This window comes from Hyla sarda, chromosome 4 (genome assembly GCF_029499605.1).
Source record: "Hyla sarda isolate aHylSar1 chromosome 4, aHylSar1.hap1, whole genome shotgun sequence".
NCBI classification, from domain to species: Eukaryota; Metazoa; Chordata; class Amphibia; order Anura; family Hylidae; genus Hyla; species Hyla sarda.
The window spans coordinates 301,028,742-301,317,099 of record NC_079192.1 but is presented as its reverse complement, the minus strand read 5'-3'; the positions used below and the strand labels follow the sequence as shown (position 1 = coordinate 301,317,099).

General features: G+C 42.5%; 2 long non-coding RNA genes across 5 annotated transcripts; one reads left to right on the top strand and one right to left on the bottom strand.

Moving 5' to 3' along the window:
• Positions 1–58,681: 58,681 nt before the first annotated feature.
• On the bottom strand, positions 58,682–233,966 carry LOC130369438 (uncharacterized). Of its 4 annotated transcripts, none has more exons than XR_008892751.1 (6): positions 128,181–128,253; positions 125,147–125,205; positions 86,634–86,814; positions 68,420–68,485; positions 67,442–67,558; positions 58,682–58,788 (listed from the first exon to the last, which is right to left on the bottom strand). It is a non-coding gene; the product is annotated as an uncharacterized LOC130369438 (long non-coding RNA). The 4 variants fall into 4 exon arrangements; XR_008892750.1 differs by lacking the exon at positions 128,181–128,253 and adding an exon at positions 127,855–127,935; XR_008892752.1 differs by lacking the exon at positions 86,634–86,814 and having other exon boundaries at positions 128,181–128,250.
• On the top strand, positions 233,376–235,874 carry LOC130369437 (uncharacterized). The gene is made up of 4 exons (XR_008892749.1): positions 233,376–233,524; positions 234,432–234,474; positions 235,553–235,653; positions 235,822–235,874. It is a non-coding gene; the product is annotated as an uncharacterized LOC130369437 (long non-coding RNA).
• Positions 235,875–288,358: the final 52,484 nt, after the last annotated feature.

Sequence of the window (288,358 nt, the reverse complement as noted above, 5' to 3'; positions counted from 1 at the left end):
ACACAGATAATGGTAATAGAGGTGGGGGGATATCCAAAAAAGCAGTGGCTTATATTAGGAAACTTGCTGGGAAGCCAAATATGTATCTCTCCCTATGTTCCCTATAAATCCCTATAGTGTAGTGCAAGACTCCCTATTCTATATGCACCCTAGCTGTGTGGCACGTAACTGGGGCACTCGCCCTAGAAAGGGCGACCCCCGTGCCTCAGGAACCTGCTTCCTACTCTGTACTGTCCCTGATTATTACACAGTGATACAGTAATAGGGTGCAATGAATGAAAGTGCAGAGTGCTGTTCAGTGCAATAAACCTGACTGCAGCGTGTCTCCTACGCAGCGTTTCGTCTTTGGCTCATCAGGGAGACTTCAGCAGCATTGGCAGTCATAGCATAATAGCAGCAGGATGGCAGTGGCAACTTACCTTACCAGCATGCGATCTTTAAATATCCTCCTGGCGTCCATTACCTGTGCGCGCCAACACGCCACAGGCAGGGGGAGGGGGCATACGCTCTCACTGGGATTCCTGGCCGGGACTGACGTCACTTCCGGTTGCGGCCGTAACTTACTGCACCGCCCTCGGAGCGTGTCATAGGGTAATTCCCGGACCATGGATCCCGCCCCCTCTCTCCAGCATTCGGCGTGTCACGCCCAAAGGGGAGGAATCGATAGTAACCATAGGGACTAACAGCGCGTCCCTGACTGAGATTAACTCCTCACAAACCTCTCCGTTAGCTGCGTTTAACACCACAAGGTATATAAGTTACTAGTAATATAATACAGCACAGAAATCAAATTACAACTTGTCCTCAGCTAATAAGCAAGCAGTTAGCATCTAGAATGTTATATTAGTAAAGATATCAATATCCTAAAGGAATGTAGTCAAACATACCCCGGGTCACCCTACCTAAGGGTAATCATTGGTGGCTGGTACAACACAGTACCGCCCATAGGTACCCTCTAAAGATGCTGGCGGTGGCCCAAAGTATAGAAAAGATTGAATACAATTTTCATTCTTATTCCGGGATAATAGTCCCCAGTACTACCATATCAAAATTAAATTACTGAAATTGATAGATCACAGTAGTTATAGATACCAAAGTCTAAATGAAGCATATGAAATTCTGGGACTCATTCAAGCCCCCTGGTGCCAAAGAATTCAGGCGATGAATCCATCTGCATTCAATTTGTAGCAATTTCTTATCCCAATCACCTCCACGGGGGCCTCTTTCCACACTTTGAATGCCTATGAATCTTAAATTTTTGGGGTCACCGTTGTGCATTTGGAGAACATGTCGGGCCAAGGACGTGTCCCTCTGGTTAAGAATATCATTATAGTGGTCTCTTACTCTCCGCCTAAACTCACGGCGTGTCTTGCCCACATAGTCCATGGGACACGTACATTGTGCCAAATAGATGACTCCCATACTTTTACAGTTAATGAAGTCACGGATTTCAAAGCTCCTTCCGTTATTCGAACATACAAAGTTTTTACATTTCTTAATGGATGGACATGCTAAGCACGAACCACATTGAAATGTGCCGCTAGGTCTGCGGTCCAGCCATGTTGTGGGACCCCTCTTTGGTGGCAGATGACTATGTACGACCAGATCCCTGATACTGGGACCTTTTCTGTATGTAATAAGTGGTCTGCTACTCAGGATTGGTTTAATATCCTCGTCCGCTAGCAGTATGTTCCAGTATTTTTCTAGGATATTTCTGATCTGCCCATGCATAGTATCAAAGGTGCCAATCATGCGAATGGTGTTTTGTTCCTCTACCTTGTCCTCCACATCATTCTTTTTTGGGATTAGGAGATCCCTCCTATCCCGGGAGATAGCCCCATCAAAGGCCACCCTTAATACGTCATCCGGGTATCCTCTTTCATGGAACCGGCACCTGAGGTCCCGAGCCTGACTCAGGAACTCTCTGGTCCCCGAGCAGTTTCTTCGCAACCTCAGGTACTGGCCCCTTGGTATACCCTTTTTGAGGGCCACTGGGTGCGAGCTATCCCACCTCAATAATCCATTAGTAGATGTTGGTTTTCTATAAATGGATGTCTCAATGTTGTTGAGAGGTCCTTTTTCGATCAGTACGTCCAAAAAGGCCAACTTGTCCGGATTCCACTCACAAGTGAACCTAAGATCCAGGTCATTACAATTGAGGACCCCCACAAACTCCTGGAATTGTTCTCCCGTTCCTGCCCATAAGATGAATATGTCATCTATATACCTCAGCCACATGGTCAGATGTTTGTGCCATGGGCTGAGGCCTTCCTCAAAGACCACCCTTTCCTCCCACCAGCCCAGGAGCAAGTTGGCATACGTGGGGGCACAAGGGCTCCCCATCGCGGTGCCCCATAGCTGGTGGAGGAAGCGGCCATTGTAGAGGAAGTAATTATGCATAAGGCAGAATTCCAGGAGTTCCATCGTGAGTTCGTTGTGGGGACCAAGATTCAGGTCCCTACTGGCCAGGAAGAATCTTGCTGCCCGTAAGCCCAAATCATGCCTGATTGAGCTAAATAGAGCCTCCACATCGATGGATGCAAAAATCATATTGTCATCCATCGAGATCCCATCCAATTTCAAGAGTAAGTCTGACGTGTCTCTAATGTAGGATGGCAACGTGAAAACAAAGGGGCGCAGGATCTCATCAAGATAGATTCCTACGTTCTGTGATAAGCTCCCCACCCCAGAGACAATTGGTCTTCCCTTTAGGGGATTGACCCCTTTGTGAATTTTGGGGAGTGAATAGAAAGTAGGGATCACCGGATGTGGAGGGACCAGAAATGATGCTTCATTTTCATCAACTAGTTCATTTTCAAGTGCTCTAGAAATGATACTTTGAAGTTTATGGGAGAAAACTAGGGTGGGATCTCGTTCTAATGCTTTATAGGTGGTCTTGTCATTAAGGATAGCCAGACACATGTTTTCATATTGAGCCCGATCCATCACCACCACATTATTTCCTTTATCCGATGGTTTTATTACAATCTCAGAATTTTGTGATAGTTCCTTTAGGGCCTTCCTTTCTTTAGGAGACAAGTTGTACCAAGCTTCTCCATTTCCCTGTCTAGCCTCCAATTCCCTAAGTTCCTTACTAACCAAGGATTCAAATATCTCAATATTTAGGCAGTCAGTGACCGGGGACACCTTGGTACTTTTATTTTTAAGGGATGTAAACGGTCCTTTGCTTTTATCCCTTAATCCCTCCCTCTCTAGGGAATCTAGTGTCCTAAAGGTCTCCATATCAGATGGTACCAAATTCCTCTCCTGGCATATTTCTTTTTCTTGCCTGGAAAAAAATTTTTTCCATTTGATTTTCCTCACAAAGAGGGAAAGATCCTTTACCCATGAGAAAGAGTCATATTTCGTAGTCGGCACAAAAGAAAGGCCTTTTCTTAGAACCTCCATTTGTCCGTCCGAGAGGATAGTGGTCGATAGATTTATGACCTCTGTTGTACTCCACCCCTTCCCCCCTGATTCCTCTCTCTCAGATCGTAGTCTCTGGGGGGAGGGGCATTGGCCAAAAAACCAAGCTCTCCTCGACCTCTTCCTCTAGGGCGTCTCCCTCTGCCTCTCGATCTACCACGGTAGGGGCGATATTCCCCTCTCCTCTCGTGACCTGATTCTCTGTCCGTATCAGATCCCTCTACCTCTGAAGAGGAAATATCCACCTCCTTTTCTCTAACTTCCTTATTAAGAAATGAGTATGCCCTCCTTTCTTTAAACTCCTGCAGGTCCCTTCGGAACTGCTGGTGTTTTCTTTCCTTCAGCGTATATTGGAATCTTTCAATAGAGCCTTGTAGCAATGTTTCCTTTTTAACAAACTGTGGATCTGTTTTAAATTTGAGGGCTTGCTCACGCAACTCCTCCAATTTTTTAGCTTTGATTTCCCATGTCAATTTCTCTTCTTCTAACAATAATTTCATAAACCTCATGTCGCCTCCTGTTCCCATTTCTCTATCAAGCTCGTGCTGCGGATACGTTCCGCTGGGGCGACAGCTATCCTTAACCCCTTGGGTACGATACTGTTCTTTAAATAGTTCTCAAGGGATTGGATCTCCCACCAGGACACTATGTAATCTTTGTATGCCTTGGTAAGTTCTCTAAACAATCCCTTGATATTAGTACTTATTGGTTTCTGGCTGTATTCTTGTTCAGAAAAAACCTCTCTAACTTCCGAAACCCAACTATCAATATTGAGAGTGTTTGTGAGGAAACTCGCCATTAAAGCGCTACAATACTCCGAATTAGATAAAAAAACTAGACACAATGACTCATAGTCTATGAGATAATGGCATTAGAAGCCTGTGTAAGAGCCCCACTGTTTCATAAATCAAATCCTAAAGTCCTGGGGTACCAATTTAAAATATAACTTTTAATAATACTTGATAAAATGTATAAACACAAGTAATTAATTATAAACACCTCTAAAGTGCATAGATCACCATAATAGATAAAGTAAAGTGAAAAAATCCACACAAACAATAATATATTGCACGTAGTCCGATATTGCACTTGCACTTTCCTATACCCATAAGCTCATAGTCAATCATGAATTGTCAGTCAATCAATCTAGACATGATTCTAAATATTCAAGCAATATGGTGCATAGACCAGGAGTAAATTGCACAATTGCCCAACAAAAATTACACAGATAATGGTAATAGAGGTGGGGGGATATCCAAAAAAGCAGTGGCTTATATTAGGAAACTTGCTGGGAAGCCAAATATGTATCTCTCCCTATGTTCCCTATAAATCCCTATAGTGTAGTGCAAGACTCCCTATTCTATATGCACCCTAGCTGTGTGGCACGTAACTGGGGCACTCGCCCTAGAAAGGGCGACCCCCGTGCCTCAGGAACCTGCTTCCTACTCTGTACTGTCCCTGATTATTACACAGTGATACAGTAATAGGGTGCAATGAATGAAAGTGCAGAGTGCTGTTCAGTGCAATAAACCTGACTGCAGCGTGTCTCCTACGCAGTGTTTCGTCTTTGGCTCATCAGGGAGACTTCAGCAGCATTGGCAGTCATAGCATAATAGCAGCAGGATGGCAGTGGCAACTTACCTTACCAGCATGCGATCTTTAAATATCCTCCTGGTATGATACTTTGCTGCTGAAGAAAGGACTGAGACAGTCCTGAAACGTGTCCAGCGTCCCCTCAATACCTATTGAGACCACCAGTATATTTGCCCTGCTTAAGTCAATAGCAGTCCGATACCGGACAATAAACTGTCAATCACCCGACACCCGGTGAAGGAGACATCCGCGCCTCGCTGCCATGAGGAGAAGATTATTTACCATAGAGGATGGACTAAGACTCTCCCACCCAGATCCCTCTCTATATATATGTTTATGGTGGTCTCTATATTCTTATTTTATATTTTTTATAATTTTTTACAAGTATATTTTTATATTTTATATACTGTACTATACATATGCTATAGTTCTTAATAGTTGGTGCTGCGCCTACACAAGGGCCCTGTGAGACGCAGTTGCTGCTATTTACATTTTATCTAATATTCAATTGTCACATTATATACAATCAATAAATTTAAATATTACTTGAAACACAACCTGTCCAGTTGTCTTAAACCCTGAGCCCTAATATATATATTTCTACAGATAATTTACAAATCTGTTTAACTTTCTGGCACCAGTTGATAAAAAATAAAAAATAAAGTTTTTCACCGGAGAGTACCCCTTTAACTATTTCTAGCTGATCATCACAATTATTGGAGTATGTTCTGCTATCTGGCCACTACAGATCCTAAAATAAAACTGGAAATTTGATCACTATGGGTACAGTAATCTTTTCTAATGAGCTTTACACAAGGCACCACAGCAAAGATCTACACAGTAGCACTATTTTACATGGTAAGTAGAATAAAAATAAAAAAACTTCTGACCGCATGTCATAAAAGGGGAGCAGGATGTGGGCGTACAGGTACGCACTCCATCCCCAACAGGTTACAGGGGTTATCCAGTGAAAACTATCTTATCCCCTATCCACAGATAGGTGATAAGTAGCTGATCACGGGGGGCTGACCAGTTGGACCCCCTGCAATCTCCGGAACGAGACCCCAGCTCTCAGTGAGGAGCATGTGTGGTAGATGGAACATGCTTTTTTCATTTCTATAGGAGCACTAAAGACTACAGTACTTGGGCATCTCCAGCCCTCTCGGAGCATGTGCTGTCTACAAATAGGAGACTCAATTTGTAGCCATTCTCCATTAAGGCTTATTGATTTGGATTATAAATTGGGACTTTCTCTCTGTTTTTTCGGAATGTCCTAATGGAGTATTTGGAAATGGAGTATCCATAAATCCTTTTATCTCAATCTTATTGCGGAAGACAAACACAATAATTTAGCACAGCTGCATCTCTAAATTTCAAAATCATACATGTAAAGTCCCAGTATATCAACCAAAGGATATAACAAGGAATAGCTTGAAAAGTTTTCATAAATTTATTTCTTTGAATCAGGATGCAGATATTATTACTTTGCTTTTTGGACCCTTGCCAGAAATGGAAACACTGTGAAAAGGCTGCTATTATTTCATATATTTCCGATTAGATGTAAATATACAATAGGAAAATCGTTAGCTATCACATTAACATATTTGTTTGGGTAAGAGCAATTGGGGTGTGACAAACATTGCTAAGATTCCGTAACTCACAAAAGTCTTTAACAGAACAGTAATAGCAAGTATGCTATATAGTAATAAACAATTTTTCAGCAGATTAGCGGCTGTACTTATGGATGTGGCTAAATTTCTGAATGACACAAACCTTAAACTGGTTATTAGACACAAAGAATATTGCTTTGCCAGCGTTTTGTTAAAGGCAATCATATAGTTTAATTCACAGAGAAAAACATCTCTAAAGTAGACCTATCCATGACATAGGAAGGTACAGTATGCGTTGGGCTTCATTCACATTACAATTAGGCCAATGTTCGAAGGATATGTAAAATACCAGCAGATAGGTATGTCAACCCAGGCTGGGTTCACATCACGTTTTTACCAATACGGGATCGCATACGGCTGGGGGGAGCTAAAACATTGTGCTCCTGTATCCCTGCTGTATGCCGCTCATATGTAATTAATTTCAAAGAGCCGGCCAGAGTGAGACGCTGACTCCGGCCGGCTCATTTTTGCCCCGTATGCGGTTTTCCACCGCACCTCAAACCGTGGTCGACTACGATTTTAGGTGCGGTGGAAAAACTGCATATGGGGAAAAATTTCACTCCGGCCGGCTCATTGAAATGAATTACATACGGGTGGCATACAGCAGGGATACGGGAACTCAAGGTTTTAGTCCCCCCCCACCCCCCAGCAGGATGCGGTTCCGTATTGGTAAAAACTTGATGTGAACACAGCCTTATATGGCAGGGCAGCCATGGCAAGCCCATTCACTTTGCTAGATCAAACATAACTATACTTTTACTTTGCAGGACTCAAAAGTACAGTAGCCCAGTGTAAGAAATGCCCAGTAAAATATTACTCTACGGCAGTGTATAGTGAGTGGGCATGTTTTCTAGTAAACCTTTGAATGTTTGAGAATACTATATAACGCCACGTAAAAATGTAAAAGAATTATTAGTTCATTCACTTTTATTGTACTTCTGTTTTAGTGTCAAAAGATATATTTATTGAGACAAAAGTAACAGTACACCAGGAACTTGTACTTCTGTTTTAGATGATTGTTTTTATTTTAAAATCTCAAACTAGTCCTGAAAAATTGCTTAAATGTGTATTCTCAACATTTTATTTATCCCTGTTCACATGATAAGGAATAGCAAGCTGATCAATGGGGGTCCAACTGCCAGCACTTTGTGATCCCAAGAAAGGTCGAGAATTGTCCCCATGATTGAATGGAGCACTTGCTGCATTTTTTAAAATATCTGCCTTGGATGCCAAGAGAGCTTCACCCACTGGCATCATGTATTATTATTTTTTTTTTTAAACACAAGCTACAAAATAGACAAATGTAACCCAACATGTTTTCATCCATTTACCGTGATATCTTTTTTACATTGTAGATTAAAAACGGCTTTTTACCATCTACTTTAAAAATAAGCTGCTACGCTATTTGCATAACTTAGTTTGAATGTTTATCTTTAATACTTAATGTTTATATTACTAAGAGCATATGGGGATTATCTGGTATATATTTGACCATTTATGTCCTTTTCTGGAATAGATATCAAAGGCAGTAATTTCATTGCCAGAAGTAATCACAAAATTTCACAATGACTGAGAAGCCGAGGTGTTAAGGTTTTGGGCAGATGGATAGGTCTTGCAGGCTGCAACAGGATAATCCGCTGTGATTGATGAGCTCAACTAGTCACATGACAGAAACATTCGTCAGGCAATGGGTCATTTGACCAGAAAAGCACAGGCTCATGACATCATTTTGCTGCATGAAGTCTAGAACTGTAAATTCCAGAAGATATAAAAAAAATGTTGGGTGCTCCTTACATTGCATATGTTATAACTTACCATTTGATTTATGTTTCTGCATTATTTTAAAATGCAGATCAGAATAAAAATAAAAAATAAAATAAGAAGTGCTCTATTATATAACTGGATTGTCTAATGAATACATTGCAATGTTATCCATTGTAAATTATGGCAGTAGCCTTCTGCTCACCCAAATAGGCACCTCCATGTTCAGACAGTGCAAAACGGCACTTCAATGTAACAAAAACAGAGGAGCAAAGTCCAGCGCAGAAACCATACAGTACAATATTGATATGATTCCTGTAAACGCAAAAACACAACATGTAATAAAGTAATGCTCTGAGAAGCGGCTAGATTGCTTTATAATTACTTAAAGATTTCAGCTGTTGTCTTGGCTTTCCATGCCCTTTCACACCTCCCTTTTCTAAGATGGTACATCTTAGCAAGAGGAAAGATTAAAAGAATTACATTTGTTTAGTCTTGAGAAGAGATGTTTAACCCCTTAAGGACTCAGGGTCTACCTGTACGTCCTAAGTCTGCTGGCGTTCTATAACGCGGGGCCACAGCTTGACCCCACGTCATAGCAGGTCAGGCCAATGGCCGGGGCCTGTGGCTAATAGCGCGCAGCACTGATCGCGGTAATGCGTGCTATTAACCCTTTAGACACGATGTTCAAAGTTGATCGCCGTATCTAAAGTGAAACTAAACTAATGCCAGTTAGCTCAGGGGGCTGATCGGGACCGCGGCATCCCGAACAGCTGTAGGACATGAGGCAGGTTCCTTTACCAGCCTCCTGGTGTCCGATCGCCAAATGACTGCTCAGTGCCTGAGATCCAGGCATGAGCAGTCAAGCGGCAGAATCATCGATCAATGGTTTCCTATGAGAAACCATTGATCAATCTAAAAGATCAGTGTGTGCAGTGTTATAGCCCCTTACGGGAACTATAACATTGCAAAAAAAAAAGTGTAAAATAAAAAGTTAATAAAGATCATTTAACCCCTTCCCTAATAAAATTTTGAATTATCCCCCTTATTAATAAACATATGTGGCATCGCCGCGAGCAGAAATGTCCAAATTATAAAAATATATCATTAATTAAACCGCACGGTTAATGGCGTACACTAGAGATGAGCGAATCGAAGTTGACGAACCTGAATTTGTTACGAATTTCATAAAAAGTTCAATTTGCAATGAATACGAATATCGCAGCGATTCTATTGCGCGAATCGCTTCATTAAACTCCATTTTACAGCGTTCCAGGCTATTGGAGACCTAAGATGGCGGATCCACATGTGAGTACATGGGGCAGGGGATTATGGGAGAGCGGGAAATAGGGGCGGGAATGAAGGTAGGTGGGCTGACCCTGAATCACATGTGAGATGCAGCCTATCAGGGTTCACTGACCCCTGTGATGTCACAGCCCCTATATAATCGGCGGTCATCTTGCCTCTCTTCATTTAATCTATGCACTCAGATGGAGAGGACGGGACTGTGTGTGTGTGAATAGCTCAGACCAGAGCATTACACTGCAACTGCCAGTCACATCAGCATTAGGGAAAGGCAGGAGTGCAGAGTGCTGTGCTGTTACACTGAGAAGGATCATTGATTGCTAAACCTCCTATTCACGTTATTGAGCATTGCAGCAGAGAGGGGCAGATAGCTGTCAGCTGCCTCATACAGATCTCCAAGCTGCCTGAACTTTCTGAAGCATCTTATCTCCTCATTTTTCAGCATAATTAAGTTTATTTTTATTTGCTCCACAAATCTTCTGCTGCTCAGAATTGTGTGACAGAGTGCAATTTAGGGTTTAATCCCTGGTTTTTTTTTTGTTTTTGTGGTGCTGCACTGTTGGGTCCTGCTGCTGTTCAGAAATACGTGATTGTTCAGTGGACTGTAGTGCATTTGTACCATTTTGTACCTGTTTGTATCTGTCAAGGGCTGGCTACATACTGTTTTTTTTATATAGTTTTTCCTGTGTATAGTTACGCATATACAACTGCCCTCATCAGTGCATACCGCATAGGTACATCCAAGAATTGTACCATTAAGCACCTGTTAAGCTGTCAAGGTGCTCCATACCGTCAAAGTCCAAACAATAGTATCCACCGGCTGGTGTTTTACAAAAATACAGAGTTTTTTCTGCGTATAGTTAGGCATATTACTGCCCTCATCAGTGCATACCGCATAGGTACATCCAAGTATTGTACCATTTAGTACCTGTTAAGCTGTCAAGGTGCTCCATACCGTCAAAGTCCAAACAATAGTATCCACCTGCTGGTGGAGGTCGCGGTGCTGGTAATTGCCGATACCGATAATGCCCAAAATCGTGATTATCGGCCGATAATATCGGCCATACCGATAATCGGTCGATCGGTACATCCAAGAATTGTACCATTAAGCACCTGTTAAGCTGTCAAGGTGCTCCATACCGTCAAAGTCCAAACAATAGTATCCACCGGCTGGTATTTTACAAAAATACAGAGTTTTTTCTGCGTATAGTTAGGCATATTACTGCCCTCATCAGTGCAGACCGCATAGGTACATCCAAGTATTGTACCATTTAGTACCTGTTAAGCTGTCAAGGTGCTCCAAACCGTCAAAGTCGAAACAATAGTATCCACCTGCTGGTGTTATACAAAAATACAGATTTTTTTCTGCTAATAGTTGGGCATGTTACTGCCCTCATCAGTGCATACCGCATAGGTACATCCAAGTATTGTACCATCTAGTACCTGTTAATCTGTCAAGGGCCTACATACTGTGAAAGGACAGCCGTAAGTAATCACCTGCTGCTGTTCTAGACAACTACTGTTTAACCCCTTAAGGACTCCGGGTTTTTCCATTTTTGCACTTTCGTTTTTTCCTCCTTACCTTTTAAAAATCCTAACCCTTTAAATTTTCCACCTAAAAATCCATATTATGGCTTATTTTTTGCGTCACCAATTCTACTTTGCAGTGACATCAGTCATTTTACCCAAAAATTCACGACGAAATGGAAAAAAAATCATTGTGTGACAAAATCGAAGAAAAAACGCCATTTTGTAATTTTGGGGGCTTCCGTTTCTACGCAGTGCATATTTTGGTAAAAATTATACCTTATCATTATTCTGTAGGTCCATATGCTTAAAATGATACCCTACTTATATAGCTTTGATTTTGTCATACTTCTGGAAAAAATCATAACTACATGCAGGAAAATTTATACGTTTAAAAATGTCCTCTTCTGACCCCTATAACTTTTTTATTTTTCCATATACAGGGTGGTTTGAGGGCTCATTTTTTTGTGCTGTGATCTGAAGTTTTTATTGGTATGATGTTTGTTTTGATCGGACTTTTTGATCATTTTTTATGAATTTTTTAATGGTATAAAAAGTGACCAAAATACGCTTTTTTGGACTTTGGAATTTTTTTGCGCTTACGCCATTGACCGTGCGGTTTAATTAACAATTATATTTTTATAGTTCGGACATTTACGCACGTGGCGATACCACATATGTTTATTTTAATTTTTATTTACACTGTTTTATTTTTTTATGGGAAAAGGGGGGTGATTCAAACTTTTATTAGGGAAGGGATTAAATTACCTTTATTAACACTTTTTTTTTACTTTTTTTTTTTTGCAGTGTTATAGGTCCCATAGGGACCTTTAACACTGCACACACTGATCTCTCATCCTGATTACAGGCGTGTATTAACACGCCTGTGATCAGTGTTATTGGCGCTTGACTGCTCCTGTCTGGATCTCAGGCACGGAGCAGTCATTTGTCGATCGGACACCGAGGAGGCAGGTAAGGGACCTCCCGGTGTCCTGCATGCTGTTCAGTCCCGAACAGCCCGACTGACTAGCCCGGATACTTTCACTTTCGCTTTAGAAGTGACGGTCAGCTTTGACCACCGCTTCTAAAGGGTTAATACCGCACATTGCCGCAATCGGCGATGCGTAGTATTAGCCGCGGGTCCCGGCCGTTGATGAGCGCCGGGACCGACGCGATGTGATGCGGGGTCACAGCGCGACCCCGCTTCATATCGCGGGAGCCGGCTCAGGACGTAAATATACGTCCTGCGTCGTTAAGGGGTTAAAGAGTAGTGTAGCATATTGTAATACCCTCATAAACGCACTAAGTATGTCAGGCAGAGAAGTGCCAGGATGTGCACAGAGGAGTTTCAGAGGCCTAAATACTTCAGGCAGAGTTGGCAGCAGACTTGGGGCGAGTGGCAGCAGGAGTCGCAGCGAGAGGCCTGAGCTCCCGTTATCAGCCAGTCGTGGATTGGTTAACACGCTCATCCACATCATCACAAGTGACATCTGACACCCCCAGTCAACAGTTGGTGGGTTCTTCAGACACAACCCTCAGTTGGCATGGCCCGGGAGCAGTCCGTGTCCTCCCATTGCCTTTGTCCTATGCTGTTCCCTCTCCAAAAGAAGTATCTTATGCTGTGGGTTCAGCTCCACTATTTACTGAGGACGATCTAATAGAGGACGGTCAGCAGCTACTGGACAGCCAAGAAGGGGAGGAGACATGCGCCGCTTGCTCCGTTAGGCGGCCAAGTAGTGATGCGGAGAGTGATGTGGGAGGCGGTGTTGCAAGTGTTCAGGGTCCTGAAGCAGACACTGTTGGGGAACCTGAGGAGGACATCAGTAACGTGCACACAACTGTTGATGATGATGAAGCCGATCGCAATTGGGAGCCGGGTGCAGAAGGGGCTTCATCATCATCAGGAGAAGAGAGTTGCAGGTTGCCTTTGAGGCAGCAAGGCGGTAGCACGGTTGGCAGTCAGCGTGGTGGCAGGAGTGGAAATTCAGGAGCCAAACGTGCCCGGGGGAGACCACCTGCTTCGCGGCAGCCTATCTTTCCAGGAGGTAGTGGAACAGGGGTTCCTGGAGACGGCGCCAGTAGCAGTCAATTAGTGTGAACTGCGGTTGGGAAAATCAGCTACTCGGCAGTGTGGAAGTTTTTCATAAGGCATCCGGAGGAGGTTCCCATAGCCACATGAAAGATCTGTCGGCAGAAGGTGAAGCGTGGCCAGGGTCCCAATGTCAGCACCACGGCCCTGCGTCAACACATGCTTCACCACCATAAAGCTGCATGGGAGAACCGTGGCTCCGATGTAGTGGTCCAGCCTGGTGCATCACCCAGTGGCCATCCGCTCCCTCCTTCATCCAGCCAAGGCTCCACCACATCACCCGAAGGGAGCTGTGTGTCAAACCCTCCTTCTGTCACTCCTGCTTCTCCCGCTTTTAGTCAGCCACTCTGCCAACAATCCATCAGCGAAGCCATGTCCAAGAGACAACAGTATGCACCCACTCATCCAACGGCGCAGAAGTTGAATGTGCTCCTGTCCAAGTTGCTAGTGTTGCAGTCCCTCCCTTTTCAAGTGGTGGACTCTGCACCTTTCCGAGAATTGATGGCTTGTGCCGAGCCGAGGTGGAGAATCCCAAGCCGTCATTTCTTTGCAAAGAAAGCAATACCAGCCCTGCATAAGTTTGTACAAGAGAAGGTGGGCCAGTCCTTGAGCCTGTTGGTGTGCTCAAAAGTGCACGGCAGCGCCGACGTGTGGAGCTGTAACTACGGGCAGGGACAATACTTTTCTTTTACGGCTCACTGGGTAAATGTGGCTCCTGCACAGCCACAACAGAAACTTGGACAGGTCACACTGCTTCCTCCTCCATGCTCTCGCTCCCAGGCAGTTGGTCCTGTTACAGTGTGCGACGCCGCCTCCTCATCCTCCACCGTGTTCTCGGCCTCCACTGCACGTCCAAATCTTGGTGGCCCTTCATAGTACCATGTGTGTAGGGCACGGCGGTGTCAAGCTGTTCTTAACATGGTTTGCCTTGGCGAACGGAGTCACACAGGGGAGGAACTGCTAAAGTTCATTCGTAAAGAAATCCAAGTATGGCTTGCTCCACGAAATCTGGAAATGGGAACCATGGTGACCGACAACGGGAAGAACATTGTGTCCGCGCTGTGACAAGGAAGTGTGAAACATGCGCCCTGCATGGCACACGTGTTGAATCTGGTTGTCACAGCACGTCCTCAAGTCTTCACCCCATTTGCAAAACATCCTGAAAATGGCAAGGAAACTGTGCATGCACTTCAGCCACTCGTACACCGCCAAGCAAACCTTCCTTGAGATGCAGCGTCAGAACGGTATCCCACAACATAGTCTTATTTGTGACGTTGCCACATGTAGGAATTCCACCCTCAATATGTTGGACAGACTATATGAACAAAGAAAAGCCATCACGATTTCTTGATGATCCAAGCAGATAGGGGGACTCCCCTGTGTAACTTCAATGTGAACCAGTGGCAGCTCATACGTGACACCTGCCGTTTGCTGAGGCCCTTTGAGGAAGCCACATTATTTGTGAGTCGCCTGGATTATGCCATAAACGACGTAATTCCACACCTACATTTCCTACAATAAATGATTGAAACCATGGCTGGTCATGACAATGGAGATGTTGCGCCTACATCTCAAGGCTACATGAGCCCTGTGGGGGCTGAACTGGAGGAGGAGGATGATGAGGGGCAGAGCGAAGCACAGTTTAGGTTGGATGAGAAGGCCGGTGTTTCTAGTCTTCGTACAGGAGAGGAGGAGCAGCCAGAGGAGCTGGAGGGTTATGAGGAAGTTGAGACAGAGGACCCAGACACACCGTGGCAGTATGCAGTGGAGATGGAGGCAGGTAGTCCCTCCGAGTCACTGGCGCAAATGGCACGATGCATGCTCAGTTGCTTGCGTAGTGACCCCCAAATTGTCAAAATTCGTCAACGGGATGACTTCTGGATCTCCACCTTATTAGACCCTCGCTACCGTCCCAAAATGGGGGCCTTTTTTACACCCACTGAGAGGGAGGACAAACTGACCTATTACAGAGAGATTCTACGTAGTCAGTTGGCTGATGCCTAACGGCCACATGGTCCATCCACTCGCAGGTCTGACTTCGGGGGGGTCCTCTGCGCTCACCTTCCACTGCCATGGCTGCTGGGGAGGGGAGGGGTGGCAGGAGCAGTACCAGCTCAATCAGCAGCAGTCGCTGATGAGTAGCTTTCTTCACCTGAATAGTGAAGCAACTCATCAGCTGCAGGTAGACATGGAGCAGGACCTGAACCAGCAGGTGGTGGCATACCTTGACATGGCCATGCCAACAACCATTGAAGATCCGCTGGACTTCTGGGCAGCCAAACTTCATTTATGGCCACAACTAGCAGAGTTTGCCCGGGAAAAGCTGTCCTGCCCGGCCAGTAGTGTGCCATCAGAACGGGTGTTTAGTGCGGCCGGGGCCATAGTCACCCCAAGGCGAACTCGTCTGTCCACCAAAAATGTGGAGAGACTGACGTTTGTCAAGATGAATCAGGGATGGATCAGCCAGGATTTCCAGCCACCAATGCCAGATGCCTCAGAGTAGATTGACCATGCTGCTACACCAACATTTTCCAATTATGGTTGGTTATGAAACCCTCTTGGGTTATCAATTAGGGTTATGAAACCCTCTTTGGTACTGCAATTGCCTGCTCCTGGCTCATCCTGTGTCTTTCAGGAACTACTTGCCTCACTGATGCTTCTGGCCTTGGGCCTTTAATTTTTTGATGTTTAGCAGTAGCTAAATATATGCTTAATGCAAATGTCAACATTGATCTTTAAATGTAAGGTGTTATGAAACCCTCTTGGGTACTGCAAATGCCTGCTCCATACTCATTCTGTGTCTTTCAGGAACTACTTGCCTCCCTGATGCCTCAGGCCTTGGGCCTTCAATTTTTGGATGTTTAGCAGTAGCTAAATACATGCTTAATGCAAATTTCAACATTGATCTTTAAATGTAAGGGGTTGGTTATGAAACCCGATTGGGTACTGCGAATGACTGCTCCTGACTCCTTCTGTGTCTTTCAGGAAATAATTGCCTCCCTGATGCCTAAATTTTTGGAAGTTTAGCAGTAGCTAATACATGCTTAATGCTAATTTCAACAATGATCTTTAAATTCTTGGCGCTCTGATAGGGCCTTCTCCTACCCCGCCGGGGCCGATCCGAGGACCTCACTAAACCATCCAATCGGTAGTAGAGACATGTGGTGTGTACAAAGGGCAGGGACTTAATGAACCCAAGCTTATGACCGGCGCTTAGTTGTGATTCTTCTTTTCTGGCAAATAATTGCAATCCCTGATCCCTATCGCGAACGAGGTTCAGCAGGTTACCCGCACCTGTCGGTGAAAGATAGACACGCGCTGGTCCGTTCAGTGTAGCGCGCGTGCTGCCCCGGACATCTGAGGGCATAACACACCTGTTATTGCTCGATCTCGCGAGTGATCGTGCAATGTAACGTGTTATTAAAGCCTCTTGGTTACTGCTGATGCCTACTCCTGACTGCTCCTGTGTCTTTCAGGAACTACTTGACTTGATGATGCTTCTGGGCTTGGGCCTTTAATTTTAGGATTTTTGAAATACATACATACATGCTTAATTTAAATTTCAACATATATGGTGCAATGTATGGGGTTATTAAACACTCTTGGGTAGTGTTTTTTTCAAATTTTCTGATAATTATCACAGTAATAAACTTGAATTTTCCACAATAATAACCATTACACCATTGAACGATTGTTGTGTGTGTTTTTTAAGTAACATTTTCAAAAAAATATGCAGAGCGATGAACTCTGCTTCTTTATTTCATAAAAAATTATTTTATAGAAGAATGTCTTTTGGTGGTCCACCTTCCTGCATTATAGAGTCTTCTGGACTCTTGGATATGCGCTTGTTCTTAAACAAAGGTACAAAAACCAAAAATGGCTGGTCAGGGCTATGGAGACGTTGCGCCTACATCTTAAGGCCACATGAGCCCTGTTGGTGTTTGTGAGATTAAGTCCTTTGTACCCACACGGCGGGGTCCGGGACACAAATTTTGATTTCAATTTCAAATAAAAAAATCACACATTTCAATGGTCTCCTCATGCTGCAGCCAACTCCAGGCTGCGTCATTCTAGTAATATATAGAGCGTACTCGCTGTCCTAAATTTTGGTCAAAAATGTTTGTCTTTTTTATTAGGGATTGTGAAGCTTTGGTGCGTACTCATGCATCAGCCAACTGCAGCCTGTGTCATTCAGGCAATATATGGTTTACTGATGGCGCTGCTGGGCCTGGGTCTGGGAATTTCAAATTTTCTCATAGGTAGCACCCGCTATCCATAAGTATTCTTAATAAATTTCTTCATTGTTGTGTTTTCTTTGAGGGATTGTGAAGCCCTAGTGTGTACTCATGCATCAGCCAACTCCAGGCTGTGTCATTCAAGCAACATATAGGTAGCACCCGCTGTCCTAAATATTCTTAAAATTATTTTTAAAATGGTTGTTTTTTCGTTGGGATTCTGAAGCCCTGGTGTGTACTCAATGCTGCTTTCTGCTACACTCTGTCAGCCCGTTGGTCCTGCGACAGTGTGCTACTCTGCCTCCACATCCTCCACATCCTCCACTGTGCCTTAAGCCTCCACTGCCCGGACAAGTCTCAGTGGCCCTTCAGCATACCATGTGTGCAGGTCACGGCGGTGTCACTCTATTCTTCACATGGTTTGCCTTGGCGAGAAGTCTTGGAAACAATGGCCGGTCAGGTCAATGGAGACACTTTGCCTTAATCTCACGGCCACATGAGCCCTGTGGGGGCTTGTTGGATTTGGTCCTTCGTACCCACACGCTGGGGTCCGGGACACGCAAAGGTTGTTTTAAATTTCTATTCAAAAAATGATGGCGCTGCTGGGCCTGGGTCTGAGAATTTCAAATTTTCTCATGGGTAGCACCCGCTATCCAAAATCTTTTTCAAAAAATTCTAAAATTGTGGTGTTTTTTGGGAGGGATTGTGAAGCCCTGGTGTGAACTCGTGCATCAGCCAACTCCAGGCTGTGTCATTCAGGCAATATATGGGTTACTGATGCCGCTGTGGGGCCTGGGTCTGGGAATTTCAAATTTTCTCATAGGTAGCACTCATTATCCAAAATCTTTTTCAAAAATTTCTAAAATTGTGGTGTTTTTTGGGAGGGATTGTGAAGCCCTGGTGTGTACTCATGCATCAGCCAACTCCAGGCTGTGTCATTCAGGCAATATATGGGTTACTGATGCCGCTGTGGGGCCTGGGTCTGGTAATTTCAAATTTTCTCATGGGTAGCACCCGCTATCCAAAATCTTTTTCAAAAATTTCTAAAATTGTGGTTTTTTTGGGGGGGGATTGTGAAGCCCTGGTGTGAACTCGTGCATCAGCCAACTCCAGGCTGTATCATTCAGGCAATATATGGGTTACTGATGGCACTGTTGGGCCTGGGTCTGGGAATTTCAAATTTTCTCATAGGTAGCACCCGCTATCCAAAATCTTCAGTTTAAATTTCTTAATTCATCTTTTAATCTTAGGGATTGTGAAGGCCTAGTGCCTAATCATGCTGCTGGCAACTCCGGGATGTGAATTCGGGTAGAAAAACAGACATGGTGCACATCTACAATCTTGCATAATGATCTGATTGCTTCTCAGCATAATATCAAAAACTAACAGGTAGTTAGTATACATTTTTGATCAAAAAGTACAAGCCCACTCGCCACATCAAGGCCACCTATTTAGAGTGGGTCCCTAACGTCCCTAGCATAAAATGGCGCAGCACCGAGCGGCGACCACCACCGCCGCGACACCAATGCCCACAGGGGGGAACGACCCACCGGCAGAGCGGCCCCAATGCCACTCAAACCAGTCTATGTGCCGCACCTCCCCGCAGACACGGCGCCACGGCAGTAACGGACACCGCACAGCACCACACCAGTGTGAACAAGGTGTAATGGCTCACTTACCATGCTCTCCCAGTCAGACTGGGAGGCTGCTAGGAAAGAAATGACCCATGTGTAGCTAACTACTACTTATATAGGGTTGGGCTGAGGGGGTGGGGAAGAGTGCAGACAACATGTTCAAACAAAAAAAAAAGAGGGGATAGAAATCACAGTGTGAATTCGGGTAGAAAAACAGACATGGTGCACATCTACAATCTTGCATAATGATCTGATTGCTTCTCAGCATAATATCAAAAACTAACAGGTAGTTAGTATACATTTTTTATCAAAAAGTACAAGCCCACTTGCCACGTCAAGGCCACCTATTTAGAGTGGGTCCCTAACGTCCCTAGCATAAAATGGCGCAGCACCGAGCGGCGACCACCACCGCCGCGACACCAATGCCCACAGGGGGGAACGACCCACCGGCAGAGCGGCCCCAATGCCACTCAAACCAGTCTATGTGCCGCACCTCCCCGCAGACACGGCGCCACTGCAGTAACGGACACCGCACAGCACCACACCAGTGTGAACAAGGTGTAATGGCTCACTTACCATGCTCTCCCAGTCAGACTGGGAGGCTGCTAGGAAAGAAATGACCCATGTGTAGCTAACTACTACTTATATAGGGTTGGGCTGAGGGGGTGGGGAAGAGTGCAGACAACATGTTCAAACAAGCGGCGGTGGTGGTCGCCGCTCGGTGCTGCGCCATTTTATGCTAGGGACGTTAGGGACCCACTCTAAATAGGTGGCCTTGACGTGGCGAGTGGGCTTGTACTTTTTGATCAAAAATGTATACTAACAACGTGTTAGTTTTTGATATTATGCTGAGAAGCAATCAGATCATTATACAAGATTGTAGATGTGCACCATGTCTGTTTTTCTACCCGAATTCACACTGTGACTTCTATCCCCTCTTTTTTTTTGTTTGAACATGTTGTCTGCACTCTTCCCCACCCCCTCAGCCCAACCCTATATAAGTAGTAGTTAGCTACACATAGGTCATTTCTTTCCTAACAGCCTCCCAGTCTGACTGGGAGAGCATGGTAAGTGAGCCATTACACCCTGTTCACACTGGTGTGGTGCTGTGCGGTGTCCGTTGCTGCCGTGGCGCCGTGTCTGCGGGGGGGGGTGCGGCCCATAGACTGGTTTGAGTGGCATTGGGGCCGCTCTGCTGGTGGGTCATTCCCCCCTGTGGGCATTGGTGTCGCGGCGGTGGTGGTCGCCGCTCGGTGCTGCGCCATTTTATGCTAGGGACGTTAGGGACCCACTCTAAATAGGTGGCCTTGACGTGGCGAGTGGGCTTGTACTTTTTGATCAAAAATGTATACTAATAACCTGTTAGTTTTTGATATTATGCTGAGAAGCAATCAGATCATTATACAAGATTGTAGATGTGCACCATGTCTGTTTTTCTACCCGAATTCCAACTCCGGGATGTGCCATTCATCCACTATATGGTCTCCTCATGCTGCCAACACCTCCATGCTGTGTCATTCAGCCACTATATGGTCTCCTCATGCTCCCAACACCTCCACGCTGTGTCATTCAGCCACTATATGTTGTCCTCATGCTTCAGCTTCATCCAAGCTGTGTCATTCATCCATTATATGGTGTCCTCATGCTGCCAACACCTCCACACTGTGTCATTCGGCCACTTTATGGTGTCCTCATGCTGCCAACACCTCCATTCTGTGTCATTCAGCCACTATATGGTGTCCTCATGCTTCAGCCTCATCCAAGCTGTGTCATTCAGCCACTATATGGTGTCCTCATGCTGCCAACACCTCCACACTGTGCCATTCAGCCATTATATGGTCTCCTCATGCAGCCAACACCTCCCCACTGTGTCATTCAGCCACTATATGGTGTCCTCATGCTTCAGCTTCATCCAAGCTGTGTCATTCAGCCACTGTATGGTGTCCTCATGCTGCCAACACCTCCACACTGTGCTATTCAGCCACTATATGGTGTCCTCATGCTGCCAACACCTCCATGCTGTGCCATTCAGCCACTATATGGTGTCCTCATGCTGCCAACACCTCCATGCTGTGCCATTCAGCCACTATATGGTGTCCTCATGCTGCCAACACCTCCATTCTGTGTCATTCAGCCACTATATGGTGTCCTGATGCTTCAGCTTCATCCAAGCTGTGTCATTCAGCCACTATATGGTGTCCTCATGCTGCCAACAACTCCACGCTGTGTCATTCAGTCACTATAAGGTCTCCTGACACTGATGCCACCACTAAGCTCTGTCATTGTGCTGCTGTACGGCAGTGATTCTAAAAGCGATGCCGGTAATCTGCATGTTATTCTGAATAACAGTATTATTTCACTAATCCAGCACACTCCATATGCGTTTTAGAACACAGCAAAGTGTTCTATACCCCTATAGAGGCTTTATGTAGGCTAGAAATAGCCTTTTTTAATATAGATTCACCGCAAAAAAATTAGGATCAAAACAAACTTTTTGGGAAAATTCGGTGAATCGGCCAAATCAAATTTTTGAAAAGTTCGCTCATCTCTAGCGTACACCTAAAAAATTCTAAAGTCCAAAATAGCGTATTTTTGGTCACATTTTATATCATGAAAAAATTTATAAAAAAGCGATCAATAAATCAGATCAATACAAAAATGATACCACTAAAAAACTTTAGATCATGGTGCAAATAATTAGCCCTCATACCGCCCCATACATGGAAAAAAGTTATAGGAGTCAGAAGATGACAATTTTAAACATAAATTTTCCTGCATGTAGTTATGATTTTTTTCAGAAGAACGACAAAATCAAACCTACAGAAAAATGTACTGTGTAGAAACGGAAGCCCCCAAAAGTTACAAAATTGCATTTTTTTATTCAATTTTGTTGCACAATGATTTTTTTCCGTTTCGCCGTAGATTTTTTGGTGAAATGACTGATGTAATTACAAAGTAGAATTGGTGGCACAAAAATAAGCCATCATATGTATTTATGTGCGAAATTGAAAGAATTATGATTTTTTAAAGGTAAGGAGAAAAAAAAATGAAAGTGCAAAAATGGGAAAACCCTGAGTGCTTCACCCCTTAAGTATACTAAAGATAAATCCAAAAAGAAATGCATTTCCTGTGATCTCCTGACCACAGTGCTCTCTGCTGACCTCTGCTGTCCATTTTAGAAACTATCCAGAAAATGAGAAAATCCCCATAGCAAACATATGCTTCTCTGGACAGTTCCTACAATGGACAGCAGAGGTCAGCAGAGAGCACTGTGGTCAGGATATCACAGGAAATGCATTTCTTTTTGGATTTCTCTTTGGTATACAGCCCCTAAAAAGTACTGGAAGGATTAAGATTTTTTTAATAGAAGTGATTTACAAATCTGTTTAACTTTCTGGCACCAGTTAATTTAAAAAAAAAAAAAGTTTTATTTTATTTTTAAGTTTTCGTTTTTTCCTCCTCGCCTTCAAAAAATCATAACTCTTTTATATTTTCATCCAAAGACTACTATGAGGGCTTGTTTTTTGCGCAGCCAGTTGTCCATTGTAATGCCATCACTCACTTGTATGGCACAAACAAAAAAATACTATATGTCTGGGGAAATTAAAAAGAAAACCGCAATTTTGCAAACTTTGGAAGGTTTCGCTTTCACGCCATACAATTTACGGTAAAAATGACATGTGTTCTTTATTCTTTGGGTCAAAACTATTAAAATGATACCCATGATAACATACTTTTCTATTACTGTTGCGCTTAAAAAAAATTGCAAACTTTTTAACCAAATTAGTATGTTTAAAATCCCCCTATTTTGAAGATCTATAACTTTTTCATTTTTCTGTATAAGCAGCGTTATGAGGTCAAATTTTTTGCGCCATGATCTGTACTTTTTATTGATACCATATTTGTTTATATAAACTTTTAATAAATTTTTTATAAAAAAAATATTTGGAATAAAACGTTATAAAAAAGCAGCTATTTTGAACTTTTTTTTTTTACTCTCACGCCGTTCACCGTACGGTATAATTAACATTTAATTTTAATAATTCAGATATTTATGCAGGCAGTTATATCAAATATTTATATAAAATATTTTTTTTACACTTTTTGGGGGTGAAATAGGGAAAATGGGACAATTTACGTTTTTATTGGGGGAGGGAGTTTTTCAATTTTTTTTTACTTTTTATCTTTACTTTTTTTTACTTTTATTTTTACACTATAATCGTTCCCATAGGAGACTATTTATAGCAATCATTTGATTGCTAATACTGTTCAGTGCTATGCATAGGACATGACACTGATTAGTATTATTTGTCATCTTCTGCTCTGGTCTGCTCAATCTCAGACCAGAGCAGAAGACCAGTGGATGGCAGTGGAGGCCGGTCCGGCATTGTTAAGGGGTTAAGGGGTTAACGGAGGATATGATTAACGTATATAAATGTCTCATACAAACAACATGGAGAAAAACTGTTCCAGGTAAAACCCCCTCAAAGGACAAACGGGCACTCCCTCTGTCTGGAGAAGAAAAGGTTTAGTCTCAAGGGGCGACATGCCTTCTTTACCATAAGAACTGTGAATTTATGGAACAGTCTACCTCAGGAACTGGTCACAGCAGGAACAGTTGAAAGCTTAAAAACAGGGTTAGATACATTCTTAGAACAGAATAACATGTTGATGTGTTCAATACTTATTTTATCCATTACTAGCTGAGTACCCGGCGTTGCCCAGTTTTTCCTTCCTAATCCTTGTTGGGGAGGAAAAAAAACAAAGGAGGAAGCTTTTGACTTCATATCCCATCCTTATATATTGTTGTCATATCCCAACCCCATATCCCGACCTCCTATCCCAACCTCCTATCCCGACTTCCTATCCCGTCCTCCTATCCCATCCTCCTATCCTGTCCTATCCCTTCCTATCCCGCTACCTATCCTATGTTTGTTGTTGACATAAGTAACATGTTAATATATTTAGCCATTTGGACGTGATGTTGGAACATACACACATACATACATACATACATACACACGTTGAGTTTTATATATATATATATATATATATATATATATATATATATATATATACACACACTGTATATATATATATATATATATATATATATATGCATATATAATTGCATATATATATATATATGCAATTATTATTTTCTTCCTCTGTTCCTTCTAGTATGGATTGCTGCTGTATTGCCTACACCAACGTAATATAGTAGATTCAGTGCGGACTATATGTAAGAAGTGTTTAACAGGGGATGATCCAACTGAATTTTACTGTACAAATATAGTTATTTTTCATCATAATGGATCACAGCATCTCTGGGCTGTTTTATGAGGAGTACAATTTACTCTTATGGCTCCTGTATATTGATGTTGAATCAAGAGGCTGACATTGAGCAAGGTGCATGGTTTTATATTATTTTTACATCTAGTACATTTTCAAAGTGGTGACACAGATTAATGATAACCAAATAAATAGAAAATCTCCAATGCAGCTTCATGACCTCTGAAAATAAAATGCTGTCATGTTATCTTTTGCATTAAATAAGGGCAGGGTCATTACATTGAACGCTTTGGTATACAGGATCTCTTCACCAATGGTTCATGAAGCAGCAGCCTCTTCCACTCAACAACATTTTTATTGTGTTTATTTTGTACTTTGTATAATTTTTTTCTTGGTTTTTCTTCTATTCCATGAACTTACATCCCTTATTGACTCTCAAATTTAGCATGTTGATGTTATTACTGGATACACGAGCGAGATAACGCTTCCACAAATGCCAGAAACACCAACAAAAGACTTGTCTAATTATTTTCATTGTGGTCTGCCGCACTAGCTATTTATCACATGAAATTCTTTTATATTAGTATGTGGTAGAGACCTCAAGAAAAGTGTCGATGTTCAACTAATTAGAAATTTTTTTTTCATTTGCCTTTTGTTGTTTTTTCATTACTATTATAAAAATCTACAGAAAAGATCTATGCTTAGTGCTGCCTACTTCATTACTGATGGCCTAAGTTCGTATCCAGCCAGGATAAAGTCTGCAGGGTAAGTTTTTTCCATTTTTTCCTGGCTTAAAAGTGTTCAAAAATTGTGTCTTCCCTGGAAAACAAAAACTAGTCATTTACTGATTTATTTATTTTTTGTTTATTTTGATGGGATTCATTATGTTTAGTACATATGTGGCCCATTGCTTTGCAATATATTTGATAGTGATTGGGTTTGTCACCTGCAATTCTGTAGAAGATCTATTGGCAAGTATTAAGACTACTGTGCAGCATGTGAGAAAAAAGTTTAACCTTTGAACTCCAATGCAAAAGAGTCTGGATGTTTACAGAATTAATGTACTATTTTAAGACTTTAAGCTATACCAGTAAAAGGAACATGCTGCAACCTTACTTTCATATCTTTTGATTACGAGTTTAAATGTAAAGAAGAACATGTCATAGGATGGGCCAATCCTATTCAATCTAGGATATTTTCTAGATTTATATACATGTAACAACACAAGGAAGTTCAGTTCACCACCATATATAGGTACTGTATATTGTTTCCAGAGATTAAAGGGATACTCTGGATAGCAAAAATGATTCAAATTATTTCTCTTAAAGGAGTACTCTGGAGCAGACTACTCCTGCTCCGTTCTGCCCGGGCTGAGCGCCACTACAACTGATTGGTCCTGCAGTCCATCTTCTTCATACTTCCGTGTGAATGAAGAGTCACATGGCGCTCAGCAATGTTCTGCCTCGGCCCATAATAGGCTGAGTGCCATGTGACGCTTCGTTCACACGGAAGTATGAAGAAGATGGACCGGAGGACCGATCAGCTGTAGTGGCGCTCCGCGGGAACCCGGGAAGGTGAGAGATGGTTTATTTTCATTTTTTTTGCAGCCCGGGCAGAACGGAGCAGGAGTACTCTGCACCAGAGTACTCCTTTAATGTTCAGATCAACTGTATTGTAATATACACTTATTACCTGTATTGGACCATTTTCCTTTTTGAAATATGCTGCGACAGAATAGAAGTGAAGAAAAACTTGCCATCCTCTGTCCACTTCTTGTCCTCTCCCCCTCCCCCCCAACAGAGATGGAGATTATGTGACACTTTGTCCTGGCTCTCAGCGTGCTTGTGTTGTAATCCACACCCTTCTCAGATATCCTACCAGCAAGTCATGCCCCCTTTCTTATATTGTCCAACTAAAACATCCCCCTGTCTATCAGAGTTCATAAAAGCCCTCCTTTCTGAAGTTATACTAGCATGTAGTTTTAATAGGGTGTTCAAAGGGAAGGAACAGAGATAAAATGGACCAGGGGACAGAGGAGAAAGGTGAATCAGAGAGCAATGACTGGTGCCAGAAACAAGCCAAAGGGATTATTTCAGTACATTCAGCAAATTATTTTTTTTAGGCCCTTGGATAGCCCCTTTTAGTCAATTAAAGGTAGTTGTAGCAAGACCAACTCCGGATTAAGAATTCATAGTGAAAACAGGTATTATCCCCTGCTTCATAAAAAAAAAAAAAAAGTATCAGTCTTTAACTACCAGCAATGGTGACACTATTCACATTGTATACTCCATCAGTTGTGGGTCTTTTCCATATAGACTACAGTTCTCCCAAAGATGGTGGTCTCACCACATGAAAGGGATTGGGTACAATGCCTGCACACTAGGGAGGCTATATTGGATTCTTGAACACTGTATTTTTTATGAATGTACAACTGGTTGCACAAAAAATAAACTTCCACATGGCTCTATGAATGGAAAAATAAAAGAGCTTTATCTCTTAAAATACAAGGAAGTAAAAATGAATTGGGCTTTATTCTGAAGGCCAAAAATGGGGCATGTTCTTAAAGAAAATATGTCAGCCTGTTCACAAATACTAAACCCAATACACTGGGTTATAGTGTGGGTGAACAGGATTCTAGGTGTCACTCACTTACTTATTTTGGTCCGCTGGTTGCCAAGATATTTGTTGTAAAGTTCCGGTATTTCATCCATGACCAGTGCTTTGCAGGTGCTCCCCCCGCTGGCTGGCCATCTCTGCCTCCCGGAGTGAACATCCTAAGCCCGCCCCCGCTATTAGCATATTCATTATCTTCAACTCCACGCACTAGTGATGTGTAGTCACTTGTCACGTGAGTGAAGTGCTCTGTCTGCAGAGTGCATTCACCGGAAGATTTACTAACAGCTATCACATCCTTATGACATGAGAGCTCAGTGTAAGGAGAGTGCTCTGCTGTTTGAAATCTTCTGGCGCATGCGCTCTGCAGACAGAGCGCTGCACTCATGTGACCTGTGACTCAATGTCACTAGGACTTAGAGTTGAAGATAATGAATATGCTAGTGGGGGCTAATTGGGTTTAGTGTGGGTGAACAAGCTGACAGTTTTTCTTTAAGGGGTCAAAACATAATTTTATATTTTTATGTTTATCCTGAAGATTATATATAGGGTAATCTTATATCGGAAATACATAGACAATTTGTCCTATACACATTAGATGGAACTGAATTTTTTTTTCAGGTATAACATGAACATGCTTTATGTAAAAACTAGGGAGAACAGATCATGTTTTATTCGAATATTTATCTTAAAGGGGATAAGATGTCCGATCACAGGGGTCCCGCCGCTGGGGACCTCCACGATCTCGGCTGCGGCACCCCAGACATCAGCTCTTGTGATGTCACGTTCACGCCCCGCTCGGGATCTCCCTGCTGCACCCAGTGTTCGGCAGTGTTTAGGGCACCAGGTTCAGTGCCGGAGTGCCAGATGCTCGTGACTTAACCCCTTAAGGACCAAGGACGTACTGGTACGTCCTTGGTCCTGCTCCCGTGATATAATGCGGTGTTACACGGTAACCCCGCATCATATCACGGTGGGCCTGGCGTCATAGTGAAGCCGGGACCCGCCGCTAATAGCATGCAGCGCCAATTGCGGCGCCGCGCGCTATTAACCCTTTAGCCGCGCGCTCAGAGCTGAGCCGTGCGGCTAAAAGCGAAAGCTGCCGGTTAGCTCAGTGGGCTGTTCGGGATAGCCGCGGCGAAATCGCGGCATCCCGAACAGCTTACAGGACAGCGGGAGGGCCCCTACCTGCCTCCTCGCTGTCCGATCGGCGAATGACTGCTCAGTGCCTGAGATCCAGGCATGAGCAATCATGCGGCAGAATCATCGATCACTGGTTTCCTATGAGAAACCAGTGATCAATGATAAAGATCAGTGTGTGCAGTGTTATAGGTCCCTATGGGAGCTATAACACTGCAAAAAAAAAGTGGAATAAAAAGTGAATGAATATCATTTAACCCCTCCCATATTAAAAGTTTGAATCACCCCCCTTTTCCCATTAAAAAAAACACAGTGTAAATAAAAATAAAAATAAACATATATGGTATCACCGCGTGTGGAAATGTCCGAATTATAAAAATATATCATTAATTAAACCGCTCGGTCAATGGCGTGCGCGCAAAAAAATTCCAAAGTCCAAAATAGTGCATTTTTGGTCACTTTTAATATGATTTAAAAATGAATAAAAAGTGATCAATAAGTCCTATCAATGCAAAAATGTTACCGTTAAAAACTTCAGATCACGGCACAAAAAATGAGCCCTCATACCGCCCCATACACGGAAAAATAAAAAAGTTATAGGGGTCAGAAGATAACAATTTTAAACGTATTAATTTTCCTGCATGTAGTTATGATTTTTTCCAGAAGTACGACAAAATCAAACCTATATAAGTAGGGTATCATTTTAATCGTATGGACCTACAGAATAAAGATAAGGTGTCATTTTTACCGAAAAATGTACTACGTAGAAACGGAAGCCCCCAAAAGTTACAAAACGGCATTTTTTTATTTTAATTTTGTCGCACAATGATTTTTTTTTCGGTTTCACCATAGATTTTTGGGCAAAATGACTGATGTCATTACAAAGCAGAATTGGTGGCACAAAAATAAGCAATCATATGGATTTTTAGGTGCAAAATTGAAAGAGTTATGATTTTTTAAAGGCAAGGAGCAAAAAACGAAAATGCAAAAACGGAAAAAACCCCGGTCCTTAAGGGGTTAATGGTCACGCCCCCTCAATAAAAGTCTATGGGAGGGGTCATGACGGCTCTGCGACCAACGCTCTTAATGAATGCCGGGTGCAGCAGGGAGATCCCAGGGGTCCACAGCAGCGTGACCCCCAGGATCAGACATCTTATCCCCTATCTTTGGATAGGGGATAGGATGTCTAGGGGTGGAGTACCCCTTTAGGGTATCATTTAAGAAAAACATAGGATACATTTAGTCATTTTATAGTCATACACATATATACACATACACACAGTAGCCCTCTTATCCTTCCTTTACCAATAGGTTTCTGGCAGAAGCCAACAAGGAACAAGCAAATAAACAAAAAATACTTTATCCTCTCCATGTTTTACTTAAATTGCCTATTGTATTATTCATGTTAGATTTAAAGGATCTTAGCATAAAGATCAAAAGTAGTACTTCATTTGAGGCAAGTGACCATTATGTCTTTACATAGCATCTATGAAACAGATAATGGCGTCTTATTGAGTATTAGGGTAATGCTTGTGTGCTATAATAAATATGATCTAAAAGAACAAGAGTAACACTAGTATATCAATGTAGGCAAACTATATATATTTTTTTTCAGTGGGAGTGATATACAAATGTTCTAAATTTTTATAGCATTCATGAATATAAGTGGTTCAGATCCCAGCAATTTGTGAAGACAGACCACGAAAAGATATATCTCATGCACAGCTACAATACAATGGGATTTGAATAATAAAATCATCACATGCTTTTGAAAGCTCAATTTAGGTTGGTTATAATCATACATTGCTGGGATCTATTCTTCTACTGCGAGTCTAGCCAAGAAGGTCAGCCACTCCCTCTACCGAACATAAAAATAAGTTGTGCTTGCTGCCATCTGTGTGCATGGTATTGTAAGCAATAGACTTGGTTTCCAAAAATGTACAACCTATTTTATAGACCATGAATTTATCCAGATTTTTTGGAAGAAAAAACTCAAAAAAATATATAGAATTGTTCAGCACAACATCTGTTACCAAGTGTCATGACTCACCCCTGTCTTCTCCTGGTCACCACTCTCTTCCTAGGTCCAGACAGTCTGTGGGTTCCATGACTGCACCCAGCTCTTGACCTCTTAGGCTAAGTTTCCACTTTTTTTTTTTTTTTTTTTTTCTAGCAGTTTTTTTTATAACTGCCACTGCAATTTTTGAGCAAAGGTAAGAAGTGGATCCATAAGGGAAGAGAAGTATAAGTCCTTTCTTTCTATTTCCCATTTCTTTTGAATATACTTCTGGCTTTGGCTTTGGCTCAAAAACTGCTAAGTGGAAACTTAGCCTTAAAGGGACATTGTGCTGTAGATGCCCCTGGCTTCAGCCAATGCCAACATGCCCCAGTCTTTTGAAGAACTATTTTTACAATACTCTGGGCCTGAGCAATAAGAGCCATTCTGTTCCAGTTATTGGCAAAGTTTTATTGTTCCTGCTTCTTCTGTAACTGGGGAGGTGCTGGTATATTTGACCATATTTACTGGCCTGCTGCCTTTGTTTGGCTTGTTTGCCATAACACGTGCACTGACTACAATTACGGCTGGCTAGCTTGGCCCCACATTTTGATGCTGACTCTTGTCATACTAATTGTAGGCCCCAAAAATTAATCCCTATGTTTAATATGTGTAATAGCATCATGTCGGCCATTTTATGTATAATCTAAGTAGGCCACAATTCTGAAGTTTCATCTCTACAAAAAGTGCCAGCCTGAGAGAATGCTTCTTATCTCTTTAGATAGTCTCCACTCTGTGTTGGCACAAATGTGGCATGCAGGGTACGCTTCCACACACCTTATGGTTCTGTCCCAATATAGCACACTATTGGAACATTACAGGAGCTATTTTGTATGCATGTTCCATGGTCCCCACAAGCCGTCCTACTCTTTTAAGACTTACACAGCTTGCCTCGGGAACAGCAAGCGCTGTATTATATTATCTGCATTCTTGCAAAAATAGCCATAGCAAGTCACTGGAAGAAGACGACAACCCCTATGCTAGATGCTCTTATCAACAAACTAAGACATATGCTTATGAGAAAATCATAGCTCATGGGTCTTGTAAATGGAAAAAAAAAAGGACATATAGACTAAACATTGCATCTTTACCCTTATGCCGCACCTCCGTCCCGCTCCTATACTCCAAGCATTCTTACAGTATTAGCCCTTTCATGACTCACGACTATACCAGACAACTCTATTTATATTACATGTCGGTAATGCTCACACTTAAACCCACCATTCTTTTCTCTAAGTACGTTGGACCTACCTTCGCTTGTTTGCTCTGAACACATATGGCTCTGACATTGTTCTTTTTCTGTTGTCGTTATGTACGCCCCCTGCCTGTTATCACCACAGCTCCCTGTGCACCTGTCTCCTTTACCTGTTCAGGTAAAGGAGACAGGTGCTCTGAATAAAGAAAATTGTTCGTCTCTGCAAGTTACCGGGTGAGTGCGTTTTCCATTTCGTCTGCTTTCAGTATATCCTTAGATAATTTCCCCATTCATGGAGTCATGTGATTTGTAGTTGGTTAGAAGGGGGCAGGGAGTGTATTTAGCATGCCATACTGATATGTCTATGATTAGATATTGCCCATCTTGATATCATGAGGTTCCTCTGAATAGAGTGATATGTAACCTTTTTCTTATATGATATTCCTAACCTAGTAGCTTTTTTTTTATTGTAACAAGTTACTCACTACTCACATGTATTGTTCTACTTATATGTAGTCAATTAACAAGCTTGTAATGTTTACTAATATATCTAATTGATATTCATTTGCATATATCATTGTGTTTGTTACTCATTTATGTTTATAACCTTATAACCCATAAATCTGCATACTTTTATAATATCTGTGTATTATTTGTATATTGCAAAACTACATCCTTAAGTGTTACTGTCATCCCGTCATAAAAAGAACTTGTTGATATCTGAGGAAATATTCAGACTCAGATGTGAATTGTATTGATTGGCTCTGTCTACAATTCACCAGGTCATAATTTTGATATTTTTAATTTAATTTTTATGACCATAATTCATAATTGAGTTATTACCGCAGGACACTCTCTATCTCCACTTTGATTGTTAATGGTGACAACATGGGGATATTGTCCACACCTCCTTTTTGGGATTCAAGGTGTAGAACACATAATTCTTCAGACTACATACTATAGTTTAGCCTTAAATCAAATGGTAGTCCACTATACCTATTGGCTTCCAGACATCCAGCATCCCAAAAACACCATAATCTCAGGCAGAATCAGAACCCCACATGTGTCCCACTTTAAGCCTCAGTAGAATTATATGTTGGTATAGAACAGTAGTCTCCCTATTGTAGCACTCTAGATGATGCAAAGCTACAACTCATTGACATGCTGAGAGATGTAGTTTGCAACATTTGGTGGGCCACAGTTTGGAGACCACTGGTATAGATGCCATTTAGTACATTTATGACCAAGGACATGTAATCTGGCAATAGTAAGAACCAATAATTGCTTTTGCTCTATGTGCCATCATTTATACAGATCTCTATCACTCTTTTTTTCTTTCTCTTTGACAATACATGGGTGGACAGTTTTCTATGCATTATCCCTTTTTTGGTTCTTTAAAATCAATAAACTATTCAGTACAGCCCGACAGATGACATGGAGAAAAATTGACCAACTTTTTTTTAATGATAAATAATTTTCCTCTAAATGTATCTGTATGTTTAATATGTCATTTACTGTCACTACACATATCAGATTCTATCAAATCGGTGGGAAAATCCTCTTGGATATGACATTGTGTGTAAAATACATGTTGGTTGTACTTTAAGAAAGTAAAAGGATATTACATTGCCACGCTTGTAGCCTCACTGATACATTGGAGACTACCGGAAAGACCCCCTGTTTGAGCCAAGATAGAAGAACACGCAACATCTCCCTTCTCCTTAGGGGATATGTTACACATACCCGTATGGAAGGTAGATCCCCCAAAAATAAATAACCCAATAGTTAGAGCATCAATGAGAGCATGGACAGAAAATGTGAAGATTAAAAAACCAACTCAAATAGATTCAAACCCCCTAAATTTACCAATAACATTTGTACAAGCAGCAATGATCAACATAAATTTGGGTAGTTGGATAAGTGCAGGAATTATTTTGGTGAGACAATTATATGACGAAGGAGAATTGATGGATTTTGCCTCCATACAAAAGAAGTATAGTGTCCCAAATAGAGATTTTTATAAGTTCCTTAGGGTGAGACACTTTTTGGCCTCTCTTGAACTAAAAATTGGTAAAATAGATGTAACAACAACATTACAATCTACATTTAAGAAGAAGGGTCTAAGACACGTATATTTAGCCTACACACAATTAGATAAATGCTCTAAATCTTACCCGTTAAGATTATGGGTAGAGATGAGCGAGCTTGCAGTAAATTCGATTCGTCACAAACTTCTCGGCTTGGCGATTGCTGACTTTTCCTGCATAAATTAGTTTAGCTTTCCGGTGCTCCGGTGGGCTGGAAAAGGTGAATACAGTCCTAGGAAAGAGTCTCCTAGGACTGTATCCACCTTTTCAAGTCCACGGGAGCACCTGAAAGCTGAACTAATTTATGCAGGAAAAGCCATCAACTGCCGAGCCGAGAAGTTCGTGACGAATCGAATTTACTGTAAGTTCGCTCATCTCTAATTATGGGAAAGAGACTTAGAGGTTTCAATATCAATAGAAGAATGGGAGGAAGTCTTTAAGATAATAAGGAAAGCTTTACAATGCTCAACACATATTGAGACAGCCTATAAAATCATATTAAGATGGTCCCTCACACCGGAGAAGATTTCCTGGGCTTATCCAAATATGGATGCTACATGCTGGAGAGGATGCCGGAAAAAAGGAACCATAAAACATATATTTTGGAGTTGTCCTTTAATACAGTCTTTCTGGGAGGAATGTAGAATATTAAAAGTGGAGGTTCTAAAGATTAAAATAAATTGGTCACCACAATTGATGCTATTGTTTTTGGGGGTAGGGCAAATCTCTGAGAGGGGCAAAGATCTTTTCTGCATCATTAATATTATTGCAAAGTTAGAGATTGCCAAATTATGGAAGACAAATAAAAGTCCAGACATTAGGGTAGTTATAGGGAAACTAAACCTAACTTACGCATATGAATATATTACAGCTAGAGGGTCAGGCTCTATGAGAAAGTTCAACCATAGATGGATAGATTGGTTAGAATGCCCATACAGTACAGAGATGGGAGAAAGATACTAAAGCATTTAAGTTAAATTAAAAACTAGAGTTAAATAGACAGAGGTTAATTATAAAGGGACTTTTTTATGTTGTTTTTGCGTTGGTAGGTTATGTCACAGAGTATACACATGTAATTGGGGTGCTCTTTTCCTATTTTTTCTTTTTTTTCTTTTTCTTGTTTAATTATTGAAAAAAAAAGCAAATGAAAGATTAATGAAAAAAAAAAAAAGAAAAGTGTGAGACTTAAGGGTTAGAAATGGGGATTGAATGAGAGAATAGAGAGGAGCAAAAAAAAAAAAAAAAACATTTACTATGGAGTCAAAATCCAATCCTAAACAATATTTCTCAGAGAGAGATCATCAGATAACATATTCACTGTGTTAATAAATTATAGACTGTCAGATCTATTTACTTTCCGAAGACTAAGTATCTCAACTCCAAAGGGGGAACTGAACATTCACATAGCTTTTCCCACTCTAAATCTAATGTATGCTAATATGATTTGCACATCTGTTTACTATAGACCCATATAACAAGTTATTTCATGTTCCATTGGACTGGTGCATATCTAATGTGGTGATAATAATAATAAAGGTGTCAACAAGTGACGCAGGGAACTATAGGTTAGTTTAACCTCCAATGAGTATAAATTGTTTAAGGGCTTTTAAAGAGATTCTACTGTATATTGGAGTATCTCAATGCAAATAAATATATGACTCCATATCAGAATGGGATCGGTCCTGTTGTACTAACCTATTCAGCTTTTATGAGGACGTGAACTCAAGACTGGACCAATAGGAAACAGGGGGTGGTTATTAATGGTACATATTCTGATTGGGTGACTGTTTATAATGGGGTACCACATGGGTCATTTTTGGGTCCTATTCTATTTAATATATTTATTAATGACCTTGTCGAGGGGTTGAATAGTAAAGTAGCAATATTTGCAGATGATTCTAAACTCTGTAAAGTGGTAAACACAATAGAGATGCACTGTTACAAATAGATCTGGAGCTGGAGAGGGTTCAAAGACGGGCAACCAGAGAAATACGGGGAATGGGGAAACTACAGTACCCACAAAGATTATCAGAATTAGAGTTATTTAGTTAGAAAAAAAGATGGCTAAGGGGTAACATAATAACTGAGTGACTATATCAGGGGTCAGAGATCTCTTCAATGATCTTTTTATACCCAGGACTCTATCTATAACAAGAGGGCATCTTCTATGTCTAGAAGAAAGAAGGTTTCTACACCAGCACAGACGGGGGTTCTTTACTGTAAGATCAGCAATAAAACTCAATAAAAGAGTTCAAAAAGGGCCTGGATGCATTTCTAGAGAAAAATAATGTTACAGGTTATAGTCTCGATATATTCTAGACTCTGGAAGAGGGACTTTGATCCAGGGATTTATTTTGATAAAATTTGCCAGACTTGAAATCAGTCCCCTAAAAATATATAAGGAGTATTGTCTCTTTTTTTTTAAACTAATTTTGGATCAAAACTTTAGGGTAATAGGCTGAATACTATAGTATGATAGGCTGAACTGGATGGACATACGTCTTTTTCCAGCCTTACTAAGTATGTAACTAATACATCATTGTTCCAAACTCCACTTGTTGTCACTATTGAGCACTTGCAAATGCGATTAAATCATTAGTTGTCTCTATATTGTAATGATGTCTTAGACAGATCACTTTCCATTATACTCATTGATTGGTGAATTAACAATCATCAATTCTTAATGTAACATTTCCACCTAACCAGCTGCAACACATACAGCCACACTGGTGCTTAGACATTCTATTTCATATGCAGTAAGGGATTTACTTCTCTATACACAGATCATCATAATTATTTAACCCCACACATAAAGATGACCACTCATTGGTCATGTATGGCTTTAAAACTGCACTTTAATAATAAACTTGGACATTGCAGTGTCCATGACTCCAATACTAGGCAGGTAAAAAAAAATCACTGAATGTATAGAGGGTACAGAGTGGACAGCACACATATTTACTGTTTTCACACACTTTCTGTGTACAATACACCTTTGGCCCTCAGGGCACTGTATAGGGAGAGCTGGTTACCTTTGTTGGATTGTCTCCCAGACTATCTGTCACCTGTATTGCCTTTATTGGATTGTCTCGCAGACTGCCTGTCACCTGGATTGCCTTTGTTGGATTATCTCCCAGACTACCTGTCACCTGGATTACCTTTATTGGATTATCTCACAGACTACCTGTACCTGGATTGCCTTTATTGGATTATCTCACAGACTATCTGTCACCTGTATTGTCTTTACTGACCCTTCCCCCTGTAATGTCCTTCCTATAAAAGAAGACACTTGTTCCACAATAAACAGTTCTTCTTGACCCTTCAAACGTAGCCTAGTCTCGTTCTTGAAAGGGGATTATTTGGGAATATTACTGTTACGCCAAGCGCTCCGGGTCCCTGCTCCTCCCCGGAGCGCTCGCGGCCTTCTTCTGTCTGCAACGCCCCGGTCAGACCCGCTGACCGGGAGCGCTGCACTGTTACTGCCGGCCTGGATGCGATCCGCGTAGCGGGACGTGCCCGCCCGCGGGTCGCATCCCAATCGTCTCACCTGTCCCGTTCCCCTGCTGTCATGTCCCGGCGCGCGTGGCCCCGCTCTCTAGGGCACGCGCGCGTCGGCTCTCTGAAATTTAAAGGGCCAGTGCACCACTAATTGGTGCCTGGCCCAATCAGTTGTAAATCACTCCCATTCCATATAAAAACCCACTTCCCCTTCCTGTCTTTGCCGGATCTTGTTGCCTTGTGCCCTGAGAAAGCGTTATAGTGTGTTCCCAAGCCTGTGTACCCAGACCGTCTGATGTTGCCCCTGACTGCGAACCTCGCTGCCGGCCCTGACCTTTTTGCTACGTCTGACCTTCCCTCCGTCTAGTCCTTGTGTACTGCGCCTGTCTCAGCTGTCAGTGAGGTTAAGTCGCTATCGGGTGGAACGACCTGGGAGTTACCTGCCGCTGCAAGTCTATCCTGCTTTGCGGTGGGCTCTGGTGAAAACCAGTAACCTCTTAGACTCCGTTCCCCTGGTACGGCCCATGCCATCACCTCACTGACACAGAGGATCCACCTCCAGTGTCCTCTCCGCATACCAGTCCGGATCCTGACAATTACTCTTTTTACAACTAAACCTGACTCTCTCTCTGGATATCGTGAATAGGATTATACCAGCTTTACTTTGAAACAGCAGCTTGCAGGGAAAAGGACATCATCAACGGCTGATACCCTCTCTCTACCTGGGTAGCCGTTACATCCACAATTAGATTTTCTGAGCTCAGGAGCCTTTTTCCCCTTAACCATGTGTAAAACTTCCATTGTCTTTACCCGTTAACGTCCACAGTACTGACGTCCTGGTACTTAAGGGTAGGGTGTACCTGTACGCCTGTGGGAATTCTGAATTATTTCAGCAGGCATCCCGGTCCAGGCATGTGGATGGGACCGGACTGGGATGCCTGCTGAAATCATTCAGCAGGCACCCTATGCAAACCCCTGGGGACCCCCCCCCCCCCCCTCCATGTCGGCGATCGCCGCAAATTGCGGCAATTCCGGGTCAATCGGGTCCACGGTGACCTGGAAAAAAAGGGTGAAAGGTGCCGTCAGAGACCTATCACTCTTTAGCAGCAGGAGTGAGGTGGCACTGGTGCCGTTACCAGCCGACGAATCAGGACTCCTACTGTCGAGGTGTCCCTAATGGCACCTGCTCCCCCTATTCCGGAAAGAGAGAGCGGGTGTCGGGAGTCAGTCCCTGTAGTGGGGGCCCCCGATCCCCAGAATTGGTGGCGGGATCGTGGCCCCAGGAGTGAGTCAGCGGCAGCAGGCAGGAAGAAGGATCCTGGAGCAGCAGCAGGAGGTAAAGCTGGCCTCCTGCTGTTGCTTAACAACAACCCCCAGCATGCACAAAAGGACATGCTGGGAGTTGTTGTTATGCAACAGCAGAAGGCACAACTACAACTCCCAGCATGCCCTTGTGGTAGTTTGTGCATGCTGAGGGTTGTAGTTATGCAACAGCTGGAGGCACAGTTTTTCTATGAAAAAGTGTGCCTCCAGCAGTTGCATAACTACAACCCCCAGCATGCACAAATAGCCAAAGGGCATGCTGGGGGTTGTAGTAGTGTGCCTTCAACTGTTGCATAACTACAAGTCCCAGCATGTCCTTCGACTGTCAGTACATGCTAAGAGTTGTAGTTTTGCGCAACAGCTGAAGGCACACTGGTTGCGAAACACAGAATTTGTTACCTAACTCAGTGTTTCACAACCAGTGTGCCTCCCAGCATGCACTGAAAGGCCGTACATGCTGGGAGTTGTAGTTTTGCAACAGCTGGTTACGAAACAGCCTCCAGCTGTTGCATAACTACAACCCCCAGCATGCACGGACAGTCAAAGGGCATGCTGGAAGTTGTAATAGTTTGCTTCCAGCTATTGCATAAGTACAAGTTCCAGCATGCCCTTCAGTTGTCACTGCATGCTGAGAGTTGTAGTTTTTTCACAGCTGAAGGCACACTAGTTGCGAAACACTGGGAGTTTGTTACCTAACTCAGTGTTTAGCAACCAGTGTGCCTCCAGCTGTTGCAAACTACAGCTCACAGCATGCAATGATAGACCATACATGATGGGAGTTGTAGTTTTGCAACAGCTGGAGGCACACTGGTTGTGAAACACTGAGTTAAGTAACAAACTCTGTGTTTTGCAGCCAGTGTGCCTCTAGCTGTTGCATAACTACAACCCTCAGCATGCACAGACAGCCAAAGAGCATGCTGGGAGTTATAGTTTTGCAACAGCTAGAGGTTTGTACAGGGTGCATTCACACGGGCAGGGGGTTTAAAGTGAGTTTCTTCTGCAAGTTTAAGATGCAGCTAATTTTCCGCTGCAGCTCAAACTCCCAGCGGGAAATTCGCTGTGAACCCCCACCTGTGTGAATGTACCCTAAAAACACTACACTACACTACACAAAATAAAAAGTAAAACACTACATATACACATACCCCTACACAGTACCCCCCCCCCCCCCACTCCCCAATAAAAATGAAAAACGTCTGGTACGGCACTGTTTCCAAAACGGATCCTCCAGCTGTTGCAAAACAACAACTCCCAGTATTGCCAGACAGCCATTGGCATTGACTGTTCATGTATGCTGGGAGTTTTGCAACAGTTGGAGGCACCCTGTTTGGGAAACACTGCCTTAGGGTAATTTTGGTATCGGGTCCATCTCTATGCAAATCCCTAATTTAGGCATAAAATGCACATGGCGCTCTCGCACTACGGAGTTCTGTCGTATTTCAAGACAACGGTTTAGGGCCACATATGGGGTATTTCCATACTCAGGAGAAATTGCCTAACACATTTTGGTGAGCTTTTTCACCCTTTACCCCTTTTGAAAAAGTAAAGTTGGGGTCCACTTCAACATGCTATTGTAAAAAAAAAAATTTTTTTTACACTAACATGCTGGTGTTGCCCCATACTTTTCATTTTCACAAGAGGTAAAAGGAAAAAGACCCCCAAAATTTGTAACACAATTTCTCCTGAATACAGAAATACCCCATACGTGGACGTAAAATGCTCTGTGGGCACACAAAAAGGCTCAGGAGAGAGCCATGTACATTTGAGGCAATTTGCACAGGGGTGGCTGATTGGTTCTGACATAAACAAAAAAAAAACTCCCACATGTGACCCCATTTTGGAAACTACACCCCTCACAGAACGTTACAAGGGGTATAGTGAGCCTTTACACCCCACAGGTGTTTGATGAATTTTCTTTAAAGTTGGACGTGAAAATTAATTTTTTTTATTTTTTCACAAAAATGCTGGTGTTACCCCAAATTTTTCATTTTCACAAGGGGTGAGAGGAAAATAGTGCCCCCAAATTTGTACCACCATTTCTTCTGAGTATATAAATACCCCATGTGTTGACGTAAAGTGCTCTGCTGGCGCACTACAGGGCTCAGAAGAAAATGGACGCCATTGGGCTTTTGGAGAATGAATTTGGCTGAAATTGAAGGCCATGTGCGTTTACAAAGATCCAAGTGTGCCAGAACAGTGGACCCCCCCAAATGTGACCCCATTTTGGAAACTACAGCCCTCAAGGAATGTAACAAGGGGTGCAGTGAGCATTAGAGATGTAGCATGTTCACGTTCGCATCGCCGGGCGAACATATGTGAAGTTCGATTCGCCCCCTATACTTTAACATTGCGGTAAACTTTCACCCTGTGAGTCAGTGTCAGAAGACACATTACAGCAAATCAGCAGCAGTCCTTCCCTTCCAGACCCTCCTACCTCCTGCACGGATGCCATTTTACCTTCATTCAGCATGCTGCAGGCTTAGAAAGTGGAGGGACAGAGAAGCTGCTCCTGCTGTAATAGGGAAAGCGATAGCTAGGATTCTTCTAGGTGGTGTATTCAGGGTCCACTTTACTCCTAAAGCACATCTAACATCTGCTTTAAGGACAGCAAATATCAGTCCGTGTGTCTGCAACAGCTGGAGGCACCCTGGTTGGGAGGGAACCGCTGGTTAAAAGGGGTACTCCAGTGTACAACTTAAGTTCCTTCAAGCAACTAACTACAATATTAAAAGGGCCTTAAGTTCAGTCCGCGTGTCTTGCAACAGCTGGAGGCACCCTGGTTGGGAGGGAACTGCTGGTTAAAAGGGATTCTCCGGTGTAAAACTTAATTTCCTTCAAACAACTAACTACAGTATTAAAAGGGCTATAAGTTCAGTCTGTGTGTCTTGCAACTGCTGGAGGCACCCTTGTTGGGGACCTCTGCTTAAAAGGGGAACTCCGCTGGCAACCTTTTTTGCTCATTGTCATACTAGTGCAAATCACATTTGGTGGGACAGTTGTTCAAATAAATAAAAAAAATACATTTTTTGGCTGTGAAATAAAACCAGTGCTGCCTAAAGGGGGGCTCTAACTATGTGCTGCCTAATATGGGGGAATGTATGTGCTGCCTAAAGGGGGGCACTAACTATGTGCTGCCTAATATGGGGGAATCTATGTGCTGCCTAAAGGGGGGCTCTAACTATGTGCTGCCTAATATGGGGGAATCTATGTGTTGCCTAAAGGGGGGATCTGAATATGTGCTGCCTAAAGGGGGCTCTAACTATCTGCTGCCTAAAGGCTCTATGTGCTGCCTAAAGGGAGGCTCTAACTATGTGCTGCCTAACATGGGGGAATCTATGTGCTCCCTAAAGGGGGGCTCTATGTGTTGCCTAAAGGGGGGATCTAAATATGTGCTGCCTAAAGGGGGCTCTAACTATGTGCTGCCTAAAGGGAGGCTCTATATGCTGCCTAAAGGGAGGCTCTAACTATGTGCTGCCTAACATGGGGAATCTATGTGCTGCCTAAAGGGGGGATCTAACTACGTGATGCCTAAAGGGGGGATCTAACTATGTGCTGCCTAAAGGGGGCTCTATGTGCTGTCTAAAGGGAGGCTCTAACTATGTGCTGCCTAATATGGGGGAATCTATGTGCTGCCTAAAGGGGGGCTCTATGTGCTACCTAAAGGGGGGCTCTAACTATGTGCGGCCTAACATGGGGAATCTATGTGCTGCCTAAAGGGGGATCTAACTATGTGATGGCTAAAGGGGGGATCTAACTATGTGCTGCCTAAAGGGGGCTCTATTTGCTGTCTAAAGGGAGGCTCTAACTATGTGCTGCCTAATATGGGGGAATCTATGTGCTGCCTAAAGGGGGCTCTATGTGCTACCTAAAGGGGGGCTCTAACTATGTGCTGCCTAACATGGGGAATCTATGTGCTGCCTAAAGGGGGGATCTAACTATGTGATGGCTAAAGGGGGGATCTAACTATGTGCTGCCTAAAGGGAGGCTCTACCTATGTGCTGCCTAAAGGGGGGCTCTAACTATGTGCTGCCTAATATGGGGGAATCTATGTGCTGCCTAAAGGGGGATCTATCTATGTGATGCCTAAAGGGGGGCTCTATGTGCTGCCTAAAGGGTGGCTAAAGCACGTTATTCCAAAGAATTTAGGAATAATAGGTGATTTATGCCCTTTAAGGATTAAAACCAGACTCTGCATCAACTATGTAATTTTCCATGGGAGTTTTGCCATGGATCCCCCTCCGGCACGCCACAGTCCAGGTATTAGTCCCCTTGAAACAACTTTTAAATCACTATTGTGGCCAGAAAGAGTCCCTGTGGGTTTTAAAATCCGCCTGCCCATTGAAGTCAATGGCGGTTCGCCCGGTTCGCGAACATTTACGGAAGTTCGATGCGCCATTCTCGAACCAAAAATTTTATGTTTGCAACATCACTAGTGAGCATTTACACCTCACTGGTGTCATATTTTTTTAACAGTGGTCTATTATAGTGAAAACATTTTTTTTTTTCATTTATGCAGCCCACTGTTCCAAAGGTCTGTCGAACGCCAGTGGGGTGTAAATGCTCACTGCATCCCTTATTACATTTCATGAGGGGTGCAGTTTCCGAAATAGGGTCACATTAGGGGGGGCCCATTGTTCTGGTAGCATGGGGGCTTTGTAAATGCACATGGCCCCCAACTTCCATTCCAAACAAATTCTCTCTCCAAAAGCCCAATGGCGCCCCTTCTCTTCTGAGAATTGTAGTTTGCTCGCACTTTACATCCACATATGGGGTATTTCCATACTCAGAAGAAATGGGGTTAAAAATTTTGGGAGGCTTATTCTCCAATTACCCCTTGTGAAAATGAAACATCTGGGGTAACACCTGCATTTTAGTGAAAAAAAATCAAATTTTTCATTTTCATGTCCAAATGTTGTGGAAATTTGTCAAACACCTGTGGGTTGCAAAGGCTCACTGTACCACTTGTTACGTTCATTGAGGAGTGGTGTTTCCCATATAGTGTGCCATGTGTTTTTTTTTTTTTTTCTGGCACTATAGGGGTTTCCTAAATGTGATATGCCCTCAAAAAACAATGTCAGCTAAATTTGCCTTCAAAAAGTCAAATGTGGCTCCCTCTCTTCAGAGCATTGTAGTGCACCCGCAGGGCACTTTGCGTCCACACATGGGGTATTTCCAAACTCAGAAGAAATGGGGTTATAAATTTTGGGGGGCATTTTCTCCTATTACCTCTTGTAAAAATGGTAAATTTTGGGGGAAAAAACAACATTTTAGGGAAAAAAAATTAATTTACACATTTGACTTTAACAAAAAGTCGCCAAACACCTGTGGGGTGTTAAGGCTCACTGTACCCCTTTTTACATTCCATGAGGGGTGTAGTTTTCAAAATATTATGTCATGTGTTTTTTTTTTTTTTTGCTGTTATGGCACCATACGGGCTTCCTAAATGTGACATGCCCCCCAAAAAAACATTTCAGCAAACTTTGCTTTTAAAAAGCCAAATGTGGCTCCCTCTCTTCTGAGCATTGTAGTGCGCCAGCAAAGCAGTTTACGTCCACACATGGTGTATTTCCATACTCAGAATAAATGGGGTTACAAATTTTGTGGGGTACTTTCTCCTATTACCTCTTGCAAAGATGATACATTTGGGGGGAAAAAACAGCATTTTAGTGAAAAAAAATTTCATTTTCACATCCGACTTTACCGAAAAGTCATGAAACACCTGTGGGGTGTAAAGGCTTACTGTACTCCTTGTCATGTGTTTTTCTTTTTCTTTTTTTTTTTTTTTTTGCTGTTATGGCACCTTAGGGGCTTCCTAAATGGGACATGCCCCCCAAAAACCATTTTTCCAAAATCCCATTGTCGCTCCTTCGCTTCTGAGCCTTCTAGTGCACTCACAGAGCACTTCAAATCCACATATGAGGTATTCCCTTACGCAAGAGAAATTGGGTTGCACATTTTGGGGGCATTTCTCCTTTTACACCTTATAAAAAAATTCAAAACCTGGGTCTACAAGAAATAGGTTAGTGTAAAAAATTTAGATTTTGAATTTTCTCCTTTACTTTTATTCTATTATAATTATTTATTATTTATGCTGATCCTGTGAAACACCTAAAGGATTAACAAATTTCATTGTCATTTAGGGGTGCAGTTTTTATAATCGGGTCATTTATGGGGTATTTCTAATATGAAGGCCCCTCAAATCCACTTCAAAACTGATCTCTTCCCTGAAATATTCCGATTTTCAAAATTTTGTGAAATGTTGGAAAATTGCTGCTGAAAGCCCTCTAATGTTTTCCAGAAGTCAAAACAATATGCAAACATAAAGTAGACATATTGTATATGTGAATCAATATATAATATATTTGCTAATTTCCTTACAAGCAGAGAGCTTCAAAGTTAGAAAAACCCTAAATTTTTTCATGACATTTTTGACTTTTTTTACCAAGAAATGATGCAAGTATCGATTAAAATTTACCACTATGTTAAAGTAGAATATGTCACGAAAAAACTATCTTGGAATCAAATTCATAAGTAAAAGCATCCCAGAGTTATTAATGCTTAACCCCTTAAGGACTCAGCCTATTTTGGCCTTAAGGACTCAGACAATTTAATTTTTACGTTTTCATTTTTTCCTCCTCGCCTTCTAAAAATCATAACTCTTTTATATTTTCATCCACAGACTAGTATGAGGGCTTGTTTTTTGCGCGACCAGTTGTCCTTTGTAATGACATCACTCATTATATCATAAAATGTATGGCGCAACCAAAAAACACTATTTTTGTGGGGAAATTAAAACGAAAAACGCAATTTTGCTAATTTTGGAAGGTTTTGTTTTCACGCCGTACAATTTATGGTAAAAATGACATGTGTTCTTTATTCTGAGGGTCAATACGATTAAAATGATACCCATTATTATATATTTTTTATATTATTGTTACGCTTAAAAAAAATCACAAACTTTTTAACCAAATTAGTACGTTTATAATCCCTTTATTTTGATGACCTCTAACTTTTTTATTTTTCCGTATAAGTGGCGGTATGGGGGCTCATTTTTTGCGCCATGATCTTTAATTTTTATTTGATACCACATTTGTTTATAAAAAACTTTTAATACATTTTTTATAATTTTTTTTAATAAAATGTATTAAAAAAAAGTAGGAATTTTGGACTTTTTTTTTTTCGTTCACGCCGTTCACCGTACGGGATCATTAACATTTTATTTTAATAGTTCGGACATTTACGCATGCGGCGATACCAAATATGTCTATAAAAAATGTTTTTTACGCTTTTTGGGCGTAAAATTGGAAAAAACGGACGTTTTACTTTTTTATTGGGGGAGGGGATTTTTCACTTTTTTTTTTACTTTTACTTTCACATTTATTTACATTTTTTTTTACACTTGAATAGTCCATGATTGCTAATACTGATCTGTTCTATGTAAAGGACATAGAACAGATCAGTATTAACGGTCATCTCCTGCTCTGGTCTGCTCGATCACAGACCAGAGCAGGAGACGCCGGGAGCCGGACGGAGGAAAGAGAGGGGACCTCCATCCGGCGTTCTGAATGATCGGATCCCCGCAGCAGCGCTGCGGGCGATCCGATCGTTCATTTAAATCGCAAACTGCCGCAGATGCCGGGATCTGTATTGATCCCGGCACCTGAGGGGTTAATGGCGGACGCCCGCGAGATCGCGGGCGTCGGCCATTGCCGGCGGGTCCCTGGCTGCGATCAGCAGCCGGGATCAGCCGCACATGACACGGGCATCGCTCTGATGCCCGCGGTTATGCACAGGACGTAAATGTACGTCCTGGTGCGTTAAGTACCACCGCACCAGGACGTACATTTACGTCCTGCGTCCTTAAGGGGTTAAAGTGACAGTGGTCAGATGTTCAAAAAATGCTCTGGTCCTTAAGGTAAAAATGGGCTTGGTACTTAAGGGGTTAAAGTGTTTCCAAATCCCCCTCCAGCTCCCACCATGATGGCTATGAATGACCCCTTACATGCTGCTGCCCCTCCACAACTAAACTGCCCTTTCCATGGTCTCATATTTGGACAGTGTCCACAAATCTATACCATTGGAGTTTAAATGAACTCCATCGGATTCAAGAATGGGCCACAACTTTATTGACCTTCACCCAAGCCTGATTTGAACTGTTGACCAGCCTGGCCATACGTCATACTAGCAACACCACAATGTTAGTCCAGATGACAAAAATACTCTGGCTTTGCCAACTGCTGCTGCCGGTGGAGATTTCTCTCAGCAACTCCCCCTCTGCCATCCAAGAAGGATAATCAACAGGACAGGGGAGGGTGGAGGGTCTATCCTGGTCGATCTCAGGACTCAGGCAGGTGGACAGGAGTGCTGCCTGGTCACCCACTGTTTCCTCATCACTGTTGCAGCCACATTACCACAGGAAGCTACTAGCTCCAAATCGCCAGACATCACAGAAACCCAGGTTCCAACTTTCTTCCCTGCACACTCCAAACTGACTCCTCGCTGTGGCCTCATTCCCTTTATGCCCTTTTGCTCCACCCCTACTCTTCTTATTTCTGCCTGAGCGTAACATTTTACCTCCCAAACACTACCTCTCTTCTCCTCATGCAGCCACTGTCATGTGCCCCTTTCGTTCCCATGTTAACCACTCCAGAGGCTGAGAGAGTGTAAATCAGGCTCAGTTCATGCATACCTAACTAGTCATGATCAGGGGTATGCAATACCTCCAGGCCGCCACGCCTCTCTCCTTCACTTAAGTGCTTTGCCCACTGTGTGAATGACACGCAGGTCCTCAGCGCATGCTGGTAGGCACAGGGAGTGAGCACTCACTCGGACATTCTGCAGCGCGCTGTAGAACAGATTGGCACCGCATGTGCTGAGGATCTGTATGTCAATAAGAAAGCGGGCCAAGCACTGAAGTAAAGGAGATTGTTGATGATTTCGGACAAGATTGTTTTTAGCATTTTAAAGGCAGTGATAAGGCAGCCAAAGGTATGGCTGTATTACACAACAAAACTGCTTCGACATGTTGGGCATAGTTTTAGGGGCAAATTCCTAGTGACAGTTGCCCTTTAGTAACTGTGTATGAAAAAAAAAACTACAGTTTTTAAAAAATATATATAAAAAAACCTCCAGTATAGAAAAAAAATTAAATCACTCCCCTTTTCCAATTTTCCAAATAAAATAAAGTAAATATAAGGTAAACATTTGGTTTAATCGCATGTGGAAATGTACAAACTATTACAAAATGTTAATGAAACTGTACGGTGAATGGTCTAAACATAAAAATAAAAAATGCCAGAATTGTTGATTTTTGGTCATTTTATAACTGTATCAAACAAAAATAAATAAAAAAAAAAGATTATAGGGTTAATATATAGGGGTCAGAATTTGGCAATTTATGTACACTTATTTTTGCAAAAAAATAAAAGGAAACATTTTCTAAAAGTAGTGAAATAAATTAACCCCTAAAGAACACAGATCATTTTCACCTTAAGGACACAGGCCTTTTTTGCAAATCTGACCACTGTCACTTTAAGCATTAACCCCTTAAGGACTCAGGGTTTTTCAGTTTTTGCACTTTCGTTTTTTCCTCCTTACCTTTTAAAAATCATAACCCTTTCAATTTTCCACCTAAAAATCCATATTATGGCTTATTGTTTGCATCACCAATTCTACTTTGCAGTGACATTAGTAATTTTACCCAAAAATTCACGGCAAAACGGAAAAAAAATTCATTGTGCGACAAAATCGAAGAAAAAACGCAATTTTTTAACTTTTGGGGGCTTCCGTTTCTACGCAGTGCATATTTCGGTAAAAATGACACCTTATCATTATTCAGTAGGTCCATACGGTTAAAATTGATACCCTACTTATATAGGTTTGATTTTGTCGTAAAATCATAACTACATGCAGGAAAATGTATACGTTTCGAAAAGGTCATCTTCTGACCCCTATAACTTTTTTTTATTTTTCCACATACAGGGAGGTATGAGGACTCATTTTTTGCGCCGTGATCTGAAGTTTTTATCGGTATGATTTTTGTTTTGATCGGACTTTTTAATCACTTTTTATTCATTTTTTAATGGTATAAAAAGTGACCAAAAATACACTTTTTTGGTCTTTGGAATGTTTTTGCGCGTACACCATTGACCGTGCGGTTTAATTAATGACATATTTTTATAGTTCGGACATTTACGCACGCTGCGATACCACATATGTTTAATTTTTTATTTACACTGTTTTATTTTTTTATGGGAAAAGGGGGGTGATTCAAACTTTTATTGGGGAAGGGGTTAAATCACATTTATTAACACTTTTTTTTTACTTTTTTTTGCAGTGTTATAGGTCCCATAGGGACCTATAACACTGCACACACTGATCTTTTACACAGATCACAGGCGTGTATTAACACGCCTGTGATCAGTGTTATCGGCGCTTGACTGCTCCTGTCTGGATCTTAGGCACAGAGCAGTCATTCATCGATCGGACACCGAGGAGGCAGGTAAGGGCCCTCCCGGTGTCCTGTAAGCTGTTCGGGATGCCGCGATTTCACAGCAGCGGTCCCGAACAGCCCGACTGAGCAGCTGGAATACTTTCACTTTCACTTTAGAAGCGGCGGTCAGCTTTGACCGCCACTTCTAAAAGGTTAATACCGCACATTGCCACGATCGGCGATGTGGGATATTAGCCGCGGGTCCTGGCCGTTGATGAGCGCCGGGACCGACGCGATGTGATGTGGGGTCGCAGCTTCATATCGCGGGAGCCGGCGCAGGATGTAAATATACGTTCTGCGTCGTTAAGGGGTTAATAACTCTGGGATGCTTTTACTTTTCATTCTGATTCCGAGACTGTTTTTTCGGGACATATTCTACTTTATGTTAGTGGTAAAATTTAATCGATACTTGCATCATTTCTTGGTGAAAAATTCAAAATTTTATGAAAAATTTTAACATTTTGCATTTTTCCAACTTTGAAACTCTCTGCTTATAAGGAAAATGGACATCCCAAATAAATTATATATTGATTCACATATAAAATATGTCTTCTTTATGTTTGCATCATAAAGTTGACATGTTATTACTTTTGGACGGAATCAGAGGGCTTCAAAGTATAGCAGCAATTTTCCAATTCTTCACAAAATTTTCAAAATCTGAATTTTTCAGGGACCAGTTCAGTTTTGAAGTGGATTTGAGGGTCCTTCATATTAGAAATACCCCACAAATGACCCCATTATAAAAACTGCACCCCTCAAAGTATTCAAAATGACATTCAGTAAGTGTATTAACCCTTTAGGTGTTTCACAGGAATAGCAGCAAATTGAAGGAGAAAATTCAAAATTTTCATTTTTTATACTCGCATGTTCTTGTAGACCCAGTTTTTGAATTTTTATAAGAGGTAAAGGAGAAAATCTTCCTAAAATTTGTAAACCAATTACTCTCGAGTAAGGAAATACCTCATATGTGTATGTCAAGTGTTCGGCGGGCGCAGTAAAGGGCTCAGAAGGGAAGGAGCGACAATGGAATTTTGGAGAGTGAGTTTTTCTGAAATGGTTTTTGGTGGACATGTCACATTTGGGAAGCCCCAATGGTGCCAGAACAGCATGAAAACCCCCACAGGGCATACTATTTTGGAAACTACAACCCTTAGGGAACGTAACAAGGGGTACAGTGAGCCTTAACACCCCACAGGTGTTTGACGACTTTTCGTTAAAGTTGGACTTGTAAATAATTTTTGTTTTTCAATAAAATGCATTTTTTTCCCTAAATTTTACATTTTTACAAGGAGTAATAGGAGAAAATGTCCCCAAAATGTATAATGCAATCCCTTCTAAGTATGGAAATACCCCATGTGTGGACGTCAAGTGCACTGCGGGAGCACTACAATGCTCAGAAGAGAAGGAGTCACATTTAGCTTTTGGAAAGCAAATTTTGCTGAAATGGTTTTTGGGGGCATGTCACATTTAGGAAGCCCCAATGGTGCCAGAGCAGCAAAAAAAAAAACACATGGCATACTATTTTGGAAACTACTCCCCTCAAGGAACGTAACAAGGGGTACAGTGAGCCTTACCCCACAGGTGTTTGACGACTTTTAGTTAAAGTTGGATGTGTAAATGAAATTTTTTTTCACTAAAATGCATTTTTTTCCCCAAATGTTACATTTATACAAGGGGTAATAGCCCCCCAAAATTTGTAACCCCATTTCTTCTGAGTATGTAAATACCCCATGTGTGGACGTCAAGTGCTCTGCTGGCGAAATACAATGCTCAGAAGAGAAGGAGAGCCATTGAGATTATGGAGAGAGAATTTAGTTGTGTATTTACAAAGCCCCCCGTGGTGCCAGAACAGTGGACCCCCCACATGTGACCCCATTTTGGAAACTACACCCCTCACAGAATTAAATAAGGGGTGCAGTGAGTATTTACACCCCAATGGTGTTTGACAGATCTTTGGAACAGTGGGCTGTGCAAATGAAAAATGCAATTTTTCATTTTCACGGACCACTGTTCCAAAAATCTGTCAGACACCTGTGGGGGGGGGGGGGTAAATGCTCACTGCACCCCTTATTACATTCCGTGAGGTGTAGTTTCCAAAATGGGGTCACATGTGTGGGGGGGGGGGGGTCCATTGTTCTGGCACCATTGGGGCTTTGTAAACACACATGGCCTTCAATTCCGGACAAATTTTCTCTTCAAAATCCCAATGGAGCTCCTTCTCTTTTGATCATTGTAGTTCGCCCGCAGAGCACTTTACATCCACATATGGGGTATTTCCATACTCAGAAGAAATGGGGTTACAAATTTTGGGGGGCATTTTCCTAGTTTCCCTTGTGAAAATGAAAAATTTAGGGTAACACCAGCATTTTAGTAAAAAAAAAATGTTTTTTTCATTTTTCCCATCACCATTTAACGAAAATTCGGCAAACACCTGTGGGGTGTTAAAGCTCACTATACCCCTTGTCACGTTCCGTGTGAGGTGTAGTTTCCAAAATGGGGTCACATGTGGGTATTTATTTTGTTGCTGTTATGTCAGAACCGCTGTAAAATCAGCCACCCCTGTGCAAATCACTATTTTAGGCCTAAAATGTACATAGTGCACTCTCACTCCTGTTCCTTGTTGTGTGCCCGCAGAGCATTTTACGCCCACATATGGGGTATTTCTGTACTCAGGAGAAATTGCGTTACAAATTTTGGGGATCTTTTTTCCTTTTACCTCTTGTGAAAATAAAAAGTATGGGGCAACACCAGCATGTTAGTGTAAAAATTTTTTTATTTTTTACTCTAACCGGCTGATGTAGACCCCAACTTTTCCTTTTCATAAGGGGTAAAAGGTGAAAAAGCCCCCCAAAATTTGTAGTGCAATTTCTCCTGAGAACGGAAATACTGCATATGTGGCCCTAAACTGTTTCCTTGAAATACAACAGGGCTCCGAAGGGAGAGAGCGCCATGCACATTTGAGGAACAAAAAAGGGATTGCATAGGAGTGGACATAGGGGTATTCTACGCCAGTGATTCCCAAACAGGGTGCCTCCAGCTGTTGCTAAACTCCCAGCATGCCTGGACAGTCAGTGGCTGTCCAGAAATGCTGGGAGTTGTTGTTTTGCAACAGCTGGAGGCTCCGTTTTGGAAACACTGCCGTACTATGTTTTTTATTTTTATCGGGTGGGGGGGCAGTGTAAGGGGGTGTATATGTAGTGTTTTACCCTTTATTATGTGTTAGTGTAGTGTTTTTAGGGTACATTCGGACTGGCACAGGTTTACAGTGAGTTTCCCGCTATGAGTTTGCGCTGCGGCAGAAAAACTACTTTTGCAACAGCTGGGGGCACACTGGTTGGAAAGACTTCAGTTAGGTTCGGTTACCTAACTCAGTATTTTCCAACCAGGGTGCCTCCAGCTGTTGCAAAACTACAACTCCCAGCATGTACTGATCACCGAAGTGCATGCTGGTATATGTTGGAGGTACGCAACTACATCTCCCAGCATGGTGAGACAGCTGTTTGCTGTTTGGGCATGCTATGATTTGCAGTTTTGCAACATCTGGAGGGCTACAGTTTACAGATCACTGAAAAGTCATCTCAAAACTGCAACCCTCTAAATCTTGAAAACCTACAAATCCCAGCATGCCCAAACAGCTGTCTGGACATGCTGGGAGTTGTAGTTTTGCAACATCTGGGGGGGGGGGTAAAGTTTAGAGAGCACTGTATAGTGGTCTCCAAAGTTTAGTCCCCCCCTCAGATGTTGCTAGGCAACTACTCACCGACTTCCGTAGTCTTCACCAGGGAGCCACGAGGGAGCCTCACGTCATCGCCGCCCGCCGCAGCCGATAAGGTTAGGGACCGTCGCTGCGGATCACGCTACAGTTCCCCCATTCTGTCCGGAGTACCGTTAGTGGGCAGGATGGGGGAACTGAATTTTAACCCCCCGCCCCCGATCTGCTATTGGTCGTCGATTCTTGACGACCAATAGCAGGGATAGGAGGGGTGGCACCTCTGCCACCTAACACCTAACCCTTCAGGGGGACCGGGGGTGTCTTGGACACCCCCGATCCCCCAGATTTTCCAGGTCACTGGGTCACCGGACACCGGTATGACCCGGATCTGCCGAAAATCGTCGGTCTGAAGGACCCCCCTGGGCATATGCACGGGATGCCTGCTGATAGATATCAGCAGTCATCCCGGTCTGGTCCCGTACCGGCTAGCGGCGGGAACCGGAATTCCCACGGGTGTATCCATACTCCCTACGTCCTTAAAGGGGTACTCCGGTGCTTACACATCTTATCCCCTAACCAAAGGATAGGGGATACCATGCCTGATCGTGGGAGTCCCGCAGCTAAGGATGCCCGCGATCATGCACGCGGCACCCCTTTTGTAATCAGTCCCTGGAGCGTGTTCGCTCAGGGACTGATTACCGTCGACCGCAAGGTCGGCGGCGTGTGACGTCACGCCTCCGCCCCCGTATGACGTCACGCTCCGCCCCTTAATGCAAGCCTACGGGAGGGGGCGTGATAGCTATCACGCCCCCTCTCGTAGGCTTGCATTGAGGGGCGGAGCGTGATGTCACATGGGGGTGGGGGCGTGACGTCACACGCCGCCGGCTCTGCGGTCGACCGTAATCAGACCCGGAGCGAATACGCTCCGGGGACTGATTACAAACGGGGTGCCACGTGCATGATCGCGGGCGTCCCCAGCTGCGGGACTCCCGCGACCAGGCATCGTATCCCCTATACTTTGGATAGGGGATAAGATATGTAAGCACCGAAGTACCCCTTTAAGGTCTCGGGATGCAGGGCATATGCATACGCCCTGCATCCTGAAGATGTTATAACCTATATAAATTGGGTATTGTTGTTAACATATTGACCTACAGAAAAAAATTGACATTTAATTTTTACACTGCGCAAAAACAATCCCCATCCCATTATTTTTTTGTCATAGATTTTGTGGTAAAATAAGTGATGTCATGACAAAGTACAATAGCATTTGCATAAAACAATCCCTAATAAGACCCTGTAGGTGGGATATTGAAAGAGTGAGGCTGAGTTCAAACTGCAAAATCTCTGGACAGAATTTATGCCGGAGATCCCACAGACATCAATAAGACTGCACGGATTGCATTGCCATCCCTATTGTCGGCAATGCATTTCTGAGCAGATCTTTTGGCAGATCTGCTCAGAAATGCATTGATGTCTTTGGCAATGTTGTCTGTGTGTTCCTAGTGCCACCGCCTATGTGAATTTGGTCTTATTCAAATTAAAAGGCGAGGAGAAAAAATGAAAATGGGAAAATAAAAAAATGCTGTATCTTTAAGGGGTGAAACTAGACTCATGTCCCTTTATATTAAACAAAAAAATATTCTATATAAATATCTCAAGTCTGTGAAGAAACTGATTTTGTACATTCTGTATGTATATCTTTTAAATTGTTTCAATGGCCTCTTTATTTAGGATGTATTTTAGTGGAGCTTTAAGTATAGTGATTAGTTACACATTCAGATAGCATTTTGTTGTTACTTGTTTGTGTGGAAGAATCAGCAATCAAAGTTTTTAATGAAATCCATTACTAAAATTGTATCTAATTTTCTCTTTTTTTCTTTCAAGTGATATATTTCCAATCATAGTCTTGCATTTCCAGGAACTATATATTATAAGTGTATGGATGTTGTCTAGACACTCTGAAAATTCATACAATATTGACTATGGTGATTACCATGGCTACAAAGGCTTGATATGCAAACACAGAATTCAAATGATCTTAGACTAAACATCCCAACCAAAAATAAAGATAGCCTTAATAATTATGTTACTGGACCTACAATTATAAGCCAGTGACACATTTGTATCATGATAATGAAAGGTTGCATTCCTTAAATCTGTAATATATGACAGCAGAATGCTAAGAAATATATAGTTATAAAATCGCTGATTATTTATATAAATTATCATTGAAAGTAGTATTCCTCTAGATGATATATACAGTCAATCCTATAAACACAATCTTAAACTTTTCGTGCTCTTATCTACAGATGCTAAAAATGAGTAAAAGTTAACTTATAGTGCTTTGCAAGGAGTAGGCACATCTCCCTTTGACAGATGTCTGTACTCCCTTGTGTAGTTTCCATGGTGCCTTATGGTATTAGCATAGGGTGCTGTGGGTACTATAGCAAGGGCAGTAATCTAGGGATTTTATTTATTAATTTTTTTAAAGAGCGGGATTCCACTATTTTCCATACCCGGGCAGATATAAAACTAAGCAGCAGCAGCCTAGTAATACCAGGGTGGTAAGGCCCATTTTTATTGGCCCTCCCCAGCCTAATAATGCCAGCCTGCTACCTCCCAGTCCTGGACTATATTATTTTGATGCTTTGATCCTGATGGTACCTGGCTCTTCCTGGTGCCAATTGGTACTAGGTTAAAAATGGAGGATTAGCAGTAACTATTTTATGAGCTAACACCAAGCCCAGATTTAGATGTTGAAGCTCTCAAGATGACTTCCACTACTAGGTTTAACCCCTTCAGGACGGAGCCCATTTTGGCCTTAAGGACCGGAGCGTTTTTTGCACATCTGACCACTGTCACTTTAATCATTAATAACTCTGGAATGCTTTTAGTTATCATTCTGATTCCGAGATTGTTTTTTCGTGACATATTCTACTTTAACATAGTGGTAAATTTTTGTCGATACTTGCATCCTTTCTTGGTGAAAAATCCGTAAATTTGATGAAAAATTTGAAAATTTAGCATTTTTCTAACTTTGAAGCTTTCTGCTTGTAAGGAAAATGGATATTACGAATACATTTTTTTTTGGTTCACATATACAATATGTCTACTTTATGTTTGCATCATAAAATTGACGTGTTTTTACTTTTGGAAGACACCAGAGGGCTTCAACGGTCAGCAGCAATTTTCCGATTTTTCACAAAATTTTCAAACTCAGTATTTTTCAGGGACCAGTTCAGGTTTGAAGTGGATTTGAAGGGTCTTCATATTAGAAATACCCCATAAATGACCCCATTATGAAAACTACACCCCCCAAAGTATTCAAAATGACATTCAGTAAGTGTTTTAACCCTTTAGGTGTTTCACACGAATAGCAGCAAAGTGAAGGAGAAAATTCACAATCTTCATTTTTTACACTCACATGTTCTTGTAGACCCAATTTTAGAATTTTTACAAGGGGTAAAAGGACAAAATTTTTACTTGTATTTGTAGCCCAATTTCTCTCGAGTAAGCACATACCTCATATGTCTATGTAAAATGTTCGGCGGGCGCAGTAGAGGGCTCAGAAGGGAAGGAGCGACAAGGGGATTTTGGAGAGTACGTTTTTCTGAAATGGTTTTTGGGGGGCATGTTACCTTTAGGAAGCCCTTATGGTGCCAGAACAGCAAAAAAAACCCACATGGCATACCATTTTGGAAACTAGACCCCTCAGGGAATGTAACATGGGATAAAGTGAACCTTAATACCCCACAGGTGTTTCACGACTTTTGCAAATGTAAAAAAAAAAAAAAAATTTTACCTAAAATGCTTGTTTTCCCAAAAAATTTTTATTTTTAAAAAGGGTAATAGCAGAAAATACCCCTAAAAATTTGAAGCCCAATTTCTCCCGATTCAGAAAACACCCCATATGGGGGTGAAAAGTGCTCTGCTGGCGCACTACAGGTCTCAGAAGAGAAGGAGTCACATTTGGCTTTTTGAAAGCGAATTTTGCTCTGGGGGCATGCCGCATTTAGGAAGCCCCTATGGTGCCAGGATAGCAAAAAAACCCCCACATGGCATACCATTTTGGAAACTAGACCCCTCGGGGAACGTAACAAGGGGTTAAGTGAACCTTTATACCCCACAGGTGTTTCACGACTTTTGCATATGTAAAAATTTTTTTTTTTTTTTTACCTAAAATGCTTGTTTTCCCCAAAATTTTACATTTTTAAAAAGGGTAAAAGCAGAAAATACCCCCCAAAATTTGTAACACAATTTCTCCCGAGTACGGCGATACCCCATATGTGACCCTAAACTGTTGCCTTGAAATACGACAGGGCTCCAAAGTGAGAGCGCCATGCGCATTTGAGGCCTAAATTAGGGATTGCATAGGGGTGGACATAGGGGTATTCTACGCCAGTGATTCCCAAACAGGGTGCCTCCAGCTGTTGCAAAACTCCCAGCATGCTTGGACAGTCAACGGCTGTCCGACAATACTGGGAGTTGTTTTGCAACAGCTGGAGGCTCCGTTCTGGAAACAGTGGCGTACCAGACGTTTTTCATTTTTATTGGGGAGGGGAGGGGGGCTGTGTAGGGGTATGTGTATATGTAGTGTTTTTTACTTTTTATTTTATTTTTTGTGGTAGTGTAGTGTAGTGTTTTTAGGGTACAGTCGCACGGGCGGGGGTTCACAGTAGTTTCTCGCTGGCAATTTGAGCTGCAGCAGAAAGTTTGCGGCAGCTCAAATTTGCAGCCAGATACTTACTGTAATCCTCCGCCCATGTGAGTGTACCCTGTACGTTCACATTGGGGGGGGGACATCCAGCTGTTGCATAACTACAACTCCCAGCATGCCCGTTGGCTGTCGGTGACTGCTGAGAGTTGTAGTTTTGCAACAACTGTAGGTACACTGGTTATGTATCACTGAGTTTGTGACCTAACTCAGTGTTTCACAACCAGTGTGCCTCCAGCTGTTGCAAAACTACAACTCCCAGCATGTACGGTGCATGGTGTAAGGTGACTGCTGAGAGTTGTAGTTTGCAACAGCTGGAGGCACACCGGTCGTGAAACACTGAGTTAGGTAAAAAAAAACTCTTGAGTTTCACAACCAGTGTGCCTTCAGCTGTTGCAAAACTACAACTCTCAGCAGTCACCGACAGCCAACGGGCATGCTGGGAGTTGTAGTTATGCAACCAGCAGATGCACCACTACAACTCCCAGCATGCACTTTAGCTGTTTGTGCAAGCTGGGAGTTGTAGTTATACAACAGCTGAAGGTACACTTTTCCATAGAAATAATGTGCCTCCAGCTGTTGCAAAACCATAAGTCCCAGCATGCCCATAAGGGAATGCTGGGAGTTGTGGTGGTCTGCCTCCTGCTGTTGCATAACTACAGCTCCCAGCATGCCCTTTTTGCATGCTGGGAGCTGTTGCTAAGCAACAGCAGGAGGCTGTAACTCACCTCCTGCTGTTGCTTCATCGCTGGACTGTCCCTCGCCGCCGCAGCTGCTCCTGGGGCCCCGATCCCAACAGGGGCGCCGGGGATCGGGGTCCCCAGCACCGGGGGTCGTCTTCCCGCACCCGCTCACGCCCTCCGGAAGAGGGGCGGAGCGGGTGCGGGAGTGACACCCGCAGCAGGCGCCCTGATTGGTCGGCCGGTAATCCGGCCGACGAATCAGGGCGATCGTGAGGTGGCACCAGTGCCACCTCACCCCTGCAGGCTCTGGCTGTTCGGGGCCGTCAGAGACGGCCCCGAACAGCCAGTAATTCCGGGTCACCGGGTCACCGGAGACCCGATTGACCCGGAATCGCCGCAGATCGCTGGACTGAATTGTCCAGCGATCTGCGGCGATCGCCGACATGGGGGGGCATAATGACCCCCCTGGGCGATATGCCGGGATGCCTGCTGAACGATTTCAGCAGGCATCCGGCTCCGGTCCCCAACCGGCTAGCGGTGGGGGCCGGAATTCCCACGGGCGTATGGATACGCCCTCGGTCCTTAAGGACTCGGGATGCAGGGCGTATCCATACGCCCTATGTCCTGAAGAGGTTAAGAAAACTTTATTGAAATACTACGTGGCCAGGCCCCAAACATTTTCTTTCTTTATTTCTGGGTCCAACATAGTCTGATTATGGGTCTTGATCCTGGACTTCTTCCTTAAAAAAAAAAAAGTTTCAATGCCATTGACTTGTATTTTTTTACTTTTGTTTTGTCTCTTGCTAAACATTAATTAAAATAAAAAATAAAAATTAAGGATCGGATCACAGTGCCAGATTTTTATTCTCATTAAAGTCAATGGGTAGCAAAATATGCATCTGATATTGCTACCCATTGACTTCAATAGGAAAAGCATTTACGCAGCAGGAAATATGCAGCAAAATACAGCATGTGTGTCCCTACCCTAAAAGAAAAGAAAGTAGTAGTCCTAAAGCCTAGCTTTCATTTGAACATTCCCTAACCATTGTACAAGAAATGATGTGGGTAGCATGTACGCCCTTAGTACTTAACTCCTTGGGGACCGAGCCCATTATAACCCTAAGGACGGGAGCATTTTTTGCAATTCTGACCACTGTCAATTTAAGCATTAATAACTCTGGGATGCTTTTACTTTTCATTCTGATTCCGAGATTGTTTATTCGTGACATATTCTACTTTATGTTAGTGGTAAATTTTTGTTGATACTTGCATCATTTCTTGGTGAAAAATTCCAAAATTTGATGAAAAAATTTAAAATTTAGCATTTTTCTAACTTTGAAGCTCTCTGCTTGTAAGGAAAACAGACATTCCAAATGAATTATATATTGATTTACAAATACAATATGTCTACTTTATGTTGGCATCGTAAAGTTGACATGTTTTACTTTTGGAAGACATCAGAGGGCTTAAAAGTTCAGAAGAAATGTTCTAATTTTTCACAAAATTTTCAAAATCGGAATTTTTCAGGGACCAGATCAGTTTTGAAGTGGATTTGAAGGGCCTTCATATTAGAAATACCCCATAAATTACCACATTATAAAAACTGCACCCCTCAAAGTATTCAAAATGACATTCAGTAAGTTTGTTAACCCTTTAGGTGTTTCACAGGAATAGCAGGAAAGTGAAGGAGAAAATTCCAAATCTTCCTTTTTTACACTCGCATGTTCTTGTAGACCCAGTTTTTGAAAATTTACAAGGGGTAATAGGAGAAAAAGCCCCCCAAAATGTGTAACCCAATTTCTCTCGAGTATGGAAATACCTCATATGTGTATGTCAAGTGTTCGGCGGGGTACAAGAGAGAAAAAAAAGAAAAAAACGGTGCGCACCTCGTGCAGGTAAATAGGGTAACTTTGTGTGTTGATAGTAATAAATGGGCCAGCAGGATGGTCCCTTACCTTACGGTGTTATGCTCAGAGCATAACATCTGTAGTCACTTTGAGTTTGGAGAGGGAGGTCGCAGCATCCAGGTTCCTCTGGGCTCTAAGTAGCGGAGTCCAGTGCATCAATAGAGAAATGTAACGGATCATCCGATTACGAGAAAAAGTGTTCGGCGGGCGCAGTAGGGGGCTCAGAAGGGAAGGAGCGACAATGGGATTTTGGAGAGTGAATTTTGCTGAAATGGTTTTTGGGGGCATGTCACATTTAGGAAGCCCCTATGGTGCCAGAACAGCAAAAAAAAAACACATGGCATACTATTTTGGAAACTACACCCCTCAAGGCACATAACAAGGGGTCAGGTGAGCCTTTACACCCCACAGGTGTTTGACGACTTTTTGTTAAATTCTGAAGTGTAAATGAAAAAAAATAATTTCACTATAGTGCAGTTTTTTTTCCCAAATTTTCCATTTCTACAAAGGGTAATGGGAGAAAAATCCCCCCAAAATGTAACGCAATTTCTCCCGAGTACGGAAATATCCTATATGTGGCCCTAAACTGTTGCCTTGAAATACGACAGGGCTCTGAAGTGAGAGAGCTCCATGCGCATTTGAGGCCTGAATAAGAAATTTGCAATAGTGGTGGACCCGGTTACAAGGATGGGGCTTGTCTCCACCAAAACCCTACAGCAGTGTTTCCCAAACAGGGGGCCTCCAGCTGTTGCAAGACTCCCAGCCTGCCAGGATAGTCTATGGCTGTCCAGCAACACTGGGAGTTGTGGTTTTGCAACAGCTGAAGGCGCCGTTTAGGAAACACTGCCGTATAAGACGTTTTTAATTTTTATTGGGGGGGGGGGGGTCGGGCGACGTGTAAGGGGGTATATATGTAGTGTTTTACTTTTTATTATTTGTTAGTGTAGTGTTTTTAGGGTACATTCACACAGGCAGGGGTTCACAGTAAGTTTCCTTGAAGGAAACCCACTGTAAACCTGCCCGTGTGAATGTACCCTGTACATTCACATGGGGGGGGGGGGGGGGGGGGCGCCCCAAACCTTCAGCTGTGGCAAAATGACAACTTCCAGAATGCACTGACAGACCGTACATGCTGGGAGTTGTAGTTGTGCAACAGCTGTAGGCACACTGGTGGGGAACCACTGAGTTAGAAAACAGACTCTAGCTCAGTGATTCCGACCCATGTGCCTCCAGCTGTTGCAAGACTACAACTCCCAGCATGTACGGTCTGTCAGTGCACTCTGGGAGTTGTAGTTTTGCTGGAGGCACACGGGTTGGAATCACTGAGTTAGGAAACAGACTCTAGCTCAGTTTTTCCCAACCAGTGTGCCTACAGCTGTTGCAAAACTACAATTCCCAGCACGGCCAGGCAGTCAGGGATGCTGGGCGTGTAGTTCTGCAATATCTGGCCCTTCAGATGTTGCAGAACTACAACTCCCAGCATGCCTGGACAGTCTGGCCATGCTAGGAGTTGTAGTTATTCAACAACTGGGGAAGAATAGTGGCCTCCAAACTGTAGACCTCCAGATGTTGCAAAACTACAACTCCAAGCATGCCCAGACTATCCAGGCATGCTGGGAGTTGTAGTTCTGCAACATCTGAAGGGCCAGATATTGCAGAACTACACGCCCAGTATCACTGACTGTCTGGGCATACTGAAAGTTGTAGTTTTGCAAGATCTGGAGGACCACAGTTTAGAGACCACTACACAGTGGTCTCCAAACTGTGACCCTCCAGATGTTGCAAAACTACATCTCCCAGCATGCCCAGACAGCCTTTGGCTGTCTGGGCATGCTGGGAGTTGTAGTTTTGCAACTTTTAGAAGGCCACAGGGAAGATCACTTATCGCGATCTTCACTGCAGCCTTCTCAGCCGCACTTTCCGGCCGCCGCTCCTCCTGCTTGCGCTGCTGCTCCGGGATGCTGCCTCCGCCGCCTCCAAAGGTCCGGGTAAGCCGGGCTATGTACCCCCCTCTCCGCCCGTGTTCCCCCGCTCTGTACCGACTTCCGATCGGTGGCCAGAGCGAGGGAAATGAACTCTAACCCCCCCGCCCCCCTCCTGCCATTGGTGGTCAGCCTGACTGACCAATGGCAGGGGATAGGAGGGGGTGGCAACACTGCCACCTCGCTCCTATCCTTTAGGTGGGGTCGGAGCTGGCTCTGACAGCTCCGATCAGTCTTATTTTCCGGGAGATCGGGTCACCAGTGAGCCGATTTGCCCGGATCGCAGCAAATCGCAGGTCGAAGCAAATCGCAAATCGAAGGGCGTATGCATACGCCCTTCGTCCCCAAGGAGTTAAAGGGGTATTCCAGGAAAAAAACGTTTTTTTATATATATATCAACTGGCTCCAGAAATTTAAACAGATTTGTAAATTGCTTCTATTAAAAAATATTAATCCTTTCAATAATTATCAGCTGCTGAAGTTAAGTTGTTGTTTTCTGTCTGGCAACAGTGCTCTCTGCTGACATCTCTGCTTGTCTTGGGAACTGCACAGAGCAGAAGAGGTTTGCTATGGGGATTTGCTTCTAAACTGGGCAGTTCCCGAGACAGGTGTCATCAGAGAGCACTTAGACAGAAAAGAACAACTCAACTTCATCAGCTCATAAGTACTGAAAGGATTAAGATTTTTTAATAGAAGTAATTTACAAATCTGTTTTACTTTCTAGAGCCAGTTGATATATATATATATATATATATATATATATATATATATATATATATATACATATATATATATATATTTATATATATATATATATATATATATATATATATATATATAGGCAGAAAAAAATGGTTGCAGCACTCAAATATAGTGAAAAAAGTAGTGGTAGCTTTAATCCATCAAAAGTTACAGATGCAACGTTTCTGCTGCCAGTGCAGCCTTTTTCAAGCATACAGAGTGACTGAACAATCCAGTATATATGTTGTATTCAATTAGAAAACAATTACAATAAATATCAAAAAGCAATTAAGAAAACATACAAAATAGTGAATCATCAAAAAGTGCAAATATAATAAAGTGCAATCCATAAGGACAACAATTAAGTCGTCAGTATACTACAGTGGTTAAAATCTCTGTGCGCATTAAAAACACATGGTAATAACCATAAAAACGCTTGATAAGGCAAATATACATATTCATATCACCTGGAGGGCTGCCTGCACCAGCATCTAAAGATTAGGAGTGCTGCTCTCCACTATACCTTTTACCTATATATATATATATATATATATATATCTCCAAATGGCGGAGGACAGCACAGCCACTAAAGGTCTTGAGACAGTAGTCCGGGTGCAATAGGCAAGAAACGTGGTCCCAGTCGCAGACCACATCCATAAATTCCAGCAATAAGTCCAGCAGCACTCACGGGATCAAGTAAAAAGTTTTTTTTACTTGATCCCGTGAGTGCTGCTGGACTTATTGCTGGAATTTATATATATATATATATATATATATATATATATATATATATATATATATGGATAACCCCTTTAAGTACCGGGACGCAAGGGCGTACCTGTACGCCCTTCATCCCCAACAGGTTAAAGAGTTAAAAGGATATGTTTTCTCTTAATCTGTCACTAGTATCCCAAATATCTATTATACATTTTCCAACCATTTGAAACAAATGAGCTGTGTGTCTAAATATGTCATGCTTACAAATCCTAAAATTTCTTCATAAAGCCAAAATTTGGTGTTCATTTGGCAAACTTTACATTTTGGAATTAATTGAATTACTTGGTGTTTTTAATACACATTATAGTCATTTGAATTTTTGCATCTTGTCTTCTCTAGGAGATATTCTATTTCATAGTAAACAGTTTGAAAGTTCAAGCCATTGACACCTGTCCAAGTGGTAGTGTCATTTTTATTAATGCTTTATTTTGTGCTGAATTTACTGATGTGACCAAAACTTAAAATGATTAGTGCTGGAAGAACTAACTTTCGTTTTTTTGCTCATCCCCTTCTAAAAATCAATTTTGCAACTACAGACCCATATGAAGACTTGTTTTTCTGCGCCACTAATTGTACTTTGTAATGACATCAATCATTTCACCACAAAATCTATGGTGAAACCCCCCAAAAAATCTTTGTGGGGCAAAAAAAAAAGGCATTTTGTAACTTTTTCGGTAAACATAACACTTTATCATTATTCTGTAGGTCCATAATGGTTAAAATGATACCTAACTTATATAGGTTTGATTTTGTTTTACTTCTGTAAAAAAAAAGGATAACTGTTTGAATGAATATTAGTACGTTTAAAAATGTCCTCTTCTGACCCCCATAACTTTTTTATTTTTCGGCATACAGGGTGGAATGAGGGCTTATTTTTGTGCCATGATCTGAAGATTTTAACAGTGCCATTTTTGTTTTGATGGGACTTTTTGATCGCCTTTTATACATTTTATTAGGGTAAACAAAGTGACCAAAAATATGGAATTTTGGACTTTGGAATGTTTTTTTATGTGTATGCCATTGACCTTGCAGTTTAATTAACATTATATTTTTATAGTTTGAACATTTACGAAAGAAGCGGTACCACATATGTTTATGTTTATTTTTATTTTCATTTTTTAAATGGGAAAAGGGTGGTGATTCAAACTTTTATTAAGGAAAGGGTTAAATCACATTTATCAACTTTTTTTAACACTATTTTCTAGTCCCCTTAGGGAACTATTACATGCAATCTTGTGATTGCATACAGTGTTCAATGCTATGCCATAGCATAGCATTGATCAGTGTTATCAGTGCTCTGCTGCTACAGCCTGTTGAGCAGGCATGGAGCAGCAGATAACTGATTGGGCGACAAGGAGGCAGGTAAGTACCCTCACCGCAGCAGGCCCAAACAGCCAGCTGAGCTAACCGGCAGGTGTTTTCTCCTGTTTTAGATGCCGTGATCAACTTTTATCTAAAGGATTTATACCGGACATCAACCCAATCGCCGATGTCCAGTATTAGCTGGGGGTCCTGGTTGCTGATAGCAACCGGGACCCACCAGGTATGAAGTGCCCTCAGCTCCTGAGTGCCTTCATGTATCGGGAGTCGGCAATGGACTTAAATATACATCCATTGTTGTTAAGGGGTTAATATATCTAGTTTGATATAAATGTACAGATACTTATGCCGTATATTAGTGTTTCTCAACTATGAAATTCACATAACCTCAATAGGTCATGTTTTCAGCATTTCCTTAGTTCTATACTGGTGATGTAGTATATCCAGTGTATCTACAAATTTGATTTCTTTATACCGATATTTGTGGGAGGTATATCCATTGGATGATTCAAGGAGTTTTTTATTTAATTTTTTAGAGATGAGGAACGTGCTATCTATCACCCAAATGTTAGAAAAAGTGCAAGAAAGTCACACTAAAAAACCTTGCACGAGGATATGGTCCATCGCAAGCCCTTCTCCAAAAGAAGAGAGGCCCCACAACAAACCTACTCTTTCCCCTTAGGCTGGAAGGCACCTGCAAGGGTCCGCGTTCGATTTCCCTTTTCACCTAAGCTACTAAGGGACCACAAGTGCTCCCGGCATCAACCTAGGTGTTAACCAAGGTGTCAGCCAAGGAGCTATATACTGATGGCATCTTAGCCGAAGCCATGATGCCCGGGGTTGCAGGGAGGTGAGTTACCAGAAGGCAACACACACACACCTCCCCTAGACCACTAGCAGGGTTGGCCAGAAGGGCTACTGTACCCTGACCATCCTATTGAAGATAGACACAACAAACGTTGGACAATGAAAAAAGGACAATGAGGCAGTGAGTTACTTCCCGGGCATTCAAGGAGTTTTCTTACAAAGATAACAATTTTTTTTTGTTTTTTAAACTCTTTGGGGGTCTTTTATCAAAGCCCAATTTGGCCTATAAAGTCATGGCGCACAGCATTTGTCGCTTTTATGATGTGACTTTTATGGGGAAAAAATAAATGCCCCCTTTATTTGTAGATGAAGGGGGGAAGTGAATAATACAGAAACATCCAGTACAAAACAAAAAAAGAGAATAAATTGCATCTTGCATATGAATCAGTGGGGAGGGATAGTTTCAGAACACAAAGGAACTAGTTTCCTTGAGTAAGATGGGAGAGTAGCTCACATATGTTTCATGGGGTAGTTTTTTGAGGGGAACTGTACGAGAAACCACAAAAACAATCAAATTTAGCATGACAATTTATGTGTTATAAACAACAAATTTGTAGGGGAAAGTTTGGTTTTTGTGACATTTTTTATGTTAGTATATAAGGATTAGAAATGAGAATCTTTTGATTCTTTCCTCACCAGATTACATACCATTTTTTTCATTGATGAGACTGTGATTTTTTTATGTCTTGAGCTGTATTTTTTTTAATTAGTTTTAAGTCTTAAGTTTTAAATATATATTATATTATGTTTCAAGGAATTGTACAGGATCAGAAAAAAACATGATTTCTTCCAAAACAGTTTTTTTTCCAAAAATGGCACCATCCCTGTCCTCAGGTTGAGTAAAGTATTGTAGGACAGCCCCGTTTACTTTTGTATAATTGATCTGCAGCACCAGACATAACACTTCGACAGGAGTGGTGCTGCTTCTGGAAGAAACCAGCTATGTTTTTTCTAATCCTACAAATAAGATTTAATTTATATATTTAAAAATAAGATTTTCATATTTTCTTAATGGTTTAGTGTTTACCTTTCTATCTCAATGCATTATAGGAAACTAAGTTTTTGGCCTACATATTGTTAGACTCTGATGGCATGGGGAGCAATAGTACAGTTTTGTACAAAAAGGCACTTTTTCATTTTAGCTTTTTATACCCTAGTTTCTAGCAACATTCTCCATCTAGCCGACATGCTTCACATCCTTCTATGTCAAGTGAATGTTTGGTGTTTGCATAGTATTAAATGTATTATTGCTTTACTTTATAGCAAGAACCACATTAAAATTGTTTATGAAATGGCTTGAAGAGCAAACTGTGGAAATGACAGTAGTGACTTGAAATTGAAGTCATTTCCAGTTGTCGATGTTTCCCCTCAGTATTGTTGAAAAGTAAAATAGGAGAGAGATGATGAACTGCCATTGACCATAAAACAATATGAAGAGGATCATTAACCGGCAAAACCAAACCAAACTGCTGGAGGAAAGTATATAGACCCTTAATTCCCAATGCAAACAACTGTCGGCTGAAAATCAGATTCTCTCCTTGGCTGTACTTATTGGCATTAGATCCTATTTCATTCTCTGCACACCTATAAAATCCTTTATAGGACAAATATCCCACAACACAGACAGAGACTTCAGAAATACCTATTTTTTCCCAGACAGGAAAATCTATAAAACTCAATGAAGTCAGAAGAAAAGTTTAAACACTGCAACCCTGGAAGCATAAAGCTTGTGAGGGCAGCTAATGCAGAGAGACAATTGAATAGGGGAATCAGTAAGAAACTGACAGAATATTTATTACCTGGAGCCAGCAAATGGAGTCTTCTTATCTCAGGGAGACCCGGCTTTGGAATCCTGCATAGCTTTTGAATTTAACTGTTGTCTACAGACAACCTGCTTTTCCTCTTTCAAAAACATCCTTTTCACCATAGTAAAAGTACATTTGAAACACTGTTTTAAAAAACAATTTTTTAAACTACCTTCAAACATGATTTATTTAGCAATTGCAATCTGAATTTTATTTCAGATTAAACATTAGGGACACCTGGTTTGAGGTGGTTTAGTCCAATTTAACTTAAAATATAAACTATTATTAAGATATTGAACACCTAAACATGTCTAAGAGATTTCCCATGATGTCTAAGGCTGTTTACATTCCAGACTTTGGATAAACTCTCTTTTTCCTTTAACTTCTCAGTAGACAATTATTTAAAAAATTCCTTAAGGAAATTTCTAATTATTACTATTCTATTTTTATTTTATTTTTTAAGATGGAAGGCTTTAAATTCAGATTTCAATTATATTTTACTAAGAGAAAAGGAACTGTTAACAAAATGGATCTATTTTTTTGATTCTTCTGATGATAAGGATCAGCAATTATATGAAGGATAGCCTTAAACCTATCTCTATCTTATATGAAGGATAACCTTATGCCTATCCCATACATGCTTAAACTCCTTCACTGTATTTCCAGCTACCACTTCTGCAGGAAGACTATTCCATGCATCCACTACTCTCTCAGTAAAGTAATACTTCCTGATATAACTGCAGAAACCTTTGTCCCTCTAATTTAAAGCTATGTGCTCTTTTTTTCTTCTTTTAAATATACTCTCCTCCTTTATCATGTTAATTCACTTTGTTTATAAATGTTTCTAGCATATCCCCTCTGCCTTGTCTTATGGATAGGGATTCACTTAGTCAAGGGGACTTGATGTTGCCAGTACATTTAGATGTAGCAGAGATGAAATTATCACACAATTTTTCTTCTCCACAGTAATACCTTCAAGAATAGCAGAGTAGTATGATGATCAGATGTGCAAAATGTCAAGATTAGCTCCCCTTCATCCTTAGAAACATGCAAAAGAAGACAGGGAAATATGGGATTTAGAGCCTATAGGATCACAGCCTTTATGAGCATTGATGTACAGCACATACTCTCTTTTTTGTACCATACCTGATATATTCTTCACACACTATAGACTTTTGCAACATAGTATTAAAGGAGCTGTATGTGAACATATGGGCTCACATTACTAAAACTCTCTAATTTTTAGCCAACCTAAACTAGACAGTCTAACAATGTGCCACATTTGTCACAGTGGCTCATACTCCTATATTAATATAGAACATAATTCCTTAGTTGGCTTAAACTGGCTTCAAACTTGTTGCATGGGGTTGCATCTTAAGCCATGTTCATTTGCCGAAACAATGTCCCTTGACAGACAGACACAGCATTTTAAACCAGTTATTGTAGTGAAAATGGTGTCAGAATCCAAAAGTAAATCTGAACCAAGGTCTAATTTTTTTTTTCACCAATACAGTGCCACTTTTGTCCATGGGCTGTATGTAATATCTCAGCTTTAGTCAAGTGAATGGAAGTTAGCTGATATACCTGATAAAATCCATGAAAAAGAGTGGCATTATTAATGAAAAACAGGTTTTAAATGTTCTACTATGCATGCCATAAAAGCATACAAGATATATAAGGAGCATGTAAAAAAAAGCATTTTAAATGTTCCCATTACAAGTCATAAAACCATTTTGACCTTTTAATTTTAATATAATTATATCCATTTCTGGCTTTTTTTTTAAAACACAGAGAAATATATATTGAGATATCAGTTATTACACTACACAAATTGTCCATGAAAGCCTTTTTCCGGCCTTCTCTCTATTTGAGAAAAGAAAAAATGAAAATCGTTGGTCTACCATTAGACACTTCAAAAAGCTATGAGAGTTCTGTGGGAGTAATTGTATCTTAATCCAACTATACTGAGGTCATTAGGAGATCAAGGGTTTCACTATTTCCAGCATCTAACAAGGAACAGGCTTTTGGTGGGGAGCTAACCATGGTACTGAATTGAAACTACTCCACATATTCTCATTCTAAAAGCAGAATCATTAAATGGAAATCCGCTAAAAGCACACTTATTACAAGTCGACATTTACAACATGACATGAACTAAATAACAACATATTCTATGACTAATTTCCCAATGGTTTATTTGGCTATATTGCATGGCTCTCTTCACATCATGTCCTTGACTCAAATTGTAACAATAAATAGTATGCATTTTTGCAGGGTTCCCTTGAATTAGTTGATAAAAGAAATGCTAACATGTTGTAATATACTTACAAGTTGGGTCCCGCTATATTGTCTTCTTCTTTCAGCCATCTGCCTTTTAAAGTGTCCTGTTAAAATGTATAAGAGTCTGTTTGTAAGGGGTCCAATCAATAGACCCCTGTGATCTCCAGGAGGGGGACCTGTTTCTATCTGCTAAGAGCTCCAGCCCATACATTTAGAGATGAGCTAGTCTCAACAGGACGGCCTGCTTAGCTAATCACCGGCTAAGGCAGGACACCGCTGTGGCTGGTCATTGACTGAGTAGCCTTTCACTGACGATACCAGATTGTCTCAGAAGGTGGAGGCCGATGCACTCAGTGGGGAGAGACAAAGCACAGTTCTGGAGACCATGTGGGATCCCAGCAGTCGGTCCCCATGTGATCAGATATTCCATACCCTATGAATAAGGAATGTCAGTAAGTGATCCTGGACACTAAGCCAATCAGGGCTTTTGCTCAGTGCTATATTCAAGTGCATGTCATTTCTGTGATCTTTAAGCTCTTTTTCAGGACTTGTTGTGTTTGGTTTTCTGACTACTGTACCATGTACCAGTTATTACCTCACCTGCTGACCTTGTTTATACATGCTCTCCTGGTTTTATCTTCTGACTACATACCTGTTGACTCCTTATTTTCTCTGTATGTGCTCTCCTGGATTCTGACCCTAGCTTTTCAATCACTCTACCACCTGCAGAGTTTCCTTTGTTTGTTTGTGGCCATTTGATTTGAGTTTTAACATCACATTCTTCAAAAACAATGTGGGTCCCTGGCTGCCAAGTCCATCCGGCTAGCAGTGGGCTATGGTGAATTCTCAGGGGTAGCCTTAGATCCTGTCAACCAGAGATGTAGTTACTTTAAGTTCTGTTGGCTGTCTATTGACCCAAACTCTTTATCATGTCATTACACATAAGCCTGCCAAATGTATGCCAAAATAAAATGCATGCATATTTATGCACATTTTTGGCGAACATTGTATAAACTATCAGGAAGATTTATGTGTGTAAAACCTGTGTAGAGGAAGAGTGGAGAAGTTGTCCATAGCAACCAATCAGATTACTTCTTTCAGTATTCAGGGGCATTTAAAAACAATTGAAATAAACAATCCTATTGCTTAGTATGGGCAACTGCCTACTATGTCTCTATACAGGTTTTGAAAAATCTCCCCTAGGGTCTGTATACCACAGTTTAAAGATGATAAAATGCCTCTGGTGCATAAACTGTACATTAGAGATGAGCGAATCGAAGCTGACAAATCCAAATTCATTACGAATTTCATAAAAAGAATCCATTCACAAAAATTGTGAATATTGCGGCAATTCTATTACCGCTTCATTAAACTCCATTCAGTGCGGTCCAGGCTCCAGGGCATCTAAAATGGCTGATCCACATGTGAGGACATGGGGCAAGGAATCCTGGAAGGCGGGAAGGCAAGGCGGGAAGGTGGGTAGGAGGGATGACCCTGAATCACATGCAGGATGCAGCCTATCAGCAGCCAGTCACCCCTGTGATATCACAGCGCTATAAAATCAGCAGCCATATTGCGGCCAGTCACTTCATTCATTACACTGCAGAGAGAAAGGACGGACAGCTTGTGTGTGTGTATGTGTTTCACAGAAAAGCTTTTTAACCCCTTAAGGACCAGGCCATTTTACACCTTAGGACCAGAGCGTTTTTTGCACATCTGACCACTGTCACTTTAAACATTAATAACTCTGGAATGCTTTAAGTTATCATTCTGATTCCGAGATAGTTTTTTCGTGACATATTCTACTTTAACATAGTGGTAAAATTTTGTGGTAACTTGCATCCTTTCTTGGTGAAAAATCCCAAAAATTGATGAAAAATGTGAAAATTTTGCATTTTTCTAACTTTGAAGCTTTTGATATTCCAAATAAAAAAAATTTTGATTCACATATACAATATGTCTACTTTATGTTTGCATCATAAAATTGACGTGTTTTTACTTTTGGAAGACACCAGAGGGCTTCAAAGTTCAGCAACAATTTTCCAATTTTTCACAAAATTTTCAAACTCACTATTTTTCAGGGACCAGTTCAGGTTTGACATGGATTTGAAGGGTCTTCATCTTAGAAATACCCCACAAATGACCCCATTATAAAAACTGCACCCCCAAAGTATTCAAAAGGACATTCAGTCAGCGTTTTAACCCTTTAGGTGTTTCACAGGAATATCAGCAAAGTGAAGGAGAAAATTCACAATCTTCATTTTTTACACTCGCATGTTCTTGTAGACCCAATTTTTGAATTTTTACAAGGGGTAAAAGGAGAAAATTTATACTTATATTTGTAGCCCAATTTCTCTTGAGTAAGCAAATACCTCACGTACGTTTTTCTGAAATGATTTTTGGGGGGCATTTTGCATTTAGGAAGCCCCTATGGTGCCAGAACAGCAAAAAAAAAACACATGCCATACCATTTTGAAAACTAGACCCCTTGAGGAACGAAGCAAGGAATTAAGCGAGCCTTAATACCCCACAGGTGTTTCACGACTTTTGCATATGTAAAAAAAAATAAAAAATTTTCACTAAAATGTGTGTTTCCCCCCAATTTTCACATTTTTGCAAGGGTTAATAGCAGAAAATACCCCCCAAAATTTGTAAGCCCATCTCTTCTGAGCTGGAGTTACCCCATAAGTTGACCTGAAGTGCACTACGGGCGAACTACAATGCTCAGAAGAGAAGGAGTCATATTTTGCTTTTTGAGAGCAAATTTTGCTCGGGGGGCATGTCGCATTTAGGAAGCCCCTTTGGTGCCAGAACAGCAAAAAAAAACACATGGCATACCATTTTGGAAACTAGACCCCTTGAGGAACGTAACAAGGAATAAAGTGAGCCTTAATACCCCACAGGGGTTTCACGACTTTTGCATATGTAAAAAATATATATATATTTTTCACTAAAATGTGTGTTTCCCCTCAAATTTCACATTTTTGCAAGGGTTAATAGCAGAAGAAACCCCCAAAATTTGTAACCCCATCTCTTCTGAGTATGGAAATACCCCATGTGTGGACGTCAAGTGCTCTGCTGGCGCACTACAATGCTCAGAAGAGAAGGAGCGCCATTGAGCTTTTGGGAAAAAAAATTGTTTGGAAGGGAAGTCAGGGGCCATGTGCGTTTACAAAGCCCCCCGTGGTGCCAAAACAGTGGACCCCCCACATGGGAACCTATTTTGGAAACTACACCCCTCACAGAATTTAATAAGGGGCGCAGTGAGTATTTACACCCCACTGGCGTTTGACAGAACTTTGGAACAGTGGGCTGGGCAAATTAAAAATAAAATTTTTCATTTTCACAGACAACTGTTCCAAAAATCTGTCAGACACCTGTGGGGCTTAAATGCTCACTGTACCCCTTATTATATTACGTGAGGGGTGTAGTTTCCAAAATGGGATCACATGTGGGTATTTATTTTTTTGCGTTTATGTCAGATCCGCTGTAAAATCAGCCACCCCTGTGCAAAGCACCAATTTAGGCCTCAAATGTACATAGTGCGCTCTCACTCCTGAGCCCACAGAGCATTTTACACCCACATATGGGGTATTTCTGTACTCAGGAGAAATTGCGTTACAAATTTTGGGGGTCTTTTTTTCCTTTTAACGCTTGTGAAAATAAAAAGTATAAGGCAACACCAGCATGTTAGTGTAAAATGTTTAACTTTTTTACACTAACAAGCTGGTGTAGCCCCAACTTTTCCTTTTCATAATGGGTAAAAGGAGAAAAAGCCCCCCAAAATTTGTAGTGCAATTTCTCCAGAGTACGGAGATACCCCATATGTGGCCCTAAACTGTTTCCTTGAAATACGACAGGGCTCCGAAGTGAGAGAGCACCATGCGCATTTGAGGACTAAATTAGGGATTGCATAGGGGTGGACATAGGGGTATTCTACGCCAATGATTCCCAAACTGGGTGCCTCCAGCTGTTGCTAAATTCCCAGCATGCCTGGACAGTCAGTGGCTGTCCGGAAATGCTGGGAGTTGGTGTTTTGCAACAGCTGGAGGCTCCGTTTTGGAAACACTGCCATACAATACGGTTTTCATTTTTATTGGGGGGGACAGTGTAAGGGGCTGTATATGTAGTGTTTTACTCTTTATTATGTGTTAGTGTAGTGTTTTTAGGGTACATTTGCACTGTCGTGTTACGGTGAGTTTCTCGCTAGGAGTTTGAGCTGTGGCGAAAAATTTGCCGCAGACCAAACTTGAAGCAGGAAACTTACTGTAAACCTGCCTGTGTGAATGTACCCTGTACGTTCACATGGGGGGGGCAAACCTCCAGCTGTTTCAAAACTACAACTCCCAGCATGTACTGACATACCGTGCATGCTGGGAGTTGTACTTTTGCAACAGCTGGAGACACACTGGTTGGAAAACCATCAGATAGGTTCTGTTACCTAACTCAGTATTTCTAACCAGTGTGCCTCCAGCTGTTGCAAAACTACAACTCCCAGCATGTACTGTTCGCCGAAGGGCATGCTGGGAGATGTAGTTATGCAATAGCTGGAGGTATGCAACTACAATGCTGGGATTTGCAGTTTTGGAGGGCTACAGTTTTAGAGAACACTGCAAAGTGATCTCCAAACTGTGGTCCTCCAGCTGTTGCAAAACTACAATTCCCAGCATGCCCTGACAGCAAACAGTTGTTTGAGCATGCTAGGAGTTGTAGTTTTGCAAGATCTGGAGGCCTACAGTTTAGGGTCCACTGGGCATGCTGGGAGTTGTAGTTTTGCAACATCTGGAGGGCTACAGTTAGAGACCACTGTATAATGGTCTCAAACTGTACCCTCCAGATGTTGCTAGGCAACTCACCGGCTTCCGTCGGATCCTGCCGCACGTCATCGCTGCCCGCCGATCTCCTTCACCCGTAGCCTCCGTCGCCCGCCCGGATTGGTAAGTGGATCTTCGGCACCGGTCCCCTTCGTTTCCCCGTCCTGCCCCGCCTATTGTGGGAGGGCAGGACAGGGAAAATGAAAGTAAACCCCCCCGCCCCCGATCTGCTATTGGTGGTCGCGTCTAGACCACCAATAGCAGGGATAGGAGGGGTGGCACCCCTGCCACCTCACTCCTATCGCTTCAGGGGGATCCTAGGTGTCTTAGACACCCGCGATCCCCCTTACATTCCGGGTCACCGGGTCACTATAGACCCGGAATGACCCGGAATCGCGCAAATCGCAAGTGTGAATTCACTTGCGATTTGCCGCGATCGCCGACATGCGGGGGTCTGATGACCCCCCTGGGCATTTGCACGGGATGCCTGCTGAATGATTTCAGCAGGCATCCCGGTCCGATCCCCGCCCGGCGCACGGCGGGGACCAGAACCGCCCATGACGTAACTGTACGTCCTTGGTCCTTAAGACCCAGGGTGTCGGGACGTACCGTTACGTCATGGGTCCTGTAGGGGTTAAAGCAGTGTTTCACCTCCTAGTCACATCAGCGTTCTAGTGTACAGAGAGCAGTGCTTTTTTTCACTGAAAAGGATTTTTACTGCAGCCATTAACCTCCCAGTCAATTTCTACAGCACTGTATTATAGAGAGGGGCAGAGAGCTCTGTGTTGCCTCATACATTTCAACAAGCTGCCTCAACTTCATAAACCTTAGCAGAGGAGGCAGAAAAAAAATTTCTGCGCAATTCTGTGTCTTTGTTCCACAAAAAATCATCTGTTGGTTATACTACTGTAGTATGTAGACGGTATAATACCCAGCAGTCCATTCATAATAGTCTTTGACAGTGTGCAATTTTGGGTTAAGTACACAGCTTTTGTGTGCTCCAGCACTGCTGTGTACTGCTGGTGTTGTGCAAAAATAAGTTTTTTTTTAAGCGTACTGTAGCATAGACATGTGCAATTCGTTTCGTAACGAACACGGAACGAAGCTAATTTTCCAGTTTTCGGATGTTCGTTACAAAAAGAATGCACGAAAAAAAAAATTACAAAATCACGAAAAAGCATACGAATACGAATATACAGTTAACGAATGCATTCGTTAACTAACGCATAACGAATATGCATGTTAACCAACAATGAATGCATTCGTTATCAGTATACAGAATGTCGGGGCCATGCATCAACTGCTATCCGGCAGCGCATAATGTTTAACCCCTTAAGGACCAAGGACGTACCGGTACGTCCTTGGTCCTGCTCTCCTGATATAACGCGGGTTTACACGGTAACCCCGCATCATATCACGGCGGGCCCGGCGTCATAGTGAAGCCGGGACCCGCCGCTAATAGCGCGCAGTGCCGATCGCGGCGCCGCACGCTATTAACCCTTTAGCTGCGCGCTCAGAGCTGAGCCCAAAACCCAAAGTGAAAGCTGCCGGTTAACCCAGTGGGCTGTTCGGGATAGCCGTGGTGAAATCGCGGCATCCCGAACAGCTTACAGGACAGCGGGAGGGCCCCTACCTGCCTCCTCGCTGTCCGATCGCCGAATGACTGCTCAGTGCCTGAGATCCAGGCATGAGCAGTCATGCGGCAGAATCATCGATCACTGGTTTCCTATGAGAAACCAGTGATCAATGATGAAGATCAGTGTGTGCAGTGTTATAGGTCCCTATGGGACCTATAACACTGCAAAAAAAAGTGAAAAAAAATAGTGAATAAAGATCATTTAACTCCTCCCCTATAAAAATTTGAATCACCCCCCTTTTCCCATAAAAAAAAAACACAGTGTAAATAAAAATAAAAATAAACATATATGGTATCACCGAGTGTGGAAATGTCCGAATTATAAAAATATATCATTAATTAAACCGCTCGGTCAATGGCGTGCCCGCAAAAAAATTCCAAAGTCCAAAAAAGTGCATTTTTGGTCACTTAATAAGTCCTATCAATGCAAAAATGGTACCGTTAAAAACTTCAGATCACGGCGCAAAAAATGAGCCCTCATACCGCCCCATACATGGAAAAATAAAAAAGTTATAGGGGTCAAAAGATGACAATTTTAAACGTATTAATTTTCCTGCATGTAGTTATGGTTTTTTCCAGAAGTCCGACAAAATCAAAATCAAAGTCCGACAAAATCTACAGAATAAAGATAAGGTGTCATTTTTACCGAAAAATGTACTACGTAGAAACGGAAGCCCCCAAAAGTTACATAACGGCGTTTTTTTTTTTCAATTTTGTTGCACAATAATTTTTTTTTCCGTTTCACCATAGATTTTTGGACAAAATGACTGATGTCATTACAAAGTAGAATTGGTGGCGCAAAAAATAAGCCATCATATGGATTTTTAGGTACAAAATTGAAAGAGTTATGATTTTTTAAAGGCAAGGAGCAAAAAACGAAAATGCAAAAACGGAAAAACCAGTTGAAGCAGTTGAAGCAGCATGGGCAGGTTTACTCCCCTTTCCGCGCTGCTCCGGGCCTTCCTCCGGTGGGTCCTGGGCTGGTCCGGGGCCTTCATACGGGTCTCCCTCTGACGTCGTCATGACGCCGTCGCACACGCCGTCCTGTCATCCATTAGGAACGTTGTGAGGCAGCGACGTGATGACATCACTACGGAGGCCCAGTAAGGCCTTGCGGCAGACAACGGAGGACCGGAGAAGACCAGGAGAGCCCAGCAGAGCCCAGCGGAGTACCGAAGAGGACTAGGAGAGCCCAGCGGAGGCTCGGGGACACCATCGGGAGCAGCGGGGACAGGTGAGTAGGACTTTACTTTTTTACATTGCACGAATCCCTCAACATACAAATTACCATTGTATGTTGAGGGATCACTAGACATGTGCAGAACCAAAAATCAGAATTAACGAATGCATTCATTGTTTTTAACGAATGTATCCGTTTTTAAACGAATGCATCCGAAAACGAAAAAAAATTTTGTGGATGCATCCGAAAACTGAACATGAGGAATGCACAGCATCCCGAATATTCACAGAACCGAAAAAAATTTAATAACAAAAACGAACATAATGAAAAAAACTAAATTTTTGGTTCGGCACATGTCTACTGTAGCACATTTTTCTGCCCTCATGTGCATACCACATACCTTCATCTAAGTAGTGTACTATTTTGTAGCATATAAGCTGTTAAGGGCCTAGATACTGTGAAAGTGCTGGCAAAAGTAATCACCAGCTGGTGTTTTACTCAAACGTTTTTTTAAGCATACTGTAGTGCATTTTTCTGCCCTCATAAGTGCATACCACATACCTGAATCTAAGTAGTGTACTTTTGTACCTGTTAATCTGTCAAGGGCCTAAATACTGTGAAAGGCCAAGCAAAAGTACTCACCGGCTGTTGTTGTACTCAAATACTTTAAGCGTACTGTAGCACATTTTATGCCCTCATAAGTGCATACCACATACGTACATCAAAGTAGTGTACAATTTTGTACATGTTAAAGGGGTACTCCGGTGGAAAACTTTTTTTTTTTTTAATCAAATGGTGCTAGAAAGTTAAATAGATTTGTATATGACTGCTATTAAAAAATCTTAACCTCTTAAGGACCCTTGACGTACACGTACGTCATGACACCCTGGTACTTAAGGACCCATGACGTACACGTACGTCATGGAGAATTCCGGCCCCCGCCGCGCACCAGGCGGGGATCGGACCGGGATGCCTGCTGAAATCATTCAGCAGGCATCCCGTGCAAACGCCCAGGGGGGTCATCAGACCCCCTCATGTCGGCAATCGTGGCAAATCGCAAGTGAATTCACACTTGCGATTTGCGCGATTCTGGGTCATTACAGGTCTATGGTGACCCGGAATATAAGGGGGCTTGCGGTTGTCTAAGACACCTACGATCCCCCTGAAGGGATAGGAGTGAGGTGGCAGGGGTGCCACCCCTCCTATCACTGCTATTGGTCACCAGAAGCGGCGATCAATAGCAGATCGGGGGCAGGAGGGTTAACTTTCATTTTCACCGTCCTGCCCAACCACAATAGGCGGGGCAGAACGGGGAAACAACGGGGACCGGCACCAAAGATCCACTTACCCATCCGGGCAGGTGACGGAGGCTGCGGGCAATGGAGATCGGCGGGCGGCGATGTCGTGCGGCTGGATCATACGGAAGCCGGTGAGTTGCTTAGCAACATCTGAAGGGTACAGTTTGAGACCACTATACAGTGGTCTCTAACTGTAGCCCTCCAGATGTTGCAAAACTACAACTTCCAGCATGCCCAGACAGCTGTGTGGGCATGCTAGAATATGTAGTTTTGCAACAGCTGGAGGGCTACAGTTAGAGACCATTATACAGTGGTCTCTAAACTGTATCTATCCAGATCCAGATCTTGCAAAACTACAACTCCTAGCATGCCCAAACAGCTGTTTGCTGTCTGGGCACGCTGTGATTCGTAGTTTTGCAACAGCTGGAGGACCACAGTTTGGAGATCACTTTGCAGTGTTCTCTAAAACTGTAGCCCTCCAGATGTTGCAAAACTGCAAATCCCAGCATGCCCAAACAGCTGTCTCGGCATGCTAGGAGTTGTAGTTGCGTACCTCCAGCTATTGCATAACTACATCTCCCAGCATGCCCTTCGGCAATCAGTACATGCTGGGAGTTGCAGTTTTGCAACAGCTGGAGGGACACTGGTTGGAAAATACTGAGTTAGGTAACAGAACCTAACTGAAGGTTTTCCAACCAGTGTGCCTCCAGCTGTTACAAAAGTACAACTCCCAGCATGCACGGTCTGTCAGTACATGCTGGGAGTTGTAGTTTTGAAACAGCTGGAGGTTTCCCCCCCCTGTGAACTTACAGGGTACATTCACACAGGCCGGTTTACAGTAAGTTTCCTGCTTCAAATTTTCCGCCGCAGCACAAACTCCTAGCGGGAAACTCACCATAACACGCCAGTGTGAATGTACCCTAAAAACACTACACTACACTAACACATAATAAAGAGTAAAACACTACATATACACCCCCTTACACTGTTCCCCCCAATAAAAAGGAAAAATGTATTGTATGGCAGTGTTTCCAAAACGGAGCCTCCAGCTGTTGCAAAACAACAACTCCCAGCATTTCCAGTCACTGACTGTCCAGGCATGCTGGGAATTTAGCAACAGCTGGAGGCACCCTGTTTGGGAATCACTGGCGTAGAATACCCCTATGTCTACCCCTATGCAATCCCTAATTTAGTCCTCAAATGCGCATGGAGCTCTCTAACTTCGGAGCCCTGTCGTATTTCAAGGAAATAGTTTAGGGCCACATATGGGGTATTTCCGTACTCGGGAGAAATTGCACTACAAATTTTGGGGGGCTTTTTCTCCTTTTACCTCTTATGAAAAGGAAAAGTTGGGGGCTACACCAGCTTGATAAATATTTTTACACTGACATGCTGGCGTTGCCCCATACTTTTTATTTTCACAAGCGTTAAAAGGAAAAAAAGACCCTCAAAATTTGTAACGCAATTTCTCCTGAGTACGGAAATACCTCATATGTGGGCGTAAAATGCACTGCGGGTGCACAACAAGGCTCAGGAGTGAGAGCGCACTATGTGCATTTGAGACCTAAATTGGTGATTTGCACAGGGGTGGCTGATTTTACAGCGGTTCTGACATAAACGCAAAAAAAGAAATACCCACATGTGACCCCATTTTGGAAACTACACCCCTCATGTAATGTAATAAGGGGTACCGTGAGCATTTATGCCCCACAGGTGTCTGACAGATTTTTGGGACAGTGGTCCGTGAAAATGAAAAATGTAATTTTTCATTTGCACAGCCCACTGTTCCAAAGATCTGTCAAATGCCAGTGGGTGTAAATACTCACTGTACCCCTTATTAAATTCTGTGAGGGGTGTAGTTTCCAAAATGGGGTCACATGTGGGGGGGTCCACTGTTCTGGCACCACGGGGGGCTTTGTAAACGCACATGGCCCCTGACTTCCATTCCAAAATTTTTTTTTTCCCAAAAGCTCAATGGTGCTCCTCCTCTTCTGAGCATTGTAGTGTGCCAGCAGAGCACTTGACGTCCACACATGGGGTATTTCCATTCTCAGAAGAGATGGGGTTACAAATTTTGGGGCGCATTTTGTCCCATTACCCCTTCTAAAAATTTAAAATTTGAGGGAAAACTAGCATTTTAGTGAAAAATAAAATCTTTTACACATCCAACTTTACCGAAAGTCGTCAAGCACCTATGGGTACCCCTTGTTATGTGCCTTGAGGGGTGTAGTTTCAAAAATAGTATGCCATGTGGGGTTTTTTTTTTTTTTGCTGTCCTGGCACCAAAGTGGCTTCCTAAATGGGACATGCCCCCCAAAAACCATTTCAGCAAAATTTGCTTTTCAAAAGCCAAATGTGACTCCTTCTCTTTTGAGCATTGTAGTTCACCCGCAAAGCATTTTACGTCCTTACATGGGGTATTTCCATACTCAGAAGAGATGGGGTTACACATTTTGGGGGGCATTTTGTCCTATTATCCCTTGTTACGTGCCTTGAGGGGTGTAGTTTCCAAAATAGTATGCCATGTGGTTTTTTTGTTGTTGTTGTTGTTGTTCTGGCACCATAGGGGCTTCCTAAATGTGACATGCCCCCCAAAAACCATTTCAGAAAAACTCACTCTCCAAAATTCCACTGTCGCTCCTTCCCTTCTGAGCCCTCTACTGCGCCCGACAAACACTTGACATACACATATGAGGTATTTTCTTACTCGAGAGAGATTGGGTTACACATTTTAGAAAGATTTATCTCCTTTTACCCCTTGTAAAAATTCAATAACTGGGTCTACAAGAACATGCCAGTGTAAAAAATGAAGATTTTAAATTTTCTCCTTCAATTTGCTGCTATTCCTGTGAAACACCTAAAGGGTTAACAAACCTTTTAAATGTCATTTTGAATACTTTGAGAGGTGCAGTTTTTATAATGGGGTCATTTGTGGGGTATTTCTAATATGAAGGCCCTTCTAATCCACTTCAAAACAGAACTGGTCCCTGAAAAATTTTGATTTTGAAAATTTTGTTAAAAATTTGAAAATTGCTGTTATACTTTGAAGCTTCTGATGTCTTCCAAAAGTAAAAACATGTCAACTTTATGATGCAAACATAAAGTAGACATATTGTACATGTGAATCAATATATAATTTATTTGGAATATTCATTTTCCTTATAAGCAGAGAGCTTCAAAGTAAAAAAAAAAAATGCCACATTTTCAATTTTTTCATCAAATTTTGGAATTTTTCACCAAGAAATTATGCAAGTATCGACAACATTTTACCACTAACATAAAGTAGAATATGTCACGAAAAAGCAATCTCGGAATCAGAATGAAAAATGAAAGCATCCCAGAGTTATTAATGCTTAAAGTGACAGTGGTCAGATGTGCAAAAAATGGCCGGCTCCTACAGTGAAAATTGGCCTTAAGGGGTTAATCCTTCCAGTACAGTGCTGCTGAATACTACAGAGGAAATAGTTTTCTTTTTGAAACACAGAGCTCTCTGCTGAATCACGAGTACAGTGCTCTCTGCTGACATCTCTGTCCATTTTAAGAACTGTCCAGATTAGGAGAAAATCTCCATAGCAAACATATGCTGTTGTTTTACTGCAATACGTTTTTTTAAGCATACTGTAGCGCATTTTTCTGCCCTCATAAGTGCATACCACGTACGTCCATCTAACTAGTGTACTATTTTGTACCTGTTAATCTGTCAAGGGCCTAGATACTTTTAGTTTTCTAGTAATCTGACAGGAGAGGAGGAGCAGAACCAGCCAGAGGAGCTAGAGGGTTACGAGGAAGGCAAAACAGAGGACCCAGACACACCGTGGCAGTATGCAGTGGAGATGGAGGCAGGGAGTCCCTCCGAGTCACTTGCACAAATGACACGATGCATGCTCACTTGCTTACGTGGTGACAGCAGAATTGTCACCATTCGGCAGCAGAATGAGTTCTGGTTCTTCACTTTATTGGACCCTCGCTCTCGGCACAAAATGGGGGCCTTTTTCACACCCACTGAGAGGGAAGACAAACTGACCTACTACAGAGACATCATACATCGTCAGTTGGCTGATGCCTATCGGCGCCGTCGTACATCCTCTCGCAGGTCTGACTCGGGCAGCACTCTGCACTCACCTTCCACTGCCATGGCTGCTGTACCAGCTCCATCAGCAGCAGCCTGAGTCAGGATTTCCACCCACCAATCCCTCAGGCTGTCTCATTCAGCCACTATATCGTCTCTTCTCATGCTTCAACCAACTCCAGGTTGTGCCATTTAGCCACTATATGTTCTCCTCATGCTTCAGCCAATTCCAGACTGTGCCGTTCAGCCACTATATGGTCTCCTGATGCTTCAGCCACCTCCAGGCTGTGCCATTCAGCCACTATATGGTTTCCTCATGCTTCAGCCACCTTCAGGCTGTGCCATTCAGACACTATATTGTCTCCTCACTCTTCACCACCTCCAGGCTGTGCCATTCAGCCACTATATGGTCTCCTCATGCTTCAGCCAACTCCAGGCTGTGCCATTCAGTTACTATATGGTCTCCTCATGCTTCATTAACCTCCAGGCTGTGCCATTCAGACACTATATGTTCTACTTATGCTGCCGCCAACTCCAGGTTGTGCAATTTAGCCACTATATGGTCTCCTCATCCTTCAGCCACCTCCAGGCTGTGCCATTCAGACACTATATGGTCTCCTCATGCTTGGGCCCAAGACAATAAAACTTGTCAGTGTAATCTTAAATTTCAATTTCAAAATCTTCAATTTAAAAATTCATCTTTTAATCTTAGGGATTGTAAAGCCCTATTGTCTACTCATGCTGCCGCCAGTTTCAGGCTGTGCCATTCAGACACTATATGGTTTATTGATGCTGCTGGGCCTGGGACATTACCTAAAAATATTTTATGGTAGCACTAGCTACCATAAATCTTCAATTTCAATTTTAAAATCTTTTAATCTTAGGAATTGTGAAGCCCTATTATCTACTCATGCTGTCGCCAACTCCAGGCTGTGTCATTGTGCCACCATATGGTCTCCTTATGCTGTTGGCACCTTAAATTAAACTTTTAACATTTTCATATATCTAAAATCTTCAATTAAAATTTTCAAAAATATCTTTAATCTTCTCTATTTTGAGGCCCTATGGTATTTTCAGGCTGTTGCCACCTCCAGACTGGGTCGTTCTGTCACTATATGATCTCCTCGTGCTGCTGCCAATTCCAGGCTGTCATTCTGCCAGATTATGGTCTCCTCATGCTGCTGCCACCTTTAAGCTCTGTCATTGTGCCGCCATGTGACTCCTTGTTAGATTGGGGTTTGTGGACATAAAGTATTAGTTCAAAGTAAAAACCAGGATGTTAAACTTTGGAATCTAATATAAATCTTAAATTTAAAGAAATTGATATAATGTTTTCAAGACTGAGGCCCTATGGTCGTCTACGTCATATTACCTTTGGAATTATCACAAGAATGCAATGAAACAGCTTGGAGTGATAACAATGAACCATTACTGATTAAATGAAACATTTGCATTTTCATAGTCAGGGGGCGCTGAGAGGCAGGGGCTGGATTAGGTGCTATCTTGCCTGGTGGAGGACTGCCAGCTCGATGCTCACCAGAATGGGTACTGACATTTTTTTAATAAATTCAAATTAAATTAAATAAAAATTACATAAAAAATCTCTTTATTCTCTTCAATTTTGACACCATATGATCTCCCTGCTGCCACATTAACGCTCTGCAGCAGGGATTCTAATAGCAATGCCTGTAATCTGCATGTCATACTGAATAACAGTATTATTTCACTAACACAGCAAACTCCCTATCTGTGTTAGGACAAGGCAAAGTGCTCTACACCCCTATTGAGGGTCTCTTTAGGCCAGAAATAGCCGTTTTTAATAGCTATTCACTGCAAATAAATGCAGGCCGAAACAAATTTTTGGGCACATCGGCCTAATTGAATTTTTCAAAAGTTTGCTCATCTCTACTGTACATCACTGACATAATAAGAACAGAAGCTTGACAGATTGAAAAAGTTGAAAAAAAGATGTACTAAAATATACAAACATATCCCATAGAAAAAGGAAAACAATGATCACAATGGAGCTAACATTCTGTTCATGCACAGAGATTCCATTGCTTTCCTTCAGTAAGATTTTCTCAGTCTTCAGCATTCTTCTTACAGGCAAAAACTAATACAATTTTCCCACCTACTACAGACCAGTAGAAACTAAACGTTTTTAATTCATTAACATCTTGTCCAGTGTGTATCTACTACTTTAAAATGTTAAGAACAAAATGACTTTATTTCATTAGAGCTTCTCTTTTGCAGTTCTTTCAATTTGTTATTTCCATTCGTAAAGTGTTAGCTACAAAACGATTAACTATTTTCCCCGGCATGCATTCTGCATATATTGTTTTACTTTTCCATCAACATAGCCATAAAGGTTTGTTTTTTGGTGGGGCAAGTTAAACCTTTTTTTTTATTTTTTTAATTTTTTTACAGATGTTGCAATTCCAAATGTGTATTTTTTATTTTATGTTTTATGTAGAAAAAAATTTGGAATGTAAAGGGATTTTTTTAAATTAACATTTTAAAATTATAATATCTATATAATTTTTACTTTTTATTAGTCCATAAGGGGACGTTGAGAAGCAATCAAAAGATTGCTGATAAAATACACTGCACTAGTACTGTAGAGTAGTATATTGTGCCTCTCAGCATAATGATGACAGGCAATGTCAGGCACAGATGAATACTCAAACACCCTTTGAAAGGCCCCCGACTGCCATGGAAAGCCATCACACATGCAATCATGTTGCGGGGAGGCCGATGTGTTCAATGGTAAACACAGACTCATGTGCATGTAAGGGGTTACTCTACGAGTAGCAAAGGTTTCTCTGCTCCTGGAAGTTACAGCGGGAGCCTGGCTATCAGCAGGTGTTCCCATGTTCCCTGCACAGGTGATCTGTACCACTGTATTCTAGTCCCACTGTGAAAACACAGTGAGCTTGAATGAAGCTCCATTAATGACCATCATAACATTTTTTATTGTTGGTTATTAGGGGGTTAAATATGAATGAATAAATCACAAATCTTGAAGCAAAGAGGAATGGTAGAAAAAGCCGACTTTTTCTACCATTCCTCTTTGCTTCAAGATTTGTGATTTACCACTTACAGTCAGAGCACCACCAACACTTCGGGGAACACTCCTACACGTCCCATAGTCCAGTAACGTGAGAATATCAGCAGCAGTGCCGGACATTACACTCTTCTTTTGAACATGAATGAATAAATGTTTACTTATATATTGATCTATAGTAACTGAGAAGGTTATATTATTGGATTATAATAATTAAATGTGTTTTTTATTTCAGATCTCCCTCTACAGTTTTGTTCCTCTATAACAAAGGTTTTTATTGTTTTTCATTAAGAAAATTGGAAATGTGATGGCCCCATTATAAATCAAATGAATCTCTCAAGATTGGTTTGGATACATTTGAAAACAAGTCAAATTTGTCATGTCGAGAGAGAAAATACTGCAAAAAGTTGTAATAACAAAGTAAGCCGACTTTTAAAGTCTTTCATGCAAATGTACTGGGCACACTTATGGCAAGTCATGAGTTTTGACTTAGAAATAACTCCAGTAAAAGCCTTCTAAAAAAATTGAAAAGGAAATGTTGTTGTCTCCTTTATACAAGACAGGCAGTGATTTTCAGTAATTCTAGTTACTCAGACAGCATTTCTTTTATTCTTCAGACTCTTTTATAAACAGCTGGAAGCAGTTTATAGACTGAGCATGTTACAAGACATTTCCAATATATCTATTGGCAGAAAAAGAATGGTATTTTCTTTTCAAGGTTGGTTCACAATAGTATTGTCCTAATACATGTTTATTTAAAAAAAAGAACAAATCAATTAACAGATCTGATTGATTTCAATTAGAATTTAATTGATGACAAAATGCACATTGCGGTATTCATTTACCTCTGTATTGTAAGAATGTTTGTTTATGTGGCTAATGAGACAATTAAGAGCAAATGTAGACAATTTCTGGTTCTGCTACAGTCAGTTGAATGATGGATCACATTGGTTTTGATCTTAGTCATTAGTTTCTCAATCCAAGACTCACATCAGCAATATTCTCCATTCCCTCAGGTGCCCATTGCTTTTTGATGTCAAGAATGAAGCATTCAGATAAAAAAAAGAAAAGAAACATAATTGAAAACTGATGGACTGTCACGATGCCGGCTGGCAGGTAGTGGATCCTCTGTGCCAGAGAGGGATTGGCGTGGACCGTGCTAGTGGACCGGTTCTAAGCCACTACTGGTTTTCACCAGAGCCCGCCGCAAAGCGGGATGGTCTTGCTGCGGCGGTAGTGACCAGGTCGTATCCACTAGCAACGGCTCACCTCTCTGGCTGCTGAAGATAGGCGCGGTACAAGGGAGTAGGCAAAAGCAAGGTCGGACGTAGCAGAAGGTCGGGGCAGGCAGCAAGGATCGTAGTCAGGGGCAACGGCAGAAGGTCTGGAAACACAGGCAAGGAACACACAAGGAACGCTTTCACTGGCACTAAGGCAACAAGATCCGGCAAGGGAGTGCAGGGGAAGTGAGGTGATATAGGGAAGTGCACAGGTGAACACACTAATTGGAACCACTGCGCCAATCAGCGGCGCAGTGGCCCTTTAAATCGCAGAGACCCGGCGCGCGCGCGCCCTAGGGAGCGGGGCCGCGCGCGCCGGGACAGAACAGACGGAGAGCGAGTCAGGTAGGGGAGCCGGGGTGCGCATCGCGAGCGGGCGCTACCCGCATCGCGAATCGCATCCCGGCTGGCAGCGGAATCGCAGCGCCCCGGGTCAGAGGACGTGACCGGAGCGCTGCCGCGGGGAGAGTGAAGCGAGCGCTCCGGGGAGGAGCGGGGACCCGGAGCGCTCGGCGTAACAGTACCCCCCCCCTTGGGTCTCCCCCTCTTCTTAGAGCCTGAGAACCTGAGGAGCAGACTTTTGTCTAGGATGTTGTCCTCAGGTTCCCAGGATCTCTCTTCAGGACCACAACCCTCCCAGTCCACTAAAAAAAAATTTTTCCCTCTGACCTTTTTGGCAGCTAAAATTTCTTTGACCGAGAAGATGTCCGAGGAGCCGGAAACAGGAGTGGGAGGAACAGATTTGGGAGAAAAACGGTTGAGGATGAGTGGTTTGAGAAGAGAGACGTGAAAGGCATTAGGGATACGAAGAGAGGGAGGAAGAAGAAGTTTATAAGAGACAGGATTAATTTGACACAAAATTTTGAAAGGACCAAGATAGCGTGGTCCCAACTTGTAGCTAGGGACACGGAAGCGGACATATTTAGCGGAGAGCCATACCTTGTCTCCAGGGGAAAAAACGGGGGGAGCTCTTCTTTTCTTATCCGCGAACTTCTTCATGCGTGATGAAGCCTGTAAGAGAGAATTTTGGGTCTCTCTCCATATGATGGAAAGGTCACGAGAAATTTCATCCACAGCGGGCAGACCAGAGGGCAAGGGAGTAGGGAGGGGGGGAAGAGGGTGACGGCCGTACACCACGAAAAATGGGGATTTGGAGGAAGACTCAGAGACCCTGAAGTTATACGAGAATTCGGCCCATGGGAGGAGATCTGCCCAGTCATCCTGGCGGGAGGAAACAAAATGTCGCAAATAATCACCCAAGATCTGGTTAATCCTTTCTACTTGTCCATTGGACTGGGGATGATATGCAGAAGAAAAATTTAATTTAATCTTGAGTTGTTTACAGAGAGCCCTCCAGAATTTAGACACGAATTGGACGCCTCTATCCGAGACAATCTGCGTGGGCAACCCGTGAAGACGAAAAATGTGTACAAAAAATTGTTTAGCCAACTGAGGCGCAGAAGGAAGACCAGGAAGAGGGATGAAATGTGCCATTTTGGAGAATCGATCAACGACCACCCAAATAACAGTGTTGCCACGGGAAGGGGGTAAATCAGTAATAAAATCCATACCAATCAGAGACCAAGGCTGTTCGGGGACAGGCAGAGGATGAAGAAAACCAGCGGGCTTCTGGCGAGGAGTCTTATCCCGGGCACAGATAGTGCAGGCTCGCACAAAGTCCACAACATCCGTCTCCAGAGTCGGCCACCAATAGAAGCGGGAGATGAGTTGCACAGATTTCTTGATACCCGCATGACCTGCGAGATGGGAGGAGTGACCCCATTTGAGGATTCCGAGGCGTTGGCGAGGAGAAACAAAGGTCTTTCCTGGAGGAGTCTGCCTGATGGAGGCAGGAGAAGTGGAGATCAGGCAGTCAGGTGGAATGATGTGTTGCGGAGAGAGTTCAACTTCTGAGGCATCCGAGGAACGAGAGAGAGCATCGGCCCTAATGTTCTTATCGGCAGGACGAAAGTGAATCTCAAAATTAAATCGGGCAAAGAACAGAGACCACCGGGCCTGGCGAGGATTCAGCCGTTGGGCAGACTGGAGGTAGGAGAGGTTCTTGTGGTCGGTGTAGATAATAACAGGAGAACTTGATCCCTCCAGCAGATGCCTCCATTCCTCAAGTGCTAATTTAATGGCTAGAAGCTCTCGATCCCCGATGGAGTAGTTCCTCTCCGCTGGAGAGAAGGTCCTAGAGAAAAAACCACAAGTGACAGCATGCCCGGAAGAATTTTTTTGTAGAAGAACAGCTCCAGCTCCCACTGAGGAGGCATCAACCTCCAATAGGAAGGGTTTGGAAGGGTCAGGTCTGGAGAGGACGGGAGCCGAAGAAAAGGCAGACTTGAGTCGTTTAAAGGCGTCTTCTGCTTGAGGAGGCCAGGACTTGGGATCAGCATTTTTTTTGGTTAAAGCCACGATAGGAGCCACAATGGTAGAAAAATGTGGAATAAATTGCCTGTAATAATTGGCGAACCCCAAAAAGCGTTGGATAGCACGGAGTCCGGAGGGGCGTGGCCAATCTAAGACGGCAGAGAGTTTGTCTGGATCCATCTGTAGTCCCTGGCCAGAGACCAAATATCCTAGAAAAGGAAGAGATTGGCATTCAAACAGACATTTCTCAATTTTGGCATAGAGTTGGTTGTCACGAAGTCTCTGAAGAACCATACGGACATGCTGGCGGTGTTCTTCTAGATTGGCAGAAAAAATTAGGATATCGTCCAGATATACAACAACACAGGAATATAACAGATCACGAAAAATTTCATTGACAAAGTCTTGGAAGACGGCAGGGGCGTTGCACAGTCCAAAGGGCATGACCAGATACTCAAAGTGTCCATCTCTGGTGTTAAATGCCGTTTTCCACTCGTCCCCCTCTCTGATGCGGATGAGGTTATAGGCGCCTCTTAAGTCCAATTTAGTGAAGATGTGGGCACCTTGGAGGCGATCAAAGAGTTCAGAGATGAGGGGTAAGGGGTAGCGGTTCTTAACCGTGATTTTATTAAGACCGCGGTAGTCAATGCAAGGACGTAGGGAGCCATCTTTTTTGGACACAAAGAAAAATCCGGCTCCGGCAGGAGAGGAGGATTTACGGATAAAGCCCTTTTTTAGATTCTCCTGGACGTATTCGGACATGGCAAGAGTCTCTGGGGCAGAGAGAGGATAAATTCTGCCCCGGGGTGGAGTAGTGCCCGGGAGGAGGTCGATAGGGCAATCATAAGGCCTGTGAGGAGGTAGAGTCTCAGCTTGTTTTTTGCAGAAAACATCCGCGAAGTCCATATAGGCCTTAGGGAGACCGGTTACTGGAGGAACCACAGAGTTACGGCAAGGGTTACTGGGAACCGGTTTTAGACAGTTCTTGGAACAAGAGGACCCCCAACTCTTGATCTCCCCAGTGGACCAATCCAGGGTAGGGGAATGAAGTTGAAGCCAGGGAAGTCCAAGGAGAATTTCCGAGGTGCAATTGGGGAGGACCAAAAGTTCAATCCTCTCATGATGAGATCCGATGCTCATAAGAAGGGGCTCCGTGCGGAAACGTATGGTACAGTCCAATCTTTCATTATTTACACAATTGATGTAGAGGGGTCTGGCGAGACTGGTCACCGGGATGTTGAACCTGTTGACGAGAGAGGCCAAAATAAAATTTCCTGCAGATCCAGAGTCCAAGAAGGCCACTGTAGAGAAGGAGAAGGCAGAGGCAGACATCCGCACAGGCACAGTAAGACGTGGAGAAGCAGAGTAGACATCAAGGACTGTCTCACTTTTGTGCGGAGTCAGCGTACGTCTTTCCAGGCGGGGAGGACGGATAGGACAATCTCTCAGGAAGTGTTCGGTACTAGCACAGTACAGGCAGAGGTTCTCCATACGGCGTCGTGTCCTCTCTTGAGGTGTCAGGCGAGACCGGTCGACCTGCATAGCCTCCACGGCGGAAGGCACAGGAACAGATTGCAGGGGACCAGAGGAGAGAGGAGCCGAGGAGAAGAAACGCCTCGTGCGAACAGAGTCCATATCTTGGCGGAGTTCCTGACGCCTTTCGGAAAAACGCATGTCAATGCGAGTGGCTAGGTGAATAAGTTCATGTAGATTAGCAGGAATTTCTCGTGCGGCCAGAACATCTTTAATGTTGCTGGATAGGCCTTTTTTGAAGGTCGCGCAGAGGGCCTCATTATTCCAGGACAATTCTGAAGCAAGAGTACGGAATTGTACGGCATACTCGCCAACGGAAGAATTACCCTGGACCAGGTTCAACAGGGCAGTCTCAGCAGAAGAGGCTCGGGCAGGTTCCTCAAAGACACTTCGGATTTCCGAGAAGAAGGAGTGTACAGAGGCAGTGACGGGGTCATTGCGGTCCCAGAGCGGTGTGGCCCATGACAGGGCTTTTCCGGACAGAAGGCTGACTACGAAAGCCACCTTAGACCTTTCAGTGGGAAACAGGTCCGACATCATCTCCAGATGCAGGGAACATTGGGAAAGAAAGCCACGGCAAAACTTAGAGTCCCCATCAAATTTATCCGGCAAGGATAAGCGTATCCCAGGAGCGGCCACTCGCTGCGGAGGAGGTGCAGGAGCTGGCGGAGGAGATGACTGCTGAAGCTGTGGTAGTAACTGTTGTAGCATAACGGTCAGTTGAGACAGCTGTTGGCCTTGTTGCGCTATCTGTTGTGACTGCTGGGCGACCACCGTGGTGAGGTCAGCGACAACTGGCAGAGGAACTTCAGCGGGAACCATGGCCGGATCTACTGTCACGATGCCGGCTGGCAGGTAGTGGATCCTCTGTGCCAGAGAGGGATTGGCGTGGACCGTGCTAGTGGACCGGTTCTAAGCCACTACTGGTTTTCACCAGAGCCCGCCGCAAAGCGGGATGGTCTTGCTGCGGCGGTAGTGACCAGGTCGTATCCACTAGCAACGGCTCACCTCTCTGGCTGCTGAAGATAGGCGCGGTACAAGGGAGTAGGCAAAAGCAAGGTCGGACGTAGCAGAAGGTCGGGGCAGGCAGCAAGGATCGTAGTCAGGGGCAACGGCAGAAGGTCTGGAAACACAGGCAAGGAACACACAAGGAACGCTTTCACTGGCACTAAGGCAACAAGATCCGGCAAGGGAGTGCAGGGGAAGTGAGGTGATATAGGGAAGTGCACAGGTGAACACACTAATTGGAACCACTGCGCCAATCAGCGGCGCAGTGGCCCTTTAAATCGCAGAGACCCGGCGCGCGCGCGCCCTAGGGAGCGGGGCCGCGCGCGCCGGGACAGAACAGACGGAGAGCGAGTCAGGTAGGGGAGCCGGGGTGCGCATCGCGAGCGGGCGCTACCCGCATCGCGAATCGCATCCCGGCTGGCAGCGGAATCGCAGCGCCCCGGGTCAGAGGACGTGACCGGAGCGCTGCCGCGGGGAGAGTGAAGCGAGCGCTCCGGGGAGGAGCGGGGACCCGGAGCGCTCGGCGTAACATGGACCCATTACAAATCTATAACAGTAATCTCTAAAGTGGGCAATATTCCCCCTGGGGGCCACTGGAAAAATCCAGAGAGACAGTAGTAGCCTTGGGTGCAATTGGGGGGCATTGGATAAAAATAAGAGAGAGATGAAGCATAACAGAAAAAATAGGAAGCTTTTTGATATAAATGTGAAAAAAGGTTGCACATCCATGTCTTGTACAAAGATCCTGTGATTCTCCCATGTTTATAAAACAAAGACGTTGTTTATGTATGTTTTGATCAAAATGTGCAAGCCTGTGTGCTACATCGTGCCCACCTGCGTTGAGCGGGTCCCTAACCTACCTAACTTAAAATGACATAGTGTCAGGCGGCGATCATCATGGCCGTAACACCTGTGTCCATAGGGAGAATGGCCCAGTGGCCTAGCAGCCCCATTACCCATTACCATTACCTGCTCTTCCCCGATACCTGTGGCGCGGTGAGAAGGTTTGCACATTTTGATCAAAGTGTACACTAACAACCTCTTAGTTATATAAAAATACTAAGAAGCACAGGATTGTACATGGATGTTTTTCTACATTTAGGAACATTTTTGAAAAGCTCTTTTAATATGTTTCATCTGTTGTGTAACATAGAGGATAAAGTAGCAACTATTACTTTATTTTACAAATAAACACAAAGGTCTTAACAAGCAAGTGTTGGGAAAACCATACAAAACTGTGTACAGACAATAATTTTCTTTTTTCTTTTTTTTTATGTAATTCCCCCCCCCCCCCCCTTAGTCACTACCCCCTACCTACTAGCAGCCAGGTCGACTCCTCCCATTTCCTCCATTCATTTTCTACCCTTAGCCTGTTCTTTTTCCCTCTATAGTAAATTTCCTCATATCTTCTCATGCTCTATTGCATTCTGCCATTCACGACACGATGGACCCTCTGGGGCAAACCACCTCCTAAGGATTAGTGTTTTTGCCATTCCAAACATTTTTAAGATCACCATATTCTTAACCTGCTCCTTTAAACCAATCCCCCGAATAGCTGTTCTGATATCAAACTTTATTTCCACTCCCAGTCTTTCTTCTACACTTTTAAAAACCTCAGCCCAGAATTTGTTTAATATAGGCAAGCCCATACCATATGCATCAAGTCTGCCCCCTCCATTTGACATTTTGGACATTTAGAATCTTCTCTCTTCCCTATCCTATGTAGGAATATAGGTGTATATGGTACCCTATGTGCCAGTTTTATCAACGAGATTCTATGATTCACGTTTAAGGATGAGCATGCAATATTAGAGAAAACCTCCTCCCACTCTTCTCCTCCTACCAGTCCCAATTTTGAGACCACTTTTCCCTACTTTTAGGGCCTGATTTTTCCATTAAAGCTTTTACCAATCCCTTATATATCCTGCCCAACACCTTTATATTAGTGGTCCGTAACCCAAATATATAGTCCATTAATGTATGTCCTTCTGTTACCCATCTGGGATTATTTTTTTCCTTCTCAATTTCGCTCTTCGTTTGTATATATAGGAAGTGATTCTTCTGACTTATGTTATATTCCCTTCTTAATGTGCTCCAATCTTTTATCTTATTCTCTACCACTAAATCCTTAACTGTAAGTATTCCCTTCTTTTTGCCAATCCCCATATTCTTTTAATTTCACCATTTCTGTAAAATATTTGTTATCCCACAATAGTGTATATTGTATACTCCCTTTAATCCCCAATAAACGTCTTGCAAATCCCCAAACTTTATTAAACATAACACTCACCGGGGTTCTCCAGCGTTCCTTATACTTACACCTACCACCCTCAATTAATTCTACTATAGAACCACTCTTACTACCCATTTTAGAGAAGATTTTTAATACTTCCTCTTCCTTAACCATATATTCAATCTGTGCCTCTGCATAATACAGTTGCAAGTTTGGAATTCCAAAACCTCCATTTATCATTTAAGTACTCAAAAATGTGTGTCCCTTCCCACAAAAACCCATCAATCTCACTCTGTATTTTTTTTAAGTGTTGCTCACCTAACCATACTGGTGCAGCTCTTATAACATGCAAAACCATAGGAAAGATAATCATTTTAATCTGAGAATTCTTACCGCCATATTCATGCGCAGTTTTTTCCATATTTGAACTTCAGCTCTTATCTTCTGTTTTAATAGTCCCACATTCAGCTGAGCAAATTCTTCACTTTTACTAGATATTTTGATCCCCATGTACTCCAGTGCCTGCTTTTCTTGTAGAACATGTATCTCTCCTACACTGCCCTGATATTCTCCTGACAGCATCAATAACCCAGATTTTTTCCAGTTAATCTGAAAACCAGAGTATTTACTGAACTCCTGAATCATTTCAATTATATTAGGTAGGTTTCTACTTGGGTCCCTCACAAACAATACCACATCATCAGCATAGAGCAGTATTTTCTCATCTTTTCCCTCGACGCTGAACCCCCGAAACCGCCCGGAACCTCTTATAAGCCACGCAAAAGGTCCGATGAAGAGGGAGAAAAGGAGAGGGGACAGGGGGCAGCCCTGCCTTGTTCCTCGCTGTAACCTAACCTCCTCCTGGGAAATCACATTATTTACATTAATCTTGGCTCTAGGGTGTCTGAATAGGGCCCTCAGTCCCTTTAGAAAATAGTCTCCAAGGAACATATGTTCTACAATCTTAAAAAGGAACCCCCACTCCACCCTGTCAAATGCCTTTTGCGCATCTAAAGACAAGATGGAGCGGGGTCCTTCCTCCTCCCTAACCTGCATGTTTTGAAACACTCTTTTAATGTTATTATAAATGTTACTTCCCTTCATAAACCCCTTCTGTTCCCTTCCAAACAGTTTATTAATCACCAGCTGTAAAAGCCTAGCCCACATTTTTGCTAATATTTTTCTGATCTGTATTTAATAAAGATATGGGCCTAAAATCATCCATAGCTCCATTCTCTCGACCTTTCTTAAGAATTAGTACAATAATGGCTTCAGCCATTGTTGGGGAAACCATCCCCCTACTCAAGGATTCATTACAAACCTCTAAAAGGTAAGACAACAATGGATCACTAAAACACTTATAGATATCAAAAACTAAGCCATCCGACCCAGGGGCGGAAATATGTGTAAAAGATTTCAGGGCCGCTTCCACTTCTCCCATGCTAATTTTTTCTCCCATTTTACTTCTATCTTCCTCACCAATTCTAGGGAAATTAATCCCCTCCAAGAATTTATCAATTTCCTCATCCGTCTTCATACATTCCCTCGTATAAAGATCCTGGTAAAGCTGAGTTGCTACACGAGTTATTGCCCCCTGTTCAGCATACTCCCTTCCTTCCTTATCTTTTACACCTTCTATCCTAATTTTCTTCTTCTGATTAACAATACTCATAAATGCTTTATTCCGTTTACCTGTCTCCGTATACTGACCTTGTTTCCTAAAAAAAAATAGCATGCTGAACCTTCTGCAACATTATTTTGCGGAGCTCTATCTGCGCCTGATCAACTTGAGACCAGTTCTCTTCAGTGGGGTCTTTCTCATAGTTCTTTTGAGCTTCATTTATTTTAGCCAGTGCTCCCCTTTCTTTCTCTTTGCACTTATTTTTAAACCTGGCGATATTTCTGATAAGAATACCCCTAAGAAAAGCTTTTAGTGTATCTCATACTGTTAAAATATCCGCAGAGCCCTTGTTAATCTCCCAAAACTCTTTAAGTTCAGAACTAACCCCTTTAGTCACCTCTTCTTTTTTTAACCAATGTGGATTTATATACATACTCCTTGTTGTTCCTTGCTTCTCTTTCTCCTTTTTAATATCACATACCAACATTGCATGGTCAGATATGCATCCAGGTTCGTACCTGACACTATTTATTACCTCTCTGGCTGATCCACTAATCAAGACATGATCAATTCTCGATGCAGTTTTATGTGTGGCATTATAACAAGAATATTTCCATTTGTATGGGTGTAAACTTCTCCACGCATCCTCCCATCCCACCTCATGACACCACTTGTACAAAAGAGTCTTATTACTCCCCAGGTTTCTGCCCTGCCAATCCATTTCCTTATCCATAACACAATTCATATCCCCCATGACCCATAAATCTATAAATTCTTTCCCTTTCTAAAATTCCAATAGCACTTCAAAAACATTTATAGAAAAAGGAGGGGGAAATATACATATTCAAGAATAGTTAACGTACCCTCCCATCTAACATTGAGGAAGACAAACCTTCCTCTTGAGTCAGTCTGGATTAACAGTATTTGAACATTTAATGCCCTATGCACCAACACAGTCACCCCAGATGAATAGTCTGAAAACATAGAGTGGAAAGCTGCCTTTGCCCATCCTCTACCAACAATAGACACAGAGTCGCTAGTCAGGTGGGTCTCGATCAAGCATACAATCACTGGAAGATATTTCTTTATTCTGTCAAATATGGCCTGTTTATTCCTATTTTTTTATCCTCTCACATTCCATATCACAATTTTATTACTCTTCTCCATCATCTATTCTCTGAATCTCTAGGTTCTTCTTCTGTGGTGACCAGACAATATTTAAAATCTAATTTCAATTGTTATGTGACAACCAGTTATCAATAGCGTAAGTGAAAGAAATATTTTTAAAAAGTTCATTCATTTTTATACAATTTTTGATCTTTACAAAATACAGAGAACATACAAAGCTAATTGTATTATTGTTGTTTCAATAAAACGCCAATTTATATGTCCATATTTGTTTGTGTTTTCTAGTGCAAATTATGTGAGTAAGAAACAGTATGTCTGGCACTGCATATATTCAGCCTAACTTGGCGTATAAGAGACAGCTAATGGTAAACGCTGGAAGTTCATGAGAAACAGGTGGTACTCACTTCTATATTTCACAAAGCGCCTCCAACAATGGATACAAGGAGAAGTATTAGGAAAGTACTACCACTCTTCAGGTAATATTTCTTTGCTCTTTATTCAAGTGAAAAACACAGAACAAGGACAAGCAGATGGACGAGCAGCGGGCGTCAGCGCCGGGAAATCTCCTTAGAACCGGTGTGACAGCTGTTTCGTAGTGCAAGACTACTTCATCAGACCAATCCCCATGGCAGCGTCAGTGCCGGTTATACACCTGTCATAGCTGACGTCACCAGGTGAGTGTTACAAGAAAAAGTGCTGGTGACTTTTAAAAAGGGTTAAAAACAATCCAATCCAATCCAATCCACAATCCATATTATACATACATGTAAATACAGTAGACTCTACAGGAATACTCCTAAATCTAACTTATTATTGAGGCCTAGGTTACCCTGAACCTCCAAGCGCAGAATCCACCTGGCTTCGGTGCGCAACAAGATTTTCTTCCTGTCTGTGCCTGCTTATAAGGGGATGCGTTGAATGCCAAAGAATTTCATGGCTCCTGGATTACCTTTGGGAAATTCATTGAATTGCTGTATCACCCTAGGTGAGCCTTTCTCTGATCTCAAGGAATACTTGTGCTCTCTGAACCGAACATGTATGAGACGTATGGTACTACCCACATAATAGCGGCCACATTCACATGTCAATGTGTATATGACATGATTGGTTCGACAGCACTTGAAATCCCTGATTTTTACATAGTGACCGCCAATGTTATAACCCGTCCCTGGTAAAAGGTGATTGCACCAGTTGCAACCTTTACATTTATAGTTGCCTGTTGGGGCTGTACTGCTGAGCCAGTCAGGCTTCTCTGTACGGAATCAGCTCCGTGTTATCACATCACCAATGTTGGGGACACGTTTAAACGCAATTAAGGGTCTTTTTTGGGTGAATTGCCCTAAGATGGGGTCCTTCTGTATAAGGTACCAGTTTTTCTGGATAGAATTTCTAATATGGTTTGACAGGGAGCTATGCTGAAATGCAAAGCAGAAGCGTTGATTATCAATATTTTTCCTACTTTTATTTTGTTCTATGTTAGTAGATTGCTTTAACAAGTGATTTCTGTCCATTCTATTGGCTTTATTTAATACTTTATATAGGGTCTGTTCGGAATACCCTCTATCTAACAAACGTTCAAATAAATCGCCAGCTTGTAGTTCAAAGCTGTGTTGAGTACTATTTATTCTTTTTAGTCCTAAGAACTGACTATTAGGGACTGATGTTTTAGCATAGGACGGGTGGTAGCTGTCATGGTGCAGGAGGAAGTTGCCTGCTGTCAGTTTTCGATATCCTTCTGTATGTATCACTCCGCCCTGCACCCTGACCATCATGTCTAGAAATTCCAACTCATTTGGACCAATTTTATAATTACACTTTAAATTCAAATCATTAGCATTATTTAAATAATCAATGAACTCTGTGAACTCTGCATCCGATCCTGTCCATACCATTAACACATCATCAACGAATCTGACGTAATTTTGGTTTCAAAAACTTGTTTTTTGTAGAATTTTTTTTTACTTTTGTTCTAATGCGGCTACGTAAATATTCGCTAGGGAACAAGCCACAGGTGTCCCCTTAGCTACGCCGCTCTTTTGACTATACCATACATCATTAAATTGAAAAAAATGATTTGACAGGATCAGATGCAGAATGTCACAGACAAACAAAATGAATGCTTGACTTTTTTCAGTTTTTTTGTAGTAAATCACATATGCAATCTATGGCAACTTGTTGAATAATACTTGTAAAGAGGCTCTCTATACCTAAAGATACCAGCATACATCCCTCATGCCAATTTATATCTCTTACGATGGTGAGAAATTAATTTGTATCCCGTACCAGTGTTGAAATTTCTTTTGGGAGTGGGCGCAATAACCAATCCGCATATTGTGATATGGGTTCTGTTGTGGACCCCACCCCAGAGACTATGGGTCGTCCGGGTGGGGTCTCCAGTACCTTATGTACCTTGGGTACAAAATACTAGCACAGATGGCTGGGATTTTTAGAAAATAATTTTATTGCTGTGTTATGCATAATAGTACCCATCTCTACATGCTTTCTGAGGAGGGATTGTAGTTTTGAGGATAATTTGGGAATGGGATTTTCTTTTAGAGTTTGATAATTATTTGTGTCTGATGATTGACGTAGGGCTTCTTGGAGGTAATATTGTTCCGTCATCAGAACAACATTGCCTCCTTTGTCAGATTTTTTTATGACTACCCTTTCAGGGATTTAAGCCATTCTAATGCTTGTTTCTCTTTTGGTGTGAAATTGGGGCTGTCTATTGGGTACCTCAGTGCTTTAATATCTTCTAGAACATTATAATAAAATAAGTCTAAATTATTCCCTGGGGCTACCTGCAGGTAGATTTTAATCCCCCTGTAAAAAAATCATCATCATTGGATATATCTTTTTGAGTCATTACACTTGTATCTCCGCCCAATAATTCTACTAATGTAGATAAGCAATCTCTATCAGTGTCACTGGGGTCTATCAGAGGACTAAACCCCAGTGGGCTGATAGTATCAGGTATTTCACCTTCTGTTTTATTATGTTCAGACTGCTTATTAAAGAAAAATTTCTTTAAATTTAATTTTCGGATTCCTTTAAATAAGTCAATTTCAAAATCAACTTGGTCAAATTCTTTCGTTGGGCAGAAATTAAGTCCCTTCATCAGTACAGATTGAACTGCTTCATCAAGTTTGATGTCTGTAAGGTTGATTATGGTGGGAGTCCTGTCGTTGCTACTGGTAACCAAAGTCCCATCCTGACTTTTTTCCTTTTCCCTACTGCCCCTCTGCTGGTATCTGCTTTTATTCTTATGTCCTCGTCTTGTTTTGTTTCTGACGGAGGCATTTTCTCCTCCTGTATAGACATTGCATTTTTTGTTGCCGCGTTTTTTATTGCTGTTGCATTTTTTCTTATGTTGGCATCTTCTGAACCACTTGATTCAGATTCTGTGGTCCAGAAATCACTCGTTTTTTTTCTTATTAACAGCATTCTTGTTTTTTTAGTCTGTACTTTCTTGTTTTCCGATTTCGAGTGTCATCATTGGTTTTCTTACTAGCTTTTCTCACAAAAACATTTCCTTCGTCGAAGTCAGCTTTGTCTCTTCAAAACTTATCTAGTTTTTGTTCTTTTATTTCTCGTTGTAGACTTAGTAACTTATGATCGAGCTTCTTCAGAAAATTTTGTCTCTGAATTTCAGATCTAGTTCTGAGTTCAACTTTAGATTGCCCCAGTGACTCTAGTGTATTCCACTTAATTACGTGCAAGTATAAGGGTTAACCTATTCATTGAATACTCCAAATGAATCTGTTCCCAGAGAAAGGCTCACCTAGGGTGATACAGCATTTCAATGAATTTCACAAAGGTAATCCAGGAGCCATGAAATTCTTTGGCATTCAACGCATCCCCTTTCAAGCAGGCACAGACAGGAAGAAAATCTTGTTGTGCACGGAAGCCAGGTGGATCCTGCGCTTGGAGGCTCATGGGAACCTAGGCCTCAATGATAAGTTAGATTTAGGAATATTCCTTTAGAGTCTACTGCATTGGAATGTTTTTAACCCTTTTTAAAAGTCACCAGCACTTTTTCTTGTAACACACCCACCTGGTGACATCAGATACGACAGGTGTATAACCGGAACTGACACCGCCAGGGAGAGTGGTCTGATGAAGAAGTCTTGCACTATGAAACAGCTGTCACACCGGTTCTAAGGAGATTTTCCGATGCTGCCGCCCGCTGCTCGTCCATCTGCACCATGCACCTTGTTCTGTGTTTTTCACTTGAATAAAGAGCAAAGAAATATTACCTAATACTTCTGCAAAATTACATCCCATATTTTTCAGAGAAAAAATATGCATTTTTTTGGCAAGAGAAAATATTACAAAAAAATGTAATAATCCACAGTCCAGGTGAACCAGATTGCTCTGAGTACTTCCTTACTGATTGGGAAAAGCACTAATATAACCCTCTGCCCCATCATTAAGAGAACTAGACAGCGATTTACTGGCGGGGGTGCTGAATATTTTTTTAATCTGAAAAGGATGCAGTTAGTCAAATACGTTTCAGAAACTCTGGCCTATAGCATACATGGGAGTATGTGAGATAATGGATCTGATAAAGCTGCCCAGGTTCATACAATACAATAATCCATGATGATAAACTGAACAAAGCCTCATGTGGCTATTTTACAGTGAATGGAAAAAACACATTCCATGGATTTTTCTATCTTCTGATGTGTTGTAAAATATTGTCACTTCACAAAAACACAAAAGCACAGCGTTATCATAGATTATTAATTATTAAATGTAGTGATTTTTCCTTGTTATCACCTTACATAGGAAATATGTTAGATGTCTATATGACGTACAGTATTTTCAACTTACTGATCATATGTATCATTACTGTGGATCAGAAACATAACTGCAGAGCCAATATATATTTATTCATATTTAATAAGATGTGACATAATATATTAATGAGCTAGACGGTTAATAGATATCCTAGAAATCCTGATGTAAGATCAAAGTAAAGAGTATTCTTAAATGGAAATAATGACTGATTATGTAAAATAAAAAACACGGCAGCATTTTTTTTTTATAGTTTTATACCAGATAACACAGAGCACTAAATGCCAAAATAAAACAAAATAAAAAAATAATTTGATATGAAAAGTAAGAAAAAGAATGAGTGGGCACTATTAACGCTGCATGTCAGTAGTTCAGTTCCATATCGCAGGGGGAGTAACAAAGGTTAACTCTGAGCGCCCCTGCTAACCTTTGTGATTTCGCCTGCGATATGGAACTCAACTACTGAAATGCCACTTTAATGGTGAGGGCTCGCTCATTCTTATTCTTACTTTTCATATTTTATGCTGGTCTCTCATTGGAGCGGAGCACCCTGTCATGGTTTGCAATATTTTTAGCTACGGCCACTGTGCTAACTGGATGTAACCTTCTTAACATTTGCTGTACTAGTATTCCCTGTGCCCTCAGCTGTTCTAAATATGTTCAAAAATATAATTTGATCCACTAAAAAATCATTGTCCATCACCCATACATCTCCCTGTGTAATAGGGAGGAGCAGCAAATGGCTGATTACTGCAATGGGCTACATGAGCGATCCAGAGATTATTCCTGTTTCCATAGTGCTCAAGCCCTATGGAAACAAGCTCTGACCTACAACCCCATTGTAAATGGCTCTGACCCCATTGTAAATGTGTGTATGGTATTTTCATCTGCTTTATCTACATACCTTTACTGATTTATATTGTTATTGTTTAATTTCACCTATGATATTATCTGACATGTGATTCCATTATCTTACATTTTACATTACTCATCCATCGTCATTGCAATAATTTCACACATAAACCATTCTTCTTCAATCTGACATAAACTCTTTATCATTCCACCCACTATTGATATTTTATTCATTAATATTTTATTTATTTTATCTAATGTGTGTTTAGGAATTCTTTTGACCATTGGGCACAACATTCTCTATAGAATGCTGTACACCTTATTCCTGTGTTTCACAGAGTATATTGCTTTCTACAGAGCGCTGTTTGCATTGTGTTCCTGCCCTCCATATGATGTCCTTCTAGTTGCAGGAATGTGGAACGTCATACCCAAACACTTACATTTAGCTTTTTTCTTTAATACAGTCCATCTTATTTTCTCTTCCCAGTTCACTCTAGGTCTATTTTCTTCATTTCCTATTTCTTCATTTCTCAAAGCTTGCTTCTCCTTTCTTCCAGATGATGCAATTCTGGTTGGTGAACCAAAAGTTACCACCATGTGTACTGCTCAGTCCTTTAAATACAGTATGTAACCAATACAGTCAGTTCTGCACCATAAAGACTATAGATTGCACTTCCATCTTCCACTATTATTCTCCCACTTGTTCTCCTAAGCAATCTAGTAAGTATACATTTCCTTTAGTTTGCTCCATTCTAGTGCCTATTGGAAGGGGCATTGCTGTGATCCTAAGACCTCAGGTGCAGAGACCTTCTGTGTTGCATCTTGCTCAATAAAGCTACATTTGGGTATGGCATACAGACAGAATGGTAAAGACACATATACCATTGTGTCCATGCCAGGTCCTACATTGAGTCTACAAGTAACTATGTTCAGTCCATAAACTTAGAGTAGTCACTAGTAGACCAGGATCAATCCATTTGAGTCAATGGGCTTGTCTGGAACTCATTGAAGCATACATAGACATACTTTTTTGACAGAAATAATTTGCAAAAAATGTGATGTCACCGAACCCTTGTTTTGTTTTACTGACAATCTCATTCTATGTGAGCGCTGCAGCCAGGGCTGGACTGGCCATAGTACATACCTGGCAAATGCCCGGTGGGCCAGGCCATCCGTCTGCTATGAACTCAGGAGCCATGGACTGACAGCTGCGCTCACTGCTTTAAGAGCAGTATGGCCATGCATAAGGAAGGCTGTTGGCCTTAGCAGTGTGCGATGTACTGTGAAGGCACGTTTCTTTAACCCCTTAAGGATGCTGCCAGTTTTTACTTTAAAGGGGTTTCCCAGGATTGGAATAATGCTGCTTCTTTTTTGCAAAAACAACACCCCTCCTGTCCACAGGTTGTATCTAATATTGCAGCTCGGTTCTAATTTTTAGTTGATACATGCAGGGTTTTTATCTGAAAAACGCTACAATACTGAAGAAACTGGAACATTTCTGGCTTTAAAAAAAATGTTTTTAATATTTATGGTGTTCACAGTGCAGTAAAAATGATGTGACATTTATTCTGTGTCAGTACGGCTATGGTATATGTGACCCGTCTCAGTGGGTCATAACTAAGGGTAACAGTAGTCAAAACAAGGGATTAGTAAGCTTACAGTGTATCTCTCAAATAGGACATTTTCAGAAAAGCTTGCACATTTGAAATATGTATATCCTTTTTTATTGAATTTTCAAGCATTATCATTACATCAGTGCAGAATAAATAAGAATATAAACAAGAATATGATGGGCCCAAACGCGTTGGATATTCTTGTCTTTCTGCACTGATGTAATGATTAAAGTCTAGTGTATGTACCCAAAAGCTGACATCAGCCAACCACCTTTGTGGTACAGAACTTGCTGGGTGTTATATGGTTGCCTTGGCAACTATACTGCCCAGCTTTAGCTTTGTCTCTTTGAATCAAACTGTGTAGACTGGGCGGAAGAGCAGCCTTTGATACTTTAACAAATCTCATGTCATCTACATTTTGCTAACTCTATATTACAAAAATAATTACTCAGAAAAATCAAAGAGAGGTAAAAATGTAAAGTTTATTATAATGTATGTGTACTAACCTCCCATGACTCACAAAGAGCGTACAGTAACACTGAGGACAGAAAAAAATCCAGTGGAGGAAACCTGTAGGGAAAAATGGCTGCTGTATTGCCATTCCTCTGGACATACTAAAAGAGGTTAAAGGAGTACTTTGGCACTTTTTTTTTTAAATTAACCCTCCGTGCCCGGGCTGCAAAATGAAACAAAATAAACTTTAACTCACCTGCCTACGTTCCCCCGTTGCTCCGATGTCAGTGTCCCGTTCTCCAGTCCCTGTCTTCTTCCACTTCCTGCGGGTTGGTGAGTCACTGAGAGCTGCGTGACTCACCGACCTGCAGGAAGCGGAAGAAGACAGGGACTGGGGAATGGGACACTGACATCAGAGCAACGGGGGAACATAGGCAGGTGAGTTAAAGTTTGTTTCATTTTGCAGCCCAGGCATGGAGGGTTAATAAAAAAAAGCACCATAGTACTTCTTTATTTCTATAATAATGTATGTGTGTGTGGAGGGGAATTTTCTTTGTAGGTTTGGCACCTTGATTTGTACGTACTGATAACAGTATTTCTAAGTTATGAAGACAAAATAAAAAATATTGACATATTAATTATGGGAATGTACATTGAGTTATCAAGCACAGGAAACTGCAACAAATACCTATTTGAATGCTACACTTACCAGTTAAGTGTATAAATCTGTTTCTCCTGGTTCCTACTTTGAGTCTATGTAGCAATAATCCTTCTTCTATCTTACTCTAGGTGTACTTATCCTTTATCTTGTGTAGAGGAACAAAGAATGTCGCTCTCACCAGTCCAGTGTAAAATTTCTTTGTTGAAGACTAGTCAGCGGGTGTACAGATCACATAGCGGGAGTGTCTCCAGGGGATGGATGGTATCTGTTTCGTATGCTAAGCACACTTTGTCTGCCAACGCTCAAAATTGGGCGTGGGGGAGGAGACTATATCAACACCTGCACGGGTGGGGCTTACAACATGTGGTACAAAGTGAACAAACAAATAATAAAATGTTACAAAAATAAACTCAAATAATTTCTATCATTGAGTTCTATAGGACCCAAGGCTTCTAATTTAATTATCCACCTTACCTCGCATTGCAAGAGTTGGATTTCATGGTCTACTCCATTCTTAAGAGAGTTAATGTTTTGCAGACCAGCAAACTTTAAACAACTGCAATCTCCATTGTGAAATTCGTTAATGTGGGCAATAAGTCGTGGGGCATCATGTCCAGAACGGACGGAATAAAAATGTTCCCGTATACGGGTAAAAAGGTGTCTAATGGTTTTGCCCACGTAAAAGAATCCACAAGGACAAATGATGACATACACTAAGTAAGTAGATCGACAGGTTATAAATTGGTTAATGACGTAAATATACCCTCCGTGTTTGACTGTTCGAGACTTGATATTTTGTGGACAGAATTTACAGTGACCACATGCGAAGTTCCCTCTGGGGGTGCTCTTCTCTAACCATATGGAGTGTTTATTGACATCTATAGTAGGTAACGCTAGAGCATCGCCCAGAGTGGTACCTCGGCGATGGGTTTTCTGACAGCTACAGCTCTCGATCAGATTCAAGTATGTACCAGAACCTGCAAATTGCTGAAGATATCCTAGAGTTAAGGTTGGAATTAGCAAAAGAGAAACAAAATCTAGTGTGGTATCAGTATTCAATTTATGAATGGTAAGTTTGGGTTGAAGTAATTTTTCACTGGGGACCAGCTCACTATGTGCAAAGGCATCATCAATAACATCTGGATAATTCCTGGCTAGAAGTCTACTTTTGAATACTTGGCACTGTAAAAGAAAGGAATCTCTACTGCTATTTATTTGTTTTAGTCTCAGAAATTGGGATTGGGGTATACTCTTTTTTGTATGTGTTGGGTGTTATGGTATACTCTTTTTTGTAATGTGTTTTTAGCACTCGGTTTACGGAAACCTTGGGTGGTGATAGAGTTGTTCTTAATTTTTATGAGGACATTTAAGAATTCTAGCTGTTGCTCTCCAAAGGGAGTAACTTGGAAACATGACTAGCTGCGCAGAACGTCATTAACCTCACGGATGTTACCCTTAGCAACAACTTTTTTACTCTGCTGTCTAAAGGTTTGAACTTTGGTTTATGTGATTCTTTTGACTATGCTTAGTTTGAAATTGATTTCTATAAAGGACTACATAAAATTAACCCCAGAAATATTTATTTAACCTCTTGGAGACTCAGGGCGTACCTGTACGTCCTGTGTCCCACTCATATTGGGCACGCGGTGACCCCACATCATATTGGGTTGGTCCCGGCATCTAATGGTAGCAGGGACCCGGGCTAATAGCATGCATCACCAATCGCGGTGATGCGCGCTATTAAGCCTTTAGACGCGGCGTTCCAAGTTGATCACCACGTCTAAACTGTAAAAAACAGCATTCCCGGCAGCTCAGTCGGGCTGAGCAGGACCATCGCAGTAAAAACCGCAATGTCCCGATTAGCTACGACGTGAGTGGAGGGTCCGTTACCTGCCTCCGGTGCGTCCGATTGGTGAATGATTACTCCAAGCCTGAGATCCTGGCTTGAGCAATCAACCGCCGATAACACTTATCAATGCAATGCTATGGCTTTACATTGAACAGTGCTGGCATTCAATGTTCTGCATGTTGTAGCCCCCTATAGGGACTATAACATTGCAAAAAAAAAAAAAAAAGTGTAAAAAAAAAAAGAGTTAATAAATGTGATTTAACCCCTTCTATAATAAAAGTTCAAATCACCCCCTTTTTCTATTTAAAAAGAAACCCATGTAAATAAAAATAAATATAAACATATGTGGTATTGCAGTGTGTGTAAATGGCCAAACTATAAAAATATATAGTTAATTAAACCGCACGGTCAATTGCTTATGCTCCAAAAAATTCCAAATTCCAAAAAAGCTTATTTTTTAAAACTTTTAATACTATAAAAAAATTAATTAAAAGCGCTCAAAAAGTCTGATCAAAACAAAAATGGAACTGATAAAAATTTAACCCCTTAAGGACCAGCACAAGTAAACCTGTACGCCCCTGAAAGACCAGGCCTGTTTTTTCAAATAGGAGATGTCTGTCTTTATTAGAGAATAACTCTGGTAATGTTTTGCCAATCACGATAATTCTGACATTGTTTTTTTGTCACAAGTTGTCCTTCATGTACATAGTAAAAGTAAGCCGATATCATTTGTAGTTTTTTTTTTATTATGATTTTTTGCTATTTTAACACTTATATATTTATACTTACTGACCAAATAGCTTATGAAACTTATACTTTCAGATGTCTACTTTATTTTGACAGCATTTTTTGTTTGTTTTTAATTTACATTTTAAATTACGTAGAAGCCTAACAATTTAACTTGAAATTTAGAAAATTTGAAAAGTACATCTTTTTCTTATGTGCTATGCAAGGTTTGCAGAAATTTGAAGGTGGTAGAACATAGGAACACCCTCCCCAAATGACCCCATTTTAAAAACTAGACCCTTCAAGGTATTCGCTAAGGGGTACTGTGAGTATTTTAACACCATAGTTTTTCGGTAGGAATTATTACAAAGTCAGTGTTAAAAATTCGAAATTTGCATTTTTTCATACATGCATCATTTGTAGGACATATTTTTTTGTACATCACTTTTGATATTGAAAGAAATGCACCCTATATTTTATTAAGCTGCTCGGCTCGTGTTTGGAAATACCCCCGCTTAGGCCATATTTGGTTCCTTGGCCGCGTGGTAGGACCCAGAACGAGAGGAGCACCATTTGGCTTTCAGGGCATCATTTTAGGCCGAATGGATTGTAGGCCGCACTTCATGCCTGCAAAGGGTTTTAGCTGCCAGAACCATACAGAACCCTGACAAGTGACCCCATTTTGGAAACTACACCCCCTAAAGTATTCATCTAGACCAAAAGTGAGTACTTTGAGTCCTTTTGTGTGGCTGGAATGGATACAAAGTCAGTGGAAAAATTTAAAATGTCTTTTTTTTTTTTCACAAATGCATTATTTGAGGGACATATTTTTTATTACATTGCATCTGAAAAGTAGAAAATGCGCCCCATATTTTATTACGCTGTTTGTCCCGTGTTCGGTAATACCCCTGCTTAGACCATATTTGGTTGCATGGCCACATGGTAGGACCCAAAAGGAGAGGAGCACCATTTGGCTTTCAGGATATCATTATACAAATTATAGGCCGTACTTCAACTTGCAAAGAATTCTAGCTGTCAGAACAATACCGCACCCCCAGATGTGACCACATTTTCGAAACTACACCCCCTAAAGTATTCACCTAGGGCAAAAGTGAGCACATTGAGCCCTTATTGTGTGGCTAGAATTATTTCAAAGTCAGTGGAAAAAATTGAAATTAGCTTTTTTTCCCAAAAATTCTTTATTTGTGGAACATAATTTTGGTAAATCGCTTTTGAAATGGAGGAAATGCGCCCCATATTTTATCACGCTGTTCCTCCCGGACTGGGCAGTACCCCTACTTAGGCCATATCTGGTTGCCTGACCGCCTGGTAGGACCAAGAAGGAGAGGAGCCCCCTTTGGCTTTCAGGGCATCATTATATGAATAGTCCCCATTCATACTGCATTTCTGCAGTATAGGTGTCCGTTGTCATGTCAAAAAAGGGATGCCAATGTATACTGTAGCAGTCTCATTCAGAAATGAATGGAGCTGCTACAGTATACATCAGCATCACTCTTTTTGACGTGATGCTGACGGATACCTCTAACACTGCAGAAACGCAGTATGAACGGGACGCAGTGTAGGGGCACAGAGCACATCCACGGCTTATTTCACACTGTGGATGCCTCGCCAGCAGTCACAAGGGGCGAGATCACTGCTGCTGCTGGGTAGCTCAGTGTATCCGCTTATGACTGCCGGCGGAAAATCCGCCGCTATGAGTAGACACACAAAGCTACCCAGCCGCAGCAGGGAGCTCATTATCGTGACTGTTGGCGGACATCCGCAGCATGTAATATACTGCGGATGTGCGCCACATGATCCTACGCATTATACATTTTTATTTTTGATTATATTTATTTAATAAATGTATTTTTATTATTTTTTTTACACTTTTTTTCACATTTTTTTTTTACATTTATTGTCTTTACACTTTCTTTTTTACACTTTTATTTATTTTATATTTTTTAAAACTTTTTTAATGCTTTGGAATACTTAGTATTCCAAAGCATTGCAGTTATATGCTGTCTGCCAGTTTTACACTAGCAGGCAGCATATCAGGACGTGCCTCAGGCACGTCCTGTCAGGCAATAACCGGGGCAGACCTGGGGGTCCTAGTAAAGACCCTTGGCTTCCCAGGTAAGCAGCAGCACCCCGCGATAGTTGCGGGGTGCTACAGGAGAGAGACAGAGGTAGCCCCCTCCCTCTGTCAAAACTCCTTACAGCTGGTGGTCGCTTCCGACCGCGGCTGTAAGGGTTAAACTGCCGGGACCAAAGTTTTCTTCTGTCCAGGCAGTAACGCAGAACCCCGCCCGCCGGGGATTACACACAGCACCCCGCGATCGCGCTGCGGGGTGCTGCAGGGGTGACAGAGGGAGCTCACTCCCTCTGTCATAACACAGCCAGCGGTCACTTCCGACCGTGGCTGTAAGGGTTAAAATGCCTGGACTGAAGTTTTCTTTGGTCCCGGCATTGCGGCAGGGTCCCGGCTGTGTGTTACAGCCGAGTCCCTGCCGCAATCTCATGGGTGCACTGTGCAGCACCCACGAGAGCCATGGACTAGTATACACGTCCCAATGGCTGAACGTGCATTCAGCCTGGACGTGTATACACGTCCATGGTATTTAAGGTGTTAAGATCATGGCACAAAAAATGAGCCCTCATACCGCCCCATAGGCGGAAAAATAAAAAAGTTTTAGCGGTCAGAAGAGACAATTTTAAACATATACATTTTCCTGCATTTAGTTATGATTTTTTTCAGAGGTACGACAAAATCAAACCTAAATAAGTAGGGTATCCTTTTAAACATATGAACCTACAGAATAAAGATAAGGCATCACTTTTACTGAAAAATGTATTGCATAGAAACCGAAGCCCCCAAATCTAGAAAATGGCGTTTTACGGCAATTTCTTTGCACAATTTTTTTTTTGTTTGTTTTTACGATAGATTTTTATGTAAAATGACTGATTTCATTATAAAGTAGAAAGTAGAATAGGTGGGGCAAAAAATTAACCATCATTTGGGTCTGTAGGTGCTAAATTGAAAGGGTTATGATTTTTAAAAGGTGAGGAGGAAAAAACGAAAGTGCAGAAAAGGAAAAACCCTGAGTCCCCAAGGGGTTAAACATCCTGACAGGAGAGATGTTATTCTAAGAGAGTGGGAAGTGCCCGTGGAGATAGGTCCTTTAGGTTTTAGCCCAGTCAGCACTTTTTCCAGCCAAGAAAATTTCTGTATTGAGACTTTAGCCACACTTGCTTCCGATATGCCCGCCAATTCTGCAACCGGTGACATAAGTTTAGGTCCTTTCAAAGGTGGGAAAAAATTCAGGTTCTCTCCTCCGGTCATCCCTGGCAGCTTTTTTGATCTTTTCAGGGAGGCCGTGAGTAGAGAGGTAAAGTCCCTGGTTTACCCTGTTACCCATAGTAATCTATCTCCTGGTGAAGAATGTGCTTCAGAGGCGACATGCAGATCAGAGGCGTCGCTATTAAAATCCCTCTAAATATCCAAATCCCCTAAGAGTTTCCCAGGGTTATTAATAAATCATCAATTCCCATCCGAGCCAAAGCTCAGATGGGACTAATTCACAATACTAGGGATCCCCTCTAAAATATAACTTTTATTTGTTATTGTTAAAACACTTTAGATACCCTTGGTGCTCATATATACAGATATTGTAATAAAAACCCCACCGGGTCCAGAACCTGAGCGAGGTGGTTATTATACCCATTCTCAATTAGTGGGATTTTGCAATCCTAAATGGCTAGTTTATAGATATAATACCCTCATTTTTCAACAGAGGCCCTATGGATTGCAATGCATCCCTATTTGAGGTCTGTCCCTGTGCCGTTAAAATGCAACATACATGTACCCCCCCGACATTTCGCTGGATATAACCAGGTTTGTCAAGGGTCGGGGTAACACTAGCGAGACAGACTCATTTCCTGCTTTAAATAACCTCCGTTTGTAGGTGCGGTCTAACTACGATACCAATCGATATTAACTTCCTGCGTTCATAATCCCTCCCCCTTTCTCCCGTTTATTCTAGTTGGTCAGTTAATATGTCAATCATATTATGTCCTCCTTCACTATTGGTACACACAGTGAAACTTCCTCCTATTCGTTACTCAGGTTTGTTTATTATGGTCACGTGTGCGTGACATCATCACGTACTGCATGAAATATCCTCCTACATTTATCTCCATTGGTTGTGAGCCCTCCCGGTTCTTCCTATTCCGTGCGTCACGGCCTACGTTATTACCAATGTTAGTATTATTGGTCCGCTTTGTTTACATCTATCACGTGTCCTGGTCATGCCCACCTGTTCTATGACCTCCTGCTCCATTCTCGGAATCTCCTCCCTATTACTACGATCACATGCCCACAGGGAAACTTAAGCTCTTCTTCATTATACAGACATCTGTCCTTATGGTATTTTAATCAATTCTTTATTGTATACATCCAATTATGTTGGATGTAATTAGTTATAGGATGTATTCAATCGATTCCGTGTCATATGGGTCTATGGAGACCTGGTGACCCGGGATATAAGGGGGATTGCGGTTGTCTAGGACACCCACAATCCCCCTGAAGGCATAGAAGTGAGGCGGCAGAGGTGTCACCCCTCCTATCCCTGCTATTGCTCTGCTATTGATCGTCAGAGGCGATGACCAATAGCAGATCGGGGGCGGGGGGGTTAATTTTCATTTTCCCTGTCCTGCACACCCACAATAGGCGGGGAAGAATGGGGTAATGAAGGGGACTGAGCGCCGACGTCCACTTACCGATCCGGAGGCTGCGGCGACGTAGATCGGCGGGCGGCGTGACGTGCGTCAGAAGAGGACGGCTCCCGGGATTCTATGGAAGCCAGTAAGTTGATCTGGAGGGCTACAGTCTGAGACTGTGGTCTCTAAACTCTAGCCCTCCAGATGTTGCAAAACTACAACTCCCAGCATGCCCAGACAGCTGTTTGGGCATGCTGGAATATGTAGTTTTGCAACAGCTGGAGGGCTGCAGTTTGAGACCACTATACAGTGGTCTCTAAACTATATCTCTCCAGATCTTGCAAAACTACAACTCCTAGCATGCCCACGTAGCTGTTTGCTGTCTGGACCTGCTGGGATTTGTAGTTTTGCAACATCTGGAGGGTCACAGTTTGGAGATCACAGTGCAGTGGTCTCTATCTGTAGCCCTCCAGTTGTTGCAAAACTGCAAATCCCAGCATGCCCAGACAGCAAACAGCTGTCTCGGCATGCTGGGAGTTGTAGTTGCGTACCTCCAGCTGTTGCATAACTACATCTCCCAGCATGCCCTTCGGTGATTGGTACATGCTGGGAGTTGCAGTTTTGCAACAGCTGGAGGCACACTGGTTGGAAAATGCTGAGTTAGGTAACAGAACCTAACTGAAGGTTTTCCAACTAGTGTGCCTCCAGCTGTTGCAAAAGTACAACTCCCAGCATGCACGGTCTGTCAGTGCATGCTGGGAGTTGTAGTTTTGAAACAGCTGGAGGTTTCCCCCCCCCCCTCCCATGTGAATGTACAGGGTACATTCACTCGGACAGGTTTACAGTAAATTTCCTGCTTCAAGTTTGGGCTAAGGCAAATTTTTCGCCGCAGCGCAAACTCCTAGCGGTGAAACTCACCGTAACCCGACAGTGCGAAAGTACCCTAAAAACACTACACTACACTAACACATAATAAAGGGTAAAACACAACATATACACCCCTGTACACTGCCCCCCCCAATAAAAATTAAAAACGTCAGTGTTTCCAAAAGGGAGCCTCCAGCTGCTGCAAAACAACAACTCCCAGCATTTCTGGACAGCCACTGACTGTCCAGGCATGCTGGGAGTTTAGCAACAGCTGGAGGCACCCTGTTTGAGAATCACTGGCGTATAATACCCCTATGTCCACCCCTATGCAATCCCTAATTTAGTCCCCAAATGTGCATGGCGCTCTCTCACTTCAGAGCCCTGTCGTATTTCAAGGAAACAGTTTAGGGTCACATATGGGGTATTACCGTACTCAGGAGAAATTGCACTACAAATTTTGGGGGCTTTTTCTCCTTTTACCCCTTATGAAAAGGAAAAGTTGGGGGCTACACCAGCCTGTTAGTGTAAAACAAAAAAAACATTTACACTAACATGCTGGTGTTGCCCCATACTTTTTATTTTCACAAGCGGTAAAAGGAAAAAAAGACCCCCAAAATCTCTAACGCAATTTCTCCTGAGTACGGAAATACCCCATATGTAAGAGTAAAGTGCTCTGCGGGCACACAATAAGGATCAGGAGTTAGAGCGCACCATGTACATTTGAGGCCTAAATTGGTGATTTGCACAGGGGTGGCTGATTTTACAGCGGTTCTAACGGCGGTTCTAAACGCAAAAATACCCACATGTGACCCCATTTTGGAAACTACACCCCTCACGGAACGTGACAAGGGGTATAATAAGCCTTAACATTCCACAGGTGTTTGACAAATTTTCATTAAAGTTGGATGGGAAAATGAAAAAAAAAATGTTTTTCACTAAAATGCTGGTGTTACCCTAAATTTTTCATTTTCACAAGGGAAAATAGGAAAAAAGCCCCCAAAATTTGTAACCCCATCTCTTCTGAGTAAGAACATACCCCATAAGTGAATGTAAAGTGCTCTGCGGGCGAACTACAATGCTCAGAAGAGAAGGAGCGCCATTGGGATTTTGAAGAGAAAATTTGTCCGGAATTGAAGGCCATGTGTGTTTACAAAGCCCCCATAGTGCCAGAACAATGGACCCCCGACATATGTGACCCCATTTTGGAAACTACACCCCTCATGTAATGTAATAATGGGTACAGTGAGAATTTACGCCCCACAGGTGTCTGACAGATTTTTGGAACAGTGGTCCATAAAAATGAAAAATTTAATTTTTCATTTGCACAGCCCACTGTACCAAAGATCTGTCAAACACCAGTGGGGTGTAAGTACTCACTGCACCCCTTATTGGTGCACTCATTGCACCCCCTCATGCCTGAGGAAGGAGGCGATCCTGTAAGCCCTCCGAAACGCGTCGCAATAAATCCTATCCTACTCATCCACGGGCTTTTTGGCCATTTTGTCATACTCTCCTGGAAGGGGATGATGTGAAAGGTAACTCTACCTACACATCTCCCCTAGTGAAGTAAGTTCATCTCAGTGATAATCTACTACAATATGGTTTGACTGTCATCATGTTTTGAACTGTCTCCGAGCGCTGGTTTTTCTATTTGTCTTTTTCCTATACACGGACCACGGTATTGTGATTCCGGCTCACCCTGCGCCCTCCCTAAGGGATGTCTATATGACGGAGATCGTTTCAGTGTATAAGCGACAAGAGGACTCTAGGTGTTAGTGGGGGATCACTGCCTTGTGACCTCCCACATACACCGGGTGAGTACATACCTCTTCTACTTCCAATTGCTTTTGGGATTCGAGCGCCGCCTTTTTCAGTTTTACCTATTATATTTTATTAAATTCTGTGAGGGGTGTAGTTTCCAAAATGGGGTCACATGTGGGGGGGTCCACTGTTCTGGCACCACGGGGGGCTTTGTAAACGCACATGGCCCCTGACTATCATTCCAAAGGAATTCTCTTTCCAAAAGATCAATGGCGCTCCTCCTCTTCTGAGCATTGTAGTTCGCCAGCAGAGCACTTAGAAACGGGGTTACAAATTTTGGGGGTCATTTTCTCCTATTACCCCTTGTAAAATATAAAATTTAGGGAAGAAACTGAATTTTAGTAAAAAAAAATGTTTTTTTATTTACACATCGAACTTTAACAAAGGTCGTCAAACACTTGTGGGTAGTTAAGGCTCACTGTATGCCTTGTTATGTTCCTTGAGGGGTGTTGTTTCCAAAATAGTATGCCATGTGGGTATTTTTTGCTGTTCTGGCACCACAGGGGTTTCCTAAATGCGACATGCCCCCAAAAAAACATTTCAGCAAAAGTTGCTTTCAAAAAGCCAAATGTGGCTCCTTCTCTTCTGAGCATTGTAGATTGCCATCAGAGCATTTTACGTCCTAACATGGGGTATTTCCATACTCAGAAGAGATGGGGTTACAAAATTTGGGGGGGCATTTTCTCCCATTACCCTTTGTAAAAATGGTAAATTTGGGGAAAAACTGCACATTAGTGAAAAAAATGTATTTCCATTTACACATCCGATTTTAATGAAAAGTTGTCAAACATCTGTGGGGTGTTAAGGCTAACTGGACCCCTTGTTATGTGCCTTTAGGGGTGTTGTTTCCAAAATGGTATGCCATGTGGGGATTTCTGCTATTCTGGCACCATAGTGGCTTTCTACATGTGACATGCCCCCAAAAACCATTTCAGAAAAATTCACTCTCCAAAATCCCATTGTTGCTTCTTCTCTTCTGAGCCCTCTACTGCGCCCGCCAAACACTTGACATACACATATGAGGTATTTCCTTACTCAAGAGAAATTGGGTTAAACATTTTGGGGGCTTTTTCTCCTATCACCACTTGTAAAAATAAAAAAACTGGGTCTACAAGAACATGCGAGTGTAAAAAATGAAGATTTTGAATTTTCTCCTTCACTTTGCTGCTATTCCTGTGAAACACCTAAAGGGTAAACACACTTACTGAATGTCATCTTGGATACTTTGAGGAGTGCAGTTTTTATAATTGGGTCATTTGTAGGGTATTTCTAATATGAAGGCCCTTCAAATCCACTTCAAAACTGAACTGGTCCCTGAAAAATTCCGATTTTGAAAATGTTGTGGAAAATTGGAAAATTGCTGCTGAACTTTGAAGCCCTCTGATGTCTTCCAAAAGTAAAAACATGTAAACTTCATGATGCAGTCATAAAGTAGACATATTGTATATGTGAATCAATGTATAATTTATTTGGAATATCCATTTTCCTTATAAGCAGAGAGCTTCAAAGTAAAAAAAAAAATGCTACATTTTCAATTTTTTCATAAAATTTTGGAATTTTTCACCAAGAAATGATAAAATCAACAAAATTTTACCACTAACATAAAGTATAATATGTCACGAAAAAACAATCTCAGAATCAGAATGAAAGGTAAAAGCATCCCAGAGTTATTAATGCTTGAAGTGACCGTGGTCAGATGTTCAAAAAATGGCCGGGTCCTTAAGGTATATTTGAGCTGGGTCCTTAAGGGGTTAAGGGGTTAAAGGGGTACTCCGGTGAAAAACTTTTTTTTTTTTAATCAACTGGTGCCAGAAAGTTAAACAGATTTGTAAATTACTTCTATTAAAAATCTTAATCCTTCTTGTACTTATTAGCTGCTGAATACTACAGCGGAAATTCTTTTCTTTTTGAAACACAGAGCTGTCTGTTGACATCATGAGCACAGTGCTCTCTGCTGACATCTCTGTCCATTTTAGGAACTGTCCAGAACAGCATATGTTTGCTATAGAGATTTCCTTTTACTCTGTACAGTTCCTATAATGGACAGAGATGTTAGCAGAGAGCACTGTGCTCATGATGTCAGCAGACAGCTCTGTGTTTCAAACGGAAAATAATTTCCACTGTAGTATTCAGCAGCTAATAAGTACAGAAAGGATTAAGATTTTTTAATAGAAGTAACCAGTTGATTTAAAAAAAAAAAGTTTTTCACCGGAGTACTCCTTTAAGGTGAAAATGAGCTGAGTCCCTGAGGGGCTAAAAAAAAAAAAGGAAATATTTGGCTGCCTAGTGTAAAATGGCCGAGACTTTAAGCTCCTGAACTGGTCTGAGGAAAGGCAATTGTTTTATATACACTGAGGAAGGGAGACAAAACTCTAGAAATGTATTATTGTTTCGTACATTTTATTATTTTATTATTTGTTTGTCAATAAATTTGACAGAAAAAATTCTTGAGGGATTTAAAGAAGAATCATTTGTGCAGTGTCTCTTTTTGCTACTTCTGTATAGGCCTCAGAAGAAGCCATTACTGGCCTGACCTAGGTTGTACAGCATGTTTCACAAGCTATATTATACATGTTTGAGATAAAATATTTTTACATTTTAATTAGCACACCTTTGTATCTTCTTTTGCGAGCACATGGAATAAAGTATTTTCTTTATATTGATAAAAAAAAATGTATTCTCCGCTTATTCTAGCCTTAGGAAGCAAATGGGCAGTCATATTCAGTGACTGACAGCTATCTCTGTGTAGATATTCATAGAGAAAACAACTGTCAGTTATTGAATGAGACCACCCACTGGGCTTCTAGTCTAATCATAGAAAAATCATGATTTTCAATCATTACACATTATGTAGAAAACTATATTACAACCTGATCAGCTACTATTGCAACAACTAATGCAACAAAACTAAAAAATTCCATATTACCAGTCAACGATAAAATGACATGACATACCTAACAATAGGAGTGGTAATAAGTAGATTTAAAGTGTTACTGTCATAAAAAAAAACTACTTTTGACTTGACAGCTCAGACATACAAAAAGTTATTAATCCCACTGTAAGCTAGGGAAGTTGGCAACATTGTACTCCACTCCGTAGCTGGCCAGGAGATCTGACCTTTTCTCTGCATAGACTTTAGTACAGAGAAAAGGTCGGATCTGACAGCCAGCCAGGGAGTGCTGGGCAATGCCACCTGCTTTCCGGCTTCTATCTAACCATTGCAGTACGTCTCAGGAGTGAGAACCAGCGTGAACAGCAATATTTGACATAATGAAACTTTTTTTCATGACAGTACTGCTTTAAGTATATACAGAAAACAGGCTGTGAATAGTTATAAAGTACATTCAACTTTTTTTTGCTGTATTTGAATAGTGCCCATTTGGAGGCAAAGCTAGCCATGTTGGTTTATCTGCTATTATAGGTTACATACAGTTGTGTTCACTAAGGCTGGCTTCACACCACGATTTGACCTTACGATGCATAGATACGATTTTGGAAGCTCAAATGGCCTGAAATTGTATATGTGCAGGGACAGGTAGTGACAGATACGGAGCCAATAACTATTATGGGGCTGCGGACCCCATCGTAGTCTGCTAGTGACTACGATCTGGTTCTTTTCTCAGCATGTCAGATTTTTTACTTGGACTGAAAATCGTGGTCTGCCACGATTTTCAGTCCAAGTCAAAATCTGACATGCTGAGAAAATGACCAGATCGTAGTCACTAGCAGACTACCATCGGGTCCGCAGCCCCATAATAGTTAATGGCTCCGTATCTGTCAGTACCTGTTCCTGCACAGATACATGATGTGAAGCCAGCCTAAAAGATATTATTATAATTATTCAAAATTAATATTTGTTTGTTGTTTTCCACATAAATTATTATGAACTTGTATTGTTGTTCTGAATGTATACCTCTCCAAACCAATGTGATCAAACAACAGTTCCAGCACAATTATACAACTCCATGAAATAAAATGAAGTTCTGGTCGTTTGAAAAAATTATGTGGCAATATACTTTAATTAAAAAAAGTGATTTTAAAACAGTTTAAAATCACTTTTAAATTCGGCCACTAGGGGTCGCCCTCCTAGTGGCCGAATGCATTCGGCAGTGACGTCACTAATGAATTTCGACTCGCAACGAGTCGGAATTCATTCACTGCGGTGCTCGCTCTGATTGACAGGCGGGAGCGAGCGCTTTGAAGGAAGAGGACGCGCGCAGACTCCCTGGCCTCGCACACCGGCCCCGTCTCCCGGCGACAGGTGTGACTGTTCTCAATGCTTATGCTTTTGCGAGGGGAGAGGTGGGTTAGTGGGTTGAGCGGCGCAGCGGGGCCAGGGGGGTTGCGGGCTATACAGTATGCCTCCATTTGTTTCCCCACTACAACTCCCAGCATGCCCTGACAGCCAATAGATGTCAGGGCAAGCTGGGAGTTGTAGTGGGGAAACAGCTGGAGGGACACTGAATAGGTGAACTAAGGGGGTGGGGAGGGAGTTGAGCGGTGCGACGGGGCCGGGGGCAGGGCGGGGGTTGCGGGCTGACCAGCAGGGAGCAGGATGTGCGGCCATCACGGTGTTCACCTATACAGTATGCCTCCAGTTGTTTCCCGACTACAACTCCCAGCATGCCCTGACAGCCAATAGATGTCAGGGCAAGCTGGGAGTTGTAGTGGGGAAACAGCTGGAGGCAGCCTGTATAGGTGAAATACGGGTGGAAGTGTCGGCCCCAGCAGGCATCAGTGACGTGGTGTCTGCTGGGGAAGTCTGCCTAGTAGTGAGCACACTACCAGGCAGACAAAAAGGCATTTATGATATGTAAAAAAAAAATTAAAGGCAGGGAGGGGGTTAGGGATAGATGGGTAATAGGCAGGGACAGAAAAAAAAAGTGATGGTGGGAGCTACCCTTTAACCTCGCAGTCACTTTCTTCAGCATTGTATTACAGAGAGGGTAAGATAGCTGTCTGTTGCCTCATACATTTCAACAAGCTGCCTCAACTTCTTAAACCTTAGAAGAGGAGGCAGGGATAATTTTTCAACGCAATTCTGTGTCTTTGTTCCACAACAAATCATCTGCTGGTTATACTAGTCTGTAGACGGTATAATATCCAGCAGTCCATTCCTAATAGTCTTTGACAGAGTACAAGTACACAGCTTTTTTGTGCTGCAGCACTGTTGTGTACTGCTGGTGTTGTGCAAAAATAAAAAATTTTTAAGCATGCTGTACCACATTCTTCTGCCCTCATAAGTGCATACCACATACGTACATCTAAGTAGTGTACTATTTTGTACCTGTTAATCTGTCAAGGGCCTAGATACTGTGAAAGTCCAGGCAAAAGTAATCACCGGCTAGTGTTTTAATAAAATATGTTTTTTTAAGCGTACTTTACCAAATTCTTCTGCCCTCATAAGTGCATACCTGTGACATCTTGCGCTCCGGCGGCACATTACAGCTGTGAGCGCACTGCCCCCCTCCTTCTCTGGCCGGTGGGGCTGGGATTCGCACTGCTGGACGCGCCCGCATGCGTGCCAGAGCTCTCAGATTTAAAGGACTAGGTGCGCCCGTAATTATATTTACACCTGCACATTCATTAGAAGTTTCTGCACCTCCCCTCACTCTCTGCCGGATCTTTGTTTGCCTTAGCGCCTTAGAGAAAGCAGTTTTTAGTGTTCCTTGCCGTGTACCAGTCCTTGCATTCCGTGACCTGACCGTGTTCCTAGCCGCCTGCCAATTGACCTTCTGCTTCCCTACTGACTACGCTCCTGTGCCGGCTGACCTCTTGCCAGCCTGACTATGTCCTGTCTATTTTTTCTGTGCCACGCTTCACCTCAGCCGCCTGTGTGGTCGAGCCAAGGGTAGCAACCTGGGTGCCGCCTGCCACAGGAAGTCCATCCCGCTTTGCAGCAGGCTTTTATGAAAACCAGCTGCACCATAGACTCTGTTCCTGGCACGGCCCGCGTCATCTGCCTCACAGGACCAGTGGATCTACTACATCTCCTGCTCCAGACCACCGTGGCATTATGGATCTACTACCTCCTGGGTACCTGTCATCTGCGGTGGGTCTATCAATACCACATACCTACATCTAAGTAGTGTACAATTTTGGACCTGTTAATATATCAAGGGCCTAGATACTGTGAAAGTCTGGGGAAAAGTAATCACCAGCTGGTGTTTTACAAAAATACGTATTTTTAAGTGTACTGTAGCGCATCTTTCTGCCCTCATAAGTGCATACCACATACCTACATCTCTAAGTAGTGTACTACTTTTTACCTGTTAATCTGTCAAGGGCCTATATACTGTGAAAGTCCAAGAAAAAGTACTAACCGGCTGGTGTTTTACTAAAATAAGTTTTTTTTAAGTGTACTGTACTGCATGTTTCTGCCCTCATAAGTGCATACCTGATACCACATACCTACATCTAAGTTGTGTACTATTTTGGACCTGTTAATTTGTCAAGGGCCTACATACTGTGAAAGTCCAGGCAAAAGTACTCGCCGGCTGGTGTTGTACTCAGATTACGGGCTCTCTCATTGTGCTGCTATGGATACTGCAAAACATAATTAAGGTGCTGGTCCCCAGTTTAAGAAATTCCTCTGAATTAGGGTCACTTTCAGGACTCCTAATGCTGCTGCTGCCACCTCCAGGCTGTCTCATTGAACCACTTTATGGTATCCTCATGCTTCAGCCAACTCCAGGTTGTGCCATTCAGCCACTATATAGTCTCTTCATGATTCAGCCACTTCCAGGCTGTGTCATTCATCCAATATATGGTTTACAGATGCTTCAGCCACCTCCAGGCTGTGCCATTAAATCAATATATGCTTTACAGATGCCTCAGCCACTTCCAGATTGTGCCATTCATCCAATATATGTTTAACTAATGCTTTAGCCACCTCCAGGCTATGGCACATTCATCCAATATATGGTATAATGATGCTTCAGCCAGCTCCAGTCTGTGTCATTCAGCAACTTCATGCTTTAGTGATGCTGCTGGGCCTAGGAAATTACCTGTATATGTTTATGGTAGCATTAGGTATTATACATCTTCAATAGAAATTTCAAAATTCATCTTTTATTCTTAGAGATTGTGAGGCCCTATTGTCTCCTCATCTGCCGCCAACCCCAGGCTGTGCCATTCAGCCACTATATGGTCTCCTTATGATTCAGCCACCTCTAGGCTATGTCATTCAGCCAATATATGGTTTACTTATGCTGCTGGGCCTGGGCCTAAAAAAATGTATGGTAGCACTAGCTACCATAAATCTTTAATTTACATTTCAAAATTCTGCTTTTAATCTTAGGGATTGTGAAGCCCTAGTGTCTACTCATGCTGTTGTCAGCTCTAGGCTGTGTCATTTAGCAACTATATGGTTTAGTGATGCTGCTGGGCCTGGGACATTACCTTAAAAGGTATATGGTAGCACTAGCTACCATACATCTTCAATTTAAATTTCAAAATTAATCTTTTAATCTTAGGGATGGTGAGGCCCTATTGTCTCCTCCTTCTGCCAACTCCAGGCTTTGTCATTCAGCCACTTTATGGTCTCCTCATGCTTCAGCCACAATCAAGCTGTGTCATTCAGCCACTATATGGTCTCCTCATACTTCAGCCATATCCAAGCTGTGCCATTAGGCCATTGTATGTCTCCTCATGCTGCCAACACCTCCACGCTGTGTCATTCAGTCACTATATGGTCTCCTTATGCTTCAGCCAACTCCAGGCTGTGTCATTCAGTCACTATATGGTCTCCTCATGCTTCAGCCACCTCCAGGCTGTGTCATTCAGCCAATATATGGTTTACTGATGCTACTGGGCCTGGGCTTAAACATTTTTATGGCAGCACTAGCTACCAAAAATCTTACATTTAAGGTTCAAAATGAATCTTTTAATCTTAGGATTGTGAAGCCCTAGTGTCTACTCATGCTGCTGCCAGCTCCAGGCTGTGTCATTCAGCAACTATATTGTCTCCTCATGCTGCCAACACCTCCAAGCTGTGTCATTCAGCCACTATATTATCTCCTCATGCTTAGCCACATCCAAGCTGTTTCATTCAGCCACTATATGGTCTCCACATGCTGCCAACACCTCTGCACTATGTCATTTAGCCACTATATGGTCTCCATTTTGCTTCAGCCACATTCAAGCTGTGTCATTCAGCCACTATATTGTCTCCTGATGCTGCCAATACCTCCAGCTGTGTCATTCAGCCACTATATGGTGTCCTTATGCTGAAAACACCTCCACGCTGTGTCATTCAGCTACTATATGGTCACCATATGCTGCCAACATCTCCATACTGTGTCATTTAGTCACTATATGGTATCCTGATGCTGCCAACACCTCCATGCTGTGTCATTAAGCCACTATATGGTCTCATCATGCTGCCAACACCTCCATGCTGTGTCATTAAGCCACTATATGGTCTCATCATGCTGCCAACACCTCCATGCTGTGTCATTCAGCCACTATATGGTCTCCTCATACCGATGCCACTTGCATGCTCTGTCATTGTGCCGCTCTGCGGCAGTGATTCTAAAAGTGATGCCTGTTATCTGCATGTCATACTAAATAACATTATTATTTCACTACCCCAGCACACTCCATATGCGTGTTAGAACAAAGCAAAGTGTACTACACCCCTATTGAGGCTCTCTGTAGTCCAGAAATAGACGTTTTTAATATACAGTAGATTCGTCGCAAATAAATTTGGATCGAGACAAATTTTGGGGAAAATACGGTGAATCGACTAAATCGAATTTTTCAAAAGTTCCCTCATCTCTAATTATGATAATCTGGAGCATATTTTAATAGTGTGCAGGGGGAAAAGCTACAAACACCTTAACATATTTATTGACTAGTACCATGCATCAAACAGACAGATAACTTCATGGATATGAAAAACCTTAACCAGTGGTGGAGTTGGATGCCTCCCAGGCAGATAATGAGTGTTTCCTGCCAATTCTGCATCTATCAATGAAGTCCTCAACACATAAATATAGTAAAAACCCATTTTGTTTTCTGAGTGTCCTGAGAGCTTTAATTCCAATGAGTACTCATGTAGGTGTGTTTGATAGAGAAAAAAAAATGTCATTCCCATTTTTATGTACCCTATTAGGGGATTCTAATAAGTTAGCAAATGAAGGTTTTTAGTTCACGGCCATCAACTATTGGCGAGAAAGCATCAACAAAAAAGGGAACATGAGTACATTTTTCCTATTGAAGTATTGTAGGAATATTGATATGGGGCTGTGTTTTAAATACCTATACAGCCAATGGCAGGGAAAGTTATTGTACAGGAGCAACTATGCTTAACTAGTACTGCTGCTCCTTTATAATGGGAATTGGTGAGGGTCCCAGCACCTCACCATTGTTTAACAAGTCATTGTGCAAGTGATATGCCATAATTTACTATAATAGTAAAACCTCTATAATTTAGAAAAAACTATTTTGAAGTTGATCAGGGTTTTTTTGTTGTTTTGTTTAGTTTTTTTACACCTGTGTTCTTGATTTTGCTTTAAACCAAGAAAGCAACCAATCATCATAAAAAAGAACTTTGCCATTAGTGATGGAAATTTAGCTGTTTTCAGCACCTGTGCTGATCTGGGCCACACTGAAATCCTGGACTGGTGAGGAAGGGGATGAAAAACCCATTACCAACTCGCCTTTCATCCCATAAAAATTCAGGCCTTAAAACAGAACTTACCAAAGTCTTTTGCATGTTTTGCCAAGGATTTTAACTATTTCTGAACTTCCCATATCTTACCAAGCTTTCTCTGGGTGACATATGCACTTACTGAAACCTGGTAGCTACATATGACAGGTACCTTGGAGAAATATAGTGATCCCTGAACACCGTTTCTGTTGCTTCCCCATAGCATGTAACCTACAAAAAAAAGTTAGTCAATTTTGCTATAAGCAAATATAAAAGCATCCTATTGTTTAGTGTCTACAGCTATACAGATAAAGAATTTCCAAACATATCAATGGCAAACCATGTAGTCTAATCTGCATCTTAGTCACTTCAATATGTCCCTACTTTAAGATAGCATACATAACATTTAGACATGGGATGAATACTTTCACTTCCATAAAATAAATCAAACTACACTAAACTTAGACTCTGGAATAAAGGCACTAACACTTTATTTTGAAGACTATTAAGATGGTTATAAATGTATTTACCGTGTTTCTCCGAAAATGGGACCGGGTCTTATATAAATTTTAGCCCCAAAAAACACACTAGGGCTAATTTTCAGGGTAGGGCTTATTTATCTATGGAATGCACATTGAACAATATGGCGGTTCCACGGTATTTACCCCCCCCCCCATTATCATCATGTGATATGCGCGAGCTGCGCATATCACATGATGATAATGGGGGGGGGTGTAAATGCCCCCCAACGTCCCTAACCCCCCCACCCCCGCCGGTTTATCAGCCCAGTGCTGCACCCCACAATCCCCACATCGGGGTACTGATCATTTGTCACCCGCGAGCGCAGCTTCTCTCCCCCCCCCCTGCCAAATAATTATCAGCCGCTGCGCTGTATCTATTCCTGTGCCCGGGCTGCAAATATTAAAAAGCAATCTTTAACTTACCTTCGTCCTCCGTTCCCCCGTTGCTAAGGCACCGGCCTCATGGTCCCTTCGCTGTTCTTGCTGCTTCCTGGTGTTGTGACGTCTCAGAGCCTTCAGCCTATCACAGGCCGCAGCGATGTCCCGCCTCGGCCGATGATAGGCTGAGCCGACTGTCATGTAAGAAGCCGGCCGGCGACCGAGAACAACGGAGGACAGCGAGGCTGGTTCCTTAGCAACGGGGGAATGGAGGACGAAGGTAAGTTAAAGATTGCTTTTTAATATTTGCAGCCCGGGCATTGTTCAACCTGCGGACCTCCAGATGTTGCAAACATTTGCAACATCCAGAGGTCTGCAGGTTGGAGACCACTGGTCTAGGTCTTATTATCGGGGTAGGGCTTATATTGCAGCCCACCCCAATAATCCAGCTAGGGCCTATTTTTAGGGTAGGTACTATTTTCGGGGAAATACAGTAATTCTCTAAACAAATTTTGATAGATTTTTTTTTTACATAGTTTTTTCAGTGTGGCAGGTTTCCATAGTACATCTATCATGGCAACCACCTTCAGAGGGCCTTGGGCTGCCATGACATCTGATTGGCTCTCAGTGATTGTGTCATAGGGAAGCTATTAAGACCCCAAACAGTCCATTGATATCACCTCTAACTATTGAGATACCACTCAACAAAAATAGTAGCACCTAGATGGTTACAGTATTTATCGGCGTATAACACGCACTTTTTAGGCTAAAATTTTTAGCCTAAAGTCTGTGTGCGTGTTATACGCTGATACACCCCCAGGAAAGGCAGGGGGAGAGAGGCCGTCGCTGCCCGCTTCTCTCCCCCTGCCTTTCCTGGGGTCTAGAGCGCTGCTGTCGGCCCTTTCCACCCCCTGGTTATCGGCGCCGCTGCCCGTTCTGTCCCCCTGACTATCGGTGCCGGCGCCGATAGCCAGGGGAAGAGAAGGGGCAGCGGCACCCATTGCCGGCGCCGCTGCCCCGTTGCCTCCCCCCATCCCCGGTGGCATAATTACCTGAGTCCGGTCCGCGCTGCTCCAGGCCTCCGTCGTGCGTCCCCGGCGTCATTGCTATGCACTGAACGGCGCGGCGCATGACGTCAGAGCGCCGCGCCGTGCATAGCAGCAACGCTGGGGACGCACGATGGAGGCCTGGAGCAGCGCGGACCGGACTCAGGTAATTATGCCACCGGGGATGGGGGGAGGCAACGGGGCAGCGGCGCCGGCAATGGGTGCCGCTGCCCCTTCTCTCCCCCTGGCTGTCGGCGCCGCTTCTCTCCCCCTGGCTATCGGCGCCGGCACCGATAATCAGGGGGACAGAACGGGCAGCGGCGCCGATAACCAGGGGGTGAAAAGGGCCGACAGCAGCGCTCTAGACCCCAGGAAAGGCAGGGGGAGAGAAGCGGGCAGCGACGGCCTCTCTCCCTCTGCCTTTCCTGGGGGTATATCGGGGTATACACGCGCACACATGCACCCTCATTTTTTCATGGATATTTGGGTAAAAAACTTTTTTTACCCAAATATCCTTGGTAAAATGAGGGTGCGTGTTATAGGCCGGTGCGTGGTATACCCCGATAAATACGGTAAATACCTGGCATTAGAAATTGCTCTGATGCTGGTTACTAACTGCTGCAGTCAGCTGTAACCCAGGTAGTGAAAAAAAGAAATAACATATATGATAATGATCAATTATTGAGAAAGCATGTGCAGTGTATACATAAGAAAAGGAACAAAACAGCAAAGCCAGTTACATGTGTTGGATTCCTTTACTTGTGGTACGGCTGCAATTTAATGAATGTGGTGAGTGGTCTTTGCCTTTTGATATGTAAATTCTGTATATCCTGTCTCAATAATTAGTCATTATCTTATATTTGTTTTTTTACTACTTGGGTATTTGCAGGTTCACATGTATATTATGTCTTAAATTAATTTCCCTGTTCATTTACACTCAAAACCTGTCCAGAGGAATAGTTGAATAGTTGCTGAGTTGCCCATAGCAACCAATCAGATTCCGTCTTTCATTCCTGAAAAGGCCTCTGAAAAATGAAAGAAGCTATCTGATTGGTTGCTATGGGCAACTCAGCAACTTTCCCTCTGGACAGGTTTTGATAAATCTCCCCCTATCTGTTTCTTTTCCCCTATCACTGTACCAATTTTTATTTCTATAAAATTTGTAAATTAGTCTTATTAGTCTTATTAGGGGTTATCCAAAGACATAAAAAAATGTTTAATGTGTCTGGAGGCACAACAAGAATTAAAAAATAAGTCATACCTGCCCTGTTCTGCAGTAACTGCCCTTCTGACACTTTCTTATCCCCACAACTTTCAGGTTCCTGTGACAAGTTGTCCTCACTAGTCACAGCATTATCCCGCTTGAGTGGGCAGTTCCTGCTTAAACAACTCATCACAGGAATCAGGAACAGCAGCTGAGGGGGATGGGAGCAGTAGAATATTTTTTACACGTCCCTAACATGTGTAAAAAAGTCCTTACACATCCATGTTTCATCATGTCATTGTCATATACGGGTTTAACTACCCCCTAGGCATGCAAACATGTTTCTTGAGAAAGATCACTGTTCTTTAGTTTTAAAAACTAAGTGCTGTAAGATTTTTTTGCTTTATCTATCTATTGTCTATCTATCTTATGGCTATCCGGCAGTGAACTGGGGTCCCTTAAAGGGGTACTCTGCCCCATAGACATCCAAAGGATAGGGGATAAGATGTCTTTTTGCGGGGGTCCTGCCACTGGGAACCCCCTGCGATCTCTCCTGCATCACCCCCCGTCATCTGGAACACAGAGCAAGCTTCGCTACATGCCTAATAACTGGCGGTGCAGGGACCAGAGGATTGTGACATCACAGCCCTGCCCCCTCGTGACACCCTTTGGATAGGGGATAAGATGGCTAGGGGTGGAGTACGCCTTTGAGCTTCTCAACTTTTTATTATATTATAATATTTGTAATTTTGCAAATCAATTCATTAGAAACTCTTAGTGGCAAGTGACTAACTCCAAAATCAATCCCGATCTGTCTGCCTGTCCAGCTGTCTGTCTAATCTGATTAATCCGTCAATTCAATCTGAATAAATTGCCCATAACAATACATTATTTAAGTGGAATTGACATAACCATATAAAGGCAGATTTGGCAGATTTTATTTATTTATTTTTTTAATTAAACAATGTCTTTTTTTTTTTCTTTTCTGTAAACAAGCCTAACCGGTTTTCCTTGGTATTAAAATCATTGAATAATTCAATTTCCTGTTAAGTGAAAATTGCACCTAATCTTTCTTTCCTGCGCAGAACAATGAATACAAATAATCCTGGATTATAGAAATATAATTAGAAATTGCTAATTTAGCCAGCACTTTGGTGTAAGCCTCCACGGCATGTCAGTAGAGATGAAGCACGATTTCAGAGGGAATGCTGCGGAGATGTTCTGTGGTAGTACGGGCAGCTGGAGCCTGTCCAGGAGGAAGTGAAAGCATGTAAAGCAGTTCATTAAGAGCTCGGCAAAAATACTGACAGGATTAGCCAGGCAACAAGAGAAATCATGCAGACAATTTATTTCTCACAACATCTCACCTGTTGATTAGCGTACAACTGAATCAGAATACTACCGAGATATTCAAAGAATCTTCCCCATCTTTGACACTCATCAACCCCCTCTTATCCTCCAGAACGTTATTCATTTTGTATGGCTCACCCATGTTCGCATAATACCGTATAGAAGCCCCTAAGAATAGACCTGCTGTGTTTATTGATAAACGTGTCCATAAAATTTCACTTCAGACATGGCTATAAGAACAGCGCTAATGTGTCCTAACCAGTGATCTTATATTGGTTACAAGATTTTTGCTGCCAAGGAATGTTGCAGTGAAATTTAGGGATGTCATGTTTTTTAAATAATGCTGGACACCATATGAACTTGAAAAATACACGTCCTTCTCATGTGTCCGAAACATGTAAACTGTCTCCTGTGTCGTCTCTTCATACACCAATATAGACCTGACTGTGAACAATACAATGCCGATGACAACTGAGGGTTATTTTTTCTTTGTTATTTGTGTGCTTAAATTTGGTCCCATGTCCCACAAGGTCCTATTTACTGGGTGTTTGAAACTTGTTTTATTTTATTTATTTATTTTTTAATTCAAGAATTCCTCATAGAATTTGCATTTAAAGGGCAACTCTCATTAAAACTATTTTTTGCTATTGCACTCCTTATGGTAAATAAGAAATATTTCTAACATAGTTTGTTTAAAAAACAAAATTAAGTTTTCTTATTTGTGCTTAAAAAAGCTCAAGAGCACATTTTCCCCCATCTTATACACAGACCGAAGTCCAAACACAGAAAGTGCAGCCTGGAGTGCTGAGGGGGGGGGGGGGGTGTCCAGCCTCATCCAATCATAGCTCCTTTCACACTTAACTGCCATATGCTGTTGGTTGGACACCCCCCCCTCAGCACTCCAGGTTGCACTTGCTGTGTTTGGGCTTCGGTCCAAAGTCTGTGTATGAGATGGGGGAAAATGTGCTCTTGAGCTTTTTTAAGCACAAATAAGACATAGAAAACCATTTTTTTTTTTAAACAAAGTATATTAGAAATATTTTTTATTTACCTTAAGGAGTGCAATAGCAAAAATGATTTTTAATGAGAGTACACATTTAAGTAATTACCCGAGCCTTGCTGTACAGGTTTTATCTGTAGATCAAGCAGTAGTATTTCCTGACATTCTAAGGGGTTATGTGATAAAAATATTTTTCTAGAATCCTCAGTCTGCCTAATAAAACAATAAAAACTTTAACTCACCTTCCTCCTCTCCCTCATAGTCTCCAATATCCAGACACCTTGTCTCTGCTGAAAGTCTGCTTCCTGGAGCTTGCCAGAGTTGTAGACGTGACAACACAGCACCGCTCAGCCAATCAGTGGCACAGTGGTGTCCTGCCTCAGCCAGTGATTGGCGAGTGGCACTTTTAGTTCCGTAACAGCAGATGCTATGCTCTGCAGCTTCAAGGAAACCAGTGTCCTGTCCATAGACAGATATCCATAATACTGGAGTTGCTAAAGAGCAGAGGAAGGTAAATTAGAGTCTTTAATATTTAATTTGCCAGGCTGGGCACATTACTAGAAAAAAGTTTTTTACCGGACAACCCCTTTAAGTATAGACCCATCACATCTCCATCTGGATATAATAAGGCACATGAATGTATTCTGATTGATGTAACTGTATGGCGGGAGTTATGTTTTCTAAAATGTCATAATCTATGCTAATAAAAAAAATTCTGGCCTATTGTCACTTTGCTGACACCAGTTTGGGACCTGATGGAATTGGATGTTGTACATATGTACATATTTTGCCCATGTCTCTGGGAGAGACACACTAATCTACAAAAATACAACTAAGCATTAGTGTTGCTCGCGAATATTTGCAATTCGAATTTTATTCGCGAATATCGCATATTCGCAAATTCGCGAATATTCGCGAATATAGCACTATATATTCGTAATTATGAATATTAGTTTTTTTTTTTTTTTTTTTTTTTCACAGTACACATCACAGTGATCATCCCTCTCTGCTTCCAGCGTGTGTGGTGTAAAGAAGGCTCCAATACTACTGTGTGATACTGGTGTGCGAATTTTCGCATATACGAAAATTTGCATATGCTAATTTTCGCATTTGCGAATTTTCGCTTATGCTAATTTTTGTATATGCTAATTTCTGCATATGTAAATATTCGCATACGCGAATTTCCGCATATGCGAAAATAAAACGAGAATATTACGAATATGCGAATATTCGTGAATATATTAAGAATATTCGGCCATATATTCGCGCATATTCGCAAATTCGAATATGGCCTATGCCGCTCAACACTACTAAGCATTGGACTTTTAATCTATTTCCTTTGAATAACTATTTTGCGCAATCTATGCATGTCTTTTCTTCATTTTTTGTGCAAGCAAGTACTGAATGTGTACCTATTAAAGCCTTATATTTTAAAGGTTTTGCCTTGTCCAAAATAACCTAGACCTCTCCATAGAGGTGTTGCTCATGCATGTTACCTGGTTGATGCTACAGAGTACAGAGTGTTTTTGTAAAAACCCTTGGCACCTTGTCTGCCTTAGTGATGCTAGAGATAGCAGGAATGCAATGTAGAAAAAATCCCGGATTCATAGGGCACAAACCACTTAGCACAATAAAGCATGGTGTTGAAGGGTAGTTTCACACCAAACAGTATTTATAAATAATAACCATTAGTGGCCATACAACATAACGTGTTTCTGGGCATAAAATGCCCCTTCTTCATATGTGTAAAAATGGCAATGAATACAAACAGGAAGTCCAAGTCTTTTAAAATCTCAAGGGGTGGCACCCAAATGACATCAGGCTGAGATTGGCTTGTAAAAACACAATAAACAAACAGCATTGATAGGTCCATTTCAAAAGAAAAAACACTAAAATGAATATACTTCAGCAATCACATGAATGTATAACTTGCACATTTCAATATGCCCCCATTATGGTGTGTACCTGTTTGCCAATGTGATGGTCACTATGCTTGCTCTGGCAGTTCTATACAGTATGTTAAGGCATGCTTGAAAGAGCAGAGATTTTGATGACAAAGTTGCTAATGGGCTAATGTAACAACAGTTCTGATGTTTCATTAGAGGAATAAGAAAAAAAAGTTTCTACTGTGTAACATACTTGAATCAATACATTGCATCATAAAGTCCATTCTGTGTGAAGCCCTATGCGTGGAAAGCTTTTTCCCATAGCTGCAATATTACAATTGCATAATAATATTAACTACACTGTTTTGATCAGTTTACCTAAAATACTACATACTTAAAGGAGTACTGCAGTGTTAGACACTTATCCCGTATCCGCAGGATAGAGGATAAGTGTCTGATCACGGGGGTCCAACCGCTGAGACCCCCCAATGATCTCCCGTACGGGGACCTGGCATTGCCGTTGCTCTGCACGGCTAATACGCATGTCGTCGACCTCACTGAGGTCGACGACACCACCCCCCATACAGCTCTATGGAAGAGGCAGGCATGCACGAACACTGCATCTCCGCCTCTCCCATAGAGATACATGGAAGGGCAGATCCAGTGTTCAGACCCCGCACGATCAGAGACGGAACCCCTATCCTGCAGATAGGGGATAAGTTATATACCACTGCAGATCTCCTTTATAGGGAACCTATCACCTATCTAATGCTGTCAAAACCATTCACAACATGAAACAGGTGCCGTGAGTCATGGAACACTTAAATTTACACAAAAAGTATTTGTCCTTACAAAGAAATCATAGTTTCAAAAACACGCCAGAAAACAACTTAGTAGTCAGGGGGCAGTCTCTGACCCTGCTGGCTTTGGGTGATGCATCTCTCTCTATACATAGATAGGCAGAGACGTCACTTAAATTAGGCTTAAAGGGGTACTCCACTGGAAAACATTTTTTTTTTAATCAACTGGTGGCAGAAAGTTAAACAGATTTGTAAATTACTTGTATTAAAAAATCGTAATCCTTCCAGTACTTATCAGCTGCTATATGATCCACAGGAAGTTCTTTTCCTTTTGAATTTCCTTTCTGTCTGACCACAGTGCTCTCTGCTGACACCTCTGTCCATTTTAGTAACTGTCCAGAGCAGGAGCAAATCCCCATATAAAACATATCCTTCTCTGGACAGTTCCTGACATGGACAGAGGTGTCAGCAGAGAGCACTGTGGTCAGGCAGAAAGAAAAGAACTTCCTGTGGACCATAACGACAGCTGATACATACTGGAAGGATTAAGATTTTTTAATAGAAGTAATTTACAAATCTGTTTAACTTTCTGCCACCAATTGATAAAAAAAAAAAAAAAAAATATATATATATATATATATATATATATATATATATATATATATTCCAGTGGAGTACCCCTTAAACTATGATTTCTCTGAAACACTTGTGCATTTCACTGCATATCATAATGTTCCGTGACCCTGTTCACTGCTGCTGTTTCATGCTGCCCATGGTTTGGGCAACATAAAACAGGTGACCAGTTCTCTTTCAGTTCATACTAAGGTAAAGGTTCCATTCTATTTTAAAGTAGAAGAACAGAAGTTTTGCCACATACCGTTTCTGTAGTCGTAGTTATCTTCTCCTTTGACCCACTGAAAACTAAGTACATCTAATGACACTGTTCCACTTTTATCTGTTCGTTCCCTGTTCCAATCTCACTTACTAACATAAAACGTCTATATAATAGAGGTTGTTATATTGTTTGTAGCCAGCGAGACAGGACAAGCCAGTAAAACTTCTCCGTTACAGAGAACACATGTAGATAGCATCTTGCATCTGACTTTAGTGGAATGGTCAAAAATTGAGGCCAGGCACTTCCAATATTTCAGTCTGATTGTGTCCCTGAGCTTTTACCATTCATCCTTTCCACGGTCACTCAGACAGCAGAAAGTACAGAAAAAAAATGCAAACAGATGAGGTTTCAGCACAGTCCTGGTACTATAAATAAACCCAGAGTATTGGGCTGCAAATAGCACACAGGTACAGATAGGAAAGCAGCAGGAGCTGAGCATCTGGTATACTAAGGAGCTGAATTTAAACCTTTGCTATTGGAAACATCGGATCCCATGCACAGACGGCTGACCGTACAGGAATTATCTTTTTGTGGTGGCACTGACACAAATGTTTACTCAGTGCTGAACACACATATGTATCTTCACTCTGCTGCAATTTTTTTGTATACACGGATGCGCACGGGGTGTGTGGCTGAGGTACCTAATTGACTTTTAAACCACAGCTGACATTGAACAAAGTGACTATTTACAGCCACATGATTGCAGTCACAGATCTGATGATGAGTGGATTCCCAGGGTGAATAGCAGGAAGGCTTGAGATCACTTCAAAAGCTGAAGAACCATGCAGTGTAATGGTATAACATCCTAAAGCTGCGCGTGGCTGTTGGGTGAAGAAACATCACCTCATAATGAACCTCTTCGTCACTGCACATAGTACCTTGGCTCCATGGCCATATATTGTGAGAAAGTCATACATGTGTACATGCAATGTCATGTACACAAAGTTTTGTGTTTGCAAAAAGTCTAACGTGTGCATTTAAAAAAAAAAAATATTATTATTATCATTATTATTATTAGAGAAAATCTAATTTCCTGAAATTTGTTTCAGGAGAATTTGTTGAAATCAACCATAGGTTTTGCTTCAGATTTAATATGTGATGCATATAGAAGCAGGGACTCCAGTTAAAAGATAGTAGCCACTGCTTAGTATACTGGGCAACAAAACTACGTTCCTTACCACTAGAGTTGAGCGTGCCGAGTCCCCCACTGGCAGTACTTTCGAACTGAGCCGAGCCTGGCAATGTTGCTGGATCTGAGCTGTGCCTGCAGCTAGACAGCTGCGAGCACAGCTCATGCTTTAACTACTTGCTGGGAAGAGCTCAGCCCAGCAAGCAGTTAGGGCTACTGAAATTAAAACAACTTTTGACAAGTCAATGAGACATGTTAAAAGTGGTTTTGATCGCAGTGGGTGTCAGTCCTGAGACCTACTGCGATCGTTAATTACAGGCCTGGGAAGCGGGCGGCATAGCACTGAGGCCGGCAGAGAGATCTACTGGCCGGAGAGCTCAGTGCAATGCCATCCGCTTCCCCAGTCTGCATTTAAGGATTGCTTTAATTCGCTGGGCTGGGTGCTCTGCATGCAGTGTATGCCTTCTTGTTCAGTGTCCAGGAGCAGGAACTTCTGCCTTTCTCAAGGCTATTTACCAGAAACCAATCCCAGATCTCTAGGGATTGTTTTATTTGTCATTGAACATGGTTCTAAAATCACTATGTACATATCACATCCACTTCTGCACTGTGATCTGAGAATGCAAAACATTGCAGACTGAGTCCAAGTCTAAAAAAGTAGGATGTGAGATTTACACTGGTAAGTCATTCTGATTATTTTTATATCGGGGCACTTGGATGTTTTTAAGCATTTATCGATCAGCCAGATATAAAATGTACTGCATTCACTGCACCTTAGTTTTTGGAATTTTTTATGCACCACCTATCTGTCTAAAGATTAAACATACTACACACACAGTCACATATACCATGCACTGTTTATGCTACACATACTGTATACACATGCACAATAAAACACATCCACACAAACATACACAATATATACATGTAGCAGCTTAAAGGTAATGCATAAGGGCTCCCACTAGGCCACCCTATTCTCTGGTATATGGCAATAATTCTCTTGAGGCACACATTGTAAAGAGTCCGGTAGGTTGCCATGTGGGGTACCCTAGTGTTGTGGTGCGGTTATCAAGAAATCTTGAACAAGTATATCTGGAGCAAGATAAGAGTAAGCAGTGCAGACCAAAAAAGACCTAAGGTGCAAGGAAGAAGTAGAGGCAATTAAATGCAGAATGAACATACACAATACGTCGTGACCAGTCATCAAATGACTATTATTAGGGGTAAAATATTTTACACACAGTCTTAGCCACTATTTAAGATGCTTAATCACATTATTAAATGTTTGTAACCCATGGACAGCCAAATAAACAAATAAATGCATAGAAAGAAGAACAAATCAGAAAACCTGATTTATTTTTTTATCATATCGTGGCAATTATAGGCACAGTAAGATAGACACATTCAAACTTATCCGGAATTGCTAAGTCAATTCTTGTTTTTGCAGCTGTTTGCAATTACATAGTGTAAAATGACAACTGATTTGAACAACGGAAAAGTCATTTAACTCATATAAATGAGCAAATAGACTTATCTGTGTAATGTGTTAATAACCATTCATGCACATGTGATTTAACGCACAAAATAAAAAGGATTTCTATTTTATTTCTATAGTAATAAAGAAAAAGCCTTAAAGAGTACCTGTGGCCTCCTCTAACATTGACTTTTCAAAGCCTCCTGGAAGCTTAGGGTGCCTTGGTTCTTATGGGTGTTTTTATTTGATTAATTCCCCTATCCATTCCTGAGATATGAAGGTTTTTGTACCCCCTCTGACTGTCGGTGGATCTGTCAGATAGGCGTAAACTTTATTACAATACCCTGTGCAGATGCTGCAGTGAGGGGCAGTGATTTACATAAGGGTCATGCTGGAGCCATCTATGTGAGTCTCAGGGAGCAGGATGATATGTAATGTATGTCCTGCAAGTGTAGGGAATAATAAGGGTAATAGTACCTACACAATTATTTTCTCTTTAGATCCCCCGTGTTGTTTCAACCCCCAAGAGGCAGCCCAGCTCACAGCAGATCCCGGCTAACAATCCCATAGCGAAAATGATTTGCAGGTCCTGTCAGTGTGTATAGCAGAAGTAGGAGCCATGCACTGGCATGTTCACAACATTGGCTACCCAGTAGAGCCCTGCAATGGGACCCAGAAGCAGGTGGTCACAGAACATAAAGTGGGTCCCACAAAATCCTGTTCAGTCCCAAAAACCTCTGAAATGCTACAGGGGGCTGATGAAATGGCACAGGGGGGTGATGAAATGACACAAAGAGGCGATGAAATGGCATCAGGGATTACTATCTTTAAAAGTTGTGACAAAATGTTTGTGGGAACAGGTAGTAATGGAGTGGACACTCATGTTGCGGGAGCGGACGGGAGTGAAACACATACCTTGCAGAAAACCAGTGGGTGAGAGCAGGATTAAGAAAACAAATCCTCTACTCCATGCTGACAGGACCTTTACTTTATAAATCATTCTCCACAGGTGAAGTGGGGCACGTGCAGCCAGGGAGTTAAAACAATGTGGGGGATCTGAAGAGAAAAGGATTGTGCAAGGTTTTATTACCCTCATCATCCCCTACACTTGCAGGATGGTATAAGATCACATACATGTCATGTCATTCTGTTGCCTGTTACTCACACAGCCGGCTCCAGCACAACCCTTCTGTAAATCACTGCGCCTCACTGCAGCATCATTGTAGGATACTCCTATCTGACGGATTCACTGACAGTCAGAGAAGGTACACAAACCCTTGTGTCTCAGAAATGGGGGAGAGAGGACAAATTCATAAAATGAGAACACACTTAGACATAGGGCACCCTTAGCTTTTAGGGGGTATTAAAAAGTCATAATGATTTGGGAAGCTCACATGTCCTTTAATAGGTGGCCTTGACGTGGTGAGTGGGCTTGTACTTTTTGATCAAAATGTACACTAACAACCTGTTAGTATTTGAATTTATGCTGAAAAGCAAGTAGATCAAAATACTAATTGTGGATGTGCAACCATGTCTGTTTTCTCTACTTTACATTGTGTTTTCTATCCCCCTCTTTTTTTTTTTTTTTTTACTTGGTCTACACTCTACCCCTCCCCCTCAGCCCAGCCCTATGTAAATTAGCAAGAAGCTGCACAGGGTCCCTTCCTTTCTGGCAGCCTCCCAGTCTGACTGGGAGCACATGGTAAGTGAGCTTTTACACCTTGTTCACACTGGTGTGGTGCTGTGCAGCGTCTGTTGCTGCCGTGTCACCGTGTCTATGGGGAGGCGTGGTCCTGGGAATGGTCTGAGTGGCATTGGGGCTGCTCTGCCAGTGGATCGTTCCCCCTGTGGGCACTGGTGTTGCGGCGGTGGTGGTTGCCGCCCAGTGCTACGCCATTTTATGCTAGGGATGTTAGGGACCCACTCTAAATAGGTGGCCTTGACGTGGCGAGTGGTCTTGTACTTTTTTTTATCAAAATGTATACTAACAACCTGTTAGTTTTTGAATTTATGCTGAGAAGCAATTAGATCAAAATACAAATGGTGGATGTGCGACCATGTCTGATTTCTCTACTTGCATTCCATTTTCATTTTATTGGTTAAGTATAAGAAATACACCTGAAAACATTGTTGTAGTGTGCTTTTGTAGCCAAGAATTGTAAGACAAAACTGCTCATTGTCCTACTATAAAATATATAGGCGGTTTATCACTTCTGTTATGTAGGAAATTAAAAGTTAAAAGTAATTAAAAGCTTTGTGCAAAGATTTGTGACATTTTCTCACCAGTTTTATGATCCCAACTCCAAAGCATTGATGAATCCCCTCCCCCCCATAGGTTTTGGTTGCATGGTGGAAGGAATCTGTAAATTCTTTACCACTAGTTATCATAACTCTTCTCTAATTTATAACCAAAATGCAAAACTTTTTGCACATGAAGAACTTACCCATAAGCACTAATAAAAGAATTTATAGATATTTTCTGTCACTTTTACAGTTTTTCTGGATTTAAAAAGTGGCCATTTGTTTGTAGTTTGTTATTCAGATGCATTTTCTGGGAGAATTTAGCTTTTGGCTGATTTCTACAATTACAAATTTGATGCATCATCTACTTATTTTGTCTACATGAAAGCTTGCAAAATGCTTCTTTACTAAATGTTTTACTGGGTTGAGCTGCTTGAAATAATGTTAGAAGGAAACGGAGAACTGATATATCTTCACAAAGGCAATAGTGTTCAAGGTGGAATTCCCTTATGAATTAGCCTTATGACCTAGTTATTAATATTTCACTTCAGAACAATTACCTTATGACACCTAACCACCAACTTTGTGTATTTGCTCTTCATTTTTTTTCTAAACACTTAAAATAACCATATTGACACACTTTTTTCCCTCAGATTTTGCCAGGATTTTCTCTGATGACATAATAGTTACCTTTGTCATCAATTTACACCTACTTCATCAGTAATGTAATGAATGAGGTAACATGTTTCTCATCAGTCAAGTTAAAACCAGTCATTGTCCCATCAACTCATGTACATCATTAATTTTTACTATTATGGCCAGAGAGGGAATATGATGCATGTGTCCCAGAGTCTCCACCACCTGAGGAGGCTAGGGGGCCTCCACAACCTACTCTCCTCTGCTCAAGTCAAGTCCTGTTGTTACAAGGGATTTTAGTCTTTAATTTTAGCCTTCAGCCTAATGGGTCCTTTTTAGTGCGGACATGAAGTCATAATGCCTCTGTGCCTGCCCAGGTGGAGCTGAAGATATCCCAGGATACTGATATGGGGAAAAAGATAGCTACAATATATCCCATAAGTGAGTCCTCCCCTCACATTTTTGGCCACAACCTTGGTCACAAAACCTTGGCCACAAAAATTAGTACACCCCTAAGTATAAATGTCCAAACTGGGCCCATTTCAACATTTTGCTGTACCAGTGTCATGTGACTGGTTAGTGTTACAAGGTCTCAGGTGTGAATGAGAGGTATCTTAAATTTGGTGTTATTATTTTCACACTCTCTAATACTAGTCACTGGAGGTTCCACATGGCATCTTCTGACAAAGAACACTCTGAGGATCTGAAAAAATGAGAATGGACTATGCTATCCAAAGATTGCCTAGACCCTGAAACTAAGTTGCAGCACAGTGGCCAAGACCATACAGTGGTTTCACAGCACAAGCCACACTCAGAACAGGCCTCGCTAGGGTTGACCAAAGAAGTTGAGTACATATGCTCAGCATCATATTCAGAGGTTGTCTTTGGAAAAAAAAACGTATGAATATTGCCAGCATTGCCGCAGAGGTTAAGGGGTGGATGTAGCACTTCAGTGCATAGACCATATGCCGCACACTTCACCAAATTCATCCCAGAAGAAAGCTTGTAAACAGTTTGATGAAGACAAGCAGTCCATGGATGTGGAATACTGGAACCAAGTCCTGTGATCCGATGAGACCAAGATAAAACCTTTTTGGTTCATATGACTGTGGTGGCTACAGCTAAGCATAGTGGTAGGAATGTCATGGTTTAAGTCTGCATAAGTGCTGCTGGCACTGAAGATACACACTGAGTGAACCATGAATGCCAACATGTGCTGTGACATACTGAAGCAGAGCATGATCCCCTCCCTTTGGGGACTGGGTCATAGAGCAATATTCAAACATGATGACGACCCCAAACACACCTCCAAGACAATCACTACCTTGCTAAAAAAGTTGAAGGTAAAGGTGACATACTGGCCGAGAATGCCTTGAGACCATAACCCTGTAAATATAAGATCAGTAGTATGTGGCAATGTTATTGGAGAACCATGTGTGGCACCATTTTTGAGGCACTATGTGTGGAGCTATTTTTGTGACCCATACATATTACATTATTTCTAGGGTCAGGTGGGATCTAGGTGGATTAAACATTTTTAAGTGGAAAGATTTATTTTTGATTTTTTTTGCCCAGGGCCCTCCAAAAAACAAAAATCCTCACCGAACCATTTATAAAACAACATACACTGCTCAAAAAAATAAAGGAAACACTTAAACAACACAATGTAACTCCAAGTCACACTTCTGTGAAATCACACTGTCCACTCAGGAAACAACACTGATTGACAATCAATTTCACATGCTGTTGTGCAAATGGAACAGACAACAGATGGAAATTATTGTCAATTAGCAAGACACCCCCAATAAAGGAGTGGTTCTGCAGGTGGTGATCACAGACCACTTCTCAGTTCCTATGCTTCCTGGCTGATGTTTTGGTCACTTTTGAATGCTGGCGGTGCTTTCACTCTAGTGGTAGCATGGAGTCTACAACCCACACAAGTGGCTCAGGTAGTGCAGCTCATCCAGGATGGCACATCAATGCAAGCTGTGGCAAGAAGGTTTGATGTGTCTATTAGCATAGTGTCCAGAGCATGGAGGCGCTACCTGGCGACAGTCCAGTACATCAGGAGACGTGGAGGAGGCCGTAGGAGGGCAACAACCCATCAGCAAGACTGCTACCTCCTCCTTTTTGCAAGGAAGAGCAGGAGGAGCACTGCCAGAGCCCTGCAAAATTACCTCCAGCATTGTCCTCTCAAACGGTCAGAATGTGTCCTCTCAAACGGTCAGAATGTGTCCTCTCAAACAGTCGGAAACAGACGTGAGGGTGGTATGAGGGCTCGACCTCTATATGTGGGGGTTGTGCTTACAGCCCAACAACATGCAGGACGTTTGGCATTTGCCAGAGAACACCAAGGTTGGCAAATTCGCCACTGGCGCCCTGTGCTCTTCACATGTTAAAGCAGGTTCACACTGAGCATGTGACAGATGTGACAAATAGTGTTGAATGCGAATATTAGAAATGTAAATTTTTATAGTGAATATCGGCATTTCACGATTTTGCGAATATTTAGACTATAGTGCTATATATTCTTAATTCTTCCAGTCAGAGGACACTGATTCCGCCCTTCAATTAGGTGAAAGGTATAATCACGCATGTTCACTATGCGAATTTCATGCACATTTTCACATGGAAAAAATGAACATAGCGAATATGCGAAGTTCGCGAACATAGGACAAATATTCATCCAGATATTTGCGAAATATCGCAAATTCAAATATGGCCCCTGCCACTCATCACTAGAGTTGAGCTCGAATATTTGAAATGCAAATTTTTACCGTGAATATCGTCACTTCGCCGTTTCGCGAATATTTATAATATAGTGATTTTTAATGCAAATTTTTATGCAAATATAGGCACTTCCAGACTGGACACTGATCCCTCCCTTCTTTCAGGTGAGATATAATTGCGCATATGCACTATGTGAATTTCATTACGAATTTTCGCATGGAAAAAAGAAAAAGAATGAACATAACGAATAAGCGAATTTCGCGAACATAGGATGAATATTCATCCATATATTCGTGAAATATCGCAAATTCGAATATGGCCCCTGCTCCTCATCACTACTCATCAATAGTGACAGAGTCTGGAGATACCGCAGAGAAAGTTCTGCTGCCTGCAACATCCTCCAGCATGACCGGTTTGGCGGTGGGTCAGTAATGGTGTGGGGTGGCATTTCTTTGGGGGGCTGCTCAGCTCTCTATGTGCTTGCCAGAGGTAGCCTGACTGCCATTAGGTACCGAGATGAGATCCTCAGACCCCTTGTGAGACCATATGCTGGTGCGGTTGGTCCTGGGTTCCTCCTAATGCAAGACAATGCTAGCCCTCATGTGGCTGGAGTGTGTCAGCAGTTCCTGCAAGAGGAAGGCATTGATGCTATGGACTGACCCGCCCGTTCAACTATGTAAAGAAAAAAGTATTTCTTAAGATTAGTTCATCCATTCAGATCTAGGATGTGTTATCTTAGTGTTTCCTTTATTTTTTTGAATAGTGTATATGCTGTAAATATGTGATAGGTTAAAGTCAAATCTCTTTTACTTTTAGCTCAGGAGCAGAGGGAGTCTGTAACCTCCATTCAACAATTCAAAGGCAAATTCACAGGAAATCTCTAATGGTTAAACCAGCACCTATTACACATTTATTGCATATCTTTGTTCATGCCATAAATGTACTGTATATGATAGGATATTCCCTTATATACAATGACAATAAACATTTCCAAAAACAGCACCACAACTTCATAATATGTGGTATTGCAATTTAGCTTCATTCAATGCAATTGAGCTAAACAACTAGAAACAAAAAAAAAGTTATTGCAATGTTTTTGGATAAAAGTAACCGTGTTTTTGTATCTCTGGACAAACCCTTGAAGTTATTACTTTTGTTATGTGTTATATTGATTGTTGTGTTTTGAATTATTATCCTGTGTCACTAGAGGGTGCTGCCGACTGGAGGTTTGTATAGAAATCTCGGTAGTTGGTATGTTATTTCCCATATATTTATACCTGTTGGTTTTATGTGTACTCCACCATTTTGATGACCAATAAAAGAAGATATACTGGTGTTGTGCATCAGTTACAGCTTCAATTCATGAATAAACTCAGTACATAATAAATTGACAACTGGGAAGGTGTTTGTAGGAGTAATAATATTCACCGAGTTCAGTTGGATTAAAGAAAATATTAATCTCAAGTTACCACACTACTCAGTTTATACAATACTACACCTATAAAATGGCCGCCATCGATCAAATGTAGGCATTTAACGTCTCCAACCCATCTTCATTGAATTCATACACTGAAAGGCTCATGTTTTACAGGGAAGCGAATAAAGTGTCTAATGCAGTTCAAAAACAAGTTGTGCTGCTGAGTGTCATAGGCCCCAGGGCATCTGATATTGTACACTGTCTGGTGCCCCCTGCTAAACCTACTGACTCTTCTTGAGGGTTTCATTACACTGTTAAAAAATCAGATCCTCTAAGGTTCTTCCATGTCAATAACAGGAATCGGCTTCCAGATGAAAGATTTGCGGTTTACATTGCTGTGCTGCGCAAAAACTGCAATTTTAGCAACAGCTTAAAGTCACTATTAAGAGATAGACTTGTGTGTGGTGTCAAAAATGAAGCACTTCAGAGGAAGTTATTAGCCAAGAAGAACTTAACCTTCACTACAACTGAAGAGGAGGCAGCAGTATACGAGGCTGCATCTTTTCACTGGAGAGAAATTCAAACATTTTCTAGTAAAGTACACACTCCAAATGTAAATCTACTGCAGTACGGTTTTTATTGCAAAGTCTCAACAAAGCAATGTGTTGAACCTTGTAAAAAAAAATATGTTAAAAAAACGTTTTATATGTTGTACATCTTGGCAAAACTTTAACCTTCATAATATACTTCACAAGATATTTTTTTTCCTTTTTATAGAAATCACGGCTTATAAAATCATAGCTTTGTCCAAGCTGAAGCACAGGTATGGGCACAGTCCTGTAAGTGAGAATGGGCTAGCAGTCCTCTGTACTCTCTCCTGTCACATAGTACTCCTCTGTGATCTCTCCTGTCTGATAGCACTCCTCTGTGCTCTCTCCTGTCTGACATTACTCCTCTGTGCTCTCTCCTGTCACATAGTACTCCTCTGTTCTCTCTCCTGTCTGATAGCACTCCTCTGGGTTCTCTCCTGTCTGATAGGACTCCTTTGTGCTCTCTCCTGTCTGATAGGACTCCTCTGTGCTCTCTCCTGTCGGATAGCACTCCTCTGTGCTCTCTCCTGTCTGATAGTACTCCTCTGTGCTCTCTCCTGTCTGATAGCACTCATCTGTGCTCTCTCCTGTCTGATAGTACTCCTCTGTGCTCTTTTCTGTCTGATAGTACTCCTTATTTCCTGTCTGATAGCACTCCTCTGTGCTCTCTTCTGTCTGATAGTACTCCTCTGTGCTCTCTCCTGTCACATAGTACTCCTCTGTTCTCTCTCCTGTCTGATAGAACTGCTCTGTGTTCTCTCCTGTCTGATAGGACTCCTTTGTGCTCTCTCCTGTCTGATAGGACTCCTCTGTGCTCCCTTCTGTCTGATAGCACTCCTCTGTGCTCTCTCCTGTCTGATAGCACTCCTCTGTGCTCTCTCCTGTCTGATAGCACTCCTCTGTGCTTTCTCCTGTCTGATAGTACTCCTATGTGCTCTCTTCTGTCTGATAGTACTCCTTTGTTCTCTCTCCAGTCAGATAGTATGCCTCTATGTTCTCTCCTGTCTGATAGTACTCCTTTGTGCTCTCACCTGTCTGATAGGACTCATATGTGTTCTCTCCTGTCTGATAGTACTCCTCTGTGCTCTCTCCTGTCTGATAGTACTCCTCTGTGCTCTCTCCTGTCTGATAGCACTCCTCTGTGCTCTCTCCTGTCACATAGTACTCCTCTGTTCTTTCTCCTGTCTGATAGTACTCCTTTGTACTCTCTCCTGTCTGATAGCACTCCTCTGTGCTCTCTCCTGTCTGATAGTATTCCTCTGTGATCTTTCCTGTCTGATAGCACTTCTCTGTGCTCTCTCCTGTTTTATAGTACTCCTTTGTGCTCTCACCTGTCTGATAGGATTCCTATGTGCTCTCTCCTGTCTGATAGTACTCCTGTGTGCTCTCCCCTGTCTGATAGTACTCCTCTGTGCTCTCTCCTGTCTGATAGCACTCCTTTGTGTTCTTTCCTGTCTGATAGCACTCCTTTGTGCTCTCTCCTGTCTAATAGTACTCACCTGGGATCTCTCGTGTCTGATAGGACTCCTTGGTGCTCTCTCTTGTCTGATAGCACTCCTCTTGCTCTATCCTGTCTTATAGAACTCCTCTGTGCTCTCTCCTGTCTGATAGTACTTCTCCGTGTTCTCCCCTGTGTGATAGGACTCCTATGTGCTCTCTTCTGTCTGATAGCACTCCTCTGTGCTCTCTCCTGTCTGGTAACAGTCCCCTGTGCTCTCTCCTGTCTGATAGGACTCCTCTGTGCTCTCTCCTTTCCTATCAGACAGAGCACAGAGGAGTCCTATCAGACAGGAGAGAGCACAGAGGAGTACTATCAGACAGGAGAGAGCACAGAGGAGTCCCATCAGACAGGAGAGAGCACAGAGTAGTACTATCAGGCAGGAGAGAGCACAGAGTATTATCAGACAGGAGAGAGCACAGAGGAGTGCTAGCCCACCCTTACTTCTGGACTTTGTCCATGTCTGTTCTTCAGCTTGGACAAAGCCATGGTTTTATAAGCCATGATGCTTTACACTATAATTTAAGCTAGGAACTGGCATAAATTATAGTACACATAAATGTGGCAGGCTGCAGTTGCCCCATCCCCTTTGCCATGAAGCCTTTTGTATAAAGAGGCCAAAAGTTCACAAATATTTTATTATCTTGATGAAATATTTTATTATCTTCTTTTGTTCTTATTTTCAAATGAACTGTAGACAGAACAATACTAGCAAGATTGCACATCTTGTTTCAGTCTCTGTGTTGTATAAATAGTACATTACCTTCTATTCTATAGGTCAGTACGATTATGGCAATCGCGAATATGTTTTTTTTTTCTCTTTGGAAAATGTTATTGTTTTATGGGGAAAACAGATGGCAAATGGACTATTATCATAAAACGGCGCAGTATGAAAAACTTGCAGTAACAATGAATAGAAATACAAGAAAAATGAACATGTATTTATAGCACTGTGCAGTATAAAATCCATTTGTACATAGCATGGTGGTAAAAATACACTGTGACATTGAAAAAAATACAAGAATGGTGTGTACAGTAAACTGTAAGCAGGTTAAAATACAAAGCACACAATACTTTTCCACAGAAGAACACTTAATAAAAGGAGGAGAACTTATCTAAGTAAGAAAGTGCCTTGGTGTTCAGAGGTGTCACAAATTGAACTTGATTGCCGAAAAGATTGGCCATGTTCACATAGTGCAAAATGTGTGGAATGTCCGTGCTAGGACTGCTCAGAAATGAGCCGCCTCATTGACTCCGGAATGTGAACATGTGAACAGTGCAGCCGATTCCTATTGAAATAAATGGGAATGTCTGTGCGGAATATTCCGGCAGAATTTCCCACAGACATTTCACCGTGTGAAGATATACATAGTCAGGCAGAAAAAAGGGGGTAGGAGAAAAAGTGTGATAGTGAGGGTTCAATTTCAATCCCAGGAAAAGGGCACAATCAAAGTGAAGGGTTAAAGGGGTACTCCGCCCCTAGACTTCTTATCCCATATCCAAAGGATAGGGGTATGGCCATGACGTCACGAGCCTCCGGCACTGCACCCGATGCTCTAAACGAACTCCAGGATAGATGTATAGGGGTGGAATACCCTTTTAATATTCCTAAAGTGTTCTTGTCATTACAGAAAACCTTTGACATGTCATAAAGACTTGTGAAAAGCTTTGAGGTACGAGTGTTTATGTGGATTGTAGAACAAATTGTATGTAGGGAAGGTGAGAATCAGATGAAGATGTACCATATTTTTCGCTCCATAAGACGCACTTTTTCTCCCCCAAAAGTGGGTAGGAAATGTCTGTGCGTCTTATGGGGCGAATGTGTGTGCCGAAGTGCAGGCTGCAGAGGGAAGGCTGCAAAGCTTATCTGCTCCTGGGTCTGTACGGCGAAGTGTTCCACTTCCCCGTTCTATGATTCACGCCACTGCAACTGTCCCGTTCTTCCATCCCCTTTACTGCCACTGTCCCGTTCTCCTGTCCACATAATGGAGTCTTATGGAGGAGCATGTGACACAAATGTCACTCCACTGCGCCCAACGTAATGCTACGGAGGAAGCAGAGTGACGTGTGTGTCCTGCTAGCCACAAGGGGGGTCCTGCTGGCCACAAGGGGGTCCTGCTGTTTACAAGGGGGGACCGGCTGGCCACAAGGGGGTCATGCTGGCCACAAGGGGGGTTCTGCTGGCCACAAAGGGGATCCTGCTTTTTACAAGGGGGTTCTGCTGGCTACAAGGGGGGTCCTGCTGGCCACAAGGGGGGTTTGGTTCATAATTTTTTTTTCTTGTTCTGCTCCTCTAAAACCTAGGTGCGTCTTATGGTCAGGTGCGTCTAATGGAGCGAAAAATATGGTACATAAGACAGTCATTGGTGGTAGACCCTCTGATAGTAGTATGATGTAATATACTGGTCAAACATCCATTATCTATGCAATTGTCAATTAATGTTTTTATTGCATTTAAACATAAAGTGAGTGATTTTAATTTATAAACAATGGTGTCTTTGCTAATAATATGTCAGTAAAAATATTAAATTCATAGAAGTTAGGGTTTCAGGGTATGAAATTAATCCCTTAAGGACGCAGGATTTTTACGTTTTTGCATTTTCATTTTTTCCTCATCACCTTCTAAAAATCATAACGCTTTCAATTTTGCACATAAAATTTCATATGATGGCTTATTTTTTGCACCACCAATTCTACTTTGCAGTGACATTAGTCATTTTACCCAAAAATCCACGGTGAAACAAAAAAAAAAATTCATTGTGCGACAAAATTGAAGAAAAAATTTAGGGAAGGGGTTAAATGACCTTTGTTAACTTTTTTTTTCCACTTTTTTTTTGCAATGTTATAGCTCCCATAGGGACCTATAGCACTGCACACACTGATCTCTTATGCTGATCCCTGCAAAGCCATAACTTTGCATGGATCATTGAGATAGGGTCTCAATTGCTCAAGCCTGTTGCTCAGGCTTTGAGCAATCAAACCCAGATCGGATGCCGCGGAGACAGGTAAGGGGACCTCCGCTTGCCTCCTAGCTAATCGGGACATCGCGATTTTATCGCGATGTCCCGATCAGCCCGACTGAGCTGCCGAGAAGCGCTTACTTTCACTTTCAGATGCAGCGGTCAACTTTGATCGCCACGTCTGGAGGGTTAATAGCGCGCGGCACAATCGGTGCGCTATTAGCCCAGGGTCCAGGCTATGAATAGCAGCCGGGACCGACCCGGTGTGATGCGGGGTCAGGGTGTAGGGTGTACAGGTACGTCCTACGTCCTTAAGAGGTTAAGCAAATCCTGGATTCCTAAAAATTTGCATGTTCAGGAGGAAGCAAAGAAAGAAAAGGCAGAAAACTGTCTCCCAAATATGTAACCGATACACACCTAGATGTGTCGGCAGAAGGTGAAGCGTGGCCAGGGTCCCAATATTGGCATCCCCGCCCTGTGTCAAAATATGCAGCGTCACCATAAAGCAGCCTAGGAGTAACGTGGCTCCGATGTGGTGGTCCAGCCTGCTGCATCATCCAGTAGCACACCGCTCCCTGTTTCAGCCAGCCAAGGCTCCACCACCTCAGCCGAAGGGAGCTGTGTGTCATGCCAATCTTCTGTCGCTCCAAATGCTCCTGCTCCTCCTACTTCGAGTCAGTCATTCCGCCAACAATATATAGCGAAGCCATGTCCAAGAGACAACAATGTGTGCCCACTCATCCAACGGCACAGAAGCTGAATGTGCTCCTGTCCAAGTTGCTGGTGTTGCAGTCCCTCCCTTTTCAAGTGGTAGATTCTGCACCTTTCAGAGAACTGATGGCTTGTGCCGAGCCGAGCTGGAGAGTCCCAAGCTGTCATTTCTTTGAGAAGAAGGCAGTACTAGCCCTGCACAATTTTGTGGAACAGAAGGTGGTCCAGTCCTTGAGCCTGTCGGTGTGTACCAAAGTGCATGGCAGAGCTGACATGTAGAGCTGTAACAACAGTCAGGGACAATACATGTCCTTTACACTGCACCCAACAACAGCAACTTGGACAGGTCATGCCACTTCTGCTCTCACGCTCTCAGGCCATTGGTCTTGTGACAGTGTGTGATGCCGTCTCCTCATCCTCCACAGTGTCCTCAGCCTCCACTGCACTGACAATTCTCAGTGCCCCTCCAGCTTACCATGTGTGCAGTGCATGGCGGTGTCACGCTGTTCTTCACATGGTTTGCCTTGGCATACGGAGTCAAACAGGGGAAGAACTGCTAAAAGTAATTCATCAAGAAATCGAATCATGGCTTACTCCTAGAAAACTGGAAATGGGAACCATGGTGACCGACAACATGAAGAACATCTTGTCTGTGCTGCAACAAGGAAGCCTGAGACATGCGCCCTGCATGGCACACTTGTTCAATCTGGTTGTCAAGCGGTTCCTGAAGTATTCCCCCCATCTGCAAGACATCCTAACAATGGGAAGGAAATTTTGCACGCACTTCAGCCACTCGTACACCGCAAAGCACACCCTCCTTGAGCTGCAGTGTCAGAACGGCATCCCCCAACATAGTCACCGCTCCTCACAGCTGCCCTGGATGTCACTCCATCTTTGTTACTGCGTCCTCGTGGTGTCCCCGAGGCTACGGACTTCTTCTTCCCCAGGATCCACGCTCTCCGTCGCCGGCATCACGTCGCCGGCATCACGTCGCTACGCACGGCCATGCAGGGGATCCCGACACGGAGCAGACACCGAGGAGGCAGGAAAGGTCCCTCCCGGTGTCCTGTAAGCTGTTCGGGACGCCACAATTTCACCGCGGCAGTCCTGAACAGCCCGACTGAGTAGCCAGGTTAGTGTCACTTTCCTTTCAGAAGCGGAGGTCAGCTTTGATTGCCGCGTCTGAAGGGTTACTACAGGGCATCACCATGATCGGGGATGTCCTGTATTAGCTGTGGGTCCCGGCCGTTGATGGCTGCAGGGACCGCCGCGATAGGTGTGTGTATTCGCCGTATAAGACACACCAACTTCCCTCCCCCCAGTTTTGGTGAACAAAAAGTGCGTCTTATACAGCGAAAAATACGGTACTCGCCCTAAAAGGAGCAGCCCCACACTGGAAACTCTCCCTATTTCCCCCTACAAACAGTGCCATTTCCCAGGGTTTTTAGGTGGAACTAAGGAGAGGTTCCTGTGGGGGTCCACCCTTTTTAGGGTGAGTAAAACTTGCCAAGAGGAAATTAATAGGGCGAGAGTAGGGCCTTACAGGGGAAGTTTTTACCCCCACCTGATACAATGGACAACACTTTGTTCCCTTTCACCTTTTCGAGGAAAGTGTTACTCGTCTTAAAAAGGGTGGCCCCACACAGGAACCAATCCCTATTTCCACCTAAAAACCCTGAGAAATGGCAGTGTTTGTAAATGGAAATAGGGAGAAGTTCTTGTGTGGGGTTACCCTTTTTAGGGCGAGTAGCACTTGCCAAGAAGGGAATTAATAATGCGAGAGTAGGGCCTTACAGGGGAGGTGTTTACCCCTACTGATACAATGGATTATACGTTGTTCCCTCCCACCTTTTAGAGGTCTTTGCATCACATCAATACTTGGTGGCACATGGTGTTTTTTTCACACCTTTCCTTTGGTTTGATTTAAAAAAAATAATTGGGGCGATTTATTTTATCCTAAGCATATTATTTAAAGTTAAGTTTTACTTAATGCATAGCCTCAATACTTACTTGTGCACACTAACACTTTTACAAAAGAGACTGTCTTCTTCTGCCTACCTGCCTCACCTACTATTCTGATCGTGCCACCCTCCTGATGACACATATCTGATGCCAAGTTCTCTTTTTTTCACCCACCTTCGTCACCGGGTACAAGTATTGCCACCCACCGCACCACTGTCACCGGTTCACTGCCACCTCCTGGCTGTCTCATTCTGCTACCATCTTTTCTCCTCATGAAGCCGCAAACTCCAGGCTGTGTCATTCAGCCACTGTATGCTGCCGCCAACTCCAGGCTGTGTCATTCAGCCACTAAATGTTCTCCTCATGATGCCGCCATCACCACGCTGTGTCATTTAGCCACTATATGGTCTCATCATGCTGCCGCCAACTCCAGGCTGTGTCATTCAGCCACTATATGTTCTCCTAATGCATCTGCCACCTTCAGGCTGTGTCATTCAGCCACTATATGGTCTCCTCATGCTGTCTCAAACTCCAGTCTGTGTCATTCAGCCACTATATGTTCTCCTAATGCATCTGCCACCTTCAGGCTGTGTCATTCAGCCACTATATGGTCTCCTCATGCTGTCGCAAACTCCAGGCTGTGTCATTCAGCCACTATATGCTGCCGCCAACTCCAGGCTGTGTCATTCAGCCACTAAGTAGTCTCCTCATGCTGCCACCAACTCCAGGCTGTGTCATGCAGCCACTATATGCTGCCGCCAACTCCACGCTGTGTCATTCAGCCACTATATGTTCTCTCCATGCTGACGCCACCTCCAGGCTGTGTCCTTCAGCCACTATATGTTCTCCTCATGCTGCCGCCACCTCCAGGCTGTGTCATTCAGCCACTATATGTTCTCCTCATGCGGCTGCAAACTCCAGGCTGTGTCATTCAGCCACTGTATGCTGTCGCCACCTCCAGGCTGTGTCATTCAGCCACTGTATGCTGCCGCCAACTCCAGGCTGTGTCATTCAGCCGCAATGTTGTCTCCTCATGCTGCCGACAACTCTATGATGTGTCATTCAGGCACTATATGGTCTCCTCATGCTGCCGCCACCTCCACACGTTGTCATTAAGCCACTATATGGTCTCATCATGCTGCAGTAGCTACCAAAAATCTTCATTCAAAATATTAAAATGAATCTTTTAATCTATGGAAATGTGAGGTCCTATGGTCACCTCATGCGGCTGCCACCTCCAGGCTGTGTCATTGTGCCACTATATGGTCTCCTCATGCTGTTGGCACCTTAGATTAAACTTTAAAAATGTTCATGTATCTAAAATCTTCAATTTAAATGTTACAAAATATCTTTAATCTTTTCTAATGTGAGGCCCTATGGTCTCGTGTGGCTGCTGCCACCTCTAGGCTCTGTCATTGTGCCGCCATGTGACTCCTTGTTAGATTGTGTTTTGAAGTCTTACAGTATTAGTTCAAAGTAAATGCCGGGACATTAAACTTGGAAATCTAATATAAATCTTAAATTTAAAAAAATTGATGTAATCTTTTCAAGACTGAGGCCTTATGGTCGTAGACGTCATATATTACCTGTGGAAATATCACAAGAATCCAATGAAACAGCTTGGAGCGATAACAATGAACCATAACTGATTAAATTAAACATTCACACTTTCACAGTCGGGGGGGGGGGGGGGGCTGCGAGGCAGGGGCTGAAACAGGTGGCATCTCACCTGGCGGAGTATGGGTACTCAAAAAATTAAAATAGATCGAATTAAATTAAATAAAAATTACATTAAAAATCTCTTTATTCTCTTCAATTTTGATGCCATATGGTCTCCCTGCTGCAACATCCAGACACTCTGCGGCAGTGATTCTAATAGCAATGCCTGTAATCTGCAAGTCATACTGAATAACAGTTTTATTTCACTAACAAAGCACACTCCTTATGCGTGTTAGGACAAGGCAAAGTGTTCGACACCCCTATTAAGGCTTTATGGTCGCCTCATGCTTTCGCCACCTCCACGCTGTGTCATTCAGCCACTATATGTTCTCCTCATGCTGCCGCCACCTCCATGCTGTGTCATTCAGCCACTATATATTCTCCTCACTGCCACAAACTCCAGGCTGTTTCATTCAGCTACTATATGCTGCCGCAAACTCCAGGCTGTGTCATTCAGCCACTATGTGGTCTCTTCATGCTGCTGCCACCTCCACGCTGTGTCATTCAGCCACTATATGGTCTCCTCATGCTTCTGCCACCTCCAGGCTGTGTCATTCAGCCAGTATATGGTCTCCTCATACTGATGCCACCTCCAGGCTCTGTCATTGTGCCACTCTGCGACAGTGATTCTAATAGCAATGCCTCAGAACTGCATGTCATACTTAATAACAGTATTATTTCACTAACCCAGCACACATCCTATGCATGTTACAGCAAGGCAAAGTGTTCTACACCCCTATTGAGGCTCTCAGGCTAGAAATAGACATTTTTTATAGTGATTTGCCGCAAATAAATTCGGACCGAACCAAATTTTGGGGGAAAATTTGCTGAATCGAATTTTTCAAATATTCACTCATCTCTAATAATAATAATAATAATATTAATAATAGGATAAAAAGTAAGCCAGGCAATAGCAGCTACTTGATAATATAAAAAGAGGTTTGGAAGGCCAAAACATCCTTCTTGTCTGAGACCACATAAAGTGGACTTGGAGACCTTGGGATATGCACGCAACAAATGAAAGAGGAAAGTTTACAATGTGTAATACATATTTAATTGCATATTTAAGCCTTTTCTTCTGCTGATATATGTGTTTATTGCCATATTTGTTGTTGTATTTCTCAGCAACTCATTCCCACCACCTCTTTTCAGCAAAGGGAATACTTTGCTGAGATACATACCAGTAAGGTATCAAAGGGCCAGGCTTTATTTTTGATTAAATTGAGATTTCATGAAAAAATATTTGGAACATTGCTTTGTAATAAAAGCAGGATTATGAGGTAAAGGTTCATTAGAATCTAAGAAACATGATAGGAGAATTTGACTGTAGAATTTCTCCCACCGATCAATAGATTTCTGTATGGGTGACCTACCGTCAACTAATACCAACACAATGTTAAAGTGCAATACAAAACCTTGTGGTGAACCACAAAATCTGAACCTGCTATGTTTTTTTTAGATGCCTCAGTAGAAGACTGGATTCATCAATAGGCCTGGGTGTAAGTGGCAAAACTGAACATGTTATTCCTTTCCTGTTCAATTCACACCTACTTTCTTGTGGTGGAAAAAGGTCAATATAAAGAATAACCCAGTACATGTGTAATTGAGAGGTGATATAATGCAATCCAGTGTGTGGATGAACAGTAGTTATCTATGCTGGTGTATGCAGAATTAACACATCTCTGCCTATGAAAACAAATTTACAGTATATATATATACACAAAATAATAATAATAGCTGCTTGCTTACAATAAATAAAACTTTAACAAGAGGAGACCACGGCACCAGGTGAACTTGCAAATAAAAGCCTTCTTTATTACAGCATAGCAGGTCAGGGAGGAACAGAATCGTGAAGCCGACGAGCGCTAGTTTCGCGTGCAGTGACGCTTTGTCAAGACATGCTGGAAGCGGACGGAACCACGTCTATATCTTCCCAATGACCAATCAGAACAACACATTTCACAATTAATTTCACATGGTGTATATACATATAAAGACCTTATAAATAGGAATCAGAATAATAGAACAGAAAACAGAACAAATTATAACCCATAAATCACAAAATAAATAAAAAACAAACATCAGAGAAATTAAGCTAGATCATTCCGATCATTCAGACTAGAGATGAGCGAACTTACAGTAAATTTGATTCGTCATGAAATTCTCGGCTCGGCAGTTGATGACTTTTCCTGCGTAAATTAGTTCAGCCTTCAGGTGCTCCGGTGGGCTGGAAAAGGTGGATACATTCCTAGGAAAGAGTCTCCTAGGACTGTATCCACCTTTTCCAGCCCACCGGAGCACCGGAAAGATGAACTAATTTATGTAGGAAAAGTCATCAACTGCCGAGCCGAGAAGTTCGTGACGTATCAAATTTACTGTAAGTTCGCTCATCTCTAATTCAGACCAAGATCACCGGTTGCTCCGGTCCGAATGATCCATTTGGCTTCTGCATGCAGCAATCTCATGTGACGATCTAATTACAATAAATAAAGTCACTGCAACGCTCCAGTTCTGGTATATGTGTGTGTGTGTAGGAGTCCAGAACCTCATCTCACAGGTGTGTGAACACTATCAGAGAGCAGCAGACTGAAGCTACTTTGAAGCAGATCTGTTCATCTGTACTATGTTGGATACTAATACACTGCACCAAAAAAAGACTAACTTTGGGACTGAATATGGGTGAATTTGGGATGAAAAAGCTAATAAGTGTATGTTTATCTTAACACCTTAAGGACTCAGCCCATTTTCACCTTAAAGACTCAAACAATTTTTGTTTTTGCACTTTTCTTTTTTCCTCCACACCTTCTAAAAAAATCACAACACGTTCAATTTTGCACCTACAGACCCATATAAGGGCTTGTTTTTTGCATCATCAATTGTACTTTGTAATCACATTACTTATTTTATAACATACTCTGCAGCGAAACATAAACCCAAAAATTTTGGGGGGTGAAATAAAAAAAAAACGCCATTTTGCTAATTTTAAGGGCTTCCATTTCTACGCAGTGCACTTTTCAGTAAAAAATGACACAATATATTTGTTCTGTAGGTCAATATGGTTACAAGGATACCCAATTTATGTAGGTTTTATTTATTTTACTACTCAAAAATAATTATAACTATATGCACCAAAATTATCATGTTTAAAATTGTCATCTTCTGACCCCTATAACTTTTTTATTTTCCACGTGCAAGGCTATATGAGGGCTCATTTTTTGCGCTGTAGTCTGTAGTTTTTTTCAGTACAATTTTTGTTTTGAGGGGACTTTTTGATCTCTTTTTATTAATATTTTCATGGTATATGAAGTGATCAAAAATGAACAATTTTGGACTTTGGTATTTTTTCACATGTACGCCATAGACCATGTGGTTTAGCGACCCTTATATTTTAATAATTTGGACATTTACACACTCAGCGGTAACAACTAGAGATGAGCGAACTTACAGTAAATTCGATTCGTCACAAACTTCTCAACTCGGCAGTTGATGGCTTACCCTGCATAAATTAGTTCAACTTTCAGGTGCTCCGATGGGCTGGAAAAGGTGGATACAGTCCTAGGAGAATCTTTCCTAGGACTGTATCCACCTTTTCCAGCCCACCGGAGCACCTAAAAGCTGAACTCATTTATGCAGGATAAGTAATCAACTGCCGAGCCGAGAAGTTTGTGACGAATCAAATTTACTGTAAGTTCGCTCATCTCTAGTAACAACATATTATTTTTTTATTACAATATTTTATTTAAAAAATAGGAAAGGGGATTCAAACTTTTATTAGGGGGAGGGGGCTTACTCACATTTATTCTCTTTTTTTTAACACTTTTTACTTTTTAGGTTATAACATGCAGTCTTTTGATTGCATACACTGATCAATGCTATGCCATAGCACAGCATTGATCAGTGTTATCGGCGCTCTGCTGCTCCAGCCTGCTGAGCAGGATTGGAGCAGTAGATCGCCAATCAGACGATGAGGAGGCAGGTGAGGACCCTCCTGTTGTCCAGTAATCTGATCGAGACATCGCGATTCTGTTGCGATAGTCCCGATCAGTTACGCTGAGCTCCCGGGATAGTTTTACTTTCACTTTAGACACTGCGATTAACTTTGATTGAGGTGTCTAAAAGGTTAATGGGTGCTCGCCATTAAACCTGGGTCATGGCTGCTTATAGCAGTCGGGACCCACAGGGTTTCAAGCGTTCTCCGCTCATGAGAATGCTTTAAACCCTGGTAACGGGACTCAGGACGTTCAGGTACGTTCATTAAAATCCATTTGCAGCTCCCTAGGTATGACGCGTGCTCAGCAGGTGAGTGCGCATCATACCCGGTGGGTCCCAGTTGCTATAGGCAACCAGGACCCACGGCTAATGCCGGACATCACCAATCGGGCTGATGTCCGACATTAATCCTTTAGACATGGCGATCAACCTTGATTGCTGCGTCTAAAACGAAAGTCAACATTGACGGTTAGCTCAGTGGTGCTTGCGAACAGCTTGCAGGATGCGATGAGGATCCCTACCTGCCTCCGTGCTGTCCAATCACAGAATTACTGCTCCATGCCTGAGATCCAGGCAGGAGCAGTCGAGCGCTGAAAACACTGATCAATGCCATTCTATTGCATGGTAGGGATGAGTTAGATAATGAGTGTGTGCAATGTTATAGTCCTCTATGGGGGCTATAACACTGCAAAACAAAAGTGAAAATAAAGTGTTAATAAATGTGATTTAACCCTTTCCTAATAAAAGTTTGAATCACCCCCCTTTTTCCATAAAAAAATAAATAAATGTATTTAACTAAAAATAAACATATGTGGTATTGTCACATGTGTAAATGTCCGAACTATAAAAACATATTGTTAATTAAACCACACGGTCAATAGTGTATACGTAAAAAAATTCAAAACTCCAAAATAGCGTGTTTTTGTTCACTTTTTATACCACAAAATAATTAACACAAACATAAAAAAGTGATCAAAAAGACTGATCAAAACAAAAATGGTACCGATAAAAACTTCAGATCATGGCACAAAAAAATTAGCCCTAATGCTACCCCTAATACAGAAAAATAAAGAAGTTATAGGGGTCAGAAGAGGAAATTTTTCAACACAGTAATTTTGGTGCATGTAGTTATATATATATATATATATATATTTTTTGGAGTAAAATAAAATCAAACCTATATAAATTGGATATCCTTGCAACTGTATGGACCTACAGAATAAATGTAAGGTGCAATTTTTACTGAAAACTGCACTGCCATGTTAAAGGAACCTTATACGGTTTTAATACGGTTTTTCACCTGGACAAAAAACTGTGGTAGACTACGGTTTTGCAAGTAACGTAAAGAAAAATAGGAATTGCAGGCACCTGACTAGCACACCTTGGCAAAAACTGACACGTGCATGTGAGAATCCATAGTAGATATCGGTTCAATAAAGCTGAATACAATGGTTGTGCAAAGGAACAGTAGACTGAAAATATATGTAAAAGAAAAAAGCATAGTCCAGCAACTCACCGCAAAGTAATGAATAAGCGTTGTAGGGCCGCCATGGTAAGCTGGGATTTTGCGGGAAGCTCAGAGGCTAAGTAGCCTCTGAGCTTCCCGCAACATCCCAGCTTACCATGGCGGCCCGACAATGCTGATTCATTACTTCACGGTGAGTTGCTGGACTATGCTTTCTTCTTTTACATATATAAACTACGGTTTTGGGTAGAGGAAAAAAAATTGACAAAACTGTACAAGATCCAAAAATTACACAACCGGATGTATTGTTTGGCGTACAGTTTTCAATGGAGAGTCAATGGATATGGTTTTCAATACGGTTCTATACGGTTTTAAAATTGAAAATGTATATGGGAACTGTATTGCAAAAACATGGTGTAAATGCAGCTTTTTTACTGCATGCTGAATGTGAAACTTATTGCTGTATTATTACAATGAGCCCAAGACTACTAAACTGTGTCTGAGTCAGTTTTGTCCTGTTCTACATATAGTGGAGGATGCAAGCAAAACATTGCTAGTGGCAACAGCGTTCAAGTTTTAAAGTTATCAAAATGCAAAAAAGTGGTCAAAATCCTGGGTGAAAGAAGCTGCAGCACTACACTATCTTACAGATGTATTAGTAACCTTTTCTTCATGTTTCCTCAAGTGCTCTCCATTAAATCTACAGGGAGACGTCTTTCAATCACAGGACTCCTACTCACGATTACCAGCACAAAATACCATGCAACTCAGCAATCAGAATGCCGTTCTGACACAGGAAAGACTAACAGCATTAAACATTTACCTTCACCATCTCTAGAGCTAGAGACAGTGGGAGGTATTTATCAAAGGATTTATGTGTTTTTTTTTTCATGTAACTTTGGCGCAATACTTTGGCGCAGTGTATTTTTGCAACAAAAATTTGCCGCATCTTCTCCACTGTCATTTTTACAACTTTCTCAAAATCACACGGTCCTGTGTGTGATTTCAACTTTAGTCAGTAATTCATTTTTTTTGTGCAAATCCCCGTCAAGAAATTTTGCACATGGAAAGCACACTTACCAATGTCAGAAAATGTAAAGGCGTCAAAATGCATTAAAAAAATTTTTTTTCGAAAGCAGTGACGCCTCCAAAAAAAGGTAAGCAAAGGTACAGGAAAGGTAAGCACTAAAGCAGTGGTCTCCAACCTGCGGACCTCCAGATGTTGCAAAACTACAACTCCCAGCATGCCCGGACAGCCAACGGCTGTCCGGGCATGCTGGGAGTTGTAGTTTTGCAACATCTGGAGGTCCGCAGGTTGAAGACCACTGCACTGAAGTAACAAAAAAAAAAAAAAACTACCCAAGTTCAAAATAAAATCCATTTCACATGGTGGCTATAAACCCCACAAAAGAAAATAACTCATGTCGCTTGCTGATATACTGCAGGAGGGACTCCGAAATGGCTGCTCTACAGGGTAAAATACGCGTCCTCTGTGGTGGTAAGTTCTGTGTAAAAGGCGCTGTGAACAGCTGATTTCAACATTTGAGCCAAAATTACTAACAACTTGCACCAAATGATAAATTTGGCGCATGTCCACGAAAACCAATGTGAAAAAAAAAAGGGTAAAAAGAAACGGTCAACAGGCAAAATTGATAAATACCCCCCAGTATCCTCAAATCAAGTAGCCTTTTTCTGCTGACAGGGTCCCTTTAAGTTTGCCTCTTATTTTCCAGCATGTACTAGCATGACACCCAGGTAACCCCAACAAATTCAAGCAGTTGCACTCATAAATGAACTTACTAGGCAAATAGCTTATAGGGAAGAGAGCAAAATGGATTAGAGAAGGTATTAGAGGCTAATATATGAAAATATATATTAGATTATAAGCGCTCAAGCCAGCCGCAATAAAAATGAGAAAATAAGGTACACAGAAATAGAGAACAAACAGAGAATAAAAAAAAATTGTTGCATTGAAAGCAGAAAACAGCTAGCTGAGAGGGGGAAGGAAGAAGGATCGGCCTGTGCCGAGGTAAACAAATTCCCGGCCAATTATCCCAGCAGAATCTCTGCACAGAAGAACAGGTCGGCCAAATAAAACCGATTAAAAAGGAACACTATTTAACAAGCCCTAGGTAATAGCGAGCGGATGTATGAGAGCAGCCTGAAAGATCGCTGCTTCCCTGCTTGCGCCCCTTCCTAGTCTTTATTGATAAGCTCAGCGCCTCCCGCAAAATAAACTTGAAACTCAAGGCTTGATCTCTGTGATTGGTTTGTTTTAAGTACAAGAGAGCACTATGGGAGCAGGCCACCTCTAGATGACCTGTTAATAGGAGTCATGGGTAGGGTAGCTGGCTCTACAGACAATTCATTTCCCTTTTCTTTAGTTGCACTCATTTTTCACCTATTACTCTAAGGGGTGAAGATCCCTGCGGGTCATTCAGTTTTTGGCTCCCTGGGTGATAAGGGGGAAGAGAACGCTTTGTCTTACGTATCCTCACTCAGCCAAGTGGAAATTTCATTACACAGCAGAGAATGGCACAAGACACAAATCTTCTGTGTCAGAGAATCATGTGTATACTGACACACAAGGAAGGTTTCTTAATGTATAGGGATTACTCTTTTGGCTTGCATGTCACATAGCAGGTGCACTTTATATGTGAATGTCACAAAGGAGCAGCCTCATTTATCAATATTTCAAATGTGGACAGTTCTGTACGGGAGAGCTTTTAGAGGGTTCTTCATTGTCACTGTCCTTGGTTTAGTCTCCTTCAAGTTAACTGTTTGTGAACTAAGAAAATACATGAAGTGCTATATTCATATTGTTGCTGCTTTCCTGACAGCTTATAGCAAAGGGATTCCAAAAACTTGACATTTTATAAGAGGTGCTCATCCTCAATGACATAATGGCAAATATCTCCAGAACTGAAAGGCTTATTGACTTGATGTGTTGCATTTGCATGTCAATGTTTATTAGGCATTCATTGCCATAGGCCTCTGTGAACAGTGATCTTGGCAGTATCCCCATTAAATAGTAGATAAGATGATTAGAGGAAATCTTAGCAGCATTTAAATGACACTTAAAATGTCCCATCCCTAACAAATATCATTGATATACCTTCATTTAGTTCATGATATGTGTTACTTATCACTAATGAAGATGTTCACATTGTAGCATTGCTATGTCCTCAAGGATTGTGCATTAAAATGGCTTCAGTAATTTATGCAATTTTTGAATAGGCTTTTTTAGGAAAGTTTATGTAACAATTTGTTGTTGTAAATGTGGTGAAATGCTATTCATGGATGATTCTGAACGTGCAGAAACAACTGAACCAGTCTCAAATGAATACATTGATTTCCTTGTCTACCTATTGTTGTACACATGTAGTCTATTAGGACTTGTGAGGGAAAATGACAATGGATGACATCATGCAAGAACACTGTATAGACAACATAGAACCCTTTCCTCACGTCTATCCAGGAAACCCCATTTAGATAAGCCATTTTCTTTGCAACAATGTTTAACACTAATTGAACACCATGAAATGGACAAAAAAATAATACACACCATAATTCTAACAGTATCTATGCAAAAAAAAAACACTTTCCTGTGTAATTCTAATTGTTCTTAGCATGTATCTTAACTTTCTGTATGTCTGCACTAGTGTGACCATGTGACCATCAAGCAGCTGTATTTCCCAGGAGTGCATTATAGTTTGTCTCTTTGTTACACCACCTCACTAGTTATCAGAGATTACTTCCCCTGTCTTACTCCACTGATCTGCACGGAAAGTAGTCCCTCAAAACATAGTTCCAGACATCTCACTAATACATAATGCTATGGGATCTAAGTTTTCTTCTCCTATGTCCCCACCAACTTATCCTTCTTAAAGGGGGACTACGGTGGAAAGCAATTTTTTGGTATATCAACTGGCTCCAGAAAGGTAGATTTGTAAATGACTTCTATTTAAAATCTTAAGCCTTCCAATAGTTATAAGCTGCTGCATACTGAAGAGAAAGTTGAGTTGTCCTTTTCTGACTGGCCACAGTGCTCTCCACTGACACCTATGTCTGTGCCAGGAACTGTCCAGAGTAGAAGCAATACTAGGGGAAAGAAGTGTGCGTGTGTGTGTGTGGGGGGGGGGGGTAGAGGGGTCTCAACCAAAAGGGTAAACTGGGGTGCTACCTACAGTGAAAAAACATTTTGCATAGCAAGAGAAAGAAGGAAACACTGTATTCCAGTGCACACCCAAAGATATTTAACAATTAATAATCTTTATTGTACAAAAACACAAACATCATATATTGATGTAGATAAGGACATTAAAACATTTAAAAAGACCCATGAAGGGACCCAGCACAGAATAGAAGCAAATCTCCATAGCAAACTTCTCCTGCTCCAGAGAGCACTGTGGTCAGACTGAAAAGAACTACTCAACTTCCTCTAGAACACGTACACCTACAGCAGCTAATAAGTACTGAAAGGATTAAGATTTTTTAATAGAAGTCATTTATAAATCTGTTTAACTTTCTGGCACCAGTTGATTTAATTTTTTTCCCCCCACCGGAGTACCCCTTTAACTATTGCTTGTGCTGTATATACTTCCTGTATGCACTTCTATACACCTGTACCACAAACAGAACTACACATAGATACATTCTTCCTCTGTCCCTTTTCTGTCTCTCTTAGAGAAAGAGTGACATTTCTATGATTTTCTATTGAAATAATAAAGGAGATACCGTATTTATCGGCGTATAACACGCACTTTTTAGGCTAAAATTTTTAGCCTAAAGTCTGTGTGCGTGTTATACGCCGATGCACCCCCAGGAAAGGCAGGGGGAGAGAGGCCGTCGCTGCCCGCTTCTCTCCCCCTGCCTTTCCTGGGGTCTAGAGAGCTGCTGTCGGCCCTTCTCACCCCCTGGTTATCGGCGCCGCTGCCCGTTCTGTCCCCCTGACTATCGGTGCCGGCGCTGATAGCTAGGGGGAGAGAAGCGGCGCCGACAGCCAGGGGGAGAGAAGGGGCAGCGGCACCCATTGCCGGCGCCGCTGCCCCGTTGCCTCCCCCCATCCCCGGTGGCATAATTACCTGAGTCGGGTCCGCGCTGCTCCAGGCCTCCGTCGTGCGTCCCCGGCGTCATTGCTATGCGCTGATCGGCGCGGCGCATGACGTCAGAGCGCCGCGCCGTGCATAGGGGGTGAAAAGGGCCGACAGCAGCGCTCTAGACCCCAGGAAAGGCAGGGGGAGAGAAGCGGGCAGCGACGGCCTCTCTCCCCCTACCATTCCTGGGGGTATATCGGGGTATACACGCGCACACAGGCACCCTCATTTTATCATGGATATTTGGGTAAAAAACTTTTTTTACCCAAATATCCTTGGTAAAATGAGGTTGTGTGTTATAGGCCAGTGCGTGGTATACCCCGATAAATACGGTAATTCAAATTGAATCCCTGGAGAGGTGCATATAATACTTAATGATATAAAGTTAAAATCGTCACCAAATAATAGTGCTCAAATAACCCAAAATAATAAATATAAATGTTCTGGTAGTGATATGGATCTTACTCCAGATACAGTATCAAGCATACAGGGTGCCGCTCTCAACGCGTTTCTGCCAATAGTAATATGGCGTCATCAGGAGAGACAAAGGACAAAGCTTGAAATATCTTAATTAAATTGTGGTACTAAGAGAACCCTATAGATAAACAGATATGACTTAAAGATCACGGCAAAGACTGTCTGTATCAGGCCACTGTGCCGTGGATATTTTCCAGAAAACAGTTCCAGTCTGCCGATATCCGTGATCCCAGGACGGTGCGCTATAACCCGCAATGGCGGGGAGCCTTGTAGTAGTTGTCGGCTAATAATGCGCTTCCGTAGCCGGCAGCTACTGCAAGGCTCCCCGCCATTGCGGGTTATAGCGCACCGTCCTGGGATCACGGATACCGGCAGACTGGAACTGTTTTCTGGAAAATATCCACGGCACAGTGGCCTGATACAGACAGTCTTTGCCGTGATCTTTAAGTCATATCTGTTTATCTATATGGTGCTCTTAGTACCACAATTTAATTAAGGTATTTCAAGCTTTGTCCTTTGTCTCTCCTGATGACGCCATATTACTATTGGCAGAAACGCGTTGAGAGCGGCACCCTGTATGCTTGATACTGTATCTGGAGTAAGATCCATATCACTACCAGAACATTTATATTTATTATTTTGGGTTATTTGAGCACTATTATTTGGTGACGATTTTAACTTTATATCATTAAAAGTTAAGTATTATATGCACCTCCCCTGGGATTCAATTTGAATTATCCCCTTTATTATTTTATATATTGCTGGGAGTTTACTCTTTTGCCCCTTGCAGGCATTGCATTCTAATAGCAAGCTCTATGATGTGATTTTCTATTGATTTGGTCCTCAATTTGACATCTATTACTTCTTTTACAATGGCACATGCGGTCCTTAGCCTCTGTTCATGTCATATTTAGAGTCTACTTTTATGCCAAACCTTAGTGCTTGATATATCCAATGGAAGACGAAATAGTGTTCTTTAATATACGGGTATATGTTGGTATAGCTTTTTTATAATATTAAATTTTTTTGTAGCCTACAATAAAAAAAAAAGTATAAAGAAAGGTACACTTCTTTTAACAATTGGCACCAACATAGCCCTTTGTGTGCCTATGCAGTGAGATATATCTCAGCCTTTGGCAGGAGGTATACATATTGGGATTCTCTTGATGTGTACCTTCAACTACTTTTTTTGTAGGTTTATTTTTGTTTGTTTTTTGTTGATAATTCTGTCACACTGAAGTCAGTTTTGGAGCAGGTGATGTTTACATATCACTGATTACATCGCAATTGTGTAATTGTTGAAAAACATAACATAAAAGTGCCTGAGGAATCCAATACTTTATGATGTCCTTCATAATTAACTGCCATAGGGGAAGCAATACAGACTGTACAGGTGCAAGGGAGTGGTCCTAGCTCCGAAGAAGTGTCAGGAGCTGTCCAATGTCCTGAAATAATCAGCCTACAAGACAGCTATGTGACTTCAGAGACACTACTATGCCAGCAGGAAGGGAGGGCTGACTGCAACTCCCCTTTAGATACACACACTGCTGCTGGTCCATAGGAAAAGCAAGCAATTACTCAGCCTGCAGGCATTTGTCATGTTTGTAGAAAACAGAAAAATAAGATTTCACTTGTTTTCCTATGCTACAGTGCATTTAAATTCAGTTCACTTATAAAAGAGTCAGCAAATACAACCTTTTCACCTTTCACTGGGCAGCACATTTTAGTAAGCGTCCTACTTTATGACATATTTATAAATATGGATGAAATCATTTCGCTATATTAAAGGATTTTTATAGTTAACCCTCCCTTGTTTGGGCACGAGCTGTTTAAAGGTTGCCTTTTTAGTAAACCATTTATATTAGCTGTTTTGCTGACACATTCATGAAAGGTAATAGATTTTCTAGCCTGGCTGACAATAGAGACAACATGAAGCTGATGATATGACTTGATTTCCGCCCAGATTCATTACCATATAATGCTGACTGACACTTTAATACTGCATGGAAATCTAAGTTGGGGATTGTCTTATGTGCAGAATTTAAGATTTTAATAACTCTTTAGGGTGCTCAATTGTTTATACTTATTCTTAAAATTTTCTGACCTCCCTCAGGACATTGAGGCAGTTCAATTGGAATTAAAAGAAAAATATAACCAGTTATGTATTTGACAATTTTTTGTCCTTTGGGGCATATTACACATAAAAAAGGACAAGTTACAATTTTGCTTTCAATGTACTGTGTGGGTCTGCTACAAATCCCACTAAATGGGGGACATTTATCATTAGGTGTCTATTGCAGACACAGATTTACCCCTTTAAACTACCTGTCAAATTTACACTCTTGCTCAAAAATTACAAAAGTTGCGCATTACCTTTGATACATTTTGCACAAATATAGAAACACCCCCTCGCTCTACCATGCACTCCTTCTCTACCGTACACTTCACAGAGTTGCACTTCACAGAGCTGTGGCGTTTTCCCATGGTACACTGCTCACATAGCTGGAAGTGCCAGAGCAGCAATGTGTGCGGTACAAAACTATACACAATAAAATCATAAATCTTTATAAAGTACACAGAATGTCTGGGTTTAAAAAATATGTAATTTTGCTAAACAATCTGTCCCTTTACCTCTATATCAGTTTTACCAACCAGAATGCCTAAAAGTGTTGCAAAACTTGGCATGCTGGGAGTTGCAGTATTGCAACAGCTGGAGGCACCCTGGTTTGTAAACACTGCGTACATGTACCAGAGCTGAGTGTTTGATCATGTACATGTAGCAGAAATTAGTGTGCGGCACTAATATAACCACACACTCAGCTCTGCTGCATACACATGATCACGCTCTCAGCTCTGCTGCATACACCCAATCACACACTCAGCTCTACTGCATACACATAGTCAAACACTCATCTCTGCTGCATACACACAATCACACACTCATCTCTGCTGCATACACACAATCCCACACTCAGCTCTGCTGCATACACACAATCCCACACTCAGCTCTGCTGCATACACACAATCCCACACTCAGCTCTGCTGCATATACACAATCACACACTCAGCTCTGCTGCATACACACAGTCACACACTCAGCTCTGCTGCACACACTCAATCACACACTCAGCTCTGCTGCATACACACAATCACACACTTAGGTCTGCTGCATACACATAGTCACACACTCAGCTCTGCTGCATACACGCAATCACACACTCAGCTCTGCTGCATACACACAATCCCACACTCAGCTCTGCTGCATACACACAATCACACACTCACCTCTGCTGTATACACACAATCACACACTCAGCTCTGCTGCATACACACAATCCCACACTCAGCTCTGCTGCATACACACAATACCAGACTCAGCTCTGCTGCATACACACAATTACACACTCAGCTCTGCTGCATACACACAATCACACACTGAGCTCTGGTGCATACACACAATCACACATTCAGCTCTACTGCATACACATAGTCAAACACTCATCTCTGCTGCATACACACAATCACACACTCATCTCTGCTGCATACACACAATCCCACACTCAGCTCTGCTGCATACACACAATCCCACACTCAGCTCTGCTGCATACACACAATCCCACACTCAGCTCTGCTGCATATACACAATCACACACTCAGCTCTGCTGCATACACACAGTCACACACTCAGCTCTGCTGCACACACTCAATCACACACTCAGCTCTGCTGCATACACACAATCACACACTTAGGTCTGCTGCATACACATAGTCACACACTCAGCTCTGCTGCATACACGCAATCACACACTCAGCTCTGCTGCATACACACAATCCCACACTCAGCTCTGCTGCATACACACAATCACACACTCACCTCTGCTGTATACACACAATCACACACTCAGCTCTGCTGCATACACACAATCCCACACTCAGCTCTGCTGCATACACACAATACCAGACTCAGCTCTGCTGCATACACACAATTACACACTCAGCTCTGCTGCATACACACAATCACACACTGAGCTCTGGTGCATACACACAATCACACATTCAGCTCTGCTGCATGAACACAATCACACACTCAGCTCTGCTGCATACACACAATCATACACTCAGCTCTGCTGCATACACACAATTCCACTCTCAGCTCTGCGGCATACATACAATCACACACTCAGCTCTGCTGCATACACACTCAGCTCACATATACATAGACCTAACAGCTAATTCCTTCTTCCTCCCTGCACATACAGTGGTATTCTTAGCTGTATGGTCACCATGGTTACATTACACAGGTGCAATTTCCTGCACCCATCAAGAACAGCAGTTTAAATTTTACACAGTTCTACAGATCTTCAGTCTGTATAGACCAGAGTCTAATCTAAATATGTATTACATATTGCTGGACTTGCTGGACTTATTCTTATAACATTTTAAATGTCCTCCTTGATGGTGCAATAAAATCAGGACTTGCGCAAAATTTGTGTGTGTAAAATATGCAGTTGATAAATTGATGTCCACCACATAATCAGCTCTACCGTACACCACTTGTAAAATTCTATCAAAAATTGTGCAAAAAAGACATGCAAAAAACTGAATTGCGCAAGAAAGATTGCGCAATATAGACAGTGAAAACTGTGTATATATAATGATAAATTCCCCCCAAAGTTCTGTAGGAGCTGTAAAGTTTCATTTTATTGCACCTAAAATTATGTGACTAAATAGGGTGACTGAATAGTTGAAAACTGTAACAAAGTCTTCCCACCATACAAAGCATTTTGCCATTACTTGTGGTTTATTGAATCAGATTGCCAGATCCTTTACCAGTTCTTATTATAGAGTATGTGTAAAAAACATACCGCATCATTGCCCATGCACATGGGTGATCTCCTTTTGCCTGCTTGTTCACTAACTTGAGTAGGCTGAAAGCACACAGTCTTTATGATAGTAGTGTCAGATACATATAAAAAGAGAAGAAGAGATCATCATGTAGGTGTCTGTGTATACTTGTATGGGTGACTTCAGGGACAGATTATCAGTGGATCCCTCTGCAAATTTTTTTGGTTAAGACCTCTATCTCATCTTCAAATCCAGACGACCATTGATCCCCCATTGCAGCAAAATATAGAAGAGGTGGCCACATATGTGCATGACCCTCTGCTTCTAATACGGTAAATAAAGAGACAGTAAAGACAAGAATGTCTTCTTTAGACTTCCAAACACAGTCAGATGCATTGTCTTCCTGTCTTCATGGATCAATTAAGTCACCAAATTGTTATCAGCGAAGGGTGAAAAGTCATAGAAGCCCAAACAGTTTACCATGGTTGTAATTGCCCTGGGTAAACTTTTGTTCTAATAAATATTATAAAAGATCGGGTCATTAAAACCTTTTTCTTTGCACAGAGCTGTAAAATGGTACCTATAGACATGTATCGAGCCTTATTGCACCTTGTGATCTGCTCCATAATTGTGGCATGTTCCATCTGACACCATATAACAGTTAATCTCTGCTCTAGACCTTGCTTGTAGGAGACAATGGGTGAGATTTATCAAAACCTGTCCAGAGGAAAAGATGCTGAGTTGCCCATAGCAACCAATCAGATTGCTTCTTTCATTTTTTAAAAGTTCTCTAAAAAAAAGGATAGAAGCAATCTGATTGGTTGCTATGGGCAAGTCAGCAATTTTTCCTCTGGACAGGTTTTGAAAAAATCTCCCCCAATAACTTCATTTGAGGGCACTGTATAGAGTAGGGGTACTCAACTGGTGGACCGCGGTCCAGATTCGGATCGCGGCTGCCAGCAATGCGGACTACCCGCCGACTTCCTCCTCTTTCACTTTTATAGGCTTCCCAGGTGGCCATCCATTTGCCCAGAGACAATATTTTCAACAAAACAAATTCGTCTCAGGCCGCTCTCAACAACTCCCCCCGCTTGAGTAATGCCCCCCCTTTTGCTGGTCCTACAGCCCCAAGTTAATTGAACAGGGGAAGGGACGCTGTCGCTTTAAAACGTCCGCACGTATGCACGCATGACGTCACGGATGTGTCCCTGCCCCGGCTGCTAAGCAGAAGGAGATCCCACCGCCGCCGAGAACTGCAGCTTCTACAAGGTGCGGACACTATAGAGGTGGGGAAGGGTTGGTTTCGGCTTGGGATGAAATGTGTTTTGGAGGGCAGAGGGGTGGGGGCACTTTGGGAGTGTGGAGAATGATGCGGGTGGGGGTGGCTGTAGGAGTATGGAGGATGACGGGGGCATAGGAGTGTGGAGGATGAGGACGGTTGTAGGAGTGTGGAGGATGATGTGGGGGGGGCTGAAGGAGTGTGGAAGATAATGGGGGGCTATAGGAGTGTGGAGGATGGTGGGGCTGTAGGAGTGGGGAGGATGATGGGGGGCTGCAGGAGTGTGGAGGATGACGGGGGGCTGTAGGAGTGTGGAGGATGGGGGGGGCTGTAGGAGTGTGCAGAATGGGGGGGCATTAGGAGTGTGGAGAATGGGGGGCTGTAGCAGTGTGGAGGATGGGGCCCCCCATCCTCCACACTCCTACAGCCCCCCATTCTCCACACTCCTAATGACCCCCCATCCTCCCCACTGCTACAGCCCCCATCCTCCACACTCCTACATGCCCCCCTCAACCTCCACACTGCTACAGCCCCCCATCCTACACACTGCTACAGCCCCCCCATCATCCTCCACACTCCTACAGCACCCCCATCATCCTTCAAACTCCTACAGCCCCCCATCCTTCACACACCTACAGCCCCCCATTCTCCACACTCCTACAGTCCCCCATCCCCCACACTCCTGCAGCCCACCCGTCCTCCACACACCTACAGTCCCCCATCCTCCACACTCCTACACCCCCCCCATCCTCCACACTCCTACAGCCCCCCTCCCCCCAATCCTTCACACTGCTGCTAATTTCCCAGGTGAACAGTCGTTCTCTCACCTGTGACCCTCAACTTGTTACAGAACTACAACTCCCATCATGACTGTATGTCTGTGCATGATGGGATTGTAGTTTGCAGAAGCTGAAGAGTAATAGTTGCACAGTTTGTGGTAGCACAGTGACATTATGTATTCTGGGGGCACAGCGGCATTGTGTATTCTGGGGGCACAGCAGCATCGTGTATTCCGGGGGCATAGTGGCATTGTGTATTCCGGAGCATAGCTGCAGCAGCATTGTGTATTCTGGGGCACAGCGGTATCGTGTATTTTGGGGCACAGCGGCATTGTGTATTCTGGGGCACAGGGGCATCGTGTATTCTGGGAGCACAGCGGCATTGTGTATTATTTTCAGGGGTACAGTCTCTGGCATTATTCAGAAAATACAGGTAACTGTAGATTTACATGCTCCAGACTCCAGTCATTTTGCCTATTTCCTTCATGGCACTGCGGCCACTAGGTGTGAACCAGGCCTCAGTGCTGTGCTTGGACCTTTACCAGTGGCAGACCTGAATAAGTGGACCCTCACTAAAAATAGTTGAGTACCCCTGGTATGGAGTATTACACACCATCAGTTCCTTTAGCTCTGCCTGTATTATAAGAAGATTAATGAACACATGTAAAGTTTTATAATTTGAGTGCTGTTATTTTTTTTCCCCATAATTGTATTGGAACATTGTGAAGACTGAATCAATTGTCTGCTGTTTAGCGCAGCCATATATTGAGCTCCATTGTACCTGGTTGCCCTACCAAGGCCTTTTTTCATCAGTATGATAAACATTGTCAATGCTACATGACAGAACTTCAGAGCAGTCTTGCTGTCATAAACCACAAGGGTCACTTGTGACACTGATCAGCGGTGACACTCGACTGTAAATCTATGGCTCTGATCACTCTACTACTTGAGTATTACAAATCTTGTCTGCATTATTAGACATAACTAAATTCGTTTTGTGTTGTTTTTCATACTTGTTGTGACATATATTTCCCATTCTGACTTCTCTAATGTAAATGATGAAAGGTTGTATCCATCTTTTCCCTTTTCAGCAATCAAGGATCAATTATATATATGTAGAACAAACTGTTTAAGAAATATAATTATGTCAGTCTGAGAAACAGGCATCAAGCTACATCCGTTTTACATTAACATTTTGGCAGCATAAAAATAGGGGTTTAGAATACATGAATGACAAGGGTTAAAATAAGAAAGTGTGTGCAATCTGCACGAGAGTCTGAAAATAACCTGTGATATTATGCCGCAATTTTCAAAATGCAATTCAAATCAAACATTCAAGTGAGTAAGTCCTGTAATGTAAAATGGATAAGTGGATGAGAGTTATGTGCACAAAGAAAGGGTGATTTAGAACTGGCAAATGTCGATGGAGTCATAATCATAAGGCATACCTGTGAGAGTGGGAAATTAGTATTCCTCATCTGCCAGTTTTAGGCTGGGTTCATATAGGGTGATATTGGAGCAGTTGGCAATAAAAAAAAAAAATATATATATATATATATATGAGGCCACCTCCCCGTGGGGGATGGGGGACACGTTTTGATCAAAAAGTGCGCTAAGAGCCTCAATTTTCTGACCAATGTGTGCTGCTGCAATCCTCTTTTTTGTATACTCTGTAAATGCCATGGCAGTGTGCACCCGTATATTAGGCTGTTGTGCTGGCTATCTTTCTTTTTTCTTGTATGTACAATTCAGGGGGAAATGGCACCCTCTTTAGCTGTGCACCCCTCCCCCTTTTTCACAGGTGGAGTTTTAAATGGATCCAGCATGTCACCCAGTCAGAGGCTATATGCCCAGCAGAGGTGAGTGGATAGTTGAGCGTTAGGCTCAGAATTTGTGCTAGGGTCCCATCCTAAATGAGGCCATCTCCCCGTGGTGGATGGGGGACACATTTTGATCAAAAAGTGCGCTAAGAGCCTACATTTTTTGACCAATGTGTGCTGCTGCAATCCTCTTTTTTTGTATACTCTCTCTCTCTCTCTCTCTCTCTCTCTCTCTCTCTCTCTCTCTCTCTCTCTCTATATATATATATATATATATATATAAAACAAAATGTATGCTGCGAAATAGATTTTTTTAAGAAAAAGTTGTTAGCCCTATTGCTGTAGGGATATGTGTCGTAGGGATTTGTAGTCCAGAGCCCATATTGTGCTATTGGTCCATAAGCAGAAAAAAACATCACATTACTTATGTGATGCCTTTCACATATTGAACCTGTCAAGATCTAACAGAAACAACCAAGTGCACCTATGCACAAATTAAATCTAAATCTAAAATCTAAAAGTACACTGCTCAAAAAAATAAAGGGAACACTTAAACAGCACAATGTAACTCCAATCACACTTCAGTGAAATCACACTGTCCACTCAGGAAGCAACACTGATTGACAATCAATTTCACATGCTGTTGTACAAATGGAACAGACAACAGGTGGAAATTATAGTCAATTAGCAACACGTCCCAAATAAAGGAGTGGTTCTGCGGGTGGTGACCACAGACCACTTCTCAGTTCCTATGCTTCCTGGCTGATGTTTTGGTCTCTTTTGAATGATGGTGGTGCTTTCACTCTAGTGGTAGCATGAGACAGAGTGTGCAACCAAGTGGCTCAGGCAGTGCAGCTCATCCACAATGGCACATCAATGCGACCTGTGGCAAGAAGGTTCACTGTGTCTGTCAGCGTAGTGTGCAGAGCATGGAGGCGCTACCAGGAGACAGGCCAGTACATCAGGAGACATGGAGGAGGCTGTAGAAGGGCAACAACCCAGCAGCAGGACCGCTACCTCTGCCTTTGTGCAAGTAGTAGCAGGAGGAGCACTGCCAGAGCCCTGCAAAATGACCTCCAGCAGGCCACAAATGTGATGTGTCCACTCAAACGGTCAGAAACAGACTCCATGAGGGTGGTATAAGGGCCCGACGTCCACAGGTGGCGGTTGTGCTTACAGCCCAACTCTGTGCAGGACGTTTGACATTTGCCAGAGAACACCAAGATTGGCAAATTCACCACTGGCGCCCTGTGCTCTTCACAGATGAAAGCAGGTTCACACTGAGCACATGTGACAGATGGGTCAGAGTCTGGAGACACCATGGAAAACGTTCTGCTGCCTGCAACATCCTCCAGCATGACTGGTTTGGCGGTGGGTCAGTAATGGTGTGGGGTGGTGTTTCTTTGGGGGGCCACACAGCCCTCCATGTGCTTGCCAGAGGTAGCCTGACTGCCATTAGATACCGAGATGAAGATGAGATCCTCAGACCTCTTGTGAGATCATATGCTGGTGCGGTTGGCCCTGGGTTCCTCCTAATGCAAGACAATGCTAGACCTCATGTAGCTGGAGTGTGTCAGCAGTTCCTGCAAGAGGAAGGCATTGATGCTATGGACTGGTCCGCCCGTTCCCCAGACCTGAATCCGATTGAGCACATCTGGGACATCATGTCTCGCTCCATCCACCAACGCCCCGTTGCACCACAGACTGTCCAGGAGTTGGCAGATGCTTTAGTCTAGGTCTGGGATGATATCCCTCAGGAGACCTTCCGCCGTCTCATCAGGAGCATGCCCAGGCATTGCAGAGAGGTCATACGGGAACGTGGAGGCCACACAAACTACTGAGCCTCATTTCCACTTGTTTTAAGGACATTACATCAAAGTTGGATCAGCCTGTAGTGTGGTTTTCCACTTTGATTTTGAGTGTGACTCCATATCCAGACCTCCGTGGGTTGGTAAATTTGATTTCCATTGATAATTTTTGTGTGATTTTGTTGTCAGCACATTCAGCTACATGTAAAGACAAAAGCATTTCATACAATTAGTTAATTCATTCAGATCTAGGATGTGTTATCTTAGTGTTCCCTTTATTTTTTTGAGCAGTGTATATGTTATATATAACAGGTAGACAGGTCTTAGCAAGAAATGGGCATGGTTTTTCATAAAAGGGGGATATGGCTTAAATGTGCCAAAATATTTAACAAAAACTAAGCCAAATTAAAGATGGTGCAAGCTAAAACAATACAACCTAAATAACTCACAAATAGAGACCTGCCCATCCATAGATGCATAGGTTACTCCCCTGCAGTCATCTTAAAGGGGTATTCCAGGATTTTTTTTTTATTTGACAGTGCTACAGAGGCTGTAAAATTAGTGTACTTCATACACTTCATTATATAGTGTCTGTACCTGTGTTTCATGGCTGGTTTTGCAATTCTTATGTGATCTTTGCCCCAATGTTTATTTTTAGCAGCATACAAAATGAGTGTTTTCTCAGGTTTTCAGTTTGCAGTGCGGCCTGAGACATTACCTCACTAGGAGCCTGTTGAAAGGAGCCTGTCTGCTTCAATGGGTGAAACGACTACTGGGTATGAGGGAGATCATTATTCCCTGGGGCTGCAGGAAATTGTAGTTTCATGAACAGCATGCATAGTTTAGTTATTCTGCAAAGGGTGAGGTGACTGATATGTGGGAGGGATAAATGACCTTACACACAAGGAATATTGGGACTGATAGTTGGAGGAAGAGAACTCCAACAGGAAATAGACACTTCACGGAAAGAAAGGAGCAGTGTTATGGTGGACTCACAACATAGCCATTTAGCCCCAAGAAAAGCACAGATCCTTCCTAAGCATGTCTATTACTGTCTGGCAGGTAAGTACTAAAGTCACCTTATGGTGGATTTCCCCTTTAAGGGTGTGTTCACATATGCGTATTTTCTGCTGCAGTTCTGCAGCAGATTTGCCTCAGCAGATTTTGCTGCCCATTGCAGTCAATGGACAGCAAAATCTGCAACAAAAATATGCACATGTGAACACACCCTAAGAGTATATTTATATGCCGCAGCTTGTACATGTATTTCTGACAAGTTGTTCAAATGAATGGAGCAATTGAAGACATTTTTTGCAACAAATCTGTTGCATGTGAATAAAGCCTTGGTGTCCCTAATTCCACAATTTTTTTTTAAGCTCAGTCCCAAATGGACAGTGAAATACAGACAAGGGGAAGCTGCTAGTTGCTTTAAAGATTGACTTCCTTAATTGACAATTTTGCACAAATAGTACATCAACCCTTGGGAACTTTGTTTCGTGTATTAACCCTTAGGAAAAGTCTCCAGCACTGTTTTAATATAAAAAAAAAAAAAATGAAAACCATAATGTGGGGATTGAGTTAGCATATATTTGCATTTAATAGCATAACACATTGCTCTAAAATACTGCAAGAACATGTTGCAACTGCAGTATGTGACCCTAGCCTTAATTTATGAGCTAAGTCCTTGTTACAATATCCTTGTTACAATAACCAGCAGGGTGGGTGATAATATATTGCCTGCTGATGCTAGTTGTTATTGGCTGTGAAATATTGAGATGTAGACTAAATTGGGCGTGCCTGTGTTAATATTTCCCTACCCCGTTCCATTCTGTATAGCTTCCAATTCTAAATACCATTAATCAATTTTTGTAAATTAAGGAACATTTTAGTTCTAAATGACAGAAAAGCTGCCGAACAGTTTTCATCATTAATAGGGGAGGGCAGTGTATTGAAAGGTCTGGAACATATCCAGCTTCTGTTCATAAACAATTACAATATCAATTTGACTGAAAATAAAAAAGTTCATTAGAGTAATTAGGGAATGTTTCCAGAATGGACAGAAAAGGTTGTGTAAAAAGGAACAGTTGTACCGTGCAGTTGTATTAGAAGGGGTTTTGGTGCCTAACCTAGAGTATAGCAATGCAAAACATATAACTGGTAGTTATATGAAACATAAAAAAGCCATAGAGATGAGCAAAGGTTTGGTTTAGCAAGTTTGCCAAAATTTGGCTAAAACTTCAGTTTGGACCCTTACGTAAAATTTTACCCTAGACATTTACATTGGATTAGATGGTATATAACTACAGACACCAGATTAAACACTGCAATAAACACAAACTAGGAATAAATACAGTTCCCAAACCAATCCCCTCAAAAAAATACAAACCTCAGACCCTCTAAACAGACTGTAAAACAGACCTCAGATCAAACCTCCTAAATAAACGCAGACATCAGATCTCCCAAATACAGGTGCCAGACCAGATATTTGAAACTAATAATCTAGGTTAACACGGGTGTAAAATTTGAGGAATGTCTGCCAGAAAATTCCGGTGGACATTCCGCACATTTGAAAAATCCGACGGGCATAAGGACTGCTCGGAAATTCATCTCATAGACAGCAATGCATTTCCTTGCAGACTCCACAAAAAGAATAGACCCTCTAGGTTTTCCCCGCCCACCCTGCCGGTAGACCTATTGATCTATTCACCAGGATAGTCACAAAGGATGTAAAAGCCCTAATATATCCCCAGACAGGAAGTAACCTCACCCCGGGTGAAGAGAGAGCACTAAAGTGGTTGATGTCCCGACCTAATCTTAAGGTTGTAAAAGCTGACAAGGGCGGAGGCACTGTCATAATGTCCACCGCTGCTTATGACACCGAGGAGCAACATCTCCTCGAAGACACTACCACTTATAAACCTCTCCCATCTAATCCCACTTTGAAAACCCTCAACCAGCTGAGAACCCTCCTTTGTGTCCACTGTGAGAAAGGAGTAATATCCACCAAAACTGCTGAGAAACTCCTTCCTAATGCCCAAGGTTCATAAGTCGCAGAGCCGACCCCCTGCCCCCCCCCCCCCATTGTGGCGGGGATCGGCTCTGCGACCGAATACCTTTCGCAATATCTTGAGTGGCTTTTGAAACCTCTTTTGCCTTCCACCCCTACATAGATTAAGGACACCGGTGCTCTCCACATTACCCTCGCAGATTTCCACTGGAAGGATTCCTATGACCTTGCCTTGGTGGATGTCGAGAGCCTGTACACCCGCATCCCCCATGATGCCGGTATACAGGTGATCCGCAAGGTTCTCACCCAGTCAGATACATCTGATGAGTTTGTTTCTTTTATTTGTGAGTCCCTCCTTTTCATCCTCACCGATAACAAATTCAAGGACGACGAGAACTGGTACACGCAGGAGACCGGCACAGCCATGGGCACGCCGGTCTCCTGCACTCTCCTGCCAATCTGTTTCTCGCCATCCTTGAACGTAGGTATGTGTTTTCCTTCTCTAACCCCTTCTGTACGTACATTAAACTGTTTGTTCGATATGTCGATGACATATTGGTTGTGTGGGATGCTACCGAGACCCAATTCTTTGAATTTGTGGCATATCTCAACCAAATGAACAAAGAAAACATGTTTTTCACAGCTGTCTATGGAGGGGAGGAGCTTGATTTTTTTAGATGTCAAACTTAAAGTGGTCAATGGTATTCTCACAACTGAAGGTTTTTGTAAACCCATTGCTAAAAATGCACTGCTCCACTGTCACAGCTCCCACCCCCAACATGTAAAACACAGTATCCCCTATTCCCAGTTCCTCCGATTGCGCAGGATCAATACTGAAGACCACATTTTTTAAGCTTAAGCCCAAGAATTATAATTACGCCTCTTAGCCAGGAAATGCCCCCTCAGAGTAATTAAGGCTAGTCTTTCCAAAGTTCAAGCCCTAAATAGGACAGAATTACTGTACCCTAAGAGAACACATGAGACTCCCTCTAAACGGTTCACTTTCTCCCTTGCCAATTCCAACATGAACCAAACAGTCACTAATGCTTTGCGCCACAATTGGTTCATGTTGGAATCTGATCCCGATCTTCAAGACGTGATCCACAATCCTCCCCTCATCACCTTTTGTCAAAGCTTAACTATTGGTGACAAAGTAAAAATACCAACACATAGAGACCAACCACAAGCTGCATCCAACTGGCTGTCCAAACAAACACTTAAAGGTAACCGTCCCTGTCGGTCCTGTCCCCATTGCATCCATATGCACACAGGCACCACGGTTCATTTAGGTGGTATTAGCCACACAGTCACAGAACTGATCACATGCAGGTCCACGTATATTGTTTATGCAAGACCATCAGGCAGCTCCAGGTCCATTTCCGGGAGCATGTTCGCTCCATTCGGACCGAAGCTGGAGCTCCCAGATTTATTGCCCACATGAATGAAGAACACGGTGGTGCCCATACTGGGTTAAAATTCATAGGGCTTGAAAAGGTACCCCCACTTCTTAATGGTGGCGACAGACACAGGGTTCTCCTCCTGAGGGAAGCCCCATGGATCGCCTGACTAAATGCCACAAGCAACATCGGCCTTAATGACTGTAATGAATACAAGTCATTTCTCTGATTATATAATGTTGTGCTATATTCATAATTATTGTGTATATACTCACTGTGCTTTTGTTTATTTCCATCCTGTAATTGGGTCACATGACCACCCCCACTACCACGTGATCAAGTTGTTTACTAGGTTGCCCAGCGACTGTTGTGCGCCACCTCTATGAAGAGAGACACGGCGCACACAGACATTATTTCCGGCTAGAGGAAGTGCGCAAGGCGCACAAAACAACTTGTTCCAGCATCCCTGTCCTCCCTGTGACTCCCCCGCCTAATGCCTGCTGCCTGTCACCAATGTGTGAATAAAGAATTCCTTCATGGTGAGTGTCACCTCTTTTGTTTCTCTACACCACAGACTTATTCCTTTCTTTGGCTGAGCACCACCACCGCAGGCTTAGTTTGTCAGTATATCCATGAGTGCATCCCTGCGTTCCTCCTCAGGCTCATTCCCATATGTGCCGACTATACCTCTCCTTTACACTCAGTAAAATTTGAGGAATGTCTGCCAGAAAATTCCGGTGGACATTCCACAAATTTGAAAAATCCGACGGGTGCTAGGACTGCTCGGAAATGCGTCTCATAGAGAGCAATGCATTTCCTTGCGGACTCCACAGAAAGAATAGACTTGTCTATTCTTTTGTGAATACCGGAATCAGAATTTCCATGGCAGAAACATGTGACATGGAAATTCTGCCATGTAAACAGTGCAGCAGAATCCCAATGAAATGTATGGAATACACGTGGAATATGTGTGGAATATTCCCTGAGGACCTTACGTACAAGTTCCACCCATGAGAACATACCCTTACAGAACCCAGATCCAAGCCCTTAAATAAAGACCTATTTGCTCATTTGCCTGATACTTTGCCCATGCAATAAGGCTTTTAGTGCTTATTTACATGTGATGGATACATAACATATTTGCTGCAGATTTCTTGCAGATCTTGACTTGCCTATGAAAGTTAATTGGGAAATCCTTAAACTAATCGGCCGAGTATCCACCACATGTGAACATACCCTTAGGCCATGTTCACATGTCCAGAATTTCCAGGCAGAATTCCACATGTTTCTGGCGCAGAAATTCTGTTGTCCGTATCCGCACAAAGAACATAGCCATCTATGAGACTGTGCCCACACTCTCCGGAATGTCTGAATGGAGATTTTCCATGTGGATATTGCGGACGTGTGAACATAGCCTAATAGTACTTCAGTGTTTCCCAGTCCTCAGGATGCTTCCAGTTGGTGAATAAAAATATTGTTGTTTATAATCAATAGCCCCCAACTATTCATGTTGTTTTATCTGCAGGGATAGAGCTCTGGTATACTCAGCCTTATCTGTGTTAGCAGAAGTAGGTCAGGGTAGGTTTTCAGTCTCTGAACAATAACAAGAATATTTCCATCCACTGACAGCAAGAACTGATATACAAAATATATTCAAAAGTTGCACAATAATCGTAGGCTTTGAATACCAAATACTTACAGATCATACTAGGATAGTGTGTTGAAGTTTACTAGTCTACTGTTTCACAGTCTTTTAGTAAATTAGGCTGATTTTTGTATATAATAATTTTTTTGGACCTGAAAAATCTTTACTAATATAAAAGTGGGGTTGTTTTTAAGATTAGCACAAGCTTATTATGCACAAGAACAACCGTGTCTAGTTGAAGAAATACATCTATGAATTATTAGCACCACATCAGTGTTGTTAGACTTGAAACCTCAGCAATTTAGCGCACAGCAGTAGCTTAGTTATACAAAGAGTGTAAAGAATAGTATAGTAGAAGTGATACTTTTAAGAATCCATAATAAAACAAAAAGTGGCTGTTTTGCTTAATGTAAATTACTACACTTAAAGAGAATGTGTCACATGGATCTTTTTTTATTTACTGATTAGAGCCAGATACTGAAAATGTTCATTTTTTCTAATGTCTTTCTATGTTCTGATTGCAATTTTCAGCAAACAGGACCCTCGGCTAATGCCAGACATCGCCGATCGGGCTGGTGTCCGGCATTACTCCTTTAGACACCACGATCAAGGTTGATCGCAATGCCTAAAATGGAAGAAAAGTAATCCTGGCTAGCTTAGTGGGCTGATTAGGACTACCATGACAAAATGTTAATTAACCCCTTCCCTAATAAAAGTTTGAATCCCCCCCCCTTTCCTATTTTTTTAGACAAGATGTAACCAAAAATAAACATAAATATATGTGGTGTGGCCGCGTGCATAAATGACCTAACTATTAAAATATAAGGTTAGTTAAATCACATGGTTGATGGCGTACATGCAAACAAAATATCAAAGTCAAAAATTGTGTATTTTTGGTCACTTTATATATCATAAATAAATGACTAAAAAGCGATCAGAGTCTCATCACAACATAAATGGTACTGATAAAAACTATAGATTATGGCGCAAAAGAATGAGCCCTCATACAGCCTTGTATATGGAAACATTAAAAATTTATAGGGGTCAGAAGAGGATTTTAAGTAATGCTCATTTTAGTACAAAAAGGGATAATTGTTTAAAAGTATTAAAATAAAACAAAACCTTTATAAATCGGGTATCATCTTAATCACATGGGCCTAAAGATTAAATATAATGTACCATATGTATTGAAAAGTGTAGTAAAGGAAACCCCCCCCCCCCCCCCCCCAAAAAAAAAAATGCAAAGGTTGCTTTAAAATTATTATTATTTTTTTTTTTGTTTCGCCATAGATTTTGTGGTAACATGAGTGAAGTTATTAGAAAGAACAATCAGGTGTGCAAACAACAAGCCCTCATATGGGTCTGTAGGTGGAAAATTTTAAACATTATGATTTTTAGAAAGGGAGGTGGAAAAAATGAAAGTGCAAAAAGAAAAAGAACTCATCCTTATGGGATTAAAAATAGGGTTTACATAAAAACAGATATAACGGTAGGTAATTTCTGATGAAAACTTTCCTTTAAGCTATTTAATACTCAAAGTAATATTTTTGGATAGAACCCGACTTTATAATTAGAAATACAATGTGATGGTAATTTCCTTTTTGGCTGTAAGGTCATTTTTAAATGGAAATAAAAGTGTATTTGTGATGTGGGAATATCCTCCGTCAGCTCATGATAAAATGCTAAATCAGTCTTTATTTTACATATAAAATACCCAACTTTTATCTTGTTCCCTTAACAGTGTGCCAGTCTTGGGAGGCCAAGCTTTTTTGCCTCTTCACAAACTGGCTGTCCAGGTATGGAAGGCTGCTAAATCTGTCTATACCTATGGTGATATACCCTCAGATACTCCGCTGTGGCATAACCGGAATTTCACACATCTTACTGGCCAATTTTGGCAGAATGCTGGTTTTCATACTTTGGGGCACCTGTACTCTGACAACTTGCTGCTATCTTTTGATCAGGTGCAGAATATGTTCTAAGGTTCTGAATATAATATTGCTAGGGGTTGTTTTTTTAAAACCTGCAATTGTGCCATGCTCTTAATGTTCAATTTCCAGAGGGGAGCCCATCTATTTCTGACTTTCCATTGATCGGGGTACTGAAATCACAGGATCCACAGGGTCTTATGTCCATTCTATATGCTCACCTTATACAAGCTAAGAACTCCCGTATTCCCTTGCCTGCAGAATAGTACTGGAAGTCCTACATCCCTTCCCTTACTGAAGATGGTTGGGAGGAGATGTTCTCTTCTCATATGGTAGTATCACCGGCTGCCAACAATAAGCTCATTCAATTAAATATTATTCATTACAGTTATTTCACTCCTGTTAGGTTGCACAGAATGGGTAGATCTGCTTCTGACGCCTGTCATCGGTGTCATCGTCTCGGGCAGATTTCTGGCACCTCCTTTCTTGTAGATTTCTGGACTGAAGTGTTGCGACTCCTAGCTACTCTTGTGGACCCTCCTCCTCCACTAGAGCCCTTAGTGTGTATATTTTGAGTTATGAAGAGGCATGGCTTCACCATACCCACACCTTTTTATGGGAATCATTGTTCTTGGCAAGGAAAGCCGTGGTCCTTCGATGGATGGACCTAAGACCCCCTACTCTGGCTAAGTGAAGATACCTGGTTAACAAACTTATACCCTTTTCCCACCTTGTCTATAAATATAGGGAATGCCTGGCAAAATTTCTCTTGGTGTAGGGCGCATGGTGCTCCTCTCCTTTGACCCTCTGTTCATATTCCATGACTGGTCATTAAAATCTATAGGATCGGTGGTGATTCTTCATTATTGGAGCTTATCCCTATGTCAGTGCCTGTCTATCTTCTATTAGATTACTATAATTTTGTATAGTATTTACTGTCCCTTAGAGTCAGCTGCTGTTTGCTGACCTTCACTATATACCCTTTTTGTTTGATATAGTGTTGTTTTTGTTTATGTTTTACTGTGTTCGGTTCATGCAGTCTCGCATCTCCGGGACTTATCCTTATGTTTGTCTGCCATTATATTCATATTGTGATGTGATTTTGTACTTTGATTCTATGCGCAGAAACTGTTTATTTTTGACTACTGACTGATGGTTGTTTTCTTTTTAATAAAACAAATAAAATAAAAAAAAACTATGTGGCAGGATCCTAAACTGGTTATTTACCTCTGTCTTTGGTAGTAGTGAGACAAAGTTTGATGCTTGTCCTCAAGAAAGGAGTACCAAATTGACAATGGGTACCAACCATTTGCCATTGGACCTTATAAGCAGAGGTGTGACTATAGATTGTGTCAATGTTTTGTCACACCTGAGCCCTTGGGTATCCAGTCATGAATGTGCTCAATAAGCATATACCAGTGTTTATTTTTTTTGTACTGTGACATTGTTTTGTGTATTATTCTTGTATTATGATGCTGTAATTGTTAATTCTGTGCAGACATCAATGTGGTCCTGAGCCTTCAGCTCCCAATGTTTGTATTCCTGTTCTGTGACATGAGTCTGTGAACGTACTGTGACATCACTGAATCTGTTCAACCTGTGCTGTGACATCACTGTGCTTTACCCATTAACTGCATTATTGTAGTGTTTTATTCTTGTCTTGTGACATCACCTGTACATTATGGCTGTATAGTGATACACTGGGGTCATGTCCCTGCACTGTGACATCACTGTTATTCCTGTGTTGTTCCTTCAGCTTGGTCATTATTCATGTGTTGTGACATTTGTAATGTTGTACCCTAGGGAGATATTTCATTGTTTCTTGTCTCTATGTTGTTGTGACACCACCCTGATTTTTCTTTGAGTATTGTGACTGTGTTAATTTCCCATTGGTAGGATATCATATTATGCATTATTCTTGGTCTGTGACAAAACTGTAACAACTATTCCTATGAGGTGACATTGGTGTAGTAGGTGCCGCTGCATGTGGAAAGTGGTGTAGGAGATAACCCACAGTTTTTTCTGCCACATAACAGGATACCAGTGATATCAATTGTATCTACATTTGGGGGTAGGGTTCTTATGTAATATTTAGAATTTGTGTCCAGGATCTTTTAGTTACACCATGAACAATGCCCTTTAATTGGAACCTGTCACATTGAACATGCTGTCCGATCTGTAGGCATCATGCTAGAGTGAAGAAGAAGTAAATTAGATTGATATAGGTTTGTGGGAAAGGATTAAAGGGATACTCTGTCCCTAGACATCTTATCCAATATCCAAAGGGTCTGCAATCTCCGATGAAAAACAATTTCTTTTAAATCAACTGGTGCCAAAATGTTAAACAGATTTGTAGATTACTTCTATAAAAAAAATCTTAATCCTTCCAGTACTTATCAGCTGCTGTATGCTCCAAAGGAAGTTATTTTCTTTTTAAATTTCTTATTTGTCTGACCACAGTGCTCTCTGCTGACAGTGCATCTCTGCTGTCCATGTCCAGAACTGTCCAGAGCAGGAATGGTTTGCTATGGGAATTTGCTCCTGCTCTTCTGTTCCTGAGACAGACAGATGTGTCAGCAGAGAGAACTGTGGTCAGACAGAAAAGACATTTAAATAGGAAAGAACTTCCTGTGGAGCATACAGCAGCTGATAAGTACTGGAAGATTTTCAAATAGAAGTCATTTGTACTGACTTCACCTGATTTCTGAGGTTTTGCATGGATAAAAAAATGTGATTTTGATCTGACTTTTATATCTTTGAAGGTCCAACCACTTGCCACAGACTGGAGCTTGAAAATGTAACCATGTGCAGATCCTAGTGAAATATCTTAGGAGCGTATATAACAGCCTAAGGCTTCTTTCACAGTGCCGTTAGAATGCGGATGCGGTAGTGTGACGGCTGTTGAGGAAGCCCGGGGGGGGGGGGGGGTAATAGCAGGAGAAAAAAACTACTTGCAACGTCTTTTTCTCCGGCTAGTCCCACTACAAAATAACAGTGCCCGAAGGACCCCATTATAGTAATCGAGACCCGTTATTGCCAGTTGTGCCCTGTCCTGATAATGGCCGTTAAAGGCTGAAAAAAATAAAAATAAAATAGAGCCTCAAAGACGGGGCACAACAGCAGTGTGAAAGTAGCCTTACAGGTTTAGCACAATTCTTAATTGAAATGGTATCTGTTTTAGCCCTTTAGTTTGACAAAGGGTTAGACAAGAACAGAAGGCAGGTCAGGGACAACAAGACATGTAATGGCATCTTGCCAGTTAACAGGTGTCTTGTAGTATTCTCAGACAAATTTGCATCCCCAGAAGGTCTGCCATTGACCTGAGGCTTAAACCAGGGAAAAGTGCATATAGGAGGAGGCAGATGGACACGATGTGAAGATACACAGTGAAGGCAGGCCTTCTGGGCTTCTATCAGCAAGCACACTTTGTACTACAATGTTCTAATCAAAAGGCAATTAATTTATTGTTATTGCAGGAGAGTGGCGGGTCAGCCTGTCAGACCAGGAGCGGTGAGGAGGGAGTGAGGTAATCGATCTCCGAATAAAAGCCAGGCAACAAGGAGAGAGAAAAAGCAAACTCTGAAATATGAAGATAGACACCTCTTCACACACTCTCACTGATAAATAATAGAGATGGTACATTATATGTTATATATATACAGTAAGGATATATAACTCACACATACAACATCACCAGTTGTATTCTCATACACAGACGCGTATTTTATAAATCATCTATGTGTGCTATGACAGATGTACTTTAGAGATAGATTAAGGCCATATCCTACTGTAACACAGAACTCATTTATAGGAGGCACTAAAAGCCCACATACATTAATACTAAGATAGATACCGTGCAGAGACGATAACATAGAAATATACATATACACATTTTTCATAGCAATACCGCAGAAACTACAGGAAGATGTTGCAGGTATTCTGTGACAGAGATGTATAATGCACACAGATAGATTTATCACACAGGAATGAAACTGTTATTTTATCTAGCCTTCCAGCGGTATATAGAGATTTAAAGCTTGTAAGCGTGCAGCCTCTTGTGCATATGCATACAGACGTTTGGCACATACATTTGATGGACTACAGCAAACACTCAATGAACTTAAAGTTTATCTCCAATTATAAACAACATTCTATAAATCAACAGTACAAGAAAAGATAAGAAACTTAGTATTCTATCTTATTACAGAAAAATGGCTTGTTCTTTTTCTGAAACTCCTTTCTTTCTCTCCCAGCCTCTTGCATTGACCACTCGCTCAGAATTTAGCGATGAAATCTGTACAACAAAGAGCATATGGGCTTTCAGCGTTATTGAGAGATCAGGTTACAGTAGTCCAAAAACAATCTATGGAGCTCAGCTCAGCTTTTATATTCTTATGAGCTCTGGTAAAATTAAAACTGAGTTGCGATTGTCTGCTTTAGGTAAAACCAGACAATTGTGGTTTCAGGCAGATTGATAAATCTTGGCCACTGAGTGTTTTACTGTGCTAAATTCCCAGCTATGCTGCTCCTTACTGTTGTTCACTACTGTATTTACCCATGCTTCACTGCTTATGTGTGTGAGAGTAAAGGGAGCAGGATCTCCTCTCTTCTGCGTGCAGTGTATGATAGACATCAGAGCTTCTCTCCTGCTTCTGCTTCCGTCTCACTGTACCCTCTTCATATACTTCTTTAGTCAGTCATAACTCAATTTCTTAGTGAAGCTTAACATCTATATTCTGGGTGAGTGAACAGTTTGACGGGATTTCACCACCATTAACACTAATACCCAATCCACAGAATAATGGATAGCTGTGTGATCATCATGGATATCCAGGTGCTGAGATCCCTGAAACTGGGGTTCCAAGTCTCCTATCAGAATAGAGAGTCGGTCACTTTTGCCACTGGCACTCCATTCATACTATGGAATGCTAAAGATAGCCCAATACAGTGCTTAGCTATCTTCAAGCGGTGCAGTTGTTTCAAGATATAAGAACAATTGATCCTTCTACTCAGGAAACAGTCAGCAGGTACTGTTCTTAGTAGCACATGTTGTTGTCTAATAGCTTGCCCTTGTTTCCCTGTTGTGCTATTGATTAGACAGTATTGTTGCCAGCCTGTGGGGATGTTTTGGGGTTCTTTCTATCACTGTCACGTATTCAAATTTAAGACCCTACCGTACACAGACTTCTGCAACAGTGCTAGAAGTCTACTGTCACGTACCGGCAGGACTAGTAGTGAATCCTCTAGACCAGAGAGGCGATGGCGCGGGTTGTACTGGAGGACCGGTTCTAAGTAGTTACTGGTCTTCACCAGAGCCCGCTGCAAAGCGGGATGGATTTGGTGTGGCGTAACTACCAGGTCGTATCCCCCAGTAACAACTCGACCTCTCTGGCAGCTGATATGGCGTGGCACACAGGGAGTAGGCAGGAGCGTAGTGGGACATAGCAGAGGTCAGGGCAGGCGGCAAAGGTTCAAGGGCGAGTAGTCGGTAGCAACGGGTTCGGCAACAGGCAAGGCAATATAACACAATAGGGAACGCCTTCTCAAAGGCACAAGGGCACAAAGATCCAGCAAGGGCAGGAAGGGGCAGGTTACATTTATAGGAAGTGGCCAGAGGTCAGGGACCAGCACACCAATCAAAGGTGTGCTGGCCCTTTAAATTTACAGAAGGCGGCGCGGGCGCGCCCTAGAGAGCGGGGCCGCGCGTGCCAGGAGGCAGAGACTGATGGCGCAGGGAGCGGGAAGCCAGGTAAGACTGATAGGGAAGCGGCGCGTGAGCGGGGACCAGCTGCCAGCATGACCGTGAGGCACTGGGATCCCGTGGAGGGAGGCCGAGCGAGTGGGCGCTCCGGTCTGGGGGAGGGGACCGGCGCACGCTGTGACATCTACACTGCAGAAAACTATCTGTGTGCAGGGCTCTGAATACAAGAGTAACCAGGAGCAAGAGAGGTCTATAAATGCTTTTTTTCTGTGGGAGGTGTCCAATATGTAGTCTGGCTTAGGGGGTCTGATCTGGGGGTGAAGGAAGCTATTCAAAAGTTTGTCACGGAGGCCAACACTCTAGTTATTGTCAGGATCCGGACTGGTATGCAGAGAGGACACTGGAGGTGGATCCTCTGTGTCAGTGAGGTGTGTCAGAGCCCGCCGCAAAGCGGGATGGACTTGCAGCGGCAGGTAACCCCCAGGTCGTTCCACCCGATAGCGACTCAACCCCACTGACAGCTGAGACAGGCGCGGTACACAGGGACAAGGCAAGAGCAAGGTCGGACGTAGCAGAAGGTCTGGGCAGGCAGCAATGGTTCATAGTCAGGGGCAACGGCAAGGGTCTGGATACACAGGCTTAGGATACACAAAACGCTTTCTCAGGGCACTAGGGCAACAAGATCTGGCAAGGACAGGAAGGGGAAGTGGGTTTTTATATGTTTAGCAGGTACTGATTGGGCCAGGCACCAATTAATGGTGCACTGGCCCTTTAAATTTCAGGGGACAGAACAGCTGGAGGACGGGGCAGGTGAGGTGATGCAACCCGCGGGCTGGTGCGTCCCGCTACGCGGATTGCATCCCCGCCGTTGATAACAGTGCAGTGCTCCCGGTCAGCGGGTCTGACCGGGGCGCTGCACGCAGAAGAACGCCACAAGCACTCCGGGGAGGAGCAGGGACCCGGAGCGCTCGGCGTAACAGTTATATCCCTCTCTATATCTGGCCAGAAGGCTTCTGGTTGTGGAATTTGTTACAAACAAATGAACAACCTTGTATGTGTAGGTGTAACTTACCTGATGCCTAAAATCTTGTTTTGAAAATCAAAATCTTGCTATGTTTGCTGGCTGGCTGGTAAATTACTGTATGTGAACATTAAGGACATTTGGTATATGGTATGATTCATTACGGCTATTATCTAAAAATATGAATATTTTAACAAAAAATTAATTCTGTTGCATTTTGAAAAAAAAGTTACATTTCACTATATACAGTAGACAATTGAAAACCTGTAAGCTCTTGACACAGTCATAAAAAATACAGACATTGTTATATTGCATATTTTGTACTGATTATATGGTGGGAAAATTGGTAAGAGCTCGGATCAGTGCCTCAAGTACAAATTGGTTGAAATTCAGTCAGTGTGTTATAGAGAACAAAGGGAAATAAAAATGCAGCTTAAATTTTTTACAACACTGAGTTGTTGTCTTGTCTGTTGAAGTGTGTTCATTCGGTACGGGCTGAGAGAATGGAGTCGGGGAGGGTGAATGAGAGGAAGAGTGATAGAAGAGGGAGAGAATGCTACATGAGTATTGTTGAACATTGTGTGCAGAATGAAGAAGTGTGATAGAGAGGAGAGGGAGGAGCGGTGAGATGAGGATGAAATGATCGAAAGCAGAACATGATTACTAGAATGTTATTCTGAACCAGAAGATGGATGATAGGAGAGAGAGGAAAGGAAATAGTTGTAAGAGGAAAATATTGTCCCTGAGCAGAGTGTCTTATGTAAAAGGCAAATGAGCGTATCAGACAAAATTCTGAGTGATTCAAAATATGATGGTGGAAAGCGTATAGAGAGGACAATGGCCCAGATTTATCAAACTGTGTGAGAGAAAAAATGGAGTGATTTTCCCACAGCAACCAATCACAGCTCAGGTTTCACTTTACCAGAGCTCGTTAGCTGAGCTGTGATTGGCTGCTGTGGGAAAATCCCTCCACTTTTTCTCTCACACAGTTTGATAAATCTGGGCCAATATGTTACAAAAGAGGAAAAGGAGTAGCCAGTATGAGAGTTTAAAATGGCACGTATGAAAAGTTTCAGATAAAAAGAAAAATTGGAAAATACAGTCTTATGTGATGGCGCACCAGTGCTTCTGTCTGTGGTGCAGGGTTGTGGCTCGGGGTGGTTAGATGTATCACTTATGACACCAGGGCACCATTAGCCTACACAGTCATGACATCAGGGCACCGTTAGCCTACACGGTCCAAGGATCGGACAGCTTCTCCTGGGCCAGGCGCGAGATAATAAATACACCAATGCCAGGTTACGAATAAATGTCTTTACTGAGGAAGGAGTAGATGGTACAATCCTCACAGTGCAGATTAGAGTAGAGGAGGTGCAGAGTAACCATTGGGAGCCCTGTAGACTTGCTGTGACTTGCAGTATTTTTCTTTGGACTTTAGACTTAATTCTGAGCCCTCCCATGCTGTCTAGGGCTCTGAGTATGTCCAATTAACACTACACCGCCAAGGTATGAACTATCACTGTGTGGCCCGTCGGCTCACCGAGAATAATTCTCACAGTTAGGAATTTACGAATTCTCCTGGGTGGGGAACACTTGCTGAATGGAGCGTTCACTTGCTTGAAGATTTACTTTAGGCTTCCCTTGAATCACCTCACACTCCTGCTGCCTCTTTTTCACACTGCTGCTCATACTAAGCTTTGCACACACACACTCAGAGTGAATACTGACTGACTAGACTGAATAACTCCTCCCGCTAAAAACGATATATGACCTAGCTAGGGGGCCTCCCATTGAGCAATCAGGGTCACGTGGGTACTCTGCATCATACCTCCTTACAGATATCCTGTACATTTCTTAAAAGTACAGAGTAACACAATATTAATTAACAGGCAAAGACAATGTTGCCTTGCAGCACATGTAATGTATGAAGTAAGGTGCTCAGTTATTCTCATAGAATAGCCATTTGTTTACATGCTCTTTCTTCTTCACATTCCTTAGATCATCTTGCTGCACATTTTTTAACTATTTGTTCATGGGATTGCTTTTAGGTTCAAGATATTCTAACTCCCGACTGTCTCTTATCCAGGGTTTGGCAAATACCAGGCGCCAGCTTGCCATGGCAACTGAGTATTTCATCCTGGTGCATAGGTGTTTGTCCACCGAAACACAGTTGCATTTTAGACATACCCGGTAGCTGATATATACTCCTTGATTCTAGTGCTGCGCAGCCTGTGCTGTGAAGGATGCTGCTCTGTGATGCCCCTGGCAGGGGCCGGCAGAGGCCGGCAGAGGCTTCTCTGGCACTTTCTCTCATTTAAAGGCTCCTGTGCCACCTCCTGTTACACCCTCCTGCTGAACCTCCTGTCAACCTCCCTCTTACTGTACCTGCTGTCAAAAAAAACAATGAAAGAAAAAAAAAAAAAAAATATATATATATATATATATATATATATATATATATGTCCAAACTATGAAATTATCACATTCCTGACCTCAAGTGGTAAACAGCATTAATGCAAAAAAATAAAAATAAATTTAATGGCAAGATTGCAGATTTTTGATCACACCCCAGAAAAAGACATCATAAAAAGTGATCTAAAAGTCTCCATTACCAAAAAGTGGTACTGATGGCACCGCTCCAGAAAAGTGGCACTTTCCAGTAGTACCTGACATGAGTGAGTTTAAAGGTACAATGCTCTGCAGGCCTCCTGAGACAGAGGGCAAGATTCTCTTCAGTGGTGCTGGAGGCTGCATCTCCTGAGTCTGCCTGTTGCATGTTTGATGGATCCATATACCCTTTTGTACCCAAAGAAAACCAAAGGTGTGTCATTTTGGCCTCCATTCAGGATGCGTGTGGTGGGGTTTTCTGGATGGAAAAGTGTGGTTTATGCTATTCCATTAAGCTGGATGTAGTAAAAAAAATGTATAGTGTCTTAGGGTAAGGGTCTATTCACATGGCAGAATTTCCGCTTGCGGGATTTGGCCTCAATTTAAAGCCCATAGACTTCTATGGGATTTCGCACTCCCATTCACACTTTTGAATTTCCGCTTGCGGAATGCCTCTTGCAGAAATTCAGAGGTGTGAGTGGGAGTGCGGAATTCCATTGAAAGTCTATGGGCTTTAATTTGAGGTGCAACCTTTGAAGCATCCTCAAGCAAAAGATCTTTGATCGTGGGAGGCAGTTTACATCCAAACAGCAGCTCTGGAAGGCTATTCTGACATCTTGCAAACAAATTCAAGCAGAAACTGTCCAAAAACTCACAAGTTCAATGGATGCAAGACTTGTGAAGCTGCTATCAAATAAGGGGTCCTATGTTAAAATGTAACGTGACCTGTTAAAATGTTTAAAAAGTTAAAATGTTGTTATAAGTTTGATTGCAATAGCTTTTGATTTCAGTAAATATGCTGCAAACACAACAAATGACAATTTTCAGTTCTTTACAACCTATAAAGTGTTTTGAAACTTACTGTGCATAATATACATGATACAGTGCATTGTAAGTTTTTATGTTTAAAAAAAAATACTGTTATTAGGAGGTTTGTTCAATAAAATTTGAATTGTACTCTTAATAGTTGATAACATGAGAATTATGCTGACTGTTATTTACATCAATTATTTAGGTAAATGAGAAAAATATAATTTGCATAATGATTTGGAACAGGGTATACTAGATGTTTCTGAGGCTCTACCCTTATAGTATTACTTTTTGGTTCATACCTTCTTCCACAAGCAGGAATAGATTTCTATATTTTGCTTGTAGAGGACACTTCTTCACTGCAGATATAAATATATACTGTGTCTGAGAGTTTACTGAAGTCACTGCCACTATCTAGTGAATGGATATGCTATATAGTGATGTTGCGAACATAAAATTTTCGGTTCGCGAACTGCGAATGCGAACATCCGCAAAAGTTCGCGAACTGGGCGAACTGCCATTAACTTCAATGGGCAGGCGAATTTTAAAACCCACAGGGACTCTTTCTGGCCACAATAGTGATTTAAAAGTTGCTTCAAGGGGACTAACATCTGGTCTGTGGTGTGCCGGAGTGGGATCCATGGCAAAACTGCCATGGAAAATTACATAGTTGATGCAGAGTCTGGTTTTAATCCATAAAGGGCATAAATCACCTATTATTCCTAAATGGTTTGGAATAACGTGCTTTAGCCCCCTTTAGGCAGCACATAGAACCCCCCTTTAGGCATCACATAGTTAGATTCCCCCCTTTAGACAGCACATATATTCCCCCATATTAGGCAGCACATAGTTAGAGCCTCCCTTTAGGCAGCACATAGTTAGTTCCCCCCTTTAGGCATCACATAGATTCCCCCATGTTAGGCAGCACATAGTTAGAGCTCCCCTTTAGGCAGCACATAAGATTCCCCCATATTAGGCAGCACATAGTTAGAGCCCCCCTTGAGGCAGCATGTAGTGGTATTTGAACACAAGGCCCCAGCGCTGCTATCCTCTGAGCCACCCTGCTACTCTTACCACACATCTAATATCCACGTTTGCAAAAATGGACAGAGATGTCAGCAGAGAGTACCTGAAAAATTAGGCATGTACACATGCCTGAAAAATTTGGTATTGTTGCAGCCGCTTCTGTAGCAGCGGCCATAAAAATTGCAGCACCATAACAATTGAAGCAGCAGAGGCCAGAAAAATTAGGAATGTACACATGGATGAAAAATTGGGTATTGTCGCAGCCGCATCTGTAGCAGCAGCCAGAAAAATTGCAGCACCATAACAAGTGCAGCAGCAGAGGCCAGAAAAATTAGGCATGTACACCTGGCAGGAAAATTTGGTATTGTCGCAGCTGTAGCAGCGGCCATAAAAATTGCAGCACCATAACAAGTACAGCAGCAGAGGCCAGAAAAATTAGGCATGCACACATGGATGAAAAATTGGGTATTGTTGCAGCCGCAGCTGTAGCAGCAGCCAGAAAAATTGCAGCACCATAACAAGTGCAGCTGCAGAGGCCAGAAAAATTAAGCATGTACACATGGATGAAAAATTGAGTATTGTTGCAGCCGCAGCTGTAGCAGCAGTCAGAAAAATTGCAGCACCATAACAAGTGCAGAAGCAGAGGCCAGAAAAATTAAGCATGTACACATGGATGAAAAATTGAGTATTGTTGCAGCCGCAGCTGTAGCAGCAGTCAGAAAAATTGCAGCACCATAACAAGTGCAGAAGCAGAGGCCAGACAAATTAGGCATGTACACAAGGATAAAAAATTGGGTATTGTTGCAGCCACAGCTGTAGCAGCAGCCAGAAAAATTGCAGCACCATAACAAGTGCAGCTGCAGAGGCCAGAAAAATCAGACATGTACACATGGATTAAAAATTGGGCATTGTTGCAGCCGCAGCTGTAGCAGAAGCCAGAAAAATTGCAGCACCATAACAAGTGCAGCAGCAGAGGCCAGAAAAACTAGGCATGTACACATGGATGAAAAATTGGGTATTGTCGCAGCTGCAGCTGTAGCAGCGGCCATAAAAATTGCAGCACCATAACAAGTGCAGCAGCAGAGGCCAGAAAAATTAGGCATGTACACCTGGCTGGAAAATGTGGTATTGTCGCAGCCGCTGCTGTAGCAGCGGCCTGAAAATTTCTGTTTGTTTTGCCAGGCAGAAAGTGCCCTAAAACATTGCGGCTTGAACCCTAGTTGGTGGCGGATAAGTCACACAAGTCATCCAGCATTCAGAGTTCAAATACAGCAGCGTGTGGACCATTTTTAGGCCGAGGTAGGTCATCTGATCAGGCCTTGTTCAGTCAAGGCGACTCCTCTTCTCAGTGACAATACCTCCTGCTGCACTGAAGGTCCTTTCTGACAGGACACTTGAAGCGAGACAGGCCAGAAGTTCGAGCGCAAATTGGGATAGCTCAGGCCACAGGTCAAGCCGGCACACCCAGTAGTCAAGGGGATCATCGCTCCTCAGAGTGTCTATATCTGCAGTTAAGGCCAGGTAGTCTGCTACCTGTTGGTCAAGTCGTTCTCTGATGGTGGACCCCGAAGTATGTAAGTATGTCTGTACAGCTTCCTGTCCTTACCGGCGTGTTCGTGGGAGGAGGAGGAGGATTACTTTCACCTCTTCCCCTGTTAGATTCCTGTTGTGCTCTGACATGACCCTTATACGCTGGGTACAGCATACTTCTTAATTTATTTTGGACCTGCTGAATCCTTTCCGCCTTGCTGTAATGCGGTAACATGTCAGGCACTTTATGTTTATACCGGGGGTCTAGTAGCGTGGACACCCAATACAGGTCGTTCTCCTTCATCCTTTTTATATGAGGGTCCTTCAACAGACACGATAGCATGAAAGACCCCATTTGCACAAGGACGGATGCCGAGCTACTCATGTCCCGTTCCTCGTCCTCAGTGATGTCAGGGAAGGTATAATCTTCTTCCCCCCAGCCTCGTACAACACCACGGAACCAGATAGGTGACAAGGAGCACCCTGGGATGCCTGCTGTGGTTGGTCTTCCTCCTCCTCTTCAAAGCCACATTCCTCCTCTGACTCCTCTTCCTCACAATCCTCTTCCAGCGTTGCCGCAGGTCCAGCAAGCGATGCTGATAAGGCTGTTTCTGGTGGTGATGGTGTCCACAACTCTTCCTCTTCATGCTCATCTACTGCCTGATCCAGCACTCTTCGCAGGGCATGCTCCAGGAAGAAAACAAACAGCATGATGTCGCTGATGGTGCCTTCGGTGCGACTGACCAGGTTTGTCAACTCCTCAAAAGGATGCATGAGCCTACAGGCATTGCGCATGAGCCTCCAGTAATGATGCAAAAAAATTCCCAGCTCCGCAGATGATGTCCTAGCACCCGGTCATACAAATATTCATTGACGGCTTTTTCTTGTTGGAGCAGGCGGTCGAACATTAGGAGTGTTGAATTCCAACGTGTCGGGCTGTCGCAAATCAAGCGCCTCACTGGCATGTTGTTTCGCCGCTGGATATCTGACGAGTGCGCCATGGCCATGTAGGAACACCTGAAATGGCCACACACCTTCCTGGACTGCTTCAGGACATCCTGTAAGCCTGGGTACTTGAGCACAAAGCATTGTACAATCAGATTACACACATGTGCCATGCATGGCACATGTGTCAACTTGCCCAACCTCAATGCCGCCAACAAATTTGTTCCGTTGTCACAAACCACCTTGCCAATCTCCAGTTGGTGCGGAGTCAGCCACTGGTCCACCTGTGCGTTCAGGGCCGACAGGAGTGCTGGTGCGGTGTGACTCTCCGCTTTGAGGCAAGTCAACCCCAAGATGGCGTGACACTGCCGTATCCGGGATCATAGTGGGTATAAATACCCAACAAAAGTGCTCAGTGCAATCATGAATCCAATGTTACATCATCATACAAATTGAATACATTCATCAAAAGTTATATATTATGTTTACAAACTCATATTTTCATGGGATATCATAAGGTGCATACAATAGTGTCATTGTGCATGCATTCAATAATGCTTGAAAAAGCCTGATTCCACAGGATACATGAGATTACTAGCATGAATCACACATCTATATATATATATATATATATATATATATATATATATATATATATAAAGAGAAGGCCTGACTCACTAACTCATCAACGCCCAGCCTAAACCCTTGGACCTAGAAAGCTGAATTTTTTCACAGGTGTTGTTTTTAAGACATAGAAGAGGAATAAGAAAGGATTTTTCGAAAGTCAACCCTTAATGGTGTGAAAAAAGGGGTTGAAAATTTGCATGAAAGTACGTCATTTTTGAAGCTAGAAGCATGAAACTTTGTTTTTAGGCTAACAAGTAGAGATAAAGAAACACGTGTTTTAACGTTTTCTAAAATTAAACCCCTGAAGGGGTGAAACGGGGGTTCAGAGTTTGTATGAATTAAGATTAGGTTGATTTTTTAATTCAAAAATTTGCACCATTACTCTTAAATAAAAACAGCGTCTGTCTGTATCTGTATTTACATAATAATTTATCAAAACACGAAAAAATTTGCACGCGCTGCACCCGGACAGTATATATGCAGCGCGTGAAGGCGGGCCACCTCATTATAAATGCAACATGCACACGCTGCACCAGGACAGTATATAAGCAGCGCAAGAAGGCGGGCCACCTTATTATAAATGCAACATGCACGCGCTGCACCGGGAGAGTACATAAGCAGGGCGAGAAGGCGGATTCCCCTTTTTTTGTTTCTTTATTCTGTCTATAATTTACCTTTAGTTTTTGTTTGGATGCCCGTAGACTTTACCCAGAGCGGCCTCATTACTATAGGATCGTAAAAAGTAGATCTATGTTACCCCAAATTTAAAGTGAGCAAAGCCGCGGGCAAAAGCTAGTAATTACATATTAATCAACCAAAACGTGGTAAAAATATTTATGTACATTAAAACAATCGAGGATGATGCCACTTACCCGCTCTGCCAGCCTAACATGGCGCCATTAGCGTGGAATAAAATTCAATGCGCATGCATATAATTATGGGATCACCTGTGTATGGTCATGGGGTTTAGTGCAGTGACCTGAGTCTCGCAATATTGCGCCATCTGCAGACTAGGGCCGAGTGGCAGCAGGAGTCGCAGCGAGAGGCCTGATCTCCTGGTATCAGCTAGCGGTTGTGACTCGACCAGCAACCCATCTGCCGTTATTGATTGATTAACACGGTCATCAACTTCATCACAAGTGACATCTGATACCCCCAGTCACAACTCTCAGGGTGCATGGCCCGGGAGCAGTCCCTGTCCTCCCATTGTCTTTGTCCTATGCTGTTCCATCCCCTAAATAAGTATCTTATGCTGTGGGTTCGGCTCCCCTATTCAGTGAGGATGATCTACTGCCCAGCCAAGAAGTGGAGGAGACATCTGCCGCATCCTCCGTTAGGCGGGCAAATAGTGATGAGGAGAGTGACGTGGGAGGTGGTGTGTGGCTCTGATGTAGTGGTCCAGCCTGCTGCATCACCCAGTGGCAAGCCACTACCTCTTTCAGCCAGCCAAGCGTTAACCACCTCATTACCCTCCTTCTATCACTCCAGATGCTCCTACTCCTCCTACTTTTAGTCAGTCATTCTGCCAGCAATCCATCGACAAAGCCATGTCCAAGAGACAACCGTATGCGCCCACTCATCCAGCGGCACAGAAGCTGAATGTGCTCCTGTCTAAGTTGCTGGTGCTGCAGTCCCTCCCTTTTCAAGTAGTGGACTCTGCACCTTTCAAAGAACTGATGGCTTGTGCCGAGCTGAGGTCGAGAGTCCCAAACCGTCATTTCTTTGCGAAGAAGGCAGTACCATCCCTGTACAATTTTGTGAAACAGAAGGTGGGCCAGTCGATGTGTACCAAAGCTTTAAATATGTTAAGGGACAATACATGTCCTTTACGGCACACTGGGTAAATGTGATTCCTGCACAGCCACAACAGCAACTTGGACAGGTCACGCCTCTTCTGCCTCCATGCTCTCAGGCCATTAATCAAGAGATCAAATCATGGCTTACTCCATGAAATCTGGAAATGGAAACGATTGTGACCAATAAGGAGAAGAACATCTTGTCTACGCTGCGACAAGGAAGCCTGAGACACACGCCCTGCATGGCACACTTTTTCAATCTGGTTGTCAAGCGGTTCCTAAAGTGTTCCCCCCATCTGCAAGACATCCTAACAAAGGGAAGAAAACTTTGCATGCACTTCAGCCACTCGTACACTGCAAAGCACACCCTTCTTGAGCTGCAGCTTCAGAACGGTATCCCTGATTTGCGACGTTTCCACACGTTGGAATTTCACTCTCCATATGTTGGACTGGCTATTTGAACAGAGAAAAGCCATCACCGATTTCTGATCCAAGTGGATAGTGGCACTCCCCTGTGTAGGATTACAGGATTACAGGATGAACTATGTCATTCTACTGCTTCATTTACTACAACACATGTTGGAAACATTAGCTGGTCAGGGCATTGGAGACATAGCGCCTACATCTCACGGCCACATGAGCCCTGTGGGTGCTGAACTGAAGGAGGAGGATGAGGGGGAGGGGAGGGTCACAGTGGAGCACAGTTTAGGTTTCGCGAGATGGGCACTTTTTCTAGTCATCTACAACTCCCAGCATGCATGGTCTGTCAGTGCATGCTGGGAGTTATAGTTTTGCAACAGCTGGAGGAATACAGGTTGGGAAACACTGACTTAGGTAACAGACAATGTTTCCCAACCAGAGTGCCTCAAGTTGTTACAAAACTACCACTCGCAGCAACATCTGGAAGAGCACAGATTGGAGACCACTGCACAGTGGTCTCCAAACTGCGGCCCTTCAGATGTTGCAAAACTACAACTCCCAGCATGCCCGGACAGCCAGAGGTTGTCTGGGCATGCTGGGAGTTGTAGTTTTGAAACTCCAAGAAATAGCAGTGAAGATCACTTTACAGCGATTTTCACTGCTGCCTCTACGTGTGCCTGCCCCCTTTCCCCGCTGCTGCCTCCACGTGTGCATGCTGCCGGTCCCCACTTCCACGCCGGTCCCCCCGCAATTATGTGCCGAGATCCCCCCGCAGCTCTCGGGATCCTCTTCCGGGTTAACTGAATGACTTATATGCGCAAACTACCTGGCATAACATGACGTTTATATAAGTCATTCTGCAGGAAGGGGTTAAACATAAATATATATTATATATACACACACACACACACATATATATTTTCTAGTTCGCAACTCCCCCATAAGTTCCTAAAAAAAAATTCTACTCTATAAATTGCCATCGGGTTTTTCTTCAATACTGCAGAGACCAATTGGCTTTTATAATATAGATCTCATGCAGAGGAAAAATAGAAATGTTTTACATTTTTTTGTCTTTTTATTATGGCTCCATTGAATTCTATAGGGTGAATATCAAATAATTCCAGAGGAATATACTGCATGCTGAAAGAAAGAACTACTGACCTAAAGAAAGTTACTGTAGATGTGAATAGCTCTATAGAATGAGATTATCTCTGTATTAAAAATGTATTTTATACAAAAAAATGGATATGGAATAGGCAAGTGTGAATGAAGCCTTTTGAAAAAAGATTCTGGTTAAGAATGGATATTTTTTAGGATAAAGGCAGAGAAACATGCATATTGGAATTGCCAGCTATTATGGCATGACTATGTTAGAAGAACAATGACTAGAGTGAGAAATAAAAAAACTTGTTTTAGAGATAAGTATATGGTCCTCGCAGTATAAAAGAAAAGATGTGTGTAACAATGGAATGTACTATGGCTGAAAAGCACTTAATAAAAAATAGTAGCAGATCTGTTACAATAAAATCTTACTACAAATGTGTTAGCGATATCATTCTACCTTAGAGCTATGAGCACATTCTCCATACATTGGACTAATTAGGCATTTTCTGTGGTAAAAATAAAAAATAAAAAATCTAACGTAACAGGGTTTTGGGGATGTCCACCCTACATCCCTTAGACCCCTTACCCTTGTTACCTTCTATGCTCGGCAGGCTGAGCCTGAGCCTCTGCTACCTGGGAGCTGAGGTATATATCTGCAGCAGTGCCTCTACCCAACTGATCATCTGAGGTATGGAATTGTGGTCCCATTTGGGAACATCTTTAAGAACACAAAAAGACTGACACAAAGCTAACTTGAAATTAACTTTTTATTGCATAAAGGAAAACAACCATGCATAACAAAACAGTTAGATAAAGTAGAGCACAAAATCAGAAAATGTGTATATAGGTCTCACCCACCCACAAGCACATCTGCGGCCTACCTTATCTTTGCCCTAGCAACCGTTTGGTACCTTCACATTGAACACATTCAATAGATGAGGCCCATACAAAGGCCTGCTCAACAGATTGCCTAGTGGTCAAAAACATATAACCTTGTCAGTCTTGCAATGTACTTAGTCAGTCTTCAAATCTATTATATTGCCTTATCAGTATTTCTCATGTCTTATTCAATACTGCCGTTAGTGAAATGCACAAAGCCAGACAATAATCAAAATGTCTCATAGTCAAGAATGTATTTTTCAGTCCGGATGTATTTTCTCTATATGTTCCATGGCGTTTGTGATAGTAGTCTTCTGATGCCTGTAAGTTTACCCCAAAATTCAAGGAGATACCTTGGCTGAAACTTAGGTGCAGAAGAAGGGATCTGTATGTTCCCTATTGTGTCCTTCAGGTGTGGCTATGAGGTGGTCTCTACTCTATAGTCGTTGGGAGAAGATGCTATAAGTGAAAGGGCCCTGTGGCACAGGACTGGTAAAGATAGATAGCCTATGGCAGCTCTGGCCTGCCTTCCAGAGTCACCTTGGTACTAAAAGATGCAGCCTCGCAAAGAGCGTCAAAACTTGTTATGGGTACAGTATGTACTATGTCAGTCTGTCTCAGTCTGGATGGGGAGTCAGTACACTCTGATTAAATGGCTGGCATTGGATGCTGCATTTCTCCTGCAGTGTCCATTGCAAGGTGAACTGTATAGCCAGACACAGCTTCCCCTAGTGGTTACAGCTGATTACCAGAGGATAGAGAATCAAGACCTTTGAATCGGTTAATCCTCCAGCCAGCTTCCATACAAAAATGAGTTATCTTTATGAAACCTCTTTAAACAGTAAACCTATCAAAAACAGAAGTGTAACTAGAAGCTACTGGATCCCAATTAAAAATCTGAGAAGGCCCCTGTAATGAATAGAATAGCCTGTTAAACCATTGTGTTTCCACGTTCTGCATTTGCTCTGGAGATAAAAACATGCAAAGGGTCAATACCAGGTAGTCAGACTATACACAATTTACATGGATCAAACAGTCCTAAATCAATACTAGTGGGACAAACAAGTGTTAATCCAGAAGAATACTGAGCCAGTAACTGGTTCAGAATACAGAAATTGCAAACAATTAACTAGATTTTAATCAAGGTAGAATAGCTATCAAGAAAGAAGAGACTTGACAGATTAAAATACAGTTTAAGGGTAGGGTCACACACAGCACATCCGTAGCGTCTTTGATATTGGTGAATATGCTCCTGGCAGTAACAGAGCCAGGGCAGAGCCACCTTTCTGCTCCCTGTAGCTCTGTGTGTCCATAGCGGCAGATTTCCTGCAGGCATTCACGAGCGGACACACAGAGCTACCCAGCTGCAGTAGGGGGCTCGCTCCGCAGTCGCTCTTTGATTGCCAGCAGTGCATCCACAGCTTCAAATACGCTGCAGATGTGCTGTGTGTGACCCTACCCTTAAATGCACAGATTGGCTAGACTAATCCAATCCACTGATCAAGCTTTCTGGTTGGCTACTCAGTTAGATTGGTTGAGAAACTGCTGCCGATCAGCAACTATGACTTGCCTTAACCAGTGATTGGCCAAGTGGGGCATTTATGGCAGGGGTGCTGTGAGCTTCAGGGATTGAATTGACAGCTGCTAGTTAATCTTTTAGTTTATTTTGATATATTCATTAGTCACTTTCTGATTTCTGGGGCTGGAATAACACTTCTAAAGTAATTTTAAAATGACGTTTAGAGACATCTATAAAGTAATAGATACCCAATGTTGACATTAGAATCATAGGCGTGCACAGCCTATTGCATTAGAGTGTACACCCTGAAAAACGCCAAGAAAAATGCCAATTCTGCCTCATGACGTTTTTTTGGCCAAAAAACGCTGCAGCCAGATGTTAGCTGTAAAACAATGAGAAATCGCAAAATTCTTATTCCACTTGGCGTTTTTCACTTTGGCATTTTTTTTTTATCCTTTTGACATTTTTTCACTCTTTTTTGGTGTTTTTCAGCTCCTTGGCGGTTTTCCAAAATCGCAGCATGTTGAGGCGATTTTTTTGTCAAAATTGTGGCGTTTTTCTCCCATAGAAGTCTATGGGAGTAAAAAACGCCAAGAAAAATGATGTGGGTCTTAACTTTGGCGTTTTTTCAGGTGTTTTTTTTTCTTTGGACTTTAGCGATCCAAAAAAGTTATGGAGTTATACCTTTATTAATAAAATTTCGTAGGGTACCATAAAAAAAAAAAAAGATACAGTAGTGAAGGAAAAAATTGTATCTAAGGAAATGTATCTTTTTTATGACAACATTTTTATAAATTTTTAAACAGGGATCAATTTATGTGGGGGCAGGGACCTAAAAATGTAGCCGGCAATAATAAAAATGTAGTGTTTGTGTGTTTTTCACTTTTTTTTCTACATTTTTTAGGTAGTACTACTCCTTCCAGCATGGAACACACTGTTCCATGATGGGAGTAGTAGTACCTGTACTAATTGACAGATCGCCCGTTGCGATCCTCCTGTATAATTTATAGATGTGGCGGCCGCTCTTCTATGGTCCCCTGCACTGACTTATATATACACCAATTCATATTTCCCGCAGAGAGCTGTGATTGGCCAGATGGTTCCAGCCAATCACAGCTCTCTGTGGGAAATATGAATGTATATATATATATATATATATATATATATATATATATTATGCAGTGCAGGGGACCATAGAAGAGGGCTGCATCTAAACATTATACAGGAGGATCACAGCGGGTGTCAGGAGTGATACCCTCTGTGATTTTTCCTTAAGTGCAGGTACTACTACTCCCAACATGGAGCTCAATGCTTGGAGATGTAGTACCTGCATTAATAGACAGATCGCAGGGAGTGTCAGAAGTTACACTCGCTGCGATCTGTCTATTAATGCAGGTACTACAGCTCCCAGCATGGAGAAGAGTGTGCTCCATGTTGGGAGTAGTAGTACTTGCAGTTAAGGACACATCTCAGTGGATTTCACTACTGACACCCGCTGCGATCGTCCTGTCTATAGCAGAGAGGCGGAGCGGCTTTCTCCTGCGCTCGCATCTCTGTTCTGTACTCTGGCCACTCACTCATATTTTCCTCAGAGAGCAGTGATTGGCTGCAACCATCTGGCCAATTACCACTCTGGGCGGAAAATATGAATGAGTGATGTCCTCTTCACAGCACTGGCCGGAGTATAGTGCAGAGATGTGAGCGCTGTATAGAGCCGCATCTCTGCTATATTATGGACGATTGCTTCGGGTGTCAGACTGACACCCGGGGCGATATGTCTATTAGTACAGGTACTTCTACACCCCACATTAGGTGTGCAGTACAGTTCCCCCCACATTAGGTGTGCAGTACAGTTCCCCACACATTAGGTGTGCAGTACAGTTCCCCGCACATTAGGTGTGCGGTAAAGTTCCCCGCACATTAGGTGTGCAGTACAGTTCCCCCACATTAGGTGTGCAGTACAGTTCCCCCACATTAGGTGCACAGTACAGTTCCCCCACATTATGTGCGCAGTACAGTCCCCCCACATTAGGTGCACAGTACAGTCCCCCCACATTAGGTGCACAGTACAGTTCCCCCACATTAGGTGTGCAGTACAGTTCCCCCACATTAGGTGCAAAGAACAGTTCGCCCACGTTAGGTGCGCAGTACAGTTTGCCCACATTAGGTGCGCAGTACAGTTCCCCCACATTAGGTGCGCAGTACAGTTCCCCCACATTAGGTGCGTAGTGCAATTCCCCCACATTAGGTGTGCAGTAAAGTTCCCCCACATTAGGTGCGCAGTACAGTTCGCCCACATTAGGTGCAGTACAGTTCCCCCACATTATGTGCAGTACAGTTCCCCCACATTAGGTGCAGTACAGTTCCCTCACATTAGGTGCAGTACAGTTACCCCACATTAGGTGCAGTACAGTGCCCCCACATTAGGTGCAGTACAGTTCCCCCACATTAGGCGCAGTATAGTTCCCCCACATTAGGTGCAGTATAGTTCCCCCACATTAGATGCAGTATAGTTCCCCCACATTAGGTGCAGTAAAGTTCTCCACATTAGGTGCAGTATAGTTCCCCCACATTAGGTGCAGTATAGTTCCCTCACATTAGGTGCAGTAAAGTTCTCCACATTAGGTGCAGTATAGTTCCCCCACATTAGGTGCAGCATAGTTCCCCCACATTAGGTACAGTATAGTTCCCCCACATTAGGTGCAGTATAGTTCCCCCACATTAGGTGCAGTATAGTTCCCCACATTAGGTGCAGTACAGTTCCCCCACAGACATACAGCCTTCAGCCATATTCAATGTATGGCTGGAGGCTGTATGCCTGTTTACTGCCCCACTTCAGTGTTCCAACCACCGCTCCTCTGGTCCGGGGTCACGATCTACTGCTATGGCCTATAGGCCATAGCAGTAGGTCTTGGGACTGGAGGAGTGGTGGTCAGAGAACCGAAGATGACATGCTGGTGACTTACCATGTGAGCGCGTCCTCCTCGATGCTCCGCTCTTCTCCTATGGGTGCACGCACAGGACGTCAGTGACTTCCCTGCGTGCGCTACCTCCCAGCGGACTCTGCGTTTTTAAAGTTAATGCGGGGCCACAGAAAGGTAACCGGGACATCCTTGTGTCCTGTAAAGATCTTTCGGGACACAGGGATATCACAAATGTGACGGGCCCCCCTGCACGCCTATGATTAGAATACTTTATGAAATGTTGGAAATGATACCCCTCATTTTATTGACAGATACATTTTTAATAATGAGGACCTCCTGGGTGCCCCTTAGGTATCAGGCCGTGGGGTTGTTGTAGGTTTTGCATCCCCTATTGTTACTTTGATTCCTTTGTCTAAAAAAAAAATTCTGACAAGAATTCTAAATATCTACATGGCTGGGTTTTATTGTTGAATGTTCTGCTGTTGATAAATATGCACAGAGCTGTAATTATTGGTAGGACAGAACAATTGATTTTGGGTATGGGTCAGTCTATTCATTACTATATATTAAAAAAAAGACACTAGTTGGACTGATTGTGCAGTGACACATGGCTCTGTCCTACGATTGCGGTATAAAGATCATGAATTACCTGATTGTGTATTCCATAGCAATCAATGGAGAGCTGCAGTAAGGTGGCATTTAAAACTCAAAAGCCTTAGAATAATGTTTAAATGTTATATGAAATCATCTGAGAAGAGTGGAAAAACATCTCACAAGAAAGGCCTTTTCATAAAACTCCACTTTATATCACCTACCCCAGCCGAGGAGTGCTTTAATCTCTCACTCTCTCTGCTTTAGTTGGTCATTAATGAACTGTCATACCATAAAAAGGCTCTGGACACTTTAACTGCCGCATTTAAAGAGCATTGATTAAAAGGCTTCGGAAGGAGAAAAAAGTTTAAAAAGTCTAGAAAGTGCCGTCATCCTCAGAGTAAGTAAAGAAGTATTCGCATAAGAAGTGTATATACAGTCGGCACTGCTACTTAACCGTGCTTCACACCTAGGACATTCGAACAGTCCACAAGTGTAGTCCAGAAATTACATTGAGTGGTGCTCTATCATGCATACAGTCACTTCAGGTAATCTCAAGTATAGAATAAAGCTGATGGCAGTCTTCTGTAAAGCAAAACATTATTTATTATAAAAACAGTCCATTTAGGGATGCAACATGGCCAACGGCCATGTTGCATCCCTAACCGGACTGTTTTTATAATATATCAAGCTTTGCCTTACAGAAGACTGCCATCAGCTTTATTCTATATTTGAGTAAAGAAGTATGACAGGAGACCGTAGCTTACACTGAATAGGGTAGGAAGTATGTTTTAGGTAAATTAAGGTGAATGTGATTGTTCCCTATCTGGAGTATGAGAATAAATCCGGATAATAAGTACAGTGGTCTCTCAATATACGATGGTAACCCATTCCAAATGAACCATCATTTGCTAAAACCATTGTAAGTTGAGGGATCCGTGCAATGTAAAGTATAGGAAGTTGTACTCACCTGTCCACGCCACTCCGGACCCGTCACTGCTGCCCTGGATGTCGCCCTCCATCGCTATCGCTGCGTCCCCGTGATGTCCCTGCCGCTCCGGAACGTCTCTGCTGGCCGGGAACATCGCTCTCATGTCATCTTCATCACGTCACTACGTACGCCGCTCCTATTGCATGACGGGACGGCGTGCGCAGCGACATGATGACGACGATGGAGAGCGCCGGTGATGGAGGGGATCCCGAAGAGGACGCTCCGGAGCCCCGAGGACATGTAGGAAACCATCACCGGAGCACACGGGGCACCGTAAACGGCTATCCGTCGGCAGCTGAAGCAGTCAGCACTGCTGGATAGCCGTTTATGCGATGGCCCCGACATACAAAAGCATCGTATGTTGATGCTGCCTTCAACATGCGATGGCCTCTGAGAGGCCATCGTATGTTGAATTTATCGTATATCGGGACCATCGTAGGTCGGGAGGTCACTGTAATCGGGAGCACAGTAAGAGATAGGGAAAAAATCTGTATTAAGTAGTATAAGACTGTGAAAGGCCATAAGGAAATGAATGCCCTATAAGCTATGTCTAATGCATGGTAAGGAGGATGTGAGGATATTTTGGCATATTTTGTTTATATCGAGGTGTAGTAGGTTATTTAAGAATATAGCCAAAAACTCCACAATCCTCATTATGAAGATTCAGCAAAGTTGTTTTTTTTTTTTTTTCTAAAGGAGAACTATCATGCAGGAAAATGTATCCCCTATCAAAAGGATAGGGGATAAGCAGGACTCAAGCAGGAACATGTGGGAAATGATTTCCTGCACTTTTTTCACAGCAGGAACACTGTTCCCATTAGCAAGATTCTTGCAGGACCAGCCCTTGAGTGGAAGAGTTCCCACACTTTTTTTCCCAGGACTTGACCCCTGGAGATAAGTGTTCGATCATGGTTGTCAAACCACTGGAAACTCACATGAAGGGAACACCAGTAGTCCCCAGGAATGGAGTGTTTCAACTCCAGCACAAAGCTGCGGCCCCCATGCCACCTCCATGTAACTTTATGGGAGAGCCGGAGATACCCGAATGGGTAATATGGGTAATATAGGGGGCATATCAGCCGTAGCTTTGTGTGGGGTTGGACACGCCCAGTTCCTGGGGAGAGCCGGTGAACCATGCAGGAGATCGCGGGGGTTCCCAGTGGTCAGACCCCCGCGATCAGACACTTATACGCTATTCTTTGCATAGGGAATAAGTTTTCCTGTGTGATAGTTCTCCTTTAAACAAAACACAAAGAAAATAGGTGAAAACAGGGAAAATGGTCATAAAAGGCAAATATGAAGCAAAACAAAGGCCATAGAAGAGCATGTTATACAATACATGGCACAATACCAATAACTAAAAGGCTGTATCTTCAGTGATACATGCGTTGTAGCCATCGCGCTCCCTTCCCATAGACTTTCGTTGAGGGGGCGGGCCTGACATCACGAGGGGGCGGGCATGACATCCTGAGGGGCAGCCCTGAACACGGAAGCCTGCACGCAGCGTTGGGAACAATAAACTTCCGGACGCTTGGGAGCGGAGCTCCGGAAGCAGGGAAGCGAAGTACCCCTTTAAGCAACCAGTGGATGAAAGCAGAGAAAAAGACTTTGGGCCACCAGCTATCATAATGTAATGGAATATCTTAAGGAAAGGCTGGGTTCACTCTATGGAATCTCTAGTCATGACCACTCTGACATTTCCGGTCACCATAGATGGCAATGTATTTGGCCAAAGAATTAATAGGTTCATTGTGTTTTTTTTTTTTTTTTCATTCTACGGATAAGTTTCTACAGTGGTAAGCTCTGCTGCTAAAACTCCATAGTATGCACTGTTCAGCGCAATCCCAATGACAGGAAGGGAATTCTATTGGACCAGAATTTCCAAGCCGAATTTTAAGGCGGGATTCTGTGTGAACTCAGCCTTATTGTTGGAATACCTCTTTAAGATGTTTTGTGTAGTAGTGAAATATATAAAGAACAGCTTGAGAATCATTGTAACCACATTTGCAGTTTCCCAGTTTTGTCAATTTTATAGATTAGTTCGACAAGTGTCAGAGTTTACATTAAGTGTTTTCCCTTATGACCCCATGGAATTGTAATGCCCTTCAGCATCTAGACAGATAATAATAATTGGAATGAATGGATTTTATTTTTAATGCAAAATGTATTTTGCTGCGCGAGAGAAACAATCAAAGTTCATAGACTTCTGTTATTGACCACATCCCATTGTGCGCATATGAGATGCACACCAGGTATATGATGTAGACTGCTTGTTTAACAGCACATCTGTGAAGGGTTTAGCTGCCCTGCCCTATGTTGGGATTGCAATGAAATTGTTCTTAATAAAAGAAGATTGAAAAAAAAAAAAAAACCTCACTAATTCCCCAAAATAAAATCTCTCTCATTTGCTTATAATCCATATTACGCTAAGGCAATTCTACCATCTCAATTTATGATCCAGTATTAAAGCACTCCACAAACGCTGCTCAATCTCTTCATGGCTCTCATACTATTTTACACTGCTCCTTTATTGTAAGCACATTGTTTTACTTGTCTTAGACTGTTAAAGGGTAGGGTCACACATTACTTATTTTGCTGTATATTTTTTGCTGCGTATATGCTGCTGTATAAATACACAGCAAAATACAGCATGTAGGACCCTACCCTTAACCCCTTCAGGACGGAGCCCATTTTGGCCTTAAGGACCGGAGCGTTTTTTGCACATCTGACCACTGTCACTTTAAACATTAATAACTCTGGAATGCTTTTAGTTATCATTCTGATTCCGAGATTGTTTTTTCGTGACATATTCTACTTTAACATAGTGGTAAATTTTTGTCGATACTTGCATCCTTACTTGGTGAAAAATCCGTAAATTTGATGAAAAATTTGAAAATTTAGCATTTTTCTAACTTTGAAGCTCTCTGCTTGTAAGGAAAATGGATATTACGAATACATTTTTTTGGTTCACATATACAATATGTCTACTTTATGTTTGCATCATAAAATTGACGTGTTTTTACTTTTGGAAGACACCAGAGGGCTTCAACGGTCAGCAGCAATTTTCCGATTTTTCACAAAATTTTCAAACTCAGTATTTTTCAGGGACCAGTTCAGGTTTGAAGTGGATTTGAAGGGTCTTCATATTAGAAATACCCCATAAATGACCCCATTATAAAAACTACACCCCCCAAAGTATTCAAAATGACATTCAGTCAGCGTTTTAACCCTTTAGGTGTTTCACACAAATAGCAGCAAAGTGAAGGAGAAAATTCACAATCTTCATTTTTTACACTCACATGTTCTTGTAGACCCAATTTTTTAATTTTTACAAGGGGTAAAAGGACAAAATTTTTACTTGTATTTGTAGCCCAATTTCTCTCGAGTAAGCACATACCTCATATGTCTATGTAAAGTGTTCGGCGGGCGCAGTAGAGGGCTCAGAAGGGAAGGAGCGACAAGGGGATTTTGGAGAGTACGTTTTTCTGAAATGGTTTTTGGGGGGCATGTTACCTTTAGGAAGCCCTTATGGTGCCAGAACAGCAAAAAAAAAAAACACATGGCATACCATTTTGGAAACTAGACCCCTCGGGGAATGTAACATGGGATAAAGTGAACCTTAATACCCCACAGGTGTTTCACGACTTTTGCAAATGTAAAAAAAAATTTTTACCTAAAATGCTTGTTTTCCCAATTTTTTTTTATTTTTAAAAAGGGTAATAGCAGAAAATACCCCTAAAAATTTGAAGCCCAATTTCTCCTGATTCAGAAAACACCCCATATGGGGGTGAAAAGTGCTCTGCTGGCGCACTACAGGTCTCGGAAGAGAAGGAGTCACATTTGGCTTTTTGAACGCAAATTTTTCTCTGGGGGCATGCCGCATTTAGGAAGCCCCTATGGTGCCAGGATAGCAAAAAAAAAAAACACATGGCATACCATTTTGGAAACTAGACCCCTCGGGGAACGTAACAAGGGGTTAAGTGAACCTTTATACCCCACAGGTGTTTCACGACTTTTGCATATGTAAAAAAAAAATTTTTTTTTTACCTAAAATGCTTGTTTTCCCAAAAATTTTACATTTTTAAAAAGGGTAAAAGCAGAAAATACCCCCCAAAATTTGTAACACAATTTCTCCCGAGTACGGCGATACCCCATATGTGACCCTAAACTGTTGCCTTGAAATACGACAGGGCTCCAAAGTGAGAGCGCCATGCGCATTTGAGGCCTAAATTAGGGATTGCATAGGGGTGGACATAGGGGTATTCTACACCAGTGATTCCCAAACAGGGTGCCTCCAGCTGTTGCAAAACTCCCAGCATGCCTGGACAGTCAACGGCTGTCCGACAATACTGGGAGTTGTTTTGCAACAGCTGGAGGCTCCGTTCTGGAAACAGTGGCGTACCAGACGTTTTTCATTTTTATTGGGGAGGGGAGGGGGGCTGTGTAGGGGTATGTGTATATGTAGTGTTTTTTACTTTTTATTTTATTTTTTGTGGTAGTGTAGTGTAGTGTTTTTAGGGTACAGTCGCACGGGCGGGGGTTCACAGTAGTTTCTCGCTGGCAATTTGAGCTGCAGCAGAAAGTTTGCGGCAGCTCAAATTTGCAGCCAGATACTTACTGTAATCCTCCGCCCATTTGAGTGTACCCTGTACGTTCACATTGGGGGGGACATCCAGCTGTTGCATAACTACAACTCCCAGCATGCCCGTTGGCTGTCGGTGACTGCTGAGAGTTGCAGTTTTGCAACAACTGTAGGCACACTGGTTATGTATCACTGAGTTTGTGACCTAACTCAGTGTTTCACAACCAGTGTGCCTCCAGCTGTTGCAAAACTACAACTCCCAGCATGTACGGTGCATGGTGTACGGTGACTGCTGAGAGTTGTAGTTTGCAACAGCTGGAGGCACACCGGTCGTGAAACACTGAGTTAGGTAAAAAAAAACTCTGAGTTTCACAACCAGTGTGCCTTCAGCTGTTGCAAAACTACAACTCTCAGCAGTCACCGACAGCCAACGGGCATGCTGGGAGTTGTAGTTATGCAACCAGCAGATGCACCACTACAACTCCCAGCATGCACTTTAGCTGTTTGTGCAAGCTGGGAGTTGTAGTTAGACAACAGCTGAAGGTACACTTTTCCATAGAAAGAATGTGCCTCCAGCTGTTGCAAAACCATAAGTCCCAGCATGCCCATAAGGGAATGCTGGGAGTTGTGGTGGTCTGCCTCCTGCTGTTGCATAACTACAGCTCCCAGCATGCCCTTTTTGCATGCTGGGAGCTGTTGCTAAGCAACAGCAGGAAGCTGTCACTCACCTCCAACGATCCAGACGCTGCAGGTCAGTCCCGCCGCCGCAGCTGCTCCTGGGGCCCCGATCCCAACAGGGGCGCCGGGGATCGGGGTCCCCAGCACCCGGGGTGCACGTCCCGCACCCGCTCACGTCCTCCGGAAGAGGGGCGGAGCGGGTGCGGGAGTGACACCCGCAGCAGGCGCCCTGATTGGTCGGCCAGTAATCCGGCCGACGAATCAGGGCGATCGTGAGGTGGCACCAGTGCCACCTCACCCCTGCAGGCTCTGGCTGTTCGGGGCCGTCAGAGACGGCCCCGAACAGCCAGTAATTCCGGGTCACCGGGTCACTGGAGACCCGATTGACCCGGAATCGCCGCAGATCGCTGGACTGAATTGTCCAGCGATCTGCGGCGATCGCCGACATGGGGGGGCATAATGACCCCCCTAGGCGATATGCCGGGATGCCTGCTGAACGATTTCAGCAGGCATCTGGCTCCGGTCCCCAACCGGCTAGCGGTGGGGGCCGGAATTCCCACGGGCGTATGGATACGCCCTCGGTCCTTAAGGACTCGGGATTCAGGGCGTATCCATACGCCCTATGTCCTGAAGAGGTTAAAGGGGTACTACCATGGAAAACTTTTTTTTTAAATCAACTGGTGCCAGAAAGTTAAACAGATTTGTAAATTACTTCTATTTAAAAATCTTAATCCTTCCCATACTTTTTAGGGGCTATATACTACAGAGGAAATACTTATATTTTTAGATTTCTCTGGTGTCATGACCACAGTGCTCTCTACTGACCTCTGCTGTCCATTTTAAGAACTGTCCAGAGCAGGAGAAAATCCTCATATCAAACATATGCTGATCCTGACAGTACCTAAAATAGACTTTCTGGCACCAGTTGATTTAAAAAAAAATAAAGTTTTCCACGGTAGTACCCCTTTAAGAGTACCTGTTATTTGGAAAAACTTTTTACACAACCTTGCAACATGCTAAACATTTTGATCTGCGGGACTCTGAGTGTTCTGACCTCTGCCAATCAGGAGAACAAGCCAGGAGAAGTCTGTCCTGATGCGCACTCCTCTTCTTGCACTATGTCATGTGATCAAGACATGTTCCCTAGACTTACATTGTGAGTGTATCTCGATCATGTGATATGGAGCCAGGAGAGAACACGCTGAGTGCAAGCTTCTCCCGACTATTCTCCTGATCAGTGGAGGTGTGAACACTCAGACCCCTGCTGATCAAAGGTTCTTTCCAAATGACAGTGGCCATTTCATTCCTATTCTGTAATTAGGCCAGAGCCATTCACAATTAATTTGTTTGCTATTGAAAACAGTCAACAAGTTATTGTCAGGCAAAGCTTAAAGCATACCTGTACCTAATCCTGACCATGTACATCTAATTGTTATGCCTCTATCACCTATATTTATTATAAAAATAGTCCTTTTCATTAGCTCACATTGTTGGAAATCCTCTCAGGGGATGGGGGAGTGTCCCTCCCTTGTGGTGGTGGGAGGTGATTGGTGTATCTGCTCATGCAGCCTTGTTTGTCCAAGAGTCATGGGCAAGAGATGACTCATGGACAAAGCTGATGCTGTTGCAGGACTAGTAAGTGTCCCAATAGGTATGGAGACCCCTAGTGGTGGGATTTTCAGGGTCTGCTGAAATGCCTAATGGCAGGAAACAGCTGTCAACCCTTAAGCACATTTGGCATCTTGGTTGCAGCATCATGCCGATTTGTACTGCACCTTATGGAAAATAAAGACTAGGGACTTGAGGACCAGTGAGTGCTATTGTCATTTCTACTATAGACTGTATTTACTGGACTGTCGTATTCTCAATAGAGCACCACCTAAGTCTAAGCACTGAGTTTTCCTATATTCGAGGACCGCTGAACGTAGGATTTATCAGGTGCAAGCAGTGTGGGCTACTTTGTTTTTGCTGGAATTCTTTGTAATTAATATAGTTGCTGTTATTTCAAATGCTTTTCCTTACACCATAGCCTCTTTCCAAACCCCTTGCTCCTTTCTCTATCTCCCCTAGCCCCCTATCGTACAGATGATGTCTTCTCTGATTGGAATCATTTACTTTTCCTATTCTTTACTATTCAGCCTAGACCACCATAAAAACTTGTCTCTACAGAACCTGCCAGACAAACATCTTGGGCTTCTTTCTCTAGCACAATGTCCAACTCTTTACAAACTGCCCACATGTCAGTAATAGTGCCCACTTTGTGCCCCTATATTGTTTTAAACCCCCTCTCTGCCCCCATATAGTAATAAGCTGCCACTATACCGTAATAGCCCCCTCTGTGCCCCCATAAAGTTGTAAGCACCCATATAAGTGTAAGCCCCCACATAGCCCCCATAGAGTTGTACAAATAAAAGAATTACAGCAGCACACTGCTAGCGCTAAGATATATGTGTAATATAACACTTTTTTTCATTGCAATACTGCTATAGAGAAAAATAGAGATGCTTAGCTTACCATTTGGCCAAATAGTGTGTACCATCCCACCTCGATAAGGTAACCTCATTTGGGACGGACTCTGCACTGTAAATATGCCTCTCTTGGGCTTGCACTAAAGCTGGAATTCCACTTGTTTTTTTGGGGGAAAAACGCCAAGAAAAACGCCAATTCTGCTCCATGGTGTTTTTTCGGTCAAAAATGTTAGTTGTAAATCAATGAAAAAAACGCTAAATTCTTGTTCCACTTTGTGTTTTTCAGTTTGGCATTTTTTTTAAATCCTTTTGTCATTTTGTCACTCTTTTTCATCTTCTTGGCGGTTTTGCAAAATCGCAGCATGTTGAGCCTATGGCGTTTTTCTCCCATGAAAAACACCATGTGGGTTTTCACTTTGGCGTTTTTGCAGGTGATTTTTATTCTTTTTTGGACTTTAGCGATCCAAAAAAATGATGGAGATACCTTTTTTTATAACATTTTCGCAGGGTACCATTAAAAAAAAATTATGAAAAAGATACAGCAGTGATGGGAAAAATTATATTTAACAAAATTTATCTTTTTTATAACAACATTTTTATACATTTTTAAACAGGGATCAATTTATGTGTGCGGGCAAGGCGCTAAAAATGTAGCAGACAATAGCAAAAATGTAGTGTGTGTGTTTTTCACTTTTTATTCTTATATTTTTTTTTTTTTAGGTAGTACTACAACTTCCAGCATGGAGCACACTGTTCCATGATGGTAGTAGTACATGTACTAATTGACAGATCGCTCGGGGCCGTTGCGATCCTCCGGTACAATGTATAGATGCGGCCGGCTGCTCTTCTATGGTCCCCTGCACTGCCGTATATATACACCTATTCATATTTCCCACAGAGAGCTGTGATTGGCCAGATGGTTCCAGCCAATCACAACTCTCTATGGGAAATATGAGTAGGTATATATATATATATATATATATATATATATATATATATATATACACGTTAGAGCAGGGGAGCATCTATTCATTATACTGGAGGTTCACAGTGGGTGTCAGGAGTAACATCCGCTGTGATCTTTCCTTAACTGCAGGTATTACTGCTCCCCACATGGAGCACACTCTGCTCCATGTTGGGAGCTGTAGTACCTGCATTAATAGACAGATCGCAACAGGTGTCAGAAGTTGCACTCGCTGCGATCTGTCTATTGATGCAGGTATTACAGCTCCCAGCATGGAGCAGAGTGTGCTCCATGTTGGGAGTAGGGGTACCTGCAGTTAAGGACAGATCACAGAGGGTGTCACTCCTGACACTTAATGCGATCGTCCTATCTACTGCAGAGATTCGGAGCGGCTTTCTCCTGCATTCCGCATCTCTGCTCTGTACTCCGGCCAGCCAGTGATTTGAATAAAACATCACTCATTCATATTTCCCTCTGAGAGCTGTGATTGGCTGCCACCATCCGGCCAATCCCCACTCTTGGCCGGATGGTGAATGAGTGATGGAGTGATGGAATATGAATGAGTGATGTTCTATTCACATCACTTGCCGGAGTACAGTGCAGAGATGGGAGCGCTGTATAGAACCTCTCTGCATCTCTGCTATATTATGGACAATTGCATCGGGTGATATGTCTATTAGTACAGGTACTGCTACTCCCATCATGGAACAGTCTGTTCCATGCTGGGAGTAGTAGTACTAACTAAAAAATGTTAAAAATAGAGAAAAAAGTGAAACACAAATACGTTTTTTCCCAACCCTACTGCATTATTATTTTTTGGTACCCAACAAATTAAAAAAAAAAAAAACGCCAAAAGGGCCAAAAATGCAATTTCCACTCAAATGCAAAAATGCCAGAAAAAACATCAGACGCAGGAAATTGCACTGGCGTTTTTTCTGGCGGTTTTTTTCTGTGAAAAAAATACAGGACAAAAAAAACAAGTGGCCTTAGTCTACAATTCCTGTGCATTTAAGATCCAGTTAGTTCCTACTTAAAAACACCTAATAGAATAGATGAGACCTCTATACTGCTCCGCTTCTGTGTTCCACTGCTCCTCTGGTCTAGGGACCTATGGTCCAGAGCAGTAGAGCACCTGTTACGCCGAGCGCTCAGGGTCCCCGCTCCTCCCCGGAGCGCTCGCTACACTCTCCTCACTGCAGCGCTCCGGTCAGATCCACTGACCCGGGGCGCTGCGATACTGCCTCCAGCCGGGATGCGATTCGCGATGCGGGTAGCGCCCGCTCGCGATGCGCACCCCGGCTCCCGTACCTGACTCGCTCTCCGTCGGTCCTGTCCCGGCGCGCGCGGCCCCGCTCCTTAGGGCGCGCGCGCGCCGGGTCTTTGCGATTTAAAGGGCCACTGCGCCGCTGATTGGCGCAGTGGTTCCAATTAGCCTGATCACCTGTGCACTTCCCTATATCACCTCACTTCCCCTGCACTCCCTCGCCGGATCTTGTTGCCATCGTGCCAGTGAAAGCGTTTCCTTGTGTGTTCCTAGCCTGTGTTCCAGACCTCCTGCCGTTGCCCCTGACTACGATCCTTGCTGCCTGCCCCGACCTTCTGCTACGTCCGACCTTGCTTCTGCCTACTCCCTTGTACCGCGCCTATCTTCAGCAGTCAGAGAGGTTGAGCCGTTGCTAGTGGATACGACCTGGTCACTACCGCCGCAGCAAGACCATCCCGCTTTGCGGCGGGCTCTGGTGAAAACCAGTAGTGACTTAGAACCGATCCACTAGCACGGTCCACGCCAATCCCTCTCTGGCACAGAGGATCCACTACCTGCCAGCCGGCATCGTGACAGTAGATCCGGCCATGGATCCCGCTGAAGTTCCTCTGCCAGTTGTCGCTGACCTCACCACGGTGGTCGCCCAGCAGTCACAACAGATAGCGCAACAAGGCCAACAGCTGTCTCAACTGACCGTTATGCTACAGCAGTTACTACCACAGCTTCAGCAATCATCTCCTCCGCCAGCTCCTGCACCTCCTCCGCAGCGAGTGGCCGCTTCTGGTCTACGCCTATCCTTGCCGGATAAATTTGATGGGGACTCTAAGTTTTGCCGTGGCTTTCTTTCCCAATGTTCCCTGCACCTGGAGATGATGTCGGACCAGTTTCCCACTGAAAGGTCTAAGGTGGCTTTCGTAGTCAGCCTTCTGTCTGGAAAAGCCCTGTCTTGGGCCACACCGCTCTGGGACCGCAATGACCCCGTCACTGCCTCTGTACACTCCTTCTTCTCGGAAATCCGAAGTGTCTTTGAGGAACCTGCCCGAGCCTCTTCTGCTGAGACTGCCCTGTTGAACCTGGTCCAGGGTAATTCTTCCGTTGGCGAGTATGCCGTACAATTCCGTACTCTTGCTTCAGAATTATCCTGGAATAATGAGGCCCTCTGCGCGACCTTTAAAAAAGGCCTATCCAGCAACATTAAAGATGTTCTGGCCGCACGAGAAATCCCTGCTAATCTACATGAACTCATTCACCTAGCCACTCGCATTGACATGCGTTTTTCCGAAAGGCGTCAGGAGCTCCGCCAAGATATGGACTCTGTTCGCACGAGGCGTTTCTTCTCCTCGGCTCCTCTCTCCTCTGGTCCCCTGCAATCCGTTCCTGTGCCTCCCGCCGTGGAGGCTATGCAGGTCGACCGGTCTCGCCTGACACCTCAAGAGAGGACACGACGCCGCATGGAGAATCTCTGCCTGTACTGTGCTAGTACCGAACACTTCCTGAGGGATTGTCCTATCCGTCCTCCCCGCCTGGAAAAACGTACGCTGACTCCGCACAAAGGTGAGACAGTCCTTGATGTCTACTCTGCTTCTCCACGTCTTACTGTGCCTGTGCGGATGTCTGCCTCTGCCTTCTCCTTCTCTACTATGGCCTTCTTGGACTCTGGATCTGCAGGAAATTTTATTTTGGCCTCTCTCGTCAACAGGTTCAACATCCCAGTGACCAGTCTCGCCAGACCCCTTTACATCAATTGTGTAAACAATGAAAGATTGGACTGTACCATACGTTTCCGCACGGAGCCCCTTCTAATGTGCATCGGATCTCATCACGAGAGGATTGAACTTTTGGTCCTCCACAATTGCACTTCTGAAATTCTCCTTGGACTTCCCTGGCTTCAACTTCATTCCCCAACCCTGGATTGGTCCACTGGGGAGATCAAGAGTTGGGGGCCCTCTTGTTCCAAGGACTGTCTAAAACCGGTTCCCAGTAACCCTTGCCGTGACTCTGTGGTTCCTCCAGTAACCGGTCTCCCTAAGGCCTATATGGACTTTGCGGATGTTTTTTGCAAAAAACAAGCTGAGACTCTACCTCCTCACAGGCCTTATGATTGTCCTATCGACCTCCTCCCGGGCACTACTCCACCCCGGGGCAGAATTTATCCTCTGTCCGCCCCAGAGACTCTTGCCATGTCTGAATACGTCCAGGAAAATTTAAAAAAGGGCTTTATCCGTAAATCCTCCTCTCCTGCTGGAGCCGGATTTTTCTTTGTGTCCAAAAAAGATGGCTCCCTACGTCCTTGCATTGACTACCGCGGTCTTAATAAAATCACGGTTAAGAACCGCTACCCTCTACCCCTCATCTCTGAACTCTTTGATCGCCTCCAAGGTGCCCACATCTTTACTAAACTGGACTTAAGAGGTGCTTATAATCTCATCCGCATCAGAGAGGGGGATGAATGGAAAACGGCATTTAACACCAGAGATGGACACTTTGAGTATCTGGTCATGCCCTTTGGCCTGTGCAACGCCCCTGCCGTCTTCCAAGACTTTGTTAATGAAATTTTTCGTGATCTTTTATACTCCTGTGTTGTTGTATATCTGGACGATATCCTGATTTTTTCTGCCAATCTAGAAGAACACCGCCAGCATGTCCGTATGGTTCTTCAGAGACTTCGTGACAATCAACTCTATGCCAAAATTGAGAAATGTCTGTTTGAATGCCAATCTCTTCCTTTTCTAGGATACTTGGTCTCTGGCCAGGGACTACAAATGGATCCAGACAAACTCTCTGCCGTCTTAGATTGGCCACGCCCCTCCGGACTCCGTGCTATCCAACGCTTTTTGGGGTTCACCAATTATTACAGGCAATTTATTCCACATTTTTCTACCGTTGTGGCTCCTATCGTGGCTTTAACCAAAAAAAATGCCGATCCCAAGTCTTGGCCTCCTCAAGCGGAAGACGCCTTTAAACGACTCAAGTCTGCCTTTTCTTCGGCTCCCGTGCTCTCCAGACCTGACCCTTCCAAACCCTTCCTATTGGAGGTTGATGCCTCCTCAGTGGGAGCTGGAGCTGTTCTTCTACAAAAAAATTCTTCCGGGCATGCTGTCACTTGTGGGTTTTTTTTCTAGGACCTTCTCTCCGGCGGAGAGGAACTACTCCATCGGGGATCGAGAGCTTCTAGCCATCAAATTAGCACTTGAGGAATGGAGGCATCTGCTGGAGGGATCAAGATTTCCAGTTATTATTTACACCGATCACAAGAACCTCTCCTACCTCCAGTCTGCCCAACGGCTGAATCCTCGCCAGGCCCGGTGGTCTCTGTTCTTTGCCCGATTTAATTTTGAAATTCACTTTCGGCCTGCCGATAAGAACATTAGGGCCGATGCTCTCTCTCGTTCCTCGGATGCTTCGGAAGTTGAACTCTCTCCGCAACACATCATTCCTCCTGACTGCCTGATTTCCACTTCTCCAGCCTCCATCAGGCAAACTCCTCCAGGAAAGACCTTTGTTTCTCCACGCCAACGCCTCGGAATCCTCAAATGGGGTCACTCCTCCCATCTCGCAGGTCATGTGGGCATCAAGAAATCTGTGCAACTCATCTCCCGCTTCTATTGGTGGCCGACTCTGGAGACGGATGTTGTGGACTTTGTGCGAGCCTGCACTATCTGTGCCCGGGATAAGACTCCTCGCCAGAAGCCCGCTGGTTTTCTTCATCCCCTGCCTGTCCCCGAACAGCCTTGGTCTCTGATTGGTATGGATTTTATTACTGATTTACCCCCTTCCCGTGGCAACACTGTTATTTGGGTGGTCGTTGATCGATTCTCCAAAATGGCACATTTCATCCCTCTTCCTGGTCTTCCTTCAGCGCCTCAGTTGGCTAAACAATTTTTTGTACACATTTTTCGTCTTCACGGGTTGCCTACGCAGATCGTCTCGGATAGAGGCGTCCAATTCGTGTCTAAATTCTGGAGGGCTCTCTGTAAACAACTCAAGATTAAACTAAATTTTTCTTCTGCATATCATCCCCAATCCAATGGACAAGTAGAAAGAATTAACCAGGTCTTGGGTGATTATTTACGACATTTTGTTTCCTCCCGCCAGGATGACTGGGCAGATCTCCTTCCATGGGCCGAATTCTCGTATAACTTCAGAGTCTCTGAATCTTCCTCCAAATCCCCATTTTTCGTGGTGTACGGCCGTCACCCTCTTCCCCCCCTCCCTACCCCCTTGCCCTCTGGTCTGCCCGCTGTGGATGAAATTTCTCGTGACCTTTCCATCATATGGAGAGAGACCCAAAATTCTCTCTTACAGGCTTCATCACGCATGAAGAAGTTCGCGGATAAGAAAAGAAGAGCTCCTCCCATTTTTTCCCCTGGAGACAAGGTATGGCTCTCCGCTAAATATGTCCGCTTCCGTGTCCCTAGCTACAAGTTGGGACCACGCTATCTTGGTCCTTTCAAAATTTTGTGTCAGATTAATCCTGTCTCTTACAAACTTCTTCTTCCTCCTTCTCTTCGTATTCCTAATGCCTTTCACGTTTCTCTTCTTAAACCACTCATCATCAACCGTTTCTCTCCCAAATCTGTTCCTCCCACTCCTGTTTCCGGCTCCTCGAACATCTTCTCCGTCAAAGAGATTCTGGCATCAAAAAAGGTCAGAGGGAAAACCTTTTTTTTAGTGGATTGGGAGGGTTGTGGTCCAGAAGAGAGATCCTGGGAACCTGAGGACAATATCCTAGACAAAAGTCTGCTCCTCAGGTTCTCAGGCTCTAAGAAGAGGGGGAGACCCAAGGGGGGGGGTACTGTTACGCCGAGCGCTCCGGGTCCCCGCTCCTCCCCGGAGCGCTCGCTACACTCTCCTCACTGCAGTGCTCCGGTCAGATCCACTGACCCGGGGCGCTGCGATACTGCCTCCAGCCGGGATGCGATTCGCGATGCGGGTAGCGCCCGCTCGCGATGCGCACCCCGGCTCCCGTACCTGACTCGCTCTCCGTCGGTCCTGTCCCGGCGCGCGCGGCCCCGCTCCTTAGGGCGCGCGCGCGCCGGGTCTTTGCGATTTAAAGGGCCACTGCGCCGCTGATTGGCGCAGTGGTTCCAATTAGCCTGATCACCTGTGCACTTCCCTATATCACCTCACTTCCCCTGCACTCCCTCGCCGGATCTTGTTGCCATCGTGCCAGTGAAAGCGTTTCCTTGTGTGTTCCTAGCCTGTGTTCCAGACCTCCTGCCGTTGCCCCTGACTACGATCCTTGCTGCCTGCCCCGACCTTCTGCTACGTCCGACCTTGCTTCTGCCTACTCCCTTGTACCGCGCCTATCTTCAGCAGTCAGAGAGGTTGAGCCGTTGCTAGTGGATACGACCTGGTCACTACCGCCGCAGCAAGTCCATCCCGCTTTGCGGCGGGCTCTGGTGAAAACCAGTAGTGACTTAGAACCGATCCACTAGCACGGTCCACGCCAATCCCTCTCTGGCACAGAGGATCCACTACCTGCCAGCCGGCATCGTGACAGCACCGAAGCTGAGGGTAGTTATAAAACACAGCAGCCTGGTGTCGCATTTCTCCTCTGCTGTCCTTCTGCTCTGCTTATTGGGGCAGCGATGTCAGCTTAATAATCAGCCCATGCTTATTCTGCTGTGGCCACTTCTCTTGTGTGGCCACATCCACTTTAGAAGCAGTGACCAGTGGCTGCAGCCACTATGACCACCAGCATATTCCTCATGAACCCCTGGAGGAACTGCTTAGTAACCTGGGGTTACACATACCCCGGTTTGGGAACTGTTACAATAGTGTATTGGATATTGCATTATGGGCGCTCTCCCCTGCGGAGAGTGCCACAAATGTCCTAACCCATTTTTTTGTGTTTTTCTTTCTTTTCGTTTCAGATCTGTGTATGCAGAGGATTACAGCGTATTCAATGGATTATGGCGGATGAACTGGATTTTTTTCTTTTAATAAAATGGTTAACGAGGGCTGTGGGGGAGTGTTTTTTTTTATAAAATTATCTTTCCAATGTGTTATTTTTTTTTATTGAATTTTCAGGCTTAGTAGTGGAGGCTGTCTAATAGACAGGATCCATTACTAAGCCGGGGCTTAGCGTTAGCCGAAAAACAGCTAGCGCTTACCCCCAATTATTACCCCGGTACCCACCGCCACAGGCCCGGAGCATCAAAAATGATGCTACTGGGCCTAGACGGTAACAGGCTGGTGTTATTTAGGCTGGGGAGGGCCAGTAATAATAGCCCTCGCCCACCCTGGTAACGTCAGACTGTTGCTGATTGGTTGGTATCTGGCTGGGAATAAAAATACGGGGAACCCTATTCGTTTTTTTATTTATTTATGGAAAAAAAAACACATAGGGTTCCTCGTATTTTCATTCATCACTACTGTATCTTTTTTATTTTTTAATGGTACCCTGCAAAATTTTTATAAAAAAGGTATCTTCATCACTTTTTTGGATTGCTAAAGTCCAAAAAAAATTATAAAAACAGCCTGCAAAAATGCCAAAGTTAAAACCCACATGGCTTTTTTCTTGGCGTTTTTTCACGCCCATAGACTTCTATTGGAGGAAAACGCCAAGATTTTCCAGAAAAAACATCAAAGTCTTAACAAAAGGTAATTTTTTGAAAAACTGGCAAGGAGCCTAACATAGCAGAAAAAGGCCAAAATGATTAAAAAAAAAAATGCTAAACTAAAAAACGCCAATTGGATATGGCATTTTTCAGTTCCTTATTGACTTGCAGCTAACATCTAGCTACAGCATTTTTTCACAAAAATGCGGCAGAATGGGTGTTTTTTTTTTGGCGTTTTTTGCCACAAAAAAAAATATACAAGTGGAAACCTAGCCTAATAAGTACAAAATAAAAGTTTGTGTGTAGTGCAAATACCTGTCGGTATCCTAGAAGAAATTCGAAATAAAAGATTTATGTATTGGTTGAACTGTAAATATATGTGACACAAAACATGAGGTCCTATACTTAGAGGGAATTGAAACAGACAAAAGGCCAGAGAGTGTTGAAACTTGATGTGAAGTAACACAAGGTAAGAAACAAATTGATGCATTAAGGCAATGTGTGATAAATGAGGACAACGAGAATTACAGGCTGGAGAGGAATGTGAGAAATGAGTGTTCGAGATAAATAGAATGCATATATTCAGTGTAGTCTTGGTTGTGAATAGTTTTCTAAACACAGATAACTACAGTACCTGCTTCACCTCTTTACTAAATGATTTGAAGCATTTCTCTCCATTACCGGTAAGAATCTGCCTATGGAGGATAAAATATCCATTAAATTGTCTGAAACACAGCTAAAACTATAAGAAATGCAGACCTATGGCATAAAACCTAAATAAATAAGATTAAAAGTGCTAACATGAACATAACAAAACCTCCACTTAAAAGCTGCTCATTCATATGTGACTGCTGCTAACCCCAATATACTAGTAACTCACAGTGAAATCCAGAAATAAATGTATAGGGCCATGTCTAGTAGGTCACCCATAAGCAAAAAAACTAAATAAAATCAGTAAAGAAATGCACGCGGCACCTATTTACTATTGAATTCACAGAAAATCCTGTAAATGTAAATGTCTAGAAATTTCCACCAAGAAAAACCTGGTCAGAAAATATTCCCGACTAGTAAATCTGCAAATCCTCATAATAAATAGATTGAAATCCTGCAAGTTTGAAACAACTTTTAACACTAGTAAAAATCCAAATGAGGGTCATTATTGGAATTCAGATAATTAACAAACTTGTAGAAGATGTCCACCCAGCCTTCCTACACCATTAGGCCGGGTCTCCACTGAGTAATTTTTCGCAAAAACTCTGTTAAAAACGCCCATTTTGCTGCATGGTGTTTTTTTTTGCGAAAAAACGCTGTGGCCAGGTGTTAGCTGTAAGTCTATAGGAAACTGCAGAAACCCTTATCCACTTGGCGTTTTTTTCATCCTTTTGGCGTTTTTTAGTGATTTTGGTCAAAAACGCTGGATTAAAAAAATGTCTGCTTGCTGAGGGTCTGGCGTTTTTTTTCGCAAAAAAGTTTCGTCTTTCCCCCATAGAAGTCTATGGGAGTGAAAAAACGCAAAGAAAAACGCTATGTGGGTTTTAACTTTGGCGTTTTTGCAGGCGGTTTTTAATCTTTTTTGGACTTTAGCAAGCCAAAAAAGTGAGGGAGATACCTTTTTAATTAAAATGTCATAGGGTAACATAAAAATAAATTATAAAAAATATACATTAGTGTTAGAAAAAATTGTATCTAACGAAATGTATATTTTTTTTATAAAGAAATTTTATTTAATTTTGAAACAGTAAGCAATTTATTTGGGCGGGCAGGGCACTAAAATGTATCCGACAATTATAAAAATATAGTGTATGTGAGTGTCTTTAACTTTTTTATTCATTTTTAGGTAGTACTACTACTCCCAGCATGGACCACACTGTTCCATGATAGGAGTAGTAGTACTTTGACTCACTGTCAGATTGCCCCGGCTGTCTGTTGCGATCTGTAAAAGTACTACAGCTTCCATCATGGAGCACAGTGTGCTCCATGTTGGGAGTAGTAGTAGAAATGATCACAGCTGATGTCACTCTAGACATCAGCTGTGATCATCCTGTATAAAGTATAGATGCAGCCGGCCGGCCGCTCTTCTATGGTCCCTGCCGTATATGTCCTAATATTCATATTTCCCAGACATTTGTGATTGGCTAGAACCCTCTGGCCAATCACATCTCAGCGGGAAATATGAATATTAGTAAATATACGGCAGTACAGGGGACCAGAGAAGAGCGGACAGCCTATACAGTACACAGGAGGATCGCCGCGGCTGACAAATGTGACAGCTGGGCGATCTGACAGTGAGTCAAAGTACTACTACTCCTATCATGGAACAGTGTGTTCCATGATGGGAGTAGTAGTACTACCTAAAAATGTAAAAAATTAAGGTTAAAAAGTAAAAAAAAACACAAATACACTTTATTAAACACATTATTAAAAACATACTTTTTTTTTACATCCCTACAGCATCCTTTTTTTTTTTGGTACCCAACAAAGGGTACCAAAAAACGCCAAAGTGCAAAAAAAAAGCTATTTCCACATAAAGCCTCAAACGCAAGAAAAAAAAGTCAGAAAAAAAGCCAAGAACGCAGGGCAGTTTTTCTGGAGTTTTTTGTGATGTTTTTTTGGAAAAAAAAAACACTGCAAAAAACTCAGTGGAGACCCAGCCTTAGGACATTGCCCATGTACCAGAGGAAGCCCTCATTTGCAAAGTGGATGCCCAGACACTCATAGGGGTATATTTTTCAAAACCTGTCCAGAGGAAAAGTTGCTGAGTTGCCCATAGCAACCAATCAGATCGCTTCTTTCATTTTTGAAAAGGCCTGTGAAAAATTAAAGAAGCGATCTGATTGGTTGCTATGGGCAACTGCACCACTCTCTTTCTACACACGTTTTGATAAATCTCCCCCATAGTGTCCAAGTCAACTTGGCGTCATCTACAAAGAAATAAACAGATTCTCTATATCCTTAAAAAATAAGTTAAACAAATGTGAGACCAGTACTGAACCAATCAGAGTAGAAATCATTGGCCACCACTCTCTTGTTGCGTTCCTTAAGCTAGTTTTTTAATCCAGTTATAAACTAAACTATCTAAACCTATAAACCTCAATTTACCCATAAGGCATATCTGGGGCATAGTATCAAATGCTTTTTCAAAGTCCAAAAACACAATTGGAGAGATTTATCAAAAACCTGTAGAAGAGTGCGTCCTAGCAACGGGGCAATAAATGGCAAAGGAGGCATCCCGATTGTAGACACACCATGGGGGGTATTTATCAATTTTGCCTGTTGACCGTTTCTTTTTACCCTTTTTTTTTCACTTTGGTTTTCGTGGACATGCGCCAAATTTATCATTTGGTGCAAGTTGTTAGTAATTTTGGCTCAAATGTTGAAATCAGCTGTTCACAGCGCCTTTTAGGGTGCATTCCCACATGGCGTATTTTGCTGCGTATTTGCTGCGTATTTGGTGCTGCGTATTTTCCTACCCATTGACTTCAACAGGGAAAAATAAAATACGCAGCAGCAAATACGCAGCAAATACGCCGTGTGGGAACGTACCCTTACACAGAACTTACCACCACAGAGGACGCGTATTTTACCCTGTAGAGCAGCCATTTTGGAGTCCCTCCTGCAGTATATCAGCAAGAGACATGAGTTATTTTCTTTTGTGGGGTTTATAGTAACCATGTGAAATGGATTTTATTTTCAACTTGGGTAGTTTTTTTTTTTTTTTTTTTTTGTTACTTTAGTGCAGTGGTCTTCAACCTACGGACCTCCAGATGTTGCAAAACTACAATTCCCAGCATGCCCGGACAGCCGTTGGCTGTCCGGGCATGCTGGAAGTTGTAGTTTTGCAACATCTGGAGGTCTGCAGGTTGGAGACCACTGCTTTAGTGCTTACCTTTCCTGAACCTGTGTGGCTATATCCAATGCTGGCTCAACGGAGGGTGAAGGTTCCTCAGAGACAACTATGTCGCAGGATAGTATTGAGCAGCCCTGGAGGCGTCGCTACTTTCACAAAAAAATTTTTTTTATGTATTTTGACGCCTTTACATTTTCTGACATTGATAAGTGTGTTTTCCATGTGCAAAATTTCTTGGAGGGGATTTGCTCCAAAAGAAACGTGATTTGTGCCAAAATTGCGCCAAATATCGATTGGCGCAAATGATGACTTACTGACTAAAGATAAAATCACACACAGGACCGTGTGATTTTGGGAAAGTTGTAAAAATGATAGTGGAGAAGATGCGCCAAACTTTGGCGCAAAAAGACACTGCGCGAAAGTATTGCGCCAAAGTTACGTGAAAAAAAACACATAAATTCTTTGATAAATACCCCCCCCCCCATGAGTATGCAATATTTGTATGTTTGTTATTCCCATGGCTTGTAGATCCTGCTTCTGCACTTTCTTATATCACCAGTGTGATTCTGGATCACTCATTTTTTTTAAATTAAAAAACTAAGAAATAGAGATGAGCGAACTCACAGTAAATTCGATTTGTCACAAACTTCTCGGCTCAGCAGTTGATGACTTATCCTGCATAAATTAGTTCAGCTTTCAGGTGCTCCCGTGGGCTGGAAAAGGTGGATACAGTCCTAGGAGACTCTTTCCTGCCGAGCCGAGAAGTTCGTGATAAATCGAATTTACTGTAAGTTCGCTCATCTCTACTGTGAGCCTCCAAATGTTGCAAAACTACTAACTGGGAATTGAAGTTTTGCAATATCTGGAGATCCACAGTTTGGAGACCACTGCCCTATAGACTAATATAATCTCTGTGTTATGACTGCAACAAATAGGTATAATTCAGGTGTAAATTACACTTGTGTATTAGAGAGTTATGGAAGATTATGACGTCTCACAAATCCTGCACATGGTGTGTACTGTGGACCTGTAGGTCAGTCCGTGCATTACGCTGAGATAAAAGCATTATCATGTGCATGAACACTATTATGTGGATCACGTGTATATGAGTCCGGTGTTGAATTACAGTCCCTCATATTCAACCAGATGGTGAAATCACTTAGGAAGACAAACTGTAACCATATACCATGAATAAACAATGTCAGGCTTGGCATGGAATTTAATAAACAGACTGCAGTACTGGAAATGATAGTCTCAAACAACAAAGATGTTTGCTGCACGTGCAAATCAACTAAACAAAGTTATGAACCGTTTAAATGTATATATCAAATTTATTTACAACGTAGTCAACTTGAAGTAAAGTTAGGGTACGTTCACACTGAGCATTGGACGCTGAATCTCCGCTCACGGAAATTCAGCAAGGGGAGATTAACCCTGGCAGCTGGCGGAGGCGTTATAACTGTGCGGCACTGCGCGTCAACATTGACGGCTATGCAGTGCTCGCGTAATTCCGCTCAAAGAATGAACATGTTCTTTCTTTGAGAGGAAAAATTTTCGCGGCAGAATTGTCCGCAGCTGAAATTGCTCATTGTGAACGGGTCTCGCAGAGGACCCATTCCCACTGATGTTAAAGTTCACCGCGCGTAATTTCAGCCGTGGAATTCCGCCCGCAAAATTCCACGGGAATTACGTAATGTGAGCTTACTCTTATAGATCAGTAAGTTTCTTATGGCTAAGCATTGGATTATTATATCTACCAATATCACAATTCAACTATAAGAATAGCATAAGTCTATTACTAATCCCAGCAAGCTGCGAGGTCCTTCTGTGTTCCTGGCCACCTCTCTGTGATCCTGGCCTAGCTGTAAAAACTACAACAACTGTCTGACCTCAGTAGAGCCTCCATTAACCCCTTGACAACCACAGACGTAAATGTATGTCCAAGTTTGGCGGTACTTCGCGCACCAGGACGTACATTTCTGTCCTGTGTATGACCGCTAGCATCGGATCGGTGCTTGTGTCATACACGGCAGGTTCCGGCTGCTATCAGCAGCCGGGGACCCCCCGGTAATGGCTGACATCCGCAATCGTGCGGATGTCCGCCATTAACCCCTCAGATGCCATGATCAGTACAGATCACGGCATCTGCAGAAGTGCACAAGTTAAAATGGATGATCGGATCGCCCACAGCGCTGCCACGGCGATCCGATCATCTGTAATGGCGGACAGAGGTCCCCTCACCAGCCTCTGTCCGCCTCCCAGAATCTCCTGCTCTAGTCTGAGATCGAGCAGACCAGAGCAGAAGATAGCCGATAAAACTGATCAGTGCTTTGTCCTATGCATAGCACTGAACAGTATAAGCAATCAAATGATTGCTATAGATAGTCCCCTATAGGGACATGAAAATTGTAAAAAAAAAAAAAATTGAAAAATGTAAAAATAAATAGTAAAAAAAAAAAGTGAAAAATCCCCTCCCCCAATAAAAATGAAAATTGTCTGGTTTTCCCATTTTACCCCCAAAAAACGTAAAAAAAAACATATATCATATATCGCCGCATGTGTAAATGCCTGAACTATCAAAATAAAATGTTAATGATCCCGTACAGTGAACGGCGTAAACGTAAAAAAAAAAAGTTCAAAAATGCTGCTTTTTTTTGTCCCATTTTATTCCAAAAAGAATTACTAAAAAAATTATCTAAAAGTTTTTTATAGGCAAATGTGATATCGATAAAAAGTACAGATGACGGCAAAAAAATTAGCCCTCATACCGCCCTTTATACGGAAAAATGAAAAAGTTATAGGTGGTCAAAATAGGGCGATTTTAGATTATTGATTTTGTACAAAAAGTTTTAGATTTTTTTTAAGCGGTACAAAAATATAAAAGTATCTAGCCATGGGTATCATTTTAATCATATTGACCCACAGAATAAAGAACACATGTCATTTTTACTGTAAAGTGTACAGTGTGAAAACGAAACCCTCCAAAATTTGCTAAATTGTGTTTTTCATTTAAATTCCCTCCCTAAAAAAATATTTTTGGGGTTTGCCGTATATTTTATGGTAAAATGAGAGGTTTCATTACAAATTACAATTGATCACGCAAAAAACAAGCCCTTATATGGGTCTGTAGATGGAAATATAAAAGAGTTATGGGTTTTAGAAGGCGAGGAGGAAAAAATGAAAATGCTAAAATAAAATTGGCCTGGTTCTTAAGGTTAAAATGGGCTTGGTCCTTAAGGGGTTAAACCCTAACCTGGTCGTGGACTCTCATTTCACAAACATTAGGGGTTAATAACACCTTGCCCCTGGAGTTAATACCATCTTGCCCCATACAACTACACCGCTACACCCCGTGGTCCCACCATTCACCGTGGCTCACCACACAGCCAGCTTGAGTTGCTTTAAACAGAATTTAGAGATATATATTACAGCAAGCCGCATGAACAGACTGAAGATGACCCTATTCATTTCTGTAGGAGCGTTTTCTAGGCATGCTCTGTAACCTGTGCAGATATTATTGTGCAGGAAAGGCAAGAGGGTGAGTTTTGACCATCACTTATTATGAATGGTCTGATCCAATCTTATCTATCTACTGGCATTTATTTTCATTGTAATCCTTTTTGTGGTGATAAGAAGACTACTGAAAGGTTTTCTTTACAGAACAGAAAATGTCAGCCCTTTATTAGGCTTAATGGCCAGAATAAAAACTGCACTATATCAGACATATTTTATACTTTCGATAGTAAAGTAAAATAGAACATTGGAAAATTACCAAAAAATCTTTTAAAAATATGTTTAACTTGATATAAACAAAAGGCAATGCTGCAACTACCTTTTAGCTACTATATTTATATATCAGCTAAGATACTAGCAGGTTGCTAATTACCAGTTGCACTTTTTTTTTTTTTTTTTATTATTTTAATCCAAACCCAGGAGTTGAAAAAGAAAGCCATCAACTTCTGGTTTTGTCTAAAAAAGAAAAAAAAAAAAAAAAAAGCACCGAAACAACATCTGACACTGCATAATAAACTGCCATTGTGTCTCCAGCTTATTTCTATTATTGTATGCATAGTGACTTTTTTGTATTTATTTATTTTTAATACATTAACTGGAAACATATATTAATGTTAAATTATTGCAGTGGAGTATGAACAAACCCTTTTCACATGCCTTATTAGGGCATATGGATTCCATAGAGACAGAGGGGGCATTTACTAAGATATGTGTGATGTAGTTAATTTTTTAGAAACTTTTTTGCCATATTTATTAAATGGTCGCAGGGCATTTCATACATTTTGTGCAGGTACACATTTTCAGAAATTTCACTCTTCACATAAACCAAAAAGCTAAGCTAAGTCTGAGCTGATGTAGTTAAAGGGTACCTCTCATCAAATAAACTTTTGATATATTTTAGATTAATGAATGTTGAATAACTTTCCAATAGCATGTTAATGAAAAATATGCTTCTTTCTATTGGATTTTTCCCGATCAGTCCTGTCAGCAAGCATTTCTGACTCATGCTGGAGTCCTAAACACTCAGAGCTGCCAGCCTGCTTTGTTCACAGCCAAACAGGCTGTGAACAAAGCAGGCTGGCAGCTCTGAGTGTTCTCCTTTGTGAACAAAGCAGACTGGCAGCTCATAGTGTTTAAGACTCCAGCATGAGTCTGAAATGCTTGCTGCCAGGACTGGTAGGGAGACCCCTAGTGGTCATTTCTTCAAAGTGGAAAATTAAATAGAAAGAAGCATATATTTTTATAACATGCAATTGTAAAGTTATTCTGCATACATTAATCTATAATATATCAAAAAATGTTTTGATGAGATGTACCCTTTAACAACTTTTCAGTGGCTTTATGCCTTTTTTTGTGCCTTTTCACAAAAAGTCTCAGTTGATAAATTCATTACCACTGCATAAGACTAACCTCAACAGCTGGTCTGTACACACTTAAAAAAAAAAAAAAAAATTGTGTAAATCGAAAAGGTGCAAAAAATTGCCTGAGGTGCAGTGCTGCACCTAAATAGAGACACATCTACACACAAAAACAGGTCTAAAGACAATAATAAATACCCCCAAGAGTCCCTTGCCCTATATCCCTTTATTGCCAGAAGAAAGTGTCTCATTTTGCAGCCCATCTTTGGTAAAATACGGATGTATGAAATAGTCAGCATTTCTTGGTAGGGTTTTCATGAAACATTACATAGTACAGGCAACAGCAGTAGATGTTAACAAACATTTTAAAAGTTTAGTTCCTTGTTTTGCCCTGTATTACACAAGTTCACCTATGAGGTTTTTTTTTTAGGTATCTTTGAGATGTTTGGAACAAAGTTAATATCAAAGTACCACCAACATCTATACATCTATGACTATCGGTAAATGGATGTTACTACTGAATTGGATTTTTTATTTTAATCATTTAAAAAAAGGCCTCAAAAGTACCCATTTTGGTGGCAGATGCCTACTGGTGTTTATATGCACACAAAGGTAGCAGAAGTTGCTATTTATTTTTCCAAGCAGTCTAAAAATTACCAGTTTGTTTGAGTTGCACAAGATTTTGCACCTTGAAAGTGAAGAAGCAGAGGCTTTTTAAAAGCAGTCAAAAAGTTATCCCATTTTTAGGTGTAGCAAAAAAATTGACATGAAAGAAAGTCTGCAAAAGTGACAAAGACCATCCATGCACTGCTTTTTCCCAACAATTAGTGTACCACAAATACATTGGGCTACCCTGAGATAATGCGATCCTTAATTTTTCTAATTTTAGCCATGTGAATGATGCTATTTTAACTGCTTCAACTGAAACTAACCATCTGAAGTTCAAGCTTGGACCGTTAGCTTTTTAGCCAACTGATCCCACTGGCCATTGTCATACTAGCTGCTATACCAATCTTTCCCTTACTACTCAATTGTCCCTAAGCAGGGTAGGGTCAGGTACCTGAAGTGTGGGGGTCACCATCATTAGGACAAGTGCTCCAGTGACACACCAAACAGCCAAGAAACAGATTATTTTAGGGGTAAAATTAAGAGTCTATCTATTAGACACTTTTAGGGTCTACCTCTATATTTAACCACTGTTAAAATACGTTATTAACATGAGTGTCTAAACATATTATTTTAAGTTACTATGTTATAGGTTTAAACTGAATCTGGTTGATTATTTAGGGAAAAAGCACACCATGTAAGCTACCGTATTTTTCGCTCCATAAGACGCAATTTTTCTCCCCAAAAAGTGGGAAGGAAATGTCTGTGTGTCTAATGGAGTGAATGTGTGTGTGCCGAAGTGCAGTGAAGGCTGCAGAGGGGAGGCTGCTAAGCTTACCTGCTCCTGGGTCTGTACGGCGAAGTGCTACGCTGCCCCATTCTCTGATTCATGCCGCTGCCACTGCCCCGTTCTGCCATCCACTTTACTGCCGCTGTCCCGTTCTCCTGTCCGCATAACGGAGTCTTATGGAGGAGCATGTGACACACACATCACTCCAGCTCCTCCCCTGCGCCCAGCGTAACGCTACAGAGGAAGCAGAGTGACGTGTGTGTCACATGCTCCTCCATAGACTCCATTATGTGGATGGCAGAACAGGGCAGCAGCAGTGATAAGTACCGGTAAGCAACTACAAGGGGGGGTCCTGCTGGCCACAAGGGGGGTCCTGCTGTTTAGAAGGGGGGTTTTGCTGACTACAAGGGGGTTCCTGCTGGCCACAAGGGGGGTCCTGCTGTTTACAAGGGGGGTTCTGCTGGCTACAAGGGGGGTCCTGCTGGCCACAAGGGGGGTCCTGCTGTTTACAAGGGAGGGTGCTGTTTGCTACAAGGGGGGTCCTGTTGGCCACAAGGGGGATTCTGCTGGCCACAAGGGGGAGTCCTGCTGGCCACAAGGGGGTTTTGGTTCAAAATATTTTTTTCTTGTTCTCCTCCTCTAAAACCTAGGTGCGTCTTATGGTCAGGTGCGTCTTATGGAAAGAAAAATACGGTAAGTTAAATGTGTTTATGAGCGCCCACGTATATTCTGAAGCCTGGTCCTCTGGTTCTCTCCATGTAGGAGCATCAAGTTCATAATCTAGAAGTGTGCAGGATACTGTTAGGTTCTTCTTACATACTAAGTTAAATGTATTTATTATTATTATCATTTTTGATAAGGACAACATTTTCTAAATAAGTGGCTTGGCAAGAAAGCGTGATTCTCATGGTAAGAGCTGGAATATATTATGGTAGGTGCGGTAGCCGTCATACAATTTAGTATTACAGAGTTGTTACAGGTTAACATTATGTGTTTGTTGTACATTAGGAGCGGTCTTGATGTGTCTATATTAGTAGGGCAGGCCTGAGATGCTATGCAGTTTGTACCTATAGACCATGGAGATGTAAAACTTGTAAAGAATATTGTTATTGCTATTATTAGTATTATTATTATCTGTATAAAAAGTAATAGCAGTAGATGATTCTTGAAAATTTTTGTCACAGTTATGGACATTTATCAACGGGTTTAGTCATGTTTTCTTTACTATAAATGTCACAAAATTGTCGCAACTGCGTCTACGTGATTTTTCGTGCAACATTTTGACTGGAAAGCGAGAAAAGCAAGTTTTCCAAAAATTAACTACGTAGTAATAATTTTAAAATGGACTACGGGTAGTCAGGTATTTATTAACTGCGACAGTCGCAACTGCGCAAAAAAAATTGACTAAATTTACTCCAGCTCAAACATGGAGAAGAAAAAGCTACTACCAAAGTAAAAAAGAAAAAATTGTTTACGTGAAAGAAAATTATCAACAGGCTGAAACCAGTTGATAAATAAGTCACACATAAGCAAAAAAAAAGTAAGGAAAAATTACTAAAAAAAAGAATACATAAGCAAACATTGATAAATGTCCCTCAGTATCCCTAAACAGTGCATTCCATTACTGTAACTGTAAAGAATCTATCACATATTGATTATTTAATTTTTTTTTGCCACATTTAAAGAATCCTTTTTCCATTGTAAAGGCCTTGAAATGAGTAATCCATATGCTAATTATTTTTAATATCCTTGTACATATTTATACGTACAGATGATCCAGAGCTACATTGATTCCCCAAAGCTCAAATCCCTTTAGTCCAAATCCTGAATCAGTATTGTCAGTGATCATCCATTGGGATAGTAGTCATAGAGGTATTAGTAGAATTCTCAGCTATTATCTTTTTTTTTTTCCTATTCTAGCTTTTCTCTTCATACAACTAGCAGAAATGTTTTTACGTTTTTTGAAACTTACTATTTCCTTGTTTTATTTTTATTTTTTTCCTATCTGGGTCAAACACCTATAATTTCTTCTTTTCTTAGAATGGAATGCGAGACATCGTCAGTGAAGTAATGGAGAGTCAAATGCAGTAGATATTCAAAACAACTCAGTACATTAGATATGGTATGTCATTTCTTTTTCTTTACAATACCTGCAGAAAATTCAAGAAATGGTTCACATTTGTCCTTGAATAGCACCACTTATGTGTAAATAAAGCACCCCGCAGCACTTTTATCATCTTAAAGGGCTTGCACTTTTCACAATCTGTTTGCTAGCCGGTCATTCTACACAGCGTACTTTGTTAATTCTGTCGAAGGGGTTTGACAATGACAAGCAAGGCAGACAAGGACAAGGTAGAAGAAAGGCACATCCATCAGCTGTTAAACCTTGTGCAACATCTTTACTGACCAAAGGTACAACAGCCCTGACTTAGAGCCTCTTTGAATGGGTTAAATATGCACCTAATGAAAGCAGGAGGTATTGATATGCATGGGAAGGCATTGTAAATGTCTACATTGTGTTTGTGTCAGGCCATAGACAGAATCTGATACACTGCAGCGAGAAGAGGACATAATGATAGTGAAAAAAGACAGAGGGGATGGATTACCATAGGCAGCATAGGGAAGGTAGTCAGTGATGGGGTGACTGAAGGCAGGCAGAAGGACACCGGCCCCTGAGCATTGACCTGTGCCGTGTGACATTCAGGCAGAGATAAAAACAAATCAGTGAGGTGTCAGCATGTTCTTTAGGAGGAGGGAGTGAGGACACTGCCGGGGAGGAAAAGGAATGAGGAGGGGGCCCATGCTCGCTAGACTGAATTTTTATTTGATATTTACTTTGCCTTATTCTTGCCTGCTGCAGCATGGCATGTCAAGGCTCCTTGTACGTACCAATAGCTTTAATTGCCAACATTTAGGTAAGACTGTCCCAAAAATATCACAAGTGGACTAGACAAGTGTCCCTTGTGCATATTTAGCTGCCCTACAGCACTGAAAATGTCTCCAGCCATGAATTCACTTACCTGAGACATCTGGCACGTCTGTACACTAAGACTAAGGTCATACACCATGACCTGGCCTGCAGCTCTCCCTGCTTTTTCTCTACTGATCCTATTAGATGTGGAGATTTTCAGAAGCCTTTGGAGGAAAGGTCTCCTGTGTGCTTTCATAAAGGTGCCATGATGTACGCTATGTTTCACAAAGAGATTCGCAATAAAGTAAGTATTATTAATGAACAATCTTTAATGTATAGTAAGTTTTAATGTGCTGTCTCCAAAACCATTATAAGCAGTGCAACCTGTGCAACCTTCTACATACTATTCTAGCATGGAGCAATATGGCACACAGCCATCAAATTGGTTGTCTTGACTAGAAACATTGCACCTGATCCTATATAAAACATCATGTTATTTTGAGAATCCCACCTTTAGGTATCCCCTCTCCACCTTCATTGCCCACAAAAGCACTGTAGCAATGCAGCCCCTGGGTGGCATAACTTTTAATCTGCTGGATAGAATTATGTGAGTAACCCCTAATTTTAATGCTGTTCACTTGCACTATATCCCAGTAGTACGGTTGAACCGGCGGTCAGTTTCCCTTCAAGTGTTCCAGCAAAGGGCATTACCCCATTATTCTGTTTAACAGTGGGGTTTGCAGAGATAACAACCACAACCTCTTAGACCCCCTGAGGGGGGTGCTGAGTGGATACAGTGATAAAAAAAAGGGTCATTTTTTTGAGGATTTGCTCAGAAATGCATTGCCATCTATGAAGGCAGCAAGGCAGTCCATATGGTCCTTGTACCAGCCTCAGGATCTCTGCTCTAAATTCTGTCCGAAGATTCCTTGGTATGAACTCGGCCTTAAAGTGCCCATACACCTTAGACTTAAATCAGCTAAACCTGCTGTCTTCAGCAAGTTTGGCTGGCTGTCTAAGGTGTATGGCAGTCTCCCAACTTTCCACCCACAAAAGATGTCAATGAAGAGAAGAGTTGGAAGCATTGAATTTTCACCACAGGACCTTATTCTGGGAGAGATAAATCATCACTAGAGATGTCTGGCTGCGGCTTAACCCTCCCCATAGAGAATACATAAATGTTTGGCCATGCTGAACATTCATGTATATTGGGAAAGGTATAAAAGATAATTGTCACCCGAATGGCCAAAAAGTATTAAAAATAAATGACCACCTTTATTCTGGAAGACTCGCCATGCATTATATAAACAGCTCATTGATTTCAATTACTGATCTCAATGGATTTTACTTGTGGGTTGAAAAGGATTTCCCTGTGTAGGCTGAAAACTTTTTTGATTCCTTAGTTGATATTAGCTGAACATTGGGGTTGCATTGAAATCAGCTTAAAGAGGGATCATAATAATAAAAAAAAAGAATTGTAAAAAGCAGGAAACCCCAGTGATGTTCCATTGTGATTTATAATATAAATAGGGGAATAACAAGAAACTATAAGGTTTCATAGCCAAACTGAGCCCTGGTTCCCCCATGACTTTACTTTTCCACTAATCTACTAGTTTTCCTCCATCCCTTACCTATGCGTAGAGGTAGGTCCCGTTGACTGGTGGCCCCATAGCTGCTGCTATGCCTGCTATCTTGGTAGATATGCCTATGGCTATAGATTATTGGGACGCTGGTAAGAAGTAAAATAATGACAAGCCTGCAGGTTGGCCTTAAAATGTGAACTATTTTTTTCCTCTAATGTGGATTTTCAATGAATATCATTTCTGCATTTAACAAGTTGATCTGTTATGTTGTAGTGAGTTCATTAGATAGCATAGTGCTCCTCCCGCCAATAAAGATTTTCAGACCCCCTCCCCCACACGCACCATATTAGTCATATTTCCAAACCAGCACCTAATTGATACCCAGAGCACCAGAAGTCATCCAAATGCAATCCCCATAGATGCAGTTCTCCCATCAATCTACCTGTATACACCCTTGTGCAGAACAGCATTGAAAACTGCCTGAGGAACGCCTGGAGGCTGAGAACACGCAGTTCCCTGAAGACACGATGCTGCATTGTAAATGTAGCACTGAGAACAACTCCCTTGAGTAGACAGTACAGTATGTGCTGGTAGACTATTAGTAGAATGTGCAGAGCGGAAAGATACAGGTGGTCAGAGATACAGAAAGGCAAAACAAGCAGACTTCATGTGAGACCAAATAAGAAAGCTTTAAGTGTTTGTAGAACTACCTTAAACATTGTTCATTATGGAAAAGCGGTTGAAAGGGTTAATTACACTCACAAGAATATGTGAAAAATGAGCACATGCTAATTCTCATAAATACATGTGATAAGAGCTATATATGAGCTATATAGTCAGTTGTATCCTTTTTGTTTTATGTTGTTGGTTTTCTTTTCACTGTTTAGGAAAGCTTAATCTACCATGATGCTCTGTGCAGATGGCCACAGCAGAGAAATACTTGTTTATTCACATTTAATAGTTAAAGAGTGCCGGTCATCAAACCATATTTTCTAAACTAACTCAGATTATATTCCCTTAGTACTCCGAACACCCCTCCTGCCATTAAAAATCTGTGTATCATACCTTTCCCCTTGCTCACATTGTATGAGCTCCCGGCAGGAGAAAGTGGGAATTCCCCAGCAGGTGTAACATCACTGAAGCCTGCGAGAGCTGTGCCCCGCCATTCCCTGCATGCACTTCCTGTGTTTGGACTTCTGCAAGTCCAAGTGGAGACCAAACCTGTTTGACTTGCGTCAGGGAACAGAACAGAGCCACCTAGTTGGCCTTTTTTCAATCACATTAAAATCATATAAAGGTTGAGAATTTTAACAGCAAGTAAATAGCAAAGTGTCTTATAATAACATAAGGAACAATAGATTAAAAGTTTAGTTTGGTGACAGGTACTCTTTAATGTATGCAGCTGTATTACATTCACAACAGGTTAGTATTATAGTAAGTAAAATGAAAGGTGCAAAATATTTAATACACATTATAGAACAGCATTAGAACAAATGTGCGCAGGACCTGCAGAAGGACATGAACAAATAAGGTCACATGACCATATGTGTACAGGCAGAGGCCTCACTTTTAGCTTCTGGGCCCCAATGCAAAATTTGCAACAGGGCCCCTTGTGCCATTTATAATACTGGTCTCTTATAGGGCAGGTGTGTCTCCCCTTAGGCACCAGGGACCCGGTGCCACTGCTACCTCTACACGCCCTATAGTTACACCCCTGTGTACAAGCTCTGAGGCTGAAGGGGATAACAGCAAGGCTATACCGGAGAGAAGAAAGTGAGATACTTTGTAAGTGTATGTGTTCAATATTAGTTTATTAGGTGTATTAGGGTATGGACTGGGGGCTATAGTTAGAGGTTTTGGTCTGGGAATTATATTAGTTTAGAGGTCTTACTCTGAGGATTAATAGTTAATTGTTATGGTCCAGGGTCTGTATGATTATAGAAGAGTCTGATCTTGGTAGTCTGGTGTCCCTATTTAGAGGGTTTGGGGTCTGTATTTATTTAGAAGTTTTATTTAAGGGGGTATGTGCTGGGTTCTGTAGATGTTAAGTCGGTTCAGGGTGTGTATTAGTTTGGGGACTTTGATTTCAGGTATGTACTTCTTCCTGGTTTTGCATTTTTATCTGGTGCTTTGTTCAGGTCTAGTCTGTAGTCTGCATCTAGCATTTATGGAGAGTGTATTTTGAGGTCTAAATTAGCTTAGGAGCCCATTTGGGATCTACATTAATTAAGGGGTCTAATATGGGTCTAATTGCTTTAAAGGTCTATCTTAGTGTTTAAGTTTATTGCATTTAGAAGTCTAGGGTTTGCATTTTTTAATTTTTAAGGATCTGAATTTGGGTCTAATTTAAATGTGTGAGGGTATAAATTTATGTCTGGTGTGAGGGTATAAATTTATGTGTGTTTCTAGAGAGGCTAGGTGGCTTGAAACTGATGGGCCTGAAAATAATCTAACAGCCAACTCTGTATCTATCGGGAGACTTTGTCATGGCAGTCTGGATTGGAAGGACAAGAAAAATAAAGAGAAAACCTACAATCAGACCAAAGATCACCTGAGAGTGACTGGATTAATAAAGGAGGTATAACCTCTCCTGACATGTCTGTTTCAGTAAATCCAGTAGTTCTCTTCTACAAAAAGTCTGTGTGACCCAGGTATAATTGACAACTGAACGTTTGTATTCCCCTTATTTAGTGGATGTGTACCTACAGACTGTTAGGTTGTAGGGACACAGCTCTTTCACAATGAGAATTGTAAAAATGTCTACCTGTAAATACTAGCATGAAAGGTATTATGGTATTGACCATAGACATGGTGGGGAAAAGGTGACCCAAGTTTTGAGCAAAATACAGGACATAGTTCATGGTAACATAGTTCATAAGGTTGAAAACAGACCAGAGTCCATCAAGTTCAACCTGTGTCCCTAATGAGTCCCTACTGAGTTAATCCAGTAAAACCCTAATACACGAGGTAAAAATTCCTTCCTGACTCCAAATATGGCAGTCAGAATAAATCCCTGGATCAACTTTCTGTCCCTATAAATCTAGTATACATAACCAGTGATGTTATTATTCTACAAAAATGCATCCAGACCCCTTTTGAACTTCCTTACTGAGTTCACCATGACCACCTCCTCCGGGAGAGAATTCCACAGTCTCACTGCTCTTACAGTAAAGAACCCCCGTCTGTGCTGGTGTAGAAACCTTCTTTCCTCTAAATGTAGAAGATGCCCCTGTAGAGGACATATGGTCTACTTATTCAGCCACTGGATAAACAATTGCATATGCCATGATTATATTTTTATTGCAAATGTCGGATGTTTCCAGACATATGGGTTATTAGTAAAGCTAAAAAGAAATAAGAAAATGCTAAAAGGGAATTACACATACTATTATAATACACTCTTACTTCTGTGCTTCCTTCTAAGCAATACAGTACAAAGAAAGAACATGGCTGATATTGCAAAATACTAAACAATTACAAAACAGAGGCAGGATAATTGTATATACGATCATATCAATTAAATTATTCATATATTAATATTAATCCAGAATTATGATATTTGACGTTCAGTACAAAAATGCCAAAAACATTTAATATTGTTTAATTCAGCTAATTTGGTTATTTAAATGCATAGTTTATATATTAAGAGGTGTTGAGGTATTAAAGCATTGATGTTTTTTTTTTGTATCTTCAGTTATAAACAACTCAAATAATGTGACCATGAAAGATTAACATTTTTTCGTACAGTTCACCCCTTAAGCAAGCAGCCCATTTGGGCCTTAAGGACTCAGACAATTAAATTTTTACGTTTTAGTTTTTTCCTCCTCGCCTTCAACAAATCATAACTCTTTTATATTTTCATCCACAGACTAGTATGAGGGCTTGTTTTTTGCGTGACCAGTTGTCCGTTGTAATGCCATCACTCACTTTACCATAAAATGTATGGCGCAACCAAAAAAAATACTATCTGTGTGGTGATATTAAAAAGAAAACCGCAATTTTGCTAATTTTGGAAGGTTTTGTTTTCACGCCGTACAATTTACGGTAAAAATGATGTGTTCTTTATTCTTTGGGTCAATACAATTAAAATGATACCCATGATAACATACTTTTCTATTACTGTTACGCTTAAATCACAAACTTTTTATCCAAATTAGTACGTTTAAAATCCCCCTATTTTGAAGACCTATAACTTTTTCATTTTTCTGTATAAGCGGTGGTATGAGGGCTAATTTTTTGCGCAGTGATCTTTACTTTTTATTGATACCATATTTGCTTAGAAAGAACTTTTAATCCATTTTTTATTGGGAATAAAATGTTATAAAAAAAAAGCATCTATTTTGGATTTTTTTTTACATTCACGACGTTCACCGTACAGCATTATTAACATTTTATTTTAATAGGTCAGATATTTACGCACGCGGCGATACCAAATATGTATATAAAATATTTTTTTAACACTTTTTGGGGGTGAAATAGGGAAAATGGGACAATTTACGTTTTTATTGGGGGAGGGGGTTTTTAAAAATTTTTTACTCTATTTTTTTTACTTAAATTTTTACGCTTTATAGCAATCACTCAATTTCTAATACTGTTCAGTGCTATGTATAGGACACAGCACTGATCAGCATTATCGGTCATCTTCTGCTCTGGTCTGCGGGAAGGCAGATCAGAGCAGAAGACGCCGGGAAGGCAGGGGAGCCAGGTGAGGGGACCTCCGTCTGCCATGCTGGATGATCGGATCGCCGCGGCAGCGCTGCAGGTGATCCAATCATCCATTTTAGTGAACGCAATGCTGCAGATGCCTTGATTTGTATTGATCACGGCATCTGAGGGGTTAATGGCGGACATCCGCCTGGCTGCGATCAGCAGCTGGGACCTGCCGCGCATGATCCGTGCATGCTCGCGGTTATGCTTAGGACGTAAATGTACGTCCTGGTGTGTTAAGTACCACCTCACCAGGACATACATTAACGGCGCTCGTCGTTAAGGGGTTAAAGAGATACCCCAGACTAGATACCTTTTAGTTGCATGTTCATAAATAAACACATGGCTGCATTCTTCTAGAAACAAAACCCTACTTGTTTGGAGGTTGTGTCTGGTATTGCAGCGTATATCCATTAAAGTGAGTAGCGGAGAGGTGCACAACATACACCGATATGGCAGCTAGGTTTTATAACCTTTGGTTTCTGTAGATATTTTGTAGATTTAATGTGCAAAAATCTGCATGCGGTGTAACCCTTAGGTTATGTTCACACAAATGAATTTCTGCATGGAAAATTTCCGTGTGGATCTTCACCCAACAGTGGAGCACCAACAGAACATGCCAATGCTATGACCGCTCGGAAAATGGGCCATAGATGTGGGTCATTGACGGTAATGCATTTCTGTGCGGACTCTGCAAAAAAGAATAGACATGTCTATTTTTTCTGCAGACTCCAGAATTGGAATTTTCGCAGGAGAAACATCTTCTGCAGAAATACCGCTGTGTGCCGAGTACAGAAGAATCCCATTGATATTAATAAAACTCTGCTGCAGCATTCTGATGCAGAATTCTGCATGGAAATTCCTTTGTGTGAACATACCCTTAAAGTTACCGTTGGCCTAAGTTAATTGAGCATCTTCCATGTGTGGCAGATGTGCGCTGTTAAAATGTGGATAAGGATGAGGAGCCGAGTCCATTTGTGGTGGGTGCTAACTGTGTATTATAGCTGACCCACAGGCAACAGCCAGAATGTGATATAACTTCAATTTTGGCCATTGGGTATACTAAAATTGACCACATCAAGGGCATGGAAGCAGTTAATAAAATGCTGACATTTAGTGACTTTACTTAGAAACAAAGGGCTTTCTTGATGAATTACACTTACACTTGTTACTATTATGTCTCTATATTCAAGACACTTTTTACCTCCAGAAGGGTCAATCGGCGATGCTGGCTAACTTGGCTCCAATATGCAAACAGCTTCATAGTCGGTTTTAAGGTGAATTACATTTATCCCAATGAATTATTCCATCAACCAGTAGCATTGCTGAGAGACAGTGAGTAATTACACACAATTTTGAAGAATTGGGATAGCACACTGAGTACTGACTTATACAGTAAAAAGACTGATCACAATAATATTTTACACTTTACTAGCGGCCATCAATACTCTTCAAAAAAAATCTATACCAATATCACAGTTTCAGCTTGTAAAACACATTGTCTTTGATACTACATTGGGTGAAAAGAGGTTCACTGAAATGGAGCGAAAGTGCCTTTTCTATGGCTATATCGTTCAAATTTTAAGTCTGGCATGTCAAGACTTAGAACATCTTAGGATCCAAGAACTAAAAGAAGGTAGCATAACGGGTTCCTTTTATTCCTAAATATCATCCATTGAATAATTAATTGACTTAGTGATACGGCAACTTTGGCACATCCTGACACCAGTATACCAAGAAATTGTTACAGCAATCATCTGCAACAAACCTACTTCTAATTTGAGAAGTCAACTAGTCGAGACAATTTAGGTTTTAAAATGGGAGACAAATGTTCCTCGCAAGATACAGGGTACCTACCCCTTCTTGGATTGTTTTTCCACCCTCAATCTGGTAAAACAGGATTTGTTAAAAAAAAAAAAATGTTATCTGTTCTTTGAAATGGGTGCCAGTTCCTCTACATTTTTATTCTAAAAGCCACAATAATGCTCAACTAAAGTTTCAAGTGCTTTAAGTGGTATCTGTAGGACATTGTGGTGGTAACATTAGAACACTATAGAAATGCAGAGAAGTTTTCTGGATTTACACTTTAAAAACTTTAGGGACTCATGGCTTGAATAGAGAATAGGAAATTTGCCATCTCTCTGCGTGAACAAATATGTGTCACGATGCCGGCTGGCAGGTAGTGGACCCTCTGTGCCAGAGAGGGATTGGCGTGGACCGTGCTAGTGGACCGGTTCTAAGCCACTACTGGTTTTCACCAGAGCCCGCCGCAAAGCGGGATGGTCTTGCTGCGGCGGTAGTGACCAGGTCGTATCCACTAGCAACGGCTCACCTCTCTGGCTGCTGAAGATAGGCGCGGTACAAGGGAGTAGGCAGAAGCAAGGTCGGACGTAGCAGAAGGTCGGGGCAGGCAGCAAGGATCGTAGTCAGGGGCAACGGCAGAAGGTCTGGAAACACAGGCAAGGAACACACAAGGAACGCTTTCACTGGCACTAAGGCAACAGGATCCGGCAAGGGAGTGCAAGGGAAGTGAGGTAATATAGGGAAGTGCACAGGTGAAAACCCTAATTGGAACCACTGCGCCAATCAGCGGCGCAGTGGCCCTTTAAATCGCAGAGACCCGGCGCGCGCGCGCCCTAGGGAGCGGGGCCGCGCGCGCCGGGACAGAACAGACGGGGAGCGAGTCAGGTAGGGGAGCCGGGGTGCGCATCGCGAGCGGGCGCTACCCGCATCGCGAATCGCATCCCGGCTGGCAGCAGGATCGCAGCGCCCCGGGTCAGAGGACGTGACCGGAGCGCTGCAGCGGAGGGAGTGAAGCGAGCGCTCCGGGGAGGAGCGGGGACCCGGAGCGCTCGGCGTAACAGTACCCCCCCCCTTGGGTCTCCCCCTCTTCTTGGAGCCTGAGAACCTGAGGAGCAGACTTTTGTCAAGGATGTTGTCCTCAGGTTCCCAGGATCTCTCTTCAGGACCACAACCCTCCCAGTCTACTAAAAAAAAATTTTTCCCTCTGACCTTTTTGGCAGCCAAAATTTCCTTGACCGAGAAGACGTCCGAGGAGCCGGAAACAGGAGTGGGAGGAACAGATTTGGGAGAAAAACGGTTGAGGATGAGTGGTTTGAGAAGAGAGACGTGAAAGGCATTAGGGATACGAAGAGAAGGAGGAAGAAGAAGTTTATAAGAGACAGGATTAATTTGACACAAAATTTTGAAAGGACCAAGATAGCGTGGTCCCAACTTGTAGCTAGGGACACGGAAGCGGACATATTTAGCGGAGAGCCATACCTTGTCTCCAGGGGAAAAAACGGGGGGAGCTCTTCTTTTCTTATCCGCGAACCTCTTCATGCGTGAAGAAGCCTGTAAGAGAGAATTTTGGGTCTCTCTCCATATAATGGAAAGGTCACGAGAAATTTCATCCACAGCGGGCAGACCAGAGGGCAAGGGGGTAGGGAGGGGGGGAAGAGGGTGACGGCCGTACACCACGAAAAATGGGGATTTGGAGGAAGATTCAGAGACCCTGAAGTTATACGAAAATTCGGCCCATGGAAGGAGATCTGCCCAGTCATCCTGGCGGGAGGAAACAAAATGTCGCAAATAATCACCCAGGATCTGGTTAATTCTTTCTACTTGTCCATTGGACTGGGGATGATATGCAGAGGAAAAATTTAATTTAATCTTGAGTTGTTTACAGAGAGCCCTCCAGAATTTAGACACGAATTGGACCCCTCTATCCGAGACAATCTGCGTAGGCAACCCGTGAAGACGAAAAATGTGTACAAAAAATTGTTTAGCCAACTGAGGCGCAGAAGGAAGACCAGGAAGAGGGATGAAATGTGCCATTTTGGAGAATCGATCAACGACCACCCAAATAACGGTGTTGCCACGGGAAGGGGGTAAATCAGTAATAAAATCCATACCAATCAGAGACCAAGGCTGTTCGGGGACAGGCAGAGGATGAAGAAAACCAGCGGGCTTCTGGCGAGGAGTCTTATCCCGGGCACAGATAGTGCAGGCTCGCACAAAGTCCCCAACATCCGTCTCCAGAGTCGGCCACCAATAGAAGCGGGAGATGAGTTGCACAGATTTCTTGATGCCCGCATGACCTGCGAGATGGGAGGAGTGACCCCATTTGAGGATTCCGAGGCGTTGGCGTGGAGAAACAAAGGTCTTTCCTGGAGGAGTCTGCCTGATGGAGGCAGGAGAAGTGGAGATCAGGCAGTCAGGTGGAATGATGTGTTGCGGAGGGAGATCAACTTCTGAGGCATCCGAGGAACGAGAGAGAGCATCGGCCCTAATGTTCTTATCGGCAGGACGAAAGTGAATCTCAAAATTAAATCGGGCAAAGAACAGAGACCACCGGGCCTGGCGAGGATTCAGCCGTTGGGCCGACTGGAGGTAGGAGAGGTTCTTGTGGTCGGTGTAGATAATAACAGGAAATCTTGATCCCTCCAGCAGATGCCTCCATTCCTCAAGTGCTAATTTAATGGCTAGAAGCTCTCGATCCCCGATGGAGTAGTTCCTCTCCGCTGGAGAGAAGGTCCTAGAGAAAAAACCACAAGTGACAGCATGCCCGGAAGGATTTTTTTGTAGAAGAACAGCTCCAGCTCCTACTGAGGAGGCATCAACCTCCAATAGGAAGGGTTTGGAAGGGTCAGGTCTGGAGAGCACGGGAGCCGAAGAAAAGGCAGACTTGAGTCGTTTAAAGGAGTCTTCTGCTTGAGGAGGCCAGGACTTGGGATCAGCATTTTTCTTGGTTAAAGCCACGATAGGAGCCACAATGGTAGAAAAATGTGGAATAAATTGCCTGTAATAATTGGCGAACCCCAAAAAGCGTTGGATAGCACGGAGTCCGGAGGGGCGTGGCCAATTTAAGACGGCAGAGAGTTTGTCTGGATCCATCTGTAGTCCCTGGCCAGAGACCAAATATCCTAGAAAAGGAAGAGATTGGCATTCAAACAGACATTTCTCAATTTTGGCATAGAGTTGGTTGTCACGAAGTCTCTGAAGAACCATACGGACATGCTGGCGGTGTTCTTCTAGATTGGCAGAAAAAATTAGGATATCGTCCAGATATACCACAACACAGGAGTATAACAGATCACGAAAAATTTCATTGACAAAGTCTTGGAAGACGGCAGGGGCATTGCACAGTCCAAAGGGCATGACCAGATACTCAAAGTGTCCATCTCTGGTGTTAAATGCCGTTTTCCACTCGTCCCCCTCTCTGATGCGGATGAGGTTATAGGCGCCTCTTAAGTCCAATTTAGTGAAGATGTGGGCACCTTGGAGGCGATCAAAGAGTTCAGAGATGAGGGGTAAGGGGTAGCGGTTCTTAACCGTGATTTTATTAAGACCGCGGTAGTCAATGCAAGGACGTAGGGAGCCATCTTTTTTGGACACAAAGAAAAATCCGGCTCCGGCAGGAGAGGAGGATTTACGGATAAAGCCCTTTTTTAGATTCTCCTGGACGTATTCGGACATGGCAAGAGTCTCTGGGGCAGAGAGAGGATAAATTCTGCCCCGGGGTGGAGTAGTACCCGGGAGGAGGTCGATAGGGCAATCATAAGGCCTGTGAGGAGGTAGAGTCTCAGCTTGTTTTTTGCAGAAAACATCCGCGAAGTCCATATAGGCCTTAGGGAGACCGGTTACTGGAGGAACCACAGAGTTACGGCAAGGGTTACTGGGAACCGGTTTTAGACAGTTCTTGGAACAAGAGGACCCCCAACTCTTGATCTCCCCAGTGGACCAATCCAGGGTTGGGGAATGAAGTTGAAGCCAGGGAAGTCCAAGGAGAATCTCCGAGGTGCAATTGGGGAGGACCAAAAGTTCAATCCTCTCATGATGAGATCCGATGCTCATAAGAAGGGGCTCCGTGCGGAAACGTATGGTACAGTCCAATCTTTCATTATTTACACAATTGATGTAGAGGGGTCTGGCGAGACTGGTCACTGGGATGTTGAACCTGTTGACGAGAGAGGCCAAAATAAAATTTCCTGCAGATCCAGAGTCCAAGAAGGCCACTGTAGAGAAGGAGAAGGCAGAGGCAGACATCCGCACAGGCACAGTAAGACGTGGAGAAGCAGAGTAGACATCAAGGACTGTCTCACCTTTGTGCGGAGTCAGCGTACGTCTTTCCAGGCGGGGAGGACGGATAGGACAATCCCTCAGGAAGTGTTCGGTACTAGCACAGTACAGGCAGAGGTTCTCCATACGGCGTCGTGTCCTCTCTTGAGGTGTCAGGCGAGACCGGTCGACCTGCATAGCCTCCACGGCGGGAGGCACAGGAACAGATTGCAGGGGACCAGAGGAGAGAGGAGCCGAGGAGACGAAACGCCTCGTGCGAACAGAGTCCATATCTTGGCGGAGTTCCTGACGCCTTTCAGAAAAACGCATGTCAATGCGAGTGGCTAGGTGAATAAGTTCATGTAGATTAGCAGGAATTTCTCGTGCGGCCAGAACATCTTTAATGTTGCTGGATAGGCCTTTTTTGAAGGTCGCGCAGAGGGCCTCATTATTCCAGGACAATTCTGAAGCAAGTGTACGGAATTGTACGGCATACTCGCCAACGGAAGAATTACCCTGGACCAGGTTCAACAGGGCAGTCTCAGCAGAAGAGGCTCGGGCAGGTTCCTCAAAGACACTTCGGATTTCCGAGAAGAAGGAGTGTACAGAGGCAGTGACGGGGTCATTGCGGTCCCAGAGCGGTGTGGCCCATGACAGGGCTTTTCCGGACAGAAGACTGACTACGAAAGCCACCTTAGACCTTTCAGTGGGAAACAGGTCCGACATCATCTCCAGATGCAGGGAACATTGGGAAAGAAAGCCACGGCAAAACTTAGAGTCCCCATCAAATTTATCCGGCAAGGACAAGCGTATCCCAGGAGCGGCCACTCGCTGCGGAGGAGGTGCAGGAGCTGGCGGAGGAGATGACTGCTGAAGCTGTGGTAGCAACTGTTGTAGCATAACGGTCAGTTGAGACAGCTGTTGGCCTTGTTGCGCTATCTGTTGTGACTGCTGGGCGACCACCGTGGTGAGGTCAGCGACAACTGGCAGAGGAACTTCAGCGGGATCCATGGCCGGATCTACTGTCACGATGCCGGCTGGCAGGTAGTGGACCCTCTGTGCCAGAGAGGGATTGGCGTGGACCGTGCTAGTGGACCGGTTCTAAGCCACTACTGGTTTTCACCAGAGCCCGCCGCAAAGCGGGATGGTCTTGCTGCGGCGGTAGTGACCAGGTCGTATCCACTAGCAACGGCTCACCTCTCTGGCTGCTGAAGATAGGCGCGGTACAAGGGAGTAGGCAGAAGCAAGGTCGGACGTAGCAGAAGGTCGGGGCAGGCAGCAAGGATCGTAGTCAGGGGCAACGGCAGAAGGTCTGGAAACACAGGCAAGGAACACACAAGGAACGCTTTCACTGGCACTAAGGCAACAGGATCCGGCAAGGGAGTGCAAGGGAAGTGAGGTAATATAGGGAAGTGCACAGGTGAAAACCCTAATTGGAACCACTGCGCCAATCAGCGGCGCAGTGGCCCTTTAAATCGCAGAGACCCGGCGCGCGCGCGCCCTAGGGAGCGGGGCCGCGCGCGCCGGGACAGAACAGACGGGGAGCGAGTCAGGTAGGGGAGCCGGGGTGCGCATCGCGAGCGGGCGCTACCCGCATCGCGAATCGCATCCCGGCTGGCAGCAGGATCGCAGCGCCCCGGGTCAGAGGACGTGACCGGAGCGCTGCAGCGGAGGGAGTGAAGCGAGCGCTCCGGGGAGGAGCGGGGACCCGGAGCGCTCGGCGTAACAATATGGATCTATAATGTACTCTTTCCTATCCTTTTTCTATGTCATCTTAATTTTATTTATTTTTCATTTGTAGACTCAGCAAGATTGTTAAGTGACTGTTTATCTGAGGATCACATGTACTCTGAATTTATCATTTTATGCTGTAATTAACCATGATGTTTATTTAATCAATGTTATGTATGAACATACTTTGTTGTTTTCTTGTTATTAAATAAAATATATCATGATGTCATATGGGTTTGTACGTCTCTAAATATGTTGCAGTTCTGTTTACGAACAGCTGTTGAAAAAGGTTTGGGAGAAGCAATAAGACTGCGTTCAATGCTGCTTGCAACATTTCTGGGCATGTGAATAAAAGGATTGTTTATCATCAAAAGCTAGTGCTAGACGCTTTCTACAAAGTATTGCATTACTACCCAGACCACCTCATCCATACAGGGAGAGTGCCGATCAAACCCATTTTGCATAGTAAGTTGAAGGTTGGGTATAAAAAAAGAGTTTAAATGGTTTTTAACATATTTAAAATATATATACAAATTTCAAATACCCCACACAATAAAAAAAATAAAAAATTTAAGAAAAAGGGATAGGGGACAGAATCTGATGATGCAAGCAATCTTTTAAATTTTTTTTTGTTTTTTTTTAACGTTTAAAGCAGTAAAATGTAATAATTCTGAAATCACTGTAATCATACTGACCCACAGAAAATGTAACCCCCCCAAAAAAATTATCATCTCATATTCATAGATATGACTCGCAGCAAAAAACTTGTAGAAGATTCAGACGTGTGAACGTATCCTTAAAGTCCCAGACAATCTCACTAGCCTGAAAGTAAAGCGATCAGGAGATGAACCAAAAGTCCCATAGGCTTGTATGGGAGTTTAAAAAAGAAAAGCCCCATAACGTTAACATGTATATGAAGCTTATAGAGTTATGCTGAAACATACATGCATACATATACACACACACAGAGTACCTTAAGCTAGTCGGAGAGGTGGGTCTAAGTTGTGATGAATAGATTGTAGACCGAAAATAGAAGGGACGTGGTATCGCATGGAGTATGGCATCTGCACCATTTTAACCTCCATACAATCTCATCATAGTGCCCTAAATGGTATTAATGCCCCACACATTCGTAGAGCTCCATTTACACCCCATTCAGTAATTAGACCCTGCTGCCTACTGTAGGCTGCTCACTGATCTCACTGCTTGTGGTAGGCAAAGGGTATTAGCTGCTTCAGACGGCTAGTAGACCACAGGCTTAAAGCAGCATGGTAGTCATGGAGCAAAGAGCCAATGGCTCTCTGTACATGATCATTTTACCCTCTGTCTGCCTCCTGGAAATGAAGACACAGGTGCAATCCCCAGGTAGACCCCTATATGTGCTGAGCTGGTCACAGTTGCTGCCCCCACCCCACCCTGCAGCCACAATAACTTTTTCAGAATAAAGTAAAAAGTGTAATGGTTATTTAAATTCCCTTCTGGGTGCTGACAACCAACTCTGCTGTTAAAACTGATCTATTTTAATGTCCTGTGTTTATGCTTAAGATGGCACCTACCATCTACCCTGTAAATTTCATGTTTTACAATGAATATGGAATAGGATAGGAGTCACATCCTAGAGAGAAAGGTCTGCAGTTTCTTGCCTATTGCATTGACAGGCACGGCTAAGAGCATGTGATTGGAGGTGACAAAGTGTGGTGGCTTCTAATCTGCTCTGGGTTACTAGGGCTGGAGAAGCATCGGTAGAGCAAGATGTTCATTGACTTTGACAGTATCCATTTAAGGTCTCAAGTTCATTATATGTACAATTGTTACATATGTACTGTATAATTATGTGAGCGTAATGGTGCCTCTTTGCTCGGCTGTGGTTCGGATTTCTCTTCACTGTGCCATTTGAGGAAGTAAGGTCATCTTACATATGCCAACTAAAAGCCAGGACTATTTAGAAACGTACAGTTCTAATTGACCAAAATATCCTGCACGCATTATTTTCCCATATGTCTTACTGGAAATGGGAAACCAAGTTTACCTATAAATAGTTGAAAAGTTTCCATGCTCGGTCTTCTATCTGAAGATAATTCCTGAACCTATTAAATACTTATCAATGTTAATTGCCTTTTAAATATACTTTGTTTGATATTGAAAGTGTTTTTATCATTCCTAGCTCTTGTAGGCGAAGTATGAATGATCTGGTCTGTTTATTTCCATTCTGTGTGCTACAATACATATTAATTAACAGCAGCCGGCAGCCGAAAATCATTTTAAAGGCAGCAGAGTCGGTGCTGCATGGGTGATTTCATTCACTCGGTTGCAAATTCAATGTGTTTTTTGATGTGGGAATGAACCTTTAACCTCTCCTCCGCTTTCGATAATAAAGAGCCCTCTGGCAGTAAGTCTAATATTAAGTAGGAGTTAAGGCAGGTGGAAGCTTTGCTCACAGAGGGCACAGGTGTCACCCTCTTCACATAATTAGCAAACATCCATCCCCAGCAAGACATAGGACATCAATCAAAGCCATTACCAGGCGGACTTACAGAGCATTGCTGTGGCTGTCCAGTGCAGAGGTAATGAGTACGTCTGCCTACCCATTTATCAGTATCCACTTTCATTATTCTTACACAGAAAGGGCCATGGAGTGGAGTTTCCATTGTAGATTTTTTCTTTTAACAGCATAAAACACAGGAAAAACATTGTCCTAAAATATTTTGAATAGTCCCCATAATTTGTAGTAACTGTATTTGAAACATACCCTCAATGGAAAAACTAAGTGACCACTGCTCAGCCAATCACTGGCTGAGGCCGGACATCATTGTTGAAAATGATTGGCTGACTGGGCAGTCAGTTGCGTTTGTCCAGGACGGTGAAGGCCGCTGTGCTTCGAGGATATGTAAGAAGGCAGGGGCCCCATACAGGAGATCACATGGGGTGCCATCGAACAATTATACCATATCCTGTGGAAAGGAAATAAGAGTCAAAACAGTTCAGTTCCCTGGGCTACCCCTTTAATATTTCTGTCTGAAAGTTGATGCCTACATCCACTATATGGTAATCTCCGAAGAATTTTATCAACACTTTTTGACATCTGCAGCTCCAAATTATGTGCATCAAATATGCACAGGATATTGTACCTGTGAATCAACCCTAAAGGGGTTTTCCAGGATAACATACTAGTTCACTATCTGCCTCCCTGTGATGTCCCACACCTTGCTCAGCGACAGAGCGCGGTGGAGTGAAATTATGGGAAGAAGCAAGAGCAGCACAGGAGCGAGGATTGGAAAATCTGACAGCTGCATTGGCATGGGGAGCAAGGAAGGTAAATATTCTGCCATTTGTCTGTTTGTTTTTGTACACAGGGAAACATATAGTGAACTTTTAGGTTATCCTGGAAAACCCTTTAAAGGGGTACTCCGCCCCTGGCATCTTATCCCCTATCCAAAGGATAGGGGATAAGATGTTAGATCGCCGCAGTCCCGCTGCTGGGGACCCCGGGGATCACCGCTGCCGCACCCCGCCATCATTACTGCACAGAGCGAGTTCGCTCTGTGCGTAATGATGGGCGATACAGGGGCCGGAGCAGCGTGACGTCATGGCTCCGCCCCTCATGACATCACGGCCCGTCCCCTTAATGCAAGTCTATGACAGGGGGGCGTGACATCAGGGGCGGAGTCTATGGCAGGGGGCGTGAGATGTCTAGGGGAAGAGTACCCCTTTAAGTATTGTTTAGATGTTTACTAAATCATGTAGAGTGCATTAATAAGAGAATGGCGAGAACATCACTACAAAAATTTGTATTAATGTGCATAAAGAAGCCAAGGAAAGATGGAAAAATCTTCAAAAGGCATCAACTTACAGATTAGACATTCTTATAATATGTCAACAAAAGTCAGATTTTATTTCCATCATTTACACTTTCAAAATAACAGAAAACAAAAAAATGGCATCTACAAAAGTTTGGGCACCCTGCAGAGTTAATATCTTGTACTGCCCCCTTTGGCAAGTATCACAGCTTGTAAGCGCTTTTTGTAGCCAGCCAAGAGTCTTTCAATTCTTGTTTGAGGTATCTTTGCCCATTCTTCCTTACAAAAGTCTTCCAGTTCTTTGAGATTTCTGGGTTGGATTTTTGAATTGTTTTTCTCACAATCCTGCGAGCTGTTCTGTCTGATATTTTTCTTGGTCTTCCAGATCTTGCTTTAACTTCCACTGTTCCAGATGACTGCCATTTCTTTTCCGAACAGAGGATATTGACATCTGAAAACATTTTGCTATCTTCTTATAGCCTTCTCCAGCTATGTGAGCGTCAACTATTTTCAGTTTCAGATTTCTAGACAACTGCTTAGAAGAACCCATGGGGCTGATTGTTGGAGCAAGGTCAGATGAGTCTGGGCATTTAAAACCTTTGAGATTGACATCACCTGGTCATCCCAGATGATGATTGAGAACAATCCATGACACTGGCAGGTCTCAGCTGTGCAAAGGGGGCAGTGCATGCTATAAATTCTGCAGGGTGCCCAAACTTTAGCAGACGCCATTTTTTTGTTTTCTGTTATTTTGAAAGTGTGAATGATGGAAATAAAATCTAACTTTTGTTGACATATTGTAAGAATGTCTAATCTGTAATTTGATGCCTTTTGGAGATTTTTCCATCTTTCCTTGGCTTCTTTATGCACATTAATACAAACCTTTACCTGGGGTGCCCAAACTTTTGATCCCCACTGTAAATCGGGAAAAAAGACTTATTCTATTATGAGTCAATAATTAAAAGTACAACTGAAAACATACGCATGACCTTGATGTATCCTATAGCATCCACTCCTCGGAACACATGAATAAGAATATGCCCACAGCATTTACAATAGAAGCACTGCGATTGAGAGCTTAACAAATTTTACCAAACGCTGCTATGACAAAATCTTTTTTGCAGCATGTCAGTTGATTTGTGCATATGCCGAAGATTTAGCTCAGATTTTTTTTCCATTAATGGAAAATTCAAAATCCACATTAAATCTTCATGGTTGCAGATTTCCCTGTAGAAATGCTGCAGATCCACAGCAGAATCCGCAACTACATATTTTAAATACATTTTTTTCCATTTCATTATCTGGAACAAAAATTTACAGCAGATTTGCCTATAAAGTAGCAATTCTATCCCATGTGTATGTGCCCCAAGAATGCACATAACAAAAGGTTTTTTAACTATTTTGTCTAAATATGTGCTAAGCCAAACAAAATGAAGTATGAAGTGAAAACAAATCTGACATTTAGTCCCCATTCACACAGCAGTTTTGTAATCTAAAACTGGAATGGTTCCAAAACATGTTTAATTTGCTGATCTTTCTTTCTCTGTAGATTCCATTAGTGTGTCAGGCTTACATATACAGCCAGACTGTTCCTTCAAGCCCTTATCTATTTTTCACACAATCTGCTCCCCTGCTCTGCTCATGTCTCTTCTTTAACAAATACTGTTTATCATGTGCCTATTTCTTATACAGACTGTGCCCTATCTCCCCTTCTTCTCATATAGACTATTTTCAATGTCCCAATCTCTGTACCGCTCTCCATGCCCCCTTTCACACAGACTGCTTCTTATGACTCCACTCATAATTGCTTATTATGGTCCTCTCCATACAGGCTGGTCTTCACACCTCTCACACATTTAAATACTTATAGTCACCTCTCTTACAGACTGCTCACCATGCCCCCTTTCGCATGAACCACTTCCAGTGTGCCCATTTTTCACAAACCGCACTCTATGCCATCCTCTCACACAGCCTCCTCCTCATGTCCCCTGCACAACAAACTGCTCTCCGGTGTGTTACATAGGCTGCTCCCCAAGTTCCTCACTTATATAGAATGCTAACATCTTTCACCGACTGCTTCCATGTCATTTCCACACAAATGGCTCTCTATGTCCCCCTACTTTCCATACTTTGTTGCAGGATGCTGAAGAGTGCAGGAAGGACATAGAGAGTATTTTGTGTATGTAGTTTCTACTCTGTTTATCAAATTCACAAATTAAAAAATGTAGAAAACAAATGCTTTGTTTTACTATACTTTATACTTTACTTTTTTTTCTTCATTGATGTAGTTGTGTGAGGCTAATTTTTATTGGTATAGGCGATATTTTAGGAAACATGCACAATTTTGAATCACTTTGATTGCCTTTTTTAGATAGTGGTGACCTGGGACAATCAGGTAACAAGAATCCCCTCACTCTTTGTAAACACTTACTTGCTACAGTCACTTAAGACTGCATCATCTAGGTGGTTAAACAAGCTGTGACCAGTATCAAATTATTACTGCAGTGTATTATTAGTATTTCTGCTTCGGAACTAAGATGACAGACCTGAGTCCACAGCTTCTATGACAGCCTGAAGGCACCCTCTGATTGTCTTTTGGGGGGAAGCATCTTTATAATCACTTAGATGCCGCGGTCACTATTGACTGCAGCATCTAGGTGGTTAAACAGGCTGTGACCAGGATCAAATTTAAACTGCAGTGTATTATTAGTATGTATGCTTCGGTATAAAGATGACAGACCTGAGTCCACAGCTTCTATGACAGCCCGAAGGCACCCTCTGATTGTCTCTTGGGGGAAGCATCGGGTAATCACTGTAATCACTTAGATGCCGTGGTCACTATTGACTGCAGCATCTAGGTTATAAAATAGGCCAGGATGAAAGATATCTCTGATCCACCCTCTGCAGCAGACCATCAGCAGTATCTTACAAATAGCTCTAGCATTGTATACATAACCATCAAACAACTTCATGACATTTCCACAGCATGGGTCTGGTTCACAATATTTAATCATTATACATTCTACTGATGCATTATAACATTTTATTTAAACACTGCATTTGTATAGTACATGTCAAGAAAATATGTTATTCCCAGAAACCCCTTTCAATCTAAAAGCAGTAAAGTTAGATTAGCCTTAGAATGAAGTGAGTCTAGAGCGCTGGTAATTATTGGAATGCCCAGAAGCTGGCCAAAAGTCACAAAGTAAAAATGAGCTCATAAAGAAGTTTCCTTTGCAGTTCATAAGTTAAAACAGCTTGTGTATACAATTAAACGGTCTGTTTTCCTGTGTGTTTCTCCATAAAATATCTTACAGTCCATTTATTTGAACAGGCGGCTTTTTAATGCTGCTCAGTAATACTGGCCATAGATCATAATGCGATTGTGTGATTCCAACATCGCCATAAAAATGGGCGCCCGTTATTGGCAGCCAGCTGGGATGAGGTTAATGCAGGCACACCAAGGTCTGCTGGTCCAAATACCCATTTGTAATTCTCATCTGCACAAGCCTCCAGTGATGCTGTACGGATCTCTCCAGGTCTGGCACAGGATGTGATATTAGCTGTTCCCTGATGTGACAGCTCCAGGGCTGGCCTGTGTTATTTATGTCTCTTTTGCAGCAGGGATGATCATTTTCGCCTGAGAAGTAATACACGCAAATTTAATTAGCCCCCCATTTCAGCTGCCTGGCTCGTTAACATCTCCGCGGGTACAGGCAGTGAGATTTAATGGGATCTCCGCTGCACACAATCTCCCAGCTATCTGAACAATGCCGCTCCCCACAAAGATGCCTCATCAGACTCAGAGCATTAACCCTCTACCAAGGGAGGGGGTCGGGGAGGCCTATTCCAGATTTAATTATATGGTAACAGTAGTCCCTGCTGTTTTGTGGTAGGTTCTAAAGCGACACCCGAGGTCTGTTCTAATAAAGAGATGATTAACCCATCCCTCCCCCTGCTTGTAATATAAAAAAAAAACAAGAGCAATTGTATTATCCTTACATAATCTGTTAGCTAATCCTAACATTGTGTGATAATAGACCATACATCCAAGGCTCATAAGTGTCATTATGGTTTATCTGGGCAGAAAAAAAGGCCCACATAATAAGTATTGAACCAGCTGGAAATGTATACTAAGTCTGTTATACTTTATTTATAGTAATGCACTTGGCTGCCAGTGCCATTTGCTGTCAGCTTCTAATGAAGTCGGATTAGTACAAAAAGACGTTATTATTAAAGTGCGCCGATATATCTTACATTTAAGGGATTAGTCATAGCATGGAATTTCTTCAAAGTCAATTTAGTAGATGGCGATAGAAAAGTTTTAAAAAGGTCTGTTTGCTCGGGTGGTTCGCATGTCATATTCAAATTGAGCTTTTTGATGCGATTTGCACAAAAATCACATTGATGTGACAATTTTTCTGTAATGTTGCTAACATTTTCAAATCTACTTGATTTGATCAGTACTTGTGAATTCACCTTTAAGATGTGTCCGCACGTTCAGGATTTTAATTGCATTTATTAAAGGGGTACTCCGCCCCTAGACATCTTATCCCCTATCCAAAGGATAGGGGATAAGATGTCAGATCACTGCTGTCCCACTGCTGGGGAGCCCTGGGATACCCACTGCGGCACTGCGCTATCATTACAGCACAGAGCGAGTTCGCTCTTGTTACGCCGAGCGCTCCGGGTCCCTGCTCCTCCCCGGAGCGTTCGCGGCGTTCTCCTCTCTGCAGCTCCCCGGTCAGACCCGCTGACCGGGAGCGCTGCACTGACATTTGCGATGGGGATGCGATTCGCATAGCGGGACCCGCCCGCTCGCGAATCGCATCCCAAGCCACTTACCCGTCCCAGTCCCCGGCTGTCATGTTTTGGCGTGTACGTCTCTGCTCTCTAGGTCGCGTGCGTGCCAGCTCTCTAAGATTTAAAGGGCCAGTGCACCAGTGATTGCAGATCAGTCTAATTAGCTTCCACCTGCTCCCTGTGTATATAACCTCACTTCCCCTGCACTTCCTTGCCGGATCTTGTTGCCTTGTGCCAGAGAAAGCGTTAGTGTTGTCCAAAGCCTGTGTTCCAGATCTTCTGCTATCCTCATTGACTACGAACCTTGCCGCCTGCCCCGACCTTCTGCTACGTCTGACCTTGCCTCTGTCTAGTCCTTCTGTCCCACGTCTTCTCAGCAGTCAGCGAGGTTGAGCCGTTGCCGGTGGATACGACCTGGTTGCTACAGCCGCAGCTAAACCATCCCGCTTTGCGGCGGGCTCTGGTGAAAACCAGTAGCAACCCTAGAACCGGTCCACTGACACGGTCCACGCCAATCCCTCGCTGACACAGTGGATCCAGCCTGCCGAATCATAACAGCTCTGCACATAATGACGGGCAATACAGGGGCCGGAGCATCATTATGTCACGGCTCCGCCCCTCGTGACGTCACGGCCTGCCCCTTTCAATACAAGTCTAGACTTGCATTAAGGGGACGGGCCGTGATGTCACGAGGGGCGGAGCCATGACGTCACACTGCTCCATCCCCCGTATCGCCCGTCATTACGCACAGAGCGAACTCGCTCTGTGTTGTAATTATAGTGGGGTGCCACAGCGGGGATCCTGGGGCTCCCCAGCAGCGGGACCACGGCGATCCGACATCTTATCCCCTATCTTTTGGATAGGGGATAAGATGTCTAGGGGCGGAATACCCCTTTAAGTACAAAGCCAGGTAGGGATCTGACAAGCGATGAAGTCCCAGTCTTTGATCACATGTTAAGACTAATTAAGGGAACCGCAACTAATTACTGCAAGCATTTTTGCTGCAAGTGACTGAAATCGCGGTACAAAACGTGGCGTTGTGAATGATTGTGCAAACCACAGTAAAGAAAATGTATTTTACCTTGATTAGCATAATTGTGATAAAACACAACGTTTTTCCTATGCGTGCAGTAATTAATTGTTGTACCACTAATTAGCTGCAACATGGGAACACAGCCTTATACATGTCCTCCATATATGATCTGTCCCTTTCTTTACATTCTATACTTGCAGTTCAAAAAATTTGTTCAGCCGAAATGCCACATTTTTGCAGCATTTTCCTATGTGTTTTTTTTTCAAGAAACACTGCAGCCACTTGCTGAAAGCCAGCGCAGGTAAATAGTATTCTATCTATCTACCAATTCTCTGAGCCGGATGCATCGGACCCATGGACTGTAGCGAAGCTGTTTTGTGTGACATTTGAAGTTTCCCGAATGTGCAGGCACAATCCTTGTTACAACATTCAGGCCAACTGCGAGGTGCACAGATTGATCCCAAATGTCGCACAAACCTACCACAATGATACATGATCCTTATGTGGAGTTGCCAGCTGCCATCTTTTTATGGTGGTTTTTGACCAATGACTTCATCCTTGTTGAGTTTAGTTTGTGTTGTAAAGGACATGTTTTACTGTTGACATTGATACGTTTGTACCTGTTTCCTTCAGCATCTCCACAAGGGCATGTTCTGTTTTTCTTGGATTGATTTGTGATTTTTAGCGCTATATTACATTCATCTGTAGAAGACAGAACAAATATCTTTCCTGGATAGATAGTATAATTGAACAGATGGGACCAGGTGTTTGGAAATTGCTCATAAGGATGGACCAGAGTTGTGCGCATTTTTGTTTAGATTTTTCCATGGTGTCAAGCAACGAGGAAAGTAGACTTTGTTAGAGCAGGGGTCATTCCAGTCTAGATGTCCCAGAGACTCAATAGATGTGCAGTTGGATAGACAACAAACACACATCTGGTATGTTCCGCCATTTCTAGGAGCTTTCCCTGTGGCTTGTCTCCTCAAAGGGATACAAATAAAACATTGTTTATTTCTATTGTTCATTACAAAATGATTACAAGAAAATAAAACGATAAAATAGGCCTTAAAATTCTGCCACATGTACACCTTCAATTAACTGAAATGATGTCACTTAAACTTACAAAGTCAGAAGCTTTTAAAGCCATGAGATTGCGTCCCCTTGTGACTATTGCAAATACACATATGGGGCGGGTCACTTAGGGGTTAACTGAGTTGTAATGACAGCATGGGTGTGCCAATGTTTAAGATATCTCTTCTTATTTGTCCTGTTGCTGATAGCTGGTAGTTATGGTTCCCGTCCACCGGCTCTGCCTTAGAAGCAGTGGTGACATCATTCCCTAGCCAAAGCTGCTAAGTGTGGGCTTACCTCATTCATCTTGTCTGATAGTTGCAGGCATAGTGCTTTAGTTGGAAGCTGTCAGACACAGAAGCAGATGACCTGCTTCTGACCCCAGTCCCGTCCACCAAGGAGTTTGAGCTAATAGCAAAAGCAGAGAGGTAACTAGCCACATGAGAACACCCATTTAAAGGTAAACTGACAGCAGGTTAGTATATACTAACCTGCTGGTATGTGCTGATAATATCCATGTTCTTATGTTGGCCTGTTGCGCCATTATTCTAAAAAAAAACTTTAAAAAAAGCATTATGTACATTAGGGTATTTCATGCACTGTACACCCCTTACTTCCATCTGTCACCTTCAGTAAGAACACTTTCTTATGTATAATCATGAACCTCCCTTTCAGTGAGGTAGCTGGGATCTCTTGGTTGCACAGTAACCACATAGGCGCGGCGCCCCGTCTACTGATGTAAAATTTTATGCAATGGGGAGAACAGGCACTTGGTAAGGCTATTCTGGTACCAATTTCAAAATCTAAGTAATTTAGAAACATGATTATCATGCAAAAAAGTAAATAGAACAGTAGAGGTACTCTTTAAGCTTGTACTTTATGACAGAGCCATGTGCAGGAGACAGTATGGTGGCACAAATAGGGCTGTGTTTTGGCAATAACAATGTAGTAAGTACTATAGTCTAACATACTGCCTCACATTCAGTTGTGTCCTTGTACACGGTTCCCATATTTACTCTAACAGCTTACCAGAAATACTTTTTAGGGTACGACTTAATCAAAAGTACTTGACACTGTTGTGAATACTGTAAAACTGGCCTTTTGCAGCACAACATTCCTGGAATTATGGTTGGCAATATAGAATTGGCAATGCCATAGTCTGCAGTTTCTTAATACAGAAGAAGCAGCAATGAACATCCTGGTAATTGTCTAGAATTAAAATACTACTCTTCATTGTTTGGAAGATTTGCAGAAAATCCTGCAGTGCCAAATTCCATAATGAAATCTTCTATCGAATTGACTACCGTGTTATTTTTCATTATTCATTCCCAATATTAAATCAGGGAAAATGTTTCCTAAGCAAGGCAATGTAAATAGCAGTTTAGAGAATATGTCTGACACATCTGTTTTGGGAAATACTTTCCGTGAAACAACAATTCTTCTGTTTCTGTTCATATTCAGGCACCACTATTCCCCTTGTCAATATTCGACAGTGCTGAATGCATCATGTGGACATGTCCCCTTTGACAAGGGAATGGGTAACACCCAATTGTCAATACTGTTAGACTTTTTCAGAGGACATCACAAAGTACAGTTCTAAAAAAAAAATCCAAAATTGTGCTAAAAAATTTACAAAAGAAGACAGACTCTTAAGGTGGTCATAGATTTTTTCTTACTTCGATGTTTAATGTCCTCTTTAAGGCTCTGGATGTAGTCTGTTCTGGTAAAAACAACATAGGAACCCAGCAGCGCTATACAAAACATTCCAGGAGTTTGTCTAATATACCAATGACCATCAACAGCTATTGTTTCACATTGAGACCTAGTTACTGGCAGATGAAAAAGCAGGAAGACAGATAGGGTTTTATTCACATATTGTAGACGTGTTATCATGTAGTCCTATTATCTCATAGCTGAGCTAAAAACACAGCATTTTCCACAATGCTGCAAAATTACATCAAAACCCAAGAGATGATCAAAATGCAGTGGCAGACTGGGATGCCAAGCGCCCACCAGTGGAATTAATCAGGGGGCCCATTCCACAGTTACTGTACATGAAAATATTACCTGTTCAGGAACAGGAAGTGTGCTTACTATTTTGGAACTGTTATATCAGGGTATATAAATCGGTTAACCTCATGAAAGGGGTTATCCAGGAAAATTTATATATATATATATATATATATATATATATATATATATATATATATATCTCAACTGGCTCCAGAGAGTTAAACAGATTTGTAAATTACTTCTATTAAAAAATCTTAATCCTTCTAGTACTTATGAGCTGCTGAAGTTGAGTTATTCTTTTCTGTCTGCTCATCTCTCTGATGACACCTGTCTCGGGAACTGTCCAGAGTAGAAGCAAATCCCCATAGCAAACCTCGTCTATTCTGTGCAGTTCCCGAGACAAGCAGAGATGTCAGCAGAGAGCACTGTTGCCAGACAGAAAAGAACAACTCAACTTCAGCAGCTGATAATTATTGGAAGGATTAAGATTTTTTTAATAGAAGTAATTTACAAATCTGTTTAACTTTCTGGAGCCAGTTAATATATAAAAAAGGTTTTCCTGGAATACCCCTTTAATGTTGCAGACAATGATTTTTTTTTTTTTTACCTTCTAAGAGCCATTATTCTTATTTTTTCCATATGGAGGCATGTTGTTTGCAGAGCCAGTTAACTTTGGATGGCATATTTCATTTTACCATACAAATATTGTGGAAACACTGTATTTTGGTACACTTGGGTAGGTAAGACAACACGAAGCTCCAAGTTGATAGGGTAAGGAGAACACCTCTGGTGTCACTGAGTTCAGGAGGGGGGCCTTGGGAGGAAGAAGATGGGCCCTATGCAGCACTGTAACAGGATTCAACAGGCGAGATGATGAGTTTTTGTCATCTTGCTGCCTGCAAATCCAGCCACAGAGACACACTGACCAACTGTGTCTGCTAAAACTAGGCACAAGAGGTAGCCCACCCTATTGTGGGCCAATTCAAGCCTGCTAAAATGTGTGTATAAACCCTTTAATCTTTTGAGGCAAATCTGCTTAGTAACACTTTGCAAGATGTTTGAGTGATAAAGCAAAGCCTTAAAGGCTAAGGACACCTTTAAATACATTTTTGCTGTTGTTTCTTTGTATTTTTATGTTAAAAAAATAACAGGGTTTTCACTCATTGATGGCCTTTCAAAGCTGTAGAAATAGCCAAGTTTAATGTTTTATTAAATGCTTTTAGAATTACTCCATTTGTGAGTTTTTGGAATAAAGTCACTAGAAAAATCTTCACAATTATTGCCCTATGAAAAATCCTTTCAATTAGCTCAACACACCAATTCCGTCTCTAAAACATAACCTATAATATGTAACTCAAAAATAGAGAAACAGAACATGGCGGCACATCCACAACTTGTACTATGATTTAATTGCTTCTCCCAGCATTCTCCCACCCCTCTGGTTGGGAACACTTGGTCAGGGAACAGTGGGACTGGCTGGTAACTGGGTCATTCCCCCTATGAGCTTGGTGTGGCGGTGCGATGGTTACCACACATGGTTAACACTACGATGGTGTTATTTTAGGCACCCACTGTTATCAGGTGGCCTTGACGTGGCAAGTGAGCTTGCATGTTTTGATCAAAAGGTACACCAAGATAGGGAATAAGACGTCTTCTGAACATTCATGTTCAGAACGTCGGTTTCGGGCAGCCGTGGTCATAATGTCAAGCTCCCTCCATTTATGTCTATGGGACGGAGTGTGACGGCTTTGGTTGAGCGACCAGACATCTTACTCCAAAGGATAAGAGAACTGGGGGCAGAGTACCCCTTTAAGGTTAAATCCCCTACATCAGTCAACTCTTTTTAACTAGCACCAATCAGTTTTTCTTGACATGTTCTGCAGACATGAATAAAGGATTTAAAGGGGTACTCCAGTGGAAAACTATTTATTTTAAATCAACTGGTGCCAGAAAGTAATGCAGATTTTAAAATCCCTTCTATTAAAAAATCTTAACCCTTCCAGTACAGAGAAAGTTATCTTTTTGAATTTTCATTTCTGTCTGTCCACGGTGCTCTCTGCTCACACCTCTGTCCATGTCAGGAACTGTCCAGAGCAGGAGCACATCCCCATAGCAAACTTCTCCTACTCTGGACATGGACAGAGATGTCAGCAGAGAGCACTGTGGACAGACAGAAAAAAAAAGAAAAAAAAAAGAACTTCCTCTGTAGAATACAGCAGCTGATAAGTACTGGAAGGATTAAAATTTTTTAATAGAAGTAATTGAACATATCTGTTTAACTTTCTGGCACTAGTTGATTTAAAATAAATTGTTTTCCACCGGAGTACCCCTTTAACTTCTTTCGTATAAAACTATTTAAATTGTCTATGTTGGGAAACCATACATGGCTATTAATATACAACTTGACCCACTCTGAAAAGATATTATGTTACCGTTCTCCCTTGTAAATGTGGTTTATCGCTACACAATCTGACACTGTCTGACCCTATTGACTAGCAGAATGACAACACCCAATTGTCAATGTATTCATGTACTTCAGGAGGAATAATAGGAGAAGAACACAATGCACAGTGAACATGGATAGCAATAAGAGCTGGAGTGAAGTATTGATTCAGTCTCAATATACATAAATAGCAGCAGGTCTTCACAATCCAAATGTTGATATATTTTGGGAGATATAGAAAAAGAGATGTCAGCTATCGTATATGGAAAATAACAAGAAGACGTCTCTTGTCATGGATTAGACAGTGCACAGATTGCAAAGTAAAGATTCCAAGTCTGTTCTTTTTTGTAACATTGGCCCTTATTTACTAAGAGTGTTCTGTAGGTTTCTTTGTGGGTTTTAATTTCCTACAATTTATTTTCCACAGTATTTACTAAGGTTTCCCTACAGTTTCCACTTTCCCTACATTTTGCTTTTTTTTACACATGCTCTGATCTGTCTGGTTTTCCTCAGTTGAAATCCACCACATTTTCTGTGGAAACTTTAGTAAATATGTTGGGATTTTGTTAAAATGTCTGGAACATGCCCCTTTTATGTGACCACGCCCCCTTTCCAGATGGTCACGCCCCCTTTTCGGGGTTTTCTTAGCAAAATGGGAGAGTTAGTTGGGGTTTTTTCAATTCAGGCACAATTTCATGCGCAAATTCAGGCGCAGACAGAATTTCTGGTGCATAGTCTGTCGCAGACAGAATTTCAGGCGCAATGCGCCCGAAACTCGAGCACAACCCGACAAAACATGTCGGGTTTGCAATAGTAAATGAGGGCCATTATCTTTATTATATTTCCAATATGTTTAAAATATACTAAAAATGGGCACAATCTTTTACAAATACACAGCCTGGGAGATTCTCCTCTTTAATAAGCCTGTTTTTATTGTGAATCTTGTAAGTTTAACTGTCTTCTGTTAATATTCAATATGAAAAAGTACTGTACTATTCAGAACAAGGATCTCTCTTTTTTTTCCCTATTTTTCCTGTCAAAATATCTTCCAGCATTGTCATTTTATGAGGAGCACATGTATGCGCTGGCACAGACATGTCAGCATTCCTGACAGGTTCTTTTTAATTGAAGCCAATTGCAGAGTTTTCAGTGCATGTTTCTTTTATGTTGGGTGGTGCTCCTGCAGATTAATATATAAGGAAATATGATCGCCATAATGAGTAAGGTTTTGCTCAGCAGGACGCCATGTACAAACACTGGTTAAGGTGTTCAAATGATGTGATGAGATGATGATACATCTGCGACACTTTGCTGTTCGGAATCTACCTTAGGCCGCAGGAACTAGAAGACAAATAGAATGCAGGAAAATGTGACGAAACATGGTGCTAAATATTAGCAGGTTAGCACCTATTTTCCTTTTCTTACTTCACTTCCAGAGTCCTGAAGTGTATCTAAAGGAAGAGAATCAGGACCCTGCTTCGATCCAGCACCCCATGTTTCCCTGCTGTTCCCTGCACACTGATGTCGACTGCATATTCTGTACATGGACATAATGCAGAATATTGTCCCAGAGCCCACATGGGCTTAAGATACTCAGAAATTACTCAAAGGGGTTATCCATCATAAAGTGATGTAAGTACTTACCTGCCAAACAGTAATGGACTTGCTAGTAAAAGGTTATATTGTGAGATTACCATAATGCTGAGGCTATCTTTTTGTAAACTAACTATTTCCTGTTGGAGTTCGCTCCCATGAACTACAAGTCCCATGATTCCCCACCCATTGAAACACACATGTGATACTTCCCATGCAATAGACCAGTGTTTTCTGACCAGGTTGCCTCCAGCTGTTGCCAAACTACGATTCACTGGAGAATAATCTCTCCCTCACCCAGCAGTCGCTCCACCCATTGAACCAAAGACAGACTCCCTCTGAACACCTGACTAGTGATGTAATGTCTCGGGCTGCACTGCAACCTGGGAAGATAGTAATTTTCTATGCTGTTAAAAATAAACATTGGGGAAAAAAATCACAGAGACCACCATGAAACACAGGCGCAGACACTTTATTATGAACTACTCTAACTTTACAGCCCCTGTAGAATATGTTCAAATAAAAAAAATCACAGCAAACCCCTTTAACATCCTATAAATATGGGAAATTATGATCCAGACAGGTAAAATGGACTGATGTAAGGGATTAAAATCAATTGGCAGCATTGAAGAAAATATGATAGATATTTAGATATTATGATAGATAGATAAATATATAGATTGATGGATAGATAGATAGATAGATAGATAGATAGATAGATAAAGACATATATACCTCATAACTAAATGGAACACTAAAATGGAGGAGGATTTAAGCATCTGTGGAGTTAAATCAAACACACTAAAAATGTCTTATTTTATGTAGAAGTAGTGATCAATAGACAAAATTGGCACTGAGGCTATGATAACAGGTGACGGTCCACGCAATTTACAGAAATCGATGAACGGTCTCTAGGGTAGTGATTCTCAAGGAAAGTGTTGTAACACCTTGATGTGCCAAAGCCTGAAGCAACAGGTGTTACAAAGATATATACAGAGCAGTTTATGTGTAGAAATTTCTCATAGAAACTGTATCACCTATAATGTGTTTTGCAGGAAATTCATCATCATTGTAAAAAAAAGACAAAAGTTGATCATGAAAATTATCATTATGTCAAATACAATAAACATGTATATTAAATATATCCCAACAATGAAAATAACTGTGAATCAATGCAAAATGTAAAGTGTTGGGAAATTTTGACGGTAGCTAAAATGAAGGGTTGGTCTAGTCTCTACAGTTAAGATATACTCAGTGTTAGTATACAGGACAGCAGTGACTATGACCACTAAAATATATTTCCAGAAATGTAATTTCTTGTATACTCATTTGCCTTCAGGGACCTGACCTCAGTATTGAGTTCAGCTCCATCTTTACCTGTTCTGGTTTTCTTCAAGTTTATTGTTGTGAGGTGAAGGAATCAGAGCACAAAGGTTCAGTGCATATCTTAACATAAAGAAACTCTAAAATAAAATAATGACGTTTTTCCGTGTAAAAGTTTTACCTCACGATTTCTCCCCACATACTTGTGAAGGCTAGTATACACTCAAGTAACTAAGTATCACAACTAACCAACCATTAATGTGTAAAATGTATGTCAGGTAAGGACGCGCCTTAGTTCTATCATTCATCCAGCATTCATATTTAGGGGGCGGCACATGGGGGGCCAGTGACAAAAGTGAGGGGGCAATTTTAAAACATGTGTGCGTGTATGTATATATATATATACAATGATTTTTTTTCTGTTTTTGCCATAGATTTTTGGGTAAATGACTGATGTCATTATAAAGTATAAAGTAGAATTGGTGGCGCAAAAAATAAGCCATCATATGGATTTTTAGGTGCAAAATTGAAAAGGTTATGATTTTTAAAAGGTGAGGAGGAAAAAATAGCGGCATCTAAAGGGATAATGTCGGACATCAGCCTAATTGGTTATGTCTGGCATTAGCCGAGGGTTCTAGCTAATGATTTATACAACACAGTGGGAGCAGGCACTGTGTGTACACATACGCCTTGTGTCCTTAGGTCTCATTTACACGGATGGATCCCCAGCATATTTTACGCTGCGGATCCCCCGACAATGGACCCTACAGTGCTGCCTCCATCTGTGCCTGCTCATAACGGCAATCCTCCGCTACGAGCAGACACGCTTTGATGTGTATACTCGCACACATCGCGGCTGCTCTCGGCCTAGCTCAGAGAGCAGGAGGAGCGGCCATGATGTGCGCGAGTATACACATCAAAAGCATGTCTGCTCGTAGCGGAGGATTGCAGTTATGAGCAGGCACAGATGGAGGCAGCACTGTAGGGTCCATTGTCGGGGGATCTGCAGCGTAAAATACACTGTGGATCCATCCCTGAATGAGCCCTTAGGGTACGTTCACACGTACAGGATCTGCTGTATATTTTCTGCAGCTGATTTTGCTATCTATTGAAGCTAATGGGTTGCAAAATCAGCTGCACAAAATATGCAGCAAAAATATGAAGCAGATCCTGTACATGTGAATGTACCCTTGAGGGGTTAATGATAAACTAGCAGTGTGTTCACATGTTGTCCTCCCAGAGGGGTCACTTTCCCTCCTCCATTGTCCACAGGTCACCAACAGGTCACATTACCAGAACAATTTATGGAAAAATCGCGGCAAAAATTGCGCTGTTTTATCACGATTTACGAAAAAGCGCAGTAAAAGCGCGCAATTTTTGCAGCAATTTTCCCCAAAAATTGTTGTGATAATGTGGCCTGTTGGTGACCTGTGGACACTGGAGGAGGGAAAGTGACCCCTATGGACTGCTACCATACACATTACTCAGCCCCGGGTTATACTGCTGATCAGGGGGAGAGAGGCAGGACACGGGGACATCACTCACCTCACATGAAGCAGCCGCTCTGCTGTGTGACCTGTGAGCTCTCGGCCTGTCCTCTCCTGTGCTGGGGGCGGAGCCATCAATGTATCGGGACATCCCTATTTATTTTAAATTGGGGGGTCCCAAGGGGGGGCGCGGCCTGATCTAGGGGGGGCCATGGCCCCCTCTGGCCCCACCCCTAGCGACGCCACTGGTTATTTTTAGGGCACTAAATCTCAATTTCAACCATATAAATGGAAAAAAACTGGGAATGGAGCCATTAAAAAAGATATAGGATAGCAGAATGCTCTAGAGTCTATAACCAGGATCTGCCAGAAACAATAATGCCAATACACAGAAATTAGCATTAACATAGTCCAGTAGGTGGTATACATTAGCCTGTATATCCGGAGTAGATTTGCAATAAATTATAACCCCAAGATATTGAAAGAAGGACACCACTTGAAGACCACAGGCCTAGAAACCTATACAGTTGCAAGAAAAAGTTTTTGAACCCTTTGGAATTATATGGATTTCTGCACAAATTGGTCATAAAATGTGATCTGATCTTCATCTTAGTCACAACAATAGACAATCACAGTCTGTTTAAACTAATAACACACAAAGAATTAAATCTTACCATGTTTTTATTGAACATACCATGTAAACATTTACAATGCAGGTGGAAAAAGTATGTGAACCCTTGGATTTAATAACTGGTTGAACCTCCTTTGGCAGCAATAACTTCAGCCAAACATTTCCTTTAGTTGCAGATCAGACGTGCACAACGGTCTCAATCAGGTTGACCATTCCTCTTTATAGAACAGTTTCAGTTCAGCAATATTCTGTAGATGTCTGGTATGAATCGCTTTCTTGAGGTCATGCCACAGCATCTCAATCGTGTTGAGGTCAGGACTCTGACTGGGCCAATCCAGAAGGCGTATTTTCTTCCGTTTAAGCCATTTAGTTGTTGATTTACTTCTGTGCTTTGGGTCTTTGTCCTGCTGCAACACCCATCTTCAGTTGAGCTTCAGCTGGTGGACAGTTGGCCTTAAGTTCTCCTGCAAAATGTCTTGATAAACTTGGGAATTCATTTTTCCTTCAATGATAGCAATCTGTCCAGGCCCTGACTTAGCAAAGCAGCCCCAAACCATGATTCCCCCACCACCATACTTCACAGTTGGGATGAGGTTTTGATGTTGGTGTGCTGTGCCTCAAACATGGGTGACAGGGGGGGTGGACAGGGTTGAGAAGGGGTAACAGAGGGGTGGAAAGGGTACAGTACCTTAAGCAAGCTGGAACGCACAGGAACCCAGCGCAGCTTCTTCCTCCCTCTGGTGTAGCAGGGCACCATTTTCGGGGCCGCAGAGTGGAGGGGGACGCTGTTTGCCCAGTGCACACGCACACGTAAAGTGCACGCAGGCTTCCCTTTCTTCCTGCAGCGCCATCACAGGGCGGAAATAAAACAGGGCAGGAAATGAAAACAATTTTTACAAAAAAGTGATGGCAAAATCCTGTGGCACCCCGGGCCGTGTGGCGGGACACCCTGGTTGGGAATTACTCTGCATGAATGCCATCCAGTCCAGGTGCATTGCCTTCATGGAAATTAAAAATGCACTATCTTGTCCACCATGAGCTTTCAGACAGGAACAAACACAATAGGATTTTTTGAAAATCTTCCCGCACTGCCAATCTCCAGAAATCAGGTATGGACCAGTGATATAATGAATAACAAAATTTATTTCACACCTGTTTCAATGCCGAGATGACCTTTTCATCAGGCGTGCAACACAGATGAAAATGCCAGTATATATAGTGAAAAAATTATGCAAATACATGTCAGGAATGGAAATGACGAAAAAAATGGGAGGGATACATATCAAAAGGATTTTCACAATTCAAGTGCATCCAGGTAGCAACAGATTACAATACAATAAAACATTTATAAAAAAAATATTAAAAGGGATTATACTGCATATATATAAAAATATCAGTGCAAATATATAAATAAATGAACATTCACCTTACAGTTCTCTCGATCATCTCATTAAGTCACTCCGAATTTAAAGTGTTAATTTTAAAAATCCAAATGGACTCGCGATTAACCAGTTGCTGAAAGCGATTTGGACAGTCTTCATGGGATAAAATCTATGACACACAGGGAAAGGCCATTTATGTCACCTCCAGGTGCAGTGGTTATGTGGCATGATAAGCTGTGGAGCATGAATTTATTACTAATGTTGTAACAATGTTTATTAATTCTGGCACGCAAAGTCTGTATAGTGCGGCCAACGTATTGAATACCACATTTACATGTTATTAGATAAACCACATAAGAGGACGAGCAATCTGCAGGGATTTTTAGCAAAAATTTCTCACCAGTGGATTTAGATAAAAAACTAATTATTACTAACATATAATTGTTGCATGCCTCATGAAAAGGCCATTTCGGCCTTGAAACGCGTTGTGTGTGAAATACATTTTGTTATTCATTATATCACTGGTTCATACCTGATTTCTGGAGATTGGCAGGGAAGACTTTCAAAAAATCCTATTGTGTTTGTTTCTGTATCCGTTGCATGCTGCTCTGGCATGGGAAGCCTGTGGCAGCCAGCCAGCACTATGTGCGGTCTCTTATTCATCCTTTGAGCGTTGTGCCTCGTTTATTGCACAACCACACAAGGTGAGCACACTACTCACCTACTTGTTACTATAACTGTATTAGTGGTCCTGCACATTGAAGCGCTCCTATTCCCTTTTGTTTTCCACCATGAGCTTTGAATCCAACATTGAACAACTGTTCCTATCAATGGGGTGAATATGATAGAATCCAGAAAATCTGAAAGGGTCAGGGCATCAAAATCAATTTGAGAGAAGTAGAGATCCTTCTAAAACAGAGAGATCTGCATTTATCTTTTTTCCCTATATGAACCTCCCCAGAGGTATTTTACAGATCCAACAAAATAATAATAATAATAATAATAATAATATTTTGCTCAATTCCTAATCCTGACAATGTACAAGTTTTTGCCTCATACACCAATTTTTATTATAAAAATATCTCTTTTCATAAGCTAACAGTGCTAGAAATCCTCTCAGGGCATGGGGGCATGTGATTGGTGTGCTTGCTCATGCAGCCTTGTCCATGATTCATCTCTCGTCCATGATTCCTGGACAAGTGTGATGCTGCTGTGGGACTAGTTAGTGTCCCAGTAGGTTTGGGGACCTCATGTGGGATTTTCAGAAGCTGTTTTCTTTATTAAATATTGAAAATTTTAAACAACCATATTACAAAAGGTCTTCAACTTTAATCAGTTAAAACATATAAAATGTTTTTGGGTCTGACAGTGCCTATTTAATCTTTAGAAAAGCTGCAGATTGTGAGTCCCAGTGAATGAGAGAGAAAGGCCAACAGTCTACTGGACTGAATACACAATTCAAACAAGTATTGTTAAGTAAAGAAAAGTGTTCTATTCACTTTTTCCATAATATGCACAAGTACCAAGGGATTACAGCAGCCTCGAATAAAACACACCTCTCTGCAAGCCCCCCCCCCCTCTCCTTGCAGAAACCTTCTTAATATATGAAATAGTAGACTGAAGGTATCCAGTCAAGTACACTTTTTATCAAAGGATTGGTTATCCTGCAGAAACACCTGGAGCTAATCCGAGATCCTATCCTGTGCACCTATCAGTAGACCCCAACGGGGTGTATCGTATGTGACCTGGGGCCAGGCAAATCAGGTATTAAGTACCACTGGTAAGTGGTCCAGTGGCCCCCTGGGAACATAAGTAACATTAGTAATTAAAGGTACAACATGAAAGTTACCCAGAACATAATCGATATGTTACAATAAATGGCATCCTCTGCAATGTCAGGAATAAACTTGGGTGGAGGGGAGTTGAAGCCTTTAAATATCAAACTATCTTATTTCAGCCAAAAATATACTCAGAGGCCTAGAGGAGGGAGAAACAGTCTGGGTTCTCATGCTTTGATCAAGTTGGGCATCCACTACCATATTTAAATATCTTGGCATTTGGATATGATGCAACAAATAAGGCAGGCATATGTAATACACACAGAGAGGCTGGAGATGGTAAGTAAATTCCTTGCAATACATATGGAGCGCTATCTATGAAGGCATTTACAAAAATATATAACCTCTCCAGGCTTCAGGGCCTTATGAACCAACATGGATACTCCCCTGGAATGGGAGGTACCAAAGAAATGTCTTGCCCTATGTTCCTTCAATAATTTTAGAATGGAATAAGGTGTCTCCCTTGTAAGCATAAGATATGTGGACAATATTTAAAAACCTGGGAGGCTATCATAACTTGTTTCCTAAGGCTATCCTTCCCACTAACATTCCTCAACATATAATTTCCTGTGGCCATGGTGGTACATGATCAAATAGATGAGAGACGGAAAAGAAGGGGGATCCCTATCTGCAATATATAAAGGGGCCCATATGTGACCTAAAGAAATAAAAAAAATATTCCACTGATGTTCTGGGAAATTACGCCATACTAGGGAAGCTAAACAAAATTACTAAAATGGCAATACAGAAGTTGTATAATCAGGATGGTATTGTCAGGACATACTTAAATTGATGACACCTTATGCCCTGAAAAAAAGGCCAAAATGATTATAGGGCAACAAACTGTGCCTCCATTTGTCACACAGGGACCTTGTGTGCTTGCTCCACAGCTAAGGCCCTAGAAAAATTTGTATCAGGAAACAACTTGCACAGCCATTGCTTTGCAAAGTGGACCAAGTCTTGACCCCCAGCTTTTTTGGGTAGGTCATCAGATTGCATCAGATTTCTTCTTCCATAATTTAACCACTCAGGCTATCTTCTTCCATAATTAAACCACTCAGGCTTTTCCAGGCCTAAGCATTTGTCTTCAGCAACAGTGATTCATTCCCTCATGGACTGCAAATATTGCTTAAAGGGGCACTCTGTTGGAAACATCATATCCCCATCTGATGCAAGGCGCCTTGCCCCCTCGATTCACTTCTATGGGAGGAGGCGTGACGGCTATTTACTAGCCACCACGCCCCCTCCCATAAACATGAATGGAGGGGGTGTGGCTTCACATCACGAACACGGAAGCTGCAATGGACGCCGCCGCTGCCGGTCCAGAGATCATGAGGGTCCCCAGCGGCGAGACCCCCACGATCTAACATCTTACCCCGTCCATCTTGGTTTTTGGTCTGGATGATATTCTGAAGGCTTTTAGCCGCTGATTGTGCCTTTTTTATGTGCATGGTAGAACAAAAACTTGCCAAGGAGGTATCCCAGTCAAGGCAAGTAATCTGGGAATGTGCAAAAGTCTACAGGATTATGCAAGGCACAAGTTGAGTGCAAAGCAGTGCTTACATGTGGCTGCTTACTCAGTCCACTCCCCTAGCCCCTTTAATGATTACTTATGCTCATCCTGCAAATGTCAAACTTTTTGTAGCAGTAGTGCAATGTACCATTCAAGGGAATAGGACAATGTCTTCAATTAAAAAAAAAAGTTCAAAAGTTCAAAAGTTCTATGGCTAGATCTATAGAAAAGGTAAATAACACCTGAAAGACTCTATTAGTTTACATCCTAAAAGCTGCTGTATTTGTTAAGTATGCTGAATATGAAACTTCTCTTTAACTTTAGAAGAACTCTTCAGCTAATGACTATGTGTGGGTGACTCATGAAGTCTGTTTTCATGCTGAAGACACGGAAGAGCAGGCTCATAAAATGCTAAAATGGGATCATTTTGCCATATGGTGTCAAAGATGAACTGGCCTCCAACCTAGGCAGACTAAAATAAAGTCACTGGTGACCCTTTCGAGTCAGCAGGACATGATAAGCTTTTTTAGTCTTGTGGGATATTATGGAGGGTTCATTAAAGACTTTTCCAACACATCTGGTTAATTCTGTTCATGCCTCTACCGGTGAATACCACGGCAACATAAGGATTTCAGCTCAAAGTGAGACTTCATCTAGACAGAATAGAAGATAGCATGCCGGGCTAGTACAGAATCGTAAGCAGAGTCTGTTAGATGTCATGGGGTCTGTGATTTAATTTAATGAGGCTGGGACTAGAATGTTTATGTCCTATATGTCTCTCTATGTATCTAACATGGTTAACATTGCCTTTAGCATTAGTGTTGACCGCGAATATCGGCATTTTGCGAATATTTAGAATAAAGCGATTTATATATTCATAATGTCGAAAACATTTTTTTCGAATGTGCAAATTTATGCAAATATAGGCACTCCCAGTCAGAGGACACTGATCCCTCCCTTCTTTTAGGTGAAATATATAATTGCGCATGTGCACTACGCAAATTTCATGCAAATTTTCACATGAAAAAAAAAAAAAGAATGAACATAGCGAATATGAGAACTTTGCAAACATAGGACAAATATTCGTCCATATATTCGCGAAATATCACAAATTCGAATCTGGCCCCTGCAGCACATCACTATTTAGCATGTTGGTTAGCCCTCTTATTAAATCTTGGCAGAAAGCTAGTTTTAGTCTGTAGAATAAATAGCATGCATAAAACTGGATACTTTTACTTTAAACTGTACTAAATAATAGACATGAGCAAAGGTTTTAAATGGGGATAAAATAGGTAAATGTACTCAACTTACATTTCCTATAACAATAATATGATCAAACCACAAACTCTTATCTTTATTAAGTATATAGTGTACAGATTATTAAAATCACATCATAAGTGTTATAACTCGGAATATCTCCTTAACATTAGAATTTAGCTGTAAACTGTAATTTACTTGTCCCTTCACAGAGTGATCAACTTTCCTTCTACTTCTAGTAAATGCCAGGAACAAGTACACATAGGCTCAAAAAGGGGCTTGAGCCCCTGCCCTTTTTCTGAACCTGCCCCTTTAATGCCTTCGCAAAAGGAAAAGGAGCTGCAGATTCACAGGTGCAGTAAAATTATCGGTTGCTTACGGATTTGTATGAAGATTTAATGCAGGGCGCTGTGGCCACACAGCAGCAAGGAGGCACCATTTATCTCTCATTGTCCGCTATTTCTCTGCAATTCTCCACATGGAGGAGACAGGAGCAGAGGAAGCAGAGAAAAGCTCCGCCCACAGTCTGTCCCAGTAAGAATCTCCAGCCTCTGCAGAGAGGGATGGGGCTCTTAGTAAATGTATGTCAGCATGTGACTGTTGGCTATATCCACTTGTATATATTTTATGGTGTATATATGTGTCTGAGTATATATGTGCCTATGTGGTGGCCCAGTACAGGATGGTGTTTCCACGTACCTTTCCTGCCCTGTCAGGCAGTGTCCCTCAGTGTCCCCAAGGCCCTCTGCAGTTAATATGTTGTGTATCTTTAATAAATGTATCATGTGATTGTTACCCAGGAGGAACTAGTGACTAGCTGGCCCCAAAGGTAACCTATGGGGTCCCTGCTAGTCTCCCCCATATAAACTCTGGGTGGAGCTAGCTTCTCTCTCTTGTTCATGAGGTCCAGTGCAGTCAAGTCATCTTAGTGTGTGTGTCCAGAACATTGGGGTCCTTAAGTCAAGTCCTGCAGCTACAAGTCAAGTCCTGCAGCCATAAGTCAAGTGCAAAGTAAGCTAAAGTCACAGTCCTGTCAGTCAAGTCAAGTCTTCAGTCTATCCATCGTGGCCTGCACTAAATTCTCCTGTCTACTACAAGTCCCAACATCTCTGTGTCACTGGTTACCTCCTTGGGCCTTATCTGTACTTCATAGACTGTAACAACTGTCTATCCTCAGTAAAGCTACCGCTGTCCATAACTTGGTGTCCGTGCCTAGCCCAGGATCAAGCAGTATACCTTCGGATGGTTAGGGCTGAACCACGCCTGGCGTCACAAACACAAGGGGTTAATACCATCTGCCCTTAGGGCAACAACATCTGCTGTGCACCACACATCCCGCCACACACCAGTATGTATGTATATGTGTCAAAGTGTCTGCAGCAACTCTCCCCTGTGACATCACGCCTAATCCTTTCAGCATATACATCTGATAGAAATTTTTTAAATGGAAAATTGTCAGCCTGATCACTCACTCTAAACCTAAAACGTGGGATGATAGAGTGGGTAACCGAGAGTCCAACAAGGGGTCACTTTTTTTAATTTCGTCTAGTAGGTCCTGAGTTATGGGCTGCTGAAATCTCACTGCTCAATTTACTGAATTGTGCACCAGAGGCTGGGCCTCGCCAGCTGGCTACTCCTGCCTCCGTCCTTCAGCCCCTAATGCTGACTGGTAATTAGCATATTCATTTTCATCAACTCCACGTCCCACTGGGTCACATGAGCGCTCTGTCGTTAGAGAGCATGCCCCATACGAATACATACAGCTCTCATGTTCTGATGACGGGAGAGCTGTAACTGCTGCGCCGCTAATGGCATTAGGAGCTGATGGACGGAGGCAGGGGTAGCCAGTCGGCAAGGCCCCTCCTCTTGTGCACAATTCAGTGAATTGAGCAGCAGGATTTCGGCAGCCCATATTTCAAGACCTAATGGATGAAATTAAGTAAATGACCCCTTGTTGGACTCCTTGTCACCCCCTCTATAACACAGTGTTTTGGTTTTAGAGTGGGTGATCAGGCTGACAGTTTTCCTTTAAATTATGAGAAGCCCTTTATTTTTTAACTTGAGCCTCTGCCCCCCAATAATGTCTGTGCACGTCCCTGATAAAGGTGTAGTGGTGATAGACACTTACAATAAAACAGGCGGGTGAGTGGGCTCTATTGGTTAAAACAGTGGTCCCTCAACATACGATGGTAATCCGTTCCAAATTAACCATCATTTGTTGAAACCATTGTATGTTGAGGGATTCGTGCAAAGTAAAGTATAGGAAGCTGTACTCACCTGTCTCTGCCGCTCCGGACCTGTCACCGCTGCCCTGGATCTCGCCCTCCACCGCTGTCGCCGCGTCCCCGTGGTGTCCCCGATGCTCCGGACGTCTCTGCTTCCTCGGGATCCTCGCTCTCCGCTCTCCGTCACGGGACGCCGTGCACACGACGTGATGACGATGAAGGAGAGCGCCGGTGATGGAGGGGATCGTGAAGAGGATGCTCAGGAGCACCGAGGACAGGTAGGAGACCATCACCGGACCACACGGGGCACCGTAAACAGCTATCCGGCAGCACCTGAAGCAGCTGCCGGATAGCCGTTTATGCGATGGCCCCGACATACAAAAGAATCGTATGTTGATGCTGCCTTCAACATGCGATGGCCTCTGAGAGGCCATGGCATGTTGAAATTATCGTATGTCAGGGCCATCGTAGGTCGGGGGTTCACTTTACTAGTGTTGAGCACAAATATTCACATAGTGAATTTTCATTGCGAATATTGGCACTTTGCGATTTCGCAAATATTTAGAATATTGCGAATTATATTTGTTATGACGAATATTCGTTTTTTTTCTTCTTTCCCTCCCTGATCCCTCCCTTATTTTAGCTTGTGGGCCACTGAGAAGGATGCAAATACAGTTGTCAGAGGTTAGCAACATCCCTAGCAACAAATGTTAAAGTAGTTATTTTAAAAATATAATCGTGTATGCGCATTTTGCAAATTTTATTACAAATTTTGCATGGAAAAAAAGTGAACGAATTTGTGAAATTTGCTAATATAGGATGAATATTCATCCAAATATTCGCAAAATATCGCAAATTTGAATATGGCCTATGCCGCTAATCACTAGTTAATACCCAATACCTTTATTTTTCTTTGCTATATTGTTATCTTGCTGATCATGACTTTGATCTTAATTGACTACTGTATGCTAGTATTCACTTTATGCTCCATTTTAGTTTGATATTCATCCACCAACCTTTTGCTTCTCTAAACACTTGTTATAGAATATATAACTGTTTAAAAAATCAATAATGGGTAACCAACTGCACTTCCAGTATGTCTTTGAGATAGATAAGGACTCAAACCCAAACCAAAGTTCTGGGAAAGGAGGGCACTGTAGGGAAAACGTATGACCTAATTGAATTATTTCTTTGGATACCTCAGAACCAGGTTCTCTACAAACACCTAATCTATTTTTTCATGGATGAAGGGACTGCTCTCATTGGATTTGTATGTGCTGGCAAGCCAACCAACTATGTGATTATAGTTCCAGTCAGGGGCTGGCTTTAAAGAAAGTTAAAATTACATTACTCCAAGATTTCCAATCTTTTTAATCAAAAGGAACCGCGACTTTACTCCAGCACTTTCTACTCCAGAGAACTGTAATTCTCTAATATTATTGTTGTTTTTATGAAAAACTTAATTAGGTTTCAGCTATGTGTATACCAGGACTGTAACTTTGGAAGCTGAATTTATAAAGAACTTAATTAGAACTAAGACTTGTTTGTTTACATATACATTCACATGAACTAAGACTTGCATATATACATTAACATGAACTAAGACTTGAATACTTACATTACCATGGAGTTAGGAAAATGAACCCCCCTGCCATCAAAAAATAATATGTAAATGAAATGACTTAAAAAAACAAGAAGAAGTGATTTATGTTTAGGAAGACATATAAACTTCTGTCTCATTAATGCAGTGTGTCCCAGCTATATGTCGGATCCCAGCAGAACGGGGATGCAGACGTATACTGTGGAGCGCTGCAGCAGGTCCCATGCAATTTAAAGGGGTATTCCAGGAACTTTTTTTTATTTGATTATGCTACAGGGGTTGTAAAGTTAGTGTAGTTCATAATAGAATGTCTGTACCTGAGTGTGACGATGGTCTCGCAATTATTCTGTCATTTTGGCCCCAATATTTATTTTTAACAGCATACAAAATGACTCAGGTCTGGGGTTTTCACAGGTTGCAGTATGTTGAGATGTGAGGTGTGTAAAGGGAACCTGACCTGTTTCAATGGGTGGAGTGACTGCTGGGTGGGAGATAGATCATTTTGCAACAGCTGGAGGCACCCTGGTTAGAAAACACTGGTCTTTTGACTGGAATGCAACTCATTTGTGTTTCAATGGGTGGGTTGGCTGATGTGTGGGAGGGAGAAAAGTAACCTCAAACCTACAAACATGGAACTATGAGATGTGTAGTTTAACCCCTTAACGACCAAGGACGTATATTTACGTCCTTGGCCGGCTCCCGCGATATAACACGAGGTCACACGGTGACCCCGGGTCATATCGGGTCGGTCCTGGCATGTATATAATGCCGGGACCCGGGGCTAATAGCGCGCAGCAGCGATCGCAGTGCCGCGCGCTATTAACCCTTTAGACGCGGCGTTCAAACCGAAAATGAAAGTTGCCCGGCTGCTCAGCGGGGCTGATCGGGACTACCGCAGTGAAAATGTGGTGTCCCGATCAGCTGGGACACGAGAGGAGGTCCTCTTACCTGCCTCCTGCGTGTCCCCTTGGCGAATGATTGCTTCAAGCCTGAGATTCAGGCTTGAGCAATCGACCGCCGATAACGCTGATCATTGCAAAGCTATGGCTTTGCAGTGAACAGTGCTGGCAATCAGTGTGTGCAGTGTTATAGGTCCCTATGGGAGCTATAACACTGCAAAAAAAAAAAGTGTAAAAAAAAAGTTAATAAATGTCATTTAACCCATTCCTTAGTAAAAGTTCAAATCACCCCCCTTTTCCCATAAAAAAAACACCATGTAAATAAAAATAAATATAAACATATGTGGTATCACCGCGTGCATAAATGTCCGAACTATAAAAATATATAATTAATTAAACCGCACGGTCAATGGCGTACCAGCAAAAAAATTCCAAAGTCCAAAATAACGTATTTTTGGTCGCTTTTTATATAATTAAAAAATAAAGCGATCAAAAAGTCAGAGCAATAAAATCTTCAGATCACGGCGCAAAAAATGAGCCCTCAAACCGTCCCATAGGAAGAAAAATAAAAAAGTTATAGGGGTCAGAATATGACAGTTTTAAACGTATACATTTTTCTGCATGTAGTTATGATTTTTTACAGAAGTACAACAAAATCAAACCTATATAAGTAGGGTATCATTTTTCATTTTAATTGTATGGACCTACAGAATAAAGACAAGGTGTAATTTTTACTGAAAAATGTACTGCGTAGAAACGGAAGACCCCAAAAGTTACAAAATGGCGTCTTTTCTTCAATTTCGTCGCACAATGATTTTTTTTCCGTAGATTTTTTTTCGGTAAAATGACTGATGCCACTGCAAAGTAGAATTGGTGGTGCAAAAAATAAGCCATCATATGGATTTTTAGATGCAAAATTGAAAGGGTTATGATTTTTAAAAGGTGAAGAGGAAAAAACAAAAGTGCAAAAACGGAAAAACGTGTGGTCCTTAAGGGGTTACGAGACCGGACTCCAACAGAAAACATCCAGGTCACAAATAAGAGCCACAGTGTTTAGGTAATCTCACAACATAGCCATTTAGCCCCAAGACAAGCACAGATCCTTTCTAACATGTCCATTACTGTCTGGCAGGTACATAGTAAAATCACCTTTTTGGTGGTAATCCCTTTAATGGTCCTAACATAGTCAGAAAGAGACTGTTCAGGTCTCTTCCCACTTGCATATATTTAGTTTGCTGAGCTCAATAGTGTGGTCTGCTGCACTTTTGATTACAGCAAATTAAAAGTATCAGGAAGTGGCCAGCACTGCCAATGGACAAAAGTTGCTCGATTTTAGGCTATAAAAGTAGACTGTTTTTACAATTTAGGATAATCCCCTTAAAGGCTTATTCTAGCAGTATTTTTTTTTATTTTTTTTTAAGGAGTGGTATTGCTTTGAAAGTAACAAGCAAAGCATACTCATCTGCCCCAATCCCCACAGCTGCCATTTTGAAAGCGCCCAGTCCCATTGGCTTTCAGCTGCTTCCCCTGACGTGCCAACCCTGCAGGAATTGCCTGTTCAGTCAATCATTGGCTGTAGCGAACAATGCTGTGGTTAGCGAATGATTTAGTGGGCATTTCCTGCAGGGTCAAAGGTAACAAGAAGCAGAAGAGAGCAGCGGAGGTTGGGAGAACAGAAGTTGTGGTGGATCAGAGAAGGTGGATATGGTTTCTTTATTTTTAAAAGCAACCCTACTCCTTAAAAAAAAAATACTTACATCTCTGGAATAACCCTTTAAGTTTTGGTGATAATGTTTGGTTAATGAGACTCAGAGAGGTGAGAGTACTAGCAGCAACACTCAATAAACTATCTTCAATTCAGTGCAAATATCTCATATCTAAAACGATTGCTCTATTTTATTCATGTGCTTATCCAGCAGAGCCTCATTGCAATAAGGTTTGCAACTGCTGCTTACAGCCTATAAAAGTATATGAATGTTGACATATTACTTACCCATCTATTTCCCAATTTCTTTTTATTCAATAACATTTCATTTTGTTTGTGTACGTGTGCGTTTTTTTATTCTTCTTGTGTTTGCATATAATAGATACATTTTCACATAGAAGGAATTTGCTTTCTATTATGCTTTGTGAATAGGGAAAGTTGTTTGTTTCTTTTACCTTTGTGATTAACTTTCTAACTTTTTCATACCTGTTACATGCTTTTTAGGGATGAATAACATTTAGTACTTTAGTACTTTTATATGTATGCTTCATAAAAGAAAACTGTTTGACATATTCTACTGGCAAAGAATAATTATATAATTATGTTTCTTTTTTTTTTTTACAAATAAACAATGGCTCAGATTTATCAATCTGACTGAAAGTGTCTAGTTTTACCCATAACAACTAGGTAGGGTACACATAACAAACTGATTTTTATTTTATTTTTCATATCATCATTTTCTGTGTTGGTTCCCTATTGTTAATTTTATTTATTGGTCCATTTTAAAATGTCTACATGTTTTGTCAACAAGTCTTTGTTTATGCCAATAGCATGGATTCTGTTTTACAGTTTTTATTAGATATAGCAGATCTATTATGATCCATCATAATCAATTATATTCATTATATTATACAGTGGGGTAAAAAAGTATTTAGTCATCGACCAATTGTGCAAGTTTGTAAAAAATTGTAAACCTGCACCAGGCTGGGAAGACTGAATCTGCAATGGGCAAGCAACTTGGTGTGAAGAAATCAACTGTGGGAGCAATTATTAGAAAATGGAAGACAAACAAGACCACTTAAAATCTCCCTCGATCTAGAGCTCCACACAAGATCTCACCCCATGGTGTCAAAATGATCACATGAACATGAGCAAAAACCCCAGAAGCACACAGAGGGACCTAGTGAATGACCTGCTGAGAGCTGGTACCAAAGTAACAAAGGCTAACACCCGTAACACACTACCCCGCCAGGGACTCAAATCATGCAGTGCCAGACATGTCCCCCTGCTAGAGCCAGTACATATCCGGGCCCATCTGAAGATTGCTAGAGAGCATTGGGATGAACCAGAAGAGGATTGGGAGAATGTGATGTGGTCAGATGAAATCTAAAGTTGAACGTTTTGGTAAAAACTCAACTCATCAAGTTTGGAGGAGAAAGAATGCTGAGTAGCATCCAAAGAACCCCATACCTACTGTGAAGCATGGGGGTAGAAACATCATGCTTTGAGGCTTTTTTTCTGCCAATGAGGCTTTTTTTCTGCCAAGGGACCAGGACGATTGGTCCGTTTAAAAGAAAGAATGAATGGGGCAATGTATCGTGAGATTTTGAGTGAAACCCTCCTTCTATCAGCAAGGGCATTGAAGATGAAACATGGCTGGGTCTTTCAGCATGATAATGATCCCAAACACACTGCCTTGGCAACGAAGGAGTAGCTTCATAAGAAGCATTTCAAGGTCCTAGAGTGGCCTAGCCAGTCTCCAGATCTTAACCCCATAGAAAACCTTTGGAGGGAGTTGAAAGTCTATGTTACCCAGCGACAGCCCCAAAACATCACTGCTCTAGAGGAGATCTGCATGGAGGAATAGGCCAAAATACCAGCAACAGTATGCGAAAACCTTGTGAAGACTTACAGAAAATGTTTGACCTCTGTCATTGCCAACAAAGTATATAAAACAAAGTGTCGAGATGAACTTTTGTTATTAACCAAATACTTATTTTCTACCATAATTTGCAAATAAATTCTTTAAAAATGATTTATGGATTTTTTTTCTCATTATGTCTCTCATAGTTAAGGTATACCTATGATGAAAATTACAGGCCTCTCTCGTCTGTTTAAGTGGGAGAACTTGCACAATTGGTGGCTGACTAAATTATTTTTTGCCCCACTGTATATGGAACCCTCATCTCCGGTTATCATCCATTTGTCTCTCATCAATTTGTAAGATGTTGAGCTCTCTTATGTGTGATGGATGTGCAGCGCTCCTCAGGGTAAGCAGCATGTAGGGGAGAAAGCCTGCTAGCTAGCTGGGTTTTGTGGTGCCTCAGCTGGTCACTGTTCACAAAATGACCAGAGTGCTTTCATAAAATGATTACATTCTCCATGGGCTGGTCCCTTTGTTTAGGAGGCTGCAGTTTTACCTGGATATAGTTGTACTCACATGTTGCGCCACAATGCCAACAGTAGGGTGTAGGTCCAGAATGTAGCTGAGTGCCACAAGGATACTTAGCCCACCACAAAGCCTTTAGGGTCTATTCACATGGCAGAATTTACGCTTTCAAAATGCCATCGCACTCCCATTTACATTTCTGAATTTCCACTTGCACTTGAGCTTTAATTTGAGGCGGCATTCCGCAAGTGGAAACTCTGCCGTGTGAATAGACCCTTAAAGGGGTACTCCGCCCCTAGACATCTTATCCCCTATCCAAATGATAGGGGATAAGATGTCAGTACGCTCTGCACGTAATGACGCACAATACAGTGGCCGGAGCATCGTTACATCATGGCTCCACCCCTCTTGATGTCACGGCCCGCCCCTTTCAATACAAGTCTATGGGAGGGGGCATGGCGGTCGCCACGCCCCCTGCCATAGACTTGCATTAAGGGGCCGTGATGTCACGAGGGGCGGAGCCATGACGTCACGTGGCTCCATCCCCTGTATCACCCGTCATTAGGCACAGAGCGAACTCACTCTGTGCAGTAATGATAGCGCAGTGCCGCAGCAGCGATCCCCGGGGTCCCCAGCTGCGGGACCGTGGCGTACTGACATCTTATCCCCTATCCTTTGGATAGGGGATAAGATGTCTAGGGGCGGAGTACCCCTTTAAGGGACTTTGTGTAACAGGTCCAGTTATCATTATAGGCTGGGTCACAGCTAAGTATGTTAACTACCTGAAGACTTTTGGTTTACCACATTCCTGGGAGGGTGCCATAGTTTGGAGGTGACATCAGGGGGACACCAAAGTATATATATAAGCAGAATAAGTGAGAGTGAAGAATGCTAGAGGTTGCTGCATGAGCAGTGCTGTGGCTTAGACAAAAACTCAGCTGTGCATGTGTGTTTGGATTGCAAGGGTCTGTCAGAACAGTAAATTCAGCTAATGGGTCTAAACGTTCAAGAAACAGCAGCTGATGTAATTTTTAAAGGGGTTGTTCGTTGATGAACTTTTTTTATGGAACAGTGCACAAGCAGGGCTGAAAAAAATAAATAAAGATGCACACACCTGCATTTTTCCTTCACTATTAATGTTATGATTCAAAGCTTGTTCTATTGTGCAGCACTTACTGACCTGTGGTGTCCCAGCACCAAAGGCTGTCCTGTCTGCTGCGGATCTCCTTGGGAAGACCTGCGGCACAGATGTTGGGCCTACTAAGAGAATGGTTGCCAAACCGAAAAACAACTAATGGAGTCACTTAGATCATGATAAAATAAATCTTTTATTGATATACATAAAAAATCTATTCTAGTAATAAAAAGGAGGAATAACATAAAAAATGCGGCATCACCGCACACACTGCATAAGTGTGGAGATAATATTTAAGTAATAATTGTGCTGATATCATAGTCTTAGTAAACGCAGTACATGGCATGTAAAATGCATAAATGCATATCAGTACAAACAAGTAAAGTGCCATGTGCAAACAGTACCATAAGTGGGCAGACAATAAAGATAACCATATAAATAAATAGTTGCAGCATGTAATACCCACAAACCCACAATGGGAAATACGATGCAGGGACTAGGATGACGTCACTTCAACGCCGCACGCTGACCTTTGTCCAGGAGAAGTTCTGAGGGAAGTCCAGAACAAACCTCTTCCCAAATCCTACCCAGCCATTCTGCATGGGATCCCCCATTTAGTGGAAAGACCTTGTCAGGGCCCTAGCAACCTGGAAAATCTTCAGTCTCATATCAGGTCAGTATTAACCTCTTCAGGATGCAGGGCGTATGCACACGCCCTGCATCCTTAGTCCTTAAGGACGCAGGGCGTATCCATACGCCCATGGGAATTCCGGTCCCCGCCGCTTGCCCTCCGGGGACCGGACCGGGGTGACTGCTGATATCTATCAGCGGCTCTTCCGGGTCAGTTGGGTCTCTGGTGACCTGGTGACCCAGAAAAAATGGGTGCCGCCTCACAATCACGTGATTGATCGGTCGGAACAACCGACCAATCACGACCCTGCTGGGCGGCAATCGGGAAGGCTAAGATGGCAGTGATCGGTACCGGCGAGGTCAAAACCTTCCCCTGGTCTGGTGGGGGTCCCCTCATCAGGATCGGTGGCGGTGGTCCCGGTGGCAGGAACGGTGGCAGCAGCGGCGATGGTCCCGGTGGTGCAGGCAGCAAGATACAGCAGGAGGTGAGGCCTGTTCACCTCCTGCTGTTGCTTAGCAACAACTCGCAGCATGCAAAACCAAAGGGGATGCTGAGAGTTGTAGTTTTGCAACAGCTGGAGTTCCAACTGCAACTCCCAGCATGCCCTTTGGTAGTCTGTGCATGCTGGGGGTTGTAGTTATGCAGCAACTGGAGGCACATTTTTTCTATGAAAAAGTGTGCATCCAGCTGTTGCATAACTACAACTCCCAACATGCACAGACTAGCAAAAAGCATGCTGGCACATTGGTTGCAAAAAACAGAGTTTGTTAATTAACTCTAAGTGTTTTGCAACCAGTGTGCCTCCAGCTGTTGCAAA